The sequence below is a fragment of the Martes martes genome (assembly GCF_963455335.1).
Source record: "Martes martes genome assembly, chromosome: 8".
NCBI lineage: Eukaryota > Metazoa > Chordata > Mammalia > Carnivora > Mustelidae > Martes > Martes martes.
The window spans coordinates 57,681,067-57,969,424 of NC_137895.1; the positions used below are offsets into that span (position 1 = coordinate 57,681,067).

Genomic DNA, 288,358 nt, shown 5'->3' on the forward strand with positions numbered 1-288,358 from the left:
GGAAGGTAAGTGTTAGACTGAAGCAGTTCCAAGAAATGTAGGACCAAACAGGCACCATGACTCCCAGGTGAACCTCCTGCCATTGTCTCGAGAGGTGGTCACCCTTCCTCTATAGCCTATGTCTCTCCCTGTCCTCATCTTCCTCCTTTGACTGAAGTAGGGGGGAGGAGGGGAGGGAGGGAACTTTGTCCCAGCAGGGGAGACAGTGTCCTCCTTCATTCTCCACCCCTTTTCTATTTGTTCACATTATTGGATAGAAGTTGGGGTTGGTGGTGCTGGTGATATAGGCACCAACCCTCATTCTAAGCTTAGGAGCATTACCATCGGAGCAGAAAATCATGTGTAAGGAGAAAATTCTCCTCTGGAGTGCCCCACCGCAGATAAACAAATGCAGCTGTTATTAAACAATTGGAACTGTGCGGTTTGCCTCTATTTTTTTCCTTTGCACAATGAGAAAAACAAGAATCACCATAAACTGAGGAAAGGAAGGAAAGTATTTTCTCAACAACTAAAGAAGTGAGGGGAAAACACACATAGAGAAAGATCATCAGTTAGACTAAGATTCTGCACAAGAGGAAAATCAGTTACTCGAGACTGATCAACACAACAACTAATATGACAACTGAGCAAATATAACCCTGAATTGTTTTAAAGAGAGAAACAGAAAAGGACTTATATTTTAGAGGAGGCTAGAGGGAAAGGCATAGGCCACCAAAATTGCGTACTTGTATAAACTAGCATAATGCTTTCTGCAACTCCAAATCAGTTATTTGACTCTCCTCTTACTTTTTAAGGGCAGAGTCAGACTGATGGAAACTGGAGTTTAAAACAAGAATTGTAAACTTAAAACATAAATCCATATCAGTCTCACCATGCCCTTACAGCCAAACAATCAGGAGGGGTGAGTTCTGCCCGGCTGTGTTGCCTACGATCCGCTGGACATCTTGGACTCAGTGTTCGAAAATAGAGCAAAGATATTGGGCTAAATACCGAAGGAAGTGAGGTCCCTTGCAGTATAAAATTCCAGAAACCAAGTAATACACCTGAGCACATTTCAACCATGAACAAACCATTCTCTTTCTGGCCAGAAGACCTAAGGCACTGAGTCGCCAGCTCTTCTCACGTGTAATACTACCACCTGCTGTAATGAACGAGCACCTCATGGACACTTGGAAGACTGTTTCTATCAGAAAACTTGTAAATCCATGGAGCTGGTTCTGAATTTGTCCCTATTCACTGACCCGTTTCAGTTGTTGTACTCCTTGGGTATTTATGTGTATTATGTGCATGCTTATTCGTGCCTAAGATAAACATTAAAAGAATATATACGGGAACAAGGTAAATCTCATTTTCATCCACTGCCCTCTGTCTCCCGCCCATTCTCAGGCAATGCTGTTACTAGTCTGGTGTGAATACTGCCAGAGACGATCTTACGTGCAAGCATCTTTCCCTTTGCGTGACGGTCATGTACTATAGTCACTGTTCCATACCTGTTTGGTCACCTTCCTTTTTTTTTTTAAGAGTTTTTTATTTATTTGACAGACAGAGATCACAAGTAGGCAGAGAGGCAGGTAGGAAGAGAGGGGGAAGCAGGCTCCCCACTGAGCAGAGAGCCTGATGTGGGGCTCGATCCCAGGACCCTGAGATCATGACCTGAGCCAAAGGCAGAGGCTTTAACACACTGAGCCACCCAGGTGCCCCGCTTGGTCACCTTCTTATGCTGGGGATTGCCCCATGTCTGTACATTTTCATGTCATATATATATACACATATATATATACATGTATATATAGATAGATACATATGTATCTATCTATATATTTATATCTATATATACATGCATATACATGTATATATAGATAGATTTCTATCCAGATATCCAGATATCTATCCAGATAGATAGAGAGATAGATAGATTATATATATATACATGTATATACATATACATATATACATATATACACATATGTGTGTATATATGTATATATATACATATATATATCCAGATAGAGAGATAGATTATATATATAGATTATATATATACATACATATTATATATGTATATAATTATTATATATATACACATATATACACACATGTGTATATATATATGTGTATATATGTATATATATATAATCTATCTATCTCTCTATCTATCTGGATAGATATCTATCTATCCATCTACCTATCTATATACACACTTTTCCTAACACTCTTGTCTACATATAATATTACTAAATTTTTAAATATTACTAAATATTACTAAATTTTTATTTTGCCTGAGATTGAGCAGGTTTTCATGTTTAAAAATCACATTTATGAAAAAATCAATTTTACATCTTTATGAATTGTCTTCTTATACGTTTTGCCTATTTTCTGATAAGATGTTTGATCTTTGTACTGAACTGAAAGATACTCATCTCTATCTAACTGTCAATCTCTCAGTTAGATAGAGATGTCTGTCTCAAAGGAAATATCTGTTTTTTATGTGTAGTAATTTTCTTTTCCTATTTGGTTTCTTAGTTTTTTATGTTCATTTATATTGTTTTTGATCATGTAGATGTTTTAGATTTTTTTGTAGTCATATTTATAAATTGTAATGCCTTCTGTGTATTTTTGTTTTACTTAGGTTTTTCCCATTCCAAATTTGAAAAAAAAAAAAACTTTTACATTTTCTCCCAATTTTTCTTTCATTTTTTTCCTTTAAATCTTGGATTCATTTGAAAGTTATTGTTGCAGAGAACATTTTTCCCAGGTAAAGAGCCATATATCCCAAGAGAATTTATTTATTTCACAATCTGTGTTCCCACTACTTTATTGAATCTCTATGTTCATCACAATGGCTCTATTTCTGTCATTTTACACTGTTCTGTCCATTTTTAAACAGATGCCAGCTTCAGACTATGTTGTAAGATCTGACAAAACTTTCATTGTCTCATTATGATTCTCTGTCATACATTTTCTGGAGATTATTGTATATTTATTTTTTCACATATAATTTAAAAATCAGCTTGTCTAACTCCTTCCACTCTCATCCTGCACATGAACCCTCCTAAAAACTATCTTGGAATTATTTTTATTGTGGTTAAAAAAACAAACAAACACATGTGAAATTTTTGTGTACAATATTGTTAACTATAAGCACAATGTTGTACAGCAGATCCCTAGAAACATCTCACCTTGTATGACTGAAACTATACCAACTAACTAACAACTTCCCATTCTCCCCAGCCCCTGGCAACCTCCACTCTATTTAATATAAATGGAATCATGCAGTATTTGTCTTTCTGTGACCGACATATTTGATTTAGCATAATATCTTCAAATTTCATCCATGTTGTAGCATATGACAATATTGTCTTCTTTTTCGTGGCTGAATAATATTTCATTGGATGTATTTGCTCTGTTTTCTTCATTCGTCTATCAATGGACATTTAGCTTGTTTCTACCTTCTAGCGATTGTGAATAATGCTGCAAATAAACATGGGGGTGCAAATATCTCTTTGAGATCCTGATTCAAATATTTGGGATATATACCCAGAAGTGGAATTGCTGCATCCTGTGATGGGTCCATTTTCTTTTTTTATTTTCTGAGGAACTACCATTGGGTTTTCCATAGGAGATGGACCATTTTACATTCCAACAAGAGTGCACGAGGCTTCCAATTTCTCTACATCCTTGCCAACACTGATTCTCTGGGTTTTTTTTTTTTTTTTACTTGGTTGTTTATTTTTTTAATGGTTATCCTAACAGGTATGAAGTAATCTCATTTGTGTTTTTTGAAGAGACTGTCTTTTCCCCATTGTGAAGCATGACACCCTTATTGATCATTTGACTGTATATGTATGGGTTTACTTTTTTACATTCTAGTCTGTTCCATTGATCTATATGTCTGTGGTTATGATAATACCACACTGTTTTGATAATTGTGGCTTTGAAATACGTTTTCAAATCAGGAAGTCTGGGGTCTCCAGCTTTGCCCTTTTTCAAGATGATTTTGGCTACTTGGGGACTTTTGTGATTCTTTATGAATTTGGGGTTATTTTTTATATTTCTGTCAAAAAGACTATTGAGATTTTCATAAAGATCACATTGAATTTATAGGTTGCTTTGCATACTACATACCTTTTAACAATATTAAGTTTTCTAATCCATGAACATAGGATATTTTAATTTTTTTTTCCCATTCAGTCACTCTATGTCTTTAGGCTGGAGAATTCAATCCACTTTCATTATTGATAAGGAAGGACTTACTATTGCTTTTTTATTAAATGTTTTTTGTCTGTCTTTTATCTTTTTTGCTCCTATCTTCCTCTCTTGCTGTCTTCTTTTGTATTTCATCGATTTTACATAGTCATATGCTTTGATTCCTTTCTCATTTTCTTCTGCACATCATCTATAGGTAATTTTTCTTTCTAGTTAGTATGTTATTTTCATAAAGCATCTTATCATGATAACAATGTATTTTAAGCTGATAACAATTTCAATGGTGTACAAATACTCTACACTTTTGCTCTTCTTTTCTATGTTATTGATGTCACAAATTACATCTTTTTATATTATGGATCCTTGAATATATTTTTATAGTTATAGCTTCTTTCTGCTTTTGTCTCTTAACTTCTAAACTAGAATGAAGTTGGTTAACATAGGGCACCTCGGTGGCTCAGTTGCATAAGCGGTAAGCATCTGCCTTTGGCTCAGGTCATGATCCTTATGATGCCAGGGTCCCGGGATCGAGTACATATGAAGCTCCCTGCTCAGTGAGGAGTCTGCTTTTCTCTCTACCCTTCTCCCCCTGCTTGTGATCTCTCTCTCCTCAAATAAATAAAGTCTTTTTAAAAAAGTGATTAACATACCACCATTACAATATTGCAATATTCTGTGTCTATATATTTACTATTACCAATAAGCCTTATATTTTCTTATGCTTTTGTGTGGCTATTTAGTGTCTTTTTGTTCTCACGTGAAGGACTCCCTTTATTATTTCTTGAAAGGTATTCTGTCTGTTTACAAAATGTTGGACCAAAAAAAGTGCTGAACTTGAGTAGACTAAGTTGTTTTTTGAAAATGAGGTGACGTTTGCCAAAAGAATATATCTATATCTATATATCTATATCTATATATATGTATGTATCTTTTTATTTTCCAATCCTTTTAACTGGAGATAATGTTTTTGACCTCAATGATGTCATGGTGAAAGGTTGTAAGATGCAAGCAAGGACGGTAGGAATCAGAACTGGAAACAGAAGCAAATAGTATGTTTTGGTTCTATTAATTCAATAAACCCGTTTCTTGACAATTTTGGAGACTTATCATGGGTAAGACCCAAAGCTCTGGAGCCACAGAGATAAATGGGTTGCTTCTCCAAATGCATTTTCTCATCTATAAAGCAGAGAAAATTGCATCTATTTGATGGGAGTGTTTTTTTGAAGGTCATATGAGATAAGAGTGTAGCATCGAGCTCATAGTAAATGCTCAGCGATCACAGTATGATTGCTATTGTCTTTGTTATTATTATTACGAATCTCTTGCTCTTAAGGTGCTTATCGCTTAGCACAGGGACAAAGTTCGATAGGAGATCACACCGAAGGGAGTCATCAGCTATATGAGTACTGGGAGATGTTATGTGTATGGAGGGGGTGAGTAGTGAAGCTCGGAAGGGTAGTAATTTGGGTGAATATGCCATTGCTCTTCATTTCCATCACCTTCTGGATGAATTATTACAACAACCTTCAAATGATCCTTCGGTTCTCACCCCTGGCCCCAGCTCATCCTTTAGACCGCAGCTATAGTGTCTTTTCCCCCAGAATTTAGCACGTAAACTCTGTGAGAACAGCGATCTTGAAGTATTATTCTCAGCGGTGTTCTCAGGGACTGGCATGAAGTCAGACAGACAGTAAGCATTCGACAGATATTTGTTGAATTAATGAATAAATAATGAACTAAAATACTCTGGTCCTAACATTCTTATCTTAGCCTAAAAGCAGCTTCTTTCATTTTGACCTAGTATTCATGAGAGGTCACTTGGCAAAAGTGGCAAAATCCTATGCTGGCCTAGATGTCTGTAGGATCAACGTTGTAAATTCATCTGAAACTTCTACATACACTCTCTCTCTTCCTAAAAATCAAGAAACTTCTTGAGAAATTTCAGTTAAAGCATATCTACTAGCACCTTGCTTGCATATCCTTCACTGGCTTAGCAGAATTCTATTGATCTATGCTTTAAAAAATCTCCTTAGAGTAAATGAACATTTTGTTTTCTATTAAAGACCACAATGTTTTAGAGCACGTTAGCTTTTGTTTTTGGCTCTATTATTAGCTCTATTTTTTAAAAATTTTTATTTATTTATTGGACAGACAGAGATCACAAGTAGGCAGAGAGGCAGGCAGAGAGAGAGGAGGAAGCAGGCTCGGAGCAGAGAGCCCGATGCGGGGCTCGATCCCAGGACCCCGGGATCATGACCTGAGCCAAAGGCAGAGGCTTTAACCCACTGAGCCACCCAGGTGTCCCTAGCTCTATTTTTAACTCTATTTAATATTCCACCTGAGGTAGAGAGAAGGGCATTGGGCATAATTTATTGTGGAGTTAATTCACCAAATTTCTGGTTTTGGCCTTTATGTATCTATTGCTCAACATTTTTACTAATACTCTTGAACATTCTTAAGAAAACATTGTGGTGGCCAATTTTGTCTCCCATTTAAGTGTCTGATACGGCCAATTGCCTTGATGCTCAATTATTCTCATTTTTAAATATGTAGTCCTACAGATCTGCCCTTTGAAGTGGGATGTCTCATCTTACCTATGATATCCAGAGACAGTGAATAACGTTCACTAGAATCACGGAAAAGCTAAGGGTGGGTTTTGAGTGAAGACCTGGGAGCTGACTAACTCCTGGCTTGATGCTTTAGTTCCTGTTATGGATTTTCCCATGTTCTTCATAGCAAACATGGACAGAGCAAATGTATATATTTATATACACACTGTATAAGCACATGTACATATACTGTACCTATAATTCCCATGTGAGTGTATGTTTTCAGATGAGGCAATAGAAAATTGTCATACACGTGAAAGAAGAAATGGATATTTATATAACATTTCTACATATCTGATGATTTAGATTACCCCTTTTTAGTCCTGAGAATAACAGCACAATATGTGCATTGTTCGTAGTATTTGACACGATAGGAGAGTAAATCTAGCCAGGTTAAAATAGCAGAACTGTGATTAAGATGCTGGAGTTAGAACACAAATTGAAAAGTTCTTTTCATTACACCTACTATTTGTACAGGATGAAAAGGGACTTAAACTACATTGAACAGTCAAGTATAAATGACCAGTTCCCTGCTAGTTTGGCGGTATTCTGGGAATAAGATATATATGGCCTCAGTTAGAACATACTCAGTTATGTGGGGAACCTGGGTGGCTCATTTGGTTGAGCAACTGACTGTTGATTTCGGTTCAGGTGTTGATCTCAGAGTTGTGGGATCGAGGCCCATATCGGGCTCTGGGCTCAGCGGGGAGTCAGCTTGAGGTTCTCTCCCTCTGCCTATCCTCCCCTTGTGCTCTTGCTCTCTCTAAAATAAATAAATAAAACTTAAAAAAAAACATATTCAATTATGTGATGACATTTCTGGTTGAAATCTGGAGAAATTTACATAAGTTTAATGAACATTTTCATTATCAACTATCTTTTAGAACTGTGGGTTATGGGTTGAATTTTATTCCCCCCAAAAGATAGGTAAGAGTCCTAATTCTCAGTACCTCTGAATGTGACCTTACTTGGAAATAGGGTCTTTGTAGATGTAATCAAAATAAGATGAGATAATATTGAAGTAAGGTGGACCCATAGCCCAACATGACCACTGTCTATAAGAAAAGGGAATTTTGGTCACAGACACTGACACACAGGGAGGATGGCCATGTGGAGAGGAAGATGGGGATTGAAGGTAGGCTGCCATAAACCAAGAGACACCTGGTACTATCAGAAGCTAGATTAGACAAGGAAAGATCCTTCCCTGGAGGTTTTGCAGGGAGAACGGCCTAGCCAGCACCTTCATTTCAGATATGAGACTTCAGAATTGTGAAAGAAAAGATTCCCATTAAGTTACCCAGTTTGTGGTACTTTGCTATGGCTGCCCTAATTGCCTTGTTATAGTTTTACAGTAGGAAATTAATACACTCTGTTAGGTCTTGAAAGGGATACAAAAGCTAATGATTTATTCATTAATCATTATTTTAAAGATTGATTTATTTATTTTAGAGAGAGACTGCATGCCTGAGCGAGGGGAGGGACAGAGAGAGAGGGAGAGAGGGAATCTCAAGCAGACTCCACATTGATCACAGAGCCCGATGCATGGCTTGGTCCCAAGACCCCGTGATCCAGACCTAAGCCAAAATCAAGAGTCAGACACCTAACCAACTGTGCCATCCAGGCACCCCCATCATTTCTCAAATATTTTGAGCACCAATTTGTGCCAAGTACTCTTGCACAGGCATAATCTGTGCTGCAGACATAATAAAGAACAAAACCAGACATGATCCTTGCCTTTGTGACATTTACACTCTAGTTGGGGAGAAATATAATAAACAAGATGACATACAGAAAAACACAATTTCAACTGTGGCTAGGTTTATGATCATCTGTGCTGCATAAAACTGTAAGTGTATTTAATGGAGAAATAGCCAGGTAAGGCAGCCAGGGCAGACATTCTCGAAGAAATGACAACTGAAGTGAGATCTGAAGGGAAAATCTCATCATCTAGATGATGGGGTATAAAGATGTGGTGAAAGATACTAGGCAGAGGGTAGAGCACATTCCAAGGCCCAGGGAGGAGTGAGCCTGGAAGTTCAAGGAATTGAGCAAAGACCGTGAAAAGAGGAGTATAGGGAGGATGCAGGAGAAACACATTATAGGACAAGACTGGAGAGACAGCGGGAGTCAGACCATGTGCCTTATACGCCATGCCAAGAATTAGACCTTTATTCACCCATCCTGAGAGAACGTTAGAGAAAGCCAAGGGGTTCAAGTTTACTCCAAAGAAAAGAGCTAGTGGCTGATGCTGTGCTTGTACCAGATTATGTCCTGGGTTCTTCCCACCCAGATTACCCAGTATCCTGGAACCCAGGCAAGAGAGGCTGTAGTCAGAGACTGTGTCCCTGAAATCTGGGAGAAGCACTGAGAACACAACGGAGCAGGAGGATATTCAAAGCCTCGGTGGCTGTCCCTTCAGTGGTTCAGAGTGTTCTAGAAACACTATGCAAGAGCAACACCAGCAGCATCTGTATCTTTGGGAGCCAGCATTGCCCCCAAAAAGCCTGAGCAAGAAAAAGAGAAAATAGCAAAGAAATCATGATGGCCGATTTTATGTATCAACTGAGCAAGGCTATAGTGCCTAGTTATTCAATCAAACGTGAGCTAATAGGCTAGGCAGATAACTCTGTAGTTGTGATTCAGGTCTACATTCGATCGGTTAAAATAAAGGAGATTATCCACCAGGACCTGGGTGAACCTGATCCAATCAGTTGCAAGCCTTGAGAGCAGAACTGATGTTTCCCTGTAGGGGAATTCGGCCTGTGGACGACAGCACCAATTTCTGCTTCAGAGTTCCCAGCCCGTCTTAAGATTTCAGGCTTGCCTAGCCAGCCCCCACAACCACATACAAGAATTTCTTAATAAAAATGTCTTATGTTTCTAACCTACTCGTTCTGTTTCTCCGGCAGAAAAGGCTGACCAATGCAGAAGGGAAGGTGCTAAGAGGTTTGGCCGATGAAACACCTGCCAGAGATCTCAGAAGTAACTGGAGAGGTTAGGGTAGTGAGCAGCAGATTGAATTTCCCACAGTGGGAGCGGAAGTCCAAACCAGAGATACAGAGTTTGGGGATTATTATTTTGAAAACTATGTTAACGTTCAGGCTGTCAAAGACCTGCCCTAATGTAGCTCCACACTATGGGAGAGGTTTAGTGATGCTGGAAGTGATGCGGGGAGTGTGCCTGCTTCTGAATTGTATTTATGGCCTGATTGGGCTTTTCCTCAAAACCTTGCTCTTAGTTCTTTGTGCTTTGTAATTTCTACCAGCAGGAGAATTTAAAAAAGAAAGCACACTCTTTCTAGAACTGGACTTAGACTGCCATCTAGTGGATATTTAGCTTCATAGTCTAGTGTCGGCAAATGCATAAATGGGCACAAATATTCTTAGGAAATGTTAAAAGTGCAGCAGACTTTACATTATTCACTGCATGCCCTCATCTTACAAAAGGACAACTTGAGGCACAGAGCATGAAATGACAGGTCACCCTTATTTTTTGGTGAGCCATTGTGATACATCAGCGACGTGCTCCGCCCAAGCTCAGGAGGAGGTAAGAGCCGGTTAAAGGCACAGGTTGGACAGAGATGAGATCTGCGGTGTAAATAAAGATAGGACGAGGTTCAGAAATGGACGAGGCTGAGGGATGGTTCTTTGCACATTATTTTATTACAACATTACTGTTACAAAATCAGTGTAAAAATACATACTCAATAAAATTAAAGAACTTGTTATCAATAGCAAAATGCCCATCATACCCTTTCTGTTCTCCCTGCCTTTTTAAAAAGACTTTATCCATTTATTTGACATTTGAGAGAGAGAGATCACAGGTAGGCAGAGAGGCAGGCAGAGGGGTAGGGGAAGCAGGCTCCTTGCTGAGCAGAGAGCCCGATGTGGGGCTCAATCCCAGGACCCTGAGATCATGACCTGAGCTGAAGGCACTGAGCCACCCACACGCCCTGTTCTCCACTTTCTAAGGGTAATTCTTCACCTGCTTCTATTATTTTTATCTTCTCATGGTTAACAGTAAAACTTTAAATTATAAGCTTATACCTTTATTTAAACAATATTTGCAGTCCTTGCTATAAAAGATGAGACACTAACTTATATCATTGGTTACTTCCCTGTGCAGTCTCATTTCCTCAATTCAATTCTTCAATTCATTATCACTATACTTTCATCGATACAGTTCGAGTGACATTTCTTCTATCAGCTTTCATCATTATCTTGAATCTTATTTAAGATGAGACGATGAGTGCCTTCACCCCTTTCTCCAACTTTCTCTCCTCTTTTCCACATTCTGTCAGCTACAACTTTTCTTTTACATTCTCGGGACTTTTAGTGTGAACATTCCATTCACTAGCCCTACGCAAACCTTCTATATTTTCCTGTTAATTGACTCTAAAAGCAAGATTCATCAACGGCAGTCGCATTATTATGACTATATAGTTTTTTCTCCCCCAAAGTAAGGCCAAGTAGTATGCTTAGTAAACATTTCTTCTCTATTCGTTCAGTATCCATGTTTCTGAACTGCTCAGTGGAACATCTTTCTAACAACAAAAAAGAAGTCTTGGGACACCTGGGTGGCTTGGCTGTTTAGGTGTCTCTTGATCTCAGAGTCCTGAGTTCAAGCCCCACGCTGGGCTCAGCCCTAGGTGCGGAGCCCACAGAAAAAAAAAATGAAAGGAAGAAAGAAAAAGGAAAAGAAAGAGGACTCTCTCCCCTAAATGTCAGGCATTTCTCAAAGTCTTGTAAAGTCTTTGTTTATTTGTCTCTTGTTTTTCCAATTATCTTTTTTGTTTGCTTGTTTTTTTGACAAAAAATTGTATGTCTTTGTCATACTCTCACAGCTTAACTAGCTTAATGATTATTTAGTATAAGAGACCAAGTCCTCTGACTACTTCCTTACCAGATGTCTGACCTACTGGGCTCATCTGGACTGGCTGTTTTCCAAGCTTGTAGCATAGCTGTGTTGTCCCAGACAACAGAGCAAATTCCAGATCAGACTTGTGTTTTCCTTCCTGGAAACATTTGTGATTTTTTTTTTTTTTTTAATCACTGGTGCTCTAAAATTTACAAGGATTTTTCATTTAGTCTACTCAACTATCAGGAACGAGCTCTTTCTCTGTTGAAAACGTTTTTCTCAACTTGGGGGATTTTCTGCCCCCTGCTGTTCCTTTGCTAATCTTCTTCCCCCATTTTCTCCACTCTCTTTCTCTCTGAGATTCAAAGTCAAAACACGGTTTCTCTATTCCTCTTCTGTTTTCTCTCATATTGTATTTCTGCTTATATTTTTTTATATTTTTGTCCTTTATTTTTCCTATCATTTTATTGTGTTTTGTTGTTGTTTTGTTTTTTTTGTTTGTTTGTTTTTCTCTCCTGTTTTCAACCTCTTTACCAGCCTCTGCTTCCTTTTTCTTCCCATCCTGTTCATGGATGTTAAATCTTTTTGTACACCAGCGTTCTGTTTTATCCCCTTCGTGATTTTGTTGTTGTTGATCTTTTTTTTCTTTATGCTGCTGGGCATTTTCCCCCCTCACATATCGGGTCACCTAAGGTTTGTTTCTTCATATATAAGGATGAAGGACGGGAATTGGTAAAAGCATCTACCGTTATATTGGTTTCCAATATCGGCTCTCAGACAGCGCCTCCACTGAGTGGAAATTCTGAGAGGGAGTTCTGTTTACAAAGGCGGACCCTGGGTTTTCCAGAAGCTGTGGAGGGGGCTCTCAGGTGCACTTTCTCCAAAAGTCAGAGCAAGGAGACTTTACTGTGGGTGCTGACTTCACACTAGAAGTCTTAGCTTCCCAGACAGCTTGCAGACGTCAGCAGTGAGGGAGATGGAGAGAAAAGAATTTAACTGGCAAACCTCTTCTCTGTTCATATTTTCAGTAAACCTGTCTGTTTCCAGGTTCCTGACCAATCCCTCAACTTGAGCCCCACTGAGATTCTGGTTGGCAGAGGGTGGCCAGGTTCATTCCAGGGTATGACTTCCTTTTGCTCTAGTCCCTCAGTAAACTCCCACCCCTGTTCTGTTTTCTAGGGATTTCTTGAAAGCTCTCATCTATTGGTCATTCTTGCTTCTACCCTTGCTGCTTTCCTGACTTCGTGTGTGTGTGTGTTTCTGAAATATTTCCGTCTGTTCTGGAGATATGGGAGATAAAGGCATGTGTTCTTGAACAATTTGATTCCCTTTGATCTTTTTATTATTTATCTATCTATCATCTATCTATCTATCTATCTATCAGAGAGAAAGAGAATAAGCAGGGGGAGTGCAGACAGAGTAGGCTCCCCGTTGAGCAAGGAGCTTGATGCAGGACTCGATCCCAGGACCCTGGGATCAGGACCTGAGCTGAAGGCAGCCACTTAACTGACTGAGCCACCCAGGTGTCCCTGATTCCCTCTGATGTTAAAATGTTCTATTTCACTAGTGCTAGTGTGTGCTTTTCTGATTTTTAATAAAATCAGTAAAATAAAATGCTCTTCCCTGCATTTGTTTATGATACTGGTTTCATGACAGAGGAATTATTTCACCTCTATTTTGTTGAGTAAGGATTTCCAAAGAAACTTGGGAAATAGTTTCTGTTCTTTCCAATTAAAAAACCAAGGACAGGCTGAGGGCCTCTGTGTGTTCTGAAACACGATATGCACTTTGGTGCATAAAAATATAGTAGATTGTTGCTGCCTTCTAGGAACATAAATGGTAATGGCAGGGACAAAGTTATCCAGGAAAACAAGAATCAAAAAAAGAGACTATGTAATTAAATCCCAAATTGTATAAAATAAGCCGTTTGTCTTTTAAGCTCTTTCAGCCAGGGTGAGAGCTGTGAAGACTGGAGACAGCGTGGACATCTCCCTAGAGGAGTTAGGAGATGAGCCGGCATGAGTGGGACCATAGTCGGAGGGAAGGTGGACAGATGGAATGATCAAGGCGCAGTCCAAGGACCCAGCGAAGGTCACCCTGTTCTGGTCTAATGAATGAGGCAACACCCAATCGAATGTGTGGAATCACTTCTTTAGTCAATAAACACTAATTAAACATCTCCTGTGTGCAAGTGAGGTATTGTGTTGGGCTCTGGCCGGTACAGCAGGGAAAGCAATCCTTTCCCTTTTCTGTTTATATAAATAGATGCAGTTGATAGAAGCGTGAACACAGACGGAAAGACGGCTCCCATTAGGTCTTTCAGTCTCCTCATTTGTAAAACAAAGACGTTAGACTCTCTAAGCCTCCTTTCAACATTATAAGTTGTTATTCAAGAATCACAGTGAGAAGTGCTTAGAGTGGTTGACTTACTCTATCTCAGATCTAGGAGCTCTCAGATTGCTGTGGCTGCGTGGCAAGAACAGATCATCAATGTTCATTAGTTTTTGAAAGACAGATATTAGTGGATAGAAATATCATGATTGACGTTTTCACCGCTGTAATTGGTTTTGTAACATTGTAACAAGGTATTAAAGCACTTCCTACTAAGGCAGTCTTACCGTGAAAATACAGAGGGACTGTGGATTTTGGACAGGGTGAAACTTACTGTTTGCTGATCAAATAGATGCAAAGGCCACTGGGAAACAGGAAAGGGAGGGAAATCACACCCAGTGTAACGACCGTTCTCTACAGTGGGAAGGAGCTTAATAAGGGACTTCAGCGTCTATTTCAGAAAAACAGAGAAGTACATGTCTAAGTCTATTTTTTCTTTAAATTTTCCAGCAGGATAGGTTAATTCTTAGTGTGTGCCGAGGAGGGAAATTGTCTGAAGAACTGTAGAGAACACTGGAGAAATATATGTTGGTCTCTAACACTTTACTCTTTATGATCGAAGTTACTCTGAATACATTTACAGTCCCCATCCCCACGACATGCTTATCAGAGAAACTATATTCTGGAATCGGGTAACTTTAACACTTGAGATTTATTGATTGGCTTCAAGTAACAGGAAATCTATTGGCTTAAACCTTTTTTTAAAAAACCTTCACTTTTTTTTTAATCATGAAAAAGGAGATCGAAAATGTGTAGGTGCTAGTGACAATTCAATTGCTCAAAGATGTCAGGGTTGCTAAAACATGTCATAGGAGGTACCTCTGGGTTTCCAGGTCCTTTTTTTTTCATAACTACAAGATGTTTTAGCACCAGTCATCACATACCTGTTCAAGAGAAGTTGAAGGAGATAGGAGAAGAGGCTAAAATTGCCAGAGAGTACAACACCTATTCTGGTCCCGACCCCAGCACACCCCTGCTTTGAGATCAGAACTGTATGACATGGTTACCTCTAAGCAAAGGAGGCCAGAAAGATTCCCAGCTGCTGTACAAAGACCGTAAGGATGAAGGGGGTGGGGAATGGCTTTTGGGGAGTCGGTCATCAAGGTCTGCTCCATACTCTGAACAAATAAATGCTTCCTATTACAGATTTTCCCCACAGTTGTTTCCCAAGATCACCTATTGATTGATATTCGTCTGTTTCTCTGTTCAACAAATGTATTACTCTGAGTCAGGCGCTAGGCACAATGTTCAGTAAATAAGACATAACCTCTTCCCTCGGGGATCTTCCAGATGAGACAGATAAACTAGAACGAAGGGAGAGCACCTAAATCATCTTGAAGTTGGAAGGCACTGGGAGGAGGCATTGTGGGCTAGCCACTGTCTTAAGTCTGGGAAATACAAAGACAAAAAAACCCTCTCAGTCCACTGGAAGGAAACAGGTAAGTGGGAAAAGGGATCAGATAGAGGCTCCTGTCACCTTAGTTCTTCCATTATTTAGGCCTATGGGACAAAGGAATCATTGGCTTTCTTATCCATTTTATTTTATTTTGTTTATTTTATTTTATTCCATTATTTTTACTTGTTCGAGACAATGAGAGAGAAAACGGGTTGGGTGGGGGAGGGGCAGAGGGGCAGGGAGAGAGAGAATCTCAAGCAGGCTGCACGCCCAGCATGGAGGGTGACACACGGCTCAATCCCACGACCCTGAGATCATGACCTGAGCAAAATCAAGAGTTGACGCTTAAATGACCGAGCTACCCAGACGCTCCTTCTTATCCATTTTAAAATAGGAATCTCAGACGTTCTGTAGATCTAACATCTTGTACACCCTATGCTTAGGCCCTTAGAAACAATATTGTCTAAGCTCTATGGGCTTGCCATAGGTTTTCTGGTAAACATACATGTGCACGCACACACATGCTTTTCTCTACCTTTCTTCCCGTTCTACGACCTGAAGACCTCTTAACCTCTTTCTTCACTCCATGCCTTCTTTCCCTTTTGTATCTTCCTTCTCTCAATAGTTGCCTTAAACTCATGAAGGAGTTTCACGAAACTTTAGCTAAAAAATGCACACCTCGATCGGATATTCAGTCAATATGACCGGATGGCTTTTCCAGACATTGATATTTCCATAACGCAGGTACATAACGCAGGTAAGTAACTGTCCTGAGCTCCTCACGTGACCCCTACACTCCTCCACCTTGGCCTCTTCTCTACACAGTCAGAAAGCAATGGGTTAATACCTAACACTGTGTGAGGCCTGCAGGACCTCATTCTACTACCCATACCTTTTTGGTTCTCAAAGATGTTTAATATCTCTTCTGAGGTATTCAGTAGAGTATAGAGTCTGTAAAACCCAATGTCTTCAGAGGCCAGTAGGTGATGGAACTGGGTGCAGCAGGTTGAGCGGGACTAGGGGTCATGAGTTTGTGCCCCAGGACTGTGTGCTCGCATTGGAGGTCGTCTTCAAGGACGGCCATAGGAAATTGAGCGCTGGTGTTACCAGATTCTCAGAAGAGGAGTCAGAATATGGGTGTTAGTGTCAGCTGTGAGAAGGAATATGGTGAGCAGAGTTTTTAAATCCCTCTGGAAATAAAATTTATGTTTATAGCATTTTAAATAGTCAGTATACGGGGCATCTGGGTGGCTCAATCAGTTAAATGTCTGCCTTCAGCTCAGGTTATGATCCCAGGTCCCTGGGATCGAGCCACGCATTGGGCTCCCTGCTCCATGGGGAGCTTGCTTCTCCCTCTCCCTCTCCCTCTTGTTTGTGCTGTCTCTCTTTCTCTCTTGCAAAAATAAACTTAAAAATTCTTAAAAATAAACTGTTAGAATATATAACCAGCAGATGTTTTATAGAGTTCAAATTAATTAAGGACCAGTAACTGTATACTGGAATCTTAGTTACTTTTCCTCACATAAGCTACCATCACACACACACACACACACGTACACACAGATTTGATTAATATTCTCCATGTTTTCATAGTCATGGTGCCTAGAAGAAGCAAAACAAAACATCTGTAATATTTATTTTGCCCAGAGTAAAAATATAACTGAGCTAGAATAACCATCTTACAGTACTTTTAGGTAGGCAACTCACTGTACACTAAGCTACCAACAGGTGATTTGCCACCAAAGCTTTAAAGAAAGTTCCTGAAACATCTCTGGGTGTTAGTTCTCCTGCATAAGCTGTGCCCAGAGCTCTTCACTAAATCTCTTGGAAAGGATCATGTCAGGCACTGGGGGTATTTGTGGGGCACTAAAACATCCTCCAAGAGAGTGTCCCTGCGTCCACCCACCGCAGTGTGCGGGCTTGAGCTGGCGTGTGCGTCTTTGGCTTTTTCCAGAAAGCAGCAAAGCTTAGGTCTTGTTGTTTTATCAGAGACTTGTTGTCAGCCAGAATGCTTCATATGAGCTACTGACAGCCGGAATGATCGCTTATGAGAGAGAGAAAGTTAATGTAACATGCCAATCCAGGTGCACTGGAGCGATGAGTTATTTTTATAAAATATTTCATGTGTTCATCACATAACAAAAAGGAAGTGGATTGAAGACCCCTTTCCCCCGTGGTCCTAGCACTATGGCCATTGGTTATGTGTTTGTTTGCTGTCCGTCTACCCCATTAGAACTTGAGCTCCCCCGGGACAGGGTATCTGTCTGTCTTACTCACTGTTACAACCATCCCAGAACTTTGAAAAGTGCCTAGAAATAGACATCAAATAAATACTTCTTGTTGAATAAATACATGAAGAAGTGAATGGGATGATTATTTGTGTGCATGGATGGCCGGAAAGATCAACACGGCGTGAGCAAGGGCTTCCCTACTCTAGACACAGCAGTGCTGTTCTTTGTTTTTTACAGACTTGATTTATTTATTTGTTAGAGAGGGAGAGAGAGCACAAGCACAGGGAGCAGCAGCCAAAGGGAGAAGAAGGGTCCCCACTGAGCAAGGAGCCCGATGCACGGTATCTGATCCCAGAACCCCCGGATCATGACCTGAGCTGAAGGCAGATGCTTAACTGCCTGAGCCACCAGGCATCCCTCAATGCTGTTCTTTGTTTGCAAACTTCAGGTGCCCATTGAAGCCCTTGGTGTGATTTGCGACTGCCTCGGTTTATGTGAAAAGGTTGCTAAGAAGATACTGTATTGATTCATGAAGCCAGGCTCTATCCCAAACCCAGCTTTCTATCCTCAGCTTTGTGATGCCGGGTTGAGAGGCTAGGAAACACAGTTTGGGCTGCCTGGAGGAGGAGGCCCTAGGGCAGATAGAAGGAGATAGAAAGAGAGAAGTTCCTGTTCCTGTGGACAGCACACCCAGCAGCAGCTGCTCTTTGGCAGCAGTCACTGCTGCATTCCGTTCTCCAGCTCACTCTACACTCCCCCTACCTCTGCAAAGCTGTGAGTACCAGCCAAGCAGTGCCTTCTCTGCAGAGGCCTGGTGAGCTCCAAGGGCCCCTTCTCTATCCCTATGTTCTTCCCTCTACTGCACTTTTCCTACGGTGGTTCTAACTTCTGCAAGTTTTCTCTATATCCCCTACCTCAATATCTCCTTTCTTCACTTGCAACCCTCTAACATTTATGTAGGAAATTCTTTAATTGATTATAATTAATTTATACTATTTCTGTCTGTTAAATAATTAGTACGTTTTCCAGTTTCCTACACTGGACTTTAATGGACAAAGAGATTGATTATGTTATTTATCCTAAAGCTACATGTGTTTCTACAAATTCTATATTTTATTTATTTTTTAAAAGACTTTCTTTATTTGAGAGAGAGAGAGAGAGAGCACTCACATGGGGACAAGGGGCAGGGCGGGTGGTTGAGGCATAGAGAGGAGAGGAGAGTGACAAGCAGACTCCTCACTGAGTGCAGAGCCTGACACGACTGGTCCCAGGACCCTGAGGTCATAACCCAAGCCCAAATCAAGAGTCGACCACTTAACGAAACAAGCCACCCAGGTGCCCTGACAAACTGTATTTTAAAGCTCTAACAATTAACCACAAACTTGCAGAACTTTAAAAAATTTAATTTAATTATAATTGTAGGATTTGTTTTAATTCAAAAATATTTTTCTGATGATGGTTATTTAACTACATAAAATACATGGAAGCATGTACACAATATAAATGCCATCATTCTATTTATCCATTTTAACATATTTCAGTTGGATCAACATATATTTTACTCTTAAGAGCAACTTTTTAAAAAAGTTATTAAAAAAATTATTTTTCACCAGACCGGTGAAAAAAAAATTTCTTTTTTTTTTTTCAGATTGAATAATTGGAGTGATTTTCAGAAGGGCCTAATCGCCACAGACCTCTTGCTTGTTCCTGCTAGAGTCAGTTCATGGCCAGAAGGGGCAGGTACATAGAATTTGAGAAGCCAGTTCTAGGAAACCATCCTTTCCTGCTGGGTCAGAGTCACAGCAGCTCCCGAACAGTTTAATAGGACCCCTGGACGGGGGCAAGCGTAGGGACAGAAAATGCCCTCTACAGTGGCTGAAATTCTGTGTCATCTCACAGTTATGCCCAAGTAGGCTTTGTGCCTCGGAATTGTCACCTGAGTTCCAGCAACACCTTGACTTGGCTAATAACAGCATTTCCACGTATTCTGCAAAATGTTTACCTTTTTTTTTTTTTTGTGGTGGGAATGTTCCAGCCATCAGTAGAGAGAATGGCTTGACCTGTGGAGAGGGCATAAAGCATTCCTCTCTCTCTCTCCAATTTCTATGGCTTCCCTCTGCCGAGTGCAGAGGGAAGATATGCTTAGATACAAAGCATAAGAGTAGGTACTTTTCATACATTTTCTCTCTTGGTTCTCCACAAACCTGTGTTGTAAATGTTATGACGGCAGAATTTATCACGATTCTTGAGCCCAGAATTGCATTCCCCACAACTAGAAAGTGGTGGAGCTAGTCCTCGGTCAAGTCTAAGTCTAAAATCTGCCGTTGTGCCTTTATATTTTCCCTCCTTTCACCATCACAGATAGTGGGCCTTTGCACGTCATCTCGCGGGGGCTTTTTCCCTAGCTTCTGTTAATGAAGACCACAGAGGACTTAGGTCTCTCACGACTTCTTTTTTTAGTTGCATTATTTTTCCATTTCAAAAGCAGATATTATGCCGTTTCTTACATTTTTCAATAAATTGTATGGCATCTGAATTGATCTAAGGATATCCCTCAGAGTTTCAGATCTGAAGCTATTGATCACTCAAAAATTCCTTCTTTAATTTTAACGTCACGTTGGTCCTTAGAACTTGAGGTTTCACATTTGCTCTGTGAATAGTTTTCCAGCGGAAGATGGCAGCCTCCTTTACTGTGCTTCTAAAATTATGTAATTTGAGGGTATTTTCTTTAGCAAACATTGAAAGAATATTTAGTATATGTTTGATGCTAGAGTGCAATTCTTACCGCAAAATGACCTAAAATAGGCAATACTGAACAGCCCAGTTTATAAATAAGAGACACTGAAGCTGAGAAGATAATTGTTCAATGTCACCAACTAGATTACTAGATGGTGGGGCAGTTCCTCAAATGCCAATCTACCCAAAGCCCAAAGCCTATTCCCTGAAGCACTAAAATCTATGAGCCTCCGTGTCCGCTGCATCATACCACAGCCCAAAACCTGAGTCAGAGCAGTGGCTGACAGAGCGCATGCGTGATGCCCGGTGGCCCTGTTAGTTCACTCCGGAGCCGATGGTACCATGGGATGCCCGTAGAACAATGATCCAGCTCTGTTGTGGCTGACTGTTTCTGTTACCCCAACTTGAGGAGTGACGGGCCTGAAGACGTCTTTTTCACAGTTTTCATTCCAGCACTTGGCATAGCGAGGAGCACGGAACTGGGGTTTAACAAATATTTATTAAATAAATGGATGGATGATCCTAGGCTTGCCAAACATATGCTGACTTCGCCTTCCACGCCTGTATCCACCTGGGAGAATTTCCATCTGCTTCAGCCACCATCGGATCTCCATAAATAAACACGGAGTCTTTGTCAAGTTGCTAATGGATATTTGTTGTTGACAAAGCTGATTAAGGGATGGGGAGAAATTACTTCTCTGATTATCTATAGGAACAAGGAGACATGTTTTCGAGTGGACATTTCTATGACAATGCATTTTACTGAGATTATATTGGCTGTGTCTTTTTTTGTGGCAAATAGCATAAACCCAAGTGACAATAGCTTAGCAAAGAGTGTATTTATAGCTATTAATGTATTGCTGGGAAATTGAGTGTCGAAGTTGGCTTCAGACCCCGATGGACCACAGAGCTATACAGTCTTGTTTAGATTTCTCCCCGACCGCCCTTCCTTTCTCTTTATTTATTTATTTATAACCATGATTTATTTATTTAATAAATTTTTATATATAATATTATTTAATAAGTTTACATATATAATAATTTTTTTGTATAATCAGGGCATGTCTCTGATTCTGACTTCATTCTACAAAAAAGCACTCCACATTTGAACGAAGAGGAAAACCAGGAGAGAAGGACCATAAGTCAAAAGTTCTTAGCGTTCTTCCAGAAGAATCAGCGTCACCTGGAAGCTGGTTGGAAATGCAACTTCTCGGGCCCTATCCCAGGTCCCATTGACTACGAAACTGAGAACAGGGATCAGTAATCTGGGCTTTAACAAGCCCTCCAAGCCATTGTGATATACACTAAAATTTGAGAACCACTGGAGTAAAGGATGGAAACTGACTCATGAAATAAATAAGCTCCACCCAGTGACCTTTCCATGTACAGAAGTGGAGGAACATGGAGATAGCCCCAAAGGAGAGATGTATGCCTGGGATTCATCTGCAGTACAAGTCACTCACTTGAGAAGAGCTTAATTAATCCACCTTATTTTCCTCTCTGTTCCTATTTGGAAGAGTTTTCAAAAAGAGAAGGATTCGGTGAAAGCTTATTAATGGATGATATTTCAGTAAATTCTATCTTTAAGACTTAAGAAAGAACTGGAGGACAGTGGGGTCTGTGCTCCACCCAAGAAAGGCATTCAGAGTCAAAATCCCAGACATCCATAAGAACTTTGGGAGCTCTGTAGCTTCTGATTTTAATTTTTGTTAAAAAAATTTTTTTTAGTACCGTTCTTTAACTGTATGGTAATTAGTAATAAAATCATTGGATAAAAAAGTGTTGTTTGTTAATTTGGGGAAATAGCACAAAGAGGAAAAGGTCAGGGAGAATTATGATTCCCTCTGAAACCAGTCTTGAGGAAAAAGCATCCATCTAGATGAAAACAGAAGCCCCAGCTCAGAGGAGGAGAGGAAAGCTACCTAAATTCATTCTGCTTCCAACAATAGAGGGCCCCCAAGGACTACAGAGGGTTCCCAGGGACCTCGGTTCCCTTAGAAGTAGTAAGAGGTCGCTTTGAAATGCTGTGTTCTGTGCTCTTCGCCCCCCCCTTATCTGCAGGGGATTCATGCCAAGACCCCCATTGGGTGCCTAAAACCGTGGAGAGGACAGAACCTTAGATACACGGGGTTTTTTCCTAGACATACACAACTATGATAGAGCTTCATGTATAACTGAGGCACAGTAAGAGATTAACAACAATAATAAATAAATAGAACAAGTATAACAATATACTGATAAAAATTATGTGGCTGTGGGTGCTGCCTCTCTCGAAATGTCTTACTGTACTCACCATTCTTGTGATGCCGTGAGCTGACGCCAGGGCTGCTGTGATGAGATGAAGTGAGGTGAGTGACAGAGACAGTGGGAGCAGCCTTAGGCTACTCTTGACCTTCAGAAGGAGGCTCATCTGCTTCCCACACCATGACTGACCACAGTTAACTGAAATTCTGGAAAGCAAAATCATGGATAAGGAACAACAACTGTATGATCTTTCTGTTTGGACTATAATTGTTTTTATTCTCCTTTGGTCCTTTACTTTTTTTTTTTTTTTTAAGAGATTTTCCCTCCTGATAGGGCTACTTAGAATCATCCTGGCTGGGGCTGTCGTAGAAAGAAGGTTGTCAGAATGCCTCTTCAGGTCGGTAAAATCGGTGGCAGCTGCTCGGCAGTTCCTGAGCTAAAATTAAGATAGCAAGAGTGAAGAGAGAGCTAAATAATAATTCTAAATAATGTAATAATTCAAAATTGAATAATCCTAATCATTAGTGTAAATAAAATAGTTCTAAATAATAACAATAGTAATATGTGATGGCAAACACTTTTTGATCTTTTATGGCCTGCCAGGTCCTTTAGTTGTATTAACTCAGTTAATGTTCCCAGTGACTACCCATTTTACAAATGGAAAACAAAAAACAAAAAACAAAAAACCTGGTACAGCTTGCCCAACTCAGTTTTGGTTTTTTTTTGAAGAATTTATTTATTTATTTGAGAGAGACGGAGAGAGAGAGAGAGCGGGTGCGTGTGTGCCTGAGTGGGGGCAGGGACAGAAGGGCAAGCCGACTCCTTGGTGTATGCAGAGGCCTGTTGGGGTGGAGGGTGGTGCTCTTGGGGTCCTGGGCTCACAAGGACTCTATCTCAGGACCCTGAGATTATGACCTGAGCCCAAGGCAGATGTTCAACTGACTGAGACACCCAGGGGTCCCCCAGCTCAGTTTTTTATATAAACCCATCAAGTTCTGTTCTCAGATCTTATGCAAATTTATCATTACATAATGCTACCTCTCCAGAGAAAGTGAATTTTATCAAAGTATGCAGATGTCTGCTAACATTTAATACTCCTTAGTATCGAAAAGGCCACTGCACACAGTTTTCCTTAGGAGCCCCACTGTGTGAGGACGGGATCCTGCTACCATCCTGTCCTCACCATGACACTGTCTTGACAGCCAAGACACCAGAGTGGACATTAACCTCTTCTCGAGAAGCATTTCCATCTACTGACCCTATATAGAGGTCAGTAGTACTCCCTGTAATTGATATTTTTCTTGAACTCTTTGCTGTGAAGGTTAAAGGCTGTTTCCCAGGCTGCATAACTTAGTTGTAACCTGACTTCTTTACAAAGCAACTGACATCACTTGTTTGGTTTTATTGTAATTTGTTAACAGTTCTCAGACTGCTGAGAACGTTCAATTGCACTTTAATTTCACTGCTGGCTTAGCTGACAAATTCAGTTGTTCTTATCTGAGCTGTAGTGGAGTCTAGCAAGATCTTACATCATTCTGCAGGAATCAATTTATAAACTTTGTTTACTTCAAGATTCTGGTTGACACATAAATTTAACAGCTACAAAATTACAGATAGCATTACAAAAAAGCTATTAGCTCTTCTCTTAGAGATAATATTTACACATGGAATATAATTACTGCCCGAACGCACACAATTTCCAAAGCTAAAAGCAACAAGCCAAAGCAATAAAGAATTTACTATTAGTTCTCCTGGGAGTGGGAGGCCACCAGCAGAATGGGACAGAGGCTGGGTTGAGGCATGGGCTGGGAAGGGGAAAGTAGAAAGAAGAGAAGGGGATCTAGAGAAAAACTAGGCTCTTCCAGACAGCAAGTATGTTCCAGGCTGTTCTAAGAGAGCAGAGACTGGTGCCTAGAAGAGCTAAAGTCTTCTGCCATCACCAGGAGAAGATTTGTTCAAGTATTTTTCCAACCTGATAGAAATTTTCTCACGGGAATGCTTTGCTCGCAGATGTTTTCCCAAAAGATGCTCTCTTTTCTTTTCCCAGACAACTGGGTTAAAAAAAGAATTAATGAATTCAACCCCAACGAGCTAGATAATATATAGTCTTTGTCCTTGAAGTTTAAATAGCAAATATTTATTGAGCAGCTACTGTGTGCGAGATATATTCCTAGGTGTTTTGAGAGGTACCAAGATGAATAAGATAGGATTCCCAGCCTGAAGAAGCTTAGGGCTTAGAAGGGCGAGAAGCCCTGTAATACTGTGGTTACTAATATTAGGTACTCAGTGCCAGGCATTGTTCTTAGTGCTTTACACATATGAACTCATTTTATCCTCACCGTAACTCCACGGGAATATGTCAGCCTTATTTAATAGATGAGAAAACCGAGGTGGAGCATTGTTATAACTTGTCCAATGTTACACAGCAAAAAAGTTAAGTTGGAACTTGGGATATCAGGAGATGACATATTTGCCTTCAAGTCATACAGTAAATGAATGTCAGAGCCTGAGCTGTAATTCAAATGGAGTCTCCTGACTCTCGGCATAAGGCTCCTTTTATCAAACTATGAAGACTTTTTGTTGTTTTCCTTAGTAATGAATGGGACTAGAAGGGATTTCCACACTCCATCCAAGACTCCCGCTTGCTTATTCTGAGAAAGCAATCAACTTTAACTCCGACTTTGTTTTTCTAAAGAGCCTCGAAAAGTATTCACTAAGGGTTTTATGAAACCTTAAGCAAAGAACTGTTTGTACAAATACCATTTTGAAAGAGTTTTCTGGCTAGAACTAATATAAACGTACATTGACTGTTGACTTAAGGAAGGCCTTCATGTGAATATCAGTTTTTGAAGTTTATTTATTTTGAAAAATCACTCATTTATCTAAAAACGTATGTTTTGGCTGAGCATATCACAATCAAAGTTTATTCAATGTTTTTGTTGGGAAACTTGGCTTTATTTACATAAAATAAGCAAGCTAATTTTCCTAAATGATTTTTAGGACATGGGCAGGGCTGACCGTCATCAACCTGGACTCTTAGGCGAAAGTGAACAGGAGGTGGTCCCACCTCCATTTTATACTTTTGACCCGTCGTCTCCATCTTCTCTGCTGTCTCTTCAGCTTCTAGAACGCCATATTGGTCCTTGAGCCACTTGGGATGTCTCACTCCTGTGTTTTTGACAGCCACTGAAACGTCCTTATTTTCTATTTCATTCTTTCAGATTTTACACTTTTTTTCAAGTGTTCAAGGAGATAACTGCCTGGATGAACCACTTTGGGACCACGGGCGGATTCATATCCTAAGGCTGTCATAGCAAAGTGCCACAAAATGGGAAATTTATTCTCTCTCATCCTGGAAGCCAGAAGTCCAAAGTCAAGGTGTTGGCAGGGTTGCACTCCCTCTGAAGGATGCGAGGGAGGAAAACTTTCTTCTTTCTTCTGAGCTTCTGGTTGGTAGCTGTCTCTGTCGCTTATGTCTCCTCTACGTCTCCGTGTCTGAATCTCCCTCTCCTTCTCCTTTCTCTCTTTCTCTCTCTCTCTCTCTCTCTCTTTTTTTTTTTTTTTTTTGAGGAAGAGAGAGAGACAGAGAGCATGCATGCACAAGCATGTGTGAGCTGGTGGGGAAGGGCAGAGGGAGAGGGAGAGAGAGAATCTTAAGCAGGCTTCACACTCAGAGTGGAGCCAGTGCAGGGCTCCGAGGGGCTCAAGCTCACGACCCTGAGACCTGGACCTGCTGGAATTAAGAGTGGGATGGATGCTTAACCAACTGAACCACCCAGGTACCTGTCCTTCTTCTCTTACAGAGACGCCAGTCACTGGATCTAAGGGTCACTCTAATCCAGGATGACCTCCTCTTAACTAATTATGCCTCTTTATTGCTCTATTTCCAAATAAGGGCACATTCTGAGGCCCCAGATGGACATGAATTGTGGGGGACACTATTCAACCCAGTACAAAGGGTTCAATTAAAGAAGGAAGGAGGAAAGGTTTACTTGTCCATATAAATATTGGTTTATTTTCAGAGGAATTATAAGGTTCTTATCTGCCCAGAATTATTGCTTCTACTATTTTGTCATAGTTTCAGTTTCCCTTTATGGCTGATTGGAAATGTCCAATGACTTCTTTGGGTCCGTATGTCATCTCCAAAGCCATTGTAACAAGTGCTCATGTTACTCAGGAGAAGAGGAAGGTTAGTTTTGGTCAGATTAATTCATCCACTTTACTAATTATCTTCCAAAGAGCAACAGAATTAAGTATGTCTCAGAAGGAAATGACTGTTAGAAAGTAAGCAAGCAAGCAACTAGAGCATAGTGTCTTTAGTGTCAGACAAAACATTGAATTCTCAGTACTGTCATGTACCAGTTTCCTAATCATGGGCAACTCTCTTAGCAGCAATCTCTTGGACAATTAAATGTGCATCCAGGATTAGTTATTATTAAGATCAAAGAAAGACACAGTAGGGGTACCTGGCTGGCTCAGTTGGAAGAGCAGGAGACTCTTGATGATGGAGTCATGAGTTTGAGCCACATGTTGGGTGTTAGAGATTACTAAAAAAATAAATAAACTTAAAAAAAAAGGCATAGTAGGTATTCAAAAATAATAGCCCATATGTTTTGAATAATAATAACAATAATGTCAAAGGGAATGGCACTGATATATAAGAAGATGCCTTCTAAAATGTACTTTACCTTTGTATATTTTTAAAGAAGTTAATCCTATATTCCACACTCAAGAAAGGGACTGTAGGCTACCATAGAATGCTGAAACAAAAGATTTCATATTTATTGGGGCGGTCAAACCTCCACACTCCTCAACCTTTGTAAGCTGTGGTTCAGTTTACCCACACTCATGTTTGGCAGAATGCCAGTGTTGGGTCTGCTAACTGCGGGGACTCAAATCCAACCCTTCCCTCAACGTTGCACAAATTCCATCTTTACTGCAATAATTCTTTTGTGTAGGTGGGGCAAGTCTGAAGACTAGAAGTAGGTGAGAAGATTCCACTCACAAGGAGATGGTAATGTGGGGCGGTTGGAGTATTTCTGAGTTCCCAGGGAGCTCTTTCAGACAGGATTCTGACTGCGTATGTGAATCTCAGGGGGGTTGTTTGTTTATTTTACTGCCAACTGTAACCCAACTTCTTGCTCTTTGCCTCTCAGTTTCTCCCATCAGTCCCTGGTTTGCACAAGAGAGAACCTATGTCATCACTGAATTCTCTTTGGCTGAGGCCTGGGCCTGGCTTAGTCTGCAAAATGTCAGTGCAGAGATGCCTCTGATGAGTAGTTATTGAACACCCAGTTTTTCTCCTTGGATTTCATGTCTCTGATCTTCTGTCTCAGGCTCCTTGGTGGATTTCTGGTGTCTCCTGATCTCCGCTGCACATGGCCACCACCTTGGCCACTGTCACCCTCTATCTGGCCCCTGACAGGGGGTCTCCCTGCTTGTGCCCATGATAGGGTTCAGGCCAAGCTGTCTTTTTAACAAATGCTCACTAGGGGGCAGCACACTGAAAGGTTTAAAGCCGCAGGTACCCTTTCATGGAGTGGATTCATTTAACTCTCTGAACAGTTATTTACTATAAAGGGAAAAATATGTATTCTGACATGAAATTCTTATCAGAGTATTTTTTAAAAGATTTTATTTATTTATTTGACAGAGATCACAAGTAGGCAGAGAGGCAGGCTGAGAGAGAGGGGGAAGCAGGCTCCCCACTGAGCAGAGAGCCCAATGCAGGGCTCCATCCAGTACCCTGAGATCATGACCTGAGCTGAAGGCAGAGGCTTGAACCCACTGAGCCACCCAGGTGCCCCCAGAGTATTTTTATTAGACTTCTAGGACAAAAACAGCTAGATAATAATACTTTCCTGACACTCACTGGTTATAGAAATATAACAAGGCTCTGTGGGAAGACAAAATAATATGGTGTTTACTTCAAAGAGGTAAAAACACATATTTTTCTCATCCTAAATGATCCCCCCATTCTTCTACTTGGAGAGGAAAAACTCAAGGAAAATGTTCTATCACATAGTTCTTTCCATTTCCTTCATTTCTTCCTTCTTTGAAATACCTACCACTACCGACAGCAAAGGATTTTCTAAGCAAAACAAAAATTTGTCCTTGCCAGAGGAAAAATAAGGGTCAACCATTGGAAGAGACTCCTATAGAGAATTGAAACTAATGAAGTCCTACATCCCTCTTTTCTTTGCATGCTCCTTGTACTTTGAATCTTGAATGGAAGAATCAGGGGAAATTGTGTTATATTCTATGTACTACACTAGCCAATGTCACAGATAGAATATTATTTATTTTTATTTTTATTTTATTAATTTTTAAGATGGGGGAACAGAGGGAGAAAGAATCTCAAGCACACTTTGCACTGAGTGTGGAGCTGGACGTGGGGACTGATCTCATGACCCTGATATCATGACATGAGCCGAAATTAAGAGTCAGACACTTACCAAGCTGAGCTACCCAGAACTTCTAAGAAAAAGAACTTCTATCACCTTTAAAAGTCTAAAAATAATTTCCTACTTTCTCTTATTGTGACACATATACGAGCACACACCCTGCATGTAGTTTTTCTCAAAACTGATTGTGGAAAGGGGGAACGTTAATAGAGCTCAAGCCCATTTATCTCAGTAGACGAATTAGCCTGTAACTAGTGGGTTACCATTAATTAGGAGGAAAGATTCAAAATAAATGCAGTTATCCACATGTAGTGGCAACTAAAACTTACTTTGTCATATATCTCCAATCCTATAGCACACATGGAAGGAAAAGAAGTGAGGTATCTGTAATGTTACATACAGAAAGAAACAATAAGAAACGGAAAGAAGCAATTAGATACAAATCAAGGGCATCAGCAGCTGAGGCTGGAAAGTGGTCAAGCAGAGAGCATAGGAAAGTGTCAAATTTCAGACCGGGATCCTGAAAGTAGATAACAAATAGGGGCTCAATGGGAAGGGAGAAAATCTTGGGATTGAGAGAGTCGGACTTGGAAAGTAAAACCTTTAAGTAAAATGTTCTTTCAAAACACGTGTTAGAATTCAATGATGATCATCCACTCAAATATGGTAAATGTATGTCATGAACATGAAAGTGGAGGGACAGTGGCGTCAAAGGGCATCTCTGTCCTTTAAGCTAGTTCCACATGAGGCTAGAGAGGAGGAACCAAGAATAAAGTTGACGTCGGAGAAGGACAAAAGGAAGCTGTAGCAGAGAGCGAATTGTTCTTTGTCCTTGAAATGAAATGGAATTTTGCACTGTTGGTTAGAAACGTGCATGGCACGGGTCCCAGAATGAATATATATTTTTTTAATGTCTTATTCTACAGATGGAATGGAATTAGATGACCAATGGCTCTGATAGATCCAGTAAGGGCAGAACGCGGATCTCACACTCAAATTCTGTAATTGGTCTGTAATGTGTTCCTCACCCTGGGATTCTACATTAAAGATATTATTTGTCTTTTAATCATCAAGGCTCAAGGCATTGCCCATCACATACTCATCTCACATGGTTCCTGGGAACTCATTTGCCAAGAGCCCACCTTCAGAAGCAGGAGGCCCAGTGTGGGGCATACTCATAACAAACCTTCATTGTCTCTGAGACAGAGACCTCCGGGGTCATTGGCTTTTCTTCTTTCCCATCACGGCAAGTTTCTGTTATGTTGTCCCAGAGCAAACCTGCAAACTTAATGTGGCCTTATGGTGTCAAGAGTTATCAGTCAATACAGTCCAAGTGGGTTATTAGTTCTGTGACCTGACTGAAAACACCACTGTCCCCTTCCACCACCCCCACCTCCTCTGTGGAAGCCTGTTATCTTCTCCCACCACCATGGTGATAAAAAGACTTGACATTGGCTAGTTCTTCTGAGTAAATGCTTGTAACAGAAATGGTGGGATGGGATGTGTTATCGCTCTAAGCCAAGGCTTTGCAACCTTGGCATTTGGGGCACTATTAACATTTGGCTAGGTAATTCCTTGTCTTGGGGGCTGGCCTGTGTATTGCAGGGTGTTTAACAGCACTTGGTCTCTACCAGTTAGAAGCCAGTGGCATAAGAATATCTCCAGACACTGCTAAAGCTTCCCTGTGGGGCAAAATCACCCTGATTGAGAACCACTGCACTGGACTCTCATCTCTCATTCATTCCATGGGACTCGACTCCAAGAGCCTAGCAGAGAACTGAGAGAATGAGATGTTCTGGAGCTCAGGAAACCAGCAGCTCAGGCAGCTGTAGGAAGTGGTTACACAGAGTAAAAGTGAACTGGCTATTATGAGGCAGAGGAAACTTCCAGAGAACCACAGCAGACTGGAGGAGGGAAAGACAAGGATGAGGGGCAGAAAGAAAGACAACTGAAAGGAAGACGGAATATTGAGAGCAATGTGCCTTTTCCTGTGGGGCTTATGCAGGTAACCAGAAGGCAAAACCCACAATGGACAGAGAACCTAGAATCTGGTCTCCACTCTGCTCACCTGTCAGTCTTTAGATCACGGCTTTACGCTTAGTTTCCTCATCTTCGAAATGTGTCTCTGTTTCTGGATCTGATTATCTCACAGTGTTGTGTTAAGATAATACATGAGAACATATCTTGTAACTGTGCTTCCTACAAAAGTGTCAAGAATTATTATTTTTGCATAGCTGCGCTTCACCTATAAGCTGGGAGGCTAAGAGCATGTAACTCAAAACTGTGGAGGACCCGGGGGTAGAGGGAGTCAAATCCATCCTATGGGAGAATCATGCAGGTTCGTAAAAACCAAGGTCATGCTTCATAACCTAGCCCCAGATTCCTGGCTCGGGAGCCGTTACGGAGGGCATCCAAGAGTGAACAGTTAAATCTGAGTCGATTGGAGAGTAAAATTCAACTGTTAGCGTCTTCCGTATAAAGGAATTTCTTTTAATCTTGACGTACATGTATAGGTCTTCCCAAAAAGGAAATCTTAAATCTTAGTAATAAGGTCATGCTACATCCATACTGTTTGTATTCCATGGTGGAAGGAATACTTGCTGGCAAAAATTTAGATAGATATTTTCAGTAACTCTGTACACAGAACAAGCATGGATTTTTTTTTCCTCACTTATATCCCATTTATACAGGGAGCAGGTAAAATCTTTCTTAAAAAAATTTGTATAAAAAATTTTATATATACATACATTACATATATATATGTAATGTATGTATGTATGTATATGTAATGTATGTATGTATATATATACACATATATGTGTATATGTGTGTGTATGTGTGTGTGTGTGTGTGTGTGTGTGTGTGTGTGTGTGTGTATATATATATATATATATATATCTTTTTTTTTTTTTAAGACTAGGATTGGGTAGTAGACAGGAGAACAAGTGAAAACACCAGGTTGAAAAACAACACCTTTTGGAGCTTCCTAAAAGGTTTTATTAAGGATCAGCTCAAGCTTTAAGCTTTATTTGCTCAACTCTAGTAAAAATAACTAAACATGTTTGCCCTCGGCAGTCTAGACTTTTGTACCAGGCCAAAAGGAAAAACAACATCAGCTGAGATTAACCCAGTTCTTACCGGAGTCTACCATGTGTGGCCGAATTGACAAGTGTAGATACAAGCACAGTGATGGGATTATCCCCACCTTCTCTTTATGTAGAAAGTTAGACACCAGTTCAAATTTTCATTTTCATTTTCAAACTTTCTGTCAACCAAGCTATAAATAAAAATATGTGGAAATGTGTTTTAGGCTTTCTATATCTGAAATGCCGCTGGAAACTACAGTCATACTGAGTTGGAAGCTGAGAGCTTAATTATAGTAAAATCTAGTAGTGTAGGAGGTAGCAGCTGAGATGCCAGACTGCTTTTCCTTTGTTTTTGGTCTGTGGGGATGGATTCTAACCCTCCTCTTTTATACTTCTCCCTCTTTTCATTTTCCCAAACCAGGAAGCTTAACCTATGTGAGCATTGTTACTGTAGTCATCTCCCGGAGGGTGGTTAATAAGAAACCATGGTTTAATGATACGAGGAATAGAATGGCTAGTTACCAGAAAGGCAAAGGTGACTTGGAGAATGTTACAAGGTTTTAAGGGGAAAAAAAGGGCTCTAGGGACGCCTGGGTGGCTCAGTTGGTTAAGCGGCTGCCTTCGGCTCAGGTCATGATCCCAACGTCCTGGGATCGAGTCCCGCATCGGGCTCCTTGCTCAGCGGGGAGCCTGCTTCTCCCTCTGCCTCTGCCTGTCTCTCTGTCTGCCTGTGCTCACTCTCTCTGACAAATAAATAAATAAAATCTTTAAAAAAAAAAAAAAAAGGGCTCTAAACTGGCATTAGATATTTCCTAGATGTCTGTCAAATTCTAAGATTTCAATAAACGTATCCCCAGATTAGTACAGAGAGTAGAGTATTGTAGCTTTTGATGGAGAGGTTTATAGAAAAGTGCTGTGGCCACCCTCAGAATTAGTGGGTTCCCTATCACTGAATGATTCCTGATAAGAAGAATGCTCTCTTCTGTGTTAAGGATATCCACAAAATGGATGGACAAACTTCCATGATTCCTACCTCACTGGAAATTGTATGACTTACGTGTGTTGTTAGATTCTTAGGCCTTTCTTGGTGTCTTTTGGGTTCTCTCCTGGTCCTCTTCTCAAGCACTTCTCTTATTTATAGTGTCTTTGTTTCCTATCCTTTAGCAAAGTTGCTCTTTAATTTGAGACTGTATCATCCTTGCTTTCACTTCTGTGCCATTGCTTACTATTTCCTTTGGCTGGAATAAGCCCTTAAAAACTTGCCCAATGACTTTTTAATAAGAGAATGTACTTTTCTTTTTTCCTTTTTTCTTTTAAAGACTTTATTTATTTGAGAGAGAGAGAGAGAGAGAACATGAGAGGGGAGAAGGTCATAGAGAGAAGCAGACTCCCCGTGGAGCTGGGAACCTGATGTGGGACTCCATCCAGAAACTCTGAGATCATGACCCTAGCCAAAGGCAGCTGCTTAACCAACTGAGCCACCCAGGTGCCCAAGAATGTACTTTTCTTAGCCATATGGAGTCTTAGTTGTAGGTAGCTCATAACTATTGTTTTATTATTGCACTGATTTTAACGGTACACAAGTATATGGGAACTCTCTACTTTCTGCTCAATTTTTCCATTAACCTAAAACTACCTCTAATGAAAGAAATAAAGTCAGTTATAGATTTAAAGAGTAGTTGCTTGAAAACAGACAAGTAATTATCTTATTTACCATCTATGTCTGCTTTTTCACACACCTGATGGTACTGAGCACAAAAACCTTAAGAAACTAAAGTAAACATGGTATTAGTGCAACCCCGGCAGACACCTTCCCTGGTCATTGACTGTTCGTACCAAGCATTACAGGGCAAGAACTGGTGATTCTTTCTATTGAGTGAAAATTTTTTCTTTCTATGGAGTGGGATAGAGTCTCAAGCAAGCAAGTACTTCTATGTTATTGGGAGCAAATGGGTAATCTGCCATTTAAAGAAAGAAAAAGTATTAGTCACCAGCTACACATCATCTAAGAAAAAAATCCTAAATGATCATAGAGCTACTTTTGAAAAAATAGTATTAATATTACTGATGATGCTGATAATGATAACAGCAGTGAACATTTGCCGGAAGCCCACTATGAGCTAGGAACTAAACATTTGGCCAAAGAGGTAGATGGTACCTACTCCATTTTTCAGAGGAAGGCTCGCAAGGTTAAATCTCTTGTGGAAGGCTCGCAGCTATAAAAGAGTATAAATTAAAAGCCTCTTTGGTATTATAGGTACTACTGATTCTAAGAGAATGTAGAAACAGAGGATTTGGAATCGGGAGAAAGCTTTGGAGGCCTCACTTCTTAGAACCGGACCCACCAGACATATCTCATTTCTTGACCCTTAAGCTTTCCTTCATTTCAGGAGCTCTGCAGCACATTAGCCAAGGAGTGTGAGAGAGACTTCTGTCACAGTTATTTAAAACCCAGATTACATGAGAGCTTTAGCTTCCTCATGTCTACATTAAAGCCACAGCAGGAGGAAAGCTACGTGAAAAAAATGGGTATCTGGTAAGTATTCTCTGCCTTAGGCAACACCATCTCTCTGCATTTAAAAAAGAGGGAAAATGACATATCCCTGTTATGACTGTGCGGAGGGGAAAAAAGCATAAAACTCAGATGGCTTTGTTAGAGATTCACACAAAACAACGAACTGAACAGACAACTGCTTTTTACAGAACCGAAGCTCCTTTGCTGGCTCAGGCCGAACCTGAAAGGACGTTGGACCAGGATTTGTGAAAAGGGAATTGGATAGCTTGATGTTCCTAACAAGATAGAACTCAACCAGACTGACAATGCTAACAAAAGCCATTTGGTGCTGGTGGCAGGCAGAGAAAGCCTTGAAGGAGAAGGTTAAATGGATGACTCAGAGCCTCTCTCCTTCCCGTAGCAGTCACACCAGGGCAGTGGGATTTCAAAGAGTAGTCTCCCTGTGAGAACAAAGGTGCAAATGTTCTGACTTCACATTTCATTATGCTCTATTCTTTCCCAGCTACTTTCACATTTTATCCTCATGACGAATTTGTGACAGCATTAAGGCAAGTACTGTTATCCTTATTTACCCAAGAAAAAAAGAAAAAAAAAGACCCAGCGAAGTTCTTTGTCTTGGCTAAATTCACAGGGAGCTAATAATCCAGGAATGAGAACGGTACTGGAACCGGGAATGCTTGGACAGCTACTGTACTCATGGCTCATAATCCAAAGCAAGTAGAAGAAAAGAGTGGGACCTCAGATCTCACACACGCTCAGGGTCCAGGTAAGTGCAGAAGTGAGAAGTGCAGAAACCAGAGGAGAAAGGAGACCATCTCAAGCCCACCAACATTCACTCCTAGAATTGTGAAGTTAAGTGCCTGGTTTTGGGGTTTTTCCGAAACAGACCCAAACAGAAGGATTTAAGTGCAAGAAGTTTGATTGGGAGGTGGTGTTTTCAAGAAAAAAACACAGGGTGGGAAACCGAGAAAGGGAAGGGAAGCCAGCCAATAAAGGATGCATGATCAAAGCCAGTTACCACTGTTTGCTACTGGATCTTAATTCTAGTGGGGAACTCCCTGGGAGTTGATGAAGAAAATGTCCTTCATAGTTAGCTCCTCCAAGGGGTGAGGGTTGGGGAGGCTGCAGAGATTGTGCAAAGGGGAAACTGATTCCTCAGCACTTCAGGCCAGGTTCATGCAGGTTCCAGCCCGTAGAGAAAACCCACAGCCAGTTGGAAATTAGTTGGTTTTCACTCCAGTGATACAATCATACGGGGCGTGGGTGAGTGCTGACAGTCTGCATCACAGTATCTCCAGCAAAGGTCAAGAGTGGGAGAGAAGTACTCAAAGAGTAGGCTTAGAAAATTCTTATTCTTGGATGGAGAAGCCTAGTGTGGTAATTGGTTGTGTTTTCTCAGCATCAGAGGTCATATCAGAAGACCTCTTTTTAAAAATTTAATTAACCTTTGTTGAAAGGTTTGTTGAAATTAACCTCCCTCCTCCCTCTTTCTTAACCCCTGGCAACCACCAATCTGTTCTCTATCTCTACAGTTTGGCCATTTTAAGAATGTTATACAAATGTAATCATATAGTATGAACCTTTTGGAATTGGATCTTTTTTAATCAGCATAATTCTCTGGAAATTTATTCAAATTGCATGTATCTATAGTTCATTCCTTTTCATTTCTAAGTAGTTTGGTATGAATGCAATGCAGTTTGTTTAACCATTCAGCTGTTGGAAGACACAGAATTTTGCTAGTTCCTCCTATTATGCATAAAGCTGCTATGACCAATTTGTGCATAGGTTTATATGTGAACATAAGTTTCAACTTCTCTGAAATAAATGCCCCAGAGACAACTGTTGAGCTCTTTGGCAGTTTCATGTTCAATTTTTCCCCCCCTCAATTGCCAGATGGTTTTCCGGAGTGGCTTTATCACTGCCTAGCCACATCAGCAAAATTTAAGGGATCCAGTTTCTTCGCATCTTCACCAGCATTTGGTGTTGTCACCATTTTTCATTGTAGCCATTCCAATAGGTGTCTGGTGATAGCTTATTGTGGTTTTAATGTTTATTTTACTGCTTGCTAGTGATGTAGAGCATATTTTCATATGCTTCTGAATATAGGGCCTCTGTCAAGTATGGGATTTAACAAATATATTTCCAGTCTATAATTTTTTTTTTTTGTCTTCTAACAGGATATTTTGCAGGTCAAATTTCTTTCTTTTGATTAGATCCAATTTAACAATTTTTTTCCTCTTATGAATTGTGTTTTGGTGTCCAGTCTAAGAACACTTTGAGTAGTCCTAAGTCCCAAATGTTTTACCCTATGTTCTTTTCTAAAAATTTTATAATTTTACATTAAGTCGATAACCCATCCATGTATAAGTTAAATTTTATATAAGTTAATTTTTGTATAATGTGTGAGATAGAGGTCAAGGTTTTTTTTGTTTGTTTGTTTGTCAATGAATACTCAATTGTTCCAGCACTGTTTATTGAAAAAGCAATCTTTCCTGCATTGAATTGTTTTTGTCCATTTGTCAAAATTTAATTGGACACATTTGTGTAGGTCAGTTTCTGGGCTCTCTATTCTATTCTAGTGATCTTTGTATCCTTCTGTTAGTACTATACTCTTTTAATTATTTCAGCTATGTAGAAAGCCTGAACATTAGGAAAAATGATTCCTCTACTTTATTTTTAATTTTCAAAATTATTTTGAAAAATAAAGGCCTAGAACTTTTTCCTTTCCCATATAAATTTTAGAATAAATTTGTCTATGTCTACATGAAATTAAAATTTTTAGTAGCATTTTGATAAACAGATAAATTTGGGGAGAACTGATATATTTGCTATGTGGCATATTCCAATCCATAATCATGGTATAGTCTCTCCAAGTGTTTAAGCCTGATTTTTTAAAATAGCGTTTTATAATTTTTACAGATTGACTCTATTTTGTTACATTTATATTTATTTCACTTTCTTTTGAGCAATTACAAATGGTACTACATGCTTTATTCCAGTTTCTGCTTGTTCATTGTCAATATACAGAAAAAACAGTTGGGACGCCTGGGTGGCTCATTTGGTTAAGCAGCTGCCTTCAGCTCAGGGACCAAGGGCCACATCCCAGCTCCTTGCTCAGCAGGGAGCCTGCTTCTCCCTCTTCTTCTCCCTCTCCCTCTCCATCTGCCAGGATGTGCTTTCTGCTTGTGCTTGTGCTCTCTGCTTGTGCTCTCTAGACTATCTTAGGAGGTTTGTTTTGTAGATTCTTTGGAATTTTCATTTGCAAATAGATGTCATTTTCTTTCCTTCCAATTTGTACATCTTCTGTTTCTTTTTCATGCCTAATTATGATAGTGGCTAAAATTTCCAGGTCTGTGTTAAATAAAAGTTGTGAGAAAGGATATCCCTGGCTTTCTTTCTGATCATATGGGGAACCATTCTTTCACTATTAAATATGATGTTAGCTGTAAGTTATTTGTAGATGATCTTTATGAGATTAAAAAAGTCCTCCTCTATTCCTGGTATACTGGGAGTTTCTTTTATTACAAATGCAAGTTAAATTATGTTTAATATTTTTTCTGTGTTAATTGATATCTTACCATTTTCTCTTCTTTAGCGGTTGTTGTGTGAACTAGGTTGGTTAAATTTTGAATATTGAACCAGCATATGTACGTGGAATAAATGTTATTTGGTAGTGATGTACTATTTCTTTTATATAATGTTTGAATTGATTGCCAAAATTTTGTTGAGTTCCCAGAATTCTGCTTCTCACTAGGATCAGAGAGTTTCAGATATTTGGAATCTATGACAAACAGATTTTATGATTTTCTCTCAGGCCCAGCCAGTCTTACTTCTTCTGTGAGGAAATGTGATTTTTGGGATACTGGAAAGAATCTTACCATACATTTTCTCTTGCTTGGTGATAATTAAAAAATTTTATGAGGAAACAAATTATTTAATTCTATAATTAGAATAAACAGCTTAAGGGGCACCTGGGTGGCTCAGTGGTTAAGCCTCTGCCTTCGGCTCAGGTCATGATCTCAGGGTCCTGGAATCGAGCCCCGCATCAGGCTTTCTGCTCAGCGGGGAGCCTGCTTCCCTCTCTCTCTCTCTGCCTGCTTCTCTGCCTACTTGTGATCTCTCTCTCTAATAAATAAAAACCTTTAAAAACAAAAGAAATAAAAGAAATAAACAGCTTAAAATACCAAACACCCATGGGAAAAAATACATCTGCAGGTTTTAAACTTGGGAAAAGTAGTGATACAGACAACCTCTAATTTTGGTTACTGTGAATGGCAACACGTAGAAATATCTGGCATCTGACACTTCTCTTAGCCACCCGTTATCCTTGTATTTCTTCTTCTTCTTTTTCTTCTTCTTCTTCTTCTTCTTCTTCTTCTTCTTCTTCTTCTTCTTCTTCTTCTTTAAGATTTTATTTATTTATTTGACACAGAGAGAGATCACAAGTTGGCAGGCAGAAATGGGGGAGAAGCAGGCTCCCTGCTGAGCAGAGAGCCCAATGCCGGGCTCTATCCCAGGACCTTGAGATCATGACCTGAGCCAAAGGAAGAGGCTTAATCCATTGAGCCACCCAGACATCCCTATCCCTGTATTTCTTATCTCTTACTCTTTACTAACACACACTACATCAAACCCTCATTGTCGAACCAATCCTCCAAATGTTTAAAAATCACAGAAATCTGTTTATTAAATTTTAACATGGATGTGTAACATAAATAAAACATAGATCTGAATTGTTCTGGAAAAAGTGGGATGGCTGGGCGGGGGGAGACTCAAGAGCAACCCATTTTTCTCTGCCAACAGTTTAAAAACCACTTTCTGAACCCATTTTCTCCTGAAAAATATTAGGATGGTTGTTGAAGGGGCGAGGAAATATTCAAGTAAGACAAGTTCTTGTTAAAATTACATAGTTTTCAAAATCTGGACATGGAAGACTAATCAAAATCAATGCTAATATCACCTCTTTCGAATGACCTTTAAAACCAAAATAAAACAGAATATTGGGCGGGACTGAAGAAGGAGAATGTCTATGCAGACATTATGTTGATGTCACTGTGATGAAAGACACGCCCGCATCTGAGTTTTGCCTGAAGACCGGAAGTTCTCTCTGTGAGCTCCCCACTTCCTTTCCTCACCTTTGCTGCTATCCTCCTGCACCAGTGTGAATCCAGTGATTTTGGGGTCACCACAGTCTGCTTTGGAGTGGGAGAGATTTTGAGGCATTCTTGGAGCTCAAGCTTTAGTACTTATCACTAGGTAAATACATATAATGTAATATATATATTACATTACACATATATTATGTATGTATATAATATAATGTATTATAAGTACATATATATACACATTATATATCATATATAATGTATATAATACAAAACCTAGAAGGGACAATCTAACAATAGAAGTTGTGGTAAAGTGGTGAGGTTATGGGATTTTATTTCCCCACGAATTTTGAAAATAATATTCAAATTTAGAGTGTGGAGCTTAGTAAATTGTATACTTTATAGCTTTAGTAGGAAACAGAGAAGACTCATTGTGGGGTCTTCTGCCCACCTCTTCACACTCCTGTCCTGCTGGAGGGCAGTCACAATTAGGGCTCCGCTAAATGTAAAAGAAAAAAATTTAATCTAGGCTCCGTGATTGTAAAAGATGTAGGGAAGAAGAGTTCTTGTATAGTGGAAAGATTCCTCTATTTTGAGGCAGGATGTTTATGTTTAATCCCTGGTCTGAGAATAACTAACAATGTGATTTTGAATAAATCACTTCATATCTCTAGCTACAATTTTGTTTTCTGTCGAACAAAATATTTACCTCCAAAGGATACATTGTTAGGTGCCTCAGAGTTTCACTGGCATCTCTCATGTTAGAGGACAGCAATTTCCTGTGTGCAACCAAACAGCTATGTACACTTGGCGGAATTAATCTTTGGGCACTACTGATGAAAACATTTTCAACAGTGGTTCCTGAATTTGACCAAGCTTTGGAAGTTTTAAAAACAGATTTAGACCCACCCCAAACTAAGTGAATCAGAATTTCCATGGGCGAGATCCAAGACTAAATGTTTTCAAAGTGTTCTACTGTGATTTTGATGATTGCCCAGATTTGGGGAAACCAGGGTTTTTCAAATTTTAAAGTGCATGTGATTCACTCAGGCTTTAGCTAAAATGGATATTCTAATTCAACAGACCTGGGGTGGGAACTGAGATGCTGTATTTCCCAGGAGATACTCTTTAGATACCAAGGGTTGAATGTTCTTTGGTTCCACCTCTCTTTGAGAGGGCAAGTCACACATGGTCAGGGGGGTTCTCTCTAGGAAAAGGGAAGGATGATTTCAAACTCAGCGACTCCTTAGTTTGTGAGTATTTCAAATGGCAAAGAACCACATTAATTATTCTTGGCCGGACTAAAAAATAAATGGTCGAATGTGTAATTAACAGTGCAGTTTTTTTTTTTTTTTTAAATTTTATTTATTTATTTGTCAGAGAGAGAGCGGGAGAGAGAGTGAGCGAGCAGAGGCAGAGGGAGAAGCAGGCTCCCTGCCACGCAAGGAGCCCGATGTGGGACTCGATCCCAGGACACTGGGATCATGACCTGAGCCGAAGGCAGCTGCTTAACCAACTGAGCCACCCAGGTGTCCCTCGAATGTGTAATTAAAATGTCAATTCTGAGAAGGTTTTAAAAGGAAGAAGGCACTTGATTTTTATTTTTTTTTATTTTTATTTTTAAGATTATTTATTTATTTATTTGACAGACAGAGATCACAAGTAGGCAGAGAGGCAGGCAGAGAGAGAGGAGAAAGCAGGCTCTCCACGGAGCAGAGAGCCCGATGCGGGGCTCGATCCCAGGACCCCGGGACCATGACCCGAGGCAGAGGCTTTAACCCACTGAGCCACCCGGGCGCCCCGGCACTTGATTTTTAAATACCATGCTTTGTTTTTATGAGATATTTTGGAAGGTAAGGGTGGGAGCCATATTTTGTTTTACATATCCATTCCTAGGGCAACTTGATTATTATCTTATAACAATTTAGAATTACTTCAGACAATGATCCAGGTAATACAATTCTTTGTTGTTGTTGTTGTTGTTAATTGGAGGATTCCCTCAACAATGAAAACTTATTGGGAAATTCCATTTTTAATTATTCAAATTCAGATTCCTCATAAATATTGAAATGGGACTAAGAAACATTCTTTTTTTTTTTTTTTAAAGATTTTATTTATTTATTTGACAAACAGAGATCACAAGTAGGCAGAGAGGCAGGCAGAGAGAGAGAGAGGAGGAAGCAGGCTCGATCCTGGGATAGTGACCTGAGCCGAAGGCAGAGGCTTTAACCCACTGCGCCACCCAGGCGCCCCACTAAGAAACATTCTTAAAAATCCAAACAAACATCTAAATTTTTGAAATAAGGGGACATAAAAGCAATCTCATTTTGATGAATTTATCATGATCTAGGTTCTCATCCTGAGCTTTGTGTCTTTAGACATTGTATTATAAAAAATTAACTAAAATCAACATTCTTTTTTTTAAAAGATTTTATTTATTTATTTGAAAGAGAGAGACACAGGGAGAGAGGGAATACAAGCAGGGGGAGAGGGAGAGGGAGAAGCAGGCTCCCCCCCACCCCACCCCATGCCCATCCAGCAGGGAGCCCAACATAAGGTTCCATCCCAGGACCCTGGGATCATGACCTGAGCCAAAGGCAGATGCTTAACGACTGAGCCACCCAGGCACCCTTAATACCAACATTCTTAATTTACACTCAAGACAGAGGCAGTCTTGCCAAAATGGTGCATTCCTGCTGAGTACCAGTCTAATCTGCAAGGTGGCTGAGACATTTGAGTCAGTCTTTCAGGATGTTCTCATCCCTGGAAAGTGAATAATAAAGTCAGTGATTCTTACTTTATGCTGTTATTGCTGACCACCACAGCCTCTCTTCCTAAAAACCCACTGAATAGTCTCTTCCTTTAGGAGAATAGAATTCTCCTAAGTTTCAGAAAACTCCTCAGTTTCAGGCTAATTATGGTCAGCATTCCAAGACTTCATGTTTATTTTGTGATGTTTATTATTTTTTCATTTGCCAGTCCCCAAGCTCAATTCCATTTCCTTATCCCCTCAGTAGGCAGCCACTTTAGTATTTGTTCTTCCAATCCACCTTCCGTACAGTTTTAATCTTTGAAAAATAAGAGGTGTGATTTTTGTCAGTTTAATATACATATAAATTTAATGCTGTAAAATAAAAGTTACAGTTGCATTCTTTTTCCTATGTTTTTCATACAACATTATGTTCTTGATGACCAACAAGTTAGGAAGTTCAGTTATGGTTTCTGACTGCTACAATAGGAGTTCCATCCTATGTATATATCAGATGTGACTTGGCCGTTCCATTAGTGATGATCATGTTAGATTATTTCCAACTCTGCTACCACAAGCAGTCCTATGTGAACATTCTGGTGTCCTCAATCTTTTGATTGACCTTTCTAGCTCATTAAAAATGTATGTACCTAAGTTTTCTATTGGGATTTTGGTATTTTTTTCTTGGTCATTTTAGGAGTTTCTTATATATTGTCAGTATTAACGTTTGTCAGTTTTAAAAATTACAAATACTTCCCCCGTTTGTCTTCTAACCATTTGCTTTGTCTAAGATGTACTTAATTGAAGAGATATTTCAGTTTTGTTGTAGTCAAATGTATATATTTATTTCTTAACATCCTAAAAGTACAAACCATAGAGGAAAAATAAGTATGTACATTTGACCACACCATTATCAGTTATCTCTCAGATACATATAAAAGTTACATGTATACAAAAATCCATTTATGAATTCTCCACTTGTTATATTGATCTATTTATCTGTTCTTGTTCTAGCACCCCACAGTTTTGAATATTTGTCTTTGTAATGTTGCTTAAGCACAAACACCTTTGCTCTTCTTTTTTTCAAAATGTATTAGCTATGCAGGGATCTTTTATTAACTAATATTAACTTTTGAATTAATTTATGAAGGTCCCTCCTTTCAGAAGTTTCTGAGATTTTGATTAGAATTTCATGGAGTGTATAATGTATCAGTAATTTTAGAGGTGAACTGCTGTTAACCATACAGATACAGATATCCATACTTTTATATCCTCTAACAGAATATTAAAAATTTTCACTATAAATATCTTATGCCTTCTTTGTTAATTACTAGGAATGTTGCAAATTTTGTAAAATATTTTATATATTTGCTTATTATTGGACTAGAGGATTAGTATTAATTCTTCTATATGGTTCTTCTGTTAAGTAAGTTCTATGAATAAGTTCTATTTAGGAAGTTCACACTCTGAACTTCTTATAGTTCTTATAGTTTATACAGTAATTTTCTTGGGGTTCACTGTAAATGAAATCATTAATAAATAATATATTCTTGTTATTAAGTTTTTCTTTTTTGCCTTTTTTCACTAGGAAGACCTACATTACTTTTTTGAGGAATCACTTGTAAAGGCAAAGATTCTTATCCGGCTCCTCAATTTATATAAAGTTTGTCAAAAATTTTTATATATATTTAAACACATACTTAAATAAATAATATATAAATATATTTAAAATATATATTTAAAAATGATTGGGATAAATTAATAAGATTAAGGAAGTTCTCTTCTATCATAATTTTCTAATAATTTTTATTATTAATAGATCTTGAACATTACAGCAGGCTTTATTTTAGAAAATCTTTTGATATTTTTCTTTTTTAAGTCTATAATGTGATTAATTACTTTGAGAGATTTTTTTTTGATGTTTACCTCCTCATATTTCTGAGTTATAACCCTACATTACCATCATGCATTAAAAAGATAAAGAAACATTGAGGTAGAAGGAGACTGATCCAAGTATTACTTCTATTTTTCTAGAAGTTTGAAAATGTTCACAATAAAAATTTAAGATTTAAACTTTAAAAATTTAAATAATAAACCTGTTCAATTATAGGAACTTACTATTTTATTTAAGACTTTTACATATATGTGACTTTTCTTAAATATGTTACTATCATTAGTTATTTCTTTTTCATGGCAGGGTGCTTCATTCTCAGAAAGGTAACTTTGTTTATTTACTTTCTAATGTATTGTAAATTTACTTTATTTTTTAAGGCTCAGAGGGCAATCTTATTTCCCTGAGAGCAAGCCATTATCATTTCACATGTGCTCTCAAAATCCTATGAAAATCACACTACATGAAGAATACCTACTTCTTTTTGCTTCTGCTTCACTCAGAGTCTGTGAGATTTAGGAGATATGATAAAGAAAACAGAATAGTTTTGTTTTGATTTTTAGTCTTCCCAATCTCTTTTCCATAAACTAGGCAGATATTCTAGCTTCTGGCATTGGCACAATAGTTTGGTCAAATGAACTATTCTAAGATGACATTTGTAAAATCTGTATATTAAATAAAATATAACTATTTGAAGGACCTGGAAAGTGACCAAATGTAGGTTGAAGGGAATCAACTCTTCAAAGATAGAAAACACAACAGGTAAGATTTGCAAATTTACAGCAATTTCCTGAGTACATTTCTTGCAAGACTTGGGGTGGAAGACAGCCATAGCTCATTAAAAATATGTGAACCAGACCTCCAGTTCATAAGCTTAGAGGAAGAACATCAACATTAACTTTGCACAAGCAGAAGGGAGTGGTTGATAAAAACAAAACAATGAGTTAAAAGACAAAAATGACAGAATAAAGAAAATATCATATTTATGAAATTATCAACAAAATGGAAAGTATTTTTTTAGTCCAGTTAAAAAAGTAGGCACAGATGCACAAATACAATAATAAGTTGACAAAAGGGAACAAATAGCAAAGCTAAATAATTTTAAGTTATCATATAACTGACTCTATGTATCTTTTACAAATAAATGTGTTAATGAAATGAATAAGTCTCTAGGAAAATAGACTTTATTAAAAATGCAGTTGATATAGCAGATCCAAGCAGACACATTTCTATTGAAATAATACAGAAAGTTGTGTAATAACTTCCCCTACATAAAATCACTGACCCAGATGATTTCATAAGGAAAATCTACTCAACCTATGAAAATCTAGATAGCCCCAATGTTGTTTAAGCTATTCCAGTACATGGGGAAAAAATTCCAAGTTCTTTTGTAATGTAAATATAACACTAAGACCAATATCAGGTGAAAACTTCACAAAAGAATAATTAATTTTTCTTATAAATGTTAATGCAAAATAATCACTTATAAAATCACAAAACACACAGAATTAAATATACACTACCTTTGGATTCAGAGAGATTTATTTCAGCAGTGCAAGGATGGTTTAATATTATGGGTTCCACTAATCTAAACTGTACATTGATATTTCTAGGGGAAGAATTATATGGTAATCTCCATAGATTCTGAAAATGCATTTGACAAAAATCAATGTCTATTCCTGATTAAAATAATATCAATGATGAAAGAATAAAACAGTATAACATTCACACTCTGATGCCAGCATTTTATTTGACAGGAGAGCTTTAAATACCCAACATGTTCCTCCTAAAGTCAGAAACAAAACAGAATTTCCTATATCCTTGCTACTATTTAAAATTGCACCGGAAGTATTACTAACAGAATTATTGAATTATTGAATGAAATTATTGAAGTAATAAGATTTGTAAAAGGAAAGGTAAAACTAATTGTATCTATAGCTGATATATATCTGAAAATCCCACATCAATAGAAAAACTACTACAAAACTACTACTACTTACTAAAGTAGAATATAAAAATAACACCTATCTACCTGTCCTTTGTATATACAGACAATAACCAGTTAGACAATATAATCAAGGAGAAGAATCCATTTATACTCATAATAAAGAAAGTAAACCATCTCTTCATGAAGAAAGTTTTAAAACATTACTGAAAAACATAAAAGTTGACTTAAACAAATATATCAAGCTCCTGTTTAAAATTTAATATCACTTAGTTGCCAGCTCTTTCTAACTTATGTATTTAATGTAGTTCTAATAACATGCCAATGAGTTTTTATTTTCTCAAATCACAGGAATTGATTAAAAAACTCATTTGGAAGAGTAAATAAATAAGAATACCTAAAAAATACTTTGAGGGAGACTCATTCTGTTATATGCTAAAACATAATATAAAGCCTCTATAATTAAGGGGGTGTGATATTATTGAATACATAGAAAGCTAGTGGAATAGGATAAAGAAATTTAAAAAAAATAGACCATGAATATAGTAATTCTGTATATGATAAATTTGGAAACTCAAATTCATGGATGGAAAGACAGACTTTTTAAAAAAGATTTTATTTATTTATTTGAGAGTGAGGGAGAAAATGAGCTCTGGCAAGGAACGGGGGGAGGGGCAAAGGGAAAAGGAGAGGGAGAAGAAGACTCCTTGCTCAGCAGGAAGCCCAATGCAGGGCTCCATCCCAGGACCCTGAGATCATGACCTGAGCCCAAGGCAGATGCTCAACCCACTGAGCCACCCAGGTGCCCCAGAAAGACAGGCTTTTTAATAAAATGTTTTGGAATAACTGGCTAGCCATTTGGAAAAAGACAAAATTCTATCCAGATTATAGGTTACAAACTAAGAAAAATTCCAAAAAGAATAGCACCATACAAATGGAACTGTACAATGTCTAGAAGAAATTGCATGTGCATTCCTTTTTTTGACAAGGTACAGGGAAAAAAATTCCTAATTATGACTTAAAATTTGGAAGCAATAAATGTTGATACATTTGGTCATATTAAAACAAAAACAAACTTCTTCGTAGCAAAACAAACAAACAAAGACAAATGACACGCTGGGGAGAAACTGTTGACTAAAAACCCTAATATGTAACAACATCCTAAATATCAATAAGAAAAAAAAAACTTGATTTTAAAGATGGACAAAAATGCAGACAATTTTCAAAAAAGAATGACAATGACCCTGAAGAATGATGAATATGAAAAACTGTTGCTCCATCTTTCTCATCATAAGAGAAATGTAAATTAAACCCACAGTGACATACTGGTTCTTACCATCGGTTTCACAGAATATTCTGTTGGTGTGGATCCAGGAAGACAGACACTCTCACACTTTGTTGGTGAAAATGCAAAATGGGGCAGCTCTTATAGAGGAGAATTTGACCACAGTTAGTGGAATTCCCACTAAAATTTCCCCTTGACATAGGATTCTCACTTTTGGAAATCTATCACAAATGTAAATTTCAAAAATAAAAAGTGACATATATACAAAATTATTCATTGTGGCATTATTTGTAATAATGAGAGACCAAAACAACTTGCATGGTTATTAATAGGCAACTGATTGAATAACCATCACACAATCACACCATGAACTACTATGCAGTGGTAAAAAGGAATAAAGGTATTAGAGGGATCACTATACATTATAATCATCTCCAAAATATATTGTTAAGTGAAAAAAACACCAAAGTACAGAAAAATATGTATAGAATGTTAGCTTTTTGTATAAGAAGGAGAAACAGAGGGAAAAGATATATATAATTTGCAAAACATACATGTTTGCAAAAGGAAACAATGAAGGGAAATGTAGAGTTAAGGCAAGAATTCTTTGAGGTCCCTCACTGAGTTCTGAACTCAGAACTATGTAAATAGCTTACATAGTAATATAGTTAAATAATGAAGAAAAATAATCCTTTGGTATTGTTGAGAACTGAAAAAAACAGAAACAAATGAGTATAACCATATATTAATTTGGTGGAAAAACCTTACAAAGAAGAGATTTTTTTCTGCTTGATCTTAGAACCTAGTACTGTGATTATAAATCCTCAGCTATGTATAACTTAAGGACTAAAAACTGAAAGAAATCTTTAACTTTATTGAATATTTTATTGTTAATTTCAAAAACTATATTATTCTTTGGAAAGTATTATATATTTATTGTAGAATAAATCATGGAATTGTATTAATATCCTTAGGAGATATTCAGATAACTAGCATTTTATATATGCAGGGAGAGCTTGAAGGGGACCAGCTGCCAAGAGGCAGCAGAACACGAGGGAATGCCAATGTTCTAGGCAGAAGTTATCACCGGAAACGAGGCCAAACCTGGTCTCAACAGACCAGATAATTGGAGGCAGAAAGACAATGTTGGCAAGCTTACCATGAGGCTTGGTCCTTGTTTGATTGTTTCAAGATAAAATGAAGTCAACAAACAATTATGTATTCAATCTACGATCGAAGCAAGTTACAGTTGTTTCTAGTATTCATTCAATGAAACAAAAACATTTATGATGGCTATCCCTTCTTTTTTTTTTTTTTTAAGATTTTTATTTATTTGACAGAGCAAGAGGGAACACAGGCAAGGGAAGTGGGAGATGAAGAAGCAGGCTTCCCGCTGAGCAGGGAGCCCAATGCAGGGCTTGATCCCAGGACCCTGGAATCATGACCTGAGCCAAAGGCAGACACTTAAGGACTGAGACACCCAGGTGCTTCATGCTATCACCTTCTAATAGTTTCTTATATGCTGAAATACATGACGAATTTACTTTTCAACCCTGCACTCAGATTCAAAAATTAGGATTCTGTTAGATTTTCTTCTATTTTTCCAATCCTTTCTTTTTCTTTTCAAGTCTCCTGATCTAAATTTCAATTACAGGGCATAGCAAAATACCATATAAATATCAGTAAAGCTTCAACGATAGATACAAGAATTCAATAAAGGGTAAGAATTGTGCACATTAAATGGAAGTCAGAGGTGTCATATGGACGAACGGGGCATGGAATCAGCCTGCAGCTAAAGGCAGTGGCTCAGGTAACATGGGCATTTTCAACAAAACAAAGTTGTCTGCCAAACAGGTGCAACGTTATGTCCTGTATCCAGAGGTGGAAATGGTCTTTTATTCCCCTCCCTTGTTTAAAGTGGAACACAGAAGTTTGAAGAAGACATTTTTTGCTTGTGAAAAGTCCTTGTCAGGCCCAGCAGGATTTATCAGTTGGGTTGGCATATGGCATTTTGGCTCTTCCAAAGGTGGAGCCTCTGTCTCTACTCCAAACATGGCGTGTTAGCTTTCCATGTGCTCAAATCCAGAAACATCTTCCACCACGGAGCGTTCAACCACCCATCTTCATCTCTTTTTCTTGCCCCCTGCCCCAACACTTTCCAACTTCAAGGTACTATGAAGCTCAAGTGAGTAAAGTTTCCTCAAAGTGTATAGGGTTTTCAGGATAGCTTTTATTTCTTTGCTTCATGGAAGTGGAAAAGTGTATGTAGCTTCTTGTGCTTAAGAATTAGAAGAATTACACACAACGGAGAAGAAAAAATGGGGGAGAGATGGAAGCCAAGTAATCAGCCTGTCCTTATTTTGTTTAGAATTAAGATGTACAGTATGTACATATTTGGGGGTGTGGTCTTAACTATCAGACCCTCCCTGCTCCACTTCTTGTGTATTGAGGTGACGATGTGATGTGGCTTGACAAAAACAAAAGTCAGGTGTGCCTGGGTGGCTCAGTCAGTTAAGTGTCTGCATTTGGCTCAGGTCATGATCCTGGGGTCATGGGATCCTGCGATCCTGGGATCCTGGAATCCTGGTATTGAGCCCCACGTAGGGCTCCATGCTCAGCAGGGAGTCTGCTTCTTCCTCTCCCTCTATCCTTCCCCTCCACTCATTCTCTCTCTCTCAAATAAATAAATGAATAAAATCTTTTAAAAAATTAGAAAAATGGGGCCCCTCAATTTGGTATGTATAATATTGTACGTTAACTTTCAATGTTCATTTTAGTCCCTGTAGGTGGTTTAGAAATTCAAGTAGATCCAAGGGCTCAAATCATACACACATACAGGCACAGAGCAGTCCCATGATCCACCCTCTTGTCTGGAGTCCTACTTCCCAGGGAAAACTGTTTTTCAGCATTCTTAGCTACTGCTCCTAGTATTTACTTTCATATTTCTGAGTAGTATGCTTATTGGCTATTTCTTGATTTATTTCAAGTTAGGATATTTTGTGATGGCTTCCTACTTGGGGAGGTGATTTACTCCTTCTGTATTATACCCTGCTCTCATGCACCGCTACTTTGCCATCATTCTAATGTATTTATTGGACATATTTTTGTTAAATAAGTGTTAGGTTTAGATTATTAGAACTATGCACGTATCGTTCACTGAGGCACTTGGTGCATTATGATTACATTTTTTTGTATAACTCTTAATTTCTCCTGGAGTCAACAATTGGCTCTTTTTTCATTTGTTTAGTTTTTTAATGCATCTAGAAACTTCAGAAGGTGAGGGAAAGCACTGAACCTCAGTGCACCTATGAGGTCATGGGCTTTGGAAGCATCACCAGCAACTTCATTTCTAGAATTGGTTGAGAGTAGTTCTCCAGCTAGCGTGTATGTGGGGTCAATGGGGAAACTGCTCCTAGAAGACAGGATTCATAGGCAACATACAGCAGAGGGCTGGGATGCCTTGGGATCTTACAGGGAGACAGAAATAGATTAAAAGCCTGCAAAGAAAGAAGGGCAGTCAGTGTTTGAGAAGCTGCAGGCTAAAAATGAGAGGAGCTTTACTTATAAGAAGCACCAGTGGTTGCATAAGAAATAATTTATACAAATTCCATGCCTAGAGTGTTAAGTACATAGAGCTCAAAGGGAAAATGGAAATTAAGACTTTTAAAATATGTAGGATCAAAAGGCGAAAAGAAGGCTCGTGGAGACTGGAATGTCTTAAATGCTCTGAGTGATAAAGCAGTGCATATGATAAATATATATATATTTTCCCCCTCAGATAGAGGAAGTGTATTATGACAATTTACCTCTCACTGGGAGATTTCTTGGAAATGAGTTTCATCTCACAGATTGCAAGCTTCAGACTACTGTTCAGAAAATGAATGGCATCCTGATTCACTGAAGGCAAGATATATATTTCCTTTTTTCTCTTATACTTCCTGTCTCCCCTTCTTTCCAAGATAAGGTCAAGCTTTTGCCTTGGTACACTTTCATAGGTATGGGTAGTCTTGAGTTCTGGAATAATTTTGTTCCTAGGAATTTGGCCATGGGGGCCAAAATTGTGTGTTATAAATTTAATGGAGATGAGGCCAGTGATATAATAGCCTATATCATTTTCAGTAGGACTGGAAAAAGAGGTACACAACAATTTTAGAGTAGAAATAACAATTTGGGAGGCACCAGTAGGGGACAGCACAGGACGCAACAGCTGATGAAGAAACCCGGATTAAATGAGTGTCCTCTGTGTTGAGCTAAAGAGAAAACAGATTTTGAACTTTGACTTTTTAGTGCATAAGAAGGATATTCTATCTAAAAATTTAATTCTCTCTGGCAACTTCATACATGGAAGATCTATATGTTATTAATTTTCAACACATTTTATCATTTAGAGATAATATTTATGCTGTCATTGGGTATCACCTATAATCTTGTGAGTTATAATGGATAAAAATACTAAGCATAATTTGGAAATGAGACATAGAAAAAAGTTGACTTTTTGTATAGACAGCATAATTTCGGATTAGTTAATGTTCTGTTCTGACCCATATCAGATCATTCTGGGGGGAACCACTGAGTGACCATTTCATGAATTTCAGGAGAATGTATCAGGACCTTGAACGTAGTATGGCATGGCCCTTGTGAAGGACAGCCAAGAGGGCCATTCACACTCTTGGTTGACCAGATGCTTGGCTGTACAGTCTGCTTGCTATGATAGAACAAAAATTTGTGGAATCTTAATGACACTGCATGACACTACATTGCTATTTTGGCCCAGAAGGGAGGATGTTTCAATTTTCCATCACACTTGGGTAATAGGAGAGTGTTATCCTCTACCTCAAATCCTTGTTCTCCTGTTCAGATGGAGGATGAGTAATGAGAGTCTGTGCATTTATTGGGTCATGGCTATTTACTAGTTTATAGAGTTCTTTGCTTTACAACTAGGAAAATGACACCGCTGAGCCAAAAAGGCAGTTACTTATCTTGTTCTTCTAGGGCCCTTGAGAAAAAAAAAAAGGTAGAGGCTTTACCTGGAAGAGCCAACGAAGTCTCTGCTTTCTCTATTTCAGCTTCTTAGCCTGGATCAGTAAGTCAAGCCAGCCCTGTGTATTTTTGATGTCTTCAGTTTGAGATTAGGGGAAAAATGGCCTTTCATGTTGTTAAAGTCAGTCTTACCAAAGGACACTGCACTTTAGTAGAGAGATGATCACCTGACTAACCATAAATAAAGCTGACATGTTGAGATCTACTAGCTATAACATCATTGTTCATATTCTTTCTTATGGGGAGGGTGAGTCTTACCACTCCTTTCTTGGCAAAGCTAGAAAACTAACTTGAGCCACTGCACCTGTGGCTGCCATGCACATCTGCAGGAATTTCCCTGGGCATACCTGAAGGGTCTGTGGTAAAGTGGGGCTTGATCCTCAATTACGATCTCCTGGGGCATTTAAAAAAATTTTGATGCTCAGCCCTGCTCGCCAGCGATTTGACTTAATTGGACTGACTTGAAGGTCCTAGCATCAGTGTTTCTACAAAGTTTTTGGAATTTCTAAAGTGCAGCGGGGTTGAGACCTAAATAAAATTAGAAGCTGAACAAGTGCTCTTACTTCACCTGAAGCAGGCAAGGAACATGACTTCTCAGTAATAAAAATGCTATTTTAATTAAGGTTTCTTTTTTCTTCTCCCATTCCTTCACCCTAGTGTCCCCATGGAGGAACTGGCACTACTAATTTACAGACTCTACGTGTTCCAGGAGCTGTAAAGGGCATGGACTCAGGTGTTTAATCCTTACCATAATAGCCGCATTTTCATCTTATTGAAGAATCAAAAGCTAAAGGTAAAATCATTTCCCAAGCCCACACTGTTAAGACCGATAAGAAAAATAGGATTAGAACACTGGTCAGTTTGAATTACAGCATTATTTTATTTTCAGACTTATTTGCTACATAGTTTTAAAAGTTTATATGTCAGTGTTGTATCTTTATTGAAATTATTGTTATTTGCAGCTGTTCTAAGAAAGGGAAATGTCTAAAGATGGCTTTACTACTATCTTTAGTTATAAGTCAAGGATGAAATTTTACCATGATTATTACCTGCAGCCCTCCAAGTGCCAGAGGAGGGATAGGCTGGTCATTAAAAAAGCAAACGTTTTGCAGTCAGACTACACTGCTTCAAGCCTTAGCCCTGATATATGTGTAACCTTGAGAAGTTTACTTAATGCATCCATGCCTCAATTTCTCCATCCTGAGAGTGGGGATACTTTCTGCATTGTTCTGAAAATTAAACATATTCATATAAATTAAATGTTGAGAACATAGTCCTAATTGACAAAATGTCAGCTGTTATCTTGGTGTTGATGAATATTTGATGAGTAATATCTGAACTAGTAACACCTGAAAGTTCCATGTTGATACATTGATGACCTTCATCAGAGTAGAAGACCCAGTAAGATAGGTCAATTCTAGCCCCTATTAAAAGGATTTTCTCACTGAAAGACTTAAAAGGGGTTTTAACTTTTTTGGAGCATTTGCTTGAATCCTGGCACTAATATCATTTTGTTTATTTCCGTAACTCTAGATGTATTATTTCCCGACCGTAAAGTGAAGGAAATTATTTTTCCCACAATATAATGCTTAAAATATTTAGAGAAAGGTCATTTATGATCTTTAAGTGTTTTTCACATGATGTTTAAGTGTTAATGCTATTAAGTGTCACTGGGTTATTTGTTTTAGGTACTGATTTTAGATGTTGTGAACTAAGGTTTTCCACTGATCTACCTATGCTCCCGTCTTTGGCCCTACCCCCATTTCTCATTTTTAATCCCTTCAGGCCACTGCTCTTGAAGTCTAGTAGCCTAAATAATGTTTTCTTGGTTAAAGGTATTGAAAGCTACCCAAATATTTTTACTTTATAGTAGAACACAAACCAAAACTAATTTGACTACAGGTGTGAAAACTCATGGGCCTTGGCAGAATTAACAAATTCTTGCTGCTTGTGGAATGAGCTGAATATTTGTGACTCTGCCCCTGAGGGAGGATTGTGGCTTAAGAAACTCAAAACCTGTAAATGGCCACATGCCAGTGCTCTGAGGTAGAGTCTTTGAAAGTCTCCACAGAGCCTCTGTTGGCCAGCTTCATGACTCCAATCGCTGCCTGCAAAATCAGTGAGAAGTGGCTGATAGGTTGTATTAATTGCAAGTACTATAGCTTCCTTGTGCTGGTTTAAAAAGTAAATGTGAGGTCAAGAACTGTAACACGGAGTGATGTGAATTCCCCTTGAAAATGTTTTAAATGTATTTTGGCAAGAGTACCAATGTGTCCCTGTGATTTGTAAAATTATTCGAATCTACTTTGTGGCACCAAAGGTCATTACCTGGGGCTCTAACTATTAACTTATAATCAATCTTTCTAACTTCTGTCACCTTTTAAAATATTTCATAGCAATTATAAAGATATAAAATCACAGATGCTGAATATCTCTTTTTCATAAGCTTATAATATCAGTTTGAGTCAGTAAGAATATCGGGCCATTATAAATTTACTCTTTAGGTAACAAGGTAACACATAAAATACAGACAATATACATGGCAGTATAAATATTCGATGTCACAATTTTCAAAGATAAGACATATGGTCTGATAAGTCTTCAGGAGAAAGGAATGGCTTGAAGGAAGAGCCTCGAAGAAGATATTTTGGCAAGATTATTTTCATACGGGAATGACAGGAATAAAGGTATTGCCACAGGAATGTCAGATATGATCACAAAAATAATAAGTCGATATGTCAGTTGGAAGAAATATTTGTGTTCAATTTCAGATCCCTTTTAAGAAAAAAATCCATTGGTAAATGTACTTGCCCTTTCGATGTAATCTTATTCATTAACACAGAAGTCATTTTGAAGATGCTTCTTTAGTATACTTTCAGAGCATATCTCCTCTAATTTTTGTTGCTAAATGTTTATAGTACGAGTTAATACTGATTTCTGGAATTGTCCTTTTCTGGTAATGGTAGAAGGCTGAGGACCATATTTTCACTAGTCACTGTTTGCTTCCATCAACCTATTTTTGTGTGTTTTTCTAATGATGCTGGAGAGCTCATTCTGTATTTCACATGGGGCTGCCTACTTCCCTTTGCTGATAAAATATAGTTCTTTTGTAATACATTACATGTGGCATCTTGTTCTTTAGATCTTTTTACCCCTAATAACTGCATGGAGGTAGATGGATAAAAGGATATAGGAAGAATTTAAAATAATCCTTAGATTTCTAAGGATGAAACTTGTTTCCTGCTCTCTCAAAGAAATAGTAGCAGGACTGATCAGTTCAGCCCTCTTCAGCCCAAAACATCAATATGATATGGCTAAGGCTATGAATTCTGGAGCCACATTGCCTTAGTTTGAATCCTAGCTCCACCATTTTCTGCAATACTGACTTGGTCAAACTATTTAGTTTCTCAGTGCATCTGTATCTTTTCCTCTGAAGTGGAGATGATAATAAATAGCCACTTTCTTGGTTATTCTGAGAGATTTAAATAATTAATACATGCCTTCTTAAAAAGTGCAAGGCACAAGTTGGAACACAAACTATTATGTAATTATAGTTCAGGTGACATTTTCGGTTTTCTAATATTTTTTCTACTACCAAAAACTTGCTCCTACACAGGTTAAATATAACTGTAATACTTTAAATGAACCTGACAAGCTTTTACATATTTGTTTATATATTTTTAAACTCCACCCCATTCTATTCTCCCATTCGTGGAACTTGGGTAGTTATACATTCTTCTGGATAAACTGTGCTCTTATCTTCAGCTATCATGGAAAACACATATTCTACTGGTCACAAAGACCTGTTTTACTGCAAGACTTTCAGTGTTCTGCCTGATTTTCCCATTTGCTGAGGAAGGAGGAAAAACAAAGAAGGATTGTCTCCCCCCCTCTAAATTTCCTTCATTTCTCCCCGCCCCACCCTCACCCTGCCACACACAGGGACATACTGGCACTGATTTATCTTCAGGAGAATATAATAAGAAAACATGAATAAGGACTTTTAATCTTCCACATTTGAACTTTTGGACACAACTTTAAACAAATTTGGCATATGTTAGCCATATGTGTAAATGTCAGCCAAGTAGTTAGATGTCTAATATTCAAACATAAGCTGCAAAGTTTAGGATTATGGTAGAAATTTTCCTTTTTGTTCAGGGCTGGGCTCACATTGTTATGTTTTTATGCTGTATGATTTGAAGGGCACCAGCAATCTTTTCGCTCTGTCCAGAAAGTATCCCCCTTTGGCCTCCTGTTCTAAATGCCTCTTCCTTTACTAATTATTTTTGGGGAAAATGACAACTTGCAAACAAAAGCAAGTTAGATTGCTTCCTGTGCAGGCAGAATTAAGAAACACGTAAACAGCCAGTATATTTGAACCTTTCAGTTGAGTAAGAGGAAAGATGGGAAAAGAAGGGACAGAGCCCTGAATTAATTTTTGCCCATATGGTTCTTTTGCTTAAAGATTTCCTGTTTTCACTTATTTCTAAAATTCTTTGAAGGAGTATAGACCTCCCTATGTTATTGGGCAAGTAATAGTTGGTCGTCTTTTAGAAAATGGAACCACAAAGATTGCTGAGGATGAATCAATATTAACTGGAACCAAAAACTATTTTAATATAAGCAAGGACAGGATATGTCCCTCTGAGAAATAATCTAACTCTTAATGTCCATGATGTTGAAATGAAAAAAAAAAATCCACTTAATGGAAAACAAGGGTGGAGTAACTAACTACTCACTGTTTAAGTTTAAACAATCCCTTCGTTTCTTTAAAAGTGATGTGTTTGTTTCCATGTCTTCTTGTTGCCAAATAAAAGCCATATAAAGGAAATTAGCAAAGTATCAGCAAACCCCTTGGGGCCCTATCTCATGTCTGGCTACGGGAGACTGACCCAACTAAGTATCATTATTCAAAACATTTAATTTTCATTTATTCTCACTTGTGCCAATCACTAAGAATGGCCACAGACTAAAATTTTTCTTATTTCAACTTAACATTTGGAAAGTATCTGTGTTTTGGTATACCTGATAGTCTACAAAGTATTCACTAGTCTTATCTCAATAGCAACCAGCTTTTTTGGGATTTCAGGACTCTTTTTCAAACTTAAGTTGAAGCTGCCTTAATTAGAAAGATAACATACATTTTGAATCATTATGTTGAAATGCAGGTAGAAGGGCTTTTCAGTCAGCTATGTGTGATCCTTCAGTCAATTGGAAAAATACTGCCATGCATAGATGACCAAATCCATTAGATCTGGTTAAGGTGTCATGGGGCACCTTTACTTTGTGACAATGAATTGTTTATGAGGTAGAAAAGGGTAGACTATAAACATGAGGTGAAAAAATTGAATTCAGTTGTGGATATGGTAAAAAACATAACAAACCATGAGTCTTGAAGTTTGGCTGACTTAGGTTCAAATCTTCCCTCTGCCCTTAGTAGTTATCTCATTCTAGGCAAGTTACTTAAAGTTTGAATGCCTATTTCTTTTCCTTAAATGGAGATATAAAAATATTCCTTGAGAACTAGTGTAAGGAGGGAAGAAAATAAAGCATGTGAAATGTAGGCATGTTGTAGACCATCAGTAAAAAATAGATATTAATATTAAGATTATAGAGTCCTAAATTTTCTTTAATCTAGTTACTATCACCATCATGATGATTCTATATACCCCCTACTTTTATCCATGCATCCAATGAAATAGATTTCAAAAATTTGTAACAAATGTAATAATGGTTGATTCCCTATGAATGGGTCTTAATTAGTCCCAAAGGCGAGGCAATATCTCTTAAGAATTTCCATGGGTGTTGTGAACCTCTTCTTGCCATTAGGATGGTTGCAACTTTGTTTTGTTTTGTCTTGGAGGAAGAACCTATACCTGTATTTCCTTATTGACTGAACACACACCTATGCCTTATCATCATTCTGAAAATGTGTAAAAAGACTCAAACTATTTATGTCAGTCATTTTGCTTGTAAACTGTGTTACATTGCCAATATAAGGATATTTAATATTCAAATGGAATTCTCCAGAACCCCTTTCTCTGTAAGACACTCATTGGAGGTATTGTCCCATTGACTTTGGGTACCTTCTAATAGTTTATCTAATTTTAACTTAATAAGTTGGCTGACATTTCTGTTGAATCTTTATTCAATGGTTCTTTGTTTTTCTAAATTCATAGGATATCTCAAGACTGGCATTGCCACCCTTTTGGAAAACAAGATTTAAGCATCAGTTAAATGTATAGAAATACAAATAATGTACCTTCTTGTTGGGCTTATCACCTGCATTTACATTAGAAATATTTATTATAAGAAGAAAGCAAACAAAGTCCAGGGAGGGGAGCTACTACCTCCATAATTCCACTCTCCATTTTGAAATAAATTCTGTCTCTACCACTACCTTATGTCTAATCAAAATTATTCAAGATGTTTGTCAGGATTAGAATGAAAAAGGAAAGGAGTCTTCATTAAAATAAAGTTTCTTAAATTAACTTGAGTGAGGAAACTATTTTACAAACTTAGTTTAGATCCCACAGAGCCAAATTTGAGAGAATTTGTTAAGACATTTTAACACCGTGTGGGGCTTGTTTCTTACATTTTAGATTCTTAGTTGATATTCCAATATTAAAGCTCAGAGCTGAACGAAAGTAGTTACTTACACTTCAAAATAATGGACTATTTACCTTCTATGACCTGCAGGTCTGAACCATTCTTTTTCTAACTTTAAACAATTTTTAAAAAATCTATTATTATTCCTGTTTAAAGAATTTCATATTTTAATTTGCTGTACATATGGAAGGAGGTTAAAATGAGAATAAAACTGATCTGTTGTAATCCTAGGTTTACCTCTATTTTTTGTTTAGAACTTTTCCTTCTGGTTCATTCTGGGTCAACTGTTCTACTTCAGGGATTTAAATTCTTGATCTTTAAGCTTTTGATTTTAGGTTTGCTATTTCCCTTGGGAACTGGCTTTAATTGCACAAATGAGTCCTTTCTGTGATCATAAACAAAAAAGGCTGTGTGTAGTTTGCTTTTTAAAATATTCTCTCTCATCTAAGATCTCTCGTGTTCTTTCATGTTAAAAAGGCAGAAATTAGTGTCTGCTATATACAAGATGTGTCTCCAACTTGAAACCCTAAATACATCTTTTTTTTTCTTTCCTATGAGGTGGTTTCTCTTACTTAACCCAGTAACAAATCATAACATTTGTATACTGTCTTACCATTTGTAAATCACTTTCATATTCTCGTTTGAACTTTATAATAAGGCTATGAAGGAGTAGAATCATTTATTAAGCCCCTGGCATGTAGTATGTTCTTAAAGATTGACTGAATAAAGTGTAGATATTGATGTCTTATTTTTAAAAATAGGCACTTGAAGAACTGAGAAGTTAAAATGATTTTCTAATCAATTATAATCAACAGATTATACCTATGACTTTAGTTGCTGTTAAGGTAAATTTTATATTAAGTGAAATGTTCAGATATTAAGTGTACAATTTGAATTTTGAAAAATGCCTTCACCTGTATGACCAACACACCAAAGAAGGTACTGAGTCTTTTCATTTCCCCAACATTCCCTGACTTTCCTATGTAACCACCAACTTAGGCAATCACTGTTGTGATTTTTTTTCTTTCCACAGGTTAGTTTTTGCCTAGACTTTCTTTTTTTAAATTACCTTTTTAAGTTATTAATATATAATGTATTATTTGTTTCAGGGGTAAGGTTTGTGATTCATTGGTCTTACACAGTACATATTGCCCTGCCTGACACATACTAACTATAAATAGAATCACATAATTGATACTTTCTTGTGTCCTAATTCTAACACCAAGCACACTGTCTGAAATTTATCCACTTTGTTGCATACATAAGTATTTTATTCCTTTTATTTGCTGAGTACTATTCCATTGCTTGAGTACAGCACAATTTGTTCATCTCTTTTTGATGAGTATCTGGGTTATTTCTGAAATTTAGCTATTATAAGTTAAACTGATATAAGCATTTGTGTATAAATTTGTGGATAGCCATTTTCTCTCTTTCTTTTTCTTTTCCTTTTTCTTTCTTGTGAGAATTGGTAGGTTAAAAGATAATGATGGGGAATGAAAGAAACTGCCAAGATTTTTCCCAATGGGTATCATTTTGTACTATTTTGTATTCCCAACAATACTTATGACTATTCCATTCGTTTCATATCCTTACTGTTGTCTGTCAGTCTTCTAAATTTTGGCCACTGTAGCGGGCATGTAGTGAATCTCATTGAGGTTTATTTTTCATTCCCTTAGTTAATGTGTTCAGCTTTATTTCTTGTGTTTATATGCCATTCTTGAATCTTAGTGAAGTGTCCCAATTCCTTTCGCCCCCAATTGAAAGTAGTATTGTCTTGTCATCGAGTTGTAGGCATTCTTCATAGATTCTAGATATACACCTTTGTCAGAGATATGGCTTGTGAATATGCTGAGTTGGCAGCTTGCCAATTTATTTTTCTAAGGTTGTCTTAATGAACAGAAATGTAACACTTTTTCTTTTGTGGTTATTGCTTTCTGTATTATCTAAGAAGTGTTTGCCTTATCCTGCATTGCAAAGATATATTTTCTCCTAAATTTTTTATACATTTAGATTTTATATTTTAGTATGTAAGTTTAGCATTTTCATATGTTCATTTTGTGTTAATTTTTCAGATAAATATTGAGATGAATTATTTTCCATGCAGATAGCCAGTAGTTTCAGAATCTTTACTTGAAAAGATGTTTATTGGGCTTACTGAATAGTTTTATCATCTTTCAAGTCAGTTATGTAAGTATGTTTATTTCTGGGCTCTGTCTTCTGTTTGATCAATCTATTTGCCAATCCATATGCCAGTACCACACATCTTATTTACTGTAGGTTAATTGGAAATTTTGAAATATGGTAGTGTCTTCTAATGATTTTGTCAAAATCATTTTGATGAATGTAGGTTCTTTGCATTTCCATTTAAATTTTAGAAATAGCTGGGGTACCTGGGTGGCTCAGTGGGTTAAGCCTCTGCCTTCAGGTCAGGTCATGATGTCAGGGTCCTGAGATCAAGCCCCACATGGGGCTCTCTGCTCAGCGGGGTGCCTGCTTCCCCCTCTCGCTCTGCCTGACTCTCTGCCAACTTGTGATCTCTCTCTCTCTCTGTCAAATAAATAAATAAAATCTTTAAAAAATTTTTAAAAATAAATTTTAGAAATAGCTTATTAATTTTAGTTAATCCTGTTACAATTATAATTGATTGTTTTCTAATATACATGTCAATTTGGTGAGCATTAACAGTTTACCGATATTGAGTGTTTCATCTATGAATTTAATATATCCTTCATTTACCAAGATCTTTAATTTCTCTGTGCAGTGCTTTGTAGTTTTCAGTATATAGGTCTTTAGCTATTTTGCTAAATTTATAGGTAAGCATTTTGTGTTGATGTTATTGTGAAGAGAATTTTAAATTTTAATTTTAAAAATTTTTTAATTGTATGGTACAAGTATACAGATAGAAATCGATTTTGCATGTTGACTTTGTATGGAGAATTTAATAATTTCTCTTCATAGTTGTTTCATGAATGACCTCAAATATTCTTACATAAACAGTCATGTTATCTGCAAATAAAGACTTTGCTTTCCTAATTTTTATATAGTTTGTATTTTTCTTGCTTTGTGGCACTGTGTAAGATCTTCTTTATACTGTTAAATAGAAATGTTGAAAACTGATATCCTTGCCTTTTTCCTGATGTTAAGGAAAAAGTGTTCAGTGTTACATCATTAAGTAAACTGCAAGATTTTCTTTTTCGTTTTCTTTTGTAATAAATAGCCTTATCAGAGTAAGGAAATTCCATTCTATTCCTATTTGTTGTGAACTTTTATCATGACTGGCACATAATTTTGTCAAATGTTTTCTTATCAGATGAGATAATCCTATGGCTTTTCCTTTAACCTGTCATTGGGCAGACTTACAGTGATTTTCAAATGTTAAGCCAACTTGCCTTCTTAGGATAAACACCATTTGGCCATTATGTTTTATTCTTTCTACATATTGCCAAGTTCAATATGCTAAATTTGTTAAGGCTTTTGCCTGTATGTTCATGACGCACATTGGTCTGCAGTTTTCTCCTCTTTGTTATATCTTTGTCTGGCTTTTTGTATCAGAATTATGCTGGCCCCAACAATCTGGGCAGTATTCCATTTTCCTCCCTTCTGCTGAAGGGCATTTTATTTCTTTCCTAGATATTTAATATAATTCACTACGGAAATAATCTAGGTGTGGTGTTTCCTTCATAGAATTTGTTTGTTTGTTTGTTATTATGGTTACCTTAGTAGGAATAAGTCTATTCAGATTTTCTATTTCATATTTTCTCAATTTTGATTAAGTTTTGTCTTTCAAGAAATCTAACCATTTTGTCTAAGTTGTTAAATTTATCAGCATAAAGTTATCCATGGTGTGTCCTTATTCCCCTTTTAATATCTATGGCATCTGCAGCTATTGTGTCTTTCATTAATGGTTTTGGTAAATTGCAGTCACTCCATCCATCCCTTCTGTTCTGCCCCTGCTGTTTCTCTTCCTCCTCTCTTTCCTCTCTTTTTCTCACTCTCTCTATCCCCCTTCCTCTTCCCTCCTATTCCTCTCTTCTCCCTCTCCCCTTCCCTTCATTTCTTCTCCCCCATTCTCCTTTTCTCCTCCTCTCATCTTTCCTTCCCCTCCTGCTTTTCCTTTCCTTCTTTCCACCCTCTTCCTTACTCTCCTCCTCCCCCTTCTTCCCCTCTCCCTCCCTTGATAATCCTTTGGTAGGGGTTTTCCAATTTTATTGTTTTTCCAAAGAAACAATTTGGCTTTTATTTTTGTATTGTATGTATAGTTTTTATTTTACTGATTTCAGCTTTTTATTTCTTTGCTTCTACCTCCTAGGTGAGTAAAGTAAGCCCAAAAGATATTGAGAGATCTTATCTTTATTGAATTTAATTCTGTTACACTTAAAGAATGTATTTCATGAGGTATCAGTCTTTAAATTAAGTCAGTCTGAAATTTGTTCTATGGTACATTATATCATTCATCTTGTTCAATATTTTATATGAACTTAGAGAATATATACATATAGTGGTGGCTGGGTGGCTCAGTCAGTTAAGCACCCAACTCTTGGTTTCGAACAGGTCATGATCTCAGGGTTGCAGGATTGACTCCTGCGTTAGGCTCCATGCTCAACATGGAGCCTGCTTTTCTCTCTCCCTCTGCCCCTCCCCCTCACATGCTCGCTCTCTCTCTCTGTGTGTCTCTGTCTCTTTTTCTCTCTCTAAAATAGATAAATAAATAAAATCTTAAAAAGAGAGTACATGCATGTGTAAAATTCAGTTGTAATAGTGATAAGTATGAATTAGTTCAAGTTGGTTATAGTGTTTAAATCATTTTTCTTGTTACCACTTGGTTTTATATAATTACTTGTTCTATCAATTGCTGAGAGTGAGGGGTTGGTATCAAACTATTTTTGTAGATTTCTCTTCTTTTAATTCTATCAATGTATTGTTTCATGTATTTTGAAGCTCTGTTATATTGGCACACATATATTTATAATTTATGATTTATTATGACTTCTATTGAATTGACCTTTTTATCAATACTAAATAAATTTCTCTGTCTTGAAGCCAATCTGTTTCATCTGCTATTAAACATAGCTTCTCCAGAATTAGTATGCTGACTCTTTTCAGTGTGCATTGTTCCATCTATCTGTTTTCAATCTGTCACTGTCTTTATATGTTAAGTGTGTTTCTTAGAGATAGCACTTAGTTGAGTCCTGCTTTTTGATTCAGTCTGACAATCTCTCCTTTCTTAGTTGGAGAGTTTAGACCGCTACATATGACATAATTATTAATGTGGTGGGATTTTTAAAGAAAAGATTTTATTTATTTATTTGACAGAGAGAGATACAGAAGGAGAGGGAACACAAGCGGAGGGAGTGGGAGAGGGAGAAGCAGGCTTCCCGCTGAGCACGGAGCCCAAGGCAGGGCTCTATCCCAGGACCCTAGCATGATGACCTGAGCCTAAGGCAGTCGTTTAACTGACTGAGCCACTCAGGTGCCCCCAGTGTGGTGGGATTTAATACCATTTTGGATTTTAAAAATTTTTGAAATTTGTATGTGTGGTTTTTTCCCCTCAGTTCTTCCTTTCTTGTCTGGTTTTAATCATTTTTAATCATTTTTTATCCCATCTTAACTCCTCCATTGGCTATTTAGCTATATCTCTTTGTTTATATCTACATATTTTTATATTTGTATTATTATATTTTAGTGTTTGATTTAAGGTCTTCAGAATGCATCCCTTTGAAATGGTACTAAACCCCTTACATAAGATGCAAGAACTTTTTAACAATGAAATTCTATTTACCACCCCTACTTTACTATTGTATTTTTATAGACACACATTTTAAGCCCCACAATAGAAATTTGCTTTTGCTTTAAATAGTTGTTTGTCTTTATAAAAAAATTAAATGAAGAAAAATATAATCTTTTATATTTATACTCATATTTATCACTTTTGGTACTTAACATTTTTCCTGTAGATTCAAGTTTGCATTTAATGTTAATTCCATGCATTGAGAAGAATTTCCTTTAGAATTTATTGTTCTACTGTCAGCAAATTCTCTTAATTCTTTCTCCATTATTACTACCTTACTTAGAAGATGAAATGTTTTCACTGGATTTACAATACAGGGTTGCCTCCTCCTACCATTTTTCTCATCTTTTAACACTTTAAAAAATGTCACTCCATTGTCTTTTGGTTTTTGATTTTTTTAATAAGAAGTCTTCTATAATTCATATAATTGTTTTTCTGTATGTATATTTTTCCCTGGTTGTTTTCAATATCTTCTGTTTATTTTTTACTCTCAACAAGTTGTCAATCATGTGCCTAACTGGGGTTTTCTTTGATTTTATTCTGTTCAGAGTTTATTGAGTTTCTTGAATCCCCATGTTACTGTTCTTATCAAATTGGGAAATTTGCAACCTTTGTGTTTTCAAATATATTTTCTTCCTCCATACCCTCCTTTTTTTTCCTAGGATTTGAGTTACATGTATATTAGACTATTTGCTGTTTACCCCACAGGTCACTGAGACTCTATTATTTGATCCTTTCTGTATCTATTTTTTCAGATTTCTATTGTTTTTTCCTCAGATTCAATAATCTGGTTTTCTCTGGATTAACATTTTTTTCAACTTTAAGTCCTAGACCATTTTTTTTTAAGATTTTATTTATTTATTTGATGGAGAGAGAGATCACAAGTAGGCAGAGAGGCAGGCAGAGAGAGAGAGGGGGGAAGCAGGCTCCCTGCTAAGCAGAGAGCCCAATGTGGGGCTCGATCCCAGGACCCTGAGATCATGACCTGAGCCGAAGGCAGAGGCTTAACCCACTGAGCCACCCAGGTGCCCCAAGTCCTAGATCATTTTTACAATAGATTTTTGAAAGTCACTGTCTGCTGTTTGCTGTATCCTCTCATTTGTTACATATGCCTTTATTTCTCCTGATGTTTGGTCACATCGTTTTGCCCATTTACATGTCTAGGAATTTTTTATTGTATATTGTACATTCTGGATGCTCTGTAGTTGTATCTGGATTTATCACCCTTCATATTGTTTTGGCAGGCAATTGATTTGCTGGTAGATAAGCTTGATCTTTCTGAGGTTTGCTTTTAAGCTGTTTAAGGGTGGTTCTTGAGTAGCCATCACTTTAGCCCTATATGTATTTGGTGAGGTTTCTCCATTCTGGTGGTCAGAATTACTATGTCTCACTGTATAGCTCTAGGATTTCCATTCATCTCTAAATTCCTAATATCTCTTTCCTGGAAGATCTCACTTATCATTGTTGTATGCATGTGCATATTAGTATTTGGCTAAAATCTTAAGAGGAGTCATATGAAGATTCTTTCTTTCTTTCTTTCTTTCTTTCTTTCTTTCTTTCTTTCTTTCTTTCAGTTCTGCTCTCTCTGGTAGTCTGCCTTACAAACTTCAGCCAATGTGGCAACATCAAAGTCTGATTTCTGCCTTACCAGCTTATTGAGACCATTGGGGCCTTCTTGAAGTCTTCCTTGCATGTGCCTCAGTCAGGAAAGTACCCCCAGTCAAAAAGTCATGGTCATTGCTGGGCTCTTCTCATCGATTTTCCTCTCTGAGGGATCACATTCCTATGCATCCTGTGGTCCATCATCCGAAAATAGATTCCTCATACATTTGATCCTATCTTACAATTGCTTACCTTGGAAACATCAGTTAGGTACCAGTTACTTCCTCATGAGCAGAAGTGGGTATCTTTAATGGGCAGAAGAGAAGTTTTAATCATTGATTATTTTTGGAGGAACTTTGTTCCTATTAACTATTAATAGGTTAAAATAGATGTTTAATCATACTTTCTAATTATCTTTCCCACATCACATAACTTAAATAAACTTAAACTTCTTTTCATCCTTCTCCTATTCCTCCTCTTCCTCTAACTTCTCCTCCTTCTTCTTTAATAAATAAGCTTAAACATCTAGGAGAATTTTCTTGCTTCCCTAGAACAATGGTGCTCAAAGTGTAGGTCTTAGACAAGTAGCATCAGGAACTTTGGTGCAATTATTCGAAATAAAATTTAGTAGCCTCATCCAAGACCTACTAGATCAAAAACTATGGGTTTGGGGCACCTGGGTTGCTCAGTGGGTTAAGCCTCTGCCTTCTGCTCAGGTCATGATCTCAGGGTCCTAGGATCGAGTCCAGCATCAGGCTCTCTGCTCAGCGGGGAGCCTGCTTCCTCCTCTCTCTCTCTCTGCCTGCCTCTCTGCCTACTTGTGATCTCTCTCTGTCAAATGGATAAATAAAATCTTTAAAAACAAACAAACAAACAAACAAAACCCTACGGGTTTGGGGACCATCTGTCTGTGTTTTTCTTTAACAGGCCTCTGATTATTCTGATGTGCCGTGAAGTTTAGCCACTACCCTGTCAGGTATCCTCCTATATATTTCCATAGTAGCATCCTTTGTTCTAGTTACTTGATAGATTGTTGGCTTTTCCTTAAGTTCCATGAAAATAAGAAATGTGCCTCATATTTACTCAATTCACAAACTGATGTTGATAAAAAATTTGAGTACATGTATTATAGTTGGATCCCATGTTTGTCTCCATTTTCTTAACACAATTCTTTTTCCTTATATTCTGAAGGACCTACATATCTTCCCTTAAGGTGTCTTTGAATATGGAAAACTTGTATTTTTAAAGGATTCTAATTTATTTCATTTCATGGAATTATATCACTTTTTCTTTCAAGTAGAAAAAAATTGACTAAAAAACTCTGATACTTTCCTTTTGGAGTAAACCTGTTTAAAGAATCATTATCTCTGTAGTTTTAAATTTTATTACTCCTGTTAGGTTGGAGTAGGCAGAGGGGAGAGTTCCATTTCAATGAGACTCCTGCTTTTAGTTGAGTTTTGTCATTAGACCAAGCCCTGTGTAGAAAAGAATGCTTCTGGATATAGTTGCTTTCCTGCCCCAGAAGTAGGGTCATAGGGACTGAGAAGGTAAGAAACTTTTGCTCAATATTATTGAAAGCATATTCAAACAAGGATTATATGGTGTATGTTTCTGGAACCAAGCTAAATTACTGTGGGGAACTTATGAAACATTTTTAACCTCAGTTTCATTATCTGAAAAATAAGCATGATGTTTTGGGTCCTTCCTATGTGAAAACTGTTTACTCTCAATTTTCTTACATCTTCATTCCCACTTCTACATTCTAAATTTCTTCTTCTTGCCTGGAATATTCCTGTGACCTTCCAGATTTTTCAACATCTTCAATTTTTTCTTCTTTTTTAACTTCATATTTCCCCACTACTCCAAGAAGTAGATCATTTTTCGGTCAAAAAAATATGTTTTCTACCAAGCATTCCATTAAAACTTACTTAAAAGAGGAAAGGATGCAAACCTTTGAATCCATAGCATGACCCTTGTCATGAATCTCCATTATGAACCCTAACTGATTGTAAATTTTTTCCAAGTTATATATTTAGTGTCCTTCTACTAACTTTATAGCCTCAGAATTTCATCCTTTGCTATATCATTTATCTGTTCCTACCTTTATTACTGGCAAATATACATATGTACACACACACACCTATATGGGTGTTTATTTATATAAATGTTTGTTCATATAAATTTATTTGTATAATTTTATATATTATAAAATTAACTTATAATTAAATTATATTTATAAAATTTTATATAATTATATGTAAATTATATTTATACTTTATATATTTAATTTAGGAAGATATATTTTTAACTATTATATAGCCTAATATATAATAAAATATTTAAAAAATATATGTTTAGATGTCATTAAAATTTGGGAAGGTTACTGCTCTTTCTATGTGGCCTGTCTTCTTGTCCAAATCTACCTTTCATCTTTTGTCTTTTCTAAATCTAATAAGAAGGCTTTGTTTATAGATAGACACATTATCATACAAATTTGCTTCTCCTATCAGCAGATTCAGAAACATAGTTTGGGATCTTTCTTTAAAAATGTTATACTTTGCAATTGAATATATGCATATTTTCCACTTCATAAAAATAACCAGAGTATATCATATATAACCAAATGTTTGCTATTGCTAGACATCCTAGGTATCATTTTCTTAACAGTGAATATTGAAAATATTAACAGCAAAACTTGTTTATGCCTCAGTTTTTTCTGGTATGGGAACCAGGCTGTATGAATAAAATGAGAGCTTTTCCTTTCTTAGATGAATGTGTTTTCAGTACAGTCACAGAGAAATCAGTTACCATGACTGCAAGATTAGTTACCCATTCATTCACTTATTAAATTACTGTCTAACAATAGTCATTCCTACTTGCTGGCCCAGGGACATGGTTTGACCTTTCATTTTGAATTGCTAAGTAAAATTATAAATTCATGTATTCATTTTCCTATTGGAAAAGACTGGTTTTTATGTTTCCTTGGTTATCAAAGTTAATTTTTTTTTTTGGATTGATTAAACTCAGTTTTGTTAAATGAACTCTCAGGAGTGGAATCATAGGTTTTATTGGTATCACAAGGATTCATAAAATATAATTGACTGCTACAATGGAAACTGAAGTTTCTTTTCTATGAAAATTATAACATGCTGATGAATGTCTGATACTGACATTACTACCACTCACATACAGGATTTTGTATATTTCTTGAAATGAATTCTATCAAATCAGCTATCAACAGCCAGATTCATTGTACTTATTGCTAAAAGAACTCCCCTCCCAAATTAAGTTTGAGATAGGATTATAGTAGCTATTCATTTTTGCTCTGATGGTAAAAAGTATTTATATGAAAAAATAATTTAAAAAAAAAGAGATAAATGTAATATTTTCCACATTATTTTGATTACTTAATGCCTCTACTCTCCTGTATGGAGTCATGTGAGATATTTAAAGAAAGCTATTGGAATTTTTCAGCCTCTGGGGAAAGATGTAAAATTAATTCAGTAAAACAAAACATACTACAATGCAATATAACTCTTGTAAACACTTAAAGAATGATTGGAATAGAATTGATTTAGATGATATTGGTTATAAAAGAAGTGAGGAACATTTGGTATAATTGCCTTTATATAATTTAAATTTATTTTTTGTGTCTGTTAATTTCCTCCTTTATAAAATGCCTGTGTATGTCATTGAATCTTTCAGAAGAATTAAAAAGGAAATGATGAAAGAGTAAATTCAGTGCGAAATATTATTTCTAACAACCACTATTAGTAAACTAGTGCTAGTCTAACTAATCTAGATTATGGAATCATCTAGCATTCTGACATCTTTAGGAATGTCACATATCCTTTCTGGTCTTGGTGTCGTCACTTATAAACTAAGGATGTTGATTAAATACTTTCTGGTATTTAATCTTGTATTTTGATTTTCACTGATATGCTATTATGCTTCTGGCACAGCTGTGATCATTTGAATGTACCTAGGTCTTCATGAAAACTAACTTCAGAAATTATAAGAGCATTTGAATAAAAATGTTAAATATGTTAGACTTCAAATGTATCCTCTTCCTTTCTTAATTCTGTTTAAAACAACAACAATCTTCAAACCAGAAAAAATTACCTTCTTGGTAATTAGGACTCTTGATTTCTTTCTCTGGTAATTTTCAGAATTGCCAATTCTGAAAATGTAACTGTCATTTCTCTGTTAGATATACTTAATTATGGATATAAAATGTAACTAAGAGCTGGTTCCATTTGGAGCTCATGATAATGGTAGAGGAACTTACAGAGAAAGGAAATAAACTATCCTAAACCCCAGCAGGGGTGACTAGTATTAAATAGTGCTAGATCTTTTTTAAAAAATTTAATGCATTTATTTGAGAGTGACAGTGAGTGGGAGGAAGAGCAGAGAGAGAGAGAGAGAGAGAGAGAGACTCATCAAGCAAATTCCCTGCTAAGGAAGAGCCTAACTTGGGGCTCAACCCCAGGATCCTGAGACCCTGAGACCCTGAGGTCATGATTTGAGTTGAAATTAAAAGTTGGATTTTTTAAAAAAGATTTTATTTATTCATTTGAGATAGAGCCAGAGAGAGAGAGTACAAGCGTGGTGGTGGGGTGGGGGGGGGAGTGGTGCAGAGGGAGAGGGAGAAGCAGAACCCCCACTGAGCAGGGAGCTTGATGTGGGGCTGATTGCAGGAAACCAGAATCATGACCTGAGTGGAAGGCAGATGCTTAACTGACTGGCCACCCAGATGCCCCACTGATCATCTTTGGGTATAAAATGTCTCTCACTCCTGACCTTATCCAACGCCCTTCTATTACTAATTTATTCCAGCATTGTTTTTTTTTGTTTCTTTGTTTGTTTGTTTTACCTAATCAGTAAATAGAGATTGAAATAGGAATGGAAGGGACATTATGAGTAAAAATGGCTGATAGTTGGGGCTCCTGGGTGGCTCAGTTTGTTGAATGTCCAACCATTGGTCTCAGCTCAGGACTTGATCTCAGGATGGTGAGTTCAAGATCCATGTTGGGCTCTATGCTGGGCGTGGAGCCTACTTAAAAAAAAAAAATTAAATGGCTGATAGAAGTTGTATTGTTTCTTTCTATTGCAAGAAAGCAGTGTTTATCTTCTCCACACTGTTTGGTAATAAAACAGCTTTCTGTCAAATTCAAATATTCATATATGACCCTAGAACAAAGTGGTTTGGGTCACAGGGAGAGTCTGTGGAAGTTGTGTAGTCTTCTGTTGTTAGCCAGACCCAAATGGAGCTATATCTTATCACTCAGGAAAACTACAGAGGAAATTGATGTTTCCTTGGTTCTCAAGAGATACAATCCTAATGACTGTAGAGAAATAGTAAAACCAAATACTTCCTTCTATACATTTATGATCATTAATATCTGTATCACAATATACTGTAATGAACAGGGTACTTGCAGTCCTCTTCCTTTGGGAAGGGGTGTGGTTACAAGATGTTACTAGATAAAAGGAATATTTATCATAATTTGAGGACAAAAACTCTGTCACAGGTTTTTTAAAGAAGATAAATGAGAAAAAACTTCCAATGAATCTGAAAGTTTTATTAATTGAAAGTTACTGTGCTATAATCATATTTTACTAAACTTACACTTTTGTTGGCCAGTGTAGACTTAGGGATATGTATCATTTCAGGAATAACTATTTATACTTAACAATGATAAAATTCTATGCCAAACCAGCTTTACCTGTATGTCCCATAATTTGCTCCCAACACATACAATGTGATGGATGGTCTGCATTCTCATTCTGCACATTTTTTTTGTATGATCTTTCTTGAACTAGTTGCTCTCTTCTCATCTTCCAAACACCCACACTGATCTGACTTTTGCTTGGCTTTCAAGATGCACTCCCAGTGTGCATTCTCTGCCACAAAGCTCTGAGTCACTCTCACACCCATCCTGCCATGTGGATCCGGTCCTTTATGTATAAATTGCTTCTATCAGAGCATGACATTACATCAATACCAAGAAAATGTTATAATTTATCTTTCCTTTCAAGTAGGCTCTGACCTCTGAGGGCAGAAATTTGTCTCATTTATCTTTGCACCATATATGGCATTGCGGTCAACATAACACATGGTAAGAGATTTATAAACAAAATAAAATACCAGAAATAACACTTTTGTCCAGAGGGAACGTCAAAATGGTGAAATTGTGAGAAAGTTAAACTTTCACACCACTCATTTTCTTATGTATATAGCTGTGGTACTTAAGGTACACAGAGGTATCTTCAGTGTCTTCACAGAAGACAAACAGAAATATCTGGTTTAAAATAAATCAAGATGATCAGAAAAGCAATCTCACAAAAGCTAACAATGAGTTATCGTAACATAAGTTTTCAACTTAAAAAAAAAACTGACTATAGAGTTTGTTGGGGGAGGAATGCCAACTTAGCTTTAAATAAAAGGGAATCTTGGACTGATTCTAAAAGACTACATTTGGGGCACCTGGGTGGTTTGGTCGGTTAACTGGCCAACTGTTGATTTTGGCTTAGGTCATGATATCAGGGTCCTGGGATTGAGCCCCACGTGAAGCTTCATGCTCAGCGGGGAGACTGCTTGAGGTTTCTCTCTCTCTCTATCTCTGCCCCTCCACCTGTTTGCATGTCCTCTTTCTCTCTAAAATTTAAAAAAAAATAAATCTTTAAAATAAATAAAAGAAAGAGGACGCTATAGCTTTACCTTCAGAAATTTAGACCAATGTATTCTCTGTAGTAGTTCCAAATTCAATGCCTATAACGGGAACTACTCTGAGACCCTCTGATTGCTAGTGACACTATGGCTACTAAATACTACTAGCATGAGATGGTGAAATATCTTCTTTTCTCTGATATTCATGTCATTTGTGTTCAACTCTATTCTTTTAAGATTAAGCTTCCAAATTATGTTTTCTAGCGATGTTTTCTCAAACCCTATTGCTTGAGGGCAAGATTAAAGACCATTATAATACCGTGAGTAGAACTTCAATTAAAAAATTATTTTGCCATTCTACCTCTCCCCTCCCCATTTTTCATTTTAATTTTAAAGAATGTGTCTTGCCAAGTGATTTGGCTTAAGATGAAAGGACATTTTAAAGCAATTTCGAGTGTATGAAAGATATCTAGGAAACAATTTGCCTCACTTGAAATTTGATTGTCTAAAAGGATAAATTATAAAAACCTGATTTTTAAGAAACTGATTTTTGTAGTATGTGCAAGTACCAAAAATAAAGTAATAATTCCCATATTAGATACAATCTTATTAGGACTCTTGATTTCTTTAACAAATAAGTCTTTCTGAATGGATTTATAATACTTATAAATATTGCTTGATAGTGTTTATATAATGTTTAAGTAATGTTTTTAACATTAAATAAAATTTAATAATATATTCCTGGTTTATAGTATAGTTTTCTTTCATATTTTTTGGTCCATGGTCTATAAATTTAGATTTCAATATTTTTAAAAAGATTTTCCAGAGATTTTATTGACTTATTTGACAGAGAGAGAGAGCGAGAGCACAAGCAAAGGGAATGGCAGAGAGAGAGAGAGAAGCAGGGGGGCCTGACACGGGGCTCCATCCCAGGACCCTGGGATTAGGACCTGAGCTGAAGGCAGACGCTTAACTGACTGAGCCACATGGGCATTCCTAGATTTCAATATTTTATCATTGATTCTTTATTCAAAGTTTGAGTGAATTATTCCCCTGTGGCACACACTGTCCCAGGTCCTAGGTAAATTTCTATGAGCACAATAGATATGATATTTGCTTTTGTGGAACCTGCAGTAATCTGTACTGAAACTTTTTGGTCCAGAAATACTCATTTTCTGTCCATCTGTCTTTGACAACATCTTTCAAATTGGGGGCCTAGCAGGACAAATAAAATCAGAGAACTATCTGCTCATGAAAGAATGGTAAGTGCTGGTCTGTCCAGCACATGAAGAGGCAGGAAGGAAATAGAAGTTGGGAAAGTCAGTCTTCTTCCAGGGCCTCTGAGAGTGCTATGCCTCTATTTCTGCTTTTAAGGTTTTCTTTTTGTATTTGATTTTTAGCAATTGATTATAGAGTGTGTAGGTGTGATTTTGTTTGTATTTGTTCTGTATAAGAGTTCAGTGAGTTAGAGTTTGTACGTTGATATCCCTCATTAGATTTGAGCAATTCTTTGCCAGTATTTCCCAAATATTCCTTCTGTCTCATTCTCTTGTATCTCCTTTTGGAACTCTAATTGAAGGTATTAGACTTTTAGAGAAGGTCTGCACATTCTATTTTTCTATCCTTTTTCTGTACTTCAGTGTGGATATATCTTATTGAATGGTCTTTGCATTCACTAATCTTGTTTTCTGAGGGGCTCTACTGTTAAACCTATCCAAGTTCTTCACGTCAGTTACATTTCAGGTATTAAAAGTTGCAGTTCTAGAATGCCCAGTAAGTTTTTTTTTTTAATTCTAATTCTGCATTTAAATATTCCATTTTTTAAATCTAATTTGTCCATTTCCTCTATTTTCTATACACCTTAATTATGTTACATACTAACTTCTGCATGTGAATCATCTCTGGGTTTCATTAAGTTTTAAATCTCTCTTATTAGCTTTTTCCTGCTTAATCATATTTGAATGATACATTGTCAGGCTCTACACTATGATGTTTTCTGTAAAGAGTCATGAGTTTTGTTCTGACAGTTAAATTATTGGCAGTTAACTCTGATCATAGGGAAACTCGATTTTAAGCTTTGTTACAGCAGGTCTGTTTTGTTTTACACCTACTTCTAGGGTGTGACATTTTCTGGGTTTGGAACCCAAAGACTAGATGGTTTGCCAACGTTTCTGCACACTGGTTTAGCCCAAACTCCAACTTCTGTCTCTTCAGAGCCTATGCAGTGTTCTCTGCTCTGCTTCTTAGAATTTCGCTCTAATTTTGTGGATACATACTTTAGGGGTCAGCCAATGACCAGAAGGGAATTTCAAACACAGATTTTTAGAGTTTTAACTTTATTGTTCTCATCTCCAGGACCTTACCCTCAAATCTTACCTGCCTTGGCAACCCCAAACAATGATGTGTATCTTCTTGCTAGCGAGAACCACTTCTCTTTGCTTGGACTCTATTTCTCTGCACTGAGCTTTGGAGATACCCTCAATGAGAGCCAGGGAGAACATAGGGTTCACCTTGTGTTCTCTCCTTCTTTCAAGGTTGGAGATCTGCTCTAGCTGCTGTTCAGTGCTTGCAAAGAGTTGTTTTTATGTTCTAACTCTTAACTATTCATAGCAAGATGATAAGCCCAATGCCAGCTAATCCCTCTTGCCTTTTGATAATATGAATTCTTTCAAAATGTTTTTATCAAAAAGTCCTTTTCATGTGAAGTTCATTATCTTTGTGTTTTAGGTAATTAGATTATCACCTTCTCTCCCAAGAATGTTGAAATGGAGAATGGGCAAAATAGTATAAACTTGATCTTTGAGTTTTTAAGCCCATTGACCCTGCCAATCTGATTTTCAACCTCTTCACTCTACGGTATCTTCTGTACAACTTCAATGACTCAGTTCATTTGAGACCATAGGTTTATCTCAACTTTCAACCTCCTTAACCTCTGCAGCATTTTTTATTAGTAACAAACACACTATTCTTAATATTTTCCTCCTGTATTAGTCTGTATTTATTTTTCTGATAATATTTATTAACTACTTTATTTCATGTACCTTGTAGAAATTAACAGTTTCTGTTCTCAGAACACATTCTTTCTCTATACTCCCTAATTGTTTTAATCAAATCCTGTGGCTTCAACCACTAAGCAAATGATCTTTCTGGTCTAGAGTTGCAACTCTAAACTTTCAGGGTCGTGCCTTAAATGTTGATTTCTTTGGAGTTATGGAATTACTGAAATAGTATTGGGATGAACATTTCTGATGTCATTTCATAGGAAATTGAGAGCAATTTACTCAACATTTGGGAATCCCTCTTCCTCTCACATCCTTCCCCCTCAAGAATTTACTAGTTCACAAGCTCTATAAAGACAAAGACAGGTCCACTCAGCTACATAGATTTTACAGTGTTCTGGACACAATTTAAAAATTTTCTTGAGTAAGTGCTTATCATTCATGTGCTACTGAAAGTCCTATTACTATCTCAAGTACAAATTGTTCTGTTAGTCACCAATGAGATTTTGAGTGATTTCTATGGTTATTAGGGGTGAATATTTTGTTACAAATATCTAACACAAATATATCTCTTAAAGGAGTTTTATTTGTTTACAGAAAAAGGAAATATTGCATTGGGTCAGGAAATGGAACTCCTGAGCATGGTGGCAAGCAGGAAGATAAGCAACAGAGACCTTTTCTTTTGGAAAAAAGAAAGGGGGTATAAGAGTGAGGTAAGGAATCAGGAAATTGGAGGGCTGGGTGTGAGGGATAAAGTCAGAGGGAAACCATAAGGACTTTATAGGGACACAAAAAAATCCTGTCTCTGACTGGAATTTGTTTGCCTTCCTTTAGTATAGAACCATTATTCATCACCCTTAGAATTCCGGTTGAACCTGGCTGGATTCCTTAGTAATTTGGGTGACTTTTTTGTATTTTGTTTTACTTTGAACTTTGGAATTTGAAGAAGACTGTGTTTCACATTGAGAACAAAAGAGTAAGGATGAGGAAGATCAAGTAATAGAAGATGGATGTGCCCGCAAGAACAATTTGCGTTAATCTTGGGGAAAAGGCTGTAGACTTCCAAAGGCTATAGGAATTTTGAAGCATTTTACCTGGATCTGATGGCAGGAAGGGTCTCAGTTAATTACTAGAAAGTAGAAACGTTTACCAAGTGCCACTTTCTAAGTAATGCTGAATGCAGTTTCTTATTTTCTTGGTATATTTGAGCTCCTGAAGGATAGAATCATACCTTATACATTCTTTGTTTCTTCTTCTCTCATCTCTGAAACAGACAAGTGATTTATAGGATGAAGTTTACAGTTGGTCAGTCTGAATGAATGAAATGAATGAATTAATCAATTTAAGCTATTTTCTCACCTGTTTGGGGCCATAAATGGTCAGATATACTTTGATTTTGTAGTATTTTTTTTTTAAATTAGGAACAGGGAGGAAATATTCTAAATGTGTTGCCAAACATGTAGACTCTGGGAAACAACCAGATCAGTAGTTCTCAGATTTGAGCATGCTTCAGAATGAGCTGGAGGATTTGTTAAAACATTTTGGGAGTTCCACATAGTTTCTGATTCGGTTGGTGTGGAGTGGGGCCCAAGACATTTGCAATTCTAACAAGTTTCCAGGAGATATTGATGATGCTGATCTGGAGATCATACTTTGAACCACTGATCGAGGTGATTTAAACATACAGAGTGCTCTTCACACCTAATATTGCAAGAATACTTTGTTCTTGAAATGCCTAAAATATCCTTCACTGCCCTGTAGCATAACAAAGCAGCAGTTCCCACACTGTACCTCCTTAGCTCTGCCACCCACTCAGGGATGGTAAACCATGTCTATTTGTACTTTTATGAAGGATGCATGATAACTTTCATATTTTGCAAGCTCTTTCCAGTTTTACTAGAATGAAAACTCGCTAGAGAATTGAGTGTATAAGCCTTATATGAAGAGCATTAACTAAGTCCTAGTGATTCAGTTACTTTTTCACCCCAGGAGCTTTTGTTACAATATTCTACCACCAGCCAGACTCTGTAGAAGTGACACACTAAAAATAAGAATAGTGAAAACCAGAACTTGACCTTGATCAATCTTTTATACCTTTATAGTACAAAGATATTGAATGCGTTTGATTTTGACTGGGATCTAGTCTCTCCCCTTCCATATCACATGGGGACAGGCTACACAGGAGAATGGATCAGTGGTCTTCTTTGTCTGTACCCAAGGAGCACCTTAGCTCTTGGTGCCTATACACCTTGATTTGGTTAAAACAGTCATCCACAATGAATGAAATAACTACCTCCCTCCCCAAGTTCTCAAAGCAAAAGCATTTCAAATTAAGTATCTTTTCTTTTGCTATAAAACAAGGTTCATGTTTGAAAATCAACCATGTGGGATAAAAATATTTTTATTCCATTCCGTTTCCAAAAAGATTCAAATTCTCTAGACTCAGAATGCCTTTCTGCAGCTCTTCATATGCAGAAATTGGTTTGAAGACGTATAATAGTCACATAATTTGAAGGTGTAAACAAGGCCTAAACCATTAATTTTGAGCTTCTCCATATGATGATACGTATATAATTTAGTCAGTTTGAACACTTCAAGTTTATTTTCTTGCCATTAATCTCCAAGCCTGTTCATTTTCCAATGGTTGACATTGATTGATACTGTCTAGACAAAATTGATTATATTTCTCACTCTGTTGTTTGTATAGGATAGACTGAGCTTTGAAAGGAATTGAATTGCAAGTTTGGCACTTTTATCTGTGAACTACCACATGCCTTGCAGAAGGGACTCGTGCAGCATCTAGGAATCACATCTGATGTTAGCTCTAATTTTGAGTTTTCTGCTTTGCATCCTTGTAAGTTCTATATATTGAAGTGAAGTTTGGATTCCAGCAGGCAGAAGAAAATGATGCAGACAGCAACAGACTGCAAAATTTTCGTGAAAATCATGGTACTCTTAGAGCCATAATGTACTTTCAGATACAAAGTACATTTCCTTGATATTATGGCAAAAGTGTATTTGTGAGTAGGATGATCATAGAGGACACTTTGCCTCGGACAGTCTTGGTTTATGCCTGTTTCCTTGGCAAACTTATTATTAATGCTCCTTTTTGATCCCAAGTGCTTCAGTTTGGATGATAAACATCTTACCATCTAATTTACTAGCAAGTATAAATCCTACTCACAAAAACTACGTTCTTGTATGTTTATTAAAGAAGTAAGTTGTAAACATTTTCTGACTCCTTGTATGCTTATAATTTCTATAACATTGGGACAACAATTGGCATTGACTTCAGCAAATAATTAGCCTCTAATTCGTAGAGAGTCCTTAGTAGACACACTGAAGGTATAATGGACATGAAACACAAGATGGGACAACTCAGTGACACCCGCCATTTTGGCAGCGATGACTGGAAATTATATTGTTTATATACCTGGAAAAAAATGACTTAACATTCATACTAAATATATTTTGAATTATTATTATTGCTGTGTATAGCTCAAACAAATTCTAGCAAATATTTTTAAATTATTCAAGAAAAGGAAGAATTGTAATGGGTGATATTTACAGCTAAGAGGGTCCATTATGTATGGAAGAGCAGAAAGTTTCCTCATAAAAGCGGTCTTCTCTCTGCTGTTCATTATCTATTTATATTTATTATTATCTGCTGATGCTCATTGTCTATTCAAGTCACAGATACTACCTCCCAGTATCAATAGACATTATAAATTTGTCATAAAATTATATTCTGACAAGCACATTTCTGCTTTCAAGTAAATGAAATATTCAGCACCAACTTTGTTCTTAGTACAGCCTTAGGCCCTAGAGTATATAACAAAAATAATTTAAAGTTCAGTAAAGAAATACAAGGCGATTATATAAATGTAGGTTTACAATAAACGGGATATATGGTTGTGCTGCAGAACGTAAGACTTATAAAATTTTAGAGGCATTTAAGAGGTAGAAACCAAGATTTGCCTGCTCTTTGGGCCCTCAAATGGTGTGCAAAATGCCCGTGCTCTGTGCTTTTGTGCCAAATGTCAACCCTTTAGTAGCACTTATGCCAATTGCTAGAACAAACGGCTGCCCAGTTGGCAGGGCAATTAAACAAATGGCAGGCACAGTCCAGAATCTCGTTTTTATTTACCAGTCTGTTATGCAGACTTAGGGGCCGTTTCACTCCACATGAAATGAAGTTGCTCTCTAGAAATTCTGGCCATGGGGACGAAGGGAGGAAAAGGTCGAAGTAACTAATGCTCTGAGAACATGAGAAGAAATTGTGATCAATAGGACTGGCTTTAAGTAAGGCCATTCTGAAAACTCCAAATAGCTATTGGTTTTAGAATTGTCTTCCTTCAGGTTACCTATCCCATTGAAGAGCAAGTAAACACATGCTGGGAATTCTTAAAAACCCCTTTCCCCTCAGGAAAATTTGAAAACAGAGAGAGGCATGGAACTGTTGGGATTTTTGCTCTCCATGTTCCTGGCAGGCTGAAGATAGCTAGTTAGCCTTCACCATGCAAGTAACTTGGCATCAGCAGGGTGGTGGCTTCTAGTTTTCTTATCTTCTCTTCCTACATGGAGTAATCTTTCTTTCTTTTAAGATATTTTTTATTTTTTAATTAAATTTAATTTTTTTTCAGTGTTCCAAAATTCATTGTTTATGCACCACACCCAGTGCTCCATGCAATACATGCCCTCCATAGTGCCCATCACCAGGCTCACCCCATCCCCCACCCCGCTCCCCTCCAAAATCTTCAGTTTGCTTTTCAGAGTCCACAGTCTCTCATGGTTCGTCTCCCCCTCCAATTTCCCCCAGCTCCCTTCTCCTCGCTATCTCTCCATGTCCTCCATGTCATTCCTTATGCTCCACAAATAAGCAAAACCATATTATGATTGACTCTTTCTAATTGACTTATTTCACTCAGCATAATCTCTTCCAGTCCTGTCCATGTTGATACAAAAGTTGGATATTCATCCTTTCTGATGGAGGCATAATACTCCATTGTATATATGGACCATATCTTCTTTATCCATTCGTCCATTGAAGGGCATCTTGGCTCTTTCTACAGTTTGGCAACTGTGGCCATTGCTGCTATGAACATTGGGGTACAGGTGGCCCTTCTTTTCACTACATCTGTATCTTCGGGGTAAATACCCAGTAGTGCAATTGCAGGGTCATAGGGCAGCTCCTTAAGGAATCTCCACACTGTTTTCCAAAGTGGCAACACCAACTTGCATTCCCAACAGTGTAAGAGGGTTCTCCTTTCTCCACATCCCCTCCAACACATGTTGTTTCCTGTCTTGTTAATTTTGGCCATTCTAACTGGTGTAAGGTGGTATCACAATGTGGTTTTGATTTGAATCTCCCTGATGGCTAGTGATGATGAACATTTTTTCATGTGTCTGTTAGCCATTTGTAACATGTCTTCTTTGGAGAAGTGTCTGTTCATGTCTTCTGCCCATTTTTCACATGATTATCTGTTTTGTGTGTGTTGAGTTTGAGGAGTTCTTTATAGATCTTGGATATCAGCCCTCTGTCTGTAGTGTCCTTTGTGAATACCTTCTCCCATTCCATGGGTTGCCTCTTTGTTTTGTTGACTATTTCCTTTGCTGTGCAGAAGCTTTTGATCTTGATGAAGTCCCAAATTTCATTTTCACTTTTGTTTCCTTTGCCTTTGGAGACATATCTTGAAAGAAGTTGCTGTGGTCAATGTTGAAGAGGTTACTGCTTATATTCTCTTCTAGGATTTTGACAGATTCCTGCCTCACATTGAGGTCTTTCATCCATTTCGAGTTTATCTTTGTGTATGGTATAAGAGAATGGTTGAATTTCATTCTTCTATACATAGCTGTCCAATTTTCCCAGCACCATTTATTGAAGAGACTGTCTTTTTTCCACTGGATATTTTTTCCTGCTTTGACAAAGATTATTTGACCATAGAGTTATGGGTCCATATCTGGGCTCTCTACTCTGTTCCACAGGTCTATGTGTCTGTTTTTGTGCCAGTGCCATGCTGTCTTGGTGATCACACCTTTGTAGTAAAGCTTGAAATCAGATAACATGATGCCCCCAGTTCTGTTTTGCTTTTTCAACATTTCCTTAGCAATTTGGGGTCTCTTCTGGTTCCATACAAATTTTAGGATTGTTTGTTCCAGCTCTTTGAAAAATGCCGGTGGAATTTTGATCGGAATGGCATTGAAAGTATAGATTTCTCTAGGCAGTATAGACTTTTTTTTTTAAAGATTTTATTTATTTATTTGACAGACAGATCACAAGTAGGTAGAGAGGCAGGCAGAGAGAGAGGAGGAAGCAGGCTCCCTGCTGAGCAGAGAGCCGGATGCGGGGCTCGATCCCAGGATGCTGGGATCATGACCTGAGCTGAAGGCAGCGGCTTTAACCCACTGAGCCACCCAGGCACCCCGGCAGTATAGACATTTTAACAATGCTTATTCTTCTGATCCATGAGCATGGAATGCTCTTCCATCTTTTTGTGTCTTCTTCAATTTCTTTCATGAGTGTTCTGTAGTTCCTCGAGTACAGATCCTTTACCTTTTTGGTTAGGTTTATTCCCAGGTATCCTATAGTTCTTAGTGCTATAGTAAATGGAATCAATTCTCTAATTTCCCTTTCTATATTTTCATTGTTAGTGTATAAGAAAGCAACTGATTTCTGTGCATTGATTTTGTATCCTGCCACATTACTGCATTGCTGCATGAGTTCTAGTAGTTTGGGGGTGGAGTATTTTGGGTTTTCCATATAGAGTATGATGTTATTTGCAAAGAGAGGGAGTTTGACTTCTTCTTTGTCCATTTGAATACCTTTTATTTCTCTTTGTTGTCTGATTGCTATCGCTAGAACTTCTAGTACTATGTTGAACAACGGTGGCGAGAGTGAGGGAGCGTGCAAGTGCAAGCAGGGGGAGGGGCAGGGAGACAGAGAATCTCTGCTTGAGATGTTCAGTGTAGAGCCCAACTTGGAGCTCAATCTCATGCCCCTGTAATCATGACCTGAGCCAAAACCAAGAGTTCTATGCTTAACTGACTGAGCCACCCAGGCATCCCCAAAGAGTAATTTTTCTATTTCCATTTACTTAGGCCAGAGTAGAAAGTACTACTTTTCATGCATGCAACAGTCATTGAAAGTTACTTTTCTTAAAGCATTCAAGAGATTCTCACTGTGAAAGGGATTCCTATGTGTAGAATTTTAGTCAAGAAATAGAAATACCAAATTTCCTTATTGAAGGAAACAAAGTGTGTCTTGTGAAATTCCAGGTAGTAAATTTTGAGGCTGTGTTCAATGACTTTAGGACAGTCATAGAAATCTGTCACTGAAGTCCTTTTTGTCTGAACTTTCAAGAAAAGGTAAAGGGTATAATATTTAAGGAAATAGGGAGCCAGAGAAGTAAAGTGGACTGAAAGCTTACCCAGATAGGATCAAAGTCAGAACTCAAACTGTTCCCTCCACATCTAAGCTAACAAAACTTTATGTAAATACCTTCCATAGTTCAGATATAATAAAAATTCTCAGGAGAAACACTTGCATGGAAAATAGGTAAAGCAAGTTTTCCACTATTAAAAAAGCTAGTGTTGCCCTATATATGGTCAAATGAACATTTTGTGAATATATCTGAATGATTGGAAATTATTCTCCATCTGTTAAAATCTTATTCATCTATAAAGTACTAGCTCTATATTCTCCACAGACAGAAGTCATCTACATTAAAACAAATAAGCAAATAAAAACCTGGTGCCTAAGCTCCACCCAGACCAACTAAATCTATCTCTAGGGGATGGGGGTGAAGCCTTATTCTGGGGAGGGCATGTGTATTAGTTTGTTAGGGCTGCCATAACAAAATACCACAGACTGGAAGACAAACAACAGAAATTTATTCTCTTACAGATCTGGAGGTTTGAAGTCATAATCAAGGTGTGTTCAGGTTCAATTTCTTCTGAGGTCTCTCTCCTGGGCTGGCAGATGGTCCTTCTTGCTCTGTCCTCACATGATCATCCTTCTGTGTCATTGTCTGTGTCTTAATCTCCTCTTCTCCTAACAACACTAGTTGGATTTGACCAAGGCCCACTCTAATGACCTCATTTTACCTTAATTACCTCTTTAAAAGTCTCCACTTCTAAATACAGTTACATACTCAGGTACTGAGGTTAAGACTTTCAACACATGAGTTTTGGAAGGGACACAATTCAGCTCATAACAGCATACGTGGGTTATAAGTCCTATTTCCCAGGATCTCTGGGCTGCTTAAGGACACTGCACACCAGGAATGTTTGGAATACACTCCATATACTTCATATATGAAGTATACTGATAGATAGCAGTGCTCAAATATTAGCAAAAATAGGATTCAAGTCCTCCCTCTGCCACTTATTAACTATATATTTCTATTCATTTTCTATTGCTATTATAACAAATTACTGCAAACTTAGTGGCTTAAAAGAACACTAATTTATTATCTTACAGTTCTAGAGGTCACAAATCTGATGTGGGTGTCACTGGGCTAAAATCAAGAAGCCAGCAGGTTATGTTCCTTTCCTTTCTTCTTTTTTTTTTTTTTTTTAGATTTTATTTATTTGGCAGAGATCACAAGTAGGCAGAGAGGCAGGTAGAGAGGGGGGGGGGGAAGCAGGCTCCCCGCTGAGCAGAGAGCCTGATGCGGGGCTCGATCCCAGGACCCTGAGATCATGACTGAGCCGAAGGCAGAGGCTTTAACCCACTGAGCCTCCCAGGCGCCCCGGTTGTGTTCCTTTCCTGGAGGCTCAACAGGAGAATACATTTTCTTGTCCTTTCTAGCTTCTAGTGGCTGCCTGAGTTTCTTAGCTCATGGTTTCCTTCCTTCATCCTCAAAGCCAACGATGATGGGTTGACTCAACATGTCTCTGATCCTGCTTCTAACATTGTCACATTTCTTGCTCTGATACTGGCCAGGAAAGAGTTTCTGCTTTTAAGGAACCATATGATTAGATTGGGCCTACATGGACAATCCAGGATCATTTCCCCATCTCGAGGTCCTCTACTTAATCACATCTGCCACATGTCCTTTGCCACATAAGGTGCCATACTCACTGGTTCACAATAATGGAGGCCATTATTCTGCTGGCCACAGTACCCTTGCACACATTTTCTCTGAGCCAATTCTTGGATGGATAAATTATTGTCACTGCCCTTAACTTAAGAGGTTGGTTGTAACAATTTAATACATGGTTTCCTATTTGAGAGTAACAATACTATAATCAATAAGATTTCTTATTTTTATTCTATAGCCATATGAGAAACAATAACTGATCATCAAAATTCTCCTTATATTGTGGTGAAATTCTTATATTTTCTTTTCTTTTCTTTTTTTTCCTCAGTGATTCCCTTTTATTTAGGGATAGTTCTTTCTTAACTTCCAGGTTCAAGTTCTATACTTACTACGTAAGTATACTTACTATGTAAGTATACTTACTATGTATACTTACTATGTATACTTACTATATGTACCACAATGACAACCACAGCTTTTAACTCAACAAGGCACCACTTTCTCTGACTGTTCTAGCCAAAAATAGAAAAAAAATTGAAACCTAGACATGGTCCTTACCTATTAGATACTAAACTTGATCCTGAGATTATTAATAGCATATTCTAAGATTCTTGAAGACAGAACATATTGGCGTAAAATAAACTGATAATATAATTTGGGAGTACACATGATGAATTTTTTTGTTGTTACTCTTCTCCAATAGGCGTGTAGAAGCCAGACCTGCTCAATGCATGGGAAATAAAGGGATAACTAATACGTATTATCCTTTGATCTGGTATAGTCATACAGTAGGAAACAGTAGTTCAGAATTGGACCTTCTGGTCAAAGATATCAGGGTTTAACCCTTGGTCTGCTATTATTTACTAGTTGAGTGACATTGGGAAAGTTTTACCTTATATAAATCTTCTCTTCCTCACCAGTTAAGTGGTGATGATATCCAACTTATAGGTCTGATTTCAATATTAAATAATGCATTGAACACATTTATCACAATGTCTAGCATAAATGAAACACTCAATATTTAACTTTTGTGACCATATTTTATCTTCAGCCTTCCAAATGGTTGTTATGAAGAAAATGGGAAAGAAGAATAATTTCGACTGATAATAATTAATAAAAGTTAGTTTTTTCTTTCCTATGTGAAGACCTATAGACATTTATGGGAACCAAACATGGTGAGCAAATTTAAAAATAGAAGCATTTTCCAGGTGTCTCCTCTTTTCCTGCCTACCAAAGATGGTCAGCTTTCCTCTATCAGTTTTTTCCTCTTGACTGCCCACAAAAGGAAAGGTCTTTCACTTTTAGGTTTGTCCTTTGAGTTTTTATAGTGCAGAATCTGGAGAATGGGTGGATGGGATGAGGAAGCATGGGGATGCTTTTTTTTTTTTCTTTTGAGGATTTGAGCAGAAATGTGCCAGAGGGGGTTATTGTAGGAGTAAAAAGAAGTAAGGGGATTTAAATACATACTATTGTTTCACTTTTGAATGATTGTGGACTATGTATTTACTTTAAAATGTTAAGAAATACACTAAGAAATTATTATTTTGAGATTGGGATTTTGTGATGAGCCCATTAGTTTGCTATACAGCAAATTTTTGTAAGCTAGGATCACAAAACAGCAGACATTGAGAGAGGAAGAGAGAGAGACTGGAAGGAGTGGCTGTGAGTGGGGAAAGAGAAGACAAGACAAACTGCTCATTTAGAATTCTGCCTGGGGTCAGACCCTGCAATATGAGTTTGTTGTTATCCCTATTCAGCTACTTGGAGTTCACATGTAAGGTCATATTTTAGGCAAGGCAAGACCACAAATCAATTTGATAACCTCAGATTCTAAGAAGTCTTAACAACTGGTTTATTTTGGGTCTCATGGAAACCAGTAACTGGCTTTACCAAGGGACATTTTTAAGCCAGTGGTTTTGGCTCCATCATCACAGCCAGAATCAGGGACAAGAACCAAGCCCTGACTGTGACTGAGTGGATGCAGACACATCAAATAAAAAGTGACATTTTCTTCTTGGACAAAGATCACAGATTATATGCTCCTGAGTTTTAAATTTTGGCTTAGTCTTTGGGCTATAATTTTAATTCTTGTACATTGTCCTTTATTTCCCCCAACTCTTTTCCTGGAAACAATGACAGTTTTCATCCAGAGACTGATCTTGGGTCTGGGTAGCTGGTAGCTGATGTCTCTTATTTATGGACCAGATGCTGGTTTAATTTGTTTTTTTTTTTAAGTCCCTAGCAGGATCCTTAGAAGTTCATTAATATAGGACGTAGAAGCTATAGTAAAGTGAGGAAAACTTATTATAGTTCTTATGCTTTTGATTTAATATAATATACTGCAAATGAGCACCATGGTTTTAAAAGATCTTGTTCTCAGATCTGTGGAAGCCAAAATCAAAACAAGGCATGACTCTATAATTAAATGAGTGATGATCTGTTTCATGAAACTGACAAAAACATATATCACCACAATGCAAGTTAAAAAATGATCATTGTAAGCCAAGTAATCTGTGATTACAAAGAAGGAAAGACAAAGGTCAGTGAAAAGGTCATTGAAAAGATGATATTTAAGCTGATGATACTTAAGATTAATATTTGAGATTGGGTAATAACTATTTTTAATATGGTTTGTAGCTTCTTTTTCTTATCCTAAAAGTTATACATAGGCAGGTTATTTGACAAACACCAAAACATCATAATCCAGCAATAGACAAGCACTTTAGCATTTTATTTCAGTCCTAGAGAGAGAGAGAAGGAGAGAGAGGGAGTGAGAGTAGAAGGGAAGGGCAGAGGGAGAGGGAGAGAATTTCAAGCAGGCTCCATTCCCAGCACAGAGCCCAATGTGGGGCTCGATCTCACAGCCCTGAGATCATGACCTGAGCCAAAATCAAGAGTCAGATGCTTAACCTGCTAAGCCACCCAGGGGCCCCTCAGTCTTTCTTTTTATGCATAGTTTTTATATATATCATTTTCTGAAAATTGCCTCTTTAGTATAAACACTTGAAGGTGTACAGGGATGGATATAGAAATACTGTTTCAGGTACAGCATAATCACAACAGACTATTTCTCCAGTTGTGAAAATAACTGTAAAAAAATACACTTCATCTAGAAGGATGACTGTAGATGTAGAGCTGAATTTTCACATAGGTCCTATATTAATCTGTGAACATGGGGTCCTCTATATATGAAAACAAATATAAAGCAGAAGCCTGTGAGCATGTTTTAAATTCTAAGCATTTTAGAGATGTCAGATGTTTCTGAATGGGAGAAAGAGGAAATGTATAGTTCATCTGGGTGGGCAGAACGTTGTGAATTACAAGCCAAAAGTGATTTTAAGATAGAACGGGGGGAAGCTGCTAATTATATAACTTTGTTAATACAGAGAATCCAGAGAGCTAAACACAGAGTACCAGAGGCTCTGATTCAAAAATTATATAAAGGAAGAGCTAATGATGAGGCACCAGACAAAATTCACACAGAGAATCTAAAAAATATCTTCTTTTTCTGGGGGTGAGATAGTGGGAAAAGAAGAAGAGATAATGAGCTGGAACAGTCCAGGAGTGGGTCCTTGAGGCAGTTTCTTTTGGTTAGAGGAATCACAGGAAGAACCTTAGGAATATTTTCTGTAGTACTTTGATAGGAAGTTGACCTTGGCTGTTGCGTGGCAGGAAACCACCTCAGATCTAATATCTGAGTATCTCTGGGGTATCTCTTCCCAGGTCAGGAAATATAAGTGTGCCCCAACCCATCCACAGACAATGGAAAGTTGACAGTTCTTACCTACCACCTGGTAACAGCCACAATGAAAGGTAAACACCAAGCCAGTCTATGTTTTTTAGCCAGAAAAGATCCCCCTTTTACTTCTGGGTGAGAGCAGCAGAGAGAAATACATCTACCGACACATGAGCAGTTTCACGTGGAGCTCCATTTTGTTTGCCTTAATGTTTTAAACACAAAAAGAACAAAAACAACAACAAAAAAATACCCTGTTGTAGAGCCCCATTTTCTTAGAACTAGAATCTCACTGCATGTTATCAGGCTCCACTGCATGGAGCTGGTCTTTTCTCCCACAAGAGGAGTCAGAAATAAACATGGTCTTGAGCAATTAGAGTACCCAACTGACTGACCACAGTGAATGGTTTAAGGATAGGTTTAATATCCACATCAGGACGATCAAGGTCTGTAGGGTTTTTTCCAGCCCTCTTTTCCCTGGGGTGACCATAGCTGGTTTTATTTTTCTTGACAGAGAATGAAGAGAGACCATATCCTAATTTTGTTTTAATTCCCTGGATCCATCCATGCCTGAAGCCCTTATCCTTGACCTTCCCACTCATCCTTAAGCCAGATTGCATAGTTTCTGTCAGCTATGACGAAAAATGTACTGACTAATACAGGTCATGTATTTCCTATGTGCCACAGAAACAAGTTTGTTAAAGAAAAGGCAATATTTATGTGGAAAACTCTGAAGAGAAGGAAGAAGATAAAATATATTGCACTGTATTGCACTGCTTCTTGAACCATTAGGCTCAAATTACCAAAAATCCCTATGACTGCAGAACTTGCCCTGGAAAAGTTCATGGACCTTGTTTAACAAAAACAAGGCTAGAGGGTCAAATACACTTACAAGTATTTATCAAGTTCACAGGAATCGAGCAATTTAACATTGAATACATACAATGTTACTGATTTTAAAGTAAGCTTTAATATAGGTATCAATTTCTATATACTATCTTTTTTTTTTTTTAAGATTTTATTTATTAGCCAGAGAGAGAGAGAAAGTACACACAAGCAGGCAGAGAGGCAGTCAGAGGCAGCGAGAGAAGCAGGCTCCCCGCCGAGCAAGGAGCCCGATGCGGGACTCGATCCCAGGACCCTGGGATCATGACCTGAGCCGAAGGCAGCGGCTTAACCAACTGAGCCACCCAGGCGTCCCTCTATATACTATCTTTGATTGCTAGAATTTCTCTTGAAATTTTTCTAGAAAGTGCTCCTTCTCATTCCCAGTGAAGTGGTTATAAATTTCCTTTGCTTTCTTGCATACTAAGAAGTATTAAGTCTAAGACTCCTTCCAAATGGTCAACACTTTCTAGATTTTATGACTTTGAGTTGTTTGTGCCTAAATCTCCAATCGTTCCAATGATGCAGAATAATCTGAATGCTTGAGATGGGAAAAGTTTCATGTAGCTTTTATAATAATTTCTGTATGTTTTTCTCAACATTTGGGCTAAATAATTTTCACTCTTCCTTTGATAAGTTTAGGCTGTAGCACATATCACCATCCTGTCCAGGCAGGATTCAGCCTCAATGCCTCTTCACAAGCTCTGGAGTGCTTCCTTTCTCTCCCCACAGGATGTATTACAGAAGTCTTTGTCCTGGTTCTGACATCACTAAGGTTGTTTAGCAGTTTAATCATTCACGGGCTACTGGGAGGAGCTGACCTCTTGGGATGCTGCCTTGCAGGCATCAGAAATTAATTATTTATCTTCTTATGCCCATTCTTTTGATATATTTCTGCTCAATTTAAGTGAGGACTGCCCTATTAAAGAAAACTGATAAATTGATGCCAAAACTATTTTAAGACAATGTTGTTCTGGATATAAAAACAATATGATTATAGGGACTTTGGTATTCAGATTCATGATGTTAGCCTGAGTTCTCTTTACTATTTCAGTTAAACAAATATTATTATAAAGTTGGAGGTGAGAGGCTTTATTAGAAACTCAACTTCATTCCATCTCTAAGAACTATGCAAATTAACCAGGTGCTTTTTTCAAAGGTGTTATAACTCTTAGAACATTGGACAACCCTGGCTCCTGCAAAGTAATAAGATCTGACATATCCCTTTATAGGGTAGGAAAAAACAATAACAATTTAGATACTTCCTTGCCCCATAAAAGTCACAGATTCTTCAGAAAATAGATATATTTGATATTGGTTTCCTGTGCTCTTTGGCCCAACAGAAGAGGTTATTTTAATGTATACAATCACCACTTAGGAAGCTTGCTAAAATGCAGATTTCTGGGCAATATTCCCATATATTCCAGTTCAGTAGGCCTAGGGGGGTCTGGGATATAAATTTTAAACAAGCTTCCTAGATCACTCTATTGAAAGTGTTCCATGGGCTTTATTTTGAGAAACATTGCCCTAAGGGATAGAGTGGTCGGCTGTTTCATGATACCACAGGGATTCCTACAGTCCCTCCAAGCTGTGTAGAAAGGGAATAAGGTGCTTTGTTATTAGTGCTCCAATAGGTTTTGACTAAGATGGAGAAAGATGGAGGAGAAAGGGCTATTTACTTATGGGTTCAGATCCCCCCCTGTTCCCCACCAATGGTTTTACCCTTGACTCTAACAAGGACATGATTTGCAACATGAAAGTAACATCTGGCGGCTTGGCAGTCCAAAGTGTAGCTTAGTGTTAGGCCAAGCAGAATTCAGTACCATTTGTGGGCTGGTGCCCAGGAATTACAGTTGGTGAGAAGAGTTCCAATCTGCTTTAATTGCTCATGATGCTTTATGATCACGGTCTGGTCATTTATCAGACACTTATATTTGTCCAGCATAATTTCTGTTCCCACTCTGAGCTGTGATTTTAACAGATTGTTTCCAGCCACGGTGGTAGCTGGAGATAGGATGCTGATTCACTGTTAATTAATTTCAGCTGGGAAGAGAACCACAGCAGCCAATGTCTTGTTTTATGTCATTGTTCCGAAGATACTTGGATGGACAGTGCTTTGCTTGCTTCGTTCTCACCTGTCCTTTGATCGTATTCCTTTTCTTCTGTAAAATGTTTCCTTTAGTATTCTGGTTGACTTGAGTGCATAATATTTACTGTTAATTAGAATTAGAGTAGTAAAGCAAAGCTTGCAAACTGGAAACCCGCTTTTTGTGAAAAGTCAATGTGGATGTGCAATGTCTCAATTTTTCACAGAAAAATATTTGGGTAAATATTGTGTAGATAAGTAAATCTCATTTTGCCAATTTTTTCATATTTCTGAGTTTTCCCTAGGTCCAATAGGATGAGTTGGCTAGAAAAATAAGCAAGAAGGAATTTTAAGATTCAAGTTGTATGTGATATAATTAGGCTTAGAGACAAAAGCTGAGTAGATAAGTGAGAGCTGGACACCCCTTCTCAACAGAAAAATAGAGAACTGGCATATTACTAATTTTGTTATGGTAGCTTACTTTCTTATATGTTTTTACTGACTTCAGTGCTTCATACAATGAAAATGTACCAACAGACAGGAAGAGTTGTTCTATAATATACAAAACATGCTCTGTTTTAGCTTGGTACTAAAAATAAGCAGGTGGTATCACTTTATGCAGTAGTTGACGGCTGGAAAATGTGTTTGCAAATTGAATTTTTATTTAAAAAATCACATGTTAAATTTTCTGGAGGTGGAAAATTTTTAAAGGGAATCCTCTAGTGATTGATTTTTAAAGGAAAGCTAGCAATTCTTTTCATAAGTTCAGTCCTAATGTTTCTATTTGAAAATAGTATCATATATGAAGGGCCAGGAGAATGTCACCAGGCCATCTAGAGACCTGTATTCCAATCTCATCACTATTTCATGACTTTGCTAGAGAGTTGAGAAGATTGTATTAGATTATTTCTAAGAACACACTCACATCTAAAATTTCAGGATTCTAATCTCAAGTTTTCAGTGACTGGCTTTGTTCAAAATAAAGGAGGATTAAGACTTAACATATGTTAAAGTATTCTAAAACTCTACCGTCCATTCCCATAGCTACTAACCACATGTGGCTATTGAACTCTTGAAATATGGTTGTTCCAAATCGATGCGCGCTGTAAGTGTAAAGTTCACATTGGACTTCAAAGATTTACTGCAAAATCTTGTAAAATCTCTCATGAATTAATAACTTTTATGTTGATTGTATGTTGCAATGATATCTTGGGAATATTGCATTGAATAAATCATATTCAAATAAATTCCATGTATTTCTTTTTAAATTTTTAATATGAAACTTTAAAAATGGAAATAATTTAAATTTAGGCAATTAATAATGATCTAATATATTTAAAATAGAAAAGTTTATGCCTCACATTATATTTTTATTGGACACACGGCTCTAAAGGGATAGCATATCCTACAAAAGAACCCTCCCGAAGATTGTAGAACTCTCCCTGTTACTGGTGGACAGCCTTAACGATATAGAAGAGGTTGTTTGAAGATTAAAACATTATTTTCTAAAAGTATAATTCATTAGTCCTGTGAGGCATATCACCATAGCCAAGTGAGTTTAAGCAACACTGTGCCCCACTTACTGATTCGTTAGCATAATAAAAGCTCAACTAAGTCACCAGGTTAATGAAAGCTACCTCTCTCATGTGAATCCACAAATTAATCTGAAACAACCCTCTTATTTTTAAATGATAACTGGTAGCATTCTATAGATTCAAGAAAGTTACTTTGGGACATCCTATTGGATTAGATAATCCCCAAACCCCTTTTGTCTGTTGTGGGTTTACAAGCAGTTTATAGAAGCTCATCCCTTACAAATTGTACTTACTTCTTTATATGCATGCTTCTTTTCTAAAAAAGCCTTCCCCTCTTCTACATAAATTATTTTCATTCAATTTTCTAGGTGATTTGAAATATTACCAGTTAGGCGTGCTTGTGTTATCAATCACCCTTTTTAAAGAATTCCTAATTTGCCCCACTCCCCAAAGAAGGTATATAGTCAAAGGTTCAAGATGGTGGAGAGAGGTGGAGAGGAGGACCATAATGTGTGGGAAGGCAGCAGGAGAAGTGAGGGATTCTGAAAGGTATTTTTACTTTTTGAAATGTTACGTTTAATGTATTTCTCACCAAGAAAAGTGCTGTTATGGGTTAAGCAGGCTGCTATGGACTAGCTGGGGAACCTAAATATGATTTATAACTTGGCTTTCCAGGGAAATTGCATCCAGCATTCCAAAAAGCCAATTTACAAGCAAACGTTAGGAACAAAAATTGTAATTTGGACACTACCAGGGTATAGATTGACTCAGAAGCTCAGGGAATAAAAGCAATCAATATCCTTTATTTATTTCAATACCTTGCTTCTCACAGTAAGTCCCTTGCTCTCCCAAACAGTGAGGAGAAGAGAAGAATGACAGAACACATGTATTTTATGACAATGTTTATTGGATCTCATAAATCATAAAAGGGTGTCAAGAAGTATTGTCAAACACACCCGTAGGTTACTAAATAGTGAGGTTTTTATTCTTAAAACTACCCCTTCATAAAATAACTAAATAATTTTCTTCTCTCATAAAAAATGTCAGGAAGAGACAGACATATGCACATATGTACTCTCTCAAACTCAGGAAACCCAAACACTCCTTCACAGGCTCCTAAGGAAAAAATGAAATGATGTTTTGATTCACTAGAATAGAATGGAACATTCACTTGCAATGGGCCTCTGTTGACTGGAGTTATTCAGCCAAGGAGGCTGAAATGGTATAGGAGTATGTAGAATTTAAATGAAACTATTATTTTAAAAATAAAATATTGACCATTTCTTAGGAGTGGAAAAGATGTAAATTAAAAGCCTATTCTGAGATATTGAACATTTAATTTAAATAGACTTCAGGAAGGTGTTCTTTGACTTGATCCACTTGGTGAATTCCCAAATGAGACAAGTTTCTTTTTCTAAATTTTTGAGATATAATTTGTATACAATAAATTAACCAATTCCACATTTACAAATTGATGAGTTTTAAAAGTGTATAAAGTCCTATAACTACTGCTACATTTATAATAGAACATACTTCTATCACGTCAGAAAGTTCCCTTGAGTCCCTCAGTGCTCTCTTCCTGTTACCTTCAGACTCTGGTGACCACAGATCTGCTTTTACTATTGTTTTCCTTTTCTAGAATTTTGTATAGATGGACTATTACTATATGCAGTATCTTGTGTCTGGCTTCTTTTACTTAGCATAATGCTTTGAGTGTCATGCAGTAGTTTGCTGTGGTCAGTGTTGAATGGCATTTCACGGTGTAGATACACCACAGTTTGTGTATTCATTCACTCGCAGATAGAAAGTGGACTTGTTGCCCAGCTTGTGGTTTTTTTATTTTTTTTTGAGGGGGGCCATTATGAATAAAGCTGCTGTAAATGTTAGCAGACAGGTCTTTATGTAGACATAGATTTTTATTTATCTTGGGACATAGGAAAGGATTGCTGAGTAAATACATGTTAAAATTTATAATAACTGTCAGCCTGTTCTCCAGATTGGCTGGACCGTCTTCATCCCCACTGATGATGTACGAGAGTTCCAGAATGTAGACATTCCGACCAATATGTGTATCATCAGTCTTTTTTTTAAATTTTAACCTTTCTAGTGGGTGTGTACAGGTAATGGAGTGTCCTTAACTTGTATTTCCCTAATGTCTGATGATGTTGAATGTCTTTTCATATAACTGTTTGCCATTTGTATATCTTCTTTGGTGAATTATCTATTCAAAACCTTTAACCAATATTTTAACCAGAATGTCTGTCTTATTATTGAGTTCTGAGAGTTCTTCATATATTCTGGATATACATCTTTGGTGAGATATGTATTTCCCATATTTTTCTTCTTACCTGACTTGCTGTTGCATTTCCTTAAAGTTTCTCAAAATAATAACTTTTTAATTTTGTTTTTATTTGTGCTTTTGTGCTCTAAGAGATCCTTGCCTAAATCAGGGTCACAAAAATTTTCTTCTGTGTTTTCTTTCTTTTTAAAATTATTATTATTTATTTATTTGACACAGAGAGAGCTCACAAGGAGGCAGAGAGGCAGGCGGTGGGGAGGGGAAGCAGGCTCCCCATTGAGCAGAGAGCCTGATGCGGGTCTCGATCCCAGGACCCCAAGATCATGACCTGAGCTGAAGGCAGAGGCTTAACCCACTGAGCCACCCAGGTGCCCCTGTTCTATGTTTTCTACTGGAAGTTTTATAGTGTTAGTTCTTTTATTTAGGTTAAAGATCCATTTAGAATTTAAATTTTGTATATAATATAAAGTATGGGTTGATGTTTATTTATGTATTTTGCAGACAGATATGCCATTATTCTAGCATCATTTGTCAAAAACAATATTCTTTTTCAATTGAATTATCTTTGTACTTTTGCCAAAAATCAATCAGTCTTATGGGGTGGTTTACTTCTGCTCAATCTGTTCTGTTCCATGGATCTATATGTCTATCTTTACAATAATAATATGTTATCTTGATGGGTATAGCTTTATAATAAGCATTTAAAATCAGGTAACATAAGTTCTTTAAGATTTTCCTTCTTTTCAAAAATTATTTTGATTATTCTAAGTCTTTAGATATTGGTTCAATATTAGAATTTTAGATTCAGCTTGTCTACCTTACAAAATAGCCTGCTAAAATTGTGACTGGTGAGGTGCCTGGGGAGCTTAGTCAGTTAAGCATCTGCCTTAAGTTTAGGTCATGATTCCAGGGTCTTCACCTTGGAATCATGGAGTCTACTTCTCCCTCTCCCTCTGCCCCTTCTCCAGCTCACACTCTCTTTCTCATTCACTCTTCCTCAAATAAATAAATAAAATCTTAAAAAAAAAATTGTGATTGACATTTTGTTCAATCTGTAAATCAAATTAAAGAAAACTAACATCTTAACAATATTGAGTCTTCCAACCCATAGACATGGCATATCTCTGCATTTATTTGTAGATGCCTTAAGATTTTCTATGCAAATGGTAATGTCATCTGCAAATGAAAGCTATTTACTTCTCCATTCCCTTACCAAATTGCACTATCTAGAACCTATAGTATAATGCTGAGCATATGCATACTTGCCTTGTCCCCTCTCTTGGGGAAAAGCTTTCATTCTTTCAACATTAAGTATGATGTCAGCTTCAAAAAGTTTGAAGCTATGTTTTTTCAGAGTGAAGAGGTTCTCCCCTAGTCCCAGTTTGCTGGGAAATGCTTGGCCTCCTCAAACTGATTTTTGTCTCCTCAACTCAGTAAGACTGCCAGGCTCTGTTTGGGTATATACTACTTCCTGCAACTTGCCATTTGGCAGTACGCTGGCATGATTTCAGTTTACCTCATTTTTTTCCCTTCTCTCTGGGATCACTGTAGTGTTTGTTGTTCAAAATCTGAAAACCATTGTTTTATATATTTTGTCTGATTATTTTGACTTATTTACTATGTAAGGGTAAATTTGGTATCTGTTACTCCATCATGGTAAAATGAATGCTATAAATTTAACACTGAAAATAAAATTCTATTCCTACTGAGGCAAAGTAAATCTTGCTTCATTCAGTCGTGAAAATGAAGCTCAGCTTCCAAATAACTAGTAGTCTTAACTTGTTTAGGAGTGGCATCAGCAAGATGGCTGAATAAGACCTCCCTCGTAGGTATCCTCCCTGCAATAATCTGGCATTTATCCATGGACAAAAGTGCCTTTGTGGGAACTTTGAAACCCAGGTAGGAGATTCTGAAACCATAGTTCAGTCTAAGACTGAGGACGGCCATTTTGAGAAGACAGGCTCACAACCAAGTGGCTGATTTGCCAACTGCAGTTACAGACACAGAAACAGGCTCCACACCTGTGAGAACTCAGCTACAGCCCCCTTAGGTTTTAAAGTCTATCACATGCACCATAGGCTAAGGGACCCAGGAGGAGTCACAGACACCTGTGTGTTGGGTAAAGACATACAGACCTCAGTGCCCGCTGTGGACCCTGACATGCCCTGTGAACAGGTTCCAGGCCCTCTCAGCTATGGTCTAGGAACCCCTGGAGGTAAAGCCCACCGAATCTGGTCAGACTGAAAACTCTGAAGTGGCCCTGTAACTGGGGTCCAGACCATCCCAGCCAGTCCTTGGGCCCCTGCTAGAGACACTCCCACCTGCATACCTGGAGGTCCTGAAAGGGCCCAATACTAGGCATAAGCTCCCTCTTACCTGTGTCACAGGGAGCTGACAAGGAAAGGCAGGATAAATTCCAATCTGGGCCCCTAGAGATCATGAAAGGGCCCTAAATGCAGAAATTTTTAAAATAAATAATATTGGAGAAACTAGATATTCACACAAAAAAGAATGAAATTGAACCCTTATTTTATACCACTCATAAAAATAACTTGAAGTGGATTAAAAACTTAAATGTGAGGCCTGAAACCATTAACCTTCTAGAGGAAAATATAGAGAAAACTCTTTGACATTGCTCTTGGCAATGAATTTTTGGATATGACATCAAAAGCACAAGCAACAAAAACAAAAATAATCAAGTAGAACTACATGAAACTAAAAAGCTTCTATACAGCCAAAGAAACAGTAGAAAGAAAAAGCAACCTATGAAATGGGAAAAAAATATTTGCAAGCTATACATTAGATAAAGTGCTAACATCCAATATATATAAAAGGAACTCATAGAACTCAATAGCAAAAATAATAATGAAAAATAGTAATCCAAATAAAAAATGTGTAAAGAGTCTGAATAGAAAAATTTCCAAAAAACATACAGATGGGCAACAGGTACATGAAAAGATCCTCAACATTACTAATAATCAGGAAATGCAAATAAAAGCCACAATGAGATATCACCTCGTACCTGTTGGACTGGTATTGTCCAAAAGACAAGAGACAACAAGTATTGGTGAAGATGTGGAGAAAGAAACCCTAGCGCAGTGTTGGTGGGAATGTAAGTTGATACAACCAATATGGAAAAGAGTAGGGAATTTCCTCAATAAATTTCAAACAGACCTACCAAATGATCCAGTAATCCTATTTCTGGGTATATATCAGAAGGAAATGAAGTCACTATCTCAAGGAGATAGCTGGACCCCCATGTTCATTGCAGCATTATTTACAATAGCCAAGATGTGGAAACAAGTGTTCATCAATCAATACATAGATTATTTTAAAAAGTGAGATAGATACACACATCCACATATTTGAATATTATTTAGCTAGAAAAAAAGAAGAAATCCTGTCCTTTGTGACAACATGGGTAGACTTTGAGGGCATTAGGCTAAATGAGTCATATAGAGAAGACATATGTTATATGACCTCACTTATATGTGAAAACTTAAAAAAAAAGTCGTAGAAACAGATTATAGAGTAATGTTCATCATAGGTGGGGGCTAGGGGAGATGGGGAGATGCTGGTGAAAATCTCCAAACTTCCAATTATAAGATGAGTAAGTTCTGGGGATCTAATATTCAGCATGATGACTATCTTAACAATGCTGTATTATATACTTGAAAGTTGTTGAAGAGTAAATCTTGAATACTCTCACCACAAAAAAAAAAAAGGTAATTATGTGAGGTGATGAATATGTTAATGAACATTATTGTGGTAATCATTTCACAATACATACACGTACCACATCATCGTGTTGTATACCTTAAACTTATACAATGTTATATGTCAATTGCATCTCAATAAAGCTGAAAAAAAAATGGGCACTGGTTTCTAAGCATAACCAATAAATTTTCCTTCAAATTCCATTTTGGAACAAACAGTTGTATAGTATCAAGGCATAGTAATACCCAAACCTAAAAACTTATTCTTAATGTTGATCACCTAATAGGAGCTATTTTAACATATTATCAGGCTCAATTTTTAAATATCATACCTCTGGAACATGAATAGACAAACAGACCAATGAAATGGACAATTCAAAAGCAGACATATATGTATGCTAAACATAGCATTTCAAATCTATGGAGAAAATATATTTATGTCATTTTTTTCCCCCTCAGAATCCTCCAATAACTTCTTAGCTCAGAACAACTCAATTCAACATTACTCTGATTAAATCTGGCCCAATGAACTGTCACTTCCTTATAATCCTCAAAGTGGACATAAGCTGGTTTAAGAAGAAATCTTATTTGGCACTATCCTTTGAACATCAAGTGTTTTGTTTATCCATGTACAGGTAAGTATTACACATGTTATTTGAAAGAAAGATCCCGAATTATGGGTTCCTCCCCAGCGCTGTGAGGCATGCAAACCCAGTATTTAGAAATAAAGTTTTTTGAATCTTGGAAGAAAAACAACTACGAACAGCAAATGTTGTAGTGGTAGTATGGTGATAACAACCCATTATTATTCAAGAACACACAGGTTTCCACCATTAAAATATTCTATTAAAAAACCCAACTTATTTATAACCTTCATTTGTGGAGAAGCCTGGGGCATGAGAGGAATAACTAATTTATATTTGTGCAATCTCATGTTCTTCTGTAATTATCCGTTGGCACGTATGCCAGTGGTTCTTTGAATTTTTAACATGTCTGGATTTGTACATATACGTCTAGGGAAGTTGCTGGTGTTGTTGACTGTGAATTTCCCTTCCTTAGTGTTTGACCCGACATGGCACCCAGGTTTTTCACTGTGCTTCCTTAGGAGCTTGCTCTTTATAAGAATTGTCTGAAGTTGTCTGCAAGTAGAGGTATGAGACAGTGGAAGAGGCTGTGATTCTGGAAGGTGGCAACATTCAGAAAATAATTTTACTCTGCTTTCCCCTTCCCAACCCTGTCTAGACATTACTGAAAATGAATCACAGCCAGGTGACCTACTTGGTCCTCTAATAGGTAGTTATCTAAATTTGCAGTTTTATGAATTTTTGACATTTTTTCTTACTTCCAGGTGCCTTATTTTTTCCTTTCTTTTAATACCTTCCCTCTGCTCTGTCTTCCAGTTTTTTTGTTTTGTTTTTGGTTTGGTTTTGTTTTGTTTTTGTCCTGAAGAATGATATAAATGGCTCTCTCAACTGTTTTTAGTTACTGCATTCACGATCACCTTTCATGTCTCCATATTTTGGTTCCATGCTATTACTTTTGGCTAGATTATTTTCACCATCTTTCTTTCCTGGGTTACTTGTATGTATTGTTCAGTGTTTAGCTAAGACACTATCGAATGTACTAAATTGTTTTAAGTTAGATGCCCAACTTATATATAAATATCTCCGAATGAATGAATGAAAGCATAAATGAAGCAAATATTCCCTAAATTTTCTCCTTTCTGTGTCTTCATCCCCACAAGTTCCAGAACAAGAGCTATAGGTCAGTCTACTAATATATACTAATAGTATGAGCTCTACAGTCTCACTGCCTCTCTGGGTTCAAATCCTGGCTCTACCCACTAAATAGCTATGCAGTCATTTTTCCTTATAGCTCAATATCTTCATCCCTGCAATTTTGAGCATAGCAATATCACCTGTGTAGGGTATTTGAGGATTCAATGAGATAATACATGAAGTACCTAAAATAGCACCTAAGCATGCTACAGAAATAGCTGCTATTAGGAATAAGAGCTTATTTTTTGTATCACATTCACTGCTTTGTCAACTCTACAATTTGATTGTCTACTCAAGTTTCTCCTAAAATTACAAACTTTTCATGCTATCACAAGAAAGACTGCTCAAATGTGACAGAATGTGAAAATTATGCTTTTTATTATATCACATAAAATAGTTACACCAAGTTGTCCAAATGCATTGGTGAATTAAAGCTTCCAGCTCTTACAAATTTTTATACATATATCTATGCATTTATAAATACACACATATGTAAAAGATATATATTTTCTTCTAAAATAAAGTGCCCAAATCTTGATATATGGGGGCATAATAGGGAAAAAAATCATGAAGTTTAATCAGTTGCAGATATACTTTCCACAATATAGGAATCTGTTTTATACACATTTATTCAAGGATACTGAACGTCAATCACTCATTCTTTTCTGAATTCTAAGTGAATTAATTTATCCAAAATAGTAGAAGTCAGGTAGACAATTTAATGAATCATAGATTAATTTTTCTTACTGTGCCTGGCATTAGAGCCTTGGCTCCCCGATGTTAGGGAAGTTTAGCTTCATTCTTAATTTTCCTGTTTTGGGGACTGTTATCTTTCTGCTAAGATGATAAACAGAGAGACAGAAATAAATCAGACATCTCCAATTCTAAACCCTCTGTTAGCATTCAGTGAAGTCAGAGTTTGGTGAAAAGTCTCTTAATGTCTTTACATTACCCTGGGCTTGGTGAGAAATGACCTAGCAGGATTTGAATCGAAGGATCTTTCTGCCTCTTTTTTTTTTTTTTTTCTTGATAAGTGTGTTCAGTCTTTTTAAAGATTTCATTTATCCATTTGACAGACAGAGATCACAATTAGGCAGAAAGGCAGGCAGAGAGAGGGGAAGGGAAGCAGGCTCCCCGCTGAGCAGAGAGCCCGATGCGGGGCTCGATTCCAGGACCCTGGGATCATGACCTGAGCCGAAGGCAGAGGCTTTAACCCACTGAGCCACCCAGGCGCCCCTCTTTCTGCCTCTTATAATGAAATCTTGTTGAAGCCACAGAAGAAGAATCAGAGTACAGTGATCAGGAGCTCATTGAGAGCCCATTCAAATTGAAATGGAACTCTACTACAGTGGAAAACTTTGTGAAAATGTGTTCGAATTTAAGAACAAAATAAGGGCTAAAGAAAAACTAGACAATTTGAGACAATTAACAAAATCCTTATTTCAAAGAGGAACTAGGGCTCTACTCCCTGCTCCAGTATCTCAGCGGCTCTTCCCGGATTTTTAATGTATTTTCTATACTTTCCACTTTTAAGAGGATCATTTGAAGTCTTTGACAAGGAATGGAATGTCAAAATGCCTTAGAAAAGCCTTCAACCTATTCAAGCAAGGTGAGGATGCCTAAAAATAGCTTAATATGAACCCAGCCATTTCAGAATCTCTGGTGATTACAGGTTCAAACTACAATAGAGTGTATCTTATTCAAGCAGGAAAAGGGGAAACTGTCTGCACTAAAATTGCATAAAACACTCTATAACTTCTCAACATATGGGAGACCTGGGAACAATGGGAAGCCCAGACATTTCCCAGAGTCAGTACAAGGAATGGAGTATTTTCTTTTACTTTGGGCAGGGGAAGAGGGGGGAAAGGGCAAGAAAGTGTTTCCAATTACCTGGCCTACCTCCATGGGGCCTTTGCAAGAACAGAGCCACTTAACTACTGATTTTGGTGAGCATCTTATTAATGGCTTGCTTGACATGCGTGGTGGAACTGCGTCGCCTCGTCTTGCCCTGGACCATTCTCCTGCGACGCACCTCTCGACATAGCTCATAGAATATCTCGGTGATGTTCCCTTCTCCAGTGCAGGCAGAACACTCATAAAAAGCACAAGCCAATTCTGTGGCCAGCTTCTCCCCTTCTTCAGTACTAACCTGTCTGGAGTGGTCCAAGTCAGCTTTATTTCCAACCAAGATAAGAGTCACATTCTTGGGCTTTTTGATCTCATCCAGGATGTTCTTAAGGGGCAGCACTTCCTCAAAACTTCCTCGGTCAGTAATGTCATAGACCAGCACAAAGCCTTCCCCCCATCGCATGTGTCCCTCTCTCTGAATGGTATCTTCCTGTTGACAAGGAAACAATGGCAGTTGGGGAGTTGGAAGTCATCACAATGTATAGATGCTTTTCATGCCAATTATGAGTCCTTAATTACTATTCTTTATATTCAGTGTCATTAAAATTTCTTGATTGCCTGTAGAAGCTTCCTTTCTCAATCAGTTTGGAATAGGAGTATTACTTACTCATAGCAGGATATGTCAGGGAACTAAAAATGTTCTAACTGCATAGACCTTTAACTTTCTGCTTCTGATTTTCCTCTTGCTGTATCATTAAATCCGTAATTACCAGAAGTATAAAGAAATCATCTTAGTTGGGCACACTGCCTCTAAGGATTTTCATCACAAAGAATTGGTGAGTAGGAAACAGACAAGTAGACCTCACAACACCCTTCAGAGATCAGATTAAGAGGCACAGCTTAGTGAATGGTTTTGATTTCATTTTTGATTTAATCTCTTTTGCCTTTAGATTCTAGATAGTTGGGTACCAGGGACAGAAAAACAGGGAAAAACTGTAGAGAGAGTCCATCTCAAAGCCAGGGTTTTTTTTTTTTTTTTTCCTAAACACCTCCCGAATGTTATAAAGTCCCAATAATGATAGAAACTCATCTGAAGTGATTTTCAAAGGAGGTGATCATTCTTTCCTAGGAAAGTAGCACAGGAGATTTGAAAATGCACCACTTTCATGGGCTCAAATAACCTTTGTGGGCATGTAAGTCCCTGCCACCTCTCTCTAGAATCAGGGTTGTGTGCCAGGGAAAGCACATATTAGAAGGAGGTGGTGAGGAGAAATAAAAGTGTCTTTCTTGGGTTAAATGCTTAAAGTCCTCTTCAGATCATAGGTCACTGATAGAGCACCATGAAACCCTTCAGCTCCCTAACTTTCATTCCTAGTGATCATTTTATTCTTGAGAACTAAGCCTCTCTACAAACCTATCTGTAATTCCAGAACTGACTGCCATCAGGGAAAACTTATATTAGCTTTCTTTATAATGGATTGTTTGTTGTACAATTATGTGGTTCAAATTTTCAATAGGATGTGTTGAGGTCTGGAAAGAATATTACAGGAAAGATTCATAAAATACAACATTCTTTAAAAAATGATTCTGGGATTATATAAGTTTAGATAATATATACTGAAATTCTTAAAGATTCATCTTTTACATGGGCATGTAAGCCTCTGAGAACTTCCCCAGTAAAAAGAAATGCTGAACTCCATCAGAACATTTCAGAATACTTAACCATGAACCTCTTAATATCTTGCTATCTCCCCAAAATATATGTGGGTAATTCTAAATGATGTCATGTCAATGTTACAGTATTATCAATTCCCCCCACCCCACCAAAGTACCCAGTAATTTATATAAGGATGCACACATAAGCTCTTTCAAATATGTTAGTATATGAATAACTAGATAATTAAAGAGAAAAGTCTTTAGGCATCATTAGTTAATTGGAGGAAAGTGTCTTAATTTTGTTCATAGTATGCATGTACACATCTCATTTTTATTTGATCCAGAAAAGATTTTAACTGAACCCTTTATTCACCTGACCAGCAGTATCTAATATCTCCATGGTGACAACTTCATCATCAATGGTTGCTTGGTGTCGGTAGGTTGATTCTGAGGGAATGAGCAAAGAAGGAAGGTAAAAAAGTAAATTAGTGCATGGTTTAATTTGATCTTTAAATGACAAAGTAGTCACAGAAGTATGTCTGTTTGTATCGCATAAAGGAATGTGCATCCCAGCAGGAGAGGATGGACGGGCAAGAATGTGCCATCTCTGTACTCTCTGAGCTCCTGGAAGTCTGGGTCCTCATGTGGGAGCCACAGACTTTCAGGACATAACATGGGAGAATCTCTATGTCTCTTTGCTCATTTTATTCTTCAGGAGGCCAGCTTCCTGGTGTATAAAATAGGGTCTCTACATCCTAGACTGAGAAAGTGCTTCCTACAAAACGCTTGCTACCTTGATACTCCTAGAACCCAGTTTCAGGAAATCACTGCTAATGATTGTCCCTGACAAGATGACATATAAACAGGAGCCGTTCATTTCCTTCAAGACCTCAACCCTGGAAATGTATTAGACATTAGAGGAGGTGGATAGCCATCCATGTAAAAAATGAGCATGTAAAGCTATGAGAGACCCTCGTGGTGGTAGAAGGCCATTGGGTCCCATGTTTGGGGGATGTGTGGGAAGCAGAGGAGGGCTGGGGCACATGGCGGGAGAGGAAACAAAGCAGAATTCTCCTGCTCATGTTCTCTCTTCAGGGTAGAAAAATGACAACCACTCAGTACCAGCTGTAGGCTGGTAGGTTAATATCAGGGTGGCCCCCAAGCTCTATGGGGGTGAGAAGTCAGTAGATGCAAGAACTTTGGGTGGTCTGAGTGTGCCTTTCACCACATGAAATGGAAACCAGACGTTAAGATAAATATGAACTGGTGTTGCTCTGTATGAAAACCAGAACAGCTGAAATGCCAAGCTCAATAAGTGATTGACAGAGCTGATGAAGGTCGGGTTGAGGAGCTCTTCCAGAGGGCATCAGTACATGATAAAAAAACTGTAAAAAGTAAAATGTAAGAGAGATGGATAATAGAAATGGACATGTTATTATCTCTTATACAATGAGCTTTAAAGACAATAAAGTACATAAGGGCTGAAAATACTTGAGGGTGAAAAAACTGAGAATTTCCCAGGATGAAAGGTCTTGGAACAGTTCAGATCAAAAGGATGTGAGTGCCTGGGTGGCTCAGTCAGTTAAGCCTTTGCCTTTGGCTCAGGTCATGATCCCAGGGTCCCAGGATTGAGCCCCACACTGGGCTCCCTGCTTAGCAGGGAGCTTGCTTCTCCCCTGTCTGCCACTCCCCCTGCTTGTTCTTACTCTCTCTCTCTCTGTGTCAAATAAATAAATAAAATCCTTTAAAAAAAGATGCACCATTGTTAAAAAAAAAATAAGGACTTAAAGGACACACAAAGAAAATCCCATATATAAAACAATCACAGCAAAATTTACGGATATCAATGATAAAGAAAAATTTTAATGGATATACAAAAAGAAGCACATCACCTACAGAAGGACATGACTCAGACTGACATTAGACTTCTCACCAGCAAAACTGGATTCGAGATCCCAGTGGTGTAAAACAAAGCAATCAAACCACATCAAAAGCAATTGAGAATTACAATTCTAGATGATACCAATACATTAGGGTGGGCAGGGTGGGGAGAGACAAGAGGCAGATTTGAGTGAGCTAATGTAGTTGTCCTACTCCTGAAGATGACGTCATAAGAAAGCAAAAGGAGAAGTGACTTAAGTATTCAACTTAACAAATCAGAAAAGGAGCATAGAATAAATCCAAAAAGATACGAGGAAAGAAGTAAAAGAGAAAACCACAAAAGAAAGAATGACACAAGGTTAACAGAACCAAAGCATGGGGTTTGAAGGGATTTAAAAATAAAAAAGGTGGGAGTAGAAATAAAAAAATCTGGCAATACTGACTCATAAATTAAAAGAGAAGGAGCAATCAAGCACAATTTAGCATAAAAGAAGAAATAACTACATATTCTGATGAAATGAAAATAAAATATTATGAGCTATATACCAACAAATTTCAAACCCTGATAAATTCTGATATTGAAACATGTACGGACAGGTGCAATGAGAACTGGAACACTTAACCTGGTCAGTAACTGGTAAGCAACTTAGATGTTAATTGTTGATCCCTTCTGATCATAAAAAGCAACCACATCCGATTGGTTTTAAAGAAGGTTTCTATAAACACTAAACAAGTTATTCTAGAAAGTAGAAAAAGGATAATCATCCAATTCCTTTTGTGGGGCATTATGTGACTCTAATAAGAAGTAGTATAAGAGTAGTAAGAAGAAAAGGACAAGAAAATTATAGGCTCACTTTATTCTTGAACATAGACTCATAAATCCTAAATAAAATATTATCCAGGTGAATTCAATTAGTGTAAAAAGAAAAGTACATCATGATCAGTTGAAGTTTTTTCAGAAATATAAAGAGTGTTTAAAGTCTGTCAATGCATTTTTAAAAATTTTTATTTAAATTCCAGTTAGTTATGTACCTGGTGTTCACCATAAGTGCCCTCCTTAATACCCATGACCTATTTCCCCCATCCACCCCCCGCACCTCCTCTCTGGTAACCATCAGTTTGTTCTCTATAGTTAAGAGTCTGTTCCTTGGTTTTCCTCTCTTTTTTTTAACCCCTTATGATCATTTGTTTTGTTTCTTAAATTCCACCTATGAGTGAAATCATATGGTATTTGTCTTTCTCTGACTGACTGATTTTGTTTAACATAATACTTTCTAGCTCCACCCACATCATTGCAAATGGTAATATTTCATTCTTATTTATGGCTGAGTAATATTCCATTACATATACGTACACACCACCTCTTTATCCATTCGTCGGACACTTGGGCTTTTCTATAATTTGGATATTGTTGCTATCAATGAAGCTTAACACAGTAAAGCACTGAATGAGAAAAAAGTGCTAAAGAAAAAAAATCACATGATTACCTTTATAGGAAGATCTATAGCATAAGGAAATTTATATAAGTTTAAGGTTTATGGATACACAGAAAAACACCCTTTTCAAAAAATATGTAATACCTAGTATATACTGCTTACTATTTGAACAAGAATTGTTCTAAATTCTTTACTCATATTAATTCATTTAATCTTCACAAATATCTCTGCAGTAGGTATTAGTATTATCTCCCTGTTACACAAAGATATGGAGGCACAACAACATTTAATAACTTGCCGAAGCTCAAACAGAGTAAGTGGTAAGTGGTAGAGTTGACATTGGATCTAAGGAAGATTGACTTTGGAATGAGGCTTATACCACTATGCTAAGAATCAAACATATTAGATTATATACCTATGGGAAAGAGGAGGCCAATGGTGTCACAATGGGGGATGCAGGAAAAATAAAGTGAAATCATAAATAATATAGATAATAATAATAGAAATATATAATATAAAAGAAATAAGTGTGCGAAATAATAGAAATGTAATAAAAATTATATAAAGGATTCATAAGCACATGAATGGTACCGTGGATAGATTAACATGATTCACTTAATTCTTTACACCTAAACTACCCAAATCCCAACCAACCAACCAACCATCCAAACAAACCTGCAAGTTTGTCTCAACAGGGTGACCAGTAAGTCAGTCCTTTTATTTATTTGTTCATTATGCTTTCATTTCTTTATCTCACCAACTATTTTACAGTTCTTTTTTTTAACCACAGTTTTTTGTTACTCTGCTACAAATATAATCTCCTACCTAAAATACAAACTACAGAAAGGAGGCTTAACTAACTAGCATAACCTAGCCTTCTACCTGCTATAAGCTGTGTCACGATCATTGCCACAGGCATGGCGCACGGCTGAAGTCTTCTCTGAACAGCAAAATTTAAAAAGGAAGTTATGTTCAATATATTTTAATAAACATATTTTTGCAGTGCTGTCATTCTGTTAGAATAGGTAATCCGTATGTGGTATGTACAATGATTCTCAATTCTAGAACATTCTATCCCTCTACTTTTAATGTTAAAGGGGAGATGATTATTTTGTGTAATTTCACTCTAAAGTACGATATATAGCAACTTCTTATCTCTAAATATCTCTAAATGTTCTCTCAATTATTTCTTTTTGCATCTTCAGTCCTCCAGCCTGAGGAGGAGAGAGGCCCAGAAGCAGCAGGCAAGCTAGGATCCATGCCGTTTCTGTTTCTTCCACTCCCGTTCTGTGGTGGCCTTTGCACTACCTTCCTTTTTAAAGGGGCTGGCATCAGCCCTGGGGCCTGGAAAACAGAGTTCTGGGATCTCTTCCATCTCTTTACACCAAAAGTTGTCTGACAGACAGGGACATTTTTCTCTGTTGCTTCCATGATAAATAGGGTATGTATTTCAACCACAGAAGGCCACAGTAGGGGGGAAATAAAATATAATGAAAATTGTATGAAGTTGTGTGATTCTCTGGCTGTTTGTTAACTGAAACGAAAATGAAGGAATGCAGGAAATGAGGGAATGTCTGCCACAGACATAGCAGCGGGGAGCAGCAGTGATTTCATCGAAGCCGAGTACTGGTTTCATGCCATTTTGAGCCTTTTCTCTTTAAGCCTCTTCTCTCTCATTAGAAACCCATATCTTCACGTCAACAGTGGAAGTATACAGCCCACACAGGCAAAATGTTGTGCCTCCGTGTGCTAACTTTAACGAAGCTAATTTGAAAAAATGTACTAAGCACTTTTTGGAATTAAACCCTACTATTTATTCCAAAACATAAGAGAAAATGTGTATGTGTGTGGAGAGTGGACACACATTTTAGTTTGTTCCTACTAACCTGAAATGAAAATTCGGAGTCTTTTTTTTTTTTCTTCTTAAAGGGAAGAGGGGTGATTGTTTAAGGCATATGTCTGAATGAAATAAAATAATATATACTATAAGACCAATATAAGTTTCAAGATGGAATTTGGTACATTTTAAAATTCGAACTAGGGAGCCTAGGTGGCTTAGTCATTAAAGTGTCTCCCTTCGGCTCAGGTCATGATCCCAGGGTCCTGGGATCGAGCCCGCATCAAGCTCCCCACTCCGCAGGAGGCCTGCTTCTCTCCTTCTCCCACTCTCCCTGCTTGTGTTCCTGCTCTCGCTATCACACTGTCAAATAAATCAATAAAATCTTAAAAAAAATAAAAATAGGCCGAATTTCACTGTGTATGAGCAATACGTGATTTAAAACTTGCATTCAGTAATATTTTTATAAGTAGTAGCAGATTTTGTATATGCTAAGAGAAGTTGATGCTCAAAGGGATGTTGTAGATGGCTAATCCTTTTATTGACTTAGCTTTTTTGCAAATTTCAACACATTAATATGGACATTTAGCCGGTACAGTAACAGCGGTTAGTAATGCTGATTTATGCTACAGTGAAAATTGTACTGACTTGAGTTCTATTACTGGTCTAAACACAAACCAGCCACATAGTCTTGAATAAATTTACTTTGCTGGACTTATTTCCTTATTCGTCAAAGGACGATCTCAATGTTCCTTGCTGTGCCGATATTGATTGGTTCCATGAGTTGGCTAAGCACTTCTGCTTTAGTCTCGAGTTCAGAGAATTTATTCTGGGTGTGTCTCTCTCTTGTATAAGCCTTTCTTTCCAAACAGAGGATACTGTTATACAGGAAGGAAGAGCAAATCAAAAAGCCCAAGTGCCAGTGGATCTGTCTCCCAGTTTCTATCCTCGTTCCTGTCTGAGTCTTTATTCATGAGACAGAGACTCCATTATCCATTCAAACACAGAGTATGGTGCTTCCAATATAGTGGTAGTAGTGGTAAGTGCTGACATGCGGTCTCTCTCTTCTTCCCCAAACACCCATCTCTCTTTCTCTCTCTCTCTCTCTCTCTCACACACACGTACACACAACTAGCACCATCTAAGCCTTTGTCCCTATTCTCTGCCATGATCAACACTCTCTAAGGAGAATAGGACTCTCAGAAGTAGGGATTCAGTTCTTGGGGATCTAATCAGAACATGGACCCTGTTGTTCTACAACGAGAATGTTACCCTCACCACCATCAGGGGGTTCTTGTTCAGATGGTGTGAGCCCTAAACCTCACAGGCTTCACTTCTGGTTTTCAAATGCTACTCGGACACCACCTCTGGTCTCTGACTACCATTTCACTGGTCCATAGTGAAATGAGAAAAATGTAAGGAAAACTAAAATTGCCCAGTGTAAAGAATTGAATGTTTTTTTCTTAGCTTATAGCCTTCAAACCATGTGGATGTGCAAAATATTTGCTTTTTCTATGAAACCCAAATGCAAATAGACCTTGGGTTTTGTTCCCTCTCACACTCTCTCTTACCCGTGCTTGCATCTCTAATGGTAGTTCCTAAAATAATGCTTCTCCATGAGAAAAAAAAAAAAAGAGCAAAACCCACCAAAACAAAGAGTTTGGGAATCATTCACTATCATAGTAGCAAACTTCCTTCACAGATTTACCTCAGAGCAGTAGATATCCCAATTTTGAAACATTAAATGGTGTTCATAGTCTTCAGCTTCTCAAGGAGCAATAATTCTGTCACAAGTTGACAACACTGCACTATTAAGAAAATTTTTTCCCTTCCTTTCTTTTATTGGAGTATAATTAGCATACAGTGTTATAGTATGTTTTTGAGGAAGGCTCTGAATTCAGAATTCAAGACTGGCTTTTGCAAATATGCCACTTAGCTTTTTAATGGGAGCTTTCCCTTTCAGTGGTGGTTTTGAAACGTTATGGTAGTATGAAGTCAAGCCCCGGAAATCTTGATTCATCTTGAGTCAAATAGATGGGGAACTCCTGTAGGCTAGAATATTGGTGACTTTCAGCACACACACACACACACACACACACACACACACACACCCCAGTTTCCAGGGTGAGTTAATGAAACCCTCACCTGGAAGTGAGTCATACACCTGATCAACGCTCTTGTTGCTTAGCAGCAGTAATCCTTTTTAAGCAGTACGGTACAAGGTCACTCAATAAACTTTCATTGTTCTTAGTGAAGGAAGCCTGTATTATAAATAACTGATGCGGGCAGATTTCTATTAACAGCAGTTGTTTTTCAGAAGGAATAAAACAAAAGGGACAATGACAATGGTTCAGCTAAAACTGATTTAAAATAGTAACACTGGTTACTGGAACACGTTCAGAAAGGTAAAAAAAAAAAAAGATCATTTTTTATAAGCTTCTTCTTTTGTTGAGATATACTGGGATTGCTAAGTAAAAATCAGGATTTTTCTACTGAACTCCCATAAAGCATTAAGATTCTCAGGAACTTTGTAAAGCTTAGATAAGTAATGAAAATATAAGAGGAGAGTATTTATTTATGTGAAGCAAACAATAGATAGCAAATGATTTTTTAAAACCAGGTGCATTTTGATCCAAATACGTCATTTTAAGATTAGATTGTGGCTATGTTAAAAATGTTAAAAATTGTTAATGTTGAAAACTATTTAAAAGCAAAAACAGGGGTGCCTAGGTGGCTCAGTCGGTTGAGCATCTGCCTTCAGTTAGATCATGATCCCAGGGTCCTGGGATCAAGCCTCACATAGAGCTCCCTGCTCAGCAGGGAGCCTGCTTCTCCCTCTCCCTCTGCCCTTCCCCTGCTTGTAATCTTTCTCTTTCTTTCTGTCAAATAAATAAATAAAGTCTTTAAAAAAATAAAAGCAAAAACAGATAAGTAAAGATTAATAAATGTAGAGGCATGTTATTAGATTTGAAAAAAAAACTGAGTAGTGTAAAGATGTGAGTCTTCTTAAAGTAATTTATAGTTTTAATGCAATTCCAATCAAAATCATGTCATGTTGTGATAGAGTTTTAATAATTGGCTTGGAAGGATAAACTAGAAATCCTAGCCAAGATAATTGTGCAGAAAGTTAGAGAAAAAGGACTTTCTCTACTGTGTGTCAAAATGTTCCACAGAGCTCAATTATCAGAAGAATGTGGTACTGGGGGTGGATATAAAAGGCAAATCTAGAGCCATATCCGAGGGTAAATGATTCAATGTATTAAAAACAAACAAACAAATAAGCAAACAAAAAACAGCTTTGGCAGTAGCCTCGGCAAAGTGGGGACTATTTAGTAAATAATAGCAGGACAATTTGGCAACTATTTGGAAACACTGTTGGATCTTCGGTCTGCACTTTCACAAAAAGAAGTCCCAGATTAAAAAGTTATAAATTAAATAAACTCTAAGGTAGCTCTGCATTCATGTCTGTCATAGTACTTATCACTATCTGACCTCTCTTTGTTTATTGACTCTTCTGTCTTTACTAAACTGTTAGCTCAAAAGAACCAGAGGCTTTTTCTTTCTGTCTGTTGGTTTATCCTCAGCACCTGCAATGATCTGACACATAGGAGGCATTTGAGAATATTTGTTGACTGAATGAATAAAAGCAATGAAAGGAGGCAAAAAGGGGAAGAAATCTCCCTTTTAACCTAAAGTATGTAAGCTTGGAGTCATAACTAAACCAAACAGAATGAAATTAAAAAAAAAAAAAAAGGAATAATCTTTGCCCTTTTCACTCTTCTGAGTAAGGCCAGCTCAACCTGGACTCTGGGCCTGGTAATGAAACGAAGGACGCATGTTTCTCCAGCCTCCTCTGGATTCAAAGTTGTTGCCCTTTACAGACCCAGCCGGGGTCCCTGAAGCATAAAGAACAAAAACTCAAAGGATTAATTTGGAATAAAATCTGAAGCTTAAACTAGAACCCTTGGATTGTCAACATTGTTTTGAGAATGAGGACTAAGCAGCTATCTAATAAGCACTCTGTTTTGACTATTTAAAAAACCTGATGATTGCTTCATACAATGCTATGCTGCTTTCAAGCTCTACAGACACCAATTTTTGTTGCCTCTTTTTTTCTTTTTTAAAATTTTTTTAAGATTTTATTTATTTATTTGACAGGCAGAGATCACAAACAGGCAGAGAGGCAGGCAGAGAGAGAGGAGGAAGCAGGCTCCCTGCTGAGCAGAGAGCCCAATGCGGGGCTTGAGCCCAGGACCCTGGGATCATGACCTGAGCCAAAGGCAGAGGCTTAACCCACTGAGCCACCCAGGCACCCCTCTTTTTTTCTTTTTAAAATAGACTTTAATCAAATTCTTTGGACAGAAATAGAGTTTATTTTTATATTTTCCCCGAATCAGTGTTCGGAAGGTTTATTTTCTTGTGATACTCCCCTCAGTGTGCCAGTTTTTTCCAAACCAGGTTAGCCTTGGCCACTGTGTCTTCCTTCTCCCACTAGAATGATGCTACCTTTTCTGATGTGAGGGCATCGTGTTGTACCCACTTCCTTCCTGGCTCTGGTCTTCTTCTATGTATGAAAATCCTGTGCAGTTCCAAGCACAGACAGTCTGAGATACATGTCCAGCTTCTTGAAGGACTTCTTTGCCTGATTTGATGAGATACTTCCCAAACAGCTGGTAGGGGCTTCAAAATGTTGCAACAGAAAAAGTCATTGCCTCTTTTGGCTCATAAACTCTCACTGGAAAGGAGGAAACAAAATTTGACCTACCGAGAGTGGGATCATATTCCCAGATGAACCGTTTGGTCAGGAATCTCACTACAAGAGCTGTGGAAAAAAAAAAAAAAAGCAACATTTCAAACAAATTTGTTAATTTCTTGTGGTTCTTATCCTTGCACAGAAAGAGAAGTAGCCCAGACAACTAGAGTGCCTTACATTTCTTGGCATATAAACACCCAATGCATTCATTCATGTTTGTTCAAGAGCTTTTTCAGTTTCATATGGTGGCCTAAAAATTGGCACAAAGTCTTAATGGTGCATTAATGAACGGGTTCGATTTGTTCCTTTAGTTACAGGGTTAAAACAAGCAAGCAAAGAAAGACCTCATAACATGAAAATGCTCACTCATAACATTTTTAGCAAAACAATGAATTTACATATAAAGTATCACAATACAGGTGTCTAGAGTTTGAATACTGATAACAACTAAGAACAGTGAATTGAAAACACAATGATTTTTAACTGCAATGGAAAGATCCCTAGCTGGTAATTTGTGTTATCAGAAAAACAGATATTTAAGGGGCGCCTGGGTGGCTCAGTCAGTTAAGCATCTGACTCTCGATTTCCACTCAGGTCATGATCTCAGGGTTGTGAGATCGAGCCCCGTATGGTGCTCCATGTTCAGTGGAGAGTCTGCTTGAGATTCTCTCCCTCTGTCCCTCCCCTACTCATGTGCGTGCACACACACTCTCTGTCTCTCTCTAAATAAAGGAATAAAATCTTTAAAAAACAACAACAGATATTTAAATTTACAGATTTCATTAGTGACTCATCAAAGCTCATCAGAGGTGACATTGATGAAATAGTACAGTCAGAGGTAGGGTCTGGAACCATGTGAAACACTTTACTCACATGATCCTCTCAACCCTTATTTCATCCCTATGAGGCAGATACTATGATTGTTCCCATTTTTCAGGTAAGGAAACTGAGGCTCTGACCGCTCAACAAATTTCACTGAGTCACTTAGCTAGTTAGTGACCAAGTTAGGATTTGAGCTCAAGCAGTCTGTTTCCAAAGCCTATGATTTATCCATTGTTCTCAACTTAATTTAAGGCCGGGCCCCCCAGATAATACTTGACTGGAAGCTGGTGACAGGAGGAGAACTGGCATGATGCGTGGGCTCCACTGTCCTTAAAAACCAGTGGGACACATGCTCGACATTTTCCTATAGATGTACTGAAAACAGTGGTTCTTAACCTCCTTAAAATTTTTTTTTTGAAAAGGGGTGTCACAGACACTTTGAACATGGAACAAAATCTTGGACTCTTTTCCCTGGTAAAATGTATATACACATATTTTGGAAGATAATTTCAACACGCTAATGAGGAGTCTGAAGACCTTCAGTGGTCTTCCTGGGATCCCACTGACCCTAACTAGAAAATCAATGTCTATCATATTTTGTAGTTTTAAAATATCTATTATTAGAATATTTTTATTTTTACCAAAATTTCCTGTATGTAGTAGGCTATTTCTTCCTTGAAGAAATAGAACTAGTTAGTTGGAAGTTGCTATTAGTCTGTCCTTTGTTGCCACTGTAGGATCAACAGAGAAGTATATCGCCCCTACCATAGTGTCTTATGGGAGAGATCACAGGCAAATTGCAATGAGAACCTCATAAAACAGACCACAAACATATGTGGCTTGGCTGGAGACTGAAGTAGCAATGTTCTTTCTAATTACAGAGTGTGAGTCTGAATTGAAGCCAAAATATTTGCAGTGCCTAAAGTAGCAAGGCCACTGACCCTATAATACTTCCCACAGTGAGTGTACTTGTGGTTTTATCTGCAATTTTCAGAGTCTGTCACTGTTCACCCTCTTAAGAATGCATTTGTGGGTGTGTATTTGTGTAAGAAGCAATAAGCAGTAGACAGATATTTTCCTGTTTTTAAATTAGCATGTTAGTAAACATAATTGCCGACCATATTCAGAGTTCACCTTTTGTTAGAGTATGTAGTTTTAACTCTTAAAGTTTCACCCAGAAAAATACACTTACCAGACATCCTTAAGCAATGAGGTAGTAAAATTCATAAGGTTTCACATAACTGAAGTTTGAACTTCCCCAATTCTGAGACCATTTAAAGTTCAATTATTTCTCAAATAAATCTTTCCAAAATGTATTTGACACTCGATTGTCCTTCAAAACTGAGTATATGGAATAACACTGAATCATTTAAAAATATCCCAATCTTAGTTAACAACCTGGATTAGCGTCCTGTGCAGTTACACAGTAATACTGTGAGAAGCCAAGGAATGGTCAAGGCAACACAATTTTGGAATGCTAGTACTTTAAATAGTTTAGTTTTTGAATACACATATTCATACACACACATACCTTTTTTCCTTCCTCAAAAACCATGGCTTTCTCTTCTTTGTTTTTTAAAGATTTTTTAAAAAATTTATTTATTTGAGAGAGAGAGAGAGAGAGTGCATGCATGAGAAGGGGGAGGGGCAGAAGGAGAGGGAGAAGCAGACTCCTCGTTAGTAGGGAGCGTGACCCGGTGCTCAATCCCAGGACCCCAGTTCCATGAGTTGAGCCGAAGGCAGACGCTTAACTGACTGAGCCACCCAGGAATCCCCGGCTTTCTCTTTTCGCCACAGTCACTGGGACCCGAGACCACTTCCAATAACCAACCCATTGGAATCTCCTTTGTTACTTTTGTTTTTCTAAAGACTAATAAGCCATATTAATAAGCCTGTTAGAATTTTTTCTCGTATTAAAGTAGCTCTGGGGTTGGATTCTAAGGAAGCTGTTCTATGAATATAAACAGGATTCTGGTGACTTTTGAGATGTCATGTTTGTTGTTGAGAAGTTGTTCCTGCTCACTGATGGGTTATTGGCTCAGGTTCAGGGAACTACCTTCCAATGGGGCAATGTTGCTAGGCTTTATCAATGAAATCAATCTAAACATTTCTAATATTTTTTAAGAGATGCACATTATTATATGACGGTTATTTTAACAACAGGATCATATTTTTTTTTAATTCAGTCTATGTTTTTAAAGATTTATTTATTTATTTGAGACAGAGATCACAAGCAGAGAGAGAGGGAGACAAGAAGTGTCCCCACTGAGTGGGGAGTCTGATGTGAGGCTCAATCCCAGGACCCTGAGATCATGACCTAAGCCGAAGTCAAGAGTCAGATGCTTAACTGACTGAGCCACCCAGGTGCTGAAATTCAGTCTTTTTCAAATGCAATAAAAAAACATCAAAACCACATTAAAAATTAACATGCCTTATGTTTATTCTTTTTTTAAAAAAGATTTTATTTATCTATTTGACAGAGTTCACAAGTAGGCAGAGAGGCAGGCAGAGAAAGAGGGGGAAGCAGGCTCCCCGCTGAGCAGAGAGCCTGATGCAGGGCTCGATCCCAGGACCCTAAGATCATGACCTGAGCCGAAGGCAGAAGCTTAACCTACTAAGCCACCCAGGTGCCCCCCTTATGTTTATTCTTAAAACACACGCTTCTATCTCCTCACACACAGATTATTCATGGAAAAGACAAATGCATTGTCTATATTTTTGTTTTAAAAAATATTTTAATTTAAAATTATTAGTCTAAAGAATGAAAATAACCTTACATCTGTGGAAGCGTTATCTGTTAAAGTCTCTATTATTTCCACTGGGTCTGAGGTGCTTGCTGACATTCACCATTTACTGATAGAACCATAAAACCTCAGTATTACTTACCCACAAATTTGATTATAATTTTATTAGGAGCTAAAACTTTCATAGGGGATATATCTTGCCATGTCTCCCCTCCACCGCCACTACCACTCACATCACATGATTTCACCTGTCAATGATAATACAGTTGCTTCCTCAGTGGGGTCCTTCCTTCAGCTGCACCCTCAAAACTCTCCCAAACTACTCTTCACACAGATCATGTCTCTGCTAAAACTTAAACCATCTCATGCCACATCTTTTCCTCAAATTCTCCCTGACCTCATCTCATTGAATAATAATGTTATTAGGAACTATTTATTGAGTGCCTTCTCAGTATCAGGTTCCGTTTTAGAGGTTTGCAATAATCCAGTAAACAATTCAAAGATCTCTGACCTTACAGAGCTTATATTCTCCTAGGAGGAGACAGATAAAAAATAAAAATAAGAAATGACTATAATACATTAGAGGCGGTAAGTGCTATAGGATAAAAGAAGTAGAACAAGGTAAGGGGATTTGGCATTGGGGATGAAGGTGTAAGAGTTATTATTTAAGCCAGGATAATCCTCATTGAAAAGGTGGTATAAGAAACAGATGAGTAGGGGCGCCTGGGTAGCTCAGTGGGTTAAGGCCTCTGCCTTCGGCTCAGGTCATGATCCCAGGGTCCTGGGATCGAGCCCCGCATCCGGTTCTCTGCTCCGCATGGAGCCTGCTTCCTCCTCTCCCTGCCTGCCTCTCTGCCTAGTTGTGATCTCTGTCTGTCAAATAAATAAACAAAATCTTAAAAAGGAAACAGATGAGAAGATCCCTGGGAGAACAGTGTTTGAAGGAGAGGGGATAACCAATGCAAGCAAACACATTAAAGCAGGACTGTGTGCTTGATAGGTCAGGGAACAATAAGCAGGCCAGGGTGCCTAAGGCAAAATGAGAAATAATGAGTGTAGCTCGGGATGAGGTCATTTCCCACCACTCCCCTAGCCACGCATTCCACGACTTCTACTATTGTTACTCAACACCACCACCACCACTAATAATAATAATAACTGAAATTCTATTTATTATTATGATGATGATGATTTTACTTGATTCTTTCTTTAGAATGTATGTTTGTGAGGACATTACATTTGTTTAATTTATCACTGTCTTCCAGTTTCTAGAACAGTGTCTGACCCAAAGTAGACTGCAAAATACTTGCTGAATGGATGGAAAAGATACATCAATCCATGTCACAGTTCACTCTCTTGGCAATGAAATAATAACCAGGCATTGAAAGAAGAAGCAACACAAACAAGGCAAGAGAATTCACAGCAGAACCGTGCCACGTTTCCATAGCTTTTTCTTGAAAGGTTATATAAATATGCACTCTGAAATGCCTTCTAATGGGTATTTCAAAAGCCTTCTACAAATTATACTTCCGTAGTTTATTCAATGAGTTAATGCAAAATTGATTTAATTTTCTCTTGAACACCTGTCCTCTCCATCCCAACTATCCTGAGCAAAGGTTTTTCTTTTGAGGTAAATTGGTGGTCTTGGTAACCTTTACTTTTGCTAGCAGTCTGATGTATGATCTTGTTTTCCCTGAAGTTTTGAGGTCTGACATATTTGATTGGTTGCAAGCAAGTTCTGCTTTCTGAAATATTTTATTTTCTTCCCAGTACCTTGAAACTAAATAAGCCAAACATGTCTAAAAGTTAATCTAGAGAAGAACATTTTGCTTATTACATTACCTACTTGAATAATTCTTCATTATATGTGGTTCATTTTTTATATTACTGGAAGTGAATTTCATGATTATCTATGAAAGCTGGTTTCTAACAAAATGGAAAATTCACTAAGTAGAGTTTGAGCCAAGGAAATATCATTTAAACTGACATCAATGTAATAATTCAATAGGACAATATTTCATTTATAAGCAAATGCTAAAAGGCAACATTTCTACATTAAAATAGTTATGCCATTTTAAAAAATTAACAAGTCTGGGTCTAGTTATTCAAAATAAGTTCCGATGTCATTACCAAGATGAGGAAAACATCAAAAGTACTAACTTTAATGGTCAGAATAATATTTTATGGAAATTGATTGGTTATGATCTGTATAGGAAATCAACTTTTAGAAAGAAATGAATTTTTCAAGGTAAATGAAAACTAACACACATGCTAGCCTTAAAAAATTTTTAAATATACTCAGGAGAGATTCTGACCGAACTTTCAAATATTAAACTTTTTAGGCTCATAGTCTTAAAACAGTTCTTGTGATGCCATTATTTTTCACCTATATGGTTTATGAAATAACCTGATTAATAATGTTTACAATACAATTGTTTTGTAGATCCTTACGCATACAATTGTTTTGTAGATCCTTACGCATGTATGACCTCCTAAATATTTGTGATTATTATTCTTCTCTACAGGTCTGTTAAAGAAGTATCCTTAATGTAAAAATCTAGTCCTTTTGTCTGAAGGGAACTTCCTGACTAAGGTGTATTGAATGCTCTATTCCTTAAAGCAGTTTCCAATCACCTGTCCTCTTCAAACTTAGGCTTTCTCATCTATAATATATAGTAATTACATAGTATATTACATACATATATAGTAATTACATAGTATATTATATATTATATATTATTAGTATATTATATATTATATTATATATATTATATAATAGATATATTAGCAGAATATATATATAGTACTATATATATTCTGTATATATAGTACTATATATAACATAATAATATATATTATATATATAATATATATAATTATATATTGAATTATATATTGAAAGGCCTTATCCAACTAATAAAATCCTAATCACCCTTCAAAATCTAGTTCAAATATAATCTCCTTTGTGAAACCCTTCCTTTCTTTCTGTATCAATTAGCTCTTGCTGTTGATTAAACATATCCCCAAACTCAGCTGCCTGTAACAATGAGCATTTATCATGGGAAAATTATAATGTGCTTGTGGAACTGTGGTCAACGGATTGTTCTGGAAAAAGCCAGCTAGCCGTGTTTCAAATGGCCAGTTCAGATTTTTTTAGGACAGGAAAAGAATTTCTGTGTCAATTAAGAGTACTTCAAAAAACACTGTTTTGTTTTTTTTTTAAGATTTTATTTATTTATTTGAGAGAGAGAGAGACAGAGAGCACAAGCAGGGGGGGAGAAAAGATGGGGAGAGAGAAGTAGACTCCCCGCTGAGCAGGGAGCCCAGTGTGGAGCTGGATCCCAGGACCCCAGGATCATGACATGAGCTGAAGGCAGACAGTTAACGGACTGAGCCACCAGGCACTCCAAAGAACACTGTTCTTCACCTGACTTCCTCTTGAATTCTGCCTATAATCCTGTTTAACACACCCTTGGTTTTATATATGCTCAAAGACAGTGCTTGTTATCTCCCACATTCTTATCATAATGAAAAGTTATTATAAATATGTATTAAGTGATGTATATGGTTTTCATTCTGTAATCAGCAGGACCTTCATAAAAAAATGGTTACTTTTAAGTTGTAAGACCAGGTAGCTTTGAGATATTTAATGTCTTTAATGACCTTCCACTGAGAGTCTGCTAAGTTCAGAACAATTACGTCCCAGAGTTTGAATTATTCTGTGAAAAACAAACAACATTTTTTGTTATAGAAAAAGAAGGCAAATGTGGCTAATACTAGCACAATCATAGTCCACTACGGGTTATGAGTATACTCACAACTTGTTATCCAAATCATTGTTCTCTTCTTTTACAGCGTTTTTCAGTGTTTAAACAGAATTCTTAATGCTTGAAAATTACGTGAAGATATTATAATAAACGTACACAGGGCCTTACGTGTGAAAGTTCTCAAAATCAGGCCACAGCCAGGAGATAGAGTAGCTGTCTTCCCCTCTTCTCCCCCTTACCATTACAGACTTACAATGGGATTACTTGGCCCGCTGAGAACAGGAGGCAGTGGTATGTCATCCCAAGTCTACATGGGTGGCCAAACCAACACTAAATTGCTTTCAGTTTGAATTTTACGAACTATAGGTAAAAGTCACAGTAAAGTATTTGAAAAAAAAAGAAGGGTGAGAGAGTTTCATACCACTTGAGAACTGTTTTCTCAGTTCACGAAACATCAATTTAAGCAATATCATGAAAATGAAAATTGGAGTTGGAAAGCATTAAAAATAAATGCAGTATTGTTAGTATTGCTACCCACCTTCCTTCAGTGAGTGTGCACGGTTGGGTCAGGTGTTAGTTGATCCTTGAACAACACAGGTTTGAACTGTGTGGGTCCATTTATATGCACAATTTTCCTGTTCTTTTCTTTTCTTTCTTTTTTAAAGATTTTATTTATTTGACAGGGAGAGAAAGAGCACAAGCAGGGGGAGCAGCAGGCAGAGGGAGAAGCAGGCTCCATACTGAGCAGGGAGCCCAATGTGGGGTTTGATCCCAGGACCCCAAGATCATGACCTGAGCTGAAGGCAGACACTTAACTGATTGAGCCACCCAGACAAACCAATATATGCACATTTTTCTCAATAAATACAGTACAGTACCAGAAATGTATTTTCTTTTCCTCACAATTTTCTCTAGCTTACTTTATTGTAAGAATACAGTATCTACTACATAACATACAGAATATGTGTTAATGGACTGTTAAGGGTATGGTAAGGCTTCTGGTCAACAGTAAGCTATTGCTTACGTTTTTGGGGAGTCAAAAGTTATACATGGATTTTCAACTGCGCGGAAAGTTGGTGTCCTTCACCCCCGCATCGATAAGGGCCAACTGCGTGTCTTTACCCTTCACTGCCCTACAGCACAGAGTAGATATAAATGTGTATCCATATGCTTATGCACATGTATCTGTGCACATCGGTGAAGACATTGAAGCTCAGACTATTTACATTTCTTCCTGAAATACATGACCACTTTTCAGTGCCCATCAACCCTGACTCAATCAGCCGAATCCTCTCTTTCTACAGATGAGGAATTTGTCATCAGACAGCTGACGAGTCATGCCGATATGCTCCTCTGTGGCTACTAAACTCTTCATTGGAAAAATCTGGGTGTGCAAATTGTATGTACTTTACATATAGGGTGCATTTTGAAAAATATACACTGTGTAGTCACAAACACTGCTTTCAACACAAAAGAAAAGAATTAAAACCCTGGTACAAAATATACCCTCTGTAATCCACGGTGTATAAAGACATAAACACAAGACACTGTAGTCCTCCTAATGATACAATTTTGCTTCCTCATTTTAAGGTTGTTCACTGTTTCTTTAAGACGTCTTTTACTGTTTATCATTACTATTATTTTAAATAGAGTGCAGAGATCGTAACTTCTTTCGGAGGCTCCATACATACTTTCAGGCTCATTTCTTTTTTAAAACTTTGCATCTTTGCAAGTTCAAATAAGCTAAAAACTAGTCAGCGTGTTAAGTAGTAATAGAACTAAATCAAAGAAAGAGGAAAAGAAAGGTGTATTTAGAATGGAATAGACTTATAGATGGCGTTACTATTCACCACAGAGCATTTCTATCCGTGCTTAAGTAGGGAAGCACCCCCTCCCTTTTAAAGTCTTCCCTGGCCTTCCCAAGCCATGAATCACTCCCTCTCTGCCATGACATTGTCATTTGTCTCTTCTCTATTATAGAACAGGAACAATTGTCTTGTAAATATTAATTTACATTCCTGTATGTCTTACAGATTCTGGAGTTATAGATTAAGCCGTGTCCTCGTCATCTCCAGGGGCTGGCACATTGCCCAATACATTGCATGGGCTCAGTAAATATTTGAGAGATGAAAACAATGAAAAACTGGATAAATAATTTGGCTTCCATATTACCAGTGTACTCAGGTCTGCACTCTAGGGTGTCTTTATTATTTAAAAAACATGTGTTCTTTAAAGTAACTTCCCTTGAATATATACCACCCCTTCTCAGATCCAATGCCTCGTTCGCATATCCATTGCAAACGTGAAGGGCGGGACCCACCGCTCCTCTTCTCTTCCGCCAGAGAAGAACCACGATTCCTGATCTCATACTAATAGCAGCGTTGGGTTTAACTCCAACCCTGCAGTGGTAAAAAGCTTCACAGAAGTAAAAATAAGCATACTTACAAAAATAGAGGGAATCGTACTCTATATTTATAGAGACAGTTTATTGAAGAATAAAATACATTTGTGGAGACTCCATTTATTAATGATATTAGCTGTTGGATTAAAAGTGTATATACTCTTCAAAAATCTCATTAGGGAGGTTTTAGTTATGTTTTAACTAAAAACATGAATGGGAATTTTGGAACGCTAATATCAGAAGGGGAGTTTGTATTGAATCCAGACTACAAGCTTATTTATTTCTCAAAACACTCTTAAAGGTAGGAATTAATGCTTCTATTTTACATGTAAGAAACCTGAACTGAAAAGTAAATAGACTTGTATGTTTTACAAAGCAGAGAAATGACAGAACTGAGATTAAACCCGGTTTTGTTTGCTTTAAACCTTGGATATTGGAAAAAACCTGTCCAATATTGAATACACACCACTATGTTTTAATATTTCTATGGACATGATATAATTCTGAATGGTTGACATTGTTTTCCAGACAAGCGTACTTCTATGGAGAGGCATGCTTTGAAAAAGCACATTTTTTTTTTTTTTTTTGTTCATCACTAGATTTCTTCATCCTTAGTGGAGGAATATCCATGACCAGAAACCATGGCAACACAGAAAGAGAATATGAATTTCAAAAAAGAACCTCTTATATAAATAAGATTTTTGTTTTTCTCTTGAGTAGATCTTAAGGATGCAACAAAGGAGGAAAGAAGTGTATAATGATATAGACATAAAGTAGAACGTGATAAGTAACTATTTCCTTACTGGTTTCCTCAGACACTAGCAAGTTCATTCTTTCAACAACAAGGAAAAAAAAAAACAAAACAGAGGGGCACCTAGGTGGCTCAGTGGGTTAAAGCCTCTGCCTTTGACTCCAGTCATGATCTCAGGGTCCTGGGATCGAGCCCCGCATCAGGCTCTCTGCTCAGCGGGGAGCCTGCTTCCCTCTCTCTCTCTGCCTGCCTCTCTGCCTATGTGATCTCTGTCAAATAAATAAATAAAATCTTAAAAAAAAAAAAAAGAAGAAGAAAAAACCCAGAATGTCAGGAACCATTTTCGGCAATGAAGGAAAGAGCAAAGAAAATAAGTTTCTATTCTTGAGGAGATGAGAGTCTGTGGCTTTGCATGTTTCAGGAAAAATAAAAAGATTCACAGGTAGAATAATTATCTAATTTAAGTCCTTTTACGATGTGTTGGTAAAAGAAGGAAAACCAGACACAGATGAGTCCAACTGACTTTAGTGCCTCAGAGAAAAAGAAAAAAGGAAAAAAAAAAACTTGTGTTTTCTGGAAGAAAATGTAACAGACAAAATCCTCATAGTATGTATAAAGCATCAAGCCTATAACTGCTTCTGTTCCATCTTACAGACAACAAACCAGAGATTTATGTAAAATATAAGAGGAGGTTCAGGTTCAGTTTCACCTTCTTCCCGTTATCACCTAGACCTCTATCATCCTCCTGTTAAATCGGGACTCAAAAAAAAAAAAAAAAAAAAAAAGAATCGAATCTCCCTATTCTCCCACCTCCTGGGTCCGATACTTCTGGTACTTCATACCTTGTTCCTGGGTCTTTCCTCAACCACCAACCCTCAAGTTCATAGTCTTCTTTTTAGCAGTCCCCTCTTTTCTTGATTACTCTAGCCTTTTCTAAGAAACATGGGCCATTGTGCCTAAAATCAAAGTCAACTTTGGAGATCTCGGCTTTGAGCCTTCTCTAGTAGGGTCATGTTATGTGGGGGCCAGGACAGCTCTTTGAAGTTTTGGCTTAACAACTTTAAGTGACAGCTGAGACCAAGACTGTGCAGTTTGGAATCTTAGGACCCACAGTGGTAAAGGGCTAAAAGCCCTTTCTGAACTGTGGAGATGGACTAGAAAGAAATATCAAAAAAATTCCAGCAAACTGTATTTAAAATGTCACATCTTAAGGAGAGGGGCTCAGAGTAAAGACAGGTACACAGAATTCATATTTCAGAAATACGGATATCTAAATTTCATAATTTTCAAATGTGTATCCATTTGACTCTTCTTTTGCTGCTCCCGACTCCCCTATAAGTTCTACACACATCCATTTAATCAATAAATATTTATTGAGCACTGTGTTAGGCACCAAAGAAAGCAAGACTGAGGGGATTCCCTAAGCAAGATATTAGAAATGACTTCATATTAGAGCTAAATCTTGGATGAGTTGAAGTTCACGAATTTAGGAGGAGCATTCCCAGAGGAATGTTCAAAAGCCTAGACATGGAAGAGCCTGGTTTAGTTTGGAAATACATGTGGTTTAGCGTAGGTTGAGGGATGTGGGGATGGAGCTATGTGGAGGGTAGCTCGTGAGGTTCTTTGGAAACCAGACTAGGAAGGTGCTCATATGTCACTTTGAAGAGCTTGGATTTTACTCTGAAGTCTATGAATAGACAGTCATCTGAGTAGGGGGATGGCTCGATATGAACTGGTTATCTATAGAAACTGTTCATTGATCAACTGTAGAGAGTGAAGCAGAGAAATCAGTCCATTATTCTTTGAGGTAGAATTTGATGGGGAAATGATAGAAGAACAAGTGAGGAAGAAAAAGAAGTAGGTGAGGTTAGGCTTGAACATGTTGAATATGAGACATTAATGAGAACATCCAGATAGAGAAGTTCCATCCTTCCATCCGTCCATCCGTCTGTCCATCCATCCATTCATCCATGCGTCTATCCTCTATTCTTCCATTCATCTACTCATCTATCACACATTCAACATATATTCGTTAAATATTCATTAAATATCTATCATGTCCCAGACACTGTTTGACACTATCACGAGGGTGACGTCATACTCCTGAAGCTGGAGGAAGTGATCTCTGCCACAGTGACACTTCATAGTGACTTCTAAATGCAATGGGCATGGATAAGATGTCCCGCATAGGTAGTTTAAAGCAGGAAAAGAGGATTTAGCACAAAACCCTATGTTCAGCTTCATCTCATGGTGATCTTTTTTGCTTCCTATGATTTCTCCTACCTCAGCTCTTCAAAATTTCTAGCTAAACTACAAAAGTTGACAGATCAAGACAAGGGACAAAAATTTGTTCATATAGCTGTAGTTTCTGAATTAGTCCATCTCCCACTCTCACCTCCCCTCCTCGCCTTGCTCTACTCCCTATGAAGGTCAAAATAATTTGACACCAAAAAACCCTTAAGCCAAATGAAAACATAGAAATGGAATAATTTAATGGAAATTTAAAATTAGTGCAATATAAAAATGAGTGCTTTTATAATACCACAAGTTAAAATGAGATGTAAATTAGTTCCAGATTGGTGTCTGGGGTTGCTCTTAAGTTATTAAGTTTAAGCTTGAAAATTTTGACTTGTCCTGCTTTCTGACAAAAATATCACTCTGAGAGAGAGTTACAGAATAAATGTCAGTTCTCTTCACAAGGAATTTCTTAAAGATAAATGGTATACTCTCCAAGAATTATGAGGCAAACACTTGTCTCTGAAAACCTAGCATGGAAGTCTAGCTTCAGTGCATTCCAAGTCTTAAGAATTAGTAAGGTAAGGGTTAATTTTATATGATAACTGGGTTTTAGGATGACAAATGAGAATGGGAAAAATAGCAGAACCATGACTTATAATTCCTAACATGTTTGATAGGGAGCAGAGGTTAGGGGATACTTATAAAGAATGTAAAATCAAAAAGTTTTATTTTAAATTTAAAAATTAACTTGTATGACTAAATAACAATAAATTCTTCCTGAATTTAAGCTGAAAGTAGAAACAAGAGGAATTAAACTTGGGATATGGTAACCAACCGATTTGGCTTTGTCTTTCTGTTTGTATAAAGGTTAATAAGCCTAGAGCTATGGATTCTGTGCCCAAGAATTCAAATCAGTTTTATATAAGTTGAAAATTATTTATTTTAATTACAAGTGATGCTTAAGAATTAAATTACTAGGGGCACCTAGATGGCTTGGTGGATTAAACATCCAACTCTTGATTTCAGCTCAGGTCATGATCTCAGGGTCAGGGAATCGAGCCCCATTGGGTTCTGCAGTGGGGGTGGAGCCTGTTTAAGATTCTCTCTCTCTCTCTCTCTGCCCCTCCCCACCTCTCCCCAACCATACTCACGTGCCTTCTCTCTAAGAAAGAAAGAAAGTTACTAAATTTTCCAAACCAGAGTTTTTAACTTAATAATTTGTGATTTATTATGTTTTTTATTAAAAATAATATTTTAGGGGTGCCTGAGTGTCTCAGTCGGTTAAGCATCTGCCATCAGCTCACATCATGATCTCAGGGTCCTAGGATCAAGACCCACATCAGGCTTTCTCCGCAGTGGAGAGTCTGCTTCTCCCTCTCACTCTCTCTTTGTGCTCTCTTATGCAAATAAATAAAATCTTAAAATAAATAAATAAATAAATAATATTTTTACCAAGGCATTATATTTAAACAGAATTATCTGTACTGTATTGTGTATTTTTCTAAATTTTCAAGGTATTTAGATATAAAATTTGTACTTTTTAAACTTTTTTTCTGAAAAAGGAAATATATATGGTGTTAATGTCTGAATTTTTTCTATGCTCATTTTGTTAGAGCATGTGGGAAACGGGAAACTGAAAACATTCAGACTTTGATGGGACATAAAAGTGATTCAGAGTCACTAAGGATCCCAGGGAAGCAGAGGAATATCTCATTTAATCTTCTTCTTTTATAAAGAACCGGGGAGTTTACCATTTACTCTGCTCCTACATGCCCTCTGCCCCAGACTCACTTTGCTTCCTGCCTATGTGGGCGCCTACAGGTTTAATAAGCTGTGCCTATGACTCTAGCCCAAAGGGGTTACCTCTAGCAATAGGCCATCTCCATTTGTAGCCTTTACACCAGTCCTCTCTTTACAGCCTCATTAAACAAAACAAGAAAAATGGAAACTTAAAAAGTCACAGTGTGTATGGAGAACTAGAGAGTTACTGTGAGAGATTGGGCTGGAAAAGTACCCATATTCTGAGAAGCTGATAAGCCAAACTAAGAAATTTCAAATTATGCTTACGATGACAGGAAGCCATTAAGCGATTATAAACACAAAGATGCCTGGATCATCTTTTTGTTTTATCAAGGGCACTGCTGGTTTCAGTGCCAAGATGAACAAGGGGGATGCAGGCAAGGCTGGAGACAGGAAGACCAAGAGGGAAGAAATTCCAGTACTAAGAGAGAAGAAAAAGTGAAACCACATGGCTCCTCCTCCACTCCTATCCACTAGTCAATGTGTTGAGTCATAATTGGGGTTATACAGTATGTGGCCTTTTCAGTCTGACTTCTTTCACTTAGCAACATATATTTAAGGTTTTTCTATGTTTGTGTCCTGGCCCAAGAACTTATTTCTGTTTACTGATGAGTAATCCATTGTATAGCACAGTTGGTTTATCAGATCAGCAATCGAAGAATATCTTAGATGCTTCCAGTATTTGGCAATTATCTTAATTACATTTTGGCTATAACCATTCATACAAGGGCATTTGTATCAGGTAGTTGGGTAAATAAGTAGGAACACAATTGCTGGATTATGATAAGATTATATTTAACTTTATAAGAAACTACAAAACTGTTTTCCAAAGTGGTGTACCATCTGCATTTCCACTAATAATGAATGAGAGTTTCTGTTGCTCCCTATTTTTGAAAGCATTTAATATTGCCCATTTTGTTTTGATTTTTAAAAAATGTTTGTCTTTCAAATAGGTGTGCATTATTATCTCATTGTTGTTGGTTTGTTTGTATGTTTGTTGCAATTCTCTAATGATACATGATATTGATAATCTTTTCATTTGATTTTTTTTTGCCATCTGTATATCTTCTTTAGTAAGGTGCCTGTTCAGATATTTTGTCCATTTTTAAAAAAACAGATTATTTTTTAGATCAGTTTTAGATGTTCTGCTTATTTATCCCTTCCTCCCTCATAAATCCTGGTAATCACTAATTTTTTTCTTGTCTCCATAGTTTTGCCTTTTTCCAGAATGGTATGTAGTTGGAATCATATAATATGCAGCCTTCTCAGATGGTGTTTTTCACTTAGTAACATGCATTTACGGTTTCACCATGTCTTTTCATGGCTTCATATAGCACTTCTTTTTCGTACTGAATACTATTCCATTGTCTGAATGTAGCACAGTTTATTTATCCATTCAGTTATTTAAGGACAGATTGGTTGCTTCCAAATTTTTGCAGTTGTGAGTAAAGTGGCTATAAATATTCATGTGTGGCTTTTTGGATGGACAGAAGTTTTTAACTCACCTGAGGAAATATTAAGGAGTGTGACTCCTGGATTATATCGGAAGAGCATGTTTAATTTTGAAGGAAACCATCAAGCCATCTTCTAGAGTGGCTGTGCAATTTTGCATTCCCATCAAAAGTAAATGAGAGCTCCTATTGTTCCACATCCATATCAGCATTTGGTGTTGTCAATGTTTTGATTTTGTCCATTTTAATAGATGTGTAATGGTAATTCATAGTTTGCATTTTCAATTCTGTAATGATATATGATGTGCAACATCTTTTTATATACTCACTTGGCATCTGTATCTCTTCTTTGGCGAGGTATCTATTCAGATCTTTCATTCATTTTTTTTAAAGATTTTATTTATTTATTTGTCAGAGAGAGAGAGAGAGAGAGAGTGAGCACAGGCAGACAGAGTGGCAGAGGGAGAAGCAGGCTCCCTGCAGAGCAAGGAGCCCGATGTGGGACTTGATCCCAGGACGCTGGGATCATGACCTGAGCTGAAGGCAGCTGCTCAACCAACTGAGCCACCCAGGCATCCCTTTTATTCATTTTTTTAAACTGAGTTATTTTTCTTATTTTTGAGTTTTAAAATTTCTTTGTATATTCTAGATAATTGTTCTTCACCAAATTGCCCTTTGCAAATATTTTCTCCCAGTCTGTGGCTTGTCTTTTCGTTCTCTTGACAGTGTTTTGGTCAGAGCAGAAGTTAATTTTGAAGAAGTTCGGTTTATCAGTTATATCTTTTATGGATCATGCCTTTGGTGGTATATCTAAAAAGTCACTGCGTTATCCTAGGTCACCTAATTTTTCCCTTGCATTATCTTCTATGACTTTTATAGTTTCGTATTTTGTATTTAGGTCTACGATCCATTTTGACTTAATTTTTGTGAAGAGTATAGGGTCGGTGTAAAGATTCATTTTTTGCATGTGGATGTCTTGTTTGAGTGTCATTTGTTGAAAAGGCTATCTTTGCCTCGTTGCATTGCCTTTTCTCCTCTGTCAAAGATACTCGATATTATTTATGTGGGTCTATTTCTGGTGTCTCTATTCTGTTACATAGATCTATTTGTCTCTTCCTTTGCTAATACCACATAGTCTTGATTACTGTGGCTTATAGAACATTTTGGGAAGTCAGGTACTCTTGGTCTTCCAACTTTGTTCCTCTCTTTCAATATTACGTTGGCTTTTCCAGGGCTTTCGCCTTTCGATGTAAACTTCAGGATCAGTTTTTCTATACCTACAGGTTGAAAACGAGTGGCGAATCAGGGGTCATCCGATGCGTGTTCCTGGTCTTAGTGAAGAAATTTCTAGTTTCTCACTATGAATTATAACCTTAGCTGTAGGTTTTTCAGCTGTTCTTTATCAAATTGAGAAAGTTCCTCTGTATTCCTAGTTTCTAAGAGTCTTCATCATAAATAGCTGTTAGATTTTTGTCAAGTGCCTTTTTTTTGCATCCATTATTATGGTCATGTCACTTTTCTTCTCTTGCCTGTTCATGCGATAGGATGAATACATGAATTGATTTTTGTTTTTTTTTTAAAGATTTTATTTTTATTTATTTGACAGACAGATCACAAGTAGGCAGAGAGGCAGGCAGAGAGAGAGGAGGAAGCAGGCTCCCCGCTGAGCAGAGAGAGCCCAATGCGGGGCTCGATCCCAGGACTCTGGGATCATGACCTGAGTGGATCATAACCCACTGAGCCACCCAGGCGCCCCCATGAATTGATTTTTGAATATTGAACTAGCCTTGCATACTTGGGCTAAACTCCACTTGGTTGTGGTATATACATTTTTTGTAGACAACACCTCATTGTTTTGGTTTTCTTATCCACTCTGACAATCTCTTTTAATCGCTGTATGGAGATCATTCACATTTAGAGTGACTATTTAAATAGTTGGATTAATATCTACCATGTTTCTAATCATTCTCTATCTGTTGCAATTATTGCTTTTTTCTTCTTCCCTCTTTCTCTGGCTTCTCTGGGTTTCACTGAGCACTTCATGCAATTCCATTTTTGCTCCTCTGTTAGCCTATCAATAATTTCTTTTTAGTGGTTGTTTTATTGTTTGCAATATAAATTTATGACCAAGTCCTCTTTAAAATGATACTATATTGTTTCACGAGTAATGTAAGTTACTTTGTTTCAGGATGTTCCCAGTATCTCTCTTTTATCTCTTATAACATCACTGTCACTCATTTCCCTTATCCATATGTTATAATTACCAATACATTGTTACCATTATTACTTTGAACAATAGTTATCTATTAGGTCAATTAAGAATAAGAAATATAAAAATTTTTATTTTTGCCTTCATTTATTCTTCCTGCAATGCTTTTCTTTTTTATGTAAATCTGAGTTTCTGATCTATATTGTTTTTCTTCTTCAAGAAGAACTTCTTTGAACATTTCTCAGGTAGGGAAGCTCTGCTAGTAATGAATTCTGTCAGTTTTTGTTTGAGAAAATCTTCACCTCTTCACTTGTGAAGGATAATTTCTATTTCCATATCCTTTGTAATATAAAATTACAATTTGGTGCTTTTTTTTTTCTTTCAGTATTTTAAATATTTCATTACAATCTCTTCCTGCAAGGTTTCTGATGAGAAGTCAATTGTATACTTCTTATACTTACTCCTCTACAGGTAAGATGACCCCCACCCCATTCCAGTTTCTTTCCAGATATTCTCTTTGTCTTTTTTTTTTTTTTTTTTAAGATGGAGTATGAAATGCCTATATATGCATCTTTGGTATTCACCCTGCTTGGTGTTCTCTGGGATTTTTGGAACTATAGTTTTGGTGTCTGTTCCTAGTTTTGGAATAGTCTTAGTCATTATCTCAAATATTTCTTCTGCTCTATTCTCTTTCTACTCCTTATGGTATTCCAACTCTATGTATTTTATATCTTTTTTTTTTAAATTAAGATCTGGTATTTATTTTCTCTGTAACACCAGGTGTCTGGAAGGAGTGCTGTATCATCCTGCTGACAATGACTAGAACTGCATGAGGGTAAATCAGCCCTGAACCGTGTGACCCTCCCCATTGGTAATCTAGGCACCATCCGTGTAGCAGAACAGAAATGCTTCCCAATTATGGGCTTGCCTAAAATATTCTCATTCCCACTAACATTTGGAAGCATAGTCACTCCCTTGTCAGCATAGGCAATCATATCATGCCTCTCTTGCAGCATACGGGGGCCTCCTAAGCAGCATATATTATATATCTTTTAGGATTATCCTACGGTTCTTAGATATTCTGTGTTTTTCTCTTCCCATTTCAATCTGGGAAATTTTCTTTGACGTGTGTTAAAGTTTACTGATTCTTTCCTCAGCTATGTCCAGTCTACTGATGAATCTATCAAAGGCATTCATTTCTTTTACATAGTTTCCCATTTCCAGCATATTCTTCTGATTCTTTCATAAGGTTTCCATCTCTGTTTACATTTTTTAATCTATTCTTGTGTGTTGTCTACAGTTCACAGAGAACAAGTCATGGTTCTATTAGTTTTTATCCAGGTAAGTTAATCTTGGCTTTGATTTTCAGTATTTGCTTCTCTCCAGATTTTAGGATATAGTGGATTGCCCAGCAGCTTCACTTTTCTGGTCCAAAAAAGTAATTGATTTCGTTTGTTTAGCTCTTTTCTTGTTTTAAGGATAGGAGTGATGATTTAGAACCTCTTTACATTTCAGGGCTGAAATTAGAAGTTTGTCCAGCTTTTTTACATAAGCAGGTCCAGAGGTCCCTCAACCTGTTGTTATTTCTGCCTCTTTACTATTCTCTCACTCTTCCAACTCAGCCATGCATTATCTTTATTCTAGCATTTTAAAATAATGCATTATTCACATATTTTTAAATGTGCAATGTAAAGACAGATTTCAGCGATGTACATCAACATCAACACCATAGGCCTGGAAACAGAACTCGACTGACAAGTATTTAATATTCCATCATTAGTATTATTTAGTTTATTTCTAACTTTTTCAAATTATTCATATTTACCCAACTTTACATATTATACAAGAGCATTTAGTTGACAGATATTGTTATATACATAATCACAAACTCTTGGTTATTCTCCATTAATAGATAAGAGTGTGTTCAAATTTTTTCATAGACTCATAACTTTACACGTGTTATGTCTTAACCTTAATAGTACCAGAACCATTGATGTATTCAAATTGAAAAGTTACATTTCAGATTCAGTTTGCTGATATTATTTTCTTTTCAACACAAATGACACAAGCATAATCTCTTGTTAGCAATTTCTCTAAGATTAAATTGTCAGACAAAACTAAAATCTGACAGCTAAAAATTTATAGACATAGAGTAAAGTTTCCATGTCCCTCACTGGAGTATTTTCTAAAAGATTTCACTTTATCTGTTTTGTTCCTTTGTTCTGAAATAAATTAATATAAAAGCTCACCAAATCATTGCCATGTTCATTTATTTATTACATACATTATCTTAAGATGAATATATGGTTGATAAGGCTCATGTGGTGTGATTTGAGTCTCAATTGTGGATTACTAGGTGGTGATTTATCAATTAGTCTTCTTCATTCTTACTTTTCTAGCATTTTTCTGAATAATAACAATATTTTGGGTTCTAGGAGAAGAGAAGACGAGTGGGAGGGAAAAAATGAAAAATGCAATACTAGTTCTTGTAATTAGATAAGTTAAACCACTTAAAAAATTCACTGGCATATGTTTTACACACTTTCTAAAACTATATTGTCATCTGTTACCGTTCATTTTGAAATAATTGGCACAAATTCGATGCATATATTGGCAGAAGCACACAACTTAACCAACTCTCTTCTAGCTATTCCAAGCCCATTTTTCTTTGTGGGATAAAAAAGCAATCTGCCCCATCGCAGGGAATACATTTGGATGCAGAACAGAGTGACCTCACAGAACCCTAATTTCAAATCCAAGGGATCTGGCGCAATGATCTTCTTTAGCAAATGCTTTCTAAAGCTCTGGGCTGGGCGCTGGCACTCGAGATGGTGTATTAAAGTCATGCTGGTAGCTATTACCAAAGGCACTTACCCTGTATATGCACCAGGTTTATACATAAGCCCAGTAAAGGATAGTTCAGTAGTAATTAATGTTCCTTCCACAGAAAATCTCAGAACAAAGACAAAAACTATAGAAAAGATAAATTAAGGATCTAAGTTCAAGGCAAATTCTCATAAGTTTAACCCATTTCATTCATCCATGGGACATATTTTTACTAATAACTATTATGTGTATGTCACTGAGCTCATTGCTGAGTAACAGTACTGGCCTGAGTTTGCTTGTTTATTAATTCACTCAATATTTGGGGATAAACCACAATGTGCCACATTCCTTCAGGGTCTAGAGACTTAAACAAACAGAGCAAAGTCTCATCCCACAAGCTTTGTGGTCCTTAGATTCCAGTACAGAAAGGCAGATATTAAATAAAATACAGTAAATAAATAGTGTGTTATATGGAGATAAGTACAATGGAGAAAAGTAAAGCAGGGGGGAACAGAGGGCCTGGACTGGCGTACTATTTTAAAGAGGGTGATCAAGAAGTCTTTACTGGTGAAATATCATCCTGGCAGAGACCCAAAGTGGGTAATGGAGTGAGCCAGCTACGTATCTGGGGAAAGAATGTTTCAGACAGAAGGAAGAGCATGTGTAAAGGCCCTGAGGAAGAAAGGCACTTGTTAAGTAACACGAGGCAGCCACCGTGACTGGGGCAGAGAGAACAAAGGGGAGAGTGGGAGGAGAGGGGGAAAGTTAAGTAAAGGGTGGTGGGGTCATGCAGAGTCATGGAAGTGAGTGTCAATTGGAGGCAGGGAAACATCAGACCATTATGAGGAAAGAAGTGATGTGATTTGATCACTATGAGGGCTAGGGCAAGGGAAAGAGAGGGAGAGCAACTAGGAGGTGGTGGTGATCACCGAAATCATGGCATTTGGACCAGGGAAGAGCAGAGGACATGGTAAGAAAAATCAGATTTGCTTTTGAACTGGCGATGGAGTGTGAGAGGGAAAGAGGCAGTGAAGGATGACTCCGAGGTTTATGGTCTAAGAAACCGGAGGCCTGAACTGCCATTTGCTCAGAAGAGGAAAGACTACAGGTAGCGAAGATTGTAGAGGAAAGATCAGGAGTCAATTCCAAACACATGAAGTGTGTGATCGCTTTTAGGCATGCAATGAGGGGACATTAGGAGCTAATGGGATGTAAGAATCTGGAGCTGAGGGCAGAGATTCAAGCAAGAGATGTAAATCTGTGTCAGAACAACAAAGGTATTTGAAGACACGAGACTGGATGAAGTCACCTGAAGACAATATGGATACAGGAGTTCCCTGAACGATGGGGCATCTCTAACCTTTTTAGCAGTTGGGTTGCTGAGGTAAACACCAGTGAAGATGACTAGAAGGGTAAGTAGGAGGAAAACTGGAGAGTTCAGAATCCTGGAAGCTATGCAAAGAAGGTGTTTTGTGAAGAAAAGGATTGATCAACCGTTTCCAGTGTTGAAAATAAGTGAGAGGAGGACGCATTGGATTTCGCCATGGGAAATCATTGGCGATGGAATGGTATGAATGACAGCTTGATTGGAGTGGGCTCAAGAGCATACAGAGGGGAGGAAATGGAGAAGTAAATCTAGGCTGTTAAGCTCTTATCAAATGGCTCTGAATCACGTAACCATTCACAGTGATGTGCCCATTTTAAACATTTATCAGCCACCGTTTTGTTTGAAAATAACATTGTGAATCACACAAATTTAATGATATATTCAGCGACTATTTAGCAGTATACCAAATATAGTTTAAATGGGTAATTCTATAGCAACAAGACTAGAATAAAATGACAGAAAGTTATAAGATAAGAGAGGAAGTATTTATGTAAGTGTATGTGGGGGGATTTTTTTTTTTAGTAGAAAAATTTTTCCCCCCATTCTTTCTTCCCAGGTACTTATTCCTGGATTTGAGCGCCCAGAAGCTAAGATCTTGGCATTAGTAATTAGATTGCAGCCAGAACCCGGTCTACCCACAATTCCCAAACACCCCATCCTCAGATGCCTGAGATAAACACTGTTTCCACAGCATGAAGAGAAAAAAAGCAGAAACAAAAGCAAATGAAAATTTTGATATAGGCTTATATCCCCTCCCTCTTAGGCTGGGGCAGAGATTGGGGTTGGAGAAAAGGGCAGAGGAATCTCCAGTTAGCTTTACTGGATTTAGAACAAGGTAACCTCTCCTCCACAGCCCGTCCTGGCCCACAGAGCCCCATGGCTCAGGAAGTAGGGGCACCTCATGGGCTGACCAAGCAGATGGATTTCAAACAGAATCTCAGAACCACTGTCCTGACAGGACCCAGGGCACTTCCAAAAGTTCGCTCCGTGGCTCAGAAAGTGCCCAGGGTGTGCCATCAAGAGCCAGTGGGCCTGATACATGCAACAGTCAGACAAAGCAATTTCTTTCTTTCTTTCTTTTTTAAAAATTTTATTTATTTATTTGACAGACACAGATCACAAGTAGGCAGAGAGGCAGGCAGAGAGAGAGAGGGGGAAGCAGGCTCCCTGCTGAGCAGAGAGCCCGATGCGGGGCTCGATTCCAGGACCCTGGGATCATGACCTGAGCTGAAGGCAGAGGCTTTAACCCACTGAGCCACCCAGGTGCCCCTGACAAAGCAATTTCTTTTCTTTTCTTTTTTTTTTTTTTTTTAAAGATTTTATTTATTTATTTGACAGAGAGATTACAAGGAGACAGAGAGACAGGCAGAGAGAGGAAGGGAAGCAGGCTCCCTGCTGAGCAGAGAGCCCGATGTGGGGCTCGATCCCAGGACCCTGGGATCATGACCTGAGCCGAAGGCAGAGGCTTTAACCCACTGAGCCACCCAGGCGCCCCTGACAAAGCAATTTCAACAGCAACTGTGCTCAGGTTCATCAGTGGTGCGGCTACACAGAGGACTGGCCACTCCTGGATACCGATGCCAGTACACATGCCAGTAGACATCTGCCAGCCCAGGTGGGAAAGAGCTTCTTCCAGCCTTCGTATAAGCCTGCATATCTCCTATCGAAACCCCGGGAGTGAAAAGGGGGCAGCAAAACCCTACTGGGGACCAAAAATCCACTAAGGAAAGCCTGAACTTTCAGATGAAACACATAAAACTGGCTATTTTAGGTTCACGTCGGAACACAGAATAAGACTTAAGATTGAAATTAGGTCATTTTAGAGAAATGTATACCAGCGACATGAGCCCACAATCACACAGGAAACGTGTTCACAAACTCTTTGGGAGAAGCTGTGATAGAGGCAAGTACAACACTCCGCACTTGGACTGGTTAAGAACTGGGTGTGAATCCCAGCTCTGTTCTTTCCCCAGAATTTCAAGCAAGGTAATGATGCTTTCTGAGCTCTGGTGCCCTTATTTGTAAAATGAGGACAAGTAAATATACCTTACAAGACTGTTGTGATTATAAAATGCCATGCTAGGGGCGCCTGGGTGGCTCAGTGGGTTAAGCCTCTGCCTTCAGCTCAGGTCATGGTCCCAGAGTCCTGGGATCGAGTCCCACATCGGGCTCTCTTCTCAGTGGGGAGCCTGCTCCCCCCTCACAGCCTGCCTTTCTGCCTACTTGTGATCTTTGTCTGTCAAAGAAACAAATTTTAAAAAATTAAGAATAAATAAATAAAATGCTACACTATATATAAAAGTGTTCAATAAACTTTATATGTTCCAAAATAAAGGGTAAAGAGAGACCCATACCAGGTGCTGTAATGTACCAGGCTCCTTGTATTATGGTAAATGTTATGTGTATTTTATATTATATTTTTATATTTAACACACAGTATGTCATAATATATATACTAGTTATGTTGCTTTATCGGAAATCAAATCTAGGTCCACCAACTTGAAAAGTCAGGCTGTTTTATCTCCTGTACCATCAGGTAAGGTACAATATTACTCTTTCATTCCCTTTTTAAAATTTGAAGCATAATTAGCATACAGTATTCTATTAGTTTCAGGTCTACAATATAAGGATTCAACAATTCCACACATTACTCAGTGCCCATCAAGAAAAGTGTATCCTTGGGGGCACTTGGGTGGCTCAGTCAGTTAAGCATCTGCCTTTGGCTCAGTTCTTGATCCCAGGTTCCTTGGATCAAGTCTCACTTGGGGCTCCCTGCTCAGCGGGGAGTCTACTTCTCCCTCTGCCCCTGCCCCCTGCTCCTGCTTTCTCTCTCTCTCTCTCCTCTCTTGTAAAAAGAAATAAATAAAATCTTTAAAAAAATAAGGTAAGTGTACTCTTAATCCCCTTCACCTATTTCACACATCCCCCCACCCACCGCCCTTCCAGCAACCACCAGTTTATTCACTCTATTTAAGTTCGCTTTCTTGTTTGTTCATTTGTTTTGTTTCTTAATTCCACATAGGAGTGAAATCATATGGTATTTGTCTTTTTCTGACTGGCGATACTACTCTTGATTTGCATTAGAGCTATGTGTGTGTTAATTGAAGCAGTTTCTAGGAGGCACAGAGGGTGGGACCCCATTTGGACGGACAGCAGCAGGTCCAGGGCGGAATAAAGGCTAATCCTTGAATCCCTGAGCAGGCAGCTTCCCAAATCCTGTTTACCTTTAGCGATTTGGCCTTTGCATTGGATTGGCAAACAGTACAAAAGCATGCAGATGAGCTTTAAGCAAATCAACTTAGAAATACTATACTAACAACCCCTCTTCAGTTTTCTTTTCATTTGGGTTTTAGTCTAATATTCTTAAAAGAAAAATCTACATCTCTCTCAAAGCTGCCTTTTCCTTGATATTCTAAAGCTTTTAATTGTGTCCAGTTTGTAAATCTAGTTTACTGAAACCTAACAAAAAAGAAAAAGAAGGAAGAAAAAAGAAAAGAAAGAAAGAAGGAAAGAAAAAGCTATGTTTGCTTCAGTTAAGCCTGGATAAGGTTCATGCCAGATCTCATTTTAACAAAATGAATTCACTATTCTCTGGTAAACACTGGATGAAAGTTATAATTATGCTGGTAACCAGAAAGACTCTCTGGGTTTAGTTTACAGAATTATGTGAACTTAAGTTAATATTATATCAAAAAGATTAAAATCTGGACCTGAAAGTGAAGGTTACTTCTACTGTAAAATTTGCTTTAAGCAGAAAAAGCATTTTGTAACATTCTTTAACTAAAACTGTGTCTTTGTAACCCAAATACAATGGATATTTGGGGGTGATCTTTAGTCAATTAGGCTGAAATAATCCAGTTTAAAAATGGAGGAAAAGTGAATCATTTTATAACTGTAATCATGCAGATATATTTATTTTTCAAAATCACGAGGGCATAAATGAAGATCTTATATTGATAAAAGATGGGGCAAACTCAAACTTTATTTTTTTTTAAAAGATTTTATTTATTTATTTGTCAGAGAGATAGAGTACAGGCAGGTAGAGTGGCAGGCAGAAGCAGAGGGAGAAGCAGGCTCCCTGCGGAGCAAGGAGCCTGATGTGGGACTTGATCCCAGAATGCTGGGATCATGACCTGAGCCAAAGGCAGACGCTTAACCGACTGAGCCACCCAGGCATCCCAAACTCAAACTTTTTAAAAAGTGCACATATATACAGAGCCTGTAATTGTGTCCACTGACTCAGATACATCTATCAACATGTGATGAACTATTTAGGAACATTAAACACCAAACAAAATATTAGCCCAGAATAATTCACTGACAATAAAATCTGAATGTAGTAGAAAGCAGATTATGAGAAATTCATTTGTTAAGGTGATGAACAAGAAAAGAGAGACTGGTAAATTGTTTTCTACTTGGGAAAATGTAGGTTTATAAAATTGGGGTTAATCCTTCCACCATTTCTATAGAATAAAAAATGCCATCTCAGGGATCAGATAGCACCGCTGTGAATCTTGATGGATAACAGTAATCTGTGCACATGAAATGTCAAACACATACGTGAAGTATATCACATTTCCTCAGAATGACAGGGAGGAGTGTCTGGATCTGGGATCTCCACTCACAGAGAGCTTGGTTACGTAAATCCAAGAAAACACTGCAAAACTCAAAGGCAGACTTACAGTCTAGGGAGTGATTGTAATACATTCTGAGATAATGTGAACTGAGATGGGGGGGGGGAACATATGGAGAAATTCTCCAGAAGGCAAGACCATCAGTGCCTTCAAAATAAATTATAAGTGAGTTGTAGGTAATAAAGTCAAAGAACATGCAGAAGGTTAAACAGGCCGGTCATTGTGGGGACTGTTGGGATTCCCAAAAGATCACTGGAAATGCTAACTGGAATAAAACAAGAAAGGGTGAATAAAGAATGCAGAAATTAAAAAAAATAAAAAACAAACAAACAACAAACAGCAAATAATGAAGAATGCCAGTAATAGTCTGCTTTAGTGAGCTTCCTCTTTTCTGGAAGAACATAGGCTGAGTACTGTAAGAATCAAACTTAAGGACCCTGGAAAAATATTTCTATCCATGTCAGCACAAGACACTTTGTAAGAAATAATCTAAGTGTATTAATTATTTTTTAAAGATTTTATTTATTTTGAGAGAGCAAGAGAGAGCACACTCACGTGCGTGAGTGGGGGGAGGGGCAGAGGGAGAGAGAGAATCTCAAGCAGACTCCATGCTGAGTGCAGAGTTTGACGCAGGGCTCAATCCCACAACCGTGAGATCCTGACCTGAGACAAAATCAAGAAGTCAGTCACTCAACCGACTGAGCCACTCAGACACCCCCAAGAGTATTAATTACTAATGAATAAGTTTTATGTGAGATGAATTGATAAATCAGCTGTTGATGCCCAGGGCAAAGGCAGTGAGGAGACATGAAGTGAATTAGAGAGGGTCACTTTTTAATTAAAACTACCTGTTCCATAGGCTTTTAGAGATTTTTCTAATACTCCAATATTCCAGCTCCACTATTAGTGTGCCCATTTAGTGCTAAATTTTGGTCTGTGCCCTAACATTAATCATTTGGGCAATGGTTCCATTAAATTCATAAGCAGTCCTCTAAGTGTTAATGTCGTCCCTAATAGTGACTGAGAGAAACAGCTGTGTGTATTGGTTCTTTCTTAAAATCAAGAGAATTTTCTCTTATTTTTTATTACTTCATCTCAGGCTTCCCTTATATAAGCTGAATTCTGATACTTAATGCTTAGCTTTTAAAAAATATGAGAAAATTTAATTTATTAAAATATTAAAAATATAGGGTACCTGGGTGGCTCAGTATATTATATATATATATATGTATATGAATATACATTATACATATGGATATATATGTATGTATACATATGTATATATCCTTATATTTACATATAAATATGTATGAGTATGTATATATATATACATACATGCACACACCCTTATATTTAAAGCAAGAAGTTTGTATCCACACCTACTATGGAAAAAAGCAACATAGTGTCAGGCACTGTCAGTCACCATCATGAGGTCTTCAGGGTGGGAATGAAACCTAGGAGCACAAGACAGAACTGAAACTCCAGGACTCTGCGAAATTCTGATGGGAAACAATTGTTAAGTAATAACAACATGCCATACACTGGAGGGGCAGAGTGCTATTCTGTAAAAGAATATGGAGATTGAACTCCAGTGGTGGGAATTCCACTTTTAGTAATTTATCTCAAAAAATGTATTGGCCAAATGCAAGCAGATGTATGTACCAAGATGATTCCTAGGACAGGGTTTTGCCTATGTGTACTAAACAATTAGCCAGATGCTTGATGTGCCAACATGACAATCACATTTATACTGGATTTTGAGTTCGTGGAAAATGACCTACGTCAAAGAAAGGATATATATAGATGGTATCTGGGACTGGCCTATAGACCCTCCCAGAGCCTGTGACAGACATTACTAAGTGATCATGGTGTAGTCTATGTTTTCACCATATTCTTAGAATCCTTCCTTCTTGACATACTATTTTTGGGAGTTGCCACCAGCTACTGAAGGGGCAGAAGAGGAGTACATTTTATTATCCAGGATGTAGGCTCTCAGGCTCGTGCCATGCTCCCTGGGTCTGGGAACGTTCTTGGGGGCTGCGAGGAGCAGTGAGCAGAAGGCAGAGAATGTGGAGACCGGAGGTTTCTCACAGCAGCTCCTCTGCTAGACATTTTGCTCTTCAGAGTAAGATTTCTTTGGAGCAATGGATTTGATGCTAAGGATTTGAAAACCCTTAAGACTAATAATCTCCCTAATTGATAAGGACAAGATCCTTGATATTGAACAACTTGTTGGTCACACAGTTTCTGATGACTACAGAACAATGACTTTATAAAAAAAACTTGCAAGAACCCAAGCAAACAGACTATTCTGTTCATGAACTACTTTGCCAGAAATAACCACATCCTTGCTTACTCTTAATTTTATCCTTTTAAATTTAGATTTCTTGATAACTCATTCATATTACAGAGAATTTAACTATGTTACAGATGAGTCATTTCTATTGTGTAAGTAAATTTAAACTCAAGCGCTTCTCGGGAGCTAATAATTATTAATGGATATCATTTTTTTAAAGATTTAATTTATTTCATTTGACACAGAGAGAGAGAAAGAGCACAAGTAGGGGGAGCAGCAGGTAGAGGCAGAGGCAGAAGCAGGTTTCCTGCCCAGCAGGGAACCCGACGTGGGGCTCAATCCCAGGACCCTGGGATCGTGACCTGAGCCAAAGGCAGACACTTAACCAACTGAGCCACCCAGGCATCCTGGATTTCATTTTTTAAAAAGATTTTATTTCTTTATTTGTCAGAGGGAGAGTGTGAGAGTGAGAGCAAGCACAAGCAGGGTGAGTGGCAGGCAGAGGGAGGGGGAGAAGCAGGCTCCCTGCCAAGCAGGGAGCCCAATGCGGAACTCAATTCCAGGACCCTGGAATCATGACCTGAGCTGGAGGCTGATGCTTAACTGACTGAGCCACCTAGGTGTCCCCACATTTCATTTTTTAAATCCAAAAGTGATTTGGATCAAACTATGTCTTTTGTTCTAATATGTTTTAAAATTTTAAAAATGGCCTCTAATTCTCTCATATTGGCTAAAACTCAATTCTATGGAGTGTACATTGGTACAGCTATTTTGGAAAATTATATGGCAGTAACATATTAAAGCTAACAATATGCTTATCCCCGACCCAGCAGTTGGGCTCCTTGGTGTCCACCCCGTGGAAAGGCATACATATGTCCACCAAAAGTCATGTACAAGCGTTATCACTGCAACAATATTCATAATAGTCCCAAGTTGGAAATCTCCCAATTGTCCCAGAGTAAAACAGATATGTTGTGATGTGACACTTAATAGAACACTAATGGAACACTGTATAGGAATTAAAATGAATGAATGTGGACAAATCTTGCAAATATAAAGCTAAGTGAAAGAAGTCAGACACAAAAAGGGTCATACTGTCTGCTTCTGTGTATCTAGGGTTCAAAGACAGGCAAACCATCTATGTGTTAGAAATGGGCTCACTGGTGACAGCTGGAGGTGTTGTGACTGCACGTGGGGACAAGGGGGATTTCTGAGGGTCTGGGAAAGTGGCCCCGCTGATTTCTCAGGTGCTTTTCACTTGTGAAAATGTGTGCAGCTTTAAAATTATGATTTGCACCTTCTTCTTTTCTGCATGCATTATTCTTGATGTATCTTATCCATCAATAAAAAATCAAAGAAGCTAACTAATAATTAACCCATTGCATCCAAAAATAGATGGAGAGCTCAGGTGTTATGGACCATCAGATCTGGCCAGATTTGGGCCCTTCAGGATAACTAGCCATGTGACTTGGACGGGTCTCTGAGGTTCACAGGTTCACTTTCCTTCTATGAGACAAGAATGAGACTATCTAACTCAAAGGACTGTTACGAGGGCCAGATGGCATGAAAAATAGAAAGAACCTGGTATAATGTCTAATATGTCATATAAAATATTAATAATAACAGCTAACATTTATAGGGTATGTCCCATGTACCCAGTTCTATTATAGGGACTTAATTTTCTCCTAAAAATCCTGTGGGGCAGGGCTTTTATTTGACAAAGCCCCAGACTTTAAATCACTCATCCAAGATCACACACAGCTATTAGAGGGAAAAGCCAGAATTAAAATGCAATCAGCCTACATACTTACCCAGTATATTATCTTGTGTAATAAGGACCTACTAAATGGCAGTTATTAGTATTATGAGAACAAATCCTGGCAGAGATGTGGGAGGTTATAGGGAAGAATTGAGTGTGAGCTAAATTGTTGTTTTCCAAGAGACAAATGGCAACTGGAGGGTGGGGTTTGGAAAATCTGTGCTAAATAAATGGCTGCTATTATTATTATGCAATTGCCATACCTAATTGGAGGCAGAAAATGAAAGTACATAAATGCAATGTTAACATTGCACTTCATAAAAGGAGAAAACAGCTGCACGGAAAGTTAATGGCATGCTGGCCCTCAGTGCCTTAGAGCCTGCTCCCTTAGGAGACACTCCAGGGAAGCAGTCTACCTTGGTAGGCTCTACCCAAAATCAGTGTTGGCTTTGGTGGGGACTATGGGTGATTTTTTTCCCTCTATAATGAACACACTTTCTTTCACAGTGGGAAACTCACTTTAAAAATAAAATGAAGTGAAAACAAAAACCAATTTCTGTAAGGCAATAAGAACCACATGTCTTTTAAATGGAAAACATGCCTATTTCTCCTTTGTTTCTTGGAAGCAGCTTGCCAGACACACAGTCCATGGCTTTGAACTGTTTACACAAACACACCCAAGCCAAGGGTTTGCACGCAACAGTTAAATTGCACCCACATTGACAACTGGATGACTGAAGGGTGGTGGTAAAAATTGATACTCGTTTCAGTTGAATTCATCTTAAATATTTCTCACAAACCACACACCAGTGACATCTGTGGTAGACAGTGGCATCCCAAGTCACTTTGAAAGTAAACCCTACTGATGCAAGATAGGGGAACAAAGTACGAAGTGGTAGCAAAATGTATAAATCCTTCTGGTCAAACGGAATGTCCAGGAACTGAATGGTGCGAGAATTGCTACCGTCCACTAGAGGGCACTACGGGTATGTACGTACAAAACTTTCTCAGGAAAAGTTGAACAGCCCACTCCCCTCCCCAGTTCTGAGCAGAGAAAACCAATGTGATTAGGTCAACAGAATTCCACTTCTATTCTGCTTGCTTTTCCTGCATAAATCAGGTAAGGTTTTTCTTCTTCATGAAGGGATCGACGGACTAGGGGTTAACCTTACCATTATGACTCTCTTACATGGCTGGAACCATTTGATTGTAAAAATGCAATTTTACAATAAATGTTGAGTATCTCTCATGAACTAAATGCTGAGCTTGTCACCATGATGGTACCAATCACCTACCAGACCGCCTCCTTGCCTGCAGGTTAGAGATAAATAAGGGGCATCTGGAAAACTATGGGGGCACATGAGACAACCCATGAACCATCACACAGAGAAGATCTACGGTATTTGGCATTACACTGCTAAACGCGATTGCTCAGTGATGAGCATATCGGCCATAGTCATTTTGGAAAGCAATCAGAGGAAGGGCATAGAAGGACATGCAACTAGACTAAGCAGAGAGGAAAACAGAAACGAGCACCAGCAAAGTCACAGAAGTAGAAATTTCATTATTATGAAAAATGAATGCCTCTATATAATATCACTGGCTGTCTGAACATGGATTTGGAAAACCTTTTTAAGATCTATTTATTTATTTGGGGGGGGTGGCGAGTGGGAGGAGGGAAAGAATCCTCAAGCAGACGTCCGCTGAGCGTGGAGCCTAGGGGAGTCATGGGATCACCCTGCGACCCCGAGATCATGGCCTGAGCTGAAATCAAGAGTCAGCACTTAACCGACTGAGCCACCCTGGCGCCCCCGGAAAATTTTCAGTGTACCAGTTCACCTGCCTTTGAGACTGGGTGGTATTTCTGAGCCCCCTACCATAGTAGGTGGGCTTTTCATATTTTCTGAAACTGTTATCTATCGCGGATTGTGTTTTGTTTCCATAACAGAGTAGACTCTGAGGGAAGCCACCTCTTAGAAACTCAGATCCTCACTTTGTCCTGCTTGATCCTGGATGGAGTAGGGGTTTGCTCTAAAAAGAGGGAACACGGGGCACTGTTCTGCTTGTACCCCTGAAAATTCAGGTCATGTGGCAGTGCTCTAGGAGCAAAGTTTGACACTGACTGTTTGAATTGAGGCAACCAATCCAGCTGAAAGACCTCCGCGTGGTATCCCGTGTACTAGGAATTGAAAATTGCTACGAACAATATGTTTTAAAAGTTAATTTTCAATTTGAAATTTAATTGAAATTTTTTTTATTGGAACAAGACCTACTATGCATGTTTTTAGGTATGAAAGCCCAATACAGGGGCACCTAGATGGCTCAGTTGGTTAAGTGTCTGCCTTTGGCTCAGGTCATGATCCCACAGTCCTGGGATCGAGTCCTGTGTGGGGCTCCTTGCTCAGCAGGGAGCCTGCTTCTCCCTTTGCCTGCCACTCCTCCTGTTTGTGCTTTCTCTCTCTCTCTGACAAATAAACAAACAAAGTCTAAAAAAAAGCGAAGCCTGATACAATTACATTATTATTATTAATTTAAAGAAAGGATTCTTTTGTCATTACAACTTTTCTTCAAGATTATCATCACTTTTTACTTAAATTGAATTCTCTGCTGTTTCTCATGTCATGCTACTTAGGAAAATGCTACTTTCTTGTTAAATTAATATGTGCAGACAAGCATTTACTCACTACACATCAACATGACCTCCTTATAAGTCATCACTCCTCATATTTATGGCCCAAGAATGAGGTAGTTCGAGTGAGTCACATATTTACACTTAGCCCAGAGATTAAGAAAAAAAAAAAATTAACACCACAATTCAGTAATGGAAAAGATTGTTACACATTTATTTTCTGGGTCAGTATTTTTCCATCCGTTCTGGAGAGCCCAAGTGTCACCCAAGGCTTCTTCAGTTTCTCTTCAAAGGAAGAACAGGGTAAGTTATGATGGATGCTTAATTGTAGATTTGATTATAATTGTCTGCCACTTGAAAAGAACACAGCCAACCACTGTGAAGTTTACTCTTCTAAACAGAGGAAAATATAAACCAGGGGTATAGACTTTTACTATTTGAAACAAATGAAAGTGAATTAAATTTCCCAAATAACAGGGCACCAGGCATGCTACTGATCAAAAAAGAGGCAGAGTCTAGTGTTTATAAATGAAGGGAAAGCCATGAAATTCAGGAAGAAGCCAACAGGACCTAGAAGGAAATAATGAAGAATCACACTCCCTGGAAAATGTAGGAATAACTGGAGAGCATTAATAATTTATAGAAAAAGAACATTCATGGTACATTACTTTTGGCATTCTATCATTTAAATGAGACATCTGGAATAAATAAAGTTGCTGAAGGCAAATTATATGATTCACATTTTATTAATATATAATGATCTTCTCTGGTGATTTTTTAAGATAGATATTGTAATGGGTTGAATTGATATTGAATTAATACTGATATTGAAGTCCCAACCCCCAGGGCCTTTGAATGTGACCATATTTGGAGATAGGGTCTCCGCAGATGATCAAATTAAGATGAGGTCATTAGGGTGGGCCCTTCTCCAACATGACCACATCCTTGTAAAAAGAGAAGATTTGAATGCAGAGATAGATATGTGCAGAGGGAGGATGATGTGAAGACACTAGAAAACACCATCTACAAGCCAGGGAACGCCTGAGAACACCAGCAGCAGCAGGAGAAAAGCCCGGTACAGAGGCTGCCTCACAGCTTCAGAGAGAGCCCTGTCTACTTCGGACACCTGCTTTTAGACTTCCATGCTCCAGGATGGTCAGATCATATCCTTCTGCTATCTGAGCCACCCAGTTTGTGGTTCTTTGTCATGACAGCTCCAGAAAACAAACACAGGCATGGATCTTTGATCTCTGTCTCTGGGCCTCCCACTGAGCTGCCCAGCCTTCTTGGCAATCAACAGAGCACAGACGTTGTGTCCAGATTGCCCTTAGATTCGGCCACCTGATCTGGTCCTAAACAACGTCACACTGCCACCCAGATAAAGCCAGCTCCTTTTAAAATGTGCCAGACCGACACAATTAGAAGGGCAAATCTGTTGTGAAAAGTCACCTACTGCATGGGGACACTAAATGAATTCTATGTTGATTATCACGCCCCATAAAGGAAGCAGTGGCCTCAACCATCAGAGGAGAATCCAAGTTTGATGGTATTTCATTTTCTTCCAGAAAAATTTGGCCAAATAGCTGGAGTAGTCTGATTAATAAGAATGTAGCAGAATTTAAAAACAAAACAAAACACTGGGATTAGCCAGAAGCCACCATGATATCCACCAATGACCAAAGAGCACACAGCAAGGCTTCCGTTTGCTCTCCTATCCCATGGGGTAATCACTGTAGGTGAAAATTTGCCTCAGTCACGCTCGGCGATCATGCTTATAAATGTCACCTCTGTGTGTTAGGGAAGATGATGTCGTAAGAACCATTAGGCAAACAGAATTTTTACTATTACAAACTTTAAAATATATTAAGCTTCAAGAATGCCTCTGTCCTGATATTTGATGAAAAAGCTTTAGAGGAGCTAATTTAAATGAGCTTATAGGATCATACATTTTCATTTTTTGAAATGTTAAGTTATACGTGCTAGTGCCACAATCTCTTGATCTTTGCTCCACAAAGAGACTGGGAAAAGACACGGAATAGTAGATGTCTAAAATGATAAGTTGTGATAAGAAACTCAGCTAAGAGATGTTCAGGTGGGGGAGGAAGACCAAACAAGGAAACCTAAAAGGGGGAAAAAAAAAAGAAAGCAGGCATAATAATAGAATATCAAGTAATCTAACACCATTAAGTTTTTTCATCTTTCATTTTCCAGTAAGGGTCTATGATGCATTGTAACTATCAGAAAAATATGCATGCACCTGGTGCCACCTGGGGAGGTGTGACCAGGATCTGCCTGTTGGAAAATAAAGGATTTTTAAAAAATGAAATTCGAGAAAATGACACATAAAAGGACAACTTCAGTTTCCAGCAGTGCAAATATATAGCTAAAATCATCCACCCTCCAGCATAGTCCTTCTGGGCTGTGTTTTCACAGGCAAATGAGGGTGGAGAGAATCACAAAAGCCTTGGCTCCAATCCACCCCAGTGGCCTGCTAACACAGGCCCAACTCCCCAGAGCACTGGGGTCCATGGAGCTGCTGTCAGAAGATCTGCTTTCATTAAAGTAGAGCAGGAAGGAGAACAAGCAAGGGGGCTGCGCAGAGGAACTGCCCAGGCTTCTGGTCCTGGACGGGCTTGGCACGAGGGAGGGGAGAGGGCTGATGCTGCTTTTTACGGGGAAGCACTGGGTGGGACGTCCGTAATAGTACCTAACAATTATCTTGTCCAGCATTTAGAGTCTTTCTCTATTCCTGCCTGGGTCACTGCAATGCCCCAGGGGACTCTGAAAGCAGCCAGTTGTTAGTCCCACTAAAGGAATGAAGGGGTTTCTGCTCCAGAGCAGAATTGTTAACCATTCTTGTGCCAGGTACCATTCTGGCATTGGCTATAAGCCGATTCTCAAATAATAATATAAAGGACATAAAATTGGGACGCCTGAGTGGCTCAGTTAGTTAAGCATCTGCCTTCTGCTCAGGTCATGATCCCAGAGTCCTGGGATCCATTCTCCACCCCCGCCCCACTCCCACTGCCAGCAAATAGGGCTCCCTGCTCAGCGGGGAGCCTGCTTCCTCCTCTGCCTCTGCCTGCTGCTCCCCCTGCTGGTGTGCTCTCTCTCTCTCTCTCTGTCTCTGATAGATAAATAAATAAATAAATAAATAAAATCTTAAAAAAAAAAATAAAAGACATATAATTACAAATAAAACGAACTAGGTTGGGATACCACTATTAAAATATTCAAAAATATTGACATAGCATTTTTATGTTAAAAAAACATAAAAATGTTTTTTAAACAAATTTGTGATCTAGCAATTACATGTTTTCTTGTTAACATTTTAAATAAGAGCTAGTCACGAGTTTAATAATTACTTAAAAATTATCATACTCTCAAGGTTTTTGTTTTTTTCCATTCTCTCTTTTTTTTTTAATTTATTAATTTTTTTATAAACATATAATGTATTTTTATCCCCAGGGGTACAGGTCTGTGAATTGCCAGGTTTACACACTTCACAGCACTCACCATAGCACATACCCTCCCCAATGTCCATAACCCCACCCCCTCTCCGACCCCCCTTCCCCAGTAACCCTCAGTTTGTTTTGTGAGATTAAGAGTCACTTATGGTTTGTCTCCCTCCCGATCCCATCTTGTTTCATTTATTCTTTTCCTACCCCCAAACCCCCCATGTTACATCTCCACTTTCTCATATCAGGGAGATCATATGATAGTTGTCTTTCTCTGATTGACTTATTTCACTAAGCATAATACCCTCTAGTTCCATCCACATCATTGCAAATGGCATGATGTCATTTCTTTTGATGGCTACATAGTATTCCATTGTATATATATACCACTTCTTCTTTATCCATTCATCTGTTGATGGACATCTAGGTTCTTTCCATAGTTTGGCTATTGTACACATTGCTGCTATAAACATTCGGATGCACATGCCCCTTCGGATCACTACGTTTGTATCTTTAGGGTAAATACCCAGTAGTGCAATTGCTGGGTCATAGGGTGGCTCTATTTTCAACTTTTTGAGGAACCTCCATGCTGTTTTCCAGAGTGGTTGCACCAGCTTGCATTCCCACCAACAGTGTAGGAGGGTTCCCCTTTCTCTGCATTCTCGCCAGCATCTGTCGTTTCCTAACTTGTTAATTTTAGCCATTCTGACTGGTGTGAGGTGGTATCTCACCTGATGCCGAGTGATGTGGAGCATTTTTTCATGTGTCTGTTGGCCATCTGGATGTCTTCTTTGCAGAAATGTCTGTTCGTGTCCTCTGCCCATTTCTTGATTGGATTATTTGTTCTTTGGGTGTTGAGTTTGCTAAGCTCTTTATAGATTTTAGACACTAGCCCTTTATCTGATATGTTGTTTGCAAATATCTTCGTTAACTGTTTCCTTTGCTGTGCAAAAGCTTTTGATCTTGATGAAATCCCAATAGTTCATTTTTGCCCTTGCTTCCCTTGCCTTTGGCAATGTTCCTAGGAAGATGTTGCTGCGGCTGAGGTCGAAGAGATTGCTGCCTGTGTTCTCCTCAAGGATTTTGGTGGATTCCTTTCTCACATTGAGGTCCTTCATCCATTTTGAGTCTATTTTCGTGTGTGGTGTAAGGAAATGGTCCAATTTCATTTTTCTGCATGTGGCTGTCCAATTTTCCCAGCACCATTTGTTGAAGAGGCTGTCTTTTTTCCATTGGACATTCTTTCCTGCTTTGTTGAAGATTAGTTGACCATAGAGTTGAGGGTCTATTTCTGGGCTCTCTATTCTGTTCCATTGATCTATGTGTCTGTTTTTGTGCCAGTACCGTACTGTCTTGTCAAGGTTGTTTTTTTTTTTTAAGATTTTATTTTTAAGTCATCTTTACACCCAATATGGGGCTCAAACCCACAACCCCTAGATCAACAGCCTCATACTTTACTGACTGAGCCACCAGGTGCCCCCATAATCCCAAATTAATTATGAATATAAATGACATTTTGAAATATCAGCAACAAGTGATAGGATTGAAAATATCTGTGATTTCTATTGATAACAAAGTCACGGGTATCGCTAACAATACTGTGATTTGTAGCGACATTCAGAGTGGAAGGCAGTGCTAAATTTCACTTAAATAAAATTTAAAAGTGAGTGGAAATTAAGAGGAAATGTACTCCCATCCAAGTTCACAGACCTTCTGAAATCTATCTGCTGGCTGCTCGGTGAGTCTGGACCTCAGGTTAAAAACCCCTGTTGAGGTCTACTCACCCTGATGAGGAAGTTTACCATGAATAATGACACCACCACATCAGTTTTCAAGCAGTTGTCTTATGATTATCCACTTTGAACAAGTGTTCGTTTAATCTCTAGCTCTCTGATGATTCAGAAAGCATTTCAAAATCTTACAGCAAGCCCAAGTAGCACTGTGGGTCCCAAACGCTGCTGGCCTTGAGATGGGAGGAATGCTTGTGAATGAAATTGTTGGGGTCAGAAAACCTATCATAGTTGTTGGTGCTTTCTCTCTAAACCACAATAGGCAAAAATTACGCAAGAGTGGATGAGGTTATCATTGTGCCATGAGTCTTCAGGAGAAAAAGTAGAGTGTGTTGATTGCTACAGTTCATAAAACAGGATAGTTCAAGCTTAGTGAGATTCTGAAGTCATGCTGAAGTTCATTCCAGCCTCAACCCTGCCACTCACATTAGACAAGTCATTTTACTTCTCTAAATTTTAGTTATCTGAGCTGCTAAATGGAAATAAAAGTAGTGCCTACTTCAAAAATATTAAGGGGTTAAATGAGATAAAGTCATAGAGTATCCCTCGCCTATTTTGGAATGAGAAGAGGAGGCCTGGCCACAGATCTGTCAAACATCTCAGCTTGTCTTCTCTTTTAGCTTCTTTTCTTGGACCTGCTCTAAATTCTCCCCTTCGGTGGGTGTGCTCTGGTTTTCATTCTGGACTCTGAAGTCTCCTCAGTTTAAAAAGGCAGGAAGAAATGGAAGCGGCCCCTTAGATTGCATAAGACAGACGCTCAGGGCATCCCAGAATAGCTTAAAATTATTTGTAGTCAGCAGATAAGAGTTTAGGTCTGGTATCAGCTCTAAAATATTTTGTGATTTTTTGGGAAATATTTTACAATCCAGCCACCCCCAGTTTTGCTTTGCCAAAATGTCATGAGGGACGGGCAAAGAGCTTGAGAACTAGCAAGTAATTTTTTATACAAATTCCCATCAGTTGGGGCTGACTTGAAGAATGTAATTTATTGCCATTCTTGGAAAACAACTGTATTCCTGTTTCATGACAATATGGTACTAGAGCTGATCAGCTATATCCTGTCCCTAAAATGATAGGGCTGAACTCACCAGGAGTGTCCCATTCTTACCCCCTTTGGGTTCCCACCTTATAACGAAAGACGCAAAGATTAAAAACAAAGCAAAACAGAACTCTCACTCCAAAACACACAGACACAAAGATAACTGATGATTAGGAAATGAGCGTTTTGACTGCCTATTTCAGGAAGCTAGGCTTTTCTTTCTTATCCTGGCGAGATGCAGATAATCGCGTCTGCTGATAGGGGAATTTTGGTTTCCCATATATTTTTTTGTCATTTTTTTTTTGAGAATGTACATTCAAACCTAGAAAAAAGCTATGAAAATAGAATAAGTAACTCTCATATACTCTTTATTGAGATCCACTCACTTTTTACACTCTGCCCCATTTATTTTATCCTTCACTCACTTCTCTCAATACCTAGATAGATGATAGATACAGAAATAGATAAGTACACAAATCTCTCTATATAGCTACACATAGAGGGAATCTATATATATTCATATTTTTCTGTGCCATTAGAGAGTAAATTGGGGATTCTATGCATTCTTACCTCGAAATATTTTAGTATGTATACTTAATAATAAAGATTTTTTATAGTATGTCAATACAATTACTAATATCAGAAAATTTAGCATTGATACAGTATTATCTAATCCATAGTTCATACTCAAATTTCCTCAATTGTCCCAATAATGTTGTTACAATTCTCCCCTCCCCCCCCCCCCCCCCCCCCGGTTCAGAGTCTGATCCAGGAGCAAACATTCCATTTAGTTGTCATATATCTTTACTGTTTTTTAAACTGTAATTTTTCCTCAGTCTTCTTTTTTTTTTTTTTTAAGATTTATTTATTTATTTGAGAGAGAGAGAGAGCATGAGCAGAAGGAGGGGGATAGGTAGCTGGAAAATCCTCAAGAAGACTCCCCGCCCAGTACAGAACCCAACTCAGGGCTTGATCTCACAACCCTGAGAACACAACTGGAGCTGAAATCAAGTGTATGCTCAGGGGATTGAGCGCCCCCAGTTCACGTTGAGTCCCCTGTCAGGCAGAGCTTAGAGCTCCCTGTTCAGCGGGAAACCTGATTCTCCCTCTCCTACTCCCCCTGTTTGTGTTCCCTCTCTCGCTGTCTCTCTCTCTGTCAAAAAATAAATAAAATCTTTAAAAATAAAAAAAAGTCTATGCTCAACTGATTGTGCCATCTAGCTGCCCCTATCTTTCCTCTCTTAAACTGTAATATTTCTTCAGTCTTCTTTTTTAAAAAAATATTTCAAGCCTCTGACAATTTTTACAAAGATTTTATTTATTTATGTGACAGAGAGAAAGAGAGAGAGAGAGAGAGTGCACAAGCAGGCAGAGTGGCAGGCAGAGGCAGCGAAAGAAGGAGGCTCCCTGCCAAGCAGGGAGCCCAATGCAGGGCTTGATCCCAAGACCCTGGGATTATGACCTGAGCCAACTGCAGCCCCTTAACTGACTAAGCCACCCAGGCACCCCAAGCCTTTGACATTTTTGAAGAGCACAAAGCATCTTGGATGTTTTGGAAGTTTTGGAAGAGGGACAGACTAAAATGTCCCTCAGTTGGGTTTGTCCAATATTTCCTTGTGATTAGATTCAGCTTGTGCATTTGGGGCAGAAATGCCAGAGAAGTGACATTGTGTCCTTCCCAGTAAATCATATCAGGAGACACAGGCTGTTGGTTTGTCTCATCACTGGTGATGCTAACTTTATTCCCCAGATGAAGGTGGCGATTTTCAGGTTTCTCCACTATAAAGTCATTATTTTTCCATTTACAATTAATAAATAATTTAGGCAAGATACTCTGAGACTAGGTAAATACCATGATCCTCATCAAACTGTCACCCATCAGTTTCACAACCACCAACGACGTGCCTGAATCAATTAGGACTGTAACACTGCCCAAATGGTAGTTCTCTTAATCTGCTGTTCCTTCTGCTCTTCCTAGTTGATATTCTGTTGTAAGTTTTTGTTTATATTGTCATGGACTCCTGTGTTCTTATTTTATTCAAGGGGTTGTAATCCATTACTGTCAGTATTGATTTTTTCTAAGTATTGGCCCCTGAGAGTCCTCTTGAGCTGGTTCCTGTCCTGTGCCCTTTTAACTGGTCCCATCATCTGTTGAGCATAATTATGACAGTATTTCACTCCTTTGCATAATTTGCTGCCCTGCTAGTACAAAAATATCTTTAGTTCTTACATAAAGATGATTCATTTTACTTTTACAGGAAGGAGAATAATGATTAATGATTGGTTTAACTATATATATATATGTATATATATATATATATTCCTTTTAAATTTATATTTAGCTTTTCAGGATTTTTGGTTTTCTTTATTTTAGCTGAATAGATTTCAGTTATTTCCTTATATTTATTGGTAAAAGGATAGGTCAGACTCAAAACAAAATAAACAACAAAGAATTCTAGCCAAGTCTATCTTCTTGAGTCTGAAGAAAGAAAGACATTTTGGATCTTGGCTCTACACAAGGGAGGGAAATTGTAATATTTCACTGCTCATATAAGACTGAAGAGAACATTAGAGATCACCTTAAGTTTTGGAAATGGACATAATTAATCAGTAATATCAATAACAATCTAATAATAACAAGAAACCATATGGTTGAGTACTTATTAATTATGGGTTCTGTTCGAAGTGTTTCAATGAAAAATCCTGCCCCAAAATATGGATGTATATACTGTTGTTATTCCCATTTCACAATTTTAAAAAATAAGTCTTGGGAAGCATAAGAAACTTTTACATTGTAACTACCTGGCAGAGGCAGAAGTTAAACCCAGTTTTGGCTTCAGTCTCTGTACTCTTGGTAAAGAAAGTAGAGAGGATTGCAGAAACATAGGCTAACCCATCCTAGGGGTAGAAATGAAAAACTTTCCTAACGAAGTGTTGTCTAAACTAAGACTTGAAAGATGAGATACTGTGTCATCAAAATGAGTCTCTGATGAAGCTCTCAAGGTCCTCACACAGGACAATGGTAGGGCAACGGGAAGAGAAATGTGTGAGGGCAGAACTCAAATCTCATTGTGGAAATGAGTGCCTACTCTGGTTAGGCACCAAGTGGACCCAGGCATGCACACAGCCCAGAAAGGGCACTGCCACCAGGAGAAAGCATGGAGTGGGCCAATCAGAATAAGGGAGAAAATCAGGAGATCTAGTCTTCCAACATATCAAATTAATTCTCCAGTGAAAGGGTGGGGGAGCTTGGGCATACAAATGTTAACTACACAAACTGAAAACACAGACTCCAAAGTCTTTTCTCCCACTCTTAGAGCCATCTGCCAAAGCACTGCTTTTTAGGCAAAGGGATAATTCGGCATGCTTCACTGATCAAAGTTCTGGGGGGTAATATGGATAGGGGTATCAGAGTGGGGAAAAGAAAAGAAAGATTTTGCTCTCTTTGCTCAAGAAGATCTGTTTTGTTCTTAAGGAGGGAAAATAAAGTATGAAGAATAGAAAATAGCACAAGTGAATTTACCCTACAGTTATACCTTTATATTTCTAGGCTCTTAGAGATCATGTAGTCAAACTCCCTTACTTTGCAAATGTGAAAATGGACCCATAAGGAAAAGTCTTGCTTCTGGCCACATAACTACTGACTAGCACAGGTCTCCTTACAATGTAGTTCCAGACCTTGAAATCTTATAATATATATTTGTACTGTGAACAATTTAGATTCTTACCATTATCAGTAGCTATACAGAGAGATATTCAGGTAAGCCTAAATTTTTGCTAAGAATTTCAACAAACTTCGCTGAAGCACACAAGCATTATGTGTTCTGGGACCCTTAGTTGTGTTAATGAGGATCTGTCAGCTTCATGGTGACATGGCCTTTCTGCCTTCTGTTGAAATACGACAGATGTGGGTGGAGATCACCAACACTTTCCTTTTGCTGGGAGCCAGCAATGCTGGAAGCTCTACACAAACCTGAGCAGAGACTACCCCTGCCAGGTGGCCTGATACTCACAAATGAGAAAGGAATAGCATAATAGGAAAAGTTGATGACTCAGGCTGGAGCGAAGAAGATGGGATGAGGACTGATGTTTATAATTTCATTCTGTGACTCATAGGGTCCTTTTTTCCTAGATTATAGCCTTTGAACTGGTGTTCAAAGGATATCAGTTAATTTTTTTAATGACTACACTGATTTGTTAAGAGGGCAGTTTACCCAAAAGAACTAAAGTTCAGGGCTGCCTGGGTGGGTTAAGCTTCTGCCTTCGGCTCTGGTTGTGGTCTCAGGGTCCTGGGATCGAGCCCGGCATCGGGCTCTCTGCTCGGCAGAAGCCTGCTAACCACCCACCCCCCCCCCCGCCTCTCTGCCTACTTGTGATCTCTCTCTCTCTCTCTCTGTCAAATAAATAAATAAACTCCTTAAAAAAAAAAAAATAAAGAACTAAAATTCAACATGGATGTGAAGAACCAAGCTAGAAAGAAGAACTGTTTTCAACAGGGACTAGGACATGAATCTCGAATGGGGAAAGGAAGTAATTTAATAGTCAGATGATTTCTAATGTCATTTCAGATCTGTACAGTGGGAGTGTGTCATAGGGTCTAGCCAGGAAAATGTAATACCACTCTAGGTCTTTCACACAGAGGGCATTTAATAGAGGGAAACTGTTATTCAAGAGGATGAAAGAACTGGAAATCCAGTTAGGAGATGGGGACGCAACAGCAGAAAGCATTACGCTAACTAGAGCTGAAAGGACAATGGGAGGAGGCGGCTAACCAGGGCCTAGTCATCCGGAACCTTCCAGAGGGAGCTGGATTCAGTGGAGACTGCTTGCAAGAGATGGGATCATGGAGGGAGGGGCATTTTTTTTTTTCTTGAGGTAATTAGAACTCTGGAAGAAAAGAAGCTACCACAGGAGACACAAAAAGAAGCAGAGAGAGAAAGAGGGACAAATATTGTGGTTTTCCTCCTTCCTACCCTTCAGTCTTCTGCCACTGCCTCGCATTGGCCAAGTATACTGGTAAAGCAAAGGGCAATGGAGCCTAGAAAATGTAATTCCCTCTGAAACAGAGAAGAGCCAGAAAAGAGCAGAAAAAAATCCAAAATGACCCAGGTAGCTGATCAGAATCCAGCACATTTAATGTAGTCTGACCCCAGCAGTTTGCTGTTACATTGATCTCTGAGCCAATCCTGGCTGAGGCCAGCTTGCCATTAGGACCTCAGTGACTGCGGGGTCTGGATGTGTCCATCCTCCTCTCCGGTGCTTCTGAAGTAAGCTCCAAACTCGCCATCTAGTTGGCAAGCTTTAAAGTGTTTGGACCATCAGGAAGTTAGACTCCAGTTCTCCACAGGAGTCTGTTCCGAACCTGCTGTGTCTTCCTGAGACCCTGACAGCCTAAGCAGCTCTTATTAATTCCCTCTTCCAAGGGATTCACGCAAACTTGAACTCTCAAATCTGGACCAGGATACTGATCCAAAATGGACTGATCTCCTGGCCGCTGAGTGCAGCCCTCGTTGGGACGTCCTTCAACGGCACCAGTGAGTGTCTACAGACTCCGTGTCCCCACCCACCGGACTGGACCTCCTTGATCGGGTCAACAGCACCTGCCGTCATGGGAAGGCTGCCAGCCTTGGGGGCCACAGGACTGTCAAACAATGAAATTGAGCTTTCCTTCTTTAACTTTCCTTCAGTAATTTGCCACCTGTGTAAGATGTAAATTAACACAAAATAGTCAAAGGTGTGTGAGGATACGATAGAAATAAAACAAAATTTGCTTTAGAAACTTGACCTTTGCCACCCCCCGGAGAGAATCTAAAAGAGTGTTAGTGAAGTTTTCCAGTGAAGTGGTCTCTTCACTGCTCAAAAAACTTAAATGTAAGAGCAAATTGTAGATAATCCTCTCGGCACTAAGGACTGCTCGTTCTTGAAGGCTTCAGCTGCTTCTCTAGAACCACCTCCGAGCTAAATGAACAGGGGAATAAAGTGTACTGAAACCTCAGTGGATTCTGAGGACTCCATCAGCTGCTTGACCATTTTCCCCTCTCCCTGCGGCACTTCAAAACTGAAGGTGAAAGGAGGACGTCTCCTTGCTTCCCTGCAGAGTCCTGGTGACATTAGTCATAACAGTGTGGCAGCCACTCAAAGACTGCAAATCACTGACTTCTGGCTCTGCGTGTAAGCTGTTACAGTACAACTGAGGAGGCTCGATTGGAACCCCATATACCAACCGCTTCTTCTAGCCAACAATCTTTTAACTTCTGCCAAAGATTTTTTTTTTCACTAAAATAAAGTTGCTCAGACTCCAAAAATAACATCTGTTGCTCAGAGTAACATATTCAAACAACATAATAAACTGTACTTCTAGAAAACACACTCTGGGCTTCCCTAAGGGATCTTGTAGAATGGATGCCGTGGGGTCCTGGGGTCCCTTACTTCATGCTGCCCACTCTTGGGCCAATGATTTTGTTGTTGTGGAGGGTGGTAAGAGTTACCGTGCCCCGGTTGCCTCCATTTGCAACAGGAAGTGACTGGAGAGGTTTTCAATGACAGTCCTACCCAGATGTGCTGGGAAGGCTTTCGGGAGTGGGGTGTTTTTCTTAAACGGAGACCGTGGTGCCCGGGAGTTGGTTCAAGAGAGATCTGAGAAGTTTAAAAAAATGAAAATGACAATGGTGTCACTCTCCACATAGTACACTGTTAGATTCTCTGAAAGTCAGCTCTGCTTTCAAGCCTCACCTAACCCCCTCCCTCCAACCCCCCAGACATAAGCCAGAATTTGCTGATCTTAGAGCTTTAGCCTCTTCCTCCCTCACTCCCTCCAGTTCTTTTAGAGATAGGAGGATGAAAGCAAGGAGGTGCTTGGATCACAGTGTGCTCCAGGACTATAATGACCTCCCCTGATCATCTCCTAGGTGTAAGTCATGAGGTCCAGGAGAGCTGGGATAGGCAGGATATGTCGGTGGTGTATCATCATTACCACTACTAGAGAGAATTCAAGACGTCCATTTCTGTATGCTTAGGCTAAAGGACTTAGCTGCATGAGCACCATCATTTCGGACTTGAGCAAGAATCCCAAAGATGATTTCTATTGTTATCGATCCCTCAAAAGCCTGAGGAATTGCTCAGCTGCCTGCCTGGGCAATGGTGTGTCGTAGAGGCAATGAAGGGGAGTGGCTGCCAAGGGCAGAGGAGTAAGGAGGCAGATGTAGTGATCCCAGCGTTTCTTACAGTCCAAAAAATATTGAAAAGGAATATCCACTCTTGTGGTCTTGCAAAGAGAATTTTTACAAATAAAACACCATGTTTGTACAATTCATCCAATTTAATCTAATTCCTTGATCCTAGGGAAGTACGATGTAAAAGGGATGGGAAAATGTGATTTTTTTCAGTCTGAATTCTCCCGTGTAATTATGGGACTCAGGTTCTTTGAGCTTCAGTTCCTGATGACGATGGTGGTGATACTCACATTCCCAAATATACAGGTTATTTGATTTGGAAATTACAGTAAGTTTCCATGTATGAAATTATAAAAGATATAGGACTTTGCTGTTATTATCATCATCATTATTATTATTTAGGATGTTGTAAATAATCACGATACTGCCTGACAAAGGGCTGGACCCTGACTTTTAGGAATCCTCCTGACCCCAAGATTCTATTAACCCATATCCCTAAGATATCTATTATCCCTTTCTATCTAAGTTCAAAACACCAATGAAAATATACTGTCTTGCAAGTAAGGCAAATCTTACTAAGGAAATAATGTATAAGCAAGACTTGCCTAACCCCACTACCAGATGCAGAAGATTTTCTTACCTAGTGTAGGATGTGTAAAGATTGCTATGGGTTAGCCTGAGTTGGCTTTCCCAACTGGGGCTGCTAGGAGGACCAAGCATACCAGGATTTCTCTGAGACTAGACCTAGCCTGGATTTCCTGTTCATTTCTCAGTGAAATCAGAAGGGATTAAGGCTTTGCATTGAGAGGACCCCACCACCAAGTCAACTCCTGATTCTTCTGGAACAGACATTTTCAAAATTTAAAATCATCAGAATCACTTGGAGGTCTTGTAACGTAGATTCCTGGACCCCAAGTGCAGAGTTTCCAATGTGGTAGGTCTGGGATGGAGCCTGAGAATTTGCATTCCCAAGGTAATGCTGATGGTCATGGTCCGAGGATCACACACTGAGCAATCACTATTCTGGAGGAGCCAATACACAGTCCTGGTATCTAAAACAACCCTTTCAATGTGCCTCCGAAACAGGCTATCTTGTGAGTTGTTTCTGATAGAAGCTGTTATAGAATAAGGTGCTTTTAAAAATGGGTATGAATTTTAAAAATAGGTAATCTTGTTGGATCAATTACATCTAAATAGATATTCTTTTTCATGTAGACTTCTCTTTTTAATGTTTTTATAGAGACACAAAATCATCTTTTTTAGTTTCTTTTGTTTCTTTAACCCTTCCCCCGACTAGAAAAGTGAATTAAGTTTTAATGGGTTCTCTGCCCAAATCAAGGCAAAAGGCTTTCAGATTGGCAACATGGATTTAAAATTCATCCTTTGAAAGTTGAATAATAAGTAGAAATTATGGCTTGAGAGAAGGTAAGGTCAATTTCAGACCTCAGTTTATTCCTTCGTTACACCTACAAGTTTGGCTTATGCTTGCTTCTCATCTAATTAACCAATTAACCTTTGTCATTACACTTCCTGAGATGTACGTGCCATTTTCAGGTTCCATACGAATGGCGGGAATGCATCTGGTCCTGCCCTGAGTCTGAAAACTCAGAGCCCCCATCCAGCTTTAATGCTCACTGCTTCCAGAACCTGGAGGAAGCCCTTGACTCCCCACACCTTTTCAATTGTAAAATGGGGCCAGTATGCCCCAGGACTACTTCAAACGGTTGTTTTGAGGATCAAATAAAAAAAAATTAGATAACATGAGTGAGAGCGCTTTGGAAAATCAGCAAAGTTTCCTTCTTCTTGGTGTCAAGTAACAGGCACAGTGTATTCTCAGTGATAGACGGTGAGTTTGCCTGGTGCACGTTCCCAGCCTGAGCCCCAGCTTCCGCTGCTGGATCCTACTTGTGGACAGACAAGGCGGGGGAGGGTTGCATGCCACTCACCCTCACCATAATGCTAACATTTCTTCACTGTGGAGTAAATAATAAAGTCACTTCTAAATACATGATCTCTCTTAACTTTTTTTTTTTTTTAAAGATTTTTTACTTATTTGACAGAGATCACAAGTAGGCAGAGAGGCAGGCAGAGAGAGAGGAAGGGAAGCAGGCTCCCTGCTGAGCAGAGAGCCCAGTGCGGGGCTCCATCCCAGGACCCTGAGATCATGACCTGAGCTGAAGGCAGAGGCTTTAACGCACTGAGCCACCCAGGCGCCCCAATCTCTCTTAACTTTTAAAACCCTGTACAGTTATCATATTTCCGCAATTTACAGACTGGAAGCAAAGATGCTGATTATCCATTTTCCCAAGGACAGAGGCAGAACCTAGCCCTCTCAAAAAGTCCAAGGTCTTCCTATCTCTAAGACGGTTCTCTTCTGGCAAGCCAAATTTAAATAAATAAAAAGGTATGTAGGTAATATGTAGCAGATAGAGAATAGGCAGATGGACAAAGGGTGGAGAGCCAAATAAAGAGTGTGCTTTTCGATACTCTAAAGCTTTCTTCTTTGTATGATAATATTGTTTTCATGACTTGGGGGCAGTTGATTTAATTTACAACAAAGGGATCCCAAGGAAGGAAAATAAATTAAGAGAATAGGAGTTCTTCCAGCTTGCCAGCGAAATGAGCCATAAACCCAAACTTAAACCTGTAAGGTTTATTTATTTTTTTTAAGCTTTATTTATTTGACACACACACACACACAGAGCACACGTAGGCAGAGCAGCAGGCAGAGGGAGAGGGAGAAGCAGGCCCCCTGCTGAACAGGGAGCCTGATGCAGGGCTTGATCCCAGGACCCATGACCTGAGCTAAAGGCAGACACTTAACTGACTGAGCCATCCAGGGGCCCCAAACCTGTTAGGTTTAAAATGGTGTGGTTTAAATGGTTTCAGCTCACAATGGGTTCTCTGAGAGATAACCCATAAGGACATTTGTAGCATTCCTTCTAGATAGAAAGGGCTCCCTCCCTGTTGTGTACAGAATCTTATTTTTATGTGTTCCAACCAGGCATTCATGGGACACCAATTCCTGGAGTATACTAAACTTCCCCTTTTAATAATTTACCAACACTTCTTATGGAGAGCAGGAGGTGGGAACTTTAAGAGAAGCCAGACACAACATGAACAAGGATTCAAGGAGAGAACACATCAACACATCAACCACTTAGAAGTGTGTGTGTGTGTGTGTGTGTGTGTGTACGTGTGTGTTTGTGTATGTTGTGTGTATCAGGGATCTACAGTGAAGGAATTCTGGGGGCAACAGATATTAAGACCCAGCTGGCAAAGTGTTTGTATTGTTAATTATTGTAAAACTCCCCAAATTTAAAGTAAGTGGGATAGGCATTCACAACTGAATTCAACTCTTCTAATAATAGTAAGACTTAGGACCACTTTCACCTAAAGATACAATTTTATTTAAATAAAATCAGTGCTCTAAATTATTTTAAAATAAATATTGAAAGAGGAAGCTCCAATGCAAATGATGGACTTGGATGACAATGGTTCGTTACTGTGGGTTTATTCATAGTAACAAAGGTACCACTCTAGTGTGGGATATTGATAGGGATGAATTTGTACTGGAACTCTGCTTTCGACTCAACTTAGTTGTGAACTTAAAACTACTCTAAAAAAGAAGGTGTACTTTAAAAAAGAAACATTCATAATTTTTTTAAAGGCACACTTTCTGAAGTTGCAGTCTTCAGAATCCTTGCTAATAAGCGCTTCTTACAAACATACAGGGGCCAGTAGCTTTTAAACTGAGTACAATATCCTGGTCGGGAGGCTAGATTCTAGTTGAACTTTCAGTCATAGACCTCTGCTCTGAATGAACATATTTTGCAGAACATATAACGGACAGCCGCATTATAAGGCACTCTGGATCTAAATGACATTCCCAGCTCTCACTGAAGTCACCCGTTTTTCCCATCCACTGGGCCTCCTGACAACTTTAGCTCCTTAAAGAGAAAATGACCCTAAAAAACCACTTTTAAAAAATCTAAATCACTTCCATAACAACCAGGGGAAGTAGATATTACTTTTCTCTTTTATTTTCTGTGCATATAAAGCTCTACAATGTGATGTCCCTGGCTTGCTTTGGGACTTGTGTACCCACCTAGTTAGGGGGCTATCATCAGAGCTGGTGACTGGAGCTGGTGTTTGACCTAGCCACATATGTTTGAGTTGACTAACCGACTAATTTCTACTGTGCCTTGTGGCGTTCTGATTTCTCCCTACATGCAAAGACCTTAAATTTGCAGTACATATGATACACAGTGGGCATTGGACAAATATTTTAAAGATTGGTGAAATGAATGAATGAATGAATGAATGAATGCCAGGTGAGTTCAGACACCAAGTAATTTGATTGATTTATAGAGTTTATGTAGGAGCAGCCAATAAGGCTGGCCTGTGGATTTTAATTAAACTGTGGGATATCCTCAGTGGCTGGTAGAGAAGCTTGGAAGAGAAAAGACACTGCAGGTTTCTGAGTGGGGCAGGAATACAATCAAGCTCACTTTAGTAAGAATGTGATCAGGAGTGCTGAGTCAAAATAAGTAACGGAATACCTACAAGGCAATTATTCTTTCTTTTTATTTTATATCATTATTGAGTTATTTTGAAATGTGTTTTAGGTTAACCAGAAAAGGCCTTGAAATTTCAATAAAATTAAATTATTCAGTTTCTTTGAGGTCACACACAAGAGTATTTTGTAAGTGATGTATTTCCATGGAAGAAAATATTAACACACTCTAAGAGTGCAACCTATCTAAAACAATAGAGGTTATCAGTTACACATCCTAGTAATAAAAATTATCTAACAATTAATAGAATTATGATATGCAGTCCTCTAATTTTCATGAAATAAGGTATTTTAACATTTATTAGACCTATTACTTTTTGTTTATTCTTTTTAAGTTATGTAACAGCTTTTTTTTTTTTTTTGAAGAGGGAGGCACTTGTAAATTTTTTTTTTTAAAGATTTTATTTATTTGACAGAGATCACAAGCAGGCAGAGAGGCAGGCAGAGAGAAAGAGGAAGGGAAGCAGGCTCCCCGCCGAGCAGAGAGCCTGATGCGGGGCTCGATCCCAGGACCCCGAGATCATGACCCGAGCCAAACGCAGAGGCCCTAGCCCACTGAGCCACCCAGGTGCCCCAATGTAACAGCTTTTTAAAAAATGGGTCTATTAAAAAGATATAACTGATATAAAACAACATTCATCAATTTAACAGATACAATTTGATGTTTTTAGTGTGTTCAGAGTTGTACAACCATCAACATAATCTAATTTCAGAGCATTTTCATCACCCAGAAGAAACCCCAGAGCCACTGGCAGTTGCTTTCTATCCCAGCCCTCGGCAACCATTCATTAATCTTTCTGTATCTGTATATTCACCTATTGTGGAAATTTCACATAAATGGTATCATATAATATGTGATCTCTTGTGATTGGCTTTTTTCCATTAAAATGACGTTTTCAAAGTTCATCTATGTTATAGCATGTGTGACTACTCATTCCTTTTTATTACTGAAAATATTCCATCATATGAATATACCATTTTGTTTATCCATTCATTGGTTTATGAACATTTGGGTTGTTTTCATTTTGGGGGCTATTGTAAGTAATGCTGCTATAAACATTCATGTACCAGATTTAGTGTAGACCTATCTTTTCTTTCTATTGGGTATACATCTACAAGGAGAATTGCTTGGTCACAGAGTAACTTTATGTTGAACATTTTGAGGAGCTGCCAACTTTTTTCCAAAAGGGCTACATCAATTTACATTCATACATACATACAATACCAGCTTTGTTTGAGGGTCCCAATTTGCCCACATCCTTGCCAACACTCATCACTGTTTGTGTTTTTTATTATAGCCATCCTAAGTAGGTGAAAAATAGTATTTCATGATTTTCATTAGCATTTTCCTAATGGCTAGTGATGTTGATCATCTCTCCCTGTGTTTATTGTTCATTATATATCTTCTGTGGAGATATATCTATTCAAATCTTTTGTCCACTTTAAAAATGGATTTATAGGGGCGCCTGGGTGGCTCAGTGGGTTAAGCCTCTGCCTTCAGCTCAGGTCATGATCCCAGGGTCCTGAGATTGAGGCCTGCATCAGGCTTTCTGCTCAGCAGGGAGCCTGCTTCCCCCTCTCTATCTGTCTGCCTCCCTGCCTACTTGTGATCTCTCTCTCTCTCTCTGTCAAATAAATAAATAAATAATTTAAAAAAAAACCAAAATGGATTTGTAATTGACATACAATATTATATTATTTTCAGGTGTGCCAGATTGCAATTAGATTTCTTTTTGGAATTAGATATTTTTATGTTATGAAATGATCACCTTGATAGGCCTAGTTACCATCTGTCACTACACAAACTTATTACAATATTATTGGCTGTATTCCCTATGCTGTACATTACATCCCTGTGACTTAGTTATTTCAGAACTGGAAGTTTCTAACTCTGAACCTGTTTCACCTATTTTACCTATCCCCTCATGTCCCTCCCCTCTGGCAACCATCAGTTTGTTCTATCTGTGAGTCTGTTTCTGTTTTGTTGTGTTTGTTTGTTCTGTATTTTAGATTTCACATATAAATGAAATCAGATGATATTTGTCTCCCTCTGTCTGACTTATTTCACTTAGCATAATACTCTCCAGGTCCATGCATGTTGTTACAAGTGACAAGACTACATTATTTTTTATGGCTGAATAATATTCCATCATATGTATACATATGTGGTATATATCTATACCTCACATCGTCTGTATCCATTCATCAATCCATGGACACAGGCTGCTTCCATACCTTGGCTACTGTAAGTAATGCTGCAATGAACACAGGGGTGTGTATATCTTTTTGAATTACTGTTTTCATTTTCTTTAGATAAATATCCAAAAGTAGAATTGCTCATAGTTCTATTTTTAATTTTTTTTTAACATTTTATTTATTTATTTGGCAGAGAGAGAGAGAGGTCACAAGTAGGCAGAGAGGCAAAGAGAGGGGGAAGCAGGCTCCCTGCTGAGCAGAAACCCCGATGTGGGGCTCGATCCCAGGATCCTGGGATCATGACCTGAACTGAAGGCAGAGGCTTTAGCCCACTGAGCCACCCAGGCGCCCCTCTATTTTTAATTTTTCAAGGAATTTCCATTTTGTTTTCTATATGGCTACACAATTTATGTTGCTACCAACAGTTCATAAGAGTTTCCTTTTCTCTACTTTTTAAATTGGATTATTCATATATTTGTCATTTAACATAAAGTTTCTTTATAAATTCTGGATACAAGTCCCTTATCAGATATTTGATGTGAATGGACTTTCTCCTATTCTATGAGTTATTCTTTCACTTTCTTGATAATGTCCTTCAAGGCACAGAAACATTTTAATTTTAATAAAGTCCAATTTATCTATTTTTTTCTTTTGTCACAAGTTTTCATTCATATCTAAGAAACTATTGCTTAATCCAAATTCACAAATATGTACTCCTAGTTCTTCTCCTAAGAGTTTATAGTTTTGCCTTTTATATTTAGATCTATAATATATTTGAGTTAGATTTTATATATGGTGTGAGATACAAGTCCCATTTCATCCTTTTACATGTGGATATTCAGTTGACCCAGAACCATTTGTTAGAAAAGCTGTTTATTCATTCTTCACTGAATTGTCTTGGTACTTCTATAAAAATCATTTAGCTATACATATATATTTATTGTTGGGCTGTTAATTCTATTCTATTGATTATACTGTTATACTATTATATTGATTATTCTATTATATTATGCCAGTAGCACACTGTTTTGATTATTGTAGCTTTGTAGTAAGTTTGAAATTTATCTTCCTACTATGGTCTCCAACTCTGGTCTTCTTTAGGATTCTTTGGCTATTCTGGACTACATTTCCATATAAGTTTAGGATCAGCTTATAAATGTCAGCAAAAATGCCAGATGAAATTTTAATGGGGATTGCACCAAATCTATAGGACAATTTGTGGAGTATAGCCATCTTGCCATCTGAGCAATAGAAATTCTTCCAATACATGGACATGAGCTGTCTTTTCACTAACTTCAGTGTTCTTTAACTTCTTTTTTTTAAAAGATTTTTAAAAATTTATTTATTTGACAGACAGAGATCACAAGTAGGCAGAGAGGCAGGCAGAGAGAGGGAGGAGGAAGCAGGCTCCCCGCTGAGCAGAGATGCAGGGCTCAATCCCGGGCCCTGGGGATCATAACCTGAGCCAAAGGCAGAGACTTTAACCCACTGAGCCACCCAGGTGCCCCATGTTCTTTAACTTCTATCAGCAATGCTTTGCAGTTTTCAGTGTACAAGTGTGGCACTTGTTTTGTGAAATTTATACCTAAGAGTTTTATTTTTTATGTTAGTGTAAATGTAATTGTTTTCTTTGTTTAATTTTAGAATTGTTAATGTATAAAAACATAGTAGATTTTTGTAAACTGACTTCTTATCCTGAAGCCTTGATGAACTGATTTTTTAAAAGATTTTATTTATTCATTTGACAGAGAGAGAGGTAGAGAGAGAGGGAACACAAGCAAGGGGAGTGTGAGAGGAAGAAGCAGGCTTCCCACTGAGCAGGAAGCCTGATGTTGGGCTCGATCCCAGGACCCTGGGATCATGACCTGAGCCAAAGGCAGATGCCTAATGACTGAGTCACCCACGAGACCCAACCTTGATGAACTTCTTATTTCTAATGGGTATTTTTGTGAATTATTTAGGATTTTCTATATACATAATCAGGCCATCTGCCAATGAAGATTGTTTTATTTCTTCTTTTCTAATCTGGATACCTTTTATTTAAAAAAAAATACCTTTCTACTGCCTTTCATATTTACCTATGTGATTATCTTTACTAATGTTCTTGAATTCTTGAATTCAGAGTTCTTGAATGCAGAGTCAAGTACTCCCTTACATCTTTTCAATTCTGCCTGTAAGATTTCCTTTACTGTGTTTTGTAAGACAGATATGTTAGAGACAAATTCTTTCATTTTTTTGTTTTTTGAGAAGTTTCTGTTTTTATTTCCCCATTTTTGAAGCCTAGTTTTGCTGGATATTGAATTCTCAGTTGAGTCTTTCAAGCACTTTGGACATATCTTCCTACTGCCTTCTGGTCTCTGTTGTTTTTGAAGAGAAGTCAGTTGTCACTCTTATTGAGGATTCATTATATATGATGGATGCTTCTTCTCCTGCATCTTTATAGATTCTCTCTTTGTCTTTTGAAAGTTTGACTGTGATAATGTGTAGGTGTGGATCTTCTTGTGTTTATCCTACCAGAGTTTTTGAGTTTTGGAGGATATGTGGATTAATGGGTTTTTTAAAATCAAATTTTGGGAATTTTTTGTCATTATCTCTTCAAATAATTTTCCTGACTTTTTCTTCTATTCTGAGATTCCCCTGATACATACATTGATATTCTTAATTGTTCTCAGAGGTCTATGAAGCTGTCTCTTCTTTCTTTTTCCTCTCTGTTCTTCATACTGTATAATCTTAATTGCCCTATATTCAAGTTCACCAATTTTTCTTTTTTTTTGGCCAGATAAAATCTGCAATTGGGCCCTTCTAGTGACTTTTTAATTGTATTTCTTGTAACTTCAAAACCCAGAATTTTAATTTTGTTCTTTACTTTTAATTTGTATCTCTTTATCGACATTCTCTATTTGGTGACTTTCATTGTCATACTTTCCTTTAATTCTTTTGGACTATTTCCCTTTAGTTCTTTGAAGATATTTTTAAAAACTAACTTAAGGTCTTGGTCCAGTAAGTCAGATCCCTCAGGGATAGTTTCTATTAGCTGCTTCTTTTCCAGTGTATGAATGATACTCTATTATTCTTTTGTGTGTCCCAAAATTTTTTCTTAAAAATTGGACATTCTAAGTAATAGAATGTGGAAACTTTGGCAACTAGACCATCCCCTCCCAACCAAGTTTTTACTGTTTTTGTTATTATTCTCTTCTTCTTGTTGTGGTGGTACTGTGTGTTTTGTAACTTTCTAGACCAATCACATAAAGTTTGTTTTCTTTGTAGTGTGTAACTTCTAAAGTCTCTGTTTGATTACCTTATTAATCAGCCAATGCTTGGTCAGAGATTTCTTTAAATGTCTTGAAAAACTAAGTCTTTGCAGTCAGGCTGTGTATATGTTTTAGGGCATGATTTCAGTGCTCTGTCAGTCAATTTATAACTCTGTCTTAGACTTTATTTTCTGCTTCCACAGAGATTCAAGGTCAGCCAGAGGTGAGAGACTGGAAACTTCTCAGGTCTTTCCTGAGCATGCATACAGCTTTGTGCATGAGTGCAGCCTTCTGGGTCCTCAGGAATATGCTAGAGCTTTTCAAAACCCCCTATGGACATCATATTTCCCTTAACTTCCTTTTAATTTTCTGGCCAGGCTCTTATTTATCTGTAATGTTAAATAATCACCACTGATGTTTTTTGACACATGCCCTTAAGACAGGCTTTTCCTCCAGCAGGTGTTCTGAGTCAGATCAAATAACACCATCACCTTGAATGGGCTTTTGCAGAGGCTGTGAGATAAGTCAAATAGTGACAATGTTCTGCAGATAGAACTTTTTGTGGAGCTGCAAATCTGATCCGCCTGCCCCTCCAGTGACTGCAAGGCTGCCATTTTTCATAGCTATCATGGTTGTGAGGCTGCTGGTTTCCCCCACTACAGAGGGGAAAGAGTGATAATAGTAAATCAAGTTAAAATGCCACAAACACTATAGTCGTTGGTGAGGTATTCAGGTTCTCCCTGAATAAGTTCTTTTTAGATTGTTATAGGACTGGTTAATTGCCAATGATCTAAAAAGTTAATTTTGGTGATTCTGTCACTGTTTTCATTGTTTTTATGGAAAGGGAAATTTACAGAGGTCCTCATTGTACCATTCCAGAAATCTCCTACCATTATTTATTCTTAAAGAGAAAGGAAAATTGATTAGAATTTTTCATACATTATACATGATTCTTCAGCTCCATTTTCATCAATTTTATTTAGTTGGCTACATATTTAGCTCAAAATCCATGAGTTTATGACGTGTGGCAGAAACATAAATTTTTCTATTTCTTTTCAGCTCCTTCTTCATATGCATATTTCCTCAGATTATATCAAATATTCAATCTCCTAAGTGACCCTCCTATGTATTCCTGCTATTTTAGTTATGCTTTTCTTACCATTAGTACCCAGAACAAAACACCATATTCCTTCACCAATCAGACCTTTGCAGAACATAGGACTTTTTCATTTCCCTAGTTATAGATATTATGTTTATACTGCTATTGCTTATCAGTGTACATACCTGCTTGAGTACGTGAATCTACATAGATTCATATAAGTAAGACTGGGTAATGAAAATTGTGAAATAGATGCAGATAGGTTAGTTTCTTTGTATTGGAATTCAGAAACTTGGGTACATTGGAATTTGAAAATGGCTAGAAGGCTAGTCTGCTGAAACACGTTTTTCCAACCGCCTGCCGTGATGGCTATAAATTCCTTAAGAATCAATGAATCAATGGAGAGAAAAAGTTCCATCCATCTTTAGTAACTATAAGGATAATCATGAATTTAAAATACCAGAGCACACAAATTTTTACTTGGTATTTTATTTTGTGGATATATATATAAAATATATGTGTGTATATATAAATATGTATATACATACACATAAATATATATTTAAAATATATGTATACATATACATATATTTTAATAGTTTAATACTATTTAGTTTAATACTAAACATATAGTTTAATACTAGAATAGTGTAGGGTATCTTCTACTGGAAAATACATTACTTCATAATACCTTTCTAATGTTGACCTTTCAATAAAAGAACTCATTACCACTAGCTAACCACACACACACACACACACACACACACACTTAAAAAACAAGAATACAAAAAGGGTAAACAAATTTATTTGGCTACTAAACCTTTATGACATCTTATTAAAATGTTATCATATGTATGACATGACATAACATGTATGAAAATCATTGATTTTATTGAAAATGTCCTTCCTGAATTTTTCTATATCTAAATTATACACAGTTATGCATAATTCCTTGTTTATTTTGAAATAAGTTTAAGAATATATTTTTGGCAAAACTTCTAATTTCTTAAAAACTTTAAAACTCACCCAGAAAAGTTCTCCCTCTATAATTTAGCAGACTTATTTATGAGTTTCTCTTGAAATTCATACCATTGCTTAATCGGACACCTCAAAGTATATTTCTTTCTAATAAGTTTAATGGCCTCAAGTCTGAACATAAAAAGCAGCAAAACACACACACATATACACACAAACACAGTATGTTTTAGAATTGAAGACCCCTAAGCTGTCAGCTTATAGGAACATTCGTCCTCAACCTTCTATCTTATAAAGATCTAGATTTTACCTAAAAGTCTAGGGCAAAGACAAAAAAAACAAAAACAAAAACAAAAAAAACGCTTTTGAAAGATGGAACCTATGAAGGACATGAGGAATGAACAAGCAAGAAACAAAATGAGAGACTAAAATTGGGATCTCACCGATTTCATCTCTTTCATTTCAACATGTATCATCTATTAAATTATTTGTGTTGCTTATAACCATGAAATTACACTTGACTACTTGTGCCATTAACCAGAAGCATAGAGCACATGAAACCAATGGGGTTGGAAGCATAAACTTAGACATTTAAATGTTATAGTCCCCAAACCTCCCTCTAGCCTTTTTCCCAAATAGGTTGAACCCTTCCCTGAATGAATGAAGGAACGGATTTCATATTTTTATTGCTGAAGTGGAGCAGGAAAGGGGAAAAAGAAGTGCTATAATGGAGGAATATTCTGCTAGTCTCTCATTTTGGCTATGTGTTAAGAAGAACATGACTCTATAATGAAATAACTTCAAGAGTATCTCGAAGCTGTCTAGAAACGTCTATTTTCTTATTATTCATTTCAGTCATTCTTCTGACTGAAGCATGCTACCCGCACCCCACTTGAAATGACGTCATTGGGATTTCTGCAATATTTACTATTATATGTTTCTCTGGGTCCCTAGCAAAAATACAAATACTGGGATGTTGGCCCTAATGAATGGACTTCATCGAAATTCTGCAAAATTAAAGTAGCAATAATAATCAATATACTATAGGAAGACACACAGACAATATCCATCAGGCTTTTTTTTCCATTAATTTTATAGAACGCTCTTTTATCTGGGGAGAGAATATACTTTGGATTCATGGAGGCCTACGTTTGAGTTCCAGATTCATCTCTTACTAACTGTGTGGCCTTATGTAAGTTATTTATTATATTTGAGCCCCAATTTCCTCATCTGTAAAAGACAGGTAATAAAACCTGTTGCGAGAATCCAACCAAATCATAAACATAAATTAAATGACTGGATTGAAAGTAAAGTCGGACTGCAATAAACCTCAAAGACATTCATCCAGGACAAGTTTCTCAATTTACATGGAGAGTCCATAAAAGGACCATCCATTAGACGTGTGGGAAAAAAAAAAAATGCTCCCTTGAAGCGATCTCTCCTATCAGGATATAACTGTTTTCTTTTCTGGAGTTATAGCTGTGTTAAAGCTCAGCTATAACTCTTATCTCAGTTTCAAGAAGTGAGTACCTACAGTAAAAGTTTCCAAATTCATTACCAAGAGTTTGTGTTGACATTACAATTTATTACTTTCTCTAGATGATATGTTGCCTAGATCACAACTGTTTCCCCGTATCCCAGTTAAATGAAAATTTTGGACATCAGAAATGTAGAAGTAAAAGAAAGAAGGGAAGGGGAAGAGCAAAAGAGAATGTGTCCTTACGTGGGGTGGGGGGTGAGGAAGAGTGGGTGGTAGGAATGTGTGTGGGGAGGGTGGGTGAGGGGAGTTACTTCTTAACAATCCTGGAACCAAGTTAAACCCCTCTGTTGTCCTTTAATACAAAAGCTTCTAAAGACAGAAGCGATTTTCTCCTTACATGATCAGCCATAACTTTTGCAATCTCAAAGGCAGTTTAGATAAAAGGGTCTCAAAAACCAGTGTAGTTTGGAGAAAGGCTAAAAGCTAGGACTCCAAACTGCTTTTATCTATCTAAATGGAACTATAGAACTGCATTAAGGTCTCTGCCATCAATCACTATTCAAGACGAGGATGAGAGTTCTGTTCCTGCTTAAAAGCAACCTACCACCCCACACTGCTGCAATTAAAAATATAGCTTTTCTGAATTTCCACCAAAATTTCCTGAAGTATCTGGCTTATTCCCCCGAATGCATTATCATCCATATTTGGATTGCATCTTTGTCAAAAAAAAAAAAAAAAAAGAAGAAGAAGAAAGAAAGAAAGAAAAAGAAAAAAAGAAAAAATTGTTAGGAAACATTTGCTCGCTGCCATGTAACATCCAAAAATATCAAGGCATTAAGAGACGCGTGAGAAAATGTGTATGGGTTTCTTACTCCAATTGCCGTTCCCGAAAGCCACAACACGGTGATTCACTACTTCTCATGGAGAAAATTACCAATTAAGAGAAAGCAAAATGAGACACTGAGGGGTAGAGTGTGGGCAGTTCCCATTATAGTCATGGTTTATGGCGGGGCTTCCCGGTAGCACAGCGGGAGCTTCAAGTGATGGTGTCTGGACTTTGCATGAAGCATGTGGCACAGCCCTTCACGAGCTTGGACACAGAGCGTCAGGGTCCGTGACCAGGCCAAAGCAGTGATGAAAAGCAGGTGGGCTGAGTTTAGCAGTTTTGAGAAGGAGGAAGAGACATGACATGCATACATACAGGATCCTATCTCAGGAGGTTTCCAGTGGAAGAAAATGAAAGAAAGCTAGGATAACAGTACTCCTTACCTAGAAGTTGAACTTTTTCTAACTGGTAAGTCAAGAAATAGAATATAGTACAGTCCTTTCAAACAGAGAAGGTTATTATTGTATAAAGCAATAGAGACCTTGAAATTTTACTGCAAAGGGCTGACATAGGAAATTAATAAAGTTCTTTTTAAAGATTTTATTTATTTGTTTAGCTGACAGAGAGAGAAAGCACAAGCAAGGGGAGCGGCAGGCAGAATGAGAGGGAAAAGCAGGCTTCCCACTGAGCAGGGAGCCTGATGCGGAACTCGATCCCAGGGCTCTGGGATCATGACCTGAGCTGAAGACAGACACTTAACTGACTGAGCCATCCAGGCATCCCCAAATTTTTAAATTATAAAATCAAAAATAAAGATGTAGCCCTATTTCCAGTGTGAAATGAACTCATAAGGCCCATTCCCAGGTCCTGAGGGCCCGTGCCCCGGGGCCATTCATCCACCAGGACCCTTCTTCAAACCACTCCTTCTTTTTCTGGCCTCAGAGGTAGGTGAACTGGGGCCCTGGGTGGAAAGGCCTGGCTATGGCTCTGGCATGAGGAGGAGCCTGGCCTTTGCACAGCCCCAACAGCCAAGCTTCCCACAAGCAGTAGCTCTGAAAACCGTGGCCAAGAATGTTCTAACATAAAATCCCACGCCCTTGAGGCAAATCCAATAAATCATCCATAGCACCCTCTAACTCGAGGCCCGAGCTTTGAGACTGGAGTCACACGGGCTGAAGTCAGTAGGAATGATGGGGAGCTCACCTCTCTGCTAGAAACGAGGTACTTGGAAACCACTATCCACTCCTTGCACTACTGATAAAGAACTCTCTGAGGGGATCTATCAGCCTCACTTAGAGGATAGAGGCCTCTCTCCTGACTCCATGAGGATGAAGCTTCCCCTTCTGACATGGTAAGGAATGGAAGGAGGGGCTCCCAACTTTGTGAGTGGAAAGCAGAATTTTCTAGTATTCTTTATCTCATCTGGGGAAGAAGACCACACAGCCAGGTTGCTTCCCATTGTTAAGCAGACCATGAGTTATGAAGATACTTTAAATGTTCTCAGTCTCGATTCTTCTTATACATATACAAATGATTAATAATGACAATTCGATTGCATCCAGACCATTCAGTTTTTCCACTTATTTTTTGTTTCCTTGGCAAACATCTCTAAGCCGGGCAGAAACCGAACACAGACATCAATAGTTTTAGAAATCTGGTTTTAGTTCACCTTCTGCATCTGAGACTGGTTTCACTTAGAACCAGCATGTCCAGAGCAGTCTAAATAAAGCCCTCACCCCTCCCAGAACAGTGGAGGCCCTGAGCGAGTCCCAACGGCCAGCAAGCTAGTCTTCTTCGTCCTGAAAAATCTTAATAATCCAAACAATATGTGAAGTATTAAGCTAGAACACTTTTATGAAATTCCATATCCAATTCAAAAGCTGGATGGGGTTTGTTTCCTGGTTTGTGTTCACAGATACCCCATTCGTCAAGACAGCAAATAGCTAGGCTTTGCAGACTTAAAGAGTAAGCAGTTGCAGCTATTGTCTGAACACAGTATAGGGTGTTGGTAGCCAGGCCTGCAAGGTTTCGAATCCTGGCTGTGCCACTGACTTAGCCTCTTCTCCCCAATTTCCCCATCTGCAAGCAGAGGTAAAGTTAGCTCTTTCATAGCGTTGTTAAAAAAGTAAGACAGAAAGGAATTAATTAATATATGTAAAATGTCCAGAACAATTCCTGAAACATTAGGAGAGCTCGATAAATGTTAGATTCTATTATTATGGCTGGTGAACCTGATGTCCATCCCACAGGGGAAGAAAGGAAATGACTATGAAGTTGACTAGGGCAGCCCTCTAAGTTTCTATCAATGAGAAGAGAATGGAGAACAGAGAAGAAAGTGAGAAGCCAGGGCACACACACAGCCAAGTGGAAAACACCCTGCAAGGTCATTGCGAAGGTGTGGCCGAATGGCTTTGCTATTCAGAGTAAGTTCTGGAAGAATGTCATTATGATGATTGGCAGGAATCATCTGGAAAGTCAGTCATTTTCTCTTTTATACTTTGAAGAATTAAATTACCATTGATGAGACGATTTTATCTCAGAAGAATAAAATAACTGGCAGATGATACTTGAGGAGGGTTTTCTGGCCTCTTGCAAAAAGAACCATCCATCTACACCAAGTAATTCCTCTCCCGTCTTAACAGAATGGGACCACAATGGCTAGTAAGAGTTTTGGAGGTTAAAAGTAATCAAATATTGACTCAAAGATAATAAGATCACATAAAATACATGTCTTACTTCTTTTCATCTATAGCCATTAAAGACACATAAGTTCTAGGAAAGATGAGCCAATTGCTACATTGTAAAACACGTGCTTTTTTCCTATGTGTTGATTCCAGGATGACACCAACATCAAGTGATATAGACTGTTCATCTCTATATTCTGACTTAATAATAATGATCTTTCACTTCCTGATGATCTCAAAATATTTTATAGACATTATCTCATTAAGAAAGTATTAATGGGAGATGCTTGCCCAAGCATCATGAAAAAGTGATGGGAGGTGTGGGATGGAGGACCTGAAGTTCAATGAATGTAATGAAATAATCTGAATATATAATATTATGTAATCATACATAATGGAATAATAACTTACTATCATACCATCTTTAAAGGTTTAGAAACTGCCTTTTCAGTCAGGATATCAATTAAATTTTAACATATAACCTTCAGACTGGCAGGAGAGCATAATAATCTGTGATGAAGTAGACTTATCAACTCAGTCGAGAATTTTAAAAAGTAAATGCCAAATAAAAATAATTTTGTTTACAAATTTAAATGTGTAATGGTATATTCATTCCACACCATTTTTGCAACTCAAAAATTTACATCACATTCCTGAAATATATACCAATAAATAGAAGTCTTTCTTTCTGGCGGCCAAAAAATACAGGCATCTATCTTAATTTTTAGTGAAAGAAAACCAATGAAGGCATAAAATACCATATTCGATCCAAACTTCTAGTTCAGATGTACAGTTTCTGACCCAGAAAGAATACTTTCCTTGATGTTATGTAAACTTTTATGCACAGCATATTTATTTTATAATCTGTCATTCTGGGATGTCCAAAAATTAGAAAGCCATTAAGATATATTCTTCTCTTCAAATAACTGGTCTTTATGTATTATTTTAGAGAAGTCATTTTATTATAGTTTATCCTGAATCCATAAAAAGCATGGCTCTTACACAAGCCCTTGAATAGTGTGGAGAGCAAAGGCTCATCCGGATTAACCCTAAACTCACACATTTCAGGGTGAGCCCTCCACAAACCCAGCTGGGAATAATGCCCAGTTTCATCAGAACTATGTATTTCTCCAGCTTCTCTAATAGTGTAATGGGGAGCCTGTAAGCTAACACTTAATATCTCTGTCTTCCTGTCAAGTCTTCGCAGGCATCCAAGTAACTTTTCTAAAAGTAACATGTGTGATGTGAATTTATGGAAACCCACTTTATCCTGATATCACCCTCCAGATCCTGCAAACAAGACACACATGTCAAATCCGATGACACTCAGGAGTCAGAACATGAAGGTTAACACCTTTTAGTTCATCTTTCATCCATACCAGTAGTCTCCAAAGGGAGGCAAGAAGCACATATTCCAACCTCTGTTTCTATTCATTTTATTTTATTTATTTTTCTTAAAGATTTTATTTATTTATTCAGCACAGGGAGAGACCACAAGTAGGCAGAGAGGCAGGCAGAGAGAGAGAGAAAGGGAAGAAGTCTCCCCGCTGAGCAGAGAGCCTGATATGGGCTCGATCCCAGGACCCTGAGATCATGACCTGAGCCAAAGGCAGAGGCTTAACCCACTGAGCCACCCAGGTGCCCCTCTATTCATTTTAATCTCAACTTTTAAAAATGTCTACATTTTATGGTTTATATCATGTGAATAATACTTGAGCGTGGTAGTGATACGGAGTTAATCCAAATGGGCCTAGTCCGAAAAAAAGGGAAAGACATTCCTTTGTATATAAGAGGAGTTTTGTATGAAGCAGGTCTTATTTATTCTCAAATATGTGTCATTTGCTCTTCCTAAACTTGTGGCTTGATTCTTTTTAAAAAAGGAACATAAGGACGCCTGGGTGGCTCAGTCTGTTGAGCTTCTGCTTTTGGCTCAACTCAGGTCATGATCTCAGGGTCCTGGAATGGAGCCCAGTTTTGAGCTCCCTGCTCAGTGGGGAGTCTGCTCCTCCCACTGCCCCTCCCCACCACTCATGCTCTCTCTCTCTCAAATAAATAAATAAGTAAAATCTTTTTTAAAAAGGAATATAAACTTATTTTTTAAGTTTAGTGGAGATATAGTAGACCAGAATGCTTGAAATTTTTTTAATCTAGAAAACCTTCTCCATACCAGTTATGTGATCATTCAGGCCTAATTTATCAGGAATTCACAGAGACCCAGATCATTATTACAAGCTGTAAACATGGGAACAGAGTGTGTTTGAACTGATGAATTTAAGAGCATCCAATGACAGCAAATCATAATGACAGACGGTGTGTCAGAAAAGCAGTCTGAGAAGAATTGTGGGAAATGCGTATTGCTGAGTCCATGTCAGGGCGACTGTATGATTTTCCTGTAATTTTTACTTCTTCAAAGGGCCAACCCTTAGGAATTCTTTTGGAATATGAACTGAGGTGCTTAGAGAGTCTCTCTTAGATGGCATGACTTGAAAGACCACAAGAAGGAGTGGGGGTAGGCATCAGGAAGGACATTCCGTTTTCCATGTAATTTTGTTTCCCCTTCACCTTATATAACATGCTGATGGAAAGTGACAGCAAAGAAGCTCTGGTAATTTGCCAAACACAGATTAAACACTACAAAGATAACCTCCATGTGATTCTCCAGCATGTACTTCATTTGTAAGAAGACAATCTCTTAGGGAAGCATAGGCCTACAATTTTTTTTTTTTCTGATGGTTATGTTTACATGATATTGATTCCTCCCAAAATATTTAGATCTTATGTTGATTGCCACAATTGCCAGAATACACATAAATTGAACTTAAATTCTGTGATGTTTCAACAACAAGAATATAGAACACATTATAGTTTCTTTGTTCCTGAGATACGGGTCTATATTCCTAAAACTGTCCTTTAATAACCCAAACCTCAAACACATTCCCTAAAAAGGAACAGAATGGGCTGGAATGAGATTCTAGAAACTTCATTATCTCTCCAAAAAAAATGTGGCTCTTTCATCTCTTTCAGAGGAAGGGGGGAAAGTCTAAAGTTATTATTAGGATATTTCTATTTGTCTGATCATTTTTCCTTCTATATAATCTAGTCCTGGAGGATTCAGCTGGAGCCTGACCTTGCCAGAGCAGTTCATACCAGCGAGAGAAAATAAGTTATAAAGAACTGCTTCCAGATTCGTTGCTGAAATTCAAAAAGTTGAGTTAAACTAAGAGACCTTGAATCTCAATGACCTGATCCTGGGTTTAAAGGACATAGACATACTAAAATAATCTCTGTTGATCACTGCTTTTAACGGAAATTAAGATTTACTGAACATCTTACCTGAACTTTCAAATAGACATGTAACTTTATATTTACAACTCATAGGGGAGATGTGAGTTGTTCCCATTTTATAGGAAATACAACTGAGTCTCAAAATTGAAGCAAGTAGTCTAAAGCCACGTAGCTAGCTACACAAGTGCAGAGCACATAATCCCAGGGTTCTTTTTTTACTCTACACTACACCATCTACAACTAGGCCAAGTTGATTCTAGTATATTAACAACTTCAGTAAAATGCCTGCTTAGAATATGGTGGTGAACACATCCAGTGGGGTCATAGCAATGAGTCACAATTTTCTGTAAACCCCTCCCCTTACACCTCTTCTTGAGTGTGGAAACCGTGACTCATTTCTAACCAATAGAAGAAGGTAAAGGTGATGGGAGGTCACTCCCATGATTCTGTTCTGTTACCCAGACTGGAATGAGAGGATTTACTTGCTAGATTTGAAGAAGTAAGTGGTCATGTTGTGAGGAGGTCATGTGACAAGGAACTGTGGTCACTTGCAGAACCGAAGGAGGTCGCTGTCTGACCATCAGCAAGAAAATGAATTCTGTCAAATCTTAAATGAGTTTGGAAGCAGATTTTTCCTTGGTCAAGCCTCCAGATGAGGATGCACCTGGCTGATGCCATAACTGAGACCATTAGCAGAGAACCCACCTATAATCAGTCTGGCCTCTGGGCCCATGAAAACTGTAAGATAATAGATGAGAGCTGGGGTAAGTCACTAAATTTGTAGTAATTTGTTATGCAGCAATAGAAAACTAATACAGATGCATCTATCTTTACAATATATGGGTTTTTTAAAAAAACATTTATTTTTAGAGAGATAGAGAGAGCTCAAGAGGGAGAGGCAGAAGAGAAAGGAGAGAGAATCCCAAACAGCCTCCATGCCCAGCATGGAGCCCAATGCGGGGCTCGATCCCACGACCCTGAAATCATGACCTGAGCTGAAACCAACAGTGGGACTTTCGATGGACTGTGCCACACAGGCGCCCCTACAATACATGGGTTTTAAGCACACAAGGTACAAGCTACTACATTAAACATCTGTGCAGATTAAAGAGCAAAACTGCCTTTTCTATGGTAATGCACTTCTGAACACAGCGAAGGCAATCTGCTTAATGATATTCATCTGTGCCAATCTATAAGGAACAGCCTTTCCACCCCCTCAAGGAATGCTGATGAAAGATGAGCTTTTAACAGTTTCTCTCCATGGCATGCAAGTGTTCCAAAAGCAACCGGCAACATATTGGCATTACACGTTTCAACACGAAACCGGAGGCTCTGAAGTTTGGTGGGAAGTCCGTGTTTCTTGACTTCCAAGATGGTAAGGCAAGTCAGAGTCTAAAACAGTCCTCCTCCTCCTCTCCTCTCGCCCTTCCCCTTCAAATGTGTAATAAACACTTTTCGGGGTGGGGGGGATTTTAGGAGTGAAAGAAATCTTGATCTTCACGAATTCTTCCCTTTACCATAGGATGCTGTGCAATCCTACACTTCCACCAACAATGAAGTTCAGAGCAACAGCTTGGGGGAACATCGAGCTGCCGTGACATGTCGAACAGCCACTGTCTACGTGGAGAATTTCCTGTTCACTTTGGGAAGGGTGAGAGGACACAGGAATGGTCAGCTGGCAAAAACAGAGGTGCTATTACTCTATTTTTCTCCATCTGTCACAATAGCTTTAGAGTTGTCTTACCGTTCTAAGAATGTAATATATTAGTTTGACAGTAAAGATGAACATACAACAACAACAAAAAAATAGTAGTAACAATGACTCATTTCCTGAAGCTACAAATCAGTCGCTTCTGTCTGTTTTGGAGACTTGAAGGGCTGACGAATTCAGTATTTGGAAAACACTGAAATTCATTCCTTCTCAGCTATGATGAGGGAGTTGGGTCATGAGTGACAACTCAGTTATAACAATCAGAGAACAGATTCTGAGAGGTCATTGTGAACAAAGAGCTGACCTAAGTTTTACGTGATGGGCAATAGCTCTCAACTTTGGCTTCTCAGTGAAAACTCTAGGGAAACTATAAAATCCTAGTGCCTGGGGCTAGGATGTGCCCTAAGATTTCTTCCTAAGATTTTAAAAGCTCCAGATAATTCCAATATGCACCTACAGGTTGAGAGCCATATAAGGAAAGCTACATGTAGGAAAGCTTCTCAGGAAGCCTACAATTCAATTCAGCTTAATGTATTAAATTTTGCACTCTCAATACACAATCAAAACCCTTTTCCTTGACAAGTTAATGGTATTCGAAGATCCCTTTTTCATCTTTCATGCTTCTATGATCTGCCTACCAGGTCACCTCCTTCTTTGCAAAACTAGTTCTCCTCGCTCTCTTCCTCTCCTTTCTGACTCCTGACGGGGTTCTGGGCAACTCCAACCTTCTGTGTGTGTGTGAAAGAGACATTAAAAGGATTCATTTGTTTATTCATTCAAACAATATTTATAAACACCCACTCTGTTCCGTGTATTATTCTAGACACTGGGATACGAAACCAAAGATTTCATTCCTGCCCTTAAAAACGGAGGATCGAATGGGAAGAGAGATGGGGCTTCAAACCATTAACATACCTTTCCCCTTGTCAAGGTGGGTACAAAGTGCAGGAGGACAGTCTGATCAGGTAAAGTGAAGAATGCTTCACAGGGAGAAACTGAGCTAATCCTTGAAGGATAAATATTACTTTGCTGAGCGAACACAGGGGGATAGCTTCTTGTGGTGAGAATGAAAAGCCTATATAAAACTAGGGGGATATGGAAGAGAATTGTGACTACTGCCCCAGACACGGTGTGTTTGTGGGAGTAGAGGAAGCAGAGAAACAAAAGTGAGGTGTGGAAAAGGGTCGTCATGCTACACAACATCTGAATGGTTGATTTGGTTCTCAGCAAGAGCCGCGCATTGTCTACGCGCCTTATAAGTATTTTCTTATTTAAACTTCACGGCACACATATGCATGAGACACAATTATTCTCATGTGCAAACAAGACAGTTGAGGCCTAGAGAGGCCAAGAGTGTTGTTCCAGGTTTTAATAGCAGTGGTCAGTTCTTACTTAGACTTCAGAAGCTAAGCATCATCTGCTCCTCTACCATTATCCCTTACAAAAAAAAAAAAAGATTTTATTTATTTATTTGAGAGAAAAGAGAGAAAGAGAGCATGAGTGGGGGGAGGAGCAGGGGGAGAAGGAGGAGCAGACTCCCTGCTGAGCAGGGCTCAATCCCCGGACCCAGAGATCATGACCTGAGCTGAAGGCAGATGATTAACCTACTGAGCCACCCAGGTGTCCCTATACTGTCCCTTTTGAGGAAAAAGTGAGACAGCTAAGCAGGTGCCAAATACATATCTGTAATGACGGCTTCAATGGGAACTTTTTGCTATATTTCATCATCTATTTCTTCTTTAGATTATTAAATTAATTCTCTTCCCCCATAATAATCCCCTCGCAATGTTGGGCTTGGGTGTGACCTATGCACCAAGATTTTTAAAAGCTTCCCCCATAATTCTTTTCAAAGATTTATTTTTATTTCTCTTAAAGTTGGGGGAGGGCAGAGGGAGAAGGAGAGGGAATCTTAAGCAAACTCTGTGCTGAGCACAGAGCCTGACTCGAGGTTTGATCCCATGACCCAGCCAGCGATCACAACCTGAGTCAAAACCAAGAGTCAGATGCTCAACTGACTGCACTACCCAGGTGCCCCTGCCCACATAATTCTAATGTGCATTGAAGGCTGAGAATGAATGGAAAAGAGATGCAAATCATGGATAAGGAAGCTCCTTAGGGAACCTGCAATTCAGTTCTGTGACCATCTTCTCTTAGAACCCCTAGTTCTGCTTGAGATCTTCTTGGATGCAACCACTTTCTGCTAGGGTAAGACATCTCGTTTAGTGCCAAGAACCTCTCAATCTATGTGAAAGCAATGGCATCCATTTTCAGCATTAATAGGACATCAAGGGAAAATTCTGAGGTTGGAGAAATCTAATGACTTTTAAATACCTTTAAATACCTTCCTGTATTGTCAAGGTGTGGTCCTTATGACTACAATTAAGAAATTACTACCATGATGGTAATGCCAAAGAGTTAAATTCTTTATTTTTTTCCCTATTCAGCTTTTAAAGCAATCCATATCATCTGGGTATTTGCTGGACCATGTGCTCAAGCCAAAGATGAACCTTTGTGGGGGAAAACATTTAAAAGCACTGCGTGTTGGGGCCGCTGGGGGCTCAGTCAGTTAAGCATCTGACTTTGGCTCAGGTCATGATCCTGGGGTGCTGGGATCGAGCCCCACATTGGGCTCTCCGTTCTGTAAGCATTCTGCTCCTCCTTCTCTCTCTGCTGCTCCCCCTACTTGTGCTCTCTGTCAAATTAATAAATAAAATCTTTAAAAAAATGAAAAGCAATGCACATTAAATTGTAAAATTTAATATCTTCTTCTGAGTTAGGAAACATCAGAAGGAAAATTTTAAAAAATAGTTGATATCCATCTGATATATGAGAGAATCTGGCTTTGAGTCAGAGAGATGAAAGAGGAGGAGAGAGGAGGAAGCTGCTTGATTCAGAAAAAGGAGGAAAGGAACATGTGGGTGGCTCAACTGGTTGAGGGTCCAACTCTTGGTTTCCACTCAGGTCATGATCTCAGGGTCATGAGATCGAGCCTACCCAACCCCGGTCCCCCCGTCGGGCTCTGTACTGAGCGTGGAGATGACTTGAGATTCTCTCTCTCCCTCTCCCTCTGCCTGTCCTCTCCCACCCTCACACACTCACTCTCTCTCTAAAATAAAATTTAAAAAGAGAGAGAGAGAGAGAAGAAATTAAAAAAAAAAAAAGAAAGAAAGAAACACTTTGAGACTACTTCTTCACAGACATATGAGACAAGTGACAAAGAACAGGCCCTCCTATTAATGAAAATAAGCTGCCAAAGTCCAGGACCATGCAGAAAATAACAAAGCATTTAATTATACAGTGACAGTTGCAGCGCTGGGGATTTCCCGGAGATTAATGGAGCAGCTGGGAAGAGTCAATGGCCCTGGGGACAGCCGAAATGATCCCAGTGAATGAATAATACCCAGGAAAAGCCTCTTGTTAACTCCGCTATTAAGCAGAAAATGGAGGAGGACCTGGGTGCTCAGTTTGTTTTCTCCTTTTTCTTCCTATTAAAGAAAAATTAACGCAGGGGATAGTTTGGTTTCAATTAAGATTCCTACAGAGATAATTAGACTATCCAGTTTCTCTCTCACTATTCAAGTCTCTTAACCGTGGATAAAAACTTCTCCATTACCCCAGGCTAAACTAGGAGTTAGGATCAAGATAATTTTTGAAAAGGTGAGGAGGGCAGAAGAAGAGATGTTACAAACATTGAGCTTTTAAGAGGTGGTAGAACAGGCGTTCAGGTCAAGTAGTATTAAGGCCACGATGAACCCCAAGTAAAATACAGAATTCTTTTTGGAGAACAAGGCTTACAAGTGTATGGAGAGTAAAAACAATATTCAGAACAACCAAATGCTAAATATTAATATAGTAATACAAAATTTAAACTTGATTTGACTGGCAGCCAGAAAGTTCCTTAGGTCTGGGGTCTTAGCACCATTGCTAGTCGGCTCATGCGTCAGTGACAACTATTATCACCGTTAGCTCTTAAGTGTGACAATGTCAGGCACAAATACAAATTAAAGCCAAATAAATTTACTGCTTCTTCTTGGTCATTTGGCTATTTTAAATAGCAAAACTACATACTCTGAGACCTTCTGTTTTTAATTGTCTTAGGACTACAATGAAGTAAGCCTTTATTATTCTTTTATAGGATTACATCATGCTTTGTTTTGCATTATCAGGAAATAAACAGATCCGGAAGACACCAGGACCTAGAAAATTTCTTCCCACCAGCATAAATTAGAGGATGGCAAGCTGGGTCATGGAGTTCCACAGCTAGAATGGGTTCGTAGGCAAGCAGTAGTCTTATTTTAAGGATGCGGACTAGAGATCCAGAAAGATGGATTACTTGCTTGTCCAAGGTCACAAGGCTAATCAGTGGCAAAGTCAAGACCATAACTTCTGCCTCCCACCCCCACCCAATCCAAAATTCATGTACTTCCACCAACCAGTATTTTCTTTTTCTCACGTGGCCAGCTTTAATGTCTCCTTGGTGAAGAGATGTTTATCTTTCACTCTCTAATAGAATAAGTTTTCGTCAAAGGACAAGAAAGCACACTCTGCTCAAAGATCCAAGCTTGGATAAGCACTGTCAGTTAGAAAAGGTCACAGTGTTTCTACAGATATAATAAGGAAGTTACACAAACACATGTACAAAGATTTCTAATCTATTGATGTTGTTCTTTGATCATGATGCATGAAGAAATGCCCAGAAATGAGGCAGTGTATCGATGAAAAGGGAATGTTCTTTGGGACCCATTCTTACCACAACACTAATTCCTACACCAATTTATCTTCTCTAAACTTTGGCTTTACCAAGTACTGGAGATATATTTTACATACTTAGTGTGAAGATAAAAATTAGATAATTGTAGGGCCCCGTAGGTGGCTCAGTTGGTTAAGCGGCTGCCTTCTGCTCATGATCCCAGGATCCTGGGATCAAGTATGCATAGGGCTTACTGCTCAGTGAGCCTGCTTTCTCCCTCTCCCTCTGCCTGCTGCTCCCTCTGCTTGTGTTCTCTCTCTCTCTCTCACTCTCTGTCAAATAAATAAAATCTTTTTAAAAAATAAGATAATTGTATGTAACACATAAAGGATACACATAATGTGTGTTTTTACCAGTATCATATTAAAATTGTATTTAGCATGTAATGTATAATCAATAGCAAGATTTTACTTGTTCCTCCTTAACAGAGCTTTTCCAACCAAAATGATAATCATTAGAGAGAAATAAATGTTATAGAGAAGGAGGGACATCTTACCCCTTCACAGTTTTCTACTTATCACGGGCAGGAGTTCAGAGTACACCCCAGACCACCATGTCTTCTCAGGGTAAAGAGAGAGAGGGAACCTTTGGTTCCTTGACATCAGTTTCTCATATTGTCCCTCTTCCTGGTAAGCCAAATAGAACTTTTTGTGATGATGGAAATGTTCTCTATTTGCACTGTCCGACCCGAATTATTGAATTAGCCACCTAACTCTTTCCCTGTCTCATCCTTGTTTCAAATCTCTCTGCCCTAAATGCACACACACCCCATTGTATTCTTCACATAGAAATTAGAGTGGTACTGTTAAAATATAAACCACATCATATCACTGCTCTGCTTAAAATAGTCTAATGGCTCTCCATCTCATTGCAGTAAGAGTCAAAGTCGTTACATCGGCCTACAAGAACCTGTATGGTTTCACTACCTTCAAGAATCTCTCTGACCTCTTTCCTTTCCTCCACTCCACTCCTCTCCTCTCCAACTAAATTGACCTCCCTCCTCAGTGTCCTTGCATACACAGGACCTTTGCACTTTTTGTTCCTTTTGCCTGGAATGCTCTTTATTCAGATAATCAACCACAAGGCTCGCTCCCTTACTTTCTACAGATCTTTGCTTAAATAACATCTCATTGAAATCTTCTCTGATCACTCTTTAAGATTCTAATGCTCAAAACTCTATTTCTAGTCCCATCTTTATTTTTTTCCACTACAGCCATCATCGTTTGACATAATTTCCATTGTTAAATATTTGTTTTCTTATTAATCTCTTCCCCTTTAGAATGAAAATTCCATTGTTTTTAACTATATTGCTCACTGCTGTATTTCCAGAGCTTGGGCTGTGGCTGGCATACAGTAGGTGATAAATAAACATTGGTTAAATAAATGGTTCTAAAGCTAAAATTTCAGGAAGAAGGAGGTTCTGAGGGAATTTGCAAGACCTGCACCAAAAGTGAGAGCTAAGAAGTGGAGAGCTGGGTGAATTCCTTTGTCAGAAGTTCATGGGAAAGAGAGAAAGCTAAACCTTCCAGTTATCACAAATTTCAGTAAGGATACAAACCAGGAAGCTCAACATCAAGAAATTTTTATAATTTCTCAGGCGGTGTGCATCCTCAAATATATTATTTTCATAAGAATTTATCCATTTCTTAGTATTAACTTAAAATGTTAATTTTCTTAGCAACAGTAAGAAAGGGAGGAGTTGAAGATATGGTACATAGAGTCCAGATTAGGGATAAGGTTAGGGGGTTCAAAGAACTATAAGAGTTAAAGCTAATAATAATATTTTTAATAAAACCCAAACACCCCTTTGGTCCATAGTGCCTTTAGTAAGGGACATAGGAGAACAGGGAAACCAGCGGGGGTCTATGGTGGGTCCTCAGGGTTTAAACAGAGAGAAGACCTTTGGGATTTCCAAATACCAGAAAACCAATGTCATTGGTAATGGGGTATGTACACATCATTGTTCTAGAGAGATCCAAAGGTGGTAAGATCCAAAGGTGGAGTGATCCAATTTGAAGAGATCCAAAGGTGTTGCTTAGTTTGTAAATTAACCCACTTACAATACTAGAACCAAAGAAAGTTTTTGATATTTGGAGCATTCGGCTTAAATACCTGAAAACCTAAGGACAGAATAAAAACAAGAAGAATGACCCTTGGTTTAAGATGCTAATAATGGACAGATTTAAAGATAGAAAATACAAAAGAAGACAAAGGCATCGGAGCAAATAGATTGCATTTCTGTGACTGCATAACAAATTGTTACAAATTTAGAGGCTCATAACACCCTTTATTATCTCATAGTTTCTTGGGTCACAAGTCTCGCAAAGACTACAGCATCTGTTGGGATTGTGGTCTCATCAGAGGCTTGACTTAGACAAGGTCCACTTCCACACCTCTTCAGGTCGCTGGCAGAATTCAGTTCATGGTACTTGGAGGATGGATGCTCTTTTTTGTTGTTGTTGTTGGCTATCAGCCAGGGGCCACCATCAGCTCCTAGAGTTTACCCATCATTCTTTGCCATGCAGCCCTCTCACAACATGGTGTCTTACTCCTTCAGAGCCAACCCAGGGGTCTCTCACTTCAGTGGGCTGAGACGGAGTCGTACGTAATGTAACTTCATCACAGAAGTGATATCCCACTTTTGCCATTTTCTATTGGTTAGCAACAAGTTATGGTTTCTGCCCAAACTCCCGGAAAAGGGACATGACTCATTAGAGGTGCTCTCCAGGTGTGTCTGTCACACCCATACAAGCATCATCATAAATCTCCAGACGATTACGTTTGAATCGCAGGCTGCCACTACCATACATGATAGTGTGGATCTATGTGTAGACTAAGACATGACTGACAGATTCTAGATGGGAAACTGAATACTCTAAACCGTAGGTGCTCCCTCTCCCTCACCACCATCACACAAAGAAGCATTCACTTCTGTTCATCAGACCTCCCTGAAATCTCTCAAATATGTCCACTTTTCCATAAAGCTCACCCTGTGTCAAGGTCATTGCCATGCCTTGCTGGGACTGATAGAATGGCTTCCCAGTTGGTCTTCCTGCACCTTTGCCTCTGTCCCATCCCTCTATAATCTATTCTTCACACAAAGCCAGAGTGATTTTTCTAAAATATAAATATGATTACATCACTCCCCAATTAAAGCCCTTTATTGGCTGGCCCTCACATTTTCGTTAAAAACTTCTTAACATAATCTGGTTTCTCCTTAATCTTTTTAACCCCCCTGGAACTCCATGATCCATTGAAGTTAACGAAGTCTGTTGCTTTTTCAAAAGTATCCTCTTTATTCTTGCCTCCACTCTTGCTCTGCTATTTCCTCTGCCTGAAACATATCCCCATGCCCCTCCTGCCTCCTCTCTCCCCAGACAATCCAGACTTGCTAATTGGTATTCATCTTTAGTTCTATGATCTCAGATCCCCCAAGCCTATGTTAAGTGCTACTTCTGTTTCCCCAGAGAACCATGTACTTCCCTTTCCCTTTCACAGCACTTGTTGCTGTTTCAGAATGTACCTGGTTTCTTACCTGCTAAATCCTAAGACGAACAGTGATTCGACCTAGTCCCTGCTGAGTAGTTGTTGAATGAACAAATGACGCATTTTATGATGAGCAGTTATCTTGCCAGTGTCTCAAATGCCTTACATTTATTTTCTAGCATTGAAAAGTATAGAGAGATAACTAGACATCACGTACGCAAGGACTTTTTAACGCTGAGATAATTTTAGACTTAGAAGAGTTGTAAGAATAGTACAGAGAGTTCCCTATTCCCTTCACCCACATTCATGTAATGTTAATATCTTACATAACCATAGCACAATGGTGAAAACTAAGAAATAAACATTGGTACGATACCATTAACTAAACTACAGATTTTATTTGGGTTGTACTAGTTTTTTTCAATAATGTCCCATTATTGTCCCCTTCCAGGATATAATTCAAGATCCCCTGCTACAGATGGGACTGTCATGTCTCCTTAGTCTCTTTGAATCTGTGACAGTTCCTCAGACTTTCTTTGTCTTCCTTGACCTTGACACTTTTAAAGAGTACTGGCCAGCTCTTTTGTAGAATGTCCTTCAATGTGGGCTTGTCTGATGTGGATCCATGATCAGATATGAGGTTACTCGAGTTACTAGAAAGAATGTCCCTGAGATGAAGTGCCCTTCTGAGGGCATCAGATCACGATGGCATTATGCCTTCTTCCCAGTGATGCTAACCTTTAGGACTTGGTGAAGGTGGTATCTGCAAGGTTTCTTCACTGTATAGTTACTATTGTTTCCTTTACAAATTTTTAAAGTATTTATTTATTTGAAAAAGAGAGAGAGAGAGAGAGAGAGAGAGAATGTGCAAATATGAGCAGGGGGAAGAGCAGAGGGAGAGAAACTCAATTGACTCCATGCTGAGTGCAGGTCCCACTGTGGGGCTCGATCCCACGACCCCTATACCATGACCTGAGCCAAAACAAGAGCCGGATGCTCAACCAACTGAGCCACCCAGGCGCCACTGTTCTCTTTATAATTAATAAATGTTTATTTTAGGGGTGAAACACTCAGATTATGTAAATATCTTGTTTCTGCTTGAACTTTTACCCACTACACTGTATGGTATGGTTGACTGTGGTTGACTGTAACAATTCCTACCATGGTGTTCAAGGGTTCTATTTCCTTTGTTCATTCTTCACTAATTGGAATTGCTTTATTAGGAAGGCTTGTCATTTCTTCCTCTTTTATTTCTTTTGTCACTTGTTTGTTTCTATCAGTATAAACTCAAGGATATCCATGTTTTCCCCTTGGGTTATAATCAATACTATTATTGGATTTATGTTCATATTTATTTTGCTCAAATGGTTTCATCTCATCACTGGAAGCCCTTTCAGGTTGGTAGACATGCCTCCAAGCTCTTCTATTTGTCAGTACTTCCTTACTTTCTGACACCACAAGATATCCCAGGCCCGTCTTTCCTTTGCCTATCCAAGACCTGGAACTGACTACTTCTCTAAGGAATGCTGGTTCCTTTGATTAGAGAATTATACCTGCCTGTCTGAACGCTACACCCATTCCCACACTCCCTGCACTGGAGTTCTCTCTTCCGTTTCCCCTTACTATGACCCTTTTAGAAACCTGTAAGGGTCCATGACATAATAACAGACATATGGCAATACAATAGAATAGAAAGTGTGCTGAATTTAGAGCTGGAAGACATTTCTGATAATCTGGCCTGTTAACTCTGAGTCTGGTTTGGACAGAAAAGATATTGTAAGCAAGAGAAATTATAAATATCACTGCAAATGAGAGAAAGCTGCCTAAGAACACTTGGCTATTATTTTCCCCACATGCATTCTCATGTTCCTAAATTTCAATGGGAGGCAAAGGATTCAGGTTATTATTATACTACAAAAAGGAGTGAATCAGTGAAAAGCGCCCGGCTTCTTTTCAGTCTCTACTTTCCCACCCCTCCCCCCAAAAGGATTTGAATTTGAGATTTCACTTGGCCAGCAGGAAAAAAAAAAAAAAAGTAATTACCTTTACAAGAATAATCAAAACAATGACTCACAAACTCTGTGCAAGGATTTTAGATTATTTCCCTGTTTTGAGAACTTTGTGGGGGGGGATTATGCTAAATAATATGCTTTAGGGTGAAAAAGAGGGTGCAGCTGTGGAACATCTCTGCTCGCATGACACACATTCACAGGACCCAGGCCGGACTCTGAACAACAAACAGTGACTTCCTTCAACAGCACATTCCAGGCCTGCTATTAAGGGACCAAAGGCAAGAGCCATCTAAAAGTATGATCGTAAAGGATCATTTAGAAGTCACTGGAAACTTATCTCTGGAAGCACTCTTTCTCTACTCTCTCGTGTATGGGCTGCTCCCCAGGTCTCAAAATACATATGTTCTCCCCTCAGAACCTATGCTTTTGAAAATAGCTTTTATTAGGCTGAATGTTTTTAATTAAGAAAAAAAAAAAAAGAAGAAGAAGAAGAAGCCTGAGCTCTTGAAAAAGGTTGGTATTCAGTAAAATCTGTACTAGGAATGCTTCGCTCTTTTACTAGCATTCCATTATCTCAGATTCACGCACTATATATACAGTCTTGGTGTTGTTTAAAAGCCTGGAGCTCATCTCTTCCAGGAATGTTTAACATGATGTCCAGTTTACAGCTGCCAAGAAAGGAGTTCTATTTTGCTTTATTGGTTAAAAGCAATTCAGTTGACCACAGCAGGACCTCTCGCTGTGTCCATGCTTCACCCTCTGGTTGCTGCACGGTACTGGGTTGAGGGTCTGACACTGAGAACTTGATGAAATTCATAAATAAAATCTTACTCATAATGTCAGGTTCTCCAAGTACAATTTCCACATCCACCTCAATATCCATCATCTCGGCAAGACCAATGTCCGAGTTGTCAGATGGCATGGGGTAACTTATGTCAAAGGTTCAGGCCTTTGACATGCATCAGAAATTGAGTGTTTTTGTTTTGTTTCTTAAGCATCTTCATTTTTGTCTTCTAATATTCAAAGGTTAAATGTACTCCCCAGAAAGTCAGAGAATATTAAATTAATGCTTGCAAAGTGACTTGGGTAAAGCCCTCCTGAACATCATTATAGTTGTGGCTAATGAACCAGTAACTGCTGATAGAAGGATTCTAATTGGCCACCCAGAGATGGTGGCAGAATTACAGGGATTCCCACACTGCCTTCAAGAGGACTGGCTCTGGGGGCGCCTGGGTGGCTCAGTGGGTTGGGCCTCTGCCTCCGGCTCAGGTCATGATCTCAGGGTCCTGGGATCGAGCCCTGCATTGGGCTCTCGGCTCAGCGGGGAGCCTGCTTCCTCCCTCTCTCTGCCTGCCTCTCTGCCTACTTGTGATCTCTGTCTGTCAAATAAATAAATAAAATCTTTAAAAAAAAAAAAAAGAGGACTGGCTCTGGGTAAGGGCCAGTATGGCTGAGGATTAGCCTAATGCAGTAGAGATGGTTCGAGGTACAAACTCTATGAGAACATCTCACCTCTCCTTTCCACCTTACGCACAAGGGGCACTGCCCCAAACGCCAAGGGTGCCTAATTAAGAAATGAAGAGTTGGATCATCAGACACAGGTCATTATTAATCTCAGTCTTTTCTACCCACTTATTTTCTTCCTGCTAAGTAGGTGGCCTTTGCTCGGCTCTGGGGATGATTGTGTCTCCTGGTTCAGAAACCACTCATGGAAAATCTCTACTTACTTTCTTAACGCACAACAAGTTTGGCTGTTTTGTGTGTTTTTTTTTAACCTGTTGGTTCAGTTAATTACCCAAATCTATCAGCATTTATTTGTCTCAAATTGAATGAGAGTCAAAAGAAAATCAGTTCAGGAAGGTGGGAGGAAATCAGCGTTGGCTGCCATATGGCACCAAACGGAGGCAAGCAGATACCTAGAAGTTGCATCACAGATGATAAATACGCTATAAACATGCCATTCTCCTCCCAAGACGGCTTGCAGCTTCGCTTACCATCCTGGGTTCCTGTCGCCAAATCATACTTCAATTGGACGTATGAACAACTTACAGTGGAGAGCCACTCAGTCAGATGGTTTGGTGTTTTATGTATCTTGAGATACTTCGAATAAGCCGGAGGGACAAGCATGTGGAAGGGACTCAGTTGTCTACCCAGCAGGCTCAATGGGTTGCCTGCATGCTTCACCCAAAGCAACACCCTCCAAGCTGTGTGACCTTTGACTACCTGAGAAATATGAGCCAATGACTTCTCTCCTCCCTTCAGGGCATTTAAAATCTGGGGAGCTGCCTATTCCTCCACAATTTACATCAGTGAGCCCTCTGCAGTCAACAGTTGTGGGACAGGAACCATCTTAGTCAAGTTAGAGAGCAGCACAGGCACAGAGACGGATGGGCACAACATCCATCCCAGGACAGGGCGTGGATGCCAAGTTTTCTTTATTAATGGAAAAAAGAAAAATGTTTTGTTCTACCCAGGCACAGCTCTTCTGCCTCAAGAGGGGACCCCGGTTTCTTGGATGAAGAAAATTGACATGATCAGCTTGCTACAAAGGCTGGCAGAGACGTGCTAGAAAAGGACACCTTGTCTTAATCGTTCTTTTCCCCCGAGGAAGTATTTCTCAAGCAGACGCAAACTGAAGCTGGGGCTTCATAGGAGGGACTGCGCTTGGGTTTTAAACCCTGGTGTAAAGGTCAATCAGATCTCCTCTCCTTACGAGACTATGGACCCTGCACCCGAAACATGCTGACTCAACTCGAGGAAACACATGAGTGAAGAAGCTGCCTTTGGTGATTGGTGACTATTTCGTTTATACTGAAAACACAACGCATGCCGCCTCTCTAGGCTGAGACATCATTTTTAAAGCCCTGCAGAAGAGATGATTCCCCAGCTACTGTCAGTAGTTCATTCAAAGAAAGGGACTTTCTACATCATTGTACTGGAGAGGAAAGTGTCATCTTCAGCTTTCATTGTATGCTTAATATTTTATAACTACTGCATCATCTTTCTTAATCGCTGCCGCCGAAACAGACTAGTCCAAGGTGAGAACAAGAAGAGAAGCGAGAGCAAGGCCAGGAGCAAGGGAAAAAGTTCTAATCTTAAAACAAGATCCAGGGCTTCAATCTCACACCGAACAAGAGCTGCTAACGTTGCCGAGCATTAACAAGTGTGCTCATCGATTAGTCCATGCGATACTTACAGTGACAATCAAGGCAGTTTTTTGTTCTGCAAGTATGTATAGAGCACTACAGTGTGGCAAACACTAGTCTGGCTGCTGGGGCCACTGCCCTGCTTGTAACACACAAAAATGCCTGCTTTCTGCAGCCAGGAAGTGGTGCAGCCAGGATTTGGGTCCAAGAAGTCTGGCTACGAGCTGTAGAATTATTATAGTTATTAGCAAGGTATCATACAACGTAGCCTCTTTTGGAGGCCAATGAGAATCTCATAAATCACCAAGAATTAAATGTAAAACCATTGGGAGATAGTTGCGTTCTCTGACTGGTACAGCTGGATTGCTGACATTGAACTATTCTAGAACAGTCCGGGCAGGGCCTTGAACTGAAGAGGGGTAGCACTTGCAGTCAGCGCTCCCGGGAACCCAGTCCCAGCTCTGCCATTCCCTCCACCTCTGCTTTTGGGCAGGTTGTTAAACCTCTCAGAGTCTCCGTTTACTCATCAGTAAGGTAAAGATGATAACAAGACTGAAATCGCTGTGTAATGGTGAGCCGTTAAATGAGATGCTATAAGTAAAGTATTCTGTCAAATGCCTGGTGTTCTAGAAGTAAGCTATTTTCATTACTTACTGTTTATGGGACCTCAGAGCTAGACAACAGAATGTTCTCCTGAAGCTCATTTAAGTCATCTTAGGAATGTGAGCCCCGCCCCGTGTGAAAGCCTGACCATCGGGACCCAGGCACACTGTCCTCAGCAGGTGTGCACAGGGGGGAGGGCGGTGCAGAGAGAAAGGAGAGGTTGCTTACCCACGGCCGCATTTAGCCTGACCCAGAGGCTGAGCAACCTTTATTCGGGCAACCGATTTTTATCCTCTACCACGAGCTTTGCTTCCTTTCAGTGCCTGCCCTCAGAAAGCCCAGGTTATCTAGGGCCCATAGATAACCGAGATGCCTGAAAATCGTAAGCTGCTTTGTCTACGAGGATTTTATTTGGCCTGGGGCCCCATAGCAGATGCTTTCTTTCTCTTCAGCCCACAACCTCTGGCTCTATTTTCTCAGCTCTCCCTTTTCTTCCTTACACTATCTTCCCCCTTGGTGAGGATGCATCCCTTGAGATACGCACGTGGTTTGAACTACTGTAGGTAGAGCCTCTTCTCCTATATGTACTGTTCTCATGTACCAAGAGGGGTGCAGGATTCCAGTCCACCCAGGCCGTGCCTCATTCAAATGATCGCTCTCTGTGATGCCCTGAACTTGGAAATGGACTAGTTGTGATTCTTTAGGATTTTTGTCATCTCCACCAAGTCTTACTTGGACTCCATTCCCGAGGTTTCACGGGCTATTTTGAATTTCAGGGTAAGGGGGCAAATCTAGACAAAGACTCAGAGAACTTATGCTGGGTAGAACATACTGATTCTCAGCAGTCTCTCACTGTATGTAGCCAAAGCTTCTAGGAGCCTCAATTTTCATGCGTAAGAATCCAAATTATTACGCATTTACTGCTCAACAACATAAATTTACCACCTTATACTTCTGTAGGCGAGAGGTCTGACAGTCATCGGGGCCTCTCTGGAGGCTGTGGGAGAGAATCCATTTCCGTGACTCCTCTAGCTCCCAGAGTTCACCCGCATTTTTTTTTAGCCCACGGTCCCCTTTCTCTATCCTTAAAGCCAACACAATCACATGTCTGGGACCATTCCTCCTTAGGCACATCTCCCTCCAGCCTCAGCCTTTGACCTCAGCCTGGGAAGGTTCTTCAATTTTTAGGAATCATGGGATTAAGTTAGGTTCACCTGGACAATCTAGAATAACCTCCTGATGTCAAGGTTCATAACCTCAATCTTATTTGCAAAATCCTGTTTGCCGTGTAAGATAATATACTGACAGGTTCTTGAGATTAGGTTATTTGGACCATTATATTTATTCATGGTCCCAAAGCTCACATTAATCTCACCAGCACCAAAGTCTCAAATCTCATTAACTACATCATATAAACCAGCTTTGGGGGAGGCTCTGGGTGGCAATACATGTTAGTCTTTTCCCACTGCAAATGTTTTAAAATAACACTACTGATAGTCTTTCTAGAGTTAACACATTTTGTCAAATGTTTCCATTTGGTGATGGCATTCAAAAAGACCATGAGTGGGTTTTTCATTTTGTTTTGTTTCTGTGTATGTATATCCTCATATATCTACAGCATTCCACTTCAGCCTTTCCATTCTGTCTGCAGCCCTCTATCCCAGAGTAGAGGCTGTCACATTTTTTTCTTATACTCCCATATTCTAGACTAGAGGGAAAAGCTATACATGAGACTAAACAGAGACTAGATATTAAGCCCATTCATATCTCAGAATTTTCCCGATGTTTCAAACCTAGGAAATACTACTCTTCATAGTAGGTTTTGGTTTGGAGTTTTTGGAGTAAAACTCTTAGTCAACACACACACACACACACACGCATACACATACATAGCACATGCATCAAGTAAGAGTGGAGATTCGAAAATTATCTAATTTAACTGAATGGCTAGCCCCGTATCTTTAGAATTCAGTTTTGTTTCCACCTTTATTGATACATCTCTATAGAAAAATACTCCAAGATTAAAATAATATTTCCTGAAAACTGCTTTCTTTATTTTTGCATTTGCTCTTCAATAAAACAAATCCCTTTCACGATCATAAAATTACAGTAAATTTTGGGTCATTCAAACCACGATGTGTCAGAAATGAACCCATCAACAGTGTGCACTATAAACTTGACTGAGCAGCCAAACAAAGGAGTTTGGGAGACTCTGGTGAATATTCTAAAGGGAGTCAAATAAGATAGAAGCATTTACTTATTAACTATGTCAATGCAACATTGCATAAATAAGAGATAGTTTTTAAAAGTCTTATTTCATGATACCTTAAATAAAATACATTTACCAAAGCTGTTTTCTCATGGTGGTTGGTTTGGGGATTTCTTAGTTTGTACTGAACAAAACCTCCTTTTTACTGAATCTGAAACAATGACCTGAAAAAAACTATATGTAAAGTTTCCACTTTGACATCACAACTGTCCAATTATTCATCCGAAATAGTACCATCACAATGTAATTCTGAATAATCAATTGTGGGATCAAAAATAATTGGCAATAATAAATTATAGTGGTCCTCTGCATTTACAAGAAGCATCATAGACTTTAACAATATTTATTGACCTAGAAGTCTCCAGCAATAATTAATCATGAATTATTCATAGCAGATAAAGGATCTTGAGTTATCTGATGGGATCCAATCCTACCCAATCTGCCCTCACAAAATGTTTGAAGCCTTTTGGCATTTTGCCCTGTGTAGGAGCCTGATTCTTTCAGCTATTTGGTTCATAAGAACATCTTGTATTTCAGTGAAGAAAAACAACCCTCTCCTATTGTGATAAATAATGGAGGAAATCTCTGCAATCCAATATTTTTAACACATAACATCATTTAAAAATTTTGACTTGACTATATATTTTCCTTAATGTTGACATGCTAGGACTTTCACGTCTTTAAAAAGCTTCTGAGTTTTGCTTTTGGGGATCTTCCAGGTCAATTTATTAATGTATCCTCCCTTTCCACTGAGGATATTTAACGCACTTCACATTTTTCACATATTCAATGTTAGGCTCTTCTGTCTTTCTTTATAATTTCCATCTTCCTCCCCGAGCACCTCCTCCACATACTACTGGGCCTCAAAAGCCAAATAAGGGGCTTCAGCATGAAATCGTAGGCAGAATTTGGAATAGAAATATTATTTTAAAAATGGAGCAGAATAAAAACATACTATAAGGCCATAAGATCTCTTGTAACGGAATCACCGTTTTCTCTGTTCCAGTCGCTCCTTTTCCTCTAGTAACGGATCAAGTGAAGTTAAGTACTTTTCACAGATACTGATTGATCCAAATGAGTGTTCCCAAGTCACGAGGAAAAGACAAAGGGCTAGAGGGGAAGAAAACACCCATGGGGTATTTCTAGTATTGTGCTTGGCATTTTGTTAGAAACTTTCAGTTTGGTGGATAAAAGGACAGCCAGTGAAGGCAAACTGCCTAGGTTTGAATTAAGCTCTGCCAGAATCCAGTTACTACCTGTATGGCCCTGAGCAAATTACTTACTCTTTGGGACCTCAAGCTCCCTGTCTGCAAAAGAGGGATAGTCATAGGGCTAAATTTATGAGTAACCGTGATGATTATTTGGGTTCATGTGTGTCGTGTCCTGTCACAGTGGTTGGCTTCTCATCTATGCTATAAGCGTTAGGTAGTTACTATGATTGCTGATTATTATTCGAGCTCCCTTGGTTTGGATGCACAACAGCCCCCCGTAAGATGATGATTATCAAGTGTTGTATTTTACTGAAGAGGAAACTGGGGCTTCCCAAAAGTAAGAAAGATGACCCCCCACACACAGTGAGTAAATGATCTCTTGATCTCTTGGGCTCCAAGCCTGTGCTCTTACACTGAAGGGAATGATCACTGCTGAGCTAGCTCTGGGCACCTTTAAAAGGACCTTTCCTGGGGTGTCTGTGTGGCTCAGTGGGTTAAAGCCACTGCCTTCGGCTCAAGTCATGCATGATCCCGGCGTCCTGGGATCGAGCCCCGCGTCGGGCTCTCTGCTCACCAGGGAGCCTGCTTCCTCCCTTCTCTCTCTGCCTGCCTCTCTGCCTACTTGTGATCTGTCTGTCAAAATAAATAAATAAAATCTCTAAAAAAAAAAAAAAAAGGACCTTTCCTGGGACTGGATCAGCAAAATTCCAAAAGCTCTTTTCCCTTCCCGTTATTCAGTTCCTCTTTCTTTTTTTTTTTTTTTTTACTTTTTTGTCCTTTCCCCCCTCTTCTAACTCCCAACATCAATGACATATGTGGATTGGTATGAGGAAAACATCATAATTTTGAAAGATAAGAACTGAGAGGGAAGTCATTTTGTGCCTCACCATAAAAATCCCATCAAACTTACAGGATTCTAGTGTTGCTGCCTCTTGCAAGGTCTCCCCCAAGTATTTTTCACTGATTTCTCTCCCTTTCCTCAATTCCTCTAGCATTTATGGCCTGAGCTAAACTGTTAGAACATCTTATGTATGGTTTAAGTTGCTAAATTGCATACAGCTTAATGCATACATTTTTGATAATAAGTACTTTATCAGATTCACCTGTTGAGAACGCATGACGAGCTCCATCCTCTCTCAGAGGATCTCCTTCTGTATCCCCCCCCCACCAGCTGTCTTTCCAATTAAAAAAAAAATCATTCTAAGATCAAAGATCTGTGGCTTAGATGTATCCATGCCCTGCAATTGGCATTGTGTCCATGTTATTTTCCTGGTTTTGATAAGTCATTGTGGTTATGTAAAATGTTATCACTGGGAAGAGCTATGTGATGAGTACATAAGAACTCTCTGTACCATCTTGCAACTCTGACAATTTTTTCAAAAACATTTCAAGACTTAAAAACACTGTAAAAGTCAATCGTCCTGCTGGAACACAGACTATTTCTAACTGATTTCTAATTGTAAGTCATACATATCCAACAAAACACCAAGGTCCCTGAATATGAAGGCAATGTTGTGGTTCTCTGGACTTCCCCCACAAATACTGACATTATTGATGGGAGGATGGAGAGAGTGGAAGAGTTGGGAACATAGGGGGAATTTCATAAACATTTGTAAATTGATGAGTGGGAGACATAAGAAAGCACACATTAATTTTTGAGACTCAAGGATTCAAACGCATGGTTGTTATGCTCCTGTTTTCACCTCTTTTGGAACATGGTAGAGAAATTAATTCAAGATAAAAAAAAATATCTGAATGGAAAAATGTCCCAGACATTGGAACAGATAACCATTACTCATACTATCATGCGTGGTTGAGTCTTCCTTTAAAACCTCTAACTCAACATGTGTTGCCAAATGACTAGGGAGCTGGCTCAGTTGTTAGATTCAGTTGTAATTTATGGGGTTCATAGTACACAAAAAAAAATCAAACTGTTTTAAACAAATAAATATTCACAATTTTTAATTTTTTTTTTATTTTGGCTTCACCTCTTAAATTACTGCCCAATGGCATAAAACAAAAGAGAACTTTTAGAAATACTTTTAAAAACCAGGAAATGCATCACTGAGAAAAAGATGTTATCTTTCTACCCCAAACAGTGGAAACTTATGAACTTTTGTCAATACTACAGCTCTACACACCATTACATAAGTTTTATAAATGGCACTGTTAAAGAGCAATTTGAAATCATTTTTCCAAGTCATTGTTCCAAAAGGAAAACTACCTTACTTTAATATGGTTCTGTATTTGCCTTAACTTGACAGAGAGTAAAGCTTGGTGTCAATGAAAAGTTCAAGGTTATGGGTTCAATTCCTACATGGTCTGTTTACTTTCTCTCAGAAGAAAGTTCAGAACCATGGTTTTAGGTTATATGTTTAATTCCCAGACACTTAATACTACAGTGTAACTAAACCAACCCCTGCTATTGCCCAACATCTCATCTCAAAACCAAAGCTCAGCATATCACAGTTGATGAGGCATATGCTTTTTTTTTTTTTTTTTAACAAAACTTACCATGCTATGGGAGTGAAAAATTCTAATTGTAAGGAACCTCAGAAAAACCTCACATTTGCTTTTTCCCATAGAGTATTTCTGGCTCACTTAATCCATTCCCACTTGAATATTAGCCTCATGAGGGCAGAAAGCCCATCTGTTTTATTTACCACTGTATCACCAGTACTCAGGGCAGTCGTTGGCACTCACAGCTTCTGACAGGTAGCTGGAGAGTTCTGTGTGGCCTCAAAACTGAAAACACCTATTTCAAATGGAAATTGAGTACTTAGCAAACTTAACACTGTGGTTCCCCAAATGTGATCCCCACACTAGCAGCATCAGCATCATCTGGGACCTTGTGAGAAATATAAATTTTCTGACTCTACTACAGACATACTGAACTGGAGCCTCTGGGGATGAGGTCCTGAAACTTGTATTTGAACAAACCCGCCATATGATTCTGAAGTAGGCTAAAGTGTGCTAGCTACTGGTATAACCCAATGAAGAAAAATCTCTTCCCAAACTCAGCTGGGATTTGAAGCAACAGTTTTGAATTCCATAAATTCAGCCATTTTAGTACAGAATTGTACATAAAAATCCTGGAAGAGTGTCTGAAAAGTGACCTTCTTTTTTTTTTTTAAAGGTTTATTTATTTATTTATTTGAAAGAGGGAAAGTGTGTGCTCACCCTCGAGTTTGGCAAAGGGAAAGGATGATGGAGAGAATCTCAAGCAGACTCCCCACTAAGCATGGAGCCCTTGTGGGGTTTGATCTCAAGACCCCTGAGTTCATGATCTGAGCTGAATTCAAGAGTTGGATGCTTAAAAAGTAAATAAATAAATAAATAAATAAATAAATAAATAAATAAAAGAGTTGGATGCTTAAATGACTGAGTTGCCCAGGCGCCCCTGAAAAACAATTTTCTGTAGAGAATAGATACTTGGACCAATAAAGGCTGATCATGGTTCTGCACTTTATATAGCAATGCACCTTGAATCCTAAGGTAAGAATGTGAGACAGAAACAAGAAATGTTAAATAAAATATTAAACAAGGGATTATAACTGTAAAGTGTCCTCCCAGCTCACTCTTTCTAAGGCAAATCTAAATAGAGTTGATTTAATGAACATAGAAGTAATGTGATCTGCTATTAATGTCCCCACACTTAGAGCCAAAGACCTTTGTTTTTCTTTACTGGCTATAAATTACCCAAAAAACTCACTGGGATTCTTAATCATTTCAATTGAGCTTTATAATACCAAAGTGGAAAATGCTATGATTGAGTAAGAGTGTCAAGGGCCCATAATGTTCCAAAACCAACAGACTTCTAGATGACAGAAAATAGAGAAGGATGATACATAAAGTAGATCCAAACATCTCAGGGTAGACCAGAAGAATAGATGAATCTAACAGAACAGTATTTAAGAGGATGAAAATAAACTTCTACACCTGGATTAAGCATTTACAAACTATAGGTTTGGGGAGATTTGACATAGCAACAGCATATATAAAAAAAAACAAAACAAAACAACGTAAAAAACCTTTACTCGCAGTCTCTCCATGAGCCAACATTGCATCCATTGTCCCCTGGAAAGCAACAATGACCTCAGGATGTCTTAGCAAAAGCAGGGTATATTCACAGATTTACAGCTGTGCTCTGATCTGCTCTGGGTGTGCCACTTCTGAAATGCCTGCTTTCACTTCCAGGCCCCCCAGTGCATAGAATGCACAGATCAAATAAGACAGCCAAGATGGTGCCATGACAGGAAATCACACTCTCTGTAGGGCAAATGAAGTAACTATGAGTAACTAGACGGTAGAAGAGAAAATTCAGCATGGGTCCAGGTATGCTAACTATCTTAAATGTGTTAAGGGCTACCATAGGAAGAGGCACTTAAAATGTCCCGTGTAACTCTGAGGGTAAGCTTAAAAGCAACGAGCAGAAGCTAATGAACCACCTCTGGTTCCAAAGGTAGAGTAACACACAGGAAGAGCTGTTGTGATAGTTTTATGTGCCAATCTGGCTGGCTAATGCAGTGCCCAGTTATTTAATCAAACATTACCGTAAGAGTAACTGTGAAGGTAATCTGTAGATGTGGATAACATGCGCAGTCAGTTGACCTTAAGTAAAGGAGATTAGCTTTAATAATGTGGGTGGGCCTCATCCAATTACTGGAAGGCCTTCAGTGCAAAAACTGAGGTTTCCAGAGTGAAAGAAATTCTGCCATAAGATTGCAACATTAAAATTCTGCCCGAGTTTCAGGCCTACCAGCTTGCTCTACAGATTTTAGTCTTGCTAGCATAAATAAACAAACAGATAAATAAACTGTGTGTGTGTGTGTGTGTGTCCTCATCCTGTTGGTTCTGCTTCTCCGGAACAATGACTGACAGCCCAAGGACAGAATGGTCTATGTCCAGTCATGCTGAGTTCCTATCACTAGAGATATGCAAGTGTAGGCAAGGAAACTACGTTGGTTAGAATGAGGAGACCATTAGAATATATGCCTTTTAATAAAATTAAAAAGCATGTATAGAACACACTGAGTCTAACTCAATGTAATAGTTTTATTGAGGATCCTGTCTGTGTGAAATACTGTGTGAGGGTCTGGGGACATAATGATGAGTAGAAATATCTGGTATTCTCCCTTATTGGAACGTACTTGAGTCCTGTAACATGGGCACCTACTCTAGAACACAAACATGATGGTCAACAGATACTTGTTGAATGAATAATTGAATGAAAACGTATTTTAAGATCATAGGGAAATACATGGATACACATATTAAATAATGTCTGAGAAACCTTTCTATCAAAAATATTTTCATGTCTTACACTTGAATTTTTTTATAAGGGTAAGACTTGATCATCAAAAAAAAATTCTCCATGTCATGCTTCCTTCTCCAATAACACATAAGAGTGAATTATTTTCCTAAACTCTCCTCCTGTCCGGACAGCTTACACACTAATCCAAAAAAAAAACCCAACTCTATATTTATTCATTTCACCCATTTGAAAGGGCCAACTCCTAAGGCTTAGAAACCTGCCATCTCTGAATAGTCTGTAATGCTATGTTCTCAGTGGAGGAAGACTAACAGCCAACTGGTGGATTGAGCCTGTTCATCTGGTCTTCCACAATGGATAGCTAGCAAATTCACCATATTGCTTGTCCAAACAGAAATGTTAAGGAACATAGAGGAAGAACTACATGGACTTTGATAACAAGAGCATCAAAGTAGAAAGATAAATTCATATCACACTTGTAATTGTTCAAAGTACCTTCAAAGCCCTTCCTACCTGTATTGCTATATAAATAAATAAATAAATAAATAAGAAGCAAGCTGGCCAGCCAGCAAATGTGTGTCATTTGACAGATGAATAAAAAGAGAAATGAATGGGATGAAACTAAAGTTTTAACCCCAATCCTCCCAGTTAGTAGAGTTGAGTGCTTTAAAAAAAATTATAATAATTAGATCATATTGATAGGATAGAATGTAAAATGTTCTTTTGATAGCAATGAGAAATTTGGGGTGCCTGGATGGTGCAGTGGGTTAAGCATCTAACTCTTGATCTCGGCTTAGGTCATGGTCTCAGGGTCGTGAGATCAAGCCCCACATCCTGCTCTGCACTCAGTGAAGAGTCTGTGGAGATTCTCTCCCTCTCCCCCTCCTACTCCTGTGCTCTCTCCCTCTCTCTCTCTCTCTCTCTCTTAAATAAATAAATAAATCTTTAAAAAACAAAGAAAACAATGAGAAATTTATTCTACATAGGAGATGATTCATCGGTTTTCTTACACTTGATGCAACGCTGTTAAGAAATGAAATACGACAGGGGCGCCTGGGTGGCTCAGTGGGTTAAAGCCTCTGCCCTTGGCTCAGGTCATGATCTCAGGGTCCTGGGATCGAGCCCCACATCGGGGTCTCTGTTCGGTGGGGAGCCTGCTTCCCCCTCTCTCTCTGGCTGCCTCTCTTGCCTACTTGTGATCTCTGTCTGTCAAATAAATAAATAAAATCTTTAAAAAAAATGAAATACGACATTACAGGGGAACTTACATATACACGTTGCTGAGAATTTAATACATAGCCATATTGACTGGGAACACACCCAGGAGACCCAGGGGGCTTGATTATGTATTCGTTGTTTATTGATTACTGGAAATTTCTTATAAAAACAAAACTCATCATGTTTTACAGGGTTCATATCCTAAAATCCTAATGAGCACCTCATTTCCTAAGAGAAGGTGCTCAAAATAATGTGGAAAAGAATGGGGTGATACAAAATGAAAACATGTAGTAGCAAACTTGCATGAGTCATAAACTAGGATCCTAGACTTGGCTGTGCCCCAAAAAGCTGGGTGATCTCTGTAATGACCTCTCTCTCTCATAGGTATGTAGAGGAACTTTACATATTTGCTTACTCCATGCTGAAATTACCTTTTCAGACTGCTTTGCCTTTATAACGTAACTGCTTTCATTTTTAATGGGATGGAAGAAATTATGGCTGTTTTTCTGAAACCACATCAATTTTCAAAGGCAGCTGTAGCAACAGAGATGCGTTTGCACTGGAATTTTGGCTTCAAGGACAGTACCACTTTGAAAATTTGGCTGATTTCCCCAAACCCATAAGTTGGAGAAATACCAGGAATAAAAAGGGGAATTACATGGATGATTTACAATTTTCTTCACTCCCTTTCCTTAAAGTTAGGCCTTGTCAGTTGCCAAGAAAACAAGTTGAGATCAAAATGGAACCAAGTGATGACTGACAATTAACTACAGAAAAGTATTTCAATGAATAAATTGGCCATAAATTAAAAATAAGGGACGCTCCAATTTTAATAATATATTTCAGTAGAAAGAAGCAGGGACAGAGATTTGTTTTGGCTTTGAAAAACAAGTTTTGGTTTGGTTTGGTTTGGTTTTCTAGTATTGTTTCCTCCCTAACTATATTTTCCTTAAGAAAAGTCTAAGAATTGGTCATTGCCAACTTACAGAATGTTTAACTACCCACCAATGAACTGACTTTGATTTTAATTTTTCCTTGCCTTTTCCTTTTTTTCTTTTTCTTTCCTTTTTCTGAGCCCTCACCATTCCCCATCTTTGCTTTTCTTCCTGGGCATACAATAAAAGTCAGCGTGACTTACAGCTTGCACCGAGGTACGGCTTTTCCACATATCCATAAGCATACACCTCCAATTCGAAAATACCCTTTTGTTCCTCATGGAAAAAATAAATGAAAATTGACTCAGTTAGGCTGTTTGTCTCTTTTGGCTTTTCTATCTTTGCAGGTAAAAGAAAGTATATATGCTTGAAAGCCACAGGTAACCATATCATTACATTTTATGACAGGAAAAGAGCTAGTTTTCTAGCTGCCTCCAAACTTGTCTCAATGCCAACTTCCTCCCATTTGCCCAGTCTTTTAAAAAAAGCAGTTATTCCTCTAACCACCAAGCATACAAAGAACCAATGGGCCTCATTTCTGGTAATCCTTCAAATTCAACAACCACCTAGGAAATGCACACACACACACACACACACACTTACACTCAGGAGGTGTGAAAGTTCTGAACCACCTGAAACACCATCTGTTCCTCTTCTTATGCAGACAAATTGTGAAAGAAAATTTATCATTCAGGTTACATAATTTTAAAACAAGAATGACCAAGAACTTGAAGAGCTGATTGAGAATGTAAGTAGGTAAAAAGTGTGGTACAGGACTGTTGTCAGTGTGTGCTCACATTCATGTGACATGCCCAGCAGAGGCCATTTCCTATACTTGGTTTTCAAACTGGACCTGGAGCCTACAGGTTACTGAAGTCACAGGTCAACTTGCTATATCTTCCCAACAAGTTCATTTTAGTCACTAGCTGGCTGGGGGTATCATTTTTATAATCAGACATGGATATATGACAGAGCAATACTAAATTTTGCATATATTTTATGTAATTGATAAGCATGCAAAATAATTACATGATCATAATGCGATGCTTATATACTCCAAATCACCTAGATCTCTGTCATCTTCTTTTAGAGGTCCTTTGAGGGGCACCTGGGTGGCTCAGTGTGTTAAATCCTCTGCCTTCGGCTCAGGTTGTGATCCCAGGGTCCTGGGATTGAGCCCCGCATCAGGCTCTCTGGTCAGTGAGGAGCCTGCTTCCCCCACACCCCCTGCATCTGCCCACTTGTGATCTCAGTCTGTCAAATAAATAAATAAAATCTTAAAAAAAAAAAGAAGTCCTTTGAAAACAATGTTCAAGAAAGCATCATACTACACCATTAAGTCTCTATGAAGGGAATGAACTGGCATATAGCTACATACAGAGAAAAAGTTCTAAGATACGAAGGTTGAGAGGCGCCTGCATGGCTCAGTTGGTTGACTGACCAAGTCTTGGTTTCAGCTTGGGTCATGATCTCAAGGTCATGGGATCGAGCTCCACATTGGGCTCCACAGTCAATGGGGAGTCTGCTTGAGATTCTCTCCCTCTCCTTTTTTTCCCTCCGTCATGTGCGGATGCTCTCTCTTTCTCTCTCAAGTAAATAAATCTTTAAAATACAATAAAATCCAAAGTTTGGTTCTGTAGCATAAGGAAACTGACCTACCCAAGGAACTGTTGATATTGCTGTTTTCATTCAACATATGTGAAATCTCATGAACATACCCCAGCCATAAAGCACGCATATATTTAAAGCAGTATTGGGTACTTACTGGAAAAGTCATATCTAAAATCAGAATCGTCCCTGTCTCACTAAAAAATAAAATGAAAAAAGCTTTTCAAACTTTTTTTATAGTTGAGAGAGAGAGAAAGAGGAAGAAAAGCAAACAAGAACAAGGATACAAGTAAAAGAAGGGGAAATTGAAACACTTCTCTTTGTGCCTAGGAAAAATATATCACAAGTTTGTGTGTGTTTAGCCCCCAATTTGTAGCCCAGCAATCTGAATCTATGAGCTTAAGACTTCATGGATGAGTGCATGAACGAGCTTCTGATTTAGAGGATAGCATTACTCAATTAACTTTGAGACTAGCCCTTTCAAGAAATATATTTAGCTATGGCACACAATATTTCAATTCCAAAACGAGAATGTCAACTGAGAAACTAAATTTAAAATTTCAGTGGTTTCTCTCTCAGCTCCTCCCACACTTACTACAGATTTGAATAATATGAAGCCAGGAAGCATTTAAATAAATAGGGTGTGCATTCTAGGTTTTATTGCAGGTGGTAGTGCTTTAATCACTTGGAGTCTGTCAAATTATAGGCTGACACACATAAGGAAGGAAATCTATGTCCCGTATGCCATGTTATTAGTGCTCTACCCTCAGCCAGGAAGGGAAATGTTTACCCTGTTGGGCAAGAGAAGATGGGATGGGAGGGGATACAGGCTCTGCGGTCTGCAGCATCCCCCAAAGTGCTCACCACACTGAGGCAGCAACCAAGGTCCCTTGAAGACAGAACTTCAAGGTAACATTAGGCAGAAAGGGAAAGAATCCTCCCAACACAAAAGACCATGTAAATACTGATACATATATACATGCACACACACACACACACACATCACATGTTCTTTCGGGGTTCCTTTATAAATAACATATTATTAAATTCTGCCTGTGCTGACACTTCTATGGTCAACCTGTCAACCAAAGAGTTCTGGCTAATGTTAAATTCTGTTTTAAACATAGAGGGCTTGTCTATTACCTGGGCTTAAGAAGCTGTCCACCACATACCAGAAGCACTTTCAAATTTAAGGGTGATAATTTATTGATCACACCAACATATTTCTGGCTGTTTTTCCAAGATATGAGCCCCAAGCAGTATTGTTGTGATCACCAGTAGTCAAACTATAATTGACATTACCCAGACCTTGGTTTCAAAAGAAAGAGAGAGAGAGGGGTATGTCTGTGTGTGTGTGCGTGCGCATATGTGTATACATTTAGGGTATGCAGAGTTGCAATATAGAATTTGTATCTTATAAACTTTCTGGTTGTAATGAAAACCCAAATGTCCACTTGAATGTAAATGTATCTTTTATTGTATGTTTTCACTAGAAAACTTACTAATTAAAATGAGCATACCTCAGAAATCTATACTATTACAAGCTAAAACTGGAGCACTTACTTTGTGCCAGGTGCTGTTCTAAAAGATTTCCATCTAATAGCTCATTCGATCCTAACAACATCTCTTAGAGATAGGCACTATTATACCCTTTTTTAAAAAAAGGCTTTATTTATTTATTTATTTGAGAGACAGAGAGAGAGAGAGAGCGAGCGCATGAGCATGCAAGTAGGGGGTGAAGCAGAGGGAGAGGGAAAAGCAGATTCTGGGCTGACCATGGAGCCCCTTGGGGGCTCAATCCCACAATCCTGAGATCATGACCTCAGCTGAAATTGAGAGTTGGAGGCTTAACTGACTGAGCCACCCAGGTGCCCCTATATCCTTTTTTATAGTTGAGGGACTTGAGAAGTTTGGTAACTTGCCAAAATTGCCATGTTCCTGCAGCTAGTAAACTGTAGAATTGGACGTAAAACCTAACAGTGACACTCCCAGATCTCCTGCTCTCAACTCCAGACTACGCTGCTCTCTGTTAGCAAGGGGACAACAGGGTCTTGCTTATCCCCAGTTCCACTTTCGTAGTGAGTGTGGGGAAAAGTAGATCATACAGGTAAGCCTAGAGGCCTCTGAAACAGTGCAATCACAGACCCTCTGTTTCTACCCTTCCCAGATCTCAAGCTGCCTCCCCCAAGAATGACCTTCTGTGGAGAGGCGTTTGAGAAAATGAGGAGCTGCTGTGACATTCTAGCAGCTATAACTTTTTACAGACTTAAAAACAAACAAACAAACAAAAAAACAAATTACTTAAAAGATTAATACAGACTACAGAACAGAAAAGTAAGCATGTGGTATAATAACTAGGCAGAGATATCATATTTCCATATTAATAAAGAATTAGAATAAACATGAGTTCAACACTGCTATATGAAACCATAGCTGGGTTTCAAAGTTGACGGATATGAAGGACACTGTGGTTGCTTTCACGGAACTATGAGAAAAGGTCTCAGAATTGTCTCCCATGCAACAGTCAAACAGGTACTACCTTTAATGGGAGGTGTGGTTACCAGTTCTCAGGGAGACAGTCTAATGTTGAAATAAGAAAACACTGTATCGATGACAGACAAACAGGCAATTGTTTAAGGCATGCTGTCTATCCTTGTCATTTTCACCTACATGAAAATAAATACAAATGGTAGAATGTGTATGAAGTGGATAAAGAAACCAGCCCAAAGAACATGCATTAAGAATCACAGGACGTTACAGTTAGAAAGGACCTTAGTAAACAAGTCTAACTTCTGCATTTTACATAAAATAAAACCAAGGTCAGCAGAATTTGGATTGTGTGTGTAAGTATATCTTCAGCTCTGGTCATGAGGAATCGCCCCTAGAGAGAATGAATGGAGTGAGAAGACATGAGATGGGTATGTGGGACCCTGGGAGCCCTGGGTTTTGAGAGGCAGGTCGATGAAGAGCCCCCATGAAGGCAGCTGGTGAGGGGCAATGGAGAAGTAGCAAGAAAGCCAAGAAACGTGAGGTCATGAGAGCGTGGGAGGGAAGGAATTTTAGGAAAGACCGAGTGGTTGTGTTGAATGGTAAAAGGAGTCCTAAGAATATCAGAACTAGGAAATATGCATTAGATTTGTTGGTTATTGATCAGTGGTGACCTGAGCAAAAGCAGTTTCAGGCTCATGATTACAGTGGACGATTGCCATGTGTGAAGCAATGAATGAGAGGTAAAATAGTAAGATAGAACTTAAGATAGTAAGACAGTAAGTAAGCCCACATTCCACAAGCCTGGAAAAAAGAAAAAGATGGTGCAGTGGTCAAAGAAATCCTTATGGGAAAACAGTTGGTAGAGCATGAGAGGAATAATTGAAGCAGTCATCGAAACAACATAAGGGAAGATGAAAGAAATGGGTAGAGGTCAGCCTGAGAGATGAACCTTGAAAAGAGGGTATACAGAGCTTGCTCTGAGACAGCAGAGATAGGAAAGGGATGGCTATAATACAACTAGGTAGTTCTTTCAACCAAATTTTAATTTTTATGCTTAACTTTTCCAACCATGTGGAGTTTATTTTGGTGAATGATCAAAGTTCTAAAAATTCTCTTCTTTGACTGCCTATGTTAAGGTTTGAATGAATGAGTAATCAACAGGGAGCCCCAGGCCTAGACCCTCCACTCACGAAGAACTCAGATAAGCTATTGTTGGCAGCACAGTCTCCCACACATGCCCTTCTCTTCATCCTGCACTCACTGGAATAAGCTTCCTCATTCTTCAGATCCTTCCACCAGCTATGGAAATTAGGTTCTCACGCCATTGGGAAACACTGAGGAGATTGATGGGGAGGAGTTCAACTATCTTCAATCTTGTGAAGCCTGGCAAGTTTTAAGCCTTGCCAACTATCTATTTTCTTTGCTTGGTTTTTGCCACAGGCAAGAATGAGCACTAAGAAGGAAGAGTGATGGCAGAAAAGAGCACTCATAGAAAATGAAAAGGAAAAGAGAGAGAGAGAGAGAGAGAAAGGCTTAGAATAGGGAAGATTTACTGCTGAACTTAAACCAGAGAGCTGGTTAGGAAAGAGTGGTTGGTCACAGAATTAAAAGCTACTCATGTGTGTTTATTTAAGATTATGTGGATTACCTATTACATTGGATGACCCAAATGGGTTTCCCAAATGGGTTTCCCTAGTAGGTGCTCCTACTAGATATCTGTGCGAGTCCTTTCCTGAGAACCATGAACCCTGTGTGCAAAGTCAGTTATGGTTCTTTCCTCCAGGAAGAGAGTGAGACAACGTGGTCTGAAAAGCCGTGTTGCCCTTAGATTTTAGCAACATCGGCTTCAGCATTATTCTTTAATTATAAAGCCTGAGATACATTTTTCAAAACTGGATTAGATACATTTTCATATCCATCCTTTCCCCCTTAATCTTAAAGATATGTAAGACTTTTCTTATGTGAGGAATGAAAAACATAGTCTCTGAATTAGTATATGCCACAATACAATCATTTAAATTCACTCCAGAGGTGCTGGCAAGAGCTGTCTTGCTTGAGCTCATGCATTCTACCTTTTCCCCAACCCCTCTCCCCAATTTCAGAAGTGTTGGGTAATAATGCAATTCTGTTTCTTGAAAGGATATATTCATTCAACAGGCATTTTTTTAAGCACCCAACACATCTGTGACATTGGTCTGGGTGCTGCAAATATCAAGATGAATGAGATGTAAAATTGGCCCCTTGGCATCTTGTAAAGAGGAACAAGAGAAAATGTAAATACTTTTTTCGTTTCCACAATCTGATTTCTTTGGAGGTTTGTTTTATACCCTTCCTCAGAATACCAAAATCTATGATCTATCCATTGCCTTGTGTATTATCAGCAGACCTGTCATCATCAATAAGCAGAAACATAAATAAAACTGATTATGCAAAAAGAAAGTTCTAGATAAAGAGAGAGACTTCATCCAAAAGAGCAACACATGACACTATGAGAAATGCCAACCACACTTCTGTCTAATCCTAGGAGGCAGTATCAAAGACACACACACACACACACACACTCACACACACTACAACTACAATAAAAAAACTTACCTGATTTGCCCACACCTGCTCTCCCAAATATTGCCAGCTTGACCTCTGCACTTTTAGCCATGCTGGGTGTTGGTAGATAATTCACTGTCGTGCACACTGAAGAGCTGAGAAAATCTTTTTGGCTCCAGCCTTTGGATTCACCATATCACTGTAAATCTGCAGTCCTGCAACAAAAGAGATTTGGGAATTCCTAAGTGACTGGAGAAAGGAATTCATATTTATGAAGCAACTTCTCCCTGCCAGCCACCACTCACTTTATCATCATCTTCCTCCATGGCAATCCCATGAAAGGGTTATAGTCATTTACTGCAAACTAGTCAACTAATAAGTGATAGATCCATGACTTGAACTTAGATCTCTTTGGTTCTAAAACATATGCATTTTCACACCCAATAGCATTGCCTAAGATGTTTTTTATGAAGGCACTGTCTTTGGATCACTAATTGATAACAAATAGTTGAAGTGTGTGAATACGTGTATTTACCATGTGTCTATACATACCCAATATGCAACACACGTGATGGGGAGAGTCACATTTAGAAGTCTTTCTTTTCCTGAGGGCTGAATAATATACATTCATCTTCATCCATCCTACTGTAATGGTTGGATTTGCACTTCAAGGTTAAATTTTAGCTCAGTTCACACTAGATCCCATGATTGAGACATCTCACAGACATCCATGTTCCAGGAATTGATACACAATATCTACTTTATATCCTTATATTTTTCTGGGCACAACACCCCTCGTACACAAAAGATAAACGCCATGACTCAACTTCGGATTCCTTTTCTACGACAACCTGAACACTTAACACTGCTCTAACACTTAGGAAATGACATTGCATACAACGTAAGCACATGTGATATAGGGGCAGTGCTTTAGGAATGACACCAAGTTCTTAGTACCATGAATATGTAAAGCTGGGAACAGCTGTGGGGTTAACCAAAGGAATCCTCCAGCCATGGCAAGAATCCTTCCTTGAGATCAGACGACACCTTGCGTCTGATCGGCCGCTTTCAGATACCTGAGGTCAGCGCTGGTGAGCTGGCATTACTTCAACTTTTTGTTTACGTTCAGTCAGAAGCCTTCAAGTAGCCTAACAGTTATTAGGACCCTTGGCCCCATCCTAGGCTACTACTTCCTAGGAAAATGAGACCTGGCATCTTCCCTTGTTCCTCATGAGCTGTACGGTTTGGTTTTGTCTTGGTTTGTTCTTAACTCTCGCCTTCTCTCTTCACCACATGGAGCCCTCTTTGCTGGCACTCGCCTCTTAGTCACTAAAAACATGGCAACCCCTGCATTCACTCAGATAGGGGCTGACAAACTGACCTACCAAGGTTCACCGAGATTCTCCCTACTTTGTTTAGCTGGCTTTGTGGCTGTACAAGTACTCACAGCAAGACTCACAACTCTCACAGGAACTGCAGACTCCCTCGTTCTGAACTTCTGCAGTCAGTGTTTTAAACCTATATATAAGACTTGACTCTCATCCTTGTTAAACTTAATCACATCAGTGATTCATTCATTTCATCCTTTTTTTTTTTCAGTCTGCAAAGATATTTTTACGACACGAATCTGTTATCTAAACGTGTAAACGGCTCCTGCCAATGTTTTGTCATCTACAACTTTTCAAAGGAGCGTCTCAACAGAAAGAAAAAAGTAAAAATCCTGCTGAAAAGGGATTTCTACAAAGACGTGAACATGTAATTGTTTTCTTCATTAGGCATCTTAGCCATCAACTTGTACCTAAAGAATTTTGTACTTGCTGATTTCCAAAGGGTCAAAACTTCCTCTGAAGGATAAAAAGGTCAACATTGACATTAGCTATTGTTTACCTCACCCCCAATAACAACAACAACAAAAAAAGTTCTCTGTAATCATTAATAGTTGGAAAACCAGAAGCTTTAACATCTGCAATTTGTCCAGACCCATACTTTTGGCTCAAGATAAAAGAATTTCCTTATTTGTCATTTTATATGTATTCATTATGGAAAGGCCCTATGTTTAAAGTTCCGTGCTTCATTTCAGAACATCACAAAAGCATAATATATGGAGATATATAACTACATAAATTCTAAATAAGAATGACAAGCATTTCTTTGAAACATAGACCATGCAAGGGTCTGGAGCTTGTATAAACAACAATTTGTTATTTCATGCAAAATTGTTCATTCCCATGCACATAAAACCTAAGTAATTATCTATCTTATTTATAGTTCCTGAAAGTAGTCATCAGATGTGATTTTTAAAAAACATTTGTTAAGTCAAATATTTCACTAACTCCCAAATGGCCTCAGAGGTATAGGAATTTCACATCAGAAAGAGAAATTGTGTAGGGCAATTTTTTCACTTATGAAGGTACAGCTGCTTATTGTCAACCTTATGCTTAGAAAAATCACTTACAGGAAGACACAAACTGACATGCATCTTTCAACAGTTTGTTTTTCACATAAAAATGTGATGTTACATTTGACAAAGATTTAAAACAAAGATAAATGTGTAAATTGTAATAAGTGACCTTTTGCCAATTTCTGATGTTCAAAATAATTCATAATCCAAGACCTTCCATAACATGGACCTAAAAACATTTGTTTTAATATTATTGTACAGAAATATTCTGGCTGGGTCTAGAAGTTGCCATTTACTTATTATGTGGACCGTGCTTTACTAAGACAAAAACTTCTGAGCTTCTATCACTCCTAAAGCTAAAATCACACATAGATATTTAAGAGATTTAAGGCGTAGTGATTTTCCCCCCTACACATAAAAGAACTAAAAGAAAGCTTAGAAAGAAGAAAAAAAGGAGCTGGCCTCCCATACTATGTTATTACTAATATATTCATTGATCATTCCACAATTGTGCTAAGCACAGACAAAAGTGGCTACCTTCCAGGAGCTTATGATCTGTTAGACCTGTGACATTTAAGTCACCAATAACCTCATTTTTTTTTACATTTATTGAAAGAAAGATTTCATTCATAATTCCCAATACTATACTTATCAAAATTCCTGCTTTCCACTTCCTCTTTGGGGGGTAAAAAAAGCAAGCATCTTTATAAGGTAACAGTTTTTCTAACTTCTGTATTTATCATCAAAATAAAGCGCAGCTGTTTAGGCAAGCAAAGCATCTAGTCTGGCCGTGGGAATGAGAGCCTCTTCCCTAGCTCCGAAATCAAGTTCTCGTCTTCTGGCTACCGGGAATGCTCTCTCATCTTGCAACGCAGCACCCACAGCGACAAGGTTAATCCTGCAAGAACCCTGGTGATAGCTTAGCTCCAAAAGCAACAGGTATCCTAGAATGATCAACAGGCCCATCGTGGACTGCAGGTCACTTGCTCTCAACCTGGAGAGAAACGCAGCCTAAGTCAAAAAGGGCATTCTCAGTCTCAGCTCGGAGGGCGCTGTCAAGCCCTGCGCGCCGCGCTCACATCCCCTCCCAGCGAACCCCGAAGCCGCCCTGGGAAGACGCGGGTACCAGGAGAACCGACCCAGAGGCCAAGCGTTCAGGGGGTCTCAAGCGTCTGCAGGAAGTCGTCCCGAAAGAGCCACCTGGGCACGTGCGTGACACTCACCTGTTCACACTCTCCAGGCCCCGGAGAGCCGCGGTCCCCTGCAAGTTCGGGATCGGTCCCCAGGGACCGCGGAGCCCTCCCACGCCGCGCCGCCTAGCCTGCGGCTTGCGTTTCCGAGGCGCGGGGCCGCGGTCGCGCGTGGGAGCCGCCGCGGCAGCTGCGAAGACCGACCGACCGGGGCGGGGGTCTCCGCGCTCGCGCTCGCCAGGACGAGCGGCGGAGGGACTGCGGCAGGAGGCGAGCTCAGCCCGGCCGGGGCCGCCGCTCCGCCGCCAGGATGCTGCAGTGCGGCGCGTCGGCGCCCCCTACTGGGGCCAGAGGCCGGTTCCTCCCGCGACGCCGCCTCCCGCCCGGAGAGAAGGAGACACTTCGGTTCCGCGCGTGCTGCCCCAGGGCTGCCTTCCCTTTCCCCGGCTCGGTCCCTGGCCCCTAGGTTCTCGCTGAAGGACTCTCTCCTCCGTTAAAAGTTTGCGTGTGAAAGCATCGCTCCGTGGGGTTTCCCATTCCTTCCTTCCGATGGTGCTCACAATATCCCCTTGAGGTACCTTTGATTCTCCCCATGTTACCCAACAGGAAATTGAAAGAGAAGATAAATAACTTGTCCAGGGCTAGTAAATGGTTGGAATGAAATCCAGGCCGGATTGGAAGCTGAGAGATGCTAGGAGCGATATAAATACTGAATTCGATTGAAATTTATAGCTCTCTATTTGACAAAGTTCCAAAGCGTTCGTCTTCTCCTTACATGCTCAGTCTTTGTAGTGTTCGAACGGAAGTCACACTCCATCCACACTCCATCGTCCTCCAGACCTAACGAACATGATTGATACTGATGCCGTACTCGACCTGCTTTCATCTCTCCTCGCATTTGATATTTACACCCTCCCTTGGGGTAAGCACTAGTATAATTATTAGCCTTTCACAGATGAGAAAGTACCCACTGCAGGGGTACTTAGTGGGAGAGATGTAACCATGGAGGCAGTTTCCAAGGCCAGTGCTGACCCCACAACCCACACCTGGATAAGATGAGCCAATTTGGGGTCTTATAGCCTGTTATCTGTCATCATGTTTGCATCGTACTCATTTTTCTTTCATCTTCTCCTTTAAACCTGAACTTCCTGAATGTTGAGATCTATTGTATGTATCCCTGGATTTCCAGCCTCTACCATCATGCCTGGAGCCTTGTGAATATTCAAGAGACAAGGTGTTGAGTGAATGAAAAGAAAGGACAAGTTGTGACCAGATATGTTTGATTTCTCTTACATACAGAATTTGCAGTAGAATAGTGATAAAAATTGAACGTATATATAACGGGCCTGAAGTTTGGTAAAGAAGGCTGAGAAAGAGATTTCATCATCTTGGCATACAGGAAGTTTTTGAGGTCTGGCATGTGGAAAGAATTGTCTCTGTAGCTTATATAGAATTTTATAGAAACCCAATTACATGGAATTTCGTGGCATTTCTGTTCAGGGCTAACATGTTACATTCTTCCCCTATCAAATTCTATATTCCTGGACATGTATGTATATATGTGTATTTGTGTGTGTGTGTGTGTTTGTGTGTGTGTGTGTGTGTGTATTTCTGCAGACTTAAGTTGAAATGTCTACTTTGCCACCCTTCTTGAATGGAGTGATTGAAAAGTCCCCGAGCCAGGCCTTTTTTGAAGCATTTCTTTGGGATCTTGTCTATGCAAGCTGTTTCCCACCATTTTCCCACTTAGTCAATATAGGTCAGCTCTCCTCTGTCAACTAGGGGAGCTCTTGCCTCCGTGTTTCCAGTTCTTGATATACTACACCAAGAGAGATGAACCCTGAACCCATTGTGTTGTATCTTCAGTGTGATTCCTATATTCAATGGGAGTGTTTCCTTTGTCTCAAAAGCAGCAAAATGGAGCCACTCCCCATTCTGATTCTTGCTCCATGGATCAGTAAGAAAGACAGAGGACAGTTTGCACTTACAAATCCTCCATATTCGCTTGCTAGGGAGAGGTCTTCTAATACTTAAGTTCGTTAGCCTGGCTCCAGGCTTAAGCTAAAACATTTAACATCTAACTAGTAAATGAATTGTCAGTATAAACCCAAAACACAGTAAAAACTGGAATTGTGTGTGTGTGTGCAGGTGATAATTATGCTTATTGTAGATTAAATAAGTAGTAGAAAAAATACCAAAAAAATAGGAAATCACCCCTAAAATCACACTATCCAGAAATAACCGCCTTTTCTGTGAGAGAACCATCATCGTTACCGTAAGAGAACAGAGATGGGTCAAATGGCATTACAGCTATGCTAAGTGCTATTGTACTTTTTTAACAAATAAATAAGTGCTATTTTTAATTTAAAAATACACTTAATAAAGCAGAAGATAAAGAAATTAAAGCCACCCTTAAATGGTGGCTTCAGATGCTTTCTTATCTCACAAGTTATTTTATGTTCCAGATTCCTCTGAGGTTAAAACTACACAGAATGAGATCTGAATTCATTATGCTTAACCATATATTCATTTTTATTTTTATTTTTTCATATTTACATATTTACATGGTTTATATTTAACCGTTTATTTGTTTTAGTCAATATCATTATCATTTAAGAAGAAAGAAATTAAAAATAAATAAATAAATAAATATAAAAAGGAGGAAATTAGCTGTCTGTCCTCTTATGTCTCTCACTTCCCCTTCCTTCTTTCTATATTTTTATTTCTGTATTTTTTTTTATTGTCAGGATATATAATATTTGCCTTTGTTCTGTATTTCTAATTCCCAGAGTGATCTCAACTTAGTTCTATATTTAAATGGATACATTTATTTAATTGTTTTACCATTGTTTTTCTATTACTTACTTTTTATTTTGATTAATCCTTTCATTTCTTCATTAAGCAAGGTTTTCAAGAAGGTCTTATAGATGCTGTATCATATAATTGAAAATACCCATCTTTTCCTTTCCCTGTTTTCAATTTATTTTGTAATTACCCTACTTCGGTTTACATGATCTTTTCCTCTCTTTCTTCCTGTGTAACATATTTTGTAGTTATTATATTGTTTATTTTTAAAATCAAACATCAGGGACACCTGGGTGGCTCAGTGGGTTAAAGCCTCTGCCTTCGGCTCAGGTCATGATCCCAGGACCCTGGGATCGAGCCCCGCATCGGGCTCTCTGCTCGGCGGGGAGCCTGCTTCCTCCTCTCTCTGCCTGCCTCTCTGCCTGCTTATGATCTCTGCCTGTCAAATAAATGAATAAAATCTTTTAAAAAAAAACCCCAAACATCATATTGGCTGTGATACATAATAAATGAATTTTAATTCTGTACTTACCTTATCGGAGACCTATTTGCTTTCTCTACGGAGCAATGGTTTGAGGGCTGAGCATTCTACTTCATCTACCATCCTGAGATGAGAACATAAAGCCAAGAGGAGAGGTCATCTGAGTGTCTGTGTGGTTTCTGTTAAGGTTTACACACTCTGCTTTACTTCTGAGGTTTTACTGAAGACCCCATACCAAGATTCAGTGCAGGCTGTCAGAATCAGATATCATTCCACAGAAAAGATTCCCTCAGGCTTCAAAGAGCTCACCCCCTTCATTCTTAGAGCCCCCTCCTCTCTCTCTCTTAAGCCATTTCAATGACAACTGCTCACTCTCTCCCCTCCTCTTGTCAGAAAAGGAAAGGATAGTTGCTTAGTTCATTTCACTCCAAATTTAGAGGTGTTCATTCTTGGTGAGAAAGAATACCCAGGATTTGATGACTCACCAATACTGCTTCTGGAGAGAGGGGAGTCTACAACCATTATCTTTTATTTCCTGAGAGGATTTATTTTGAAGTTTTATGGAAAGAAATCATAACCTTCTCCTTGCTTTTTTTTTGCTGCTAATTTTTATTTTGTTGTTGTTGTTCTTGTTTACTTAAAGGGGTATTTTATTATTGTTATTGTTTATTTAGCTAGATGTTAGGCAAGGGCAAGTCTGACTGTGGCCACAACTAGACTTCCCCTCTGACTGAGAATGCTAAAGGCTAACCAAAATGTACAAAATAGCTGTTTAGAAGCATTGGAAAACAACCAAGGCTGAGTGCCAATCCCTGACAGGGGGTAATGCACTTGGGTTTAGCTCCACAGTCATCCAGGTTTTCTCCTTGGGGACATTTGAAGGGCAGTGGTCCATGAAATCGGAGTCCAGACAACAATGGGAGCAGAGTTCAGGGCTACTAATGCCACTGGATTCAGAGGGTTAAAGTGCCACAGAGGATAGCCACAGAGGCAGAACTCCCAATATTTGCACAGAAATGCCCCTGAGACCTTGGCCATTTCCTGGGCTGTGCATTGTCTAGTGAGTCTCTCAGAGACCTAGTAAAAGAACAGCCGCCTAGGGTCTGAAAGGTAGGTGGAGATTTCAGAGACCTCCGAGTCCTCAGAAGACAACTTGAGGCTAGCCAGAGTTTAGAGTACCTTCTGACGTTCATCTGAGGACTCAGAAAGATTAGAAGACCACACTTTAGAAATGAGGGCAATAATCTAAGGGTAATGGCAAATCTGACCCTCCCCTGAACAGAGATTAAAATGAAGCCTGGACAGGGACAAGCTAACCCACCAGTAAATGCACTGGCTGCCAAAGCAAAAAGCGACACTGTTAAGAAAGATAACATAATCCAGAGCCTCTAGAACTATCATCTATAATGTCAAGTGCTCTGTATTAGTCTGCTGGGGCTACCATAACAAAATACCACAGGCTGGGTAGCTTAAACAACAGAAATTTATTTCTTACAGTTCTGACAGCTGGGAAATCCAAGATCAAGGTCCTGGCAAAATAAATTTCATTCTGAGGTCTTTCCTCTTGGCTTGTAGGCAACAGTCATCTTACTGTGTACTCACATGACTTCTTTGCACCTGCAGAAAGGTGGTAAGAACACTCTGGTATCTCTTCTTATAAAGACACTAATCCTATCAGATTAGGGCCCCATCCTTATGACCTCACTTAACCTAAATTACTTCCATAAAGGCCCTATCTCCAAATACAGTCACATTGAGTATTAGGGTTTCAATCTATCAATTTTGGAGGGATAGAAACATTCAGCCCATAATACCTCCAGTAACAATTACAAGGTAGGCAAGAAAAAAATTACCAATAGTAAAGAGATAAAAGTCAATAGCAAAACAATAATAGATGACCTAAAGTGAATAGACAAGAACTTTAAAATTTCTAAGATTACTGTGCTAAAGCCTATAGAGGGAATTATGGACAAAAGTAGATGAAAACATAAAGTATTTTCATCCATTTGCATGTTTCAACAAAAAACAAAAACTATAAAAATGATTTAAAAAAAACTTTCAGAACTATACAATTTAATACTTGGAATTAAGAACTCATTCAATATGTTTAACAGTAGATGGAAAGATCAGAAGACAAGACTAATGAATTCAAAGATACATCATCAGAAAACATTCAAAATGAACCGCAGAGAGAAAAATAAATGGAAAGACCATGACAGAACTTGAGAAATGTAGAACGTGGTAAAAAGGTTCTAACACACATGTAACTAGAGCTCTACAAAGAGAGGAAAAAATGAGATGCAAACAATCGCTAAAGAAATAATGCCTGAAAATTTTGCAAATCTGATGAAAAACAATAATCCTCCAATTCAAGAGCTCCATGAACCCTAATCAAAAAAACAAAACTAGACCTAACCACACCACGGCAACTTATTGAAAACCAGGTTACATAGAAAATATTAAAAATAGCCAGGAAGACAAAAAAGACATAATTTTAAAGGAAAAAAACAGGTGCACTTGGGTGGCCCAGTCAGTCAAGCTTCTGCCTTTGGCTCAGGTCATGATCTCAGGGTCCTGGGATCCAGCCCTGCGTTGGGCTGCCTGCTCAGCCGAGGTCTCTGCTTTACCCTCTGTCCCTCCCCACTGCTTGTGCACATTATCTCTCTCTCTCCTCTCTCTCTCTCTCTCTCTCTCTAATAGATAAAATCTTTAAAAAAATAAAGGAAAAAGCAAGAATAAGCAGTAACCTCGACATAAACTAACAAAGACATGAAAAGATGGAATGACATCTTTAAGGTGCCAAACTAGAATCCTACATTTACTGAAATAAACCATTTTCAGACAAACAAAATTTGAAAGAGTTATTGCTGGCAAAGCAATGGGAAAATAAAGATTCCAGATGGAAGTATAAAAATCAAGTAGTAATCACCAACTTCAGATAGGGTAAATATATAGATGAAAATAAATGAATATTGGCCATTAAAAGCTACAGGCATTAAGATGTCTTATGGGGAAAAATAATATCTAGAAGAAAAGTCTATGACAATAGCAAACAGATGGGAGAGTATAAATGAAGTTAGGCTGCTATAAAGTTCTTCCATAGTTTGAGATATGGCAAAAATACTAATTTAAGGTAGACTACTAATTTAAGAATGCATTTTGCAATTCCTAGGAAAACACTAAAAGATTCCAAAAGTATTGTAATAGGATAAAATGAAATTAAAATACTATAGTAAAGAAGGCAGGAAAAAAGGAATAAAGGAACACATAGATAGTACAAATTGACAGCAAATAATTAGTTGTAGAGTTAAATCCAGCTATCTCAGTGATTATATTAAATGTAAATGTGTTATATACTCTAATTAAATGATAAAATTGTCAGATTGAGTTAAAATGATGTGATTGTAAGTTTTTTTTACAAAAAAAAAACATCTTAAAGATATAGGTGGACTGAGAGTTTAAAAAAAAAAAGAAAAAAGAAAAGGAGTGCCATGAGAATACTAATCAGAGGGAAAGGGCGACTTTGCAACTGAGCTTCATTTTATACCATTACTTACATGAATGTCAACCAAAGCCCCTGTTCTTAAGCATTATGCTTTACCACTTTTTAATACTGCTGGGCTCATCTCTGTGTGTAAGATTTCTCTGCCTTGGCCAAGATGGATTCCCTCCATTCTATTTTCCCACTCTTAGTTCTCCAGCGGTGCTAAGCTGAGCGTGATGACAGTATTTGAAATGAACATGTTTAGAGAAATTTAAGCTATGGCTAATATCCTGTATCTCTTTTGCATGGGAGTCTCATCGTAAATCCCCCCTCCCTGTCCTGGTGGACCAGGGTGTTGTAACTACATCCCCTTTTATTAGGAAAGAGAGCAGACTGTGAATGCCCATATGAGGCTACAAAAGCAAGTTTCTAATTCTGCAGAGTTTTGAACCATAACCCCTGAACTAAATTTAGCTTTCAAGAGTCCATCTCTGTCAACTATTTTTCCAGATCAGTGGAGATTAAATTGTCTAGCAGAATTGGAATTCTTATTGAATTCTTATTGCTTTTGCCTTTACTGATATCTGACTGGACAGTAATGTGAGAGAAAGAGAGAGAGAGAGAAAGGTGTGTGTGTGTGGAGCGATAGGTAATGGGGAGACTACCCGTTCATAGCAAATGCAATTTAATCACCACTACAGGAATATAAGCTGGTCTCAAAGAATCTGATACATTCAGATGGAATAGTAAAAGATTTTACTGGAAGTTAATACTGCTCAGATGATATCAGATGATCTTTACTTCATAAACTGGCAGGAAATTAGAAACATAATCATGGAGTTCTGACAATTTGTAGGACCTGAACTGACATATTAATAATAAAAATTGGCCAACCACAGAGTTAATCTGAGACGTTAAATTTATTTACCTAGGTAAGTCCACGTGATTTTTCACTAACTTTATTTTGATGATACATGAAAACAATTCTGAGCTGGAATATTTTTTTAAAACCTCACCAACTAGGATGGAATAATCAGACATATGATCTGTGATTAAAAATAATGTTAAAAAAAACCATAAGCAGCAGGGGCATTTCCCTAGCTGCTCTGTCTCCTATACAAGACAAGACACTATACTTAAGTGAAATGGTAATTTTATGAATCCAGTTGATAAGACAGTTGTGAACTGGAATGAGAAAATAGTGAAATAAGAAAGTGCGTGAATAGGGGTTGAAGACCTAAGAATATTTCACCAGCTACTAAAAATTCTGAAGTTTGAGAACGGTCACCAACTGATTCAGATAAGCAGCAAACTCAGAGGAAACTGTAGAAGGTGAAAAAAATAGTACAATTTTTTCTCACCATTTCTCCATGGCTATTCTCACAGTTCCTGGCACAGATAAAATTCAACTCATTTTTGTTGTTGTTCAACAAAATAGATGGAATAAAAGAAAGTGGGTATATAGTCTGCAAATAATTAAGCTTAAAATAAATGTATAGTAATTTCTGGTTTAATATTTTATCTGGGTACTTGTCCCTGGCTAAATAGCTCTGAAAATCTAACTAAAATATGCAACATAAGAATTAAGAAGGATTAAAACTCACACCAACACCAAAACCTAAAGCAACACTTAAATAAAACCAACCACTTTAACAGTTTAAGTTATATTCTTCCACCTTATCAGACAGAAACACAGACACCCCAAAACATATATTTTTTAAATAAATTTACATTTTAGACTGTAATCTATAAATTATTCTTTTCCTCACTATATTTTAGAGATCTTTTCTTGTCACCACCCATGTACGTGCCTCATTGATTTCAACCATGTCATGGTATTAAGGTACTATTGTACGGAATATAATTTTTGTATTTAACCACCAAAAGAATACATTTTAAAATAAGAAATATTATCTCTCATCTTTTAAAATGCAATACATCTGTATATAATGATACAGAGATGTTTCCAACAAAAAAACAAGGTGTAATATATAAAATGTGGTATCATTTACATAGAAAAGCCAACTGATATAATTTCTATGTGGACACACACATATACATATGACTTTGTAGTAAATGTATGAAGGATATAAAGCAAACAGATGAAAGTGGGTAAAGGACAGGTGGGCCAAGGGAGGGAGAGATAGGTAGATAGATAGATAGGTACACCTCCCATAAATGTGGAGGTGTAAGGAAATCAGAGATAAGGGAACAAACCAGACCATCCTGTCCTAGGTGTCAGCAATGGGTCCTTGTTATAACAGGTACTTGTGGCCAAGAAAGAATTATTGGACCCTGAAAAGGAAGCAAGCCATTGAAGGAGTTATCACTAGTCCCTACTCAATGGTGCTATTACTAGAGATGTTAATAGGATTTAAGTTCCTTGGGTAACCTTCAATGAAAGACCAACCCTAAAGGCCTTCAATAGTCACCCTGTGGGACCCCTCTCACCCCTGAGAACTTTTTCTGGATCCTCACTGAATAAAACTCAATCACTTTACTCACCCTCTTTTGTCCTCAAAATTCATTCTTCAAAGACTCCCTGAGACAAGAACCTAGCTCTCCCACTTCAAAAGCAGGTAACCTCTGGGAGGCATCTAGGGTTGCTGTAGGTAAAGGTGGTAGGCTTGTCTATAAGGTTTTAATTTGTTTTATTTAGTTTATCTTTTTTTAAATTTTAAATTCAATTAGCCAACATTTTGTACATTAGTTTTTGATGCAGTTTTCAACAATTCATTCTTTAGTTTACTTTATAATGAAGATATAATGTTGTATCAGTTAGAAAATTAAAAACTCTATTTTTGCTTAAAAAATAAAGAAAATATTAACAAAAATTTCATATCTGGATTCCGGACATGGTTGGAAAAGCCTGTCAAGGAAAATTGGTTCATTTACAGTGAAATCCTCAATGCAAACATGAATAAACAGGTTTATTCTGTAGAGCTCTATCTCTTACATGAGTGCTGCCAAGATTCCTCAGACACTTTTCTCCAGGGGTTGTGAATAATATTTTAGCCAGCTTGCTCATGAATGGTGATAATGGGAAAGCATTAAAGTCAACTGGAAGATGCCGCCATTCATGTCAAATGCTAGACTGGCAGGCAGGCTATGCTGCTGTTGGTCCAGCCAGGCTGGGGTGGGAGTGTCAATGCCACCGCGGGGCTGACGTCGTGCACAAAGGGCTCACTTTTATCAAAGTCTGCTTCTAGCAAAGTCACCTTTAGGTTGCCTCACTAATGGCATCTCTTGTAAATGTCACACTTAGTTAGCCTTTACTCTTTTTTTCCCCTTTAGTTAGATGGTAACATTGGGAGATAATAATGCTGGAGCTTATTGAAAAGCAAACACCAAAATTCATAACTGACACTTTGATAGACACAGAGCTCAGAATATCAAACACACAACTCAAAATCTATTTCTAGGTGTTTGCAAAACGTTAGAAGAAAGCAATTTCTTTTACATTTTAGTAACTTAAAGATCGGTAATTAAACTGGGCTTTTAACTAATACAAGAACTGAGAATTCTTTCATTCTGATACAAAGAAGCGATTGTCCCAGCTTTGAATGGGACAAGAATAACCTAAGATTGGCAGGAAAGCATCAATAGAGTCTGGGTTATGTAATGAAACAAATCTGGAACCACCGAGCAGGGAGCTGGTCCTCCCAGCTGCAACCAAGCCTTTTCCTGGTTCTCTGACAGGGACGAATTGTAATGCCAAAAGAGTATTGTGTAGTATGTACAAATGTATGTAGTTTTCCTGAGTTCACAACACAAAACAATCATTCTCAGATTATATATTCTTGTCCTTGTCTTAAAGTCTTAAGTTAAAGTTAACCTCCTCAGAAGTTCTAGATTGGGTAGATCCCACCTAGCCATTTCATCAAGACTCTGCAAATCGGGGTGTCTGGGGGGCTCAGTCAGTTAAGCATCTGCCTTCGGCTCACATCATGATCCCGGGGCTAGAACGAGCCCCACGTGGGGCTCCCTGCTCAGCAGAGGAGTCTGCTTCTCCCTCTGTCTGCTACTCCCCCTGCTTGTGTTCTCTTTCTCTCTTCTCTCTCTTTTTAACACTTAAAAAAAAAAAAAAAAGATTCTGCAAATCGAGTAAGCAGACCTCTTATCAAAACTATGTTATTTATTTTATTTAAAAAGTCGTTGTATTTTGTGTCATGTAGTCCGAGGACTGCCCAGCAAGAGAGGACAAATTGGGTATTTCGAGGTTTTCAAGTGTGCTGATCCTGGCTGGTACAAGAGGCGAGAACGACTATCTGAAAGAAGTTCTTCCGTTAGACCATGAATGTATTCTTATAGCATTCTGCAAAAAGTTCCAGAAACATCCGCCTAACATCAACTGATGAGCCACCGCAACCAGAGGACTGTGGCAAGGGTTGGGGTTCCAAAGAGCTGGTGGTACAAGCCTGGGTGGAAACATGTGAATGTTAAAGCCTCGGGAGTTGTCAGATGAAAGTGACACAGAGAGGCTAGTTTCATTCAAGTCAAAACACAGAAGCAAAAATCTGGGGTCGGGAGAGAACCAGAACCAAAAGCTGGTAGGAACTAAATAAATAATAAATACATCTGTTTTGACAGTTGGTTAGTTAGGCATTCCATCCTGTTTCCCACCATCTCCCAGACGCCTGAGACCCCCATGTCCCCCATGCTCTCCCCAGCCATGATGCCCTGAGCCTGCGCTCTCCAGGTGGAAAACGGGCATCGCTCAGCTCCATCTGTCCTCCTTCCCTCACTGTATATACCTCCACCATGTGTACCTGGCCCCTGTTCCTTTCTCTTAGGTTCTGTCAGGGTGACAGAAGCAGTTTGGGAAATTAATTCCCGCTAGATGTTCACTGGCGGCAATAGCACCATGGAAAAGATCAGGAGCCGCAGAGGCTGGAATGTAGGCTTTGCCACTTGCTAATTAATCACTGTGTGCCTGGGCGGTAGGTGGTTATGCCTGGAACACGAGGATAAGAATGCTTGCTTTATAAGGTTCTTGCGAGGACTGCATCAGATCCGTGATGACACGGGGTTCTAGATGGTGACAGTATTCAGTCACTTTTTGGAGGAGTAGAAACCAGAGCTCACACTTAAGGTTGTTAACAGTTTGCTGTTTCTGGAGGCGGAGAATCCAGTGGGGGCAGTTCCTTCTGTTCTAGGACGAACTGACATTAGATCCTTTTGGATTATGTAGATGGAAGGCAAGGCATTGTTGTGGGGAAAGAATATAAGGAGAGGAGTTCGTGTATTTGCTGTGAATTTGTTTTTGCTAATCAAGAGCCTGAGGTTTAGCTACTGTCCTCAGAGAACATAAAGAATCATCTCCCTACAGGTCTCTTTGCCTCCATGAATTTAAAATAGAGGCAAATGGGGCCTTTAGAGAAGAATGGCATAAGGAACTAGACCTCATTCTCTTTGAAGTTGAAAGTTACTGAGCCTGACTGATGGATTGGGGTGACTTCACAGAGGCTATCAGCTCCCAAAGCAAATATCAGGCTCTTTTTTTTTTTTTTTTTTTTTTTTTTTTTGAGAGAGAGACAGACAGACAGACAGACAGTGACAGAGATAGCCAGAGAGAGCACAAGCAGGGAGGAGGGGGAAAAGCAGGCTCTCGCTGAACAGGAAGCCTGACACGGGGCTTGATCTCAGGACCCCATGATCATGACTTGAGCCAAAGGTAGATGCTTAATTGCCTGAGCCACCCAGGTGTCCCAAATATCAGGCTTTTGAGGAAAAACATCATATAGAATGAAAAAGTCTGGACTAACTCCCTGAATTCAAAACCAGTTTCTCACTTAAGAGATGGGGCAGCTGCCTCAGCATATGCTGAATGCTAATAGACTGGAAACTGGGTGAGAAGTAAAATCTCAAAGGAAGAGATCAGGGTTCCCAACCTGGGAAAGCTGTTTAATAGGCGGGCGAGATGGTGGAATTAGGCAGGGATTGTTAGAGGTGGCTTTACGTTATCCAATATTCCACACAGATTTTGAATATACAGTGGAAGCCATTTCTCATCATTTACTTCTTAATGGGCCCTAGGGAAATTGGGAATATTTCCCAAACCAGGCTTCTCTAGGAAAGAATCGAGCAGGGGTCTTAGTTCAGTTTGGTGATTTATATATGACTTTGAATATTTGTGTCAGCTAGTCGGTGCAGGTAATAGAAACTGATCAACATTCGTGGTGTTTATAAAGGTAAAAGGGGGGGGTGAAGTTGAGGTGTTATCAAAAGAACTCTAGTTATCAGCTTAGGAAGAGTCTTTTTGATTTATAATAAACCATGGTTCAGCTTTCGGATATTGGTTCTCAGAACTGACTGAGCCCATCCAACTTGAGTTCCTCAAACTTAATAAGGGATTGAAGTGTGTACATCAGGTGGCTAATTAAATTTTAACAACATACATCAATTTCTTGTGACCGGAAAGTCTGTGTTCCCTCTTTCTTGGTCACCCTCTTTCTTGCATATCCGGAAAGCATAGTAATATTTACTAGGGCTCAAAATAATACAAAATGGGCACAGAAGAACATGTCATCTGGAGTAGACTGTGGCAAATTGTATTCATTCTTTCTAATTTATAGTCATTTTTAATATATTTTATTATTAAGTTGCAAAATAGGTGCCAGTGATGTATATGCAAATGGGAGGAATTTCTCTGCATATCGGAAATCCACTATATACCAAGAAAAAAAGGACCTGTCCTCTCTTTTTTTTCTCCTTGCCTCTTTTGTTCTCTTTTCCTGGAGAGGATGAAATGATTTGATTAGGTAGTTTGGTACTAAATTATAATCCAATTCCACACCCAGTTTGAAGTTGAAATACTTTTCAAAATCTATCCATCATCCAGTTATAGAAAATCTGTTGGTTTCTTCTATTAGTCATTAATTTACCAATACATATTTCACTAGTTTAACTCCCAGAGGGCAAAACTATTTCCCTTATTCCTAAATGTTCCAGGACACCTTGGTGGGGCTTGCATACATAGGAGCATTTTTGTGATCACTCCATGATGTAAAGGCTGGATACCAACTTTAGAATTGCCCCTTTTCTATGGCATATTTCACTAAGCATCCCTTTGTTATGGGGAGGCACTATTAATTTAAGATTAATGACTTATTTAAGAAAATCCCTGCACATACTGAATAATCACTGAATCTGTAGATGGTATATAGTTGTATATTCTACAAATAAGCTCAGAATTAGAATGGCCATCCTTCTCCTCTGTGTTAAAGTCAGGGATTCTGGTGCCCCTGGTCTCCATCCAGAGCCCAGCTTGCTGCTTCCAGCTATCACATAACTATGTTTCTGGATCTTCAGCATTCAAGAAACACTTTTGAGAATTTGCCTTTCACCATTCTCCATTACCTAGAAGCATTCCCTATGGAATGACTTCTAGTCTTAGGTGACTAGGGTGTTCCTCTTCCACAAAGTTTTCATCTGTTATGGGAAGGGAGGCTGTCCTTTCTACTGTCCCTTCCACAGCTATGGTGAAGAGAGGCTTTCACTGATGTGAAATTCCCTAGCAACCTTGGGGAGATAAGAAGAGTCGAATTTGGGTGCTTCCCAGAAGATATGGTCCATTACTTATCCAAGCCTTCACTTGATAGTGAAATGACCTTCACTTTGGAGTTACTTATTAAGTTATGGAAGAATCCTCAAGCCCATCCTGTATAGAAAAAAACTATCCTTTGGTGCTTTGCAAGATTTTGCTTTTAATATTTTATGACCATGTATTTACATTACCTTTGGTTCAGAGAATAGTTTGTGAGTTAATTGCAAGGATTTGTTAACAGCAAGAACGGAATATGGAACTATTTAAATTTGAATTTTCATCTCTGCATTAAATAAACATCACAAAGTTTTTAACAGTTGTTTGCTTCTACATTTTGATGTTTAACAGCAGGCTTAAAATCTGAAATACTGTTAACAATTGGATTAAATAATAGTTTCTTTAAACCATGGATACTTGTTTACTCCATGAGCAAGAAATATCTTAGGATAGATGAACTGATACACAGTAAATTAGAAACCTTTAAATTAATACATGCAACCCAAAGAAGAGGCAGATATGCATTGTTCTCATTTTTAAGATAAAGGAAAAAAGTAAGTGATTTGTCTCTCATGCCCAGCAAGTCAGGGCAGCGAGCCAGGAGATGAGCTCCTATAAAGTCACTGAGACACATTACTTTTATTATAATGCAATAGGTTTCCAGGTGGTTAATATTCTCAGACTATAACAACTAGATTATCAACTTCATACTACCCATATGAGTAAAAAAAAATAACCTCTAACATTCAGATAGCACTTCTATGACATTTTCAGTTCTTTCATACTATCAATAGCTTCATTGTAGAGATAAATCGGGTAAGACCCCAAGAGTACCTTGTCTAAATATACTAAGTTAGCGATTATTAGACACTACTTAGTGTCATATATATATTAGAATATGAACTTTGTCTTATAAAATATATATCTGATATTTGACTATTTAATCTTTCACTTCTGGGTTATCTGTATCATTTATCCACATTAACAAACATTATTGACTCCCTAATATCCCCAAGGTACGACGTTGTATTCTGAGGATATTTTAGGGAATAATACAGACCCAGTTCATTTCCTATGGATTTACATAATCTGTAGAATTTATGTTGGAGGTAGGCAATTATTAAATAAGTTTTGATTTTATGGAATACTTTTGAGGAGTTTTATTCACATTTGCATCCTCATTATGGTACATGGTACCATATGATATGGTATACATCTCTCCACTTGCCTATTGTGCTCTGTAAGGTACTGGCAGACCCAGATATGCTAGGCACTGATTGGGTGGTAACTTCTCTGGAAACAAAACAAAACAAAACAAAACACCAGACTCATGAATTACATAGCAAATGCAGGGACAGGTCTGTAATTTATCTTCAATAGAAGAGGGTGAGGGAGGGGTGGCCAAGACAGAGTCAGAAGTAAAGGTCATAGTGAATCTACAAAGGATAGTTGTAGCCCAGAAGGTGAGCTGGCTGGCAGATACTGCCTTCACTGGGGTACGTCAAGGCTTCCCTAGAGAACCTTCTCTGGGACAACCTACACCAGTCCAAGAGAGAAGAGTATTTCTTAATAGTGTCCATCTCCCAAATGCAACTAGGCATCAAATGAGAAATCCTTTAATAATTTCAACACAATTAGGAGGAGATTGAGGCAAATCTTATTTTTCCTGACAGAAAAATCCTCTCCTAGGTAAATATCCATTTTTGTTGAGGAAATATCTCACTAATATGATTGGAGAAAAGCCAAGACTCTCAAAAGACAAACTGGGTAACACTGGATTGTTGATAAGTTGCCTTTTATGGAGAATTTTATGGGAGAGAAGGTATGAGCAAAATGGGTAAAAGTGGTCAAAGGATGTAAAATTTCAGTTATAAAATAAGTCCTGGGGATGTAATACATGGCATGGTGACTATATTTAATAATACATGCATTGAATATTTGAAATTGCTAGGAAAGTAGATCTTAAAAGTTCTCGTCACAAGAAATGCGATGGTGATGAGTGTTAACTTCTCTTGGTGGTCATTTTACAATATATACAAAGATCAAATCATAATGTTGTATGCCTGAAACTAATATGATGTTATGTGTCAATTATATTTCAATTAAAAAAAAAAAGGAGGATGGGTCCATTTACTCTGAGTAGTAAGTGAGGTCATTTAAGTTTGGGGTTAAATCTGAATATGTTAGGACAGTAGAAAATAATTTAGAAATGTACAGAGAAAACATCAAAAAGGAAAGACACCTATTGGCTAAAGAATCACTCTTGGAGAAAAAAGAAATCTAATGGTGATTATTAAGAAGTTTGCTATGAGGTATGGAAGTAAATTCACTCTTTTATTTCCTCCAATTAAAATTTTGATTGCTCCTAGGGCTACTCTGAAGTGCATTTGACTTTGGAGCACATGACCAAGTACTGAGTCTTTATTAGAGTTGGTACAGAAAAAGCTATGGGTTTTTCCTGTGGAAAACCATATATAGGTGACAATATTAATAATGATAGATGCTACTTAGATACTACTATGCCTTAATGTTTTATGTTATGTTACCTTACTGAATTTAATCTTGACCCTGACTATATGATTTAGTGTGTAGTTATGCTTTTAATTGCCTTGGCCTTTAATTGACACTTATTACTACCTCTCATCTTCCATTAGCTAAACTTAGTTACAGGGTAACACCAGATATACAGGGAGCTGGGAAATGCAGGCCCCACCTACACAGTCTCTTCCCAGCAATAGCCCTGTGGTTTGAAAGAGCACACGTTTGATTGGCAGCCAGCCACATGGGCCATATCAACAGGTAGATAGCATGCCCTCACGTAGCAGAGGTGGTTGAGAGATTTCCTCAATGCCACACAAATAGAAGTGGAAGAGCCCACTCCATGTCAAATATTTTTGTAGATGCTTAATGCATCTGTTTTCCAGTTAAATTTAAGGCAAAGTTTCTATAAGTGAAATGAGTTAGATGAAGTACAGTTAAGCAGGCTGCCCAACTACCAGAATTAAAAGACAACAGAAACCCTTTAAAAGGAATAACCTTTTATGTATCAACAAGCAATGAACTCCAGGACACATTGTTACATGAAAAAGAAACAGCAAATGAATTTGATACAATTTGTAATTTTAAAAACAATTGTCGTTATGCATGAATTCTCATACATACATAGTCTCATACATACATCGTCTACCCCTAGAAGGAGGATACTGGTACAGTGGTTTCCTCTGGCAAAGGGAACTGAAGACTTGGAGAAATATTTACCTTGCCCTATGCACCCATTTATATCTTGAATATTTTACAATGCCCAGATAATTACCTGTAAAAATTTTAAATTTAAGTAAAACCACAAAAAATATCAGGAGATAACATAGCCTTTTGAGAATTGCTGCTCTTTTGCCAGATGGGAGAAAACTCAGTGCTGACCTTCTGCCCACACTCTTGGCAGCCATTAGTAGCCTGCAAGTGTATCATTCCTGACTCCCTTCGACTTGGAACTATAGTGACTCCTGGCAACCTTAAGGAACATTGCCCCTGGGCCCATTGCCAATAAACAACTCTTTGACATGGTTCTGCTTTCCCATTTCCTGGAAATTGAGCCATCCAGACTGACTAAGCACCAACCAAGCCCACCCCCCTACACACACCCCCGCCTCAAATTTACCACTTGTGCCTGGATCTACTCTCCCGAGACTGAAAGTCTAGCCAGCCTTTCTGGATGACTGGTTCCAGTGCAGCACACATGTAGGAAATCAGCAGAAGTAAGCCATGATGTATGGTTGGCAAATGAGAGACTTGAGAACAAATCATGAAATTCCAAGTGTGAATTTCTATGATTAAGGATTTTAAAGGAAACAGGAATCACTTTTTTTCCAATTCATGTTTATTAAGCAAATTATTAGTGATTTTTATGCCAGCTTATGTAGTTAGGTCACGCTTTCCCAGGGCTAGAATTGATTTTCACAAGCTTGAAAGCAGGTGCAAACAACTTAAAAATAACCTTGAATGGTAATGATCACTGCTTTATATGATAAAGGAGGCATATCTTTGTGCCAGAAAGCCCCTTTCCTACTTGGCAAAGTCCTAATTATCACTGCTCACACAAAGAGTTGATGCATTAGTTGAATTTTCTAGATTTCAATGTTTAAAGTTGTTCACTAAAGTTTAGAAAATGCTAAAAATTATCTTTCAGTACAAGATGGTTTCACAGACAGTAAGTGTTGTTCCAGTGATACATAAAATACTGTTCAAATCCTTTTGCCTTACATTTGAGTCTCTTTCTCTCTCTCTTTTTTTAGGGAGAGAATGCAACTAAACAAATTAGAAATTCATCCTTAATCCTAATGGCTAAATCTCCCTTTAAAATTATATAAGCAAGTGTTGTCTCCACTAGAAGTTAAAATAATTTGAACTACAAAGGAAAAACAAAACTTGTAACTGAAAAAACTTTAAAGCATAGGCTATATTAGGAAAACTTATACCACATTCCTCAACTAGAACATGATGCCCTGCTTGAAATGCAAATGGAGAACATATTATTTGGACTTTCTGTACATTCTCAAATTTTTCATGTTTCTTGTATGGTGCATACATTCTTTTATCCCATTATATATTCACTCATGTCAGACAAAAAATTTTAAGACTATTGATTTTAAATGCATTTAGACAGTTAAAAAAATGTCAGTATACAATGTTTATTCTTCAGTCTAAAAGTGGGTATTTAAAAGTGGATATCTCAGGTCAAAGACCAACTTTTAAAATCAAATAAAAGAGCCAGCAATTATGTTCTTGCATTTAGGTATGAGTGTGAAGATGAATACTAGCTGCTTTCCTAATAGTTTTTTGGTTGGTTAGTTGGTTGATTGGTTTTTGTTTTTGTTTTTGTTTTCATTTTTTGTTTTTTTATTTAAAAGCATTCTCTTCCATGCCCCACAAACCTTTAAAACTGAAATGTGCTCCCTGGTGCTTTCCATTTACTAGATTCTGCTACTGATCAAACAAACTGAGAACAATTTACTTCTATTGAAAAGGTCATTTCATGATATTTTGGTTCACCAATGCTTTTAATCTTATTATAAATTACAGTACATGCCAACATTAGCTAATGGATTTATGTCTGTCAAAGAACCACAGCAAAAGCAAATTTCATCTCTGGTAGAGAAGGATCCACGTGGTAACATTTTGCCTTTGACTCTTCAAAATCCTGTCATACCAGCATCTACTTTTCCCCTCATCTCTGTCTTCACCCCTCCTTAAATTTCTTTGCAAGTTCCTTCTCTATCTTACCTCTGAATAGTGGAGCTCCTTAGAGTCATGAGGTGGACCCCTCTTTCTTTTCTCTTTCTTCCTAAATTTTCTCAGGCAGTCCTCCAGTTTAAATGCTATCTCTGTGCAGATGACGCCCACATTTATAGAGCTCTCTAGTAACTGTGAAGTTTCTCATGTCTGGGGCAGAGACCCAAAGAGTGAGAGCAGTGCAAGGACCTCCACATCCCAGAGAAGAGGCTGACCTCACATTGAGAGGCCATGCTGACTGGGAAACCAGCACCAGCAGCATTAGCCTGCTGCCTACCTTCAGAATTTAAAGGGAAGGCAGCAGATCTACTGGGAGGTTGCAGGAGTCAATAGCACGGATTTCCTGAGAAGAAATTGTCAATGTACTGTGCATGCTCCCCATGTTCTCCACCCAGCCTTGAAGGAGGGGAAAACACACCTCTCATCTTTGTTTTTCCCCCAGCTTAGTTAACTTCCATCATCTCATATAAATAGGAAGGTAGGAGGAAAGGGAGGAAGGGAAGTAGGAGACTGGTGTGTATGTTGTAGAATGTTTTGTGCAGTTCAGGCCTCTACCCACAACACGATAGTTGCATCATTTCTCCTCCTCCCCTCTAATTGTGCCATTCAAAAGCGTCTCCGGCCATTGGCCAGTGTCCCTAGGGTCAAAATGTCCCCCACTTGAGACCCTTCCATACTTTATTTATACCAGTTATTCTGTCCTGTCTTCCAAGTTCTGCAGAGATTCAGAACAGTCATAAGCCTCTAGAAACGCTGAGGGCACACACCACCATGTTCCTTGGAGAGCAACTATAGGAAAGCTTGGGGGAGAACAGAGATTTTAAATTGGATGGGTATCTGAAACTTTAATAGTTTGGGAATCATACTAGCTTTTTGGTTTTCTGATACTGAGATGAAAAAACATGAGTTTTCCTCATTCGAGGGGAAAGAAAGAACAACTCAGCAGAAAGGAGTTAAAAAGACAGGCTAGGGGAAGTAAACAAAGCTGCTTTCTGCTTTCAACTTATTGGCTTCAGATTCTTCCAGATAATGGTTGCAGTTTTGTATTACATCCAGAGGTGAAAGCCTCCGAGGATTAAATACCTAGGATTAAATACCTAGCTGAACACATGACATCTGTATTTAGATGCTTTTTAAGCATCTATAATTTAGCAGATCCAAAACTTGATTGAAGCCCCTCAGAAGTGGAATTGGATTCTTCCTCCAGCATTTTCCATTTTTTACAAGCCTTATCACCCATCCACTCGCCCGACCCAGAAAACCAGGAGGGATCCCCCTTCCTTCTGCTAGATCATCTAAATTTTTGCAAGTCCTGTTGATTCTATCAGTAAATGCATAACAAATCCATTCTCATTGACTCGTAGCTATTGTTCTAACTCTTGTCCATGGCATAGTCATCCTTCCCTGGACCACACAAAGATAACCCTCTATCCGATCTCCCCAGGTCTATGGAGGTCCTCTCTCAGTCTATCAACATAGGATTCACAGTGATTAACTTTGTAGCCATTTTATTAAAGTGCCTCAACTCCCATGGTATAAACCTAAAGCAGACTTTTCTTTTTCTTTTTCTTTACTGGTTCCCTCTAGGTAGCATCTTCTTGGGCAAGGTCTTACTCCAATTCCCTAACTTTCCACTCACTTGTGATCAGTTGGCCATTCAGTTTCTAAGACTCGGACCTGTTTACCTGAACATTTTATTTTTTTAATTTTATTTTTTGAAGATTTTATTTATTGATTTGACAGAGAGAGAATGAGAGAGCACTAGCAGGGGAACACCAGGGGACGCAGAGCAGAGAGCCCGATGTGGGGCTCGATCCCAGTTCCCCAGGATCATGACCCAAGCCCAAGGCAGATGCTTAACCAACTGAGCCACTCAGGCGCCCTACCCGAACACTTTAATCCCATGCCCAGCTCAGCTGTGCTCCCCATACCAGCAGCCTGCACTCCCCTTGAAGTTCAATGGCTCCAAGTGGGGAAGCTGGGCTTTTCTCAAGACTTTACCTCTCTGGATCTGGGGTAAGAAGTCACCACACTGACAGAGTGCTCTCCTTATAACTACCTTTCAAAGTCACAGCCATCTTGTTGTTCGCTGGGTAACTACTATTCTAGCTCATTGTTCATGACCTGAGGTGGTCCCTGGACATTGACAGTCCCTCATAGTGTTCCACCATGTCTTCTGCCCATCATCCCGCCCCAGGAGCCCCACATGCAATTTTTATGGCACTCACGCCTCTTGCTCCACCTGAAAGCCCTGACAAGCCTACAATTCCATCCTTTCTCCAAAACCTCCATCACCTCCACAGGGACATGTGAGATCTAAGTTCCTCCCATCTCAGAAATTGGGAACCTCAAACGGGTCAGGAGCTTGTTTAGGAAGGACGAGGAAAAGAAAATGGGGCTAGTCAATAACTACATTTCCAGATTCCTAAAGGATCTGAAATAAGTTCTAACTCTTCTTCCTAGAACAAAGTTCCTGTATTAGTTTATGTAAATGAATGCATTTCCGACTGAAGCCAATTTGGTTCAGTTTCTATCAATTACGAAACAGAAAATGTTGAAGACTACACATTAGAGAGCATGGGGATTTATATATATGCAAACAAAGCCAAGGGCTAAGTGTTAGACCAAACTCCGCAGGAGAACTTTGTATTCTCATAGGTGGCTTTCCGTGTGCCACGGGTTATTGTTTGCTTGTCTTGTTTTGTTTTGTTGTAATTTATGTGTGAATAGCACAGTGCTACAAAAAACATGTTGATGACAGAATAAATACAGAAATCGAGAGTAAGCATTTAGAATTGGGAGCAATTTGACTTCCAGACATGTGATCAGTGAACTCATCTTGCTGAAAAGGAAGAGGTCAGTTTGGATTTTTTTTTAATATTTCATTTTCCTAATGATTCATTCTTATGTTTTTCTTAAAAGTATCGATCTGTGATGGAGTGGAAAAGAAAGAGGAAAGTGAGCAAATGAGAAAGGAGGGAAGGAAAGAAGAGAAGGGAGGGAGAAGGAAAGAAGGAAGAGAGAAACGGAGAGAGAAAGCTGGATCTTTAGCACAAGTAGTTTAAGAATTACGGCACCAGGGGCACCTGGATGGCTCAGTCAGTTAAGTGTCCAAATCATGGGTTCGGCTCAGGTCATGATCTCAGGATTGTGAAATTGAGCCCCAAGTCAGGCTCTGCACTGGGGGAGGAGCCTGTTTAAGATCCTCTTTCTCTCCCGCTCCCTCTGCAACACCCCCCCCAAAAAAAACAAGAACAACAAAATAAAATACCCCAAATCCAAAAAACTAAAAATAATCCAAATGTCTAACAATAGTAAAATGAGTAAGTGAATCAGGGTCTAGTCGTAAAAAAATTAAAACATTTGAAAAAAATAAAAGAATTACTGCACCAGTGTGTATTATATGTTCTTGGAAAACTGCCTAAAGTTCCTTACATAAAGGATAAGGATGGAGGATAAAATAAATACATATATAACCACTTAACTCCACAAGTTTGATTCTCTTCACTGATAATTCACCCTCCCTCCCACTGATGTTCTCTTTCCCACCCCAACCAACTCTATGCACCTACTCTCCTCCCCACCTACCTGGCCAATTTCCTCATCACCATACTGCCAAGCATCACAACTTTCTTCAATTATTTTGCTTGAGAGGCTGTTTAAACTAAAGTGAATATACATTATAGTTCCTAAGTGAAAATGCTCTCATGTCCCACAATGGATCATGATCCTCAAGACATTTTTTATGCCCTATTGACTTGTGCCTAAATTTCCTTCCAGTTTATGGAACCACATTCCCAACTTTTAATTTGGAACGTTGCACAGGTTATGTAAGACCTCTTTCTTTAAAAAATTGTTTATCATGATTAGTGAATCAGTTTGTATTAGAAATCCAAGCACCGAGACACAAAGAGTAAGATGTTTACGCAGTGGTGCCGTGACACATTTTTCTGCATGCAGTCTTTTGGGACCCTCCTAATCAAACAATAAAGATAAGCAGATTAAAATCAACCAGGTTTATCTCAGTTTGATTATAACGGCTCAATATACACCAACAGGAAAATGTTTCGTTAAGGATCCACTAAAGAGTTGCCTTTTCTCCATCACATTTGGCTTTCCATCGATGTTAGCTTGGGGCTAGTTTTCTCTTCCACCTGGAGAAAATAGGCCAGTTTATTTGTTTACAAGATAATAAAACAAAATCTAGAAATATTTCGGTCCTTATATTTGGGTTTCCCATCCACTTGGTTAAAGATTTGGTTAAAACAAAAGCATAGAAAATAGAAAATATGTTCGGAATTCTACAATTTAATTTAAAAAAAATAATAGTTTAATGTTCAGAAATACATTACAGTGAAATTATGAGTACTTAATACGCATGGAAGGTTCTAGAAGGGAAGATATAGGCAAATAGGAGTACAACAGGGAAGATAAGAGCAAAGAGAGATTGTGTGGGTCCCTGGGTGGCTCAGTTGGATAAGCGATTGCCTTTGGCTCAGGTCATGATCTCAGAGTCCTGGGATCGAGTCTGGCATCGGGATCCCAGCTCCATGGAGAGTCTGCTTCTCTCTCTGACCTTCTCCCTTCTCATGCTCTCTCTCACTCTCTCTCTCTCTTTCAAATAAATGAATAAAATCTTTAAAAAAATAGGGGCGCCTGGGTGGCTCAGTGGATTAAAGCCTCTGCCTTCGGCTCAGGTCATGATCCCAGAGTCCTGGGATCGAGCCCCACATCAGGCTCTCTGCTCATCAGGGAGCCTGCTTCCTCCTCTCTCTCTTTGCCTGCCTCTCTGCCTACTTGTGATCTCTGTCTGTCAAATAAATAAATAAATAAAATCTTAAAAAAAATTCTTTAAAAATAATTTAAAAAAGAGAGATTGGTCTTGATGAAATAAATGAAAAGATGGGATTGGGAGGGAGACAAACCATAAAAGACTCAATCTCAAGAAACAGACTGAGGGTTGCGGGAGGAGGGGGGACGGGAGAGGGTGGTGGGGAAATGGACATTGGCGAGGGTATGTGCTATGATGAGTGCTGTGAAATGTGTAAACCTGGCGATTCACAGACCTGTACCCCTGGGGATAAAAATACATTATATGTTTATTAAAATAAAAAAATTAAAAAAAAAAAAAGAGAGATTGGGGATGCCTGAGTGGCTCAGTTGGTTAGGCCACTGCCTTTGGCTGGGGTCATGATCCCGGGGTCCTGGGATCAAGTCCCATATCGGGCTTCCCCTGCTTTGCAGAGAGCCTGCTTCTCCCTCTCCCTCTGCCTCTCCCCCTGCTTGTGCTCTCTCTCTTCCTCTCTGTCAAACAAATAAATAAAATATTTTTTAAAAAAGAGAGAGAAAGATTGTATGTGTGTGTATGTGCGCAGGAGGAGGAAGAGAAGAGAGGAGAAATCTGGAAGTGGGGGGAGAAGGAGGAAGGCTACAGAGAGACAGCTCACAGAAATTTTCTTTCAAAAGCTTTAAAGAGATTAAAACATTTATCATTTCCTCATCTTCCAATTTTGAAATATTTTTAATTTTCTGCACTCCCCCCTTGCTCCTTAACATTTATCTCCTAAAAAGGCATTGTTAAAGGAAAATGAAAGCAAGCTGTTCAGTCTCACTGTTCTAATAGCAGCATTCTGGATTTCACTAGCAAATAACTGAATATATAAACTTTCTGAACCTTTCCATCCCCTCTGCTATGCTCACTTTCTATCTCCTTGGAATCCTTCCTCTCCTTCTCCTCCCAATGCCCTATAACCCTGAAAGAAAAGGAAGACTACCAAATTTGCAGTGTGAATTCCTGCTGAATGTGCTTTCCCTAATATTTGTTTTGCTCTAAACCTCAGGACGTTTGCATAATCCTAGGGGACTGTTCAGAGTTTAGCAGGAGAGATTGGTGGCATAGGAGTTTAAAGTTGGATTTATTTAAATTAATTTCAGGAAAATAAATGTGACATTTCTTGTACGTGAAACTTGTGCCCATTTTACAAGTATTGTGGATATAAAGAGATTCACGTAATGAAAGAAATACATAATCATATGAATAAGCATATGTTTATATAACAATCATAAACATTCCATGTGGATTGCATGTGGAAATTAGGAACCTTTTCAAAGAAATGTCTATCTTCCCTTTAAGTGTCATGAGCATCACTCATGGTTAGGAATTCTTCCTGAACTAGTATGCTTGCAGAATTCTTTTTTTTTATTTTTTTAAAGATTTTATTTATTTATTTGACAGACAGAGATCACAAGTAGGCAGAGAGGCAGGCAGAGAGAGGAGGAAGCAGGCTCCCTGCTAAGCTGAAAGTCCAGCTGCAGGGCTCAATCCCAGCACCCTGGGATCATGACCCGAACCGAAGGCAAAGGCTTTAACCCACTGAGCCACCCAGGTACCCCTGTTTGCAGAATTCTAATACCTGTGCTCTTAATTGTCCACCTAATTAGAAACTGAGAAAAATTCTTTGCTTTGAGCTCTCTGACCTGACACGTCATGCAATTCCACCTGAAATATTTGTTACCTTGATTCTCAGAGGTACACTACAAGCCTGTACCACATTGCAAGATCCAAGTTGCTCCCATCCCAGCAACTGTGAACTTACAGGGTCACGGCTAGATTTCAACATGTGCTTTCTTAAATTCTTTATTTCCCTTATTTAGTAAAGTGTATGTGTGTGTGTGTGTGTGTGTGTGTGTGTGTGTGTGTGTGTGTGAGAGAGAGAGAGAGAGAGAGAGAGAGAGATATTGGGGGATAGTTCTATTTGTTTTTCTATAACATCATCATTTATCATTTTTAAACACTCTTTCCTGTGTTACTGACCTCTCCATTCCAGGAATATATTGCTTCTTCTGTCCATGCTGGAGTAGAGCAACACAGAAATTTAGCCAGCAGTTCACTTGGTAGTCTGATAGACTCTCATAAATGCCTTGTTCATGGCATAAGAATACAAATGTGTATTTACATACATCTCTGGAAAAATATCCTTCCCAAATCTGATGGCTATTATTTTGGCCTTAACTCATAGTTATCTATAAAAATAAATTGTATGAGGCCAAGAAAGAATATTATGTGTTTGAATCATTTCCTCTGCTGCTGTAAACATTAGATTAAATTTATATGCTAATTATGACAATAATGGCACTTTGGATGATTCTATATTACAAGCATCAACCGAAATGAGGTCCCCAGTTGTCACTGAGAAAATCAAAAGGATCTTAGTTTGAGGAGTAAATATGTGATTATAGTGATTATGTGTGAATTGTGATTATATTCTTCAATAAAGAAAACATGCTGAGATTTACAGCTTTCCTCTGAGAATCAATCAATGAATTAACACATATTGAACACCCACAGGGTTCCTGGAGCTAAACAAACAAATTACTTCATCAACCTGCCAAACCTCAGCTAGTGGACTGAGCCACAATGAACCAGCTGAGCATGGCCCCAAGCAGAACCATTAGGCAGACGGCATTTATTTTCATCATGGATAGTATCTGCATCGTACATTCTAGAGAAGTTTGAGCTAGAAGTATGAAACGCATTCTGTTCCCAGCTCCAACACCTGCTAGCTCCTTAATATCCAAGATGCTTTACTTCTCTGAGTTTTCATTTCCTAATTATAAATGGAAAATCACTGCCCTGTCTTATGGAGAGTTTCAAGGAAACAAGAAGTGGGAAATTACTTTGAAAATTATTAAACCCTCTCCAACCCTAAAATACTATTTATCTGCTACATTTTTTTTTTCTCCAGACTTCATCAAGGGGTTGTTTGTTCTCATGATGTCTAATTCCTCTCTTCCTTTTTCTTCTAAATCCTCTCTCCAATGACCTCTATATTGCTAAATCGAAACAATGGCCAATTCTCAGTTTTCAGCTTACTTAAGCTATCAACAGTATTTGAAACAACTCATAGATTAGTCAATCTTCCTAGAAACATTCTCTTCATTTGGCCCATTTGGCATCCAGGACATACATTCTTGCTTTTCTTCCTGAATCACTGGCTATATTTTCTCTGGTGTTCTTCCTCTTCTCCCTAACTTTTATTCTCAGACTACCTAAAGGCTTAAGTTCTTAGACCTTTTTTCTTCTCTATCCTCTTTTCTTCTCTTGCTCTCTACAATCATCTAGTACCATGACTTGAAAATATGATCTCTATTCTGACAATTCCCACAGTAGTCCTGACCTCTGTTGCAAATTCTGGACTTTTATATTCTACTTCTAGCTCTACTGGGATATCTCATTAAAAAAAATTATTATTATTATTATTTTTTTTTGAGAGGGAGAGAGAGTCCAAGTGAAGGGAGGGGGTACAAAGGAAGACAGAGAGAAAGAATCCTAAACAGGCTCCAAACTCAGGACTGAGCCCTATGTGGGGCTGGGTCTCAGGACTCTGAGATCATGACCTGAGCTGAAATCAAGAGTCAGATGCTTAACAGACTGAGCCACCCAGGTGCCCCTCTCATAAAATTTTTAATAAAAATGAGTTCAATGACTAACTGGCATATCTCCTTCTCCACATCTATTCCACCCACAGTCTTTGCTATTTCAGTTAATGACAACTCCAACTTTCTATTTGCATTAAGCAAAATTCTAGCCTTGAATTCTCTTTTTCTTATGCTCCATCACCTATTACCCTGTTCTATACCCATAGCAAATCCTGTTGGTACTTACAATCTATCCACTGATCGTGTCCATTTTTTTCTTTCTTTCTTTCTCTTTCTTTCTTTCTTTCTTTCAAGATTTTATTTCTTTATTTAGAGAAAGGGAGAGGAAGGTGGGGGGACAGATGCAGAGACTGAATCCCAAGTAGAGATCATGACCTGAGCCGGAAATCAAGTCCCTTAACCCACTCAGCCAGTCCTTTAACCCACTCAGCCACCCTGACGCACCTCATCACCTCCATTTTCTGTTTAATCACTATCACTCTGGTCTACACCACTGCCATCTCTCACTGTAGATTATTGCCCTAGCCTCCTAAGCATTCTCCCTGGCCCACTGCAATTTGTTCTCAATAAAGCAGTCAAAGCAATCTGCTTAAAACTTACCTCGGATCATATCACTCCTTTGTCAACACTCTCTAATGGTTCCTCATCTAATGAGGGTAAAATCCAAGACCCTTACAGTGAACTACCAGGTCTTACAGAATCTTTCACACACACACACACACACACACACACACCCCTCCCTTGGGATACAGCAATACCCAAACATATAAACACCTCTTTCTTCAAGGAACAAACATTCTAAAGAAAAGATAGGAAAAAAAAAATGAGTAATTACTCGAGATATTAAGTGATTGGCAATATTGTAAAAAAAAAAAAAAACATGAAAGAGGAAAAGGGAATCAGGAGTAGAGTAGTTGGCAGTTACAAAGAGCTAAGGACTCTTTGGAGAAGGTGAAATTTGAGTAAAAGTCTTGAAATAGCTAAAGAAGCAAGTTATGTCCATATTGGAAATAGGATCCCAAGCAATGAGAGCAGTGCCTGGCACAAAATAGGCAGAGAATGAATTTTTTTTAGATTATTTATTTATTTATTTATTTGACACAGAGAGAGAGAGATCACAAGTAGGCACAGAGTCAGGCAGAGAGGGGGTGGGGGGAGCAGACTCCCTGCTGAGCAGAGAGCCTGATGCAGGCTCCAACCCAGGACCCTGAGATCATGACCTGGGTTGCAGGCAGAGGCTTAACCCACTGAGCCACCCAGGTGCCCAGAGAAGGAATTTTTAAGTGATTTTTAAATGAATGGATTTTTAAATGAATGAATAAATAAATGAGTATTGTTATTACTGAACCTGTATATAAAATCAGGACTAGTAATTTCTCATTCTAGGAAAAAGACATTTTAAAAGAAGAGAAAATTTTTTTTTTATCATAGATGATTTTACCCTAATTGGAAAGTAGGTTTTGATTATTGGTGCCTAGATTTATTTATTATGCTGAATGCGGCTAGCATAGCAATTTGGAACAACCTGAAGACTTAAACAAAACATAAATTTATACACATTTGCTAGCTCTTTTCCATGGCCCTCTACTAGGTGCTCAGAACAAAAGTTGGGGGAAGAGAAGAAACTGAAGAACCTCCCTGCTGCCCTCACCTCCCTCATTCTCCCCTTCTTCCCTTAATGGTACAGTTACACAGGAAGTAAATGGTTGCTTCTGGGATCAATCACAGATCACCCACTTCCCTGGAATCTTCTCTCCTATGAAAAAAAAAAAGAGCTAAGCCTCTGGGGCAGGTAGAAAACCGTTTCAGGCCTGACACAGGAAGATCCTTGCATTCTTATGTAATGGCTTTAATATTGTTATGTTTAAATAAAGCAAAAGTCGTGTTTCTAGAAAGCCTACATGCTAATATCCTTTTCGTAAAAATTACTTTGCTCTTTTGAAATGTATGGATAGTTTTTTTTTTTATTTTGGTCTTATCAAAGTAGCAAGATGTCAGACGATTTTGTTTCCACATTTCAGCAACTGCATCCAGACATTATCATGATGGCCACTTTTGAATATTGAGCAGAGAGATGGAAGCTCTAAGAAAGAATCAAATAAAACTGCTAGAATCTTTTTTTTTTTTTTTTTTTTTTTTTTTTTTAAAGATTTTATTTATTTGACAGAGAGAGATCACAAGTAGGCAGAGAGGCAGGCAGAGAGAGAGGAGGAAGCAGGCTTCCTGCTGAGCAGAGAGCCCGATGTGGGGCTCGATCCCAGGACCCTGGGATCATGACCTGAGCCGAAGGCAGAGGCTTTAACCCACTGAGCCACCCAGGCGCCCCTAGAATCTTTTTTTTTTTAATTTATTTATTTGACAGATAGAGATCACAAGTAAGGAGAGAGGCAGGCAGAGAGAGAGGAAGGGAAGCAGACTCCCTGCTGAGTGGAGAGCCCCATGTGGGGCTTGATCCCAGGACCCTGGGATCATGACCTGAGCCGAAGGCAGAGGCTTTAACCCACTGAGCCACCCAGGCGCCCCTGCTAGAATCTTTTTAAAAAATCATAATGTCAGACGTGGAGAAGTCCTTTCGTGTAGCCCATCAATAGGGCTCAGTTTGTTAAGCGACCAACTCTTGTTTCAGGGTCAGACCATGATCTCAGGTTCTGAAGTGGAAAACTGCATGGGGCCCCACACCCAGCTTAGATTCTCTCTCGCCCTCTCCCTCTATCCCTCCCACTTCTAAAATTAATTCATTAATTAACTAATTAATTAAAACTAAAACACAAAGAGAAAGTAGAGTTAAAGGGAAGAAAGCAGCAGAAAGGAGATGCAAGAACTGTGAGGCAACATCAAAGAGTTAACATATATACAATGGGAGTTCTAGAATGAGAAGAGAGATAGGACAGAGAAGAAAAATAGGTGATGAGATAATTGCTTAGAATCTACCAAGAATTATGAAAGAGAACAGACTGTAGACTCAAGCTCAGAAAATGTCGGTAATAATAATTTTTTTAAGCACACACATAGATACAAACTAGAATAAAGTATATAGCCAAACTGCTGAAAACCAAATTAAACAGGTTAATTCTAAACATAGCCAGAGGAGGGTAAAAATTACTTACAAGAACAAAGATAAAAATTATAGCAGGACTCAGGGCTCCTGAGTGGCACAGTTGGTTAAGAGTCCAACTCTTTGTTTTTAGCAGAGGTCCTGATCTCAGTGTCATGAGATAGAGCCTGGCAACAGGCTCTGCACTTAGCATACAGTCTGCTTGAGATTCCCTCTCCCTCTCCCTCTGCTTTACCTGCTCATGCTTTCTCTCTTTCTAAAATAAATTAATTGATTTAAAAAAGAATTATAGCACTACTCTCACAAGAAGCTATCTTATTAAAACTACACGATTCTATACTATACTCATACTATACTATATGAAGAACACAGAGAAATGACATATTTAAATACTGTCAACTCAGAAATCTATATCCAGATAAAATATAAAATAAAATAAAATAAAATAAAACAAATGTCAAAAGGTGACACGAACATGTTCTTAGAAAAAGAAACCTGAGAAAATTCATTGCCAGAAGAACAGTGTGTTCAAAACAAACAAAAACGCTCATAGTAGATCTTTAAGGCATAAAGACTATGAGACCAGATCAAAACTTAAATCAACACAAAGAAATGAAGAATGCAGGAAATGGTAAACATGAGGACCACTAAAACAGATATTTTAATCGCATTTTCAATTATCTTAATAGGTAACTGAATGTATAAAGTAAAAACATGAACAATGTACTGTGGGATTTAAAATGCATATAAAACTAAATTGTTCAGCCAATTATTCTGTTCACTGTAATTGGATGGACAGCAATAGCACAAAGGATGCAGGAAGAAACTGGAAGTACACTGCTGTGCAGTTCTTACACCATTTAAATGAAATGGTATAATATTATTTCAAGGTAGATCATAGTAATTTAATGGTACCTTTTTAAATGTATAGAGCAGACACACACACACACACACACACACAATAAGCCAACAGTGAGGATACAATGAAACCAGTTTAAAAAAGCATTCAGTTAATCCAAAAGAGGGCAAAAAAAGAAGAAAAATGGAAAAGAACAGATGGTTCAAATAAAATGTAACTTGTAAGATTGTAAATACAAACACAATTATATTAAAAAGCACATCAAATGCAAATGGTCTAAAGAAAACCCAAGTCAAATGACTATGATGGACAGATTAGTTAGAAGATTCCAACTACTGGCTATCTAAGAAATTTAACTTAATTATAAAGACATTCAGAGATGAGAAGGTAAAAGTGTAGGAAAGGATATAGTATGGAAACATTAATCAAAGAAAGCTGGAGTCCTTATGTTGTATCAGATGAAGTAGATTTCCAAACACAGAATAGTGCCAGAGTGAAAGAGGATATTATATAATAATAAAGAGTTAGTTCAACAGTTAGACTGAACAATTTGTGTATATGAGTTAAACCATACAGTTTCAAAATGCATGAAGCAAAACCTGATGGAATTACAAAGAGAAATCGAAAAATTCATAACTGAAAATGTCAACACTCCTGTTTTAGCAACATTCTATATGAATAAGTAGACAATAATTCAGTAAGGACATAAAAACCAGAATAACACCATCAACAACTTGACCTAATTAATATTTATAGACCACTCTACCCAACATCACCTCAATACGTATTCTTTGCAAATACACATAAAACTCTTACCAAGAACAACCATGTTCTGAGGTATACAATAAACATGAACACAGTTAAGATAATTAAATGAGACTATTTTACCTGACATATGTTATCTGACTAAATAGAATTAACATAGAAATAAGTAACAGAAAGAAATCTGAAAATGCCCAAATATGTGGAACTAAATAATACACTTTTAACCAACCCACTGGTCAAAGAGAAAGAAGCAACGGAATTTTAAAAATATTTTTCAGGGAATGAAAATGAAAACACAACTTATGAGACCCTCCTAGAGCAGTGCTTAAGTGAAAATTTATATAATATTAAGTGCCTATTTTTGAAAGAACAGTGTAAGCTTTTAAGAAACAAGAAAGAAGAGAATATTAAACCCAAAGCAAAAAGAGAGAAGGGTATAATAAAAATAAGAGCAAAACTCAATGGCATTTTTTTTTAAGATTTTATTTATTTATTTGACAGACAGAAATCACAAGTAGGCAGAGAGGAAGGCAGAGAGAGAGAGGAGGAAGCAGGCTCCCTGCCAAGCAGAGAGCCTGATGCGGGACTCGATCCCAGGACCCTGAGATCATGACCTGAGCCGAAGGCAGAGGCTTAACCCACTGAGCCACCCAGGCACCCTCAATGGCATCTTAAAAAGAAAAATAATAGAACTAAAACTTGGTTCTTGGAAGAAAAACAATTAAAAGTGTATCAAGGTTTCCCAAGACCACTACCAGGTAGTAATATTGAGTGGTACCACCCCCTACTACCCCTTGATTCCTGGACCCATGAATCCAGCTATCTGAGAAGTAACACTATCTATGGAATGTTGATTTCAGAGCACGGACAACCCACTGCAGAACTGTATCCCAGACCTGCAAGGTATTGTCACATAGCTGACATAATAAATGAGTCTTCAAAAGATCATTCCACATTCTATCAAGATGGCTGCTTCAGGATGGTGGGGAATATGGTAAGACCAGTGAATTCTGTAAGCATGGGCCCATGGTAGCACTTCTTTCTCTCTGAAGTGAGTTACTGGGTCAGAAGCAATGCTGTGTGGAATACTATGATCGTGGAGAAGGCATTCACTAAGTCCATGAATGGTAGTTTTGGCAGAAGCATCATGTACAGGGAAGGCAAATCCACATCTAGGGTAAATGACTATTCCAGTAAGAAAGGAATGCTATCCCTTCCATGATGGAAGCAGTCTAATGTAAGTAACCTGCCACCAGTAGCTGGCTTGCCACCCTGAGGAACTGTGTCATATTGGCAGTTGTGTTGGGCTCTGCTGTTGGCAGACTGGGCACTCAGTGGTAGCTATGGCCAGGACTTGGTAAGCCCATGCATAGACTCTATCCCTGCCACTTTATTCAAAAGCCCACTGGGTGATGAGGTGTGGGGTGGTGTTGGGAAAAGAAGCTGACTGGTATTCACAAAACAGATCAATCTGTCCCTTTGATTACTAAAATCCTTCTCTGCAGAGATCACCTTTTGGTGAACATTCACATGGAACACAAATATCTTCACATTTCTTGCCCATTCAGAGAGGTCTAGCCACATACCTCTTCTTCAAATTCCTTTGTTACCAGTTTTTCAGTCATGTTGCTTCCAAGTCCCTGACCATCCAGCCAACTTATTGGCCACAACTTATAAATTAGCATATAACTGCATATCTGGCCATTTTTCCTTCCAAGCAAAGTGAATAAGCAGGTGCACTGCTTAAAAATCTGCCCACTGGAGAGATTTCTCTTTGCTACTGTCTTTTGGGGATGTCCCAGAGAGGAAATTTAGAGCTGGCATGTCATGCAGGACCACCTGTAAGCCAGACTGAAGTCTTGTCTTCCTTTGTCATCTGGTAGTAAGCACTTCCCTGTGGAGCTGCAAGTGCAGCCTGGGACAGAAAAGGCAGCATGGCAAGAGTAGCGACCAGAGGCATTTGAGCCACTTCTCCATGTGACTTACGTGGGCCTTTAGAGCCCACTCAGCTCCAATCACATATTCGCCACTTTCCTTTGATGATGAAGCGTAACTCCGCAGCCCAACTTTATGACTTAGTGGGTCAAATACTACCCAGTTCATGAGGGTCAGTTCAGGTTACACTATAACTTGGTGGATCATAGTCATGTGTGATTTGTTTGCTGAAAATTAAAAAAATATATATGGATGGGAGAAGTTAGTGATCTACTCAAATAGAGAGGTATAGGGTGTTCAAGCAGTCAAGGACTCCATACTGTTAAAATGTTTATTCTCCTCAAATTGTTATGGAAATTCAGTGCAATCAAATCCAAATCCAAGCAGATTCAAAAATCTATTTGGGAAAGCAAAGAACTTAGAACACTTTGAATAACATTTGAAACGGAATGTATTTGAAGATCCCCTGCTAATTAATTTCAAGGCTTAATATAAAAATCTGTAGTAATCAAGACAGAATGGTATTGTTCAAAGGACAGATGTATGGAAAAATGGATCAGAATTAGAAAGCCCAAAATATACCCGCACATATGTGTTCAATTGATTTTCAGCAAGTGTCAAGATAATTGAACAAATGTCACTGAATCACCTGAAAATACAATGCAAAAAGTCAACTATGATCCTCATATTGAATATAAAAACAATTTTGAAAAGGATCATGGACTGAAATGTAGAACTTGAAAGTATAAAATTTCTAGAAATAAATACAGGAGAAAATGTTTATAACCGGGCTTTAGGCAATGTTTTCTTAGAACATGAAAGACCAAACCATTTTAAAAATGTGAAAATAAGTTTCATCAAAAGCAAGAACTCCTCTGTGATAGACACTGCTAATACAATGAAAATACAAGCCACACTGTGGGAGGAAGTATTTTCAAACACCTATCTGAAAGAGGACTTAAAGTTCAGTAATAAGAAACAATCTCTCTGCCACCCCCATCCAAACAGGTAAAAGATTTGAACAAATCCTTCATCAAAAAATAGATAGATATATCAAATGATATGTGAAAAGATGGTTATTAGTCATTAGGAAAATAAGTTAAAACCTAGTGAGACATTTTTTCATCTCCACCAGAAATGCTAAAATTAAACAATAGATAATACCATGTGTTAACAAAATTATGGAGCAACTGAAACTCTTATACATTCTGATGTTGAATGCACATCTGCACAACCATGCCAGAAAACTCTTCAGTTTTGGCTACTAATGCTAAGGTCACATGTATCTCCTGACACAGCAACGGTATTCTTGGCTTACATACCTGAAAACAATAAATGGTTATATTGACCAAAACCATGAACAGAAATATTCAGAGCAATATTTATTCATAAAAGCGAAACTGGAATTATAATAGCATTAAATTAGGGATTTCCAGAGCAAGATGGTAGAGGAGTCTGAGAACTAAATACCATCAGGTCCCAGGAATTCAGCTAGATAGTTACCATACTATTCTGAACACCTAAAAACTCAACAGGAGATGGAAGAGAAGAAGAGCAGAAATTCTAGGAACAGAAAAGCGACCACTTTCTGGAAGGTAGAATGTGTGGAGAAGTGAATCCGAGGTGATATATGGGAAGATAGACCACTGGGGGAGGATTCAGCTCCTGGCAGAGCAGCGGAGCACAAAATCGCAACTTTTAGAAGTCTGCTGCACTGAGGGTTGTTGCTCCAGAGGCTAAGCAGGGGGATGGAGCTCTCATGGGGACAGTGTGGCTTCAGGACCCTCAGGGTCATAGGAAGACTGGGGGTGTCTGAGTACAGCAGAGCTCCCAGATATTGGAGTGAGAAGCCAGCTGCAGAGACAGAACCAAGGAGTGAGCTCTCAGCTTGGGGTTACCATAAACTGTGATCCAAGGCACAATTAGGCCACTGCCCTTCCAGCAGGGACCCCTCAAGTGGCAGATCCAGGGAGACTCACCTTCTTCTGGGAGGAGTGGTGCAGGAGCAGTACAGGAATCTGCTGGGTTTGGAGACTCCAAACAGGGCCTTGTGCCAGAGATAGAAACCTCAGTCACAGGTCTGGTGAGCTTGGAGCATGGCTGGAGACCAGGGAGACAGGAGGGATTGACTGCTTTTCTCTGAGGGTGCCTGAGCTCTCAGTTGCTATGGGCTGGAGATTGGGAGGCCACCATCTTTATTCTCTGCCTCCAAAGTGACAAGGAAAGCATCCAGGGAACAAAAGCTACGGAGAGTGAGCCAAAGCAGATTACTTAGCCTAGCCCCTGGCAAGGGCAGTGAAATTCTGCCTGGAGCAAAGATGTTTGAGAATCACTGCAACAGGCCCCTCCTGGAGAAGATCAGCAAGAACATCCAGCCAAGATCAAGCTCACAAATCAATGAGAACTGTGGAACTCCAGAGCTAGGGAAAAGCAACACATAGACTTCATGGCGTTTTCTCCATGATTCTTTAGTCTTTCGAAGTTAAATTATTTTTATTTTATTTTCTTCTTATTCTTTTTTTAAAATTTTTCCTCTTTCCTGTTTTAACCATTTTTAACTCTTTAATCATATCAATACATTTTAAAAAAATCTTTTTAAATTTTCATTGTCATAGTCATATTCTATCCCTTCATTGTATTTAACCTTATTTTTTGTATACATATAGGTTTTTCTTTCTTTAAAATTTTGGAATTTTATTCATATATTTTGATCTGTTTCTTCTAACAGATCAAAATATATCCTAAATCTAGTGCATGGCTTTGTTCTAATCTCCAGCCTGATCATATTCTTTCCTTTTTTTTTTTTTTCTCTTTTTCAACCAACTTCTTATCTTATCAATTTTTTCTTTAATCTTTTAAAATTTTCATCTTTACATCCATATTCCATCCCTTCATTGTGTTTACCCTTATTTTTGTATATATATATAAGTTTTTCTTACTTTAAAATTTTGGGAGGCAGATCTTCTAATAGACCAAAATACACCCAAAATCAAGTGTGTGGCTCTGTTCTCTTCACCAGTCTAATCGGTTTTTTTTCCTCCTTTCTTCTACCAATTTCAGGTCTCTTCTGATTTGGTTAGTGTATTATTTTTCTGGGTCGTTGCTACCCTTTTAGTATTTTGTTCTCTCACTCATATATTCTTATCTGGATAAAATGACAAGGCAGAAAACTCACCTCAAAAAAAAAAAAAAAAAAAAAAAGAACAAGAAGCAGTACTGATGGCTAGGGACCTAATCAACACTGACATTAGTAAGATGTCAGAACTAGAGTTCAGAAGGATGATTATTGAGGTGCTAGCTGGGCTTGAAAAAAGCATGGAAGATACTAGAGTATCCTTTTCTTGAGAAATAAAAGAACTAAAATCTAACCAAATTGAAATTTAAAAAGCTATTAATGAAGTACAATAAAAAATGGAGGCTCTTATTCCTAGGATAAATGAGGCAGAAGAAAGAATTAGTGATATAGATGACCAAATGATGGAGAACAAAGAAGCTGAGAAAAAAGAGACATAAACTACTGGACCATGAGGGGGTGAATTCGAGAGATAAGTGATACCATAAGATGAAACAATATTAGAATAACTGGGATCCCAAAAGAAGAAGAAAAAGAGAGAAGGGCAAAAGGTATATATATATTTTTAAATTTTTTATTTATTTTCAGCGTAACAGTATTCATTGTTTTTTCACCACACCCAGTGCTCCATGCAATCCATGCCCTCCCTAATACCCACCACCTGGTTCCCCCGACCGCCCACCCCCCGCCCCTTCAAAACCCTCAGGTTGTTTTTAAGAGTCCATAGTCTCTCATGGTTCACCTCCCCTTCCAATTTCCCTCAACTCCCTTCTCCTCTCCATCTACCCTTGTCCAACACACACAAAACAGACAATTATATTAAAAAATGGGCAGAAGATGTGAACAGACACTTCTCCAATGAAGACATACAAATGGCTATCAGACACATGAAAAAATGTTCATCATCACTAGCCATCAGGGAGATTCAAATCAAAACCACATTGAGATACCACCTTACACCAGTTAGAATGGCCAAAATTAGCAAGACAGGAAACAACATGTGTTGGAGAGGATGTGGAGAAAGGGGAACCCTCTTACACTGTTGGTGGGAATGCAAGTTAGTGCAGCCACTTTGGAGAACAGTGTGGATATTCCTCAAGAAGTTAAAAGTAGAGCTTCCCTATGACCCTGCAATTGCACTACTGGGTATTTACCCCAAAGATACAGATGTAGTGAAAAGAAGGGCCATCTGTACCCCAATGTTTATAGCAGCAATGGCCACGGTCGCCAAACTGTGGAAAGAACCAAGATGCCCTTCAACGGATGAATGGATAAGGAAGATGAGGTCCATATACACTATGGAGTATTATGCCTCCATCAGAAAGGACGAATACCCTACTTTTGTAGCAACATGGACGGGACTGGAAGAGATTATGCTTAGTGAAATAAGTCAAGCAGAGAGAGTCAAGTATCATATGGGCAAAAGGTATATTGAAGCAAATTATAGCAGAGACTTTCTCTAATGTGGGGAAGGAAACAAGCATCAAAATCCAAGAGGCACAGAGAACCCCCCCCCTCAAAATCAATAAAAATAGGTCCACACCCCATCATCTAATAGTAAAACTTACAAGTCTCAGTGACAAAGAGAAAATCCTGAAAGCAGCTCAAGGCAAGAAGTTTGTAACATACAATGGTAGAAATATTAGATTAGAAGCAGACTTATCCACAGAGACCTGGCAGGCCAGAAAGAACAGGCATGATATATTCAGACCACTAAATGAGAAAAATATGCAGCCAAGAATACTATATCCAGCTAGACTATCATTGAAAATAGAGGAAACATAAAAAGCTTCCAGAACAAACAAAAATTGAAAGAATTTGCAAACACCAAACCAGCCCTACAGGAAATATTGAAAGGAGTCCTCTAAGCAAAGAGAGACCCTAAAAGTAGTAGACCAGAAAGGAACAGAGACAATATACAGTTAAAAGTCACCTTACAGGAAATATAATGGCACTAAATTCATATCTTTCAATAATTACCCTGAATGTAAATGGGCTAAAAGCCCCAACCCAAAGACACAGGATATCAGAATGAATAAAAAAACAAGACCCATTGATATGCCTTCTGCAAGAAACCATTTTAGACCCAAAGACACCTCCAGATTTAAAGTGAGGGGGTGGAAAACAATTTACCATGCTAATGGACATCAAAAGAAAGCAGGGGTGGAAATCCTTACATTATAAAAATTAGATTTTTAGACAAAGACTATAATACGAGATGAGGAAGGACACTATGTCACACTTAAAAGGTCTGTCCAATAAGAAGATCTAACAATTTTAAATATCTATGCCCCTAAGATGGGAGCAGCCAACTATATAAGCCAAAAGTATATAAACCAAAAGCAAAGAAACGCATTGACAATAATACAATAATAGTAGGGGAATTTAACACGCCCCCACTGAAATGGACTGAAATAGATCATCTAAGCAAAAGATTAACAAAGAAACAAAGGCTTTAAATGACACACTGACCAGATGGACATCACAAATATATTCAGAACATTCCACCCCAAAGCAACAGAATACACATTCTTCTCTAGTGCATATAGAACATTCTCCAGAATAGATCACATCCTGGGTCACAAATCAGGTCTCAACTTGTACCAAAAGACTGGGATCATTCCCTGCATATTTTCAGACCACAAAGCTTTGAAACTAGACCTCAACCACAAGAGGAAAGTTGGAAAGAACTCAAATACATGGATGCTAAAGACCATCCTACTGAAGAATGAATGGGTCAACCAGGAAATTAAAGAAAAATTTTAAAAATTCATGGAAACAAATGAAAATGAAAAGACAAAATCTTTGGGACACAGCAAAGGTGTTCCTGAGAGAAAAGTATATAGCAATACAAGCCTTTCTCAAGAATCAAGAAAGGTCTCAAGTATGCAACCTAACCTTACACCTAAAGGAGCTGGAGAAAGAACAACAAAGAATGCCTCAATGCAGGAGAAGAGAAATAATAAAGATGAGAGCAGAAATCAATGAAATAGAAGCCAAAAGAACAGTCGAACAGATCAACAAAACTAGGAGCTTGTTCTTTGAAAGAATTAATAAGATTGATAAACCCCCAGCCAGACTTACCAAAAGAAAAGAGAAAAGCCTCAAATTAATAAAATCATGAGTGAAAGAGGAGAGATCACAACCAACACCAAAGAAATACAAACAATTATAAAAACTTATTATGAGCAACTATACACCAGCAAATTTGACAATCTGGAAGAAGTGTATGCATTCCTAGAGACATACAAATTACCAAAACTGAACAAGGAAGAAATAGAAAACCTGAACAGACCCATAACCAGTAAGGATATGGAAGAAGTCATCAAAAATCTTCCTATTAACAAGGGCCCATGGCCAGACAGCTTCCCAGGGGGAATTCTACCAAACATTTAAAGAAGAATTAATACCTACTCTCCTGAAACTGTTCCAAAAAAATAGAAATGGAAGGAAAATTTCCAAACTTGTTTTATGAGGCCAGCATTACCTTGATCCCAAAATCAAATACCCCATCAAAAAGGAGAATTACGGACCAAAATCCCTGATGAACATGGATGCAAAAATTCTCACCAAAATACTAGCCAATAGGATCCAACAGTACATTAAAAGGATTATTTACCACAACCTAGTGGGATTTATTCTTGGGCTGCAAGGTCGGTTCAACATCTGCAAATCAATCAAAGTGATACAATACCTTAATAAAAGAAAGAACAAGAACCATATGATACTCTCAATAGATGCTGAAAAAGCATTTGACAAAGTACAGCATCTTTTCGTGATCAAAACTCTTCACAGTTTAGGGATAGACAGCACATACCTCAATATCATGAAAGCATCTATGAAAAACCCACAGTGAATATGATTCTTAATGGGGAAAAAATGAGAGTTTTTCCCCAGGGTCAGGAACATGGCAGGGCTGACCACTATCACCACTGCTATTCAACATAGTACTAAAAGTCTTAGCTTCAGCTATCAGACAACAAAAAGAAATAAAAGGCATCCAAATCAGGAAAGAAGTCAAACTCTCACTCTTTGTAGCTGACATGATACTTTATGTGGAAAACCCAAAAGATTCCACTCCAAAACTGCTAGAACTCATACAGAAATTGAGTAAAGTGTCAGCATATAAAATCAATGCAGTTAAATCAGTTGCATTTCTATACACCAACAAAAAGACAGAAGAAAGAGAAATTAAGGAGTCAATCCCATTTACAATTGCACCCAAAACCATAAGATACCTAGGAATAAACCTAACCAAAGAGGCAAAGAATCTGTACTCAGAAAACTATAAAGTACTCATGAAAGAAATTGAGGAAGACACAAAGAAATGGAAAGAAGTTCCATGCTCATGGATTGGAAGAACAAATATTGTGAAAATATCTATGCTACCTAAAGCAATCTACACATTTAATGTCATCCCTATCAAAATACCATCAACTTTTTCAAATAACTAGAACAAATAATCCTAAAATTTATATGGAACCAGAAAAGACCCCGAATAACCAATGTCAATAAAGAAAACCAAAGCTGGCAACATCATAATTCCAGACTTCAAGCTCTATTAAAAAGTCATAATCATCAAGATAGTAAAGTGCTGACACAAAAACAGACACACAGATCAATGGAACAGAAGAGAAAGTCCAGAAATGGACCCACAACTCTATAGTCAACTAATCTTCGACAAAGCAGGAAAGAATGTCCAGTGGAAAAAAGACAGTCTCTTCAACAAATGGCATTAGGAAAATTGGACAGCCACATGCAGAAGAATGAAACTGGACCATTTTCTTACATCACACACAAAGATAGACTCAAAATGGATGAAAGACCTCAATGCGAGACAGGGATCCATCAAAATCCTTGAGAAGAACACAGGCAGCAACCTCTTCAACCTCAGGCACAGCAACTTCTTCCTAGAAACATCACCAAAGGCAAGGGAAGCAAGGGCAAAAATGAACTATTGGGACTTCATCAAGATAAAAAAACTTTTGCACAGCAAAGGAAACAGTTAACAAAACCAAAAGACAACTGACAGAATGGGAGAAGATATTCTCAAATGACATATCAGATAAAGGGCTAGTATCCAAAATCTATAAAGAACTTATCAAACTCAACACCCAAAGAATAAATAACCCAATCAAGAAATGGGCAGAAGACATGAACAGACATTTCTGCAAAGAAAACCTCCAGATGGCCAACAGACACATGAAAAAGTGTTCAGTCACTTGGCATCAAGGAAATACAAATCAAAACAACAGTGAGATACCACCTCACACCAGTCAGGAAATGACAGATATTTGGAGAGGATGCAGAGAAAGGGGAATCCTCCTACAGTGTTGGTGGGAATGCAAACTGGTGCAGCCACTCTGGAAAACATGGAGGTTCCTCAAAAAGTTGAAAATAGAGCCACCCTATGACCCAGCAATCACACTACTAGGTATTTACCCTAAAGATACAAATGTAGTGATCTGAAGGGGCACGTGCACCCAAATGTTTATAACAACAATGTCCACAATAGCCAAACTATGGTAAGAACCTAGATGTCCATCAACAGATGAATGGATAAAGAAATGTCATATATATATGTGGTATATATATATACTATATACATATATGAAATGTGGCGCATATATATATGTATATATGTATATATATATATATATATTGCAGCCATCAAAATGAAGCCTTGCCATTTGCGATGATGGGGATGGAGCTGGGAGGTATTATGCTAAGCAAAATAAGTCGATCAGAGAATCAGAGAAAGACAATTATCATATGATCTCTCCGATACAAGGAATTTGAGAGACAGGGTGGGGGGTCGTGGGGGGAAGGGAGGGAGAAAATGAAACAAGATAGGATCTGGGAGGGAGACAAACCATAAGAGACTCTTAATCTCAGGAAACAAACAGGGTTGCTAGGGGTTTGTGGGGGGAAGGACAGAGTGGCTATGTTATGGACATTGGAGAGGGTACATGCTATGGTGAGTGCTGTGAATTGTGGAAGATTGATGATTCTCAGACCTGTACCCCCGAAGCAAATAATACATTATATGTTAATAAAATAATAAAAAAGAGAATTATAAGAGCATCAAATTATATCAAACTCAGGAATCAATAAAAGATGTGCAAAATCTCTATGGAGGAAATTATACTTTTACTGAGGGATATTTTGAAAGACCAATGAAAAGAGAGATACGCTAGATTTGTGGAGACAATATTTTACAGACATCAATTTTATTCAAAATTGATCTATATATTCCTTGTAATTCTATTCTTAAATCTGTATAAAAATATGAAGAGCCCAGAATAGGCAAGACAGTCTGAAAAAAAGAAAATTACTAAGCAAGAAAAATCCTCTACGAGAAACCATGATTTATTTGAAGCAATAGTAATTAAGACTATGTTCCTTTAGCACAGAAACGAAAAACATAGACCACTAAAGAGATCAGGGGTTCAAAAACAGGCCCACACACATATGGACGTAATCCATGATGGGGATGGTATAGTATGTCAGTGCGGAATTGGTACATTTTCAACAAATGGAATAAGGACAATTAGCTGGCCACACAATTTATTTTTAAAGGTATTTCTGGGTGGATAAAGAACCTAAAGGTAAAAGGAAAACCTTTAAGTTTTTAGGACATAATGTAAGAAAATATCTTCATTAAGTCAGGGTAGGGAAATATTTCTTAAGCAATATACAATAGTTACTGAGTGTAAAGGAAAGATCTGTAAGTTCAACCACATTCAAATGAAACATATCTCATCCATTAAAATTTCTAGAGTTAAAAGATAGTCTACAGAAAAGGAAATTATGTGCCCAATACATTTTGAACAAAGCTCTTCTATACTCACACAAATCCCACAAAGTATTAATAAATATAAGGCCACCCAAAAGAAAAATGAGCAAAAGAGACTTAAACAATTCTTTACAAAAGAGGAAATCCCAAGTGGCTTCTTATGTGTTGAATCATGTCTCCCCCAAATTCATATGTTGAAAAGCAAACCTAGCTTACCTCAGAATGTGACTTTATTTGGAAATAAGGTTGTTGCATATGTAATCAGTGGAGAGGAGATCCTACTGAAGTAGGTTGAGAAATTTGGAGACAGAGACACATAAGGAGAAAGCCATGTGAACATCACGGCAGGTGGTTTGTGATTCAGACTCACACTAAGGAATGCCAAAGATTTGCCAGCAAACCACCAGAAGAGAGAGTCATGGAACAGATTCTCCTTCACAACTGTCAGAAAGAACCACCCTGCTGGTCCTTGATCTCAGACTTCCAGCCTCCAGAAACATGAGACAAAAAATTTCTCCTTAAGCTATTATGTTTGTGGAACTTTATTCGAGTAACCCTAGAAAACAACATGTGCTCAAAAAACCTAGAAACTGGCAATTAAGAAAATTAAAATGATGCTGATCTATTTCTATGAACCAGCTAGATTGACAATCATACAACAGCACCAAATGATGGTGAGAATATAGAACAGTAAGACTATCATACAATACTGTCAACAACCACTTTCAAAACAGTTTGAGACAATGACTTGTTATCATCAAATAAAGTTTAATGTGCATAATTCCTTAACCTGGCAATTCGGCTACCAGGTATATACCAGAGTGGTTAATCAGTGCACATAGTGATTTCCATGTACCAGGATACATACATAAAAATGAGAAATAAGCAAATTGAGAAACAAACCAGATGTCAACAGAGACAGCAAAGATAAATAAAACAATCAGAGTATATTCATCCCACAGAACAACTTGCAACAATGAAAAGAAATGAACAACATTTCATTCCACTATGTACAAGAACACAGACGACTATCCCAGACAATATTTTAAAAATCAGATAGATATGGTCATTCCAGGTGTCTGTTTCATAATTATTTATTAAACTGAATTACATGTAATGTGTTTTTTCTAATTATATATCACATTTTAAAAATCTGTGTTTTTTTTTCCACTTTGGGGAGAGTTCCACTGAATAGCTTCAGTATTTAGGTGGGAATGAGTCACTTGGCCACCCCTAATTGCGCAGCCTGAGAAGGCAAAAATGCAATGACAGCAACAGTGAGATTCTGTGTGAGGAGAAAGAAGAAAACTGGTATTTGGTAAGGAGTTTAAAGTGTCTGCTGCACACATGTGCTCTTCATCATATGAAATATTTGAGTGCAATTATAGTTTTAAAGGTATGTAATTTTTTGGTAAGACAATGTGCAGAAAGAAGGCCTACTATTCTATCGACGTGTGTGTTGGCGGGGGGTGGGGGGGGTGGGGGTGGGGGTGGGCGGTGTATCCATCAAAAAAGGCGATCTATCCCAAAACTTGAAGTAGAAATTTGCTGCCTTGACGTTGCTGAGAATCAATGTGTCAGTTGTTAATTCATTTCTAAAGGGTTTTCAAAAGAAAGTTTTCATAGCTTAGAACTAAACCCAATGCAAGACAGATGTAGACTGTCCCACTTTGTGGAGATAGCACTTTGCCCAACTTGGCCTACTGCTATGAAGGATGGCAGCCCTGAAGTCTTTCCTGGCTCTGCCAAAATCCTGAGGATAGAAACATGCTTATATTTTTCAAGAATTGTCATTGGATTTCCATCCCTTGCCACTCTTTCTCTACATTCCAGTGGTTTTTGGTAGTTCACCTTCAGCGGGTTGTCTGAGATGATACCGAGCCACACTCCTCTTCTCCCTAATATCATTCTGTTTAAGGATGGTCTCCTGTGAGTGGAGAGAGACACCCATGCAAGTCTGCTGGATGGGGATCCTTCAAAACCTTTCGTTTTCTTGATACAGCGGGACCCTCTCCTTCTATGGAGGGTAGAAGATGCTGGCAGGTGTATCCTTCCTCTCTGAAGCATCAAGCATGAGGACAAACACACACATACTACAGACTGCTGCATTAGCCTGGGACCATCAGCCTCTGGGGCCCTGACATGACACACTTGTCAATTGCACAGGCTGAATCCCTAAGATAAAGGATTTCCAGAAGTATTAGGACCACCAAATGATCTCTCTCTGCCTACAGGGAGATGAACAGTAACCATTGTTGTAGGGTTCTATCTAGAACCCTATGTTCTGTAACTCACTGAGCAACAATCATTTGAAATTAGAGTTAAAATCAGTAATATACCTAGATAAAGGCAATTTTGAAATAAATTCTTAGTGAACTCTAAAATCCTAGTAAGTCACAGACCTTTTTTAAAAAGTGGGTGAAAACTAAACCTAGACAAATGCTAGCAATGAAGAGGCCTTCCAGTACCAGAGAAGTAACAGTGGTTTGGGTCAGGTGTTTCTAAAATTCATTCATGATTTTTTAAATTTAACTCTGAAGAAGTTACTTAACATCTTAGTCTTGCTGCCTCGTCTGTTATATTAGTTAATAATACCTTCCCTACAAGAGTGTTGTTATACATGAAAAAATGGCAATTCCAGTCCTCATACATGGTACTTGTTCAATAAATAGCAGCTTTCACTGAAGTCTATGAAATAGTCATCTTCTAAGGTCACGAGTTTTGTGATCTTGGGGTCATCAATTCTTCTTCTATAAAGTGGGTTGAACAAAATGACTCCATCTATTCTACAACTCATAAGATAAAGGTTACCCCTATTGTAAACCCACATCATGTACAGTGAACTGTAGGGAAAGAGGAAGATTTTTGGGTTCTCCTCTCAGCTCTGCCCTTGTCCAACTACTTGACCTTGGGCAAGTCAACCTCAGAAACTATGGAGCTGAGTGAATATGATCTCCAACAGTACCTGGTACTTTTGGAATCGGCTAAAATTCTCTGACACTTTTAGTTATCGTGGGCCAACAGACAACTTGAAATAGAAAGGAGTGAGTTGTAACTTAAAGGAATCTATTTGGCTGTCACCATATTCCATGATCAACTGTTGAGACTTGATGTCTGGCACAAGTTTGAACAAAGGCTCAAACTTACATATTTTGACTCCAACGTCTAGTGTTGGGAACTCTACTGGGGATGGAGGTGTTTTCTTTTGTCTTGGAGAAAGAGAGGCACCAGACTGGTGTCAATGGAAAGTGGGAAATTGAGGCACATAAATTATGAAAGCGAGAGGGGTATAATCCCAGCCTAAGGAGGAGATTCTCAATTCCATCAGCACACACTAGACCTCCATGAGGATATCACATTATAATTACAGAAAATTATACACATTATAATTACAATATAATTATAAATGTGAGGACATGAAAATCCCATTTCAATTTAAGGGACCAGTTACTTAGGGCAAAGGCAAGGGGGGTGAGGGTGAGTCATATAATATTAAGTAACTAATTATTTTTGGAGGAAAAAAGAATTTTAGAAAGCTCCTGCTCACATGAAAGTCAGAACTGTGACCATGCAAAGGAGCCCATAGCAACATTACTTGGCTTAGTCCAGTTAGGAGGGAATCATTATGATGCTGTGTGTGTGGTCTGGGTCTCAAGCTGTTTGACATGCTTAGAATTTGATCTATGATGTTTGTAAGTCTGATTTATTTGATTTACAAGTTCTGTGATTAGCAAGATGTTGCTTAATCTGTATTTGGGTATTTAAAAGAAAATCTGTTTGTGTCTTAGAAGATTAAATATTTGAGCTAATCCAGATATATTATAATCGTCATTGTAGTTTACCATGCCCAAGGCAATTTGATTAAATATGTAATGATGTTAGATGTTTAAAAAAGAATTGTATCAGATATGTCAATTCAAAAAAGCATTTTTCCAAACTTCTGTATGTCAGAAAATAAAAGAAACCTATAAGGCAAACTTAAAGTCTTAAGAAAATTTAATTTTCAATGGTAACTTGGACCAAAGAAATATTGATTAAAACCCAACTATTAGATAGAACTTAGTTCTTGCACAAATCCCCATCTGTGTTACTTCCTTCAGTATTTTTCTTCCTCTAGTTCAGGTTAACTGGGACAAAGTCCCACAGAAGAGACAAATTAATCCCATTCCAAGTGGGTAGGCACAATCTGTGAAATGTGTGCCAATACTTGCATTTGCAGTGCCACCTCGTGTTAAAGATGGGTAATAACATTTTGAGAAGTGAAGCGTGGGTTGAGGCCCATTTAATGACCCTCTCATCTACCTTAAGCGTTAAGGTGAAAAACATGGAAATCGTGGCGTCTAAAGCTTCCCCTTTTCCTACCCTTAAGTTTTATGGAATTTTGTGGTCCTTTTGTATATTCCCATAATACCTTCTTTTCATCTTACTGAGCATATTTCTTGGCTTTGGAGTTAGAAACTTCTGCCTTCACAGATCTTGTATTCTAGTGGAATTCTTCTTTCTTTCATAGTATTTATCACAGGTTTATCATTTCAAAATGATTTGTGTGTCCACCTCACGTTCTACTGGTGAGCTTTGTTTCCTCCAATGTGATTTGTTTCTAAAAGACTTTGCATAGAATCAGAGTTCAAATTGCTCGTAGAATTAAATAGATGTGCAAAAAAAGAATGTTGAGCATAATTTACAAATCAACTAATTTCATAGTTTTAATGAGATTGTTTTCTCCTTGGATCTTTGATCAACAATGATTCTTGTTTGGTTATGCTATGCCAGAAGTCACCCTGCTGTATACTCTTTGACTAGAATAAGAGATAAGATCATGGAATTTCTCTTCTTTTGCATGAGAATAATTATATACTTATAAAAATGAATTTTTAAAGTCTATGATTTTTTTTACATTGTTACTTAGTCAGCTTTCCTATTTTGTCCTATTCCTTAACTTGTCAAATGTTATATGTCAGATAAGAAAAAGTGTTCAGGCACTATGGTTTTCAAACATCATCTTCCATGAACATTATATGTTGTTTTTTTTAAGAGATGTTATTTAAGAATCTTTATCTTGGGTACAATTAACTAAAATAAATTAAATTTTTAAAGGATAATTAACATTGGATGAGCTGGGGTACAAATAGAGAAGCAGAAGAATCTTTTACTCGATTCCCCAGAGTCCAGATATCATCGCTGCCATTTTAAGGAAATCTCACCTACTAATCTTAAAAATACCAAAACAAAAAACAAAACCCCCCAAAAAACTCAATGAGATTCACAATGAAGAAGCTAGTCTGGATAATTTTCTCTATTTGAAGCTCATGCAAATATAAAATGTAAAAATACCTTATGGTGTTTTGGTCTCCAGAATAATGTCTGCATCCTACCCCTGAAATCTGTGAATATGGTATATTACGTGGCAAAGGGGAATTAAGGTGGCTCATCAACTGACCTTAAAATAGGGTGATTGTCCTGGATTATCTAGGTGGACCCAATGTAATCACAAGTGTCCTTAAAGATGGATGAGAAAATTAGAAGAGAAAACCAGGGAGACATTAGCATGAACCGGATTCAGACTGGTTTTGCCAGCTCTGAAGATGGAGGAAGAAAACTAGGAGTCCAGGAGCTTCTAAATACTGGAAAAGGCAAGAAAACAGATTCTCCCGAAGAGGCCTCAGAAAGAAACACAGCCCTGCCAACACCTTGGTTTTAGTCCATTGAGACCTGTGTCAGCCTTCTAATCTAGAGAACTGCAAGATAATCAGTCTTATTGTTTTATGCCAGTGAGTTTGTGGTAATTTGTTACAGCAGCAATACAAAACTAATGTATACCTAGATCATCCTAGCAAGAACGATACAATGTTATAAGAACATTCCATTAGGTGTCAATTTCACGTCTGCTTGTATTAGAATTAGGCTTTAATAGTGGAGTAAGGAGTAAATAGTCCAGATATATATGTGTATTCACTCTCCTACTACCACACGTATTGTTTCCCTCAAAGTGTTTCATTACTAGAAGGCTTTTCATGGAGTCAGTTTTCAAAAATTGTACATGGTCTTAATGATGATATGTTATAATAATGTCTATATCATATTGTAAATATATTAATGATATGTATAGTGATGTTTTGAAAAAATAGTCTGTTCCTGATAAGTCAGAAACAAGTAAAAATATAAGGAGGCAGAGAGAAGATCTCAGTTACTCATTAATTTGACTTTTTTTTTCCTCTGCTTTCTGAGGGATACTGAATTTTCTCCAGGTTTCCTATGCTGTCTTCAGCTGGTCTGTGTTGTGATGCCATTTTCTTGTATCAGAACCTTTGTCACAATTTGTCAAAGGCTCTCAGTACATAAAATGTTAATGGCTTCAAGACTTTGTCATTAATAGTCTGATAAGGCTTTGCTTTTTCCAAGAAACTCCAGAAATGCTCACCTCTTGCTTTGCCTGTTGTCTCAGAAAGAGCTTACTTTCAGCTTTCTCAGTGTTCTGGCTATCCGTTGCCTTTTGATCTCTGTGCTTGCATCCTGTGTCCACGTGCACTCACGATGCAGTGGGGAAAGCCAAGTTAAGTCCTTCAGTATAATGTTGGGTCAGGAGCACAGCTCTAGACGTCTGTTTCCATGTGACTTGGAACTCTTCAATGTTACCCCAAGTGTTCAGGGTCTTATACCTTAATATATAAAACCTTTTCCTCTACTTCACATTTGAAAGACTCTTCTAGGCTATGTTTCACAAATAAAAGTAGTTATATCCATCAGTATTACTGTGTGTGTTGGGGCTGATAAAGGAGGGGTTTTCAGACTTGTCAATAACCTTGTGCTTTCAGAGAAGAAGGATATTAGCCTCTTCCGTGCTGTTCACCAGCTCACAAGCAGGAAAAGATATCAAGATCTAGATATCTTTTAGGAGGTCTCACTTCACTGGCAGGAGGAAGAATACTGGTAGTCATAACGGTCTATGTCCCTCTAAAACTGTCCCATAGGCTTGCCTTAACTGAGCTTAATATAAAGAACTACTCCACCTCTACATCTTTATTATCTTTTGGATAGCAGACGGGTCCTTTGCTTTAGAAAAGGGACCCTAAGGGTAATAATTTTGAAAGAGTAGGGCATTTTGGTGCTACTCAAATCAGTATTTTAGATGTAAACATTTTTATTTAATATATGTTGAATTCCCAACAAGTGGAAAACACTACGCGGGCTACTGGGAAATACAAAGATGAATTAGATTAGATCCTTGATGGATTGCCAGTCTCTTAAGGGAAAAAACATGTACCTAGATAAAATTCCAATAAATTCAGTCAGTGCTACCATGGAAGTATGTGTTAGCCAGAAGTAATGTTACTGGGAAATACAAGGTTGTTTAGCTACTACATGGATGGAACCAAGTGCTAATAAGATATTGTCAAGAGTTTCTTCATCTCTTGTGTTTTTTGTCTGCATTAATCTTACTTTCAGATCAACTTTCTCTTCACGTAGCAGGATGACGACCAATAGAGTACATCAGGCAAAACCCCAGGATTTGTTCTGGTGGCCCTGGTTTAGGGTAGTTCCTTATCCCTAAGCCAATCACTGTGTCCAGGGAATATGAGCCCCTTACTGATTAGCCTGGTTCACATCTCCCTGAGGTGTTGAAGGGGTAGAGGGGTCAGGGGTAGAGTCAGCTCCATCACAAATGTCACATGGACTTGGAGAAAAGTCACTGCAATGATAAGCTGAGTGAGTGGTGTTGTTACTTTCCTATGAGGAGGGGATAGGGTCCCCCTCCCCCCCACACACCATCACAAGTCAATGAGGAGAATTACTGCAGAGAGGCGGGGTGGGGTGATTAAAACAAGTCTCCAACTGCAAAAAGTTCAGGTTTGTTTCTTTTTGACACCAGAGAGGACCTTAGTGAAAGAGCTCGTGGGATAAATTGGCATGTAGCCCCTCAATTATGGGTGAACAAAGAGCGGTGCCTGCATCTTGCTTAGAGAAGTCTGAAGGCAGGAGGCCAATGGACACTTTGTGGTGACGGGAAAGGTTCCTGCACTTCAACCATCAGTCAAGACAAGGAGGTCATATTTTCCCATGGACCAGAGAGATCTCTTGGAGGATAGAGAGGGCATCCTGCTTCAGTGAGACAATAGTAGAGAGAGGCCGAGGGTGTCCTGCTGCAGGCGAGGGATCTACAGAGTGTGCATCACTTCAATCAGAATCCTCAGAAACTAGTGCACTTGGAATTGTGCCTGAGGGGCCCAGAGTCTTCCAAATAGTCATCAAAGCACCACACCAAAAAGCAACATTTAGATAGCTGAGACACAGACAGCATCATCTTTTGAATACACTAGTTGTGTTTTTCTGCAAACATACCATCCACTTTCCCTTCTACTCCAGGGAGCCAGAAGCAAAAGAGAAAATGAAGGAGGTATGAAAGAGCCAGGATAAATAATGAGGAAAAAAATGCATCAACACTACCTTATTCAACTGCATAGTCCACTATTGGAGATCCAATAGTGGCTGCAATCCAGCCAACACTCTTCTTAACCTACCTTGAGTGGGAGCTGCCTCAGCTTAAAAATTCACCCGATGGTGCCTTTTGTGCTAGGCATGGCCTCCATCACTTCTGTTCCCCACTGCAGGTGTCCACACCGTGAGTCAGGGCTGAGTTGGGAGGAGACCAGCTTTGGACTGAAGGTGAGATTAAAGTTTTTATTTAGACTTGCATGGGCATTTCATCCCTGAAAATAATAATATATACTTTTTAAGATTTTATTCATTTATTTGAGAGTTGGGGAGGGGCAGAGGGAGAGGAGAGCAAGAACCTTAAGCAAACTCCACACTGACCAGGGAGACTGACACAAGCCTTGACATGGGGCTCGATCACAAGACCCCGGAATCATGACCCTGAGATCACGACCTGAGCCGAAACCAAGGGTTAGACCCTTACCTGACTGAGTCATTCAGGCGCCCCTGAAAACAATAATATTTTTATAATACCTAAAAGTGACTAGAAAACTGTGGAATCACCCATGATAGCATGAAGGGACAGCAAAGAAGAATAAGATGGGGCAAATCAGAAACCAGTGTTTGGAATAAAATGTAAATCTATGTTGAAGGTGTGTTTTACAGTTCAGCTTATTTGTTAAGCAGGTTACCTGTAGGCATTACTATCTCTTTCCACCATTGCTGGGTATACAAATTTGCATAAATAATATATTCATCATTAGATACCCACCTGGTGGAAAAAGCTTCATTTCTCTGAAAAACTAAAAAAGAAGAAGGAGGAGGAGGAGGAGAAGGAAGAGAAGGAAGAGGAGGGGAGGGGGAGGGGGAGGAGGAGGGGGAGGAGGAGGAGAAGAATAAGAAGGGGAAGAAAAGAGGTCCAAGAAGCTAGCTAATAATTATGGCTGTATACTAGGGGTTGGACAAATATCTTCTGTGGTTTTTTTAATGCTCACAGTAATCCCAAGGCATGTCATTGTTTGACAGTTGAGGAAATAGAAGGTTCAAGATGGTGAGCCAGTTGGCCCAAGTCTCAGCATTGCTAAGGGCAGAAGGATTCAAATGTAATCCGATTTTGACAACAAGGTCCTTTCGTTTCTATCCTCCACCCTGTGGAAGTCAGAGCAGTCGTAAGACAAGCCCCACCTAAACCTGAACAGTCAGTTAGCTCTTAGGTTGGAGCTCACATGTTGGTTCTTCAAACCTTAGTCTGCCTGGAATCACCACACAGCCTTGACCTGGGTCAAAATAAACTAAAACTCAAAGGCGCATTGTGTAGTCTGGTTTCTAATCCAAACAGTTGAAGAGCAGGGAATGTGCTTGCTTATGGAGCCATAAATCAATGAACTTCATAACAGTGACCCTTTAATGTGGAAGCAGTGGATTTCTATCATATTTGGTGGGGGGACCTTTCTTTTTTAAGTTAAATTAATGCATTCAAATTCCATCCACATTTCTGGGGAATTTGTCATTTCACCCATATATACATTTTCCTCTTCTCTTTGATCCATTGGAACAGCTCTTTTTGGATATTTAAAAAAATGACTCCACTATCCTCTTTTATTTCCTTCCTGACAGTCAAGTACTATTTTCTAGGAGATTGGAATTACATTTCACCTTCTGTTCCAAACATTCTAATGTCCTCTGATCATTAGCCACTAGAATATTTTTCTCAATTTCTAAAATAAATGATTTTTCTTTTGGCTTCTACTTCAACTAGTTTAATTTTTTTTCTTTTTTGGCTTATTTTCATCAAGTATTTATGCCACACTTAGAATTATAGAACATGGGAGTGGGGGAGGGAAAGAGCTTAGAAATTTCCTAGACTTTCTCATTGGATAGATGAGAAAACAGGAATATTAACTGTTACGTCCCATATTATGCTGGCAATAAGTGATATTGTTGGGAATGTTGTGTTAAGAATCATTCTTAACAATCATGACTTATTAAAGTATCTGCTATGGGTGGGGTATAGGATGTGATGAATAGTTACCAAATCCTCACTACACCATGCTGTTTTCTAAAGCAATGCTTTCCAAACTTTAATGTGCATACAGATGATAAAATGTATAGTCCAGTTCAGTGAGCCTCAGATGGGTCTTGAGCATCTGCCGGAAGTGGACACGAGTGGTCAGCAAACTCCAGCTGACAGGCCGAATCCAGCCCACCCCTGTTATTGTAAATAACGTTTTACTGGGACGCAGTCCACACTCATTTGTTTACATATGACCTATGACTGCTTTCAAGCTGCCACAGCAGAATGGAACAACTACGGCAGACGCCTTACGGCCTGCAAAGCCGAAAATACTTCCTATCTGGCTTGAAATTGCCAATCTCTGTCCTGGAACATGGGTTGTCTATCTTGGTCGCATGTTACAATCATTGGGGAACTTTTAAAAATCGATGTGCCTATGCCAGACTGCAGGCCAATTTTAATTCAGAATCTCCGGGGGTAGGACCAGGCATCATTAAAACAATAAATAAACTATGTGTGTGTGTGTGTGTGTGTGTGTGTGTGTGTAATCTCTAAAAAGTTGAGATCTACTGTTCTAGAGTGTAGGTTCCCAAATTGTGGTGAGCAAAAGAATCACCTGACCTGATTGTAAAAAAGTGTAGAGTCCAGGGCCACACCCCCAAAATCTGGTCTCAGAGGGCTGGCACATGGGGCCCAGGAATCTATTGACACAAGCACACCAGTCATCTTGACACAAGGGCCCTAGGGCCCCACTTCAGCAGTAAGGAATTATAGTCTTTTTTTTTTTTTTTTTTTTTAAGAGAGAAAAGAAAAAATGAGCAAGGGAAGATGGAAAATCTTCCTGACGCAGGGCTCGATCCTGGGACTCCAGGATCGCAACCAGAGTCAAAGGCAAACACTTAACCCACTGAGCCATCCAGGTGCCCCAAAAGTATATTCTTTCTAATGCATGCTATGAACACTTACTTTCTTGAAACACTTACTTTCTTTCTAATCAACTCAGGTGTTTACAGAATTATGATTCACAAGAGTGAGTCATTATTACAAAGTACATCCAGTACCAGCAATTAGAGTTCTTACCAAGAAAAATGATCCTGCCCACAAAATATGTTTCACTGGGGTTCTGATTTTGCCTAACCTCCGAATGTTTTTACTGCTATAAATTACAGAAGAACAAGACAACAATTTCCCTCCAAACAAGTCACAGTCTCTCTCACTGCATTTAAGAATTTGCTTTTAGAAGACAGCTGAAATATTGCTACTGGGGCACTTGAAATACCTAGAAAGATTTTGATTCTTCTGACCAAGTTTAGGGTTGTTTTAAAAATAAGCGGGATAAACAGTTAATTTTTATTCCATTGTAATATTTAAAAAGCATTAATAACCCAATTTCTAGGGCACCGTGTAAGTGACCCAAATCTCTAATTAGAGGATGATAAATGTATGCCAGTCCCACTGCGTTTGCCACCCTGCCTCCTGGCTGCCACATTCAATCAGCAGGTCCCTCTTCACTTTCTCCATTTGCAAGGTCTGTGTACTGCAGTGGCTTGCAGGGAAATTTCCCCCTATTGGGGGGCGGAACTAGAGCAAACAAGGAGGTGAAAGCAGCAGGAAGATCCCCACTAAGCCTGGCTTTCCCACCTGCTGAGATCCAGGAGCTCATCCCATCTGGCTCTCTGCAACTCACCATCTCATCACTTAATCTTTTGTTTACCTTCAAGCCTGCTAGAGGTTGGTTAGGATCCTGCCTCATCTTCGTGTGTTTGGAAATGTGTTCAACCAGAGTGCAGCCAGACTCAGGGGAGGAAGAGTGAAGGAAAACACATGTGAGATAGTGATTGCCTGCTTTTGTTTCCTAAGAGTCAGAGAAACCAAATATCTCATGTGTTTCTGGGGTGGGGATGGGGGAGCCTATCATGTACCTTCTGGCCACAAAATTCATCTGGGTACACGCATTGAGGGTCTCGCCTTCCACGGGACAGATATGTATTTGGAAAGAGTAAAATCTGTTTTTTTTCCAGAAGAGATGCTGAACATCAAAGGATAGAGCTGGAAGAAAACAGGCCAATTCACCCTGCGTGGTGGTGAAGAAGATTCCAAAGGCAACGCGTGGCCCCTTGCTGCTCCACAGTGCGGAGTTTTAGTTTAGAACAAATGCGGTGTCTCAGTTGGCCACAAGATGGCAGGATTTCAGCACATTCCTGCAGCCAGCCTGCATCCCCTCCCTAGCAGGGTTAATGGATGCTGGTAATTTTGGCTTGACTCTCCTCTCAAGAGATTTCACACTCTCATAAATGAAATATACAAATATGGTTCAACGACTTATGTTTTATAGCTTTAAAATGTCAAGAGTCAGCTATTCACGCAATATAGTTGGCATCCACAAATGGAAAGCTAAGGAAAGGCTCTAATTTTACTTATTAACGGTCTCTCAACGCTCTCGTTGGCTGAGGTTTGGGAACGACCTGGCTGGTGTTCTCCTTTGCTAAGGCTTCTCGGGAGTAAGCAATGTTGCCTCGTGGACACCCAGTGTTTGCAGCTCCCAGGGGGGTAACACAGGGAAAATGGGAGGGAGGCAAGCTTTGATGGTATGAACAAAGGTTGTGAGAGAGGGGAGTGTTTGCCCTTGCAGGGTGGACAAAGAAGTGGATCTGGCTGAGCAGAAAAGCATGAACCCACCAGAGATCTGCCGTATGAATCCATTCATTCACCTGTCCAATCTTATTTCAAAACATTTGATTATAAGACAGTATGAAGTTACCTAGGAATGGAGAGATTAACAAAGCATGGCACCGGCTTCAGAAAGCTAGTCTGTTGGACTCTATTTAGAGATACTGAGAAAAGGAAAACCTCCCCATGGCAATTGGGCTCAAACAAAAAGAAAACGAACTACAGAATAATCGGGAAAGAAGTTGGCCAAATTGCAAACAGGCAAAGAATAAGGAGGACACGGGCAGGGATTAACAAGAAGAAAAGGGGTCTAGGAGATAGACTAGAGGGCTAGAAAGCGAGTCATGCTGGGGGGGTTGGGGATTTAGTGTGCGTAAACTGACTGGGGTCCCAATGTAAGGAGAAGGATGCTGGGGCTGGAGCAAGAAACAGACAACACACAACACTTGGGTTTTCACAGTGGTCCAGGGCTGGCTGGTCATGTGATCTTTAGCAATTAGTCAAATCCTTCTGGGCACCCTGTCCTCATCTGTGAAATAGAGCTGCAATGACTAACATAGAAGTAGGTAGGAACACCAAAGGTGAATCGTGAGTGTGCCTGGCAGAGAATAGTGGATTTCAGGAAATCAGAGGTTTACCTTCTCTGTCAGATCTTTTACAAAAGTCAGTAGGAGATATCAGGAAGGCGAGGGACGCCCATAATAGGCATCCAAAGCAGACACATGCTGACCCCAAGCCCCCTGCTCCTGCTCAGCCCTTGTAACTGCGATGAGGGGGACGGTCATGCGCAGAGAGCCTGAGCGTTTCACTAAGAGGATATGGGAACAAACTGTGTACTTGTCTTGCCAACATCGACATGAGTGCAGGCTCCTTGTGAGAGATGGGCATGAAGAGAGGCAGAGAGAGTTGACTGTTAACCCTCCTTCCTCCACAGTCTTATGGCCCTCTTCCAACAGTAGCCACCGTGGGGATCTCACTTGGTGTGTGTGGTGTGTGTGTCCCCATACGTAAATCTCCTCATGCCTCTGAACCTGCAACTCAGATGCTGGGCATCTCCAAGCAAAGACCCCCATCTTCCTTCTTTTCCAAACTGGAAGCTGAACATAGTCTTTGGCCATAGTCTAGACAAAGGAAATTCACTTCTAGGAGGCACTGGGGATTTATGGATGGTTTCTTCTCCAGGGGGCATTTAAATTTTCTTTCCACCAACACACTACCACCAGTTGGGGGTTTGCTTCTTTTTGACTTTCTTCCACACGCACTGGGCCCAGAACCTGCCCACTTTCCTGTCTCTACTGCTTGGCACCTCCGCTCCCGTTCCCATGAACTTTGACCCCCCAGGCTGATGCACTTTCTTAAGGGTTCAGAGTCCTCTCAAAATTTCTTTTCAACAAAGATGGTCTCTTCTTATAAAATGATTCCTGTGCCAGTAATTACAAAGATTAATCATTTTCACCATATTACAGTGTTTATAGGAATGTAATCATGTACATAATTTTATATATATGAATGTTTTTCTTTTTTTCTTAAGATTTTATTTATTTATTTGACACAGAGAGAGAGAGGGATCACAAGTAGGCAGAGAGGAAGGCAGAGAGATAGGGGGAAGCAGGCTCCCTGCTGAGCAGAGAGCCCAATGCGGGGCTCAATCCCAGGATCCTGAGATCATGACCTGAGCCAAAGGCAGAGGCTTAACCCACTGAGCCATCCAGGCATCCCTGAATGTGTTTTTCTAATATAAAATGGGATCATAGAGTTATATACACTGCTTTGCGACTTCCACTTACTCCTTAATTTTGTCTTGTTTATCTTTCCAAATCATTAGAAATAAATCAGCCTCATTCTTAATTGCTGCATACAATTAATACTTTCATTAGAAATAAATCAAACTCATTCTTTCTCATTGCTTCATTAAATTAATACTTCAGTATGAGATGAGGTAGATTTCTTTGTGTTCTACTTTCGTTAAGGACAAGATACAACATAATTCAGGGTTACGGTGAAAACCCATCAGCCAAGCTCTTGAAGGCCTCGGGTTGCTTAGAACAGCAAAGCTATACAAACAGTATAAATTATATTAGCAATGTAAATAATGTTAATAGCGAAAATTGCTAATACTTTATCAGCATGCTTCTAGGTACCGGGAACTACTGCTAGCCGTGTGTAGGCATAGTAGGAGTAATCTACCATGAAGCGGTTTATTCCCATTGCGTAGATGATCATTCTGAGGCATGGGAACGTAAGTACACTGTTCGAATTAGCACAGCCAATAAATGACATTGTCAAAATGCCCCCGAGTCTGGCTCTAGCATCTGTGTTGTTAATCACTAACCCATAGATCATTATGTCCAACAGGAAATACTTTGCACGGGCTCGTTGGCCAGGGACCCAAAGTGGTTGCCATTGACCACATTCACTAAACATTCCCACTCCACGTGAGCTCCAGATGATCTGGGTATGGAGCTTTCTCTTCTGCTCTCAATTAGGCATCCAGCCCCAAGGAAGAGTGGCATCCAAGAACAGAGGGGGGCAAGGTGTGCCCCACAAGGCATGGCGTGGAGGGTAAAGGCAGGAAGAAAAGAAGAAAAATAAGCTAAGTGGAAAAGAATGAAAGAATGCCATGGAATCCGGCCAGGCACCTGGCCCCAGCCGAGAGCGCCTCTGGGGGGCGCGTGCCAAACTTCAGCAGCTCCAAGCCCCGCGCCCAGAATAGCTACAGGGAGGCTCGCTGCCAGGGAGCCACTGATTCCAGCCAGAGCTGGGAGCACTTAATCAGATGCATCCGGTTTATGTTCATGGGATATTAGGTGGAAATCTACGGTCAACTGCAAATGAATTGGCATGTCCCGAAGTGGACCAGCCATCGCCGGAAGGCAGGCCTCTTGCAAGTTGAAACCTCATTTTTCTCTCCTCTGAGAGCCTGCCACACATCTAATTGATTCTGCACATTTTATCCCTATATAATAGACTCTCTAACAAAGAGGAACTATTTCTTTCTTGTGATAACTGAACAGAAATTCCGAGAAGTTAGCAGGACCATGTGCATGGAATATGCCAGCCAGGTACCCGTCAGCCAAGGCCAGTCCCTGATGGATGGCAGTTACAGCACTGCTAATGGCATCCATGGCTTTTGGGCCGAAAAGGCTGGGATATAAAACAGGACGCCGGTATGGAGAGGGTCACGATGACCCTGAAATTTGATGAGCTTCCTTTCCCACGAGAACTTCCCACAAATGATGTATAATCATCCTTGCCAGGTACTTCAAGATCTCCCTGGATGGTCATCAGTGAGCGATCTCAGTGTACTTCAGGTGATTATTATTGTTTCAAGTCTTTTTTTTTTCCTTCTGAGATTTTGAGGTTGACACTCTTGGTGTCCCCTCCAGATTCCCTTCACCAGGTCAGAGCACCTGTCTTTCAGTTTCTTTGACTACCACTTTCTTCTCCAGAAGATTGCTACCTTGCCAGCTGATGGCTTGGAAATTGTACTGTTCCCCCAAACTGAAATGCGGCTATAACAGCTCAATCTCCTTGCCTCTGTGCAGGGTAAGTCTTCTGTTGCATTTATACATCAAAATATCCTTGGTGGTCAGACTGAGGCTCAGATTCTCCTAAAAAGGCAACTGGCCTAGCTTCCCCTCCTGCCCTATCCTGTTTGCTTTCCTCCCACACAGGTTTTTCTTGAAAGCATCCCCCTCAGTAAATCACCTGTATAAAAATCCTTGCCTCAGGCTCTGCTTGGAGGAACACAGGCTAAAACAGCATGGAAGATATTTTGTCAACAAAAACCCTACAGTTATGCCCTATAAGCAACACAATGCAATGTTTCTCAAACCCTCAGGGATTCGCACACCGCAGGGACTATTTTACCATATTTGCATATTACTTATGCAATTATTTACCTAATGGTTGTTTTTAAATAGTTTTCAAACCTACTTCTTTAAAAAAAAAGACAAAAACCTAACCTTATCCTTAAAAATAATATTTCTGAAACCTTGAGTTTGAAGTGCTAATTAAATTTTTTAAAGATTTATTTATTTATTTATTTATTTAGAGCACAAGCCTAGGGGGAGGGGCAGAGGGAGAAGCAGACTCCCCGCTGAGCAGGGAACCCAACTTGGAACTTGATCCCAGGACCCTGGGACCATGACCTGAGCCAAAGGCAGACAGACGCTTAACCAACTAAGCCATGCAGGCATCCCCTATTTAAATTTTTAATTCATGGAAAAATACATTTATCTAAATCTCGTTTCATCAATCACTATGTAAATGGATTTGTATCATTTGTAAATGGACCACATCTTTAAAAACAGGATAAAATGAAAAGTATGTTTCTCTTTGATTTGTAACTGTTACTTGTTTATAGTGCTACTGCACAACTGTGCTTATATTGGCTATGGAATAAATTTATTGCTGATTTTTAAAAATTCAATAAATACTTTTTAATCTCCTCTTAACCCCCGATGTTACCAGTCATCCTAAGAGAGATGTTCATGACGTGGAACAAAAGAAAGAAGAAGTGTCCCTTTTTAAGAAACAGAAGTAATTTAAAAATCCTTTGGTTTCACTTACTTGTGGAGCATAAGGAATAACACAGAGGACATTGGGTGGAGGAGAGAAGAAGTGAGTCGGGGGAAATCGGAGAGGGAGACAAACCATGAGAGACTGTGGACTCTGAGAAACAAACTGAGGGTTTTAGAGGGGAGAGGGGTTGGGGATTGGGAGGGCCTGGTGGTGGGTATTAAGGAGGGCATGTACTGCATGGAGCACTGGCTGTGGAGAATAGACAATGAATCTTGGAACACTGAAAAAATCAAATAAAATTTAAAAAAATCCTTTGGTGTCTGCATTCTATCGACAGGGTTGGAATTTTTCTGTGATCGTCTGACATGGTAGTGTCACATAGAAACATCTCACTTAATGATGGGATTGAAGTTGACTTACCAGGAAAGGAGAGCTTCCAGAAATTGGGAACACTCGTTGCTAGGAAGATAATCTGACATCATGAAGCTCAGATGCTTTTCTCGGAGGAGGAAATGGTATCCACGGCCACCTGCTCAAGTTGCTGGTGGCAGAGCGCATGATTCTTGACATCATATGCCTTTTTCTTTGAGCAGCAGCGATGCAGTGAGAATGAGCACTCAGAGCCATGCTCCTTGAAATGGAAACTGATGTCAAGGATACCATCTTCAGAGACATGCGGTATGGACCCACAGGTGTGGGTAAAGAAAGGCATGCAGATAACATAGGGCCACAGTTGATGGCTCTTCCTCCTGACTTCGTGCATCTTGACTGCATTGATTTTGTGTTTGTGAATGGCTCCTCTGAGAAACAGAGTATTTCAATATGGAAGGTGATAAACCAATGGTTAACAAACTACCTCGGTGGTCAGGATTTTGCATCTCATCTCCAGCCTAATGGTCTTTCTCCACTATGCATTCTTCACACATCCCTTCTGGAAAAATCTAGTACTGAAGGGCTAGAAGCTGGAGGTCTGCAATATCTTGAAAACAAGCTTTGCACACTTGCAAGGATTACCAAAATCATACACATTGAACCTGATGGGATAAATTTAAAATTACAGCCTGAGAAAAAGTAGCACCTATAGATCAGGGGAATGATTACAGGCTAGATAAAACAGTTCCTACTTCATGGAGTCTTAAAATTCTTTCTAAAATAAAAACCTATCTTAAAAATAAAAATACTGCTTGATGTTTTTATCCATCAGTGCAGGCCTCATTGAATGACAAGTTCCCCTGAAAGGTGAATGTCAGCTCCATTGATCTATCTATCTTTGGCTATGGGTTTTCCTGGTGGAAGAAAATATATAATCACAGTTTTATCCTGATTTTTAATCTTGAAGTGGCAAGGAGTTTTCTTTTATAAAGGATCTGATTTTTGCTTTCCAGTGGGCACATAAGCTTAATTTTTTTATGATCTCTGTGTATCTGATCACTCCCAGAAATGCCCTCAGTATTAAGACTTCAACCCTGGGTAGATTTTTTTCTTTCCTGCAGCCTTTTAATTGTGGCAATAGTTGTCTTGAGTGTTTTCTTTGCTCCCATCACTCAATAGTTATGGCCTTTCCTGGAGCTTTCTAATTTAACTGAGTAAGCACCATTCCCTAAAGACAACCCACTCCTCCCTGGGCTGAGGGATGTAAATTAAAATATCAGAACTTCTAGGTATATATTTTAAATTAAAACAATAAGAAATTAAACTTTACTAACATGTCATATATGGGTAGATATGGGTGCCCTAATTCAGTCTGTAGATAAGACAGGCCTGTGTCACATTGGCAACTGAGGTAAACTGGGGAAAGGGTATTCCGTCTAACTGCAGAGGAAGCAACAGTGATGGTTTCATGCCAGAGGCATGGGCCATCCTGTTAAAAAAAAAACAAAAAACAAAACAAAAAAAAAAACAACTTGGTCTAAACATAATACCAATAATTCACAGGCAAACAACAAAAATTGGCAGTCATTTCTATTCCTAATTTGAGCTTTTAATCAAGCACATCAAGGGTAAAAACAATGAAGATGTAATCAGATATGATAAGAGGGAAGCCAAAAATAATTCAAAATTATCCAGGCTATTTGAGTCTCACATGAGGTGTATTCTCTGCCTTGAGATGTTAACTAATGAGAATGTGGAACCATCACCATTGGTAGGATATCTACAATCTAAGTATCCAGGAAATGCAGATAAACCTTTCCATTTTTTCCCACTGATCTTTCAAGTGACATGAAAACCAATTTCGTGACCTTTTCAGGGAGCACTATTAGTGACTTTTGGTAATAGGTTACGCAGAAGATATGTTGCCCTAAATAAACAGATCTCATCTGTTCCTTTCTAGGTAAAGGTGAGATATTAACAGAGTGAAAACCTACCTGTGAGGCAGCCGGGCCAGGTCAGAGGAACCGGTGTGTGTGTTGGGGGGGCGGGGCTCTCCACAGGACCAGCCAAGAGGGCCCGTGGCTTCACGCAGGATGAAAATCAAATGTGAGCCAGCAGGAGGTGAAAACCAAGTTTACTGAAGATGTATATAGAGGGAGATAGGGGGAGAATCCAGAGATTTGGAAAGGAAAGGAGAGAATCTCATCTTTCTTCAGGGTCTGGAGGTTTTTTACTGAATAGGGTGGTCTGGTGGACACGTTCCCTCAGGCATTGGGAACCGGGCTTTGGGACTGAGCAGTTTAGCGCTGGTGGTCTGATACACAGAGGATGGCTTCCTCAGGTCATTCTCACCTGGTCCTTCCTTAAATGTTATTTATTCTAGAGAAATCATTAACTCCTTGCTCCTTACAAGGAGGATGTATACTATTTGCATTACAAGGCAAGTGCAACATGGGACCTGGATGCGGGTTCTTGCAAAAACAGAAGCAGGAAAAGGAACGAAAAGCAGATTTTTACAGAGTCCTTCAGTTTCCCTACCTCATCTGCTCACAAAAAGAGCTCCTCGTCATACAGGGCACTTGACAACTGCTATCTGCTTATGTTTGCATCGCTATGTGATTTTGTAGCTGAAAATGATGTGCATGTATCATCGGTGAAATCACTCATATCTGCACACTTGAGAATATGATCAGAGATTTATTTAAGCTCTTCCAAAATATTTTCAAATAAATAGGGCTGATGGATTTTGAGCCTTTTTTTTAAATATAAAAATGCAATGTATTTCCACTTATTTTCAAGCACAGTGATTGGTATTTAGGCAGATGGAAATACATAGCTACATTTTAACAAAAAGCTTCTGTGTAATTGATGGATGAAATGGAAAAAGCCGTATCATGATACAATAAACACGGACAACCTTGTTACTTAATCCATCGAGATCTATATATATTTGAAGGTGTCTTTTCCTGAGATGACAGCCATTCAAATCAAATTTTAAAATAAACAGAATTTAAGAATTTCCACTCCTGCCAAAGATTGAGTAATAGTAAATAGATTTACCTTCCAGTCTAATTTTTTTAAATAGACATAATAAATAAAACAACAGTTTTTATAACACTGGAATTCAGACATAAAGAACAGCATTCTTTGAGGTACCTGGGTGGCTCAGTCAGTTAAGCATCTGTCTTCAGCTCAGATCATGATCCCCAGGTCCCAGGATGGAGCCCCATGTTGTGTTCCCTGCTCTACAGGGAGTCTGCCTCTCCATTTCCCTCTGTCCCTCCCTGCTGCTTGTCCGCTAGCTCTCTCAAATAAATAAAATCTTTTTTAAAAAGGTGGGGAGCGCCTGGGTGGCTCAGTCGCTGGGCATCTGCCTTCCACTCTGGTCATGATCCCAGGGACCTGGGATCAAGCCCTGTATAGGGCTCCTTGCTTGGTGCGAAGCCTGCTTCTCCCTCTCCCTCTCCCCATGCTTGTGTTACCTCTTTTGCTGTGTCTTTCTCTGTCAAATAAATAAATAAAATCTTAAAAAAAAAAAAAGAAGAGTGATTCATGACAAATGGGAAACAGAAAGATAATCTTGTGATTGTCTCAGCTTGCTGCCTTAAGAGAGTTTCCTGGCAGCAGCTCAAGAAGGGGAAACCTAAGTGGGGCCAAATGAACTCACTGATTGGAGGAAGACAGCAGAGGCTGGGGTGACCCAAGTGGCTAGTTTGCTGGACTGAGTACCAGAGAAGAGAGAGCTGCAGAGCGAGAGAGTCCCAGAGATCTGGAAAGATACATACTCAAGCGATCAGAACACTTATCAGAGCATGTGTGTGAGGTCACTGCCTACTTCCAGGAAAGAACCACTGAAAATATTAAAAGGAACAAGAGATAATGCTCATAGGGTTGGAGAGAGTGCACAATGTTCCTAAAACCCTTGTTTATTCCTAAGTGCTAAGAGCACCAGGAGCATCTGTGTTCTAACATAGCTTCTAGGGGGCAGTAATTCTAATCGTTTAACTTGTTTGTCTGGCTAGAGTAGAAGACAGATTCTGGGAGAATGACAATGAATTATAGCACACTTAATCAGGAAGTGATGCCAATCACAGCTGTGCTTAGAATGGGCTATCTTTATTAGAGACTTTGGCTCCTGGAATGTAGTTGTTCTGGATATGGAAATGCCTTTCCTGTCTGCAGGCTTCTACCCAATACCCATTTGCAGACTTAAAGAAACTGTTATTCACTGCTCTGATACTATTCATTGCTCTGACATCCTGTCCAATATCACATCCAACCAGGATACCTTTATTGCCTAAGAAATGCACCAATGGACACTTCCCGTAATTCACTGATGTTTTGTGTATCTCATCACCCAGAACCAAGCAGCTAAGGACTCATTATGGCATCAGCTGGCAGACAGCTCCTTAGTTGTTGGGATATTGTCCTATTGGAATATGGTCTATGTCTTTAACCAACCAATGAACAATACATGGAAGTCTTTTTACAATACCCATCAGGGATGCAACATATGTATGGCCCGAACAACCCAGCTGTCCCTTCACCAAGGCTGACTTCGCTCCTGCCCCGCTGCTGAGTGCCCAGCCTGCCCACCACGTGAGCTCAGCACTCAGTCACATGGCACCATTATCCACACTTTGAACTTGCCACCTGTGGCAGGTTGATGGCTCCTAATGTGAGAGTCAGCCTCCATACCTTATCCTCCAGGACTGGTTTCTTTTCCTCCGATCTAAATGTCCTCATTCATATATATATATACATATATAGATGTAAATTTTTCCTTTATATCGTTGTCAACATATTCTCTATTATCTGCAGGATGAGAATTTTCTATTAGGCGAAGGTGAAGAAGAAACACCATTCATTTTTCTCTGGTGGAAAGGGTGACTTCCTCATTGGAGAGCTAGCTGAAAATGGATGCATTTCAGCTGTGTGGTTTCATGTCCTGTCTTGTGCATTCACCTTATCCAGCTTTCTAGTAGCCACATCTCAGGCTTTCTTTGACTTCACATTCATTACATGGTAACCATAAAAGAGTAGCAGGCAGAAATATTTTAAGAAAAAAAATGGATAAAAATCTAAAGGTAAGGGGAGAAGTCAAGATGGCGGAGAAGTAGCAGGCTGAGACGACATCGGGTAGCAGGAGATCAGCTAGATAGCTTATCAAACCATTGCAAACACCTACAAATCCAACAGGAAATCGAAGAGAAGAAGAGCAACAATTCTAGAAACTGAAAATCGATCACTTTCTGAAAGGTAGGACCTGCAGAGAAGTGAATCCAAAGCGATGGGAAGACAGACCGCAGGGGGAGGGGCCAGCTCCCGGCAAGCGGCGGAGCAATGGAGCACAAAATCGGGACTTTTAAAAGTCTGCTCCACGGAGGGACATTGCTCCAGAGGCGAAACCGGGGGGAAGCCCACACGGGGTCAGTGTAACCCCAGGTCCCGCGGGGTAACAGAAGGACCAGGGGTGTCTGAGTGCCGCAGAGCTCGCAGGTATTAGAGCGGGGAAGCTGGCTACAGCAACAAAGCTGAGGTGTGAGCTCTCAGCCAGGGGTTACCTTGTGCCGGTCGCAGGCTGGGTGGGCTTGGAGAGTGGCTGGAGGGCATGGAGACAGAAGCGAACGGGCGCTTTTCTCCAAGTGCCAGCAATTGATTGCTTTACTCCAGGTGCGACCGGAGGTCAGAGAGGCAGAGGCGGTTGGGCGCTTTTCTCTGAGGGCGCACTGAGGAGCGGGACCCCAAGCTCTCAGGTCCTCCCAGCCGGAGATTGGGAGGCCGCCATCTTCATTCCCGTCCTCCGGAACTCTACGGAAAGCGCTCAGGGAACAAAAGCTCCCAAAAGCAAACCCCAGCGGATTACTTAGCCCGGCCCCTCGCAGGGGCAGTGCAATTCCGCCTGCGGCAAAGACACTTGAGAATCACTACAACAGGCCCCTCCCCCAGAAGATCAACAAGAAACCCAGCCAAGACCAACTTCACTCACCAAGAACAATGGAATTCTAGAGGAGGAGAAAGCAAATCGTATCTGGACAAAATGACAAGGCGGAAAAACTCACCACAAAAAAAAGAACAAGAGGCAGTACCGAAGGCTGGGGACCTAATCAATATGGACATTGGTAATATGACAGATCTAGAGTTCAGAATGACGATTCTCAAGGTTCTAGCTGGGCTTGAAAAAGGCATAGAAGATATTAGAGAAACCCTCTCCAGAGAAATAAAAGCCCTTTCTGGAGAAATAAAAGAACTAAAATCTAACCAAGTTGAAATCAAAAAAGCTATTAATGAGGTGTAATCAAAAATGGAAGTTCTCACTGCTAGGATAAATGAGGCAGAAGAAAGAATTAGTGACATAGAAGACCAAATGACAGAGAATAAAGAAGCTGAGCAAAAGAGAGACAAACAAATACTGGACCACGAGGAGAGAATTTGAGAGATAAGCGACGCCAAAAGACAACACAACATTAGAATAATTGGGATTCCAGAAGAAGAAGAAAGAGAGAGGGAGCAGAAGGTATATTGGAGACAATTATTGGAGAGAATTTCCCTAATATGGCAAAGGGAACAAACATCAAAATCCAG

At 38.7% G+C, this 288,358-nt stretch overlaps 1 protein-coding gene across 1 annotated transcript; it reads right to left on the minus strand.

Annotated features, from left to right (window-relative positions):
• Positions 1-101,789: 101,789 nt before the first annotated feature.
• RERG (RAS like estrogen regulated growth inhibitor) lies at positions 101,790-219,896 on the minus strand. Its single transcript, XM_080811798.1, has 5 exons — positions 219,270-219,896; positions 215,697-215,860; positions 114,858-114,914; positions 105,312-105,385; positions 101,790-103,772 (listed from the first exon to the last, which is right to left on the minus strand). The coding sequence occupies exons 2-5, from the start codon at positions 215,755-215,757 to the stop codon at positions 103,365-103,367; spliced, it is 600 nt and encodes a 199-aa protein (XP_080667924.1). The 5' UTR covers positions 215,758-215,860; positions 219,270-219,896; the 3' UTR covers positions 101,790-103,364.
• Between the last annotated feature and the right edge of the window lie 68,462 nt (positions 219,897-288,358).

What these genes read in the sequence shown, in the direction of transcription:
- RERG (XM_080811798.1), bottom strand. Translation starts at nt 215,757, where the DNA reads ATGGCTAAAAGTGCAGAGGTCAAGCTGGCAATATTTGGGAGAGCAGGT. An exon ending in GGAATATGATCCCACTCTCG is followed by an intron (nt 105,386 to 114,857) that starts GTAGGTCAAATT and finishes TCATTCCCTCAG; the next exon opens with AATCAACCTACCGACACCAA. An exon ending in TATTAGATACTGCTGGTCAG is followed by an intron (nt 103,773 to 105,311) that starts GTGAATAAAGGG and finishes CCTTGTCAACAG; the next exon opens with GAAGATACCATTCAGAGAGA.